This window comes from Brachionichthys hirsutus, chromosome 22 (assembly GCF_040956055.1).
Source record: "Brachionichthys hirsutus isolate HB-005 chromosome 22, CSIRO-AGI_Bhir_v1, whole genome shotgun sequence".
Lineage (NCBI taxonomy): Eukaryota > Metazoa > Chordata > Actinopteri > Lophiiformes > Brachionichthyidae > Brachionichthys > Brachionichthys hirsutus.
This window is the reverse complement of record NC_090918.1, coordinates 7,859,986-8,142,493: the sequence shown is the minus strand read 5'-3', so window position 1 is coordinate 8,142,493 and position 282,508 is coordinate 7,859,986. Positions and strand designations below refer to the sequence as shown.

At 43.6% G+C, this 282,508-nt stretch overlaps 6 protein-coding genes across 6 annotated transcripts; 2 read left to right on the top strand and 4 right to left on the bottom strand.

Annotated features, from left to right (window-relative positions):
* Positions 1 to 45,784: 45,784 nt before the first annotated feature.
* On the bottom strand, positions 45,785 to 150,062 carry snd1 (staphylococcal nuclease and tudor domain containing 1). Its single transcript, XM_068755010.1, has 24 exons — positions 149,872 to 150,062; positions 148,059 to 148,208; positions 147,738 to 147,858; positions 147,356 to 147,437; positions 144,725 to 144,885; positions 143,705 to 143,796; positions 143,376 to 143,534; positions 143,183 to 143,289; positions 142,859 to 142,949; positions 138,574 to 138,678; positions 131,431 to 131,532; positions 125,841 to 125,941; positions 124,887 to 124,997; positions 123,365 to 123,437; positions 120,113 to 120,254; positions 116,628 to 116,737; positions 86,594 to 86,782; positions 72,358 to 72,499; positions 61,895 to 62,018; positions 60,334 to 60,403; positions 58,463 to 58,576; positions 56,325 to 56,528; positions 47,945 to 47,989; positions 45,785 to 46,744 (listed from the first exon to the last, which is right to left on the bottom strand). Exons 1-24 carry the CDS (start codon positions 149,938 to 149,940, stop codon positions 46,679 to 46,681), a joined length of 2,730 nt encoding a protein of 909 aa, XP_068611111.1. The 5' UTR covers positions 149,941 to 150,062; the 3' UTR covers positions 45,785 to 46,678.
* Positions 101,721 to 104,465, top strand: LOC137910786 (leucine-rich repeat-containing protein 4-like). Its single transcript, XM_068755193.1, has 2 exons — positions 101,721 to 103,625; positions 104,307 to 104,465. Exons 1-2 carry the CDS (start codon positions 101,721 to 101,723, stop codon positions 104,463 to 104,465), a joined length of 2,064 nt encoding a protein of 687 aa, XP_068611294.1.
* A 3,373-nt stretch (positions 150,063 to 153,435) lies between the features above and the next one.
* On the top strand, positions 153,436 to 156,577 carry LOC137911147 (paired box protein Pax-4-like). Its single transcript, XM_068755565.1, has 10 exons — positions 153,436 to 153,463; positions 153,627 to 153,757; positions 153,899 to 154,114; positions 154,207 to 154,279; positions 154,484 to 154,624; positions 154,703 to 154,785; positions 154,884 to 154,947; positions 155,069 to 155,118; positions 155,948 to 156,053; positions 156,270 to 156,577. The coding sequence occupies exons 1-10, from the start codon at positions 153,436 to 153,438 to the stop codon at positions 156,575 to 156,577; spliced, it is 1,200 nt and encodes a 399-aa protein (XP_068611666.1).
* A 4,125-nt stretch (positions 156,578 to 160,702) lies between these two features.
* On the bottom strand, positions 160,703 to 175,587 carry LOC137910817 (hepatocyte growth factor-like). The gene is made up of 18 exons (XM_068755229.1): positions 175,524 to 175,587; positions 172,284 to 172,437; positions 172,005 to 172,117; positions 171,281 to 171,395; positions 168,103 to 168,245; positions 167,855 to 167,975; positions 167,557 to 167,675; positions 165,982 to 166,153; positions 165,727 to 165,860; positions 164,899 to 164,992; positions 163,634 to 163,773; positions 162,572 to 162,607; positions 162,261 to 162,369; positions 162,096 to 162,170; positions 161,407 to 161,544; positions 161,197 to 161,303; positions 160,966 to 161,099; positions 160,703 to 160,879 (listed from the first exon to the last, which is right to left on the bottom strand). The coding sequence occupies exons 1-18, from the start codon at positions 175,585 to 175,587 to the stop codon at positions 160,703 to 160,705; spliced, it is 2,145 nt and encodes a 714-aa protein (XP_068611330.1).
* Positions 175,588 to 192,091: 16,504 nt separating this feature from the next.
* LOC137910981 (voltage-dependent calcium channel subunit alpha-2/delta-1-like) lies at positions 192,092 to 236,375 on the bottom strand. The gene is made up of 38 exons (XM_068755403.1): positions 236,277 to 236,375; positions 228,816 to 228,897; positions 227,591 to 227,707; positions 221,522 to 221,581; positions 219,981 to 220,016; positions 219,263 to 219,398; positions 213,792 to 213,923; positions 213,449 to 213,518; positions 212,878 to 212,928; positions 212,259 to 212,358; positions 210,686 to 210,844; positions 210,404 to 210,508; positions 210,230 to 210,308; positions 210,028 to 210,077; positions 209,809 to 209,898; positions 209,205 to 209,267; positions 208,436 to 208,528; positions 208,259 to 208,333; positions 207,658 to 207,729; positions 207,471 to 207,542; positions 207,315 to 207,376; positions 207,040 to 207,116; positions 203,496 to 203,556; positions 203,285 to 203,391; positions 201,827 to 201,911; positions 201,534 to 201,596; positions 201,071 to 201,183; positions 200,893 to 200,964; positions 200,484 to 200,551; positions 200,340 to 200,378; positions 200,184 to 200,255; positions 197,980 to 198,132; positions 196,666 to 196,718; positions 196,495 to 196,550; positions 195,625 to 195,751; positions 194,827 to 194,939; positions 194,428 to 194,510; positions 192,092 to 193,082 (listed from the first exon to the last, which is right to left on the bottom strand). Exons 1-38 carry the CDS (start codon positions 236,354 to 236,356, stop codon positions 192,960 to 192,962), a joined length of 3,249 nt encoding a protein of 1,082 aa, XP_068611504.1. The 5' UTR covers positions 236,357 to 236,375; the 3' UTR covers positions 192,092 to 192,959.
* An 8,542-nt stretch (positions 236,376 to 244,917) lies between these two features.
* Positions 244,918 to 275,354, bottom strand: pcloa (piccolo presynaptic cytomatrix protein a). Its single transcript, XM_068755233.1, has 26 exons — positions 275,143 to 275,354; positions 272,717 to 273,650; positions 270,955 to 271,944; positions 266,210 to 266,416; positions 259,906 to 263,974; positions 258,036 to 259,579; positions 255,754 to 257,818; positions 254,980 to 255,027; positions 254,573 to 254,655; positions 254,335 to 254,410; positions 253,491 to 253,616; positions 252,365 to 252,473; positions 252,031 to 252,095; positions 251,660 to 251,844; positions 251,437 to 251,487; positions 251,142 to 251,272; positions 250,212 to 250,238; positions 249,161 to 249,254; positions 249,001 to 249,072; positions 248,638 to 248,884; positions 246,775 to 246,963; positions 246,132 to 246,273; positions 245,964 to 246,025; positions 245,622 to 245,756; positions 245,216 to 245,361; positions 244,918 to 245,061 (listed from the first exon to the last, which is right to left on the bottom strand). The coding sequence occupies exons 1-26, from the start codon at positions 275,352 to 275,354 to the stop codon at positions 244,918 to 244,920; spliced, it is 12,153 nt and encodes a 4,050-aa protein (XP_068611334.1).
* Positions 275,355 to 282,508: the final 7,154 nt, after the last annotated feature.

The window sequence follows — 282,508 nt, the reverse complement described above, 5'->3', positions numbered from 1 at the left end:
CACATTCACAGACTGCAAGGCGGCAACTGACATACGAATTTCCTAATGAACAGGAGGCTATTCTCCGAGACGTGGTCGGAGGTCGGAGCTTATCAGGCTTTCTCATCCTGCCTTCCTTTTATCTCATGCTCTTCCACGCTGACACCCTGTCTCCTTGCTTCTCTTACCTGACATCCTGACTCCTTCCTCCCATCCTCCATGTCTTCAACCACCTCCTCACTCCGATTTACTGAAATTCCTGAAATCCAACTTTTTTTTGCAGTACATTCTCTTGATTGCTTCGCGACATCCCCAAATAGAAGAGTCAACATCCCCACTCACTTCCACCCTCTTAAATTTGCTTCCTGTACTTTCAACCTCTCGCCACACGTCCTTCTCTTTTCACAGACAGATCAAAGTCAAAGGTTCATCAAACTTCCAGCTCTCTTTTACAGGGAAAATCATTACCTCTAGTATCATCTCTGCCTCCCTGACAGCCGGGAGATCGCTGACGGAGGTGCCGGCAGTATCATGGCTGACGTGACAAGACAATGATGGCTGACACCAAAGTCTCACGTCAGGGATGTCAGCGCCTCATAGATGACAGAACACTCTCCCAAACTCTTTTTTTTTTCTTTTTCACCTGTGACACATCTACAAATGTTCTTAGTTTTTAAAGACTACGTAATACTATACATGTCGTACTACTACTTGTCCGACTACTACTAAGACATGCATGGGGCCAAAGTCTCTCACGGAATGGTCTCTGATGCTCATATGTGAAAGTCATCTCTCTATCATGCACTTACATACACACATGCACACACTAAAACCATCCCATCTTCCAAATCCATCTTTTCCACGGCTCATTTCCTACCTCTTCTCTAAGAATGACAGTGGCAGATATTTCCACTCACTCGGAAGGAAAAAGGAGATATATCGAGTTCAGCCACAAAATTGGTTCCAAATTATATTGCTCTGTCAAGGCAGCCTTCACTTCCTCTTACCAGACATGACATGTATCTGCAGGACGGCAGTTTTTCTCTCTTACTCTCATTCAACACCAGGGCGACTCACTTTGTGTTTTAGATACACTCAAGGCCAATTAGATAATGCTTTTGATTGACAGGTTCTAGTCTAGTTCACGTCTCTCCTTGGGTAATATTTGGTACTTATGGCTGCAGGTTGCTGCTGTGGTCTAGTTTTGTTGGTGACATAGTGACCTTTGCATACAATGTAGGGGGAAACCTCAGTAACACATCTGATCCGGGTTAACACGCCTAAAGGAAGCCGAAGAGACGGACTACTTCAAATTCTTCGGGAACAAATATGACTAATTTCTGTGATGTCATCAGTCACTAACACTCCTCGAGCTCCCATTGGACTGTTATGTTATGCTGATGTGAACTCAACCTCATTAAATTAAGAACATTAAATTAAAAAAAAGTTTTATGTCACGACTGACCCTGAAAGAGGCAAAAGGAAAGAAAACTGACAGAAAATGATGAGCAAATATTCGTTGAATCAAATTTTATTACTGAACTTGTAATTAATAAACCCTCAAAGACACAATGGAAGGACAAACACACTTCTTTGCCAAGGACAAGAAGCACAATAAGCTGCTGAGGTGGCGAAAACCACCAGGCCTCAACCTGGATTTGAAAGGCTTCATGTAGAACCAAGGCAAACCATATAAGCTGATTTAAGATGCACATAAATGCAGTCTTAAAACAAATATATGTATATATAATTAAGCTCATGATAACACACAGGTAGAGGAACCCCTGCATTTTAACACCAGGTTGTTCTACAATAACAACTCAAATGCTTCTTTTAGAAAGTGTTCTCAGAGGCACAGAGTAAAACACCAGTGGTGACTTGTCTATGTCTGCAAACCTCTGTGTTGCACTGACACGTTGACCTTTCCGCAGTTGGGAGTTCAACCCGATGAATACGTGTGTGAGTGTGACAGCAGAGGAAGCTGTTGGACAGCAAGGACGTGGCATAATAACGGCTTCATCAGTGGCCCTCCTGGGGCTCCATAGGTGCCTTCCAAACAATCTGGCCTTTGGCCTTGCTGTGTCTGTGGCCTCCCCCAGCTCAGTATTGTGTGCATATGAGCTGTACTGGCAACCATTTCCGATACAAGGGCAAATTAATGCACAAGGAGACAGCTGTATTAAGGGTAGTACACCTTTTGCGTCTCGGTGTGGGACATTCACAAAGGAATTGTAGATGAATCATTTGCATTGTAGATGAGTCATTTTACAGGAGAGGAACTCGTGTGGGAGTCGCTTTCAAGCACTCCTTTGTTGTATGTATTGTAAGTGATTCACCAGCGATCAGTCCCTGTGCCCCTGTGAATAGCTTTATTTACTCTCTGCCATCCATTCATCCATCTATCCAAACCAACTTCTACGGGGGCCATGTGACAGCGGCAGTCCAAACTCTCTCCAGTATGGGGGGGGTCTCTAGAATGAACTCAAGCCTCCTCGTCCTCGTCCCCTGCCAGGTGGAATGCACCTGTAAATCCTGCTTACACTGTGTCTAAGGGAGAAATCTGGACACCCTGCAGAAAAAGCTCATTCTGGCCGCTTGGATCCGCAATCATATTATTTCGGTCACTACCCAAAACCCATGACCCTCAGGGCTTGGAACATAGATCGAATGGTAAAGCGAAAGTCTTCCATTTCAGCGCCCTGCTTGCCACATGGGTCCAACGCAACAGCAGAATCTTGAATGATCTCCGGCTGCTGCTGAATTCAAGTCCACTTTCTTTTTCTATTCTAATTTCAATGCGTTTTTGAAGAGGAATGAACTCTCCACAAGTACACACCAAAACGTTTACCTCCTTCACATTGGTAGTTCTAGCGCTAACCTCAGCTATTCATCCATTTTATTCTGCTTTTGTTCGATTTGCGGGTCATGGGAGTTGCTGGGGCCTATCCCAGCTCGCTACGGGCGAGAGGCGGGACTCGTCCACAATGCGTCTCCAGCGCGGGGACACACAGAGACAGACAACCGTTAACACACAGACCACAGACAATTTAGAGTGATCAATTGACCTACATTTTTTGGAGGAAACCCACACAGACACCCTGCACAGATAGGATTCGAGCCCGATACCTTCTTGCTGTGAGGTGACACCGCAACCCGCTACACCACCGTGCAACTCTTCACGACGGCGTTGCAGGTCAAACAAGTGCTGGATGGTCAAAACTGTAAACAATAGGTTGTCTGTCTGTGTCTGTCTATGTCCATGGGGGGCGGGGCTGCAACCGTTGTAATCAATAAAGTCAACATAAACTAAAGATGATTAAGAAAACATTTGAGATTGTACTACTCTGTAATCCTGAAAATCCCCTGTAGATTAAAGACAAACTTGTTTAGACCACAGGTTTGTGGAGATGCACCTTTTCATAGCAAAGTAAAAATGACTAGTTCAAAGGTCACAGGGATCAATATCAGCGTTGTTTCCTGCACCGTTGATTGTTGCTGCCCATATTTGGAATCTATGTGTGGCGTATTGATCTTTTCAATGATTAGAAAGTGCCGACCGCTGTGTCCATCAAACCTGCCCGTGAGAGCCGTTTGTATTTTTTTCATGTCTCATTTGGGAACGGTTGCATACAAAGCAAACCACCGGTCTTTAATTCGCTTGAGTTCTTTGCTCTCCTGTTGCGGATGGATGCTTGCTAATGCCTTTGTATTGATCATTCTGGCACTTAGAGTGGGGCGGCTTGCGTGAGTGACATTACTGAGTCAATGAACAAACCGAAAGCCTGTGGTTTACATGCAGGAAAGTTATAATGCTCCCAGCAGGTATATGCATGATGTATTCACGACTTAATCACATCTATAACGAAAACATGTGGCTGTTTGTGCACTAAATCCCTTATGGGCTGATGCCCTCATTACATTTACCTCCTCGTTCCTCGTCTTTCCCGGGTTATGAGGGTAATTCCTCAGGTCTTCTCCAATATCTCCAATCTGCATTCGCGGGTGTTAAATTTTGGACAAGGCACCAAGTCACATAAGCCTCCCTGTGTCCTTTCACCTGCATCCCGGCGGCTTCATTATTCCCTGTGAGGATCATTTGGCTGTGAGTAAGCCCTGCCCTGCCACACGGGAGCTGACATAAATATTTATTAGGAAGGATTTTGGGGGGGGGGGGGGGGGAGCGAAGACACCGGGAAAATAGGTCGAAAAAGAGACGAAGAAAGAGGATGTGAACATGTACGAGAGCAAGTGTGTGTGTGTGTGTGCACGCTCGCGGAGGCAATCTTTGGACGGTTCAGGCCACAGTCCAGGTTGTGAGAGCCGGACAGACCTGATATTTAGAGGACGATGTGGCCATATGTCTCGGGCAATGGTGAATAACATTTTATTTATGTTTGTGTCTTGTTTTTCCGGGTGGGTGGGGGGACCTATTAGTGGGTGTTTTATCCCCAGGCTGACAGAATGTCGGGTTATTTATTCATAATTTGATTCTCTCTGCCAACACTTTACCCTATTTCTTTTCTGCAGAGGCGAGCACTCTCGACCTTTCCCCCTTGAACCAAGAGCAAAAAAATAAAATAAATCTGGTGCCACAAGATTACAAAAAGAAACATGAAAAAAGTCATGTTAAATTAAATATGAGAATTAATTTTCCTCTTGCAGAATGTACATTATAGTATGACATAAATCCTATTTTGCTATTCAATTATTCAGCTTTTCATAATTAATGCTTCCATCTCTTTTATATGTTATGATAAATATTCACTAAAATGAATCCTCTTATTTTGTTCATTTTAACTCGTGCCAGCCTTGGATCCCCTTTCATGCAGTTTCTTGGCTGACAGGTTAGAGCATGGCTTGCCTGATTCTCGGTGATTCATAATCATTTTATATTGTGAGTGAGGTATAATTGCATGTTTGCCTGCAGCAGCATTGAACTTTGCTCCAGTGTGTTTGCAGCAGCTCCAGACTCTAATCCCATTTGTTCGCGAGCCTTGCAGCTCTCTGGTCAGGACATATTCAAAGCAGACCTGCTTTTTTTTGGCTTGTTGAGCTCCATTTGCACTAACGAGATTTGATTACTGCTTGCATAGAGCGTGATTGCATTTGAGTATATTGGTTAGGGGCTCCTGAGTGGCTACATCCCAACCAGGTGTATGTGTTTAAGATGTTGTTTGCGTTGTAAATGTGATGTAGGTGCAACAAACGTGGACACAATTCTGCGAAATAAATGGAAATGAAGTTGTGACAACTTCAGTTCAGTATCATTTGCACCTATATTTAAACCCATTCTTTCAAGCATTTTGGAGTTATTGTAAAATGCTGATTGTTGATCCATGTTATTACATTCATGCCAGATAGTAGGCATATTCATTTTGAAAAGCTAGAAGCCAACTCATCACGAGTACAGATTAAGTTATTTTAGGTGTCATCCTCACCACCTGCTTTGTGAAATCCAGAAACGCCCCTAATGACGGTTCTCTATTCCTCTCCGTATCTCATCACGTGGATCAAGTTCACAAAGCAAAAACAATTAAATAGATAATTTATGCTCTCCGATCTAACTGCTATTTAAAATTATAGCCTGGGGGTTGAGGATGGTGCTAATTGTTGCAATCATTTCTGCAAGGTGTGAGTGTGTAAATACTTCAGTGAGACTCGTGCATAAAGCCACATGACGGATGCTTGGTTTCCTCGCTGCTGTCGCATCGCCACAGAAATATGCGAACAGACTGAGGTCCCCCCCCCCCCCCCTCGACTTCTTTACGCTTCCAGTTGTTTATTGATGTTATTTCTGGGTGACGTCGTTGCAGTTTCTTCATGTTCCACAAGCCATTTTTGGCTTTTACATGTTTTCTCTTTTAGTGTGGATCCCACACACTGGTGTAGAATAGAGACCCCTGGTCACTATAGGATTTATTTTGTCGTGCACAGCAGCATTCATCCTTAGTCACAGATGCCGAGGCATATGGCCAGCCCAAGCAACAGCCATCTTTTCTCAAGAGTGATGTGTTTCCCCTCTCCCAGCTGCTTGGTGTAGCAGTTCTTCTACAACTGTGCTTGGAGATGACAACAAATCCACTCTGAGTTGGCTCTTACAAAGTGACCCCTGTCAGCAGACATCAGGGAGAGCACTGGCAAGTCATTTTACCACTTTGCCTGTATTTCTAGGTCCATTTTCATTCACCTTTTAAATCCTGACACTCAGAAACAACTTTCAGCCCATGCGGTTGTTGCAAGAGTCCAAACAGAGTGGATGCTGATGCATTCCTTACAATTTTCCAGTGCTGTTGGCTTGATAATCAGTTGGAAATCCACTATGGCAGATGTCATGGAATTTTGCCCTGTGGGATTAATAAAGGAATGTCTTTTCTTGTCCTCACACACTTTGCAGAGAATGCAAGCTTGTTCTGCATAAATCTCATTAGCGTCCACTTTGCAGGTCTGTTTACATTTTAATGGAACCTGTAGATTTAATTAGATCTGCTATCCAGCGCTTTTTTATAACTTTTTTGAATAAATTGTGCAAATGGCTTATCAATTCAACTTGTGCTTTGTTTGCTAAAAAAAATTCTTATTTATTCCACTTTTATATTATACTTCACAATATTCTGAACCATTAGAATACCATAAGGAAGTTGGTAATTAATTAATATGCTCCATGCTGTTAAATAGCTGCACCACCCCAGGGTTCATCCCACATTTATGCAATATGAAGAAGAGAAATGCATATGGGTCCGAATCCAACCTGATGGACCTTCGGCTAAGACTTGCAGCTCAATTATTCACATAGAATGACACTGTCACAGATGAAAATAGGATTTCCTACTGTTTACATTACAAAATTGACTCGGCTGTGCCACATGCTGATATAATGTATGCTGCCTATTGCATTAAATCCCTGGAGCAAGTTCAGAGAAAATGCAATATGCATTCAGACACCTTTGCCAGGTGGAAATAAATACAAATGTGGTCCGGAGGTTCAAAGGCCCTCTGATGATGCCTTGTGCCAATACACCACCAAGGACTTCCGCTGCATGTATGGCAAGCTGGGATACTCTCTTGCCTCTGGCCATCAGCCTGCAGGCCTGCAACACTTAGAATCTCATTAAAAGGATATAGTAGGTTCTCGCCACAGGGATTTAGGGGACCACTCTTTACACTTCAGGACCATAAACCCCCAGTTCTTCCCTGTGACCGTTCTGTCAATGCTTGAAGGTGGCCTGGGGACAGCTGTTCTCGCCTTTGAGTGAAGCTGCCATCCGAAACACTTGAGGGAAGGCGAGTGGAAAGAACTGCAGCTCAGTTGAAAGGAGGAAATGAAAAGCAAGCAGAAGAAAAACATGTTTTTGTTAACCACACTCTGGTGGGTGTGACAAAAGCTTAAACAATTATATACATTCCAAAGGGGCTTTGAAATGAAATAATAGTATGCTGAAAACACAGTGAAAGAGTGACGCAGGTGCCTTTGTGTGTATTTGTACTGCACTTCAACACATGAGGTCTTACTGCACTCTTACTGAGCTGATGAAGCGGTAATTTGTGACTTTCTTTCCAGACACCTGTGGATTTATTATGCGAGTGTTTTCCTTAGCAAGCCGCCATTCAGTTCGTTTCCTCTCATATATCCTGTGTAAGAACGTGTGTGTGTGTTTTTTTTAATGATGAGAATGCATTAACTGTAAATGATTGAGATGTTTGTTAGCAGCCTGTGGTGCAAATTGTAGAAAAGAAATAAACCGTAGAAGATAGAAACAATTTGAACAGACAAGAAGCAACTTCTAACCTTTTACTTTCTATTAATGTTATTTTTCGGCGTTACTGACTGACCGTGAAAGCTTCCTAGACACGTCTCGCACGGTGCCAGAGCCAAAAAGACACCTTGTTGTTGTTCATCAGCATGCAGACGAGAGTTAAATGAATTCATCTCCTACAGAGAGGAAGTCTGATCTGTATTCACATCCTCATTTGCATATTTCCTCATGATCTCTTCTTATCTTCTCCCTCTCCCCCTCTCTCTCTCTCTTGCTCTCTTTCTCCGTGTTTGTTTTATCACAGAGAACTGACAGCGAGTTTACTTTTTCCTAATATATCGTATTTAAAAAGTAATAAAGTTTGATATCCAAGGGACACGGCGCTTCTTTGATAGAACACATATTTTAATTAAAGGCGTTACATCTGCAGCCCAGCAGTCCTAATGAATACGGAGAGACGGGGGCGTCGCGGCTCAGCCTTATACTTTAAATAGACATCTGTCAAATAGAAAATTAAACATTACGGTTTGCTTAAGAGATACTGTTTAAACAGTCTGTTTAATGCACCGTCCTCAGTGGACCTATTCTCCCACCTGTAGGGATTTCTCATCGTGACATCCCGCCCATCCAGTCACCCGGTTCTCACTTTTCTCAGTCCTGTTTGTCGCCATGCTCTCCTTCGCTGCACCCGGACAAAAGCGTGCATATTCAAGGCAGCAAGGCTGCTAGCAGGGAACTTACAATGGAGATAACAGTATATGTGACATGAAATGAATGCAGATAAATCAGTGGCGGACTCTATTGAGTCTCCATCCACAGCTTTCCTTCTGTGCTGCTGACCCCCATCCTGTGATCTTCTCTTCCCTCCCTGTCCATGCTATCAACAAAAGGCGCACACTAACAGCCAAACGGAGTCATTTTGCTATAATAAAATCAATATTAGTCTCCATCCATATCTTCATAATTGCTCCTCGTATTACTTTACATTAGACTAATGCACACGTTCATGTAATGATGCCAAACTTCCACATCTTTACGTATGAATTTCCTTTTTTATTCCTTATCTGAGGTGCTGGATTCACATTACTTTGCCTGACAATGGGAGTTCCAACACCCCAATGAATGTCCCTGATTAAGATTCATTATTCAAGACAGGCTCATATACGTATTCACCTGCCTGCCGTCAATTGAGCTACCATTGCAGAGATGTTCTCAGTCAGCTAAATGAATGAACTACAGGCAATAAGAGACAAGCTGCTGGGAGCAGTCGTATAGTGGAATGATTCAATGCTGCTTGAAATTCTACACCTAAGAATTCCTTTTTCAAACTACTAGCCCTTAAATCTTTTTGCTTTTTAAAACCGTTAAAGTTGCAGGTATAAATTCAGGAGCTTAATTTGTCCTTGAAGGTGTTTATCTATACTTTTTCGACAGAGGGAAAATTCACTTAGACTGTGTGCAATGCAATGCATTACAGATGAAAAGGTGCGACACGTTCCCAAGGTAAATAAATCCGGTGTATCCAGGTATCGAGGTCTGATGAACCTGACATGAACGATGGTGAAAAGCTCCAACCTTTTTTTTTTTTTTTTAAAGACCCCCCCCCTTGACCTGTCCAACACACAATTCAAGGTATCTGTATGCCCCCACTTCTAAGAATAAATCAATATACTTTGAGCCAAATGTCAACAGTGGTTTGAGAGGAGGAAACCACCAAAGGCAGAGGAGACCAAAATACGGAGGAGCGCCATTGATTCCTTATATAAGGTGGTGTGTGACATTATGCAGCGTGTCTCCGGTCAAAGGGGCAACTCTTACAAAGGGCATTGCAATTCATTTACCAGCCTGACAGGAAAAGTTTTTTCTGTGCATTTAATTCACATCACATCCATCCATCCATTCATTTCAAAGTGGCTCCTGTTAAATTATATATATCTCATATCGATTGCTCTGTGTTCATTAGATTAGAGCAGTGGAAAGTTCTGTTTTGTTGATAGCTAATCATTAACGTCTCATTTCTGTGTGTGGAAAAAGTTATCTAAGGAGGCGTTCGATTATGTTGGTGAGGTTGAGGGGACACACAGCACCAACGCCTATTTCTTTTTTTATCCTTGGGCTTCTTCCGAGTGAAATCTTGCTGGACAGATTGGATACAAAGCATGTCATCGAAAACTGCTTTGAATCAAATATTGTTTCGTTAGAAGTGGGAAAAGCTTCTTCTTCTCTTATTCATTTCAGCAGAGGATGATATATTTACATCAACATTAGTCACCAGGGAAGAAATGAGGAATGAATGAAGAAGGCCTGATCTAATGCTAAAAAAATATAATGATTCCTTGATGAGGAACAACTATGGAACACCGCTGATGAATCATGAATCTGCACTTGATTATGCCTAACGGGGGTCTATTTAATATAATATATATAATGCATTCACCACTACAGACACCACTTAGCTTGAGAGAGCACAAAGGGGACACTATGGACTAGATATATTAAGAACTAATTCACTTGGAGGAAAGTACCAGGTGTGCTCTGTGATAGGAGAGTGTCAGTGAGCATGAAAGGAAAGGTCTACGAGACAAGTGGTGAGGACAGCCATGATGGACGGCTTAGAGACGGCTCTGAGGAAAAGACAGGAGGCGGAGCTGGAAGTGGAGGAGATGAAGATGCTGAGGTTCTCCTTGGGAGCGACCAGGTTGGATGGGATTAGACATGAGGCAATAAGAGGGACAGTGAAGGTTAGACGTTTTGGAGATAAGGTCAGAGAGGACAGACTTTGATGGTTTGGACATGTCCAGTGGAGAGACGGGGACTATATCTGTAGAAGGATGCTGAGAATGGAACTAGAGCCCGACCCAGGAGAAGATACATGGACGTAGTAAATAACAGTTTTCCTTTAGTAAATAATCATATAGTCACCCATTAAATAAACGGAAGGCTTTATAATGATTCATCAGTTTTTTTTTATTTAAATAACTACTTAATAAAGTTGTCTTTAAGTAATGGATACGAGCAGTTAGTTCCTCATTTATAATTAATTTGTTATCTCTCTTGTCTGAAAACTGATTTGTGTCACAGCACTTTTTCCTGTTCAGAGCTGATCACTGATGCATTTTTCCTCCTGTTCCATTTTGTTAGACTTTATTTTGAATCAACTGAGGGGAAACAGACGGGGAGAGGGATGCAGGGATTAATTCATTGGGTTCTCAGTTTTCGCTGACATTGACACCCAGTAATTCTCATCAGTAGTCAGTAATGCTGATTAGCAAAACGACGTTTCACCTCTGCAGTTGGATCTTACATGCATTATTTCATGTCGAATGCATCTACCCCACCTTAATTGGCTCATGTCTCCAAATTATCATCTTGAGCATCGTATTGTGTTCAACGTGTTCACAAATCGCTTCCTTTAAATGATTTGTCTCTCTGGGTATTTCTGTCATTTTATACATCTCTCTCCCAAAATATTTTTTGCACCGCCCTCCTCCATCTTTCATCACCCTTCATGCTCCTATCTCCAGATATTTACACATCTTTTTTCTACTTTTCGGAAAGCGCAGGCGTTGAGTGAACACATGTTGCAGCCGGCGATTCTGTGATTGATAAATCCCTCTGTGCCAGTGACGGGAAGATTCTCAGTAAACAAATTGGCTGAAGTGTCTGCTGTTGTTTAAGCACCAGCGACAGCTTCTAAGTTCTTCCCTGGTTTGATGTGAACTGGAAAACAAACCTGAGCCAATGGGATTTTGAATGATCCAGTTATTTTACATTCAGGTAGCCCTGGAACGAAGTGCTAACGGTAAATGCATCGCAGCTTTTACATGTTGCAATCCCGGTGCAATACGTTCAGTGGGGCATTTTAAATAAGGCTTTCAGCTACACAAAGAAGCCACACTTCACATAGTGGCTGAGCTCATACCAGGACAATCGCTAAGCATTCATAAACCGCATGTTAACAGAAACCCTTCAGCGCTGCCACAAAGCGATGGGGTTTATGGGAAAATTAATATCCCTCCTCTTCATATCCTGGCCCACGTGTCTTATCATTGCCAATCGAAATATATCCACTTGGCCTCTGACACCTTTGGAATCATGAGCCTTTGCTATTTATGAGATTGTCCCCCCCCTGTCTTTACCCGACACCCCTCGCCGCCGCCTGTCCAACTCGAATCCTGCGTCACTGCAGCCGCGTTCCCAAGACGCCTTCGCCTCCTTTATGCCACTTGGACCGAACATCAGCATTAACATTTGCCTCAAAGTGGGATCCCGCTGATCCGATCTGCCTCGGAGACGAGGTTAATAATATCTTTCAGAGCAATCGCAAACAGCAGGACCTGGCGCTGCCTTCTCCACTGATCAGTGGTGCAGGGGTGAGGCGGGGGGGGTTCTGGGGCCGGATGAAGCGAGCACAGTCTGGAAAGCTCCATTTGCATACTTGTTTGCCAAGAGCTGATATTTAATTACCAGCTTGCCAAGATGGTGGGATCATTTCGCATGTTGTTCCACTTGTGATCATTGTCATCTCAGGAGGCTCCTGCTTTGCAGGAAAGGCGAAAGACTCTGGGACCAGAACACCACAGCAGGCACAAGTTACTGGTGTGAAAACGGGTTATTGTGAATCATCCCAGACCCAAACTTTAACTTATATTCCATTATTGGAGCGTTATCTTTACTTCAATCCTCTCATTTAGTCTCTCAATCCAGAAAAAGTCGTGAAAATGCTCTCAGGTGTTTTGAGTACATTTTCACGAGCTCTTTGTCGTCCAATCCTGCCTCATTGTTTATGTGTGACAGCAACAGTTCTGAGCTATTGCCTTCAGGGCCTTCTCTGTGGATGGAAATACAACCACACACACACACGTACACAAAGCCTGTCGCTCACCCTTCCCTCCGTTTCCTTGTGAAATGACGCACCGAACAAAATGCCAAGAATAGAACTGTTGAATTCTCCCCAAGTCTGTCCAGGATTAATTAACTCAGCTGCAGAACAACAATCCAGTTATGTATTCATGTATCTGTGCAAAGAATCCATCTAAACCCAACTAAAGCTAATCTCTAAAGTGCTAGGTTACATGTTCTTTCAGCCTTTGCAATAAATCCTTAGCCTGATTCCAGACTTCATAAAGTGCTGCCCAACTGTTCGGAATTCGGTAAGAGGAGGCAAATAACTTCAAAATATGTCATCTTCCCCCTGATTGGAGAAACAATCAATCACCGACACTCAAAGTCCGCAATCATTCACAAAGATCCATCACAGGTGATTACTTGGAAGAGCACCAAGAAGGAAGTAGCAAAGAAACACAAAGACATTCAGTGACATTGATGACTCCCCAAAGTCGCAGCGAGATTCAATTAAAGCCGCAGTAATGTTTTTTTATTAAATAATTTCAAACGATATAATGTGGCGGTAGAGTTTCTTCCAGGAGCGTGACATTCTGACAACTGCAGGCCAGAACACAAATGCATACCTGCACTATCCCCAAAAAAATAGCGAATGTGCAAAGCTTGGAGCAAACATAAAAGTTTTTTTTTCTTTTTAAATGGAGCCTGGTATTTTCCATCTGTGCAAAAGAGTGAGGAAGGTGAGCACAGACCAGAAAGAAAAATAATCAAACTTTGATGTTTTTGTTTGGGCTACTTTCACTGAAAATCCACATTACATTACGTCTCTAACCTTGGAACCTTTAAAAAAAAGTACCTGATGCTTCCATTAAAAGGCTCATTTAACACTAGATCACATAGAGTTGGACACGAGTGCTTGGAGCTTTCAACCGGGTAGTGATTCTGGCTGCACCCTACTGGATGATGACAAAGTGTTTATTTTACCGTCCACGTCGCTGATTGGTTGGATGTGGATCGAGGCATGACGCTTTAAGCTTTCCAGAGCAGAGGGTCGCCAGTTTTTCTAGCACAACTAGTCTGTTATTCATGCATGGCTTGCATCACAGTCACGTTGCGTTGCCTGTATTGTGAAATAGCACAGGCAATAGAAGATATTTAGCATGCCCATAATGGACACGAGTTGAAAGCTCATTGATTTTTTTTTTTTGCATGGTTATCACACCTTTTTTTCCCTTTTTTTTAATGTTCAATTTGTGCGTTTTTCTGCATGATCCAATTATTTGTCCATCTCCGTATCGTGCATGTACATGCCACCTGCTGTTCTCCTGCACAAATGTGAGTAGGCAGGGCTGACAGAGCTGGCAGCTAGCCTGTGCGTCTTAGTTAAAGGGCAGTGTGTGTATAATGTTGTATCAGGGGCTATAATCTCTACTGGAGCTGCGTCATCATGGTTGGGTCAGAGTCCCCTCTCCCCAGGAGGGAGGGATGAGGAGAAGGGAGTGAAGCTGACAGTCTGGACACCGTGGGCCACGCTCAGTGGACTTGCAGGCCAGCTAGGCACAAGGACAAATGACATATTGCAGCACGAATTAGCATTTTTAGTTTGGCGTAGCATTTGCAAATTTGAGTTGGGCAATGAGGCTAGCTTTCTATCTCCATGTGATTGGAGCTGCAGCATTAGCATATTAGCATGGTGTGCATCAGGGCAGATTTCCTGAGAAGCCAAACCTTAAAAAAAAAAAAAAAATGTGACACTTTTCAAAGTATCAGTGAATTTCTTCTCTCAGCAAAGCCTTTTTTGTGAGGGATGAACCATCACTCTGCTTAGGTTTGCATTGAATAGGCCACTGTTACACAGCTTATCTTAGCAGCTTACTCGAGCACTTAGCTCAGCGCAACCAGGAGAGGCTTCTTGAAATAGAACTGCAGCAGCTGCAGATGTTCTAACAACGTCGGGGAAAAAAATCGGCCCCGGTTGCCATATTTGTGTTTTCTCTTTTTCTAATGATTGCCCCAATAAGCTGATGGTGCACTTCAGCACCGGGGGTGGGGGGGGGGGGGGGGGGTGTACACCGAGGCAGACTTTATCAAATGCTGCCTGCACACGTACGTCAGAAAACTCCCTGTTCTGCAAGTCAACAGTTCGAACCGTCGCTACGAGAGCTTGTTTATATTCCTATTCTTACTCGTCTCCTTGCTTCTTAAAATATTCATCCCCCCTTTTTTCTGACTTTTTTTTTTTTTTTTTACTTCTCTACAAACTTTTATTTTCTCACCGTCTTCAAATCTTTGTCTCCTTCTCTTTTTATTTGCGGGGACTGTTTTGGTCTACCCCTCCAGACTCCAGGTTTCTGTCGGTCTTATCTGGGTCATTTTGGGAGAGGAGTTAGTTCACAGCATTTCTTATATTTAACCCCCCGCTTCCCCCCCCCCAAAAAAAAGAACACAGTGGTTGCAGCTATTCTTATTGATACAGCAGTAACAGGGATTGTCCTCTTTTCATTGTGTCAAGCGACATGAATATTGCAAACAAGAGGACTCACTGTGTGGGAAATGAGTTAGTGCTATTTTTCCACTTGAAAAGGGACTGTCACTCCCCGTTACACATTGTTGCACCTGATTCTCTTGCACTGCTTTTCTCTCTCCTGCTTTTCCTTTCCCTTTTTCTTCAACCTCAGCATTACAAAATGAATGATGAATGATTTATTACATTATTTGCCTGTTCCCATGGTTGCCAAGGAGGTATGTGCAGGAGGCATTTTCGACAGCGCCTTTGTGACATTCCCCGCACCGGGGTTCTGCAGAGGATTGAAGCATAGCAGAGAAGATTAACGCTTGCGTGTTTTGTATTATTTCCTTAAACCCTGGAAGGTGGGTGTGGAAGGTCAGCGCTGTATATTATATAATATAAAGTACGCCTGCCATTGTCAAGGATTAAGGCCTATCCAATGGAATTATAATGGCTTCCACGTGTGAGATGAGTTAAACACAGAGACCACAGCCATAAGGTTATGTGGCATCATGTTATGACAGTCTGTACTGTAAATCAGGCACATTTTTATAAACTGATATGCTTAATTAAAGGGTTAATTCCATACAGTCAATTACATTTAAATTGAGGGAATCGATTTCAAACTGTTTTATCCTCATGCCTTGTAATAATTTAAAAGCTAAGCAGAACTCTGGGATCAGTTTAAATAAAGGTCAAACCTCAAGGTCAAGCAGTTTTCTATGAATTTCGCATCGTTTCAGCGTTTCGTCAGCGTTGTAGTTGATTAATTTTCATCCAACCCCTCAGCACAGCGGCTACACTGGGGGTGACGCCGTCCAATCGATTATGCTTATCGCTCTTTTTTCCCTTTTTTTTTTTTTTTTTTACTCTCCCAATGCCTCCTCTCTTATTTCCGGATTGCTTCACCTCACTTGCTATGTTCTCTGTGCGTCGATATTTTCATCAGGGATTAATTTCACTGCTGATTCCGGGCATTGGAAAGCTCTCAGCAATCAGATGGCATTTATAAAGCCATGCTTGACCCTGGACATGGAGGATGAAGGGAAGGAAGGTCAGTTTTGGGGGTGACATTATTGAGCTCATCACGTTCACCACAGACTTTTTCCGAGCTAATGGGATCCCCGGTCTTCGGCGATGACAGGACGACCCGCTCGTACATATTAACGCTCTCAGCTTCGTGTCCTGCTCCCCCGACCAGCAGCTCCCCTTTCACCTCTGTTTCCTACCTATAACCATAATGTTGACCTCTCTGATTTTCACCGAGCATGTGGACATCGTCGCGTTAATCCTTCACTAAGACTGCGGGGTCAATCATATTAAATCCTAATACTTTCAAGGTGACCCCGTGCATGAATTCACTGGGCATAAGGTTCTGCTTCTAAGCCTTGAATCAGCATCAGAAGGGAGGGAAGCAGGGATGGGCTTTTTTTTTCTTTTTTCATTACATTTATATTGCAACAATTTTTCCTCTGTCTCCCGCAGTCTGATATTGAAAACCGTGCCTCTGGTGAAAGGACCAGTCCCTGTAATTTTGCCCTTGAAAACCTTCTTTGTTAGTTGCTTTCCACAAATTAAATAGCAGTTTGGATGACAAAGAAACTGACGCAATTACTCGGTTTACAATAAAAACTGAGCTTATGAATGAACGCCCTTCCAGCCTTTATTAATTTGCTTTGAAACCGAATACCGAGAATACAGGTGAGCAAAATATGCCCCTAATGCACCCCTGTGACTCATTTATTAGGGCTACAAAGTGTTGTTGGCAAATATTACCCAACAACAAATGTTGTATGGCGCTGCTGAGCAATATTGATTATGTAGGCTACTATACATCATCTCGTTTCATTATTGACAAGTTTGTTCAAATAATATTTGATCCATATTTGTGGAGAATAAGCCCTGGCGTGGGGTCTTTATCCCATGCAGCGTGGATGATTGGAGCGCAGGGTACTTCCATCGTCTCTGAAATTAAAGAATGTTGCTGAATGCAATGTACGCTCGTGATATTTATTGATTCCTGACTATGATTTGTGCTCATTCCGCTTTAAATTATTATTTGAACATTCACAGCCTTTCAGGTAAGTACATTGCTTCTCCTAGTAGGAAAGGATGCTGCTATTATTCTCCTTTGACAATAGGTCAGTCTTGTTGATGTTGTGTAACATTGGATCTGAATTTTTCTAATATTTGACAGTATTTTTGGCCTTCAAGCAGAACTGAATGCCTTGTAGAATTTACTTTTAACTAATCGGGAGGAGCACACACACACACGCACATATATAGTAAAATAAATAACCTTCTCAACAGAGAACTCGAAATGAAGTTTTATTTTTTCATCTAAATGTAAAAGGAACATCTCTTTAGTATGATTAATTCATTTGTAATGGTTACTAATGAATCAAAGATTGCAAAATATGTTCTGCACAGCATGGTCTCCCTTCAGATTCAACAAAAACAACAGGTTTCCATGGAAACCACACAAAGGAAAAAGGCACAGCTTAGGCACATATACACTCTAACACTAGTGACAAATGTACATGTAACGTTTTGTGATGGTACACTTTGGACAAGATGACCAAGCTTCCAACGCATGCACCATAAAAATTACATTTCCATAGAAACGCCTAAAACAATTAGGCTTTCGTGGTTGCGGTTTGGGTCTTTCATTGTACAACAGTGAATCAATAGTCAGTTGAACATATCAGAATGCTGTCCCCACTTACAAATCAATTGATGGCCTATGAAAAGCCATCACAGTCAGCTTCCGCTGTATAACAGTTCTCATTCAGCATCTAGCAGACGGCCCGATCAATCAGAATCCCTGCAGACGGATGCAATGGCCACTGAGACGTTGCCATTTGTTTCCCCAACAAACCAAATTAGAGGAATTGAGTGGCGAGCCCAAGAAATGCATAATTCAAAACGATCGATGCACGGCTGACAACCGGGCCGGGGGGGGTGGGGGTATGATTTCACACAATCTGCTGTCATGCTCGTCTGTCGTTGGAGTATTGATCCACCTTCATGTGCTGCCAGTTGCAAATGCGAATGCTTTTACTTTCATCCTCGTCTACGTTGAATGGTATAATTTTCATTTTGCCACTGATGATGAGAATGAGCTTAATGGTGAAGTTCGCTTGGAGTCAGATTGCACTAAAGGAATTATCTGCTTTTCCTCCCGAATGTCAGACAAACTTCGCCAAACATTCTACCTGATGACTCACCGAGCATAAAGTTCTTCACATTGAAGATCAGGCGGATAAACTAAATTGCACCACTGCGACTTTAGTACGGCTGATATTTCTATTCCTTTATATTTGTTGACTTACTTGCCTTAGGACTTCTCGTGAGATCTGTTCACTGGGTGCACACGTGCAGGAGGAGACTAATAGAATAATCCACACCAGCAAGGAGATGAATAATCAGCCTTCCCATCTCGCCATCAGGCTTTAATAACGCCGCATAACTCAAAACTCCCATAAACACTGGCTTAATAGCGGATATGCACGCCCATGATGCATTAGTCAGTCTTTAATGGCGACTGACCCGCCGTTATTTAGAACGTCGAAAGAGTGATGAGTCATCACGCCGCGGTATGATTGATTAACAAGCTGCATTTAGATTGGTCGATTGTGCGGCACTTAGCATACGCTCGGCTTATGTAGATATATTTAAATGCTATGTAATCTACTTAACAAATGTGATACAACAAGATTACTGGCAGCAGAGGGAGGAATTCTTGTTTTTTTAAATGCTTCAAGGATTTATTATGGATTTGTGATTGGAAGCAGAGAATTGTCTACAAGATGAAAGTGTTGTCATTAGATGTTTGGACCTGATGCTTTGTAGTGCAGGTTTGTTCTCCGTAGGTTTATTCATGCTGCCAGACTTGGGAAAACTAGAATCACTTAAGTGACCTGTACAGATCACAGCGTGGCGCCAGTACACCCCCCCCCCCCCCCCCCCCAGTTGTAGAGAACTGTGGCGATAGAAATCGGAAAGCTGTAGAATCACACAGTTGGCCGGGACCCTGCTACCGGTATGACTGGGCCACCGCTGCTTCCCCTCTCACTGTGGAACAACTAAGATTGATGTGTTCATTTAACATTAGCCTCCAGTACCACAAAGAGGGTAAGCACCTGGGCTTTACAAAATACCCCCCCACCTTTTTTTTTTGATGAAGAGAAAATCAGATGAGTGAAATGACGCTCCAAATCGAATCCCATTCTTATTATGCCGTGCTTCTTGCCGGAGATCCACTGTGTTCACAGAAACACCTCCCTTGCTTTGCAAATATTGATATTCATATGGAAATTCTGCCCTTTGTTAAAATAATACCGTAAAAAAAAAGAAATTGGGAATTTGATTTGGGTCCAATGAAAAATGTGGTGGGGCACTTTTGGCAAGCTTACTAATCAACAGCTGTGTCTCAACACAGCGTGATGTATGCTAGCAGATCTTCAGTATGTTTTATTTAAGAGAATACGAGTGTGTGGCCTGGTTGTGCTTCCTTGTAGGGCATGAATACAGTGTGATTATAGATCTATAAGCTTGTTGTCATAGTAACAGTGCCAGGGAGGACTTACTCTTTTTTTTTCTTCTTTCATATTGTAAGAAAACAGCCCCCCTGGGAATTAAAAGCCAATAATTAGCTAAGCTGAATCAGCCATTTAAGGCTTTTCAGAATTGCATGATAATGAAAATGGTATCACAGGGGTAAAAATGGCTACTTTTTCCAGCAAGGGATTTGCATTTATGATGATAATCCTTCTTTGAACAGCCGTTTATATGCTTAAACATGTCCGTGTGTGTGTGTGCGTGTGTGGTGATTATGGTGCACACGCTGCAATTCATGAAACATATATGAAGCTACTCTTTTGCTCAATAGTCCTGGAAGCAGCTCGCTCCCTTCGAGATGAGGTAAAGGTCAAACCCTTTAAATAGATCATACCTCTTATGGGCAAATGGCGGTAGAAGAAAAAAAAATGGTCTAATGAGTCTTGTGCTACTGCGTCAAACAGTGTTTTTTATCTTTTTATGGAGATATTGTTGCACAGCCATGTCGCCTCTCATCACTCAGTGCTTCTCGGCATGAAAGTGAGATGGAAAGAATGGGGATGTGTCCAGTCAGTCATGTCTAAGAAGACCTTGGAGGACCGGAGAGCTTTGCCGCCGGGATTTGACAGCACAAAGCTGATGGATGGCTTCGTCCAACAGACGAGCTGAGGCACCGAAAACAGAAAAAAAAAGCCAGCCAGCATGACCACACCTGGGATGTTAAATCACACTGGAATATTATTAGTTGATTCCTCATGAGGCTTTGCCCCAAAATAACCCGGCGGGAGATTATTTCACATCGCGGGAATATCGGAGAGAATTGCGTGTGGATTCCTGGAAATAGAAATGAAAAGAAAAAAAGCAATGAAATGTAATCATGTTGAAGAAGCATCCCATTTAAACTGAGGTTTGGTCTCAGGCTACGTAAATGGTAATAGCTTTAGTAATTTGGTAATGTTTCCTCCCACCACAAAAAAAACCCCCATGTAATTTAAATGAATTGATCACTCCAAATTGTCCGCAGGTGTGAGTGTGAGTACCCCACCTCTCGCCCATCGCCAGCAGGGATGGGCTCCAGCAACACCCGTGACCCGCAAAGCGGATAAAGCGGCCTGCACAGATGACATGATTGAGGATGGATGCGTTGGCAACATCCGACAAGCTGGATAATTTCAAATTCGGAGGATAATCAAAGAGATTAGGGATAAACAAGCCTAACCTAATTAATCCTCACAAAGACAAGCAGGATGAAACCCTAAGGAGCAGAACAACAGGAACGAGCCTTTGCTATTGCAAATGAGATGTTTGCTCTTGCAGCTGTGTGGACTGGTCAAGGCCTCCATCAAAAACAACAGGCTGTTCAGGCTGACGATATAAAAGCCTCTTGACATTTCTGACGGATCTGCGTTCTTCCCCGAATGTTCAATCACTCACCATCAGTGTGGCACAAAGTGGATGGATAACAGTCCTGTGTTCCGCTGAAGCCCTCGTAGTTAAATATCAAAAGATTGATGGAGGTGTTGTTCTTGAACATAATTACATACAAAAGCAAAATGGCAATGCGGGGGCAAATGACAAGCTAGACTGGAGTTTTTAGTGGTATCAAGTAAAGTACTGCTATTTATTGTTTTTAATTATGCAATGAGCGTGATTGAATATGAAATAAACGTGTTGGGACTTCCAGCAAAGCTGAGGGGAAAAAACAGAATACAAACAGATTTAAATATACAAAATGTTAACACATTTTTAAAGCTTACCAAATAAGAAATCATAATAGAGATAATTAAACAAGGTCCACGTTGGTTAACAAACAGAATTGTTCTACCGACGCCCTCTGTTGCAGCATCGTTTTGCGGTTCGGTCCGTGTTGCCCTGGTTTATTCCTGTTTTTGTGTCTTTGAGCAAAACACTGAGTCTTGGCTGTGCCTGCTCTCGCATCGCTGAGGCTAACCTTGAGAATCACTGTGTGGGGAGAAAGTGGACACTTTCTGTGTGGAATCAATAAGGCATCGCTTTATTTTTATGAATATTGCTCTGGGCTTTTTTACGCTGGCGACTCGCTTTCAGCCATGGGTTGTAATGAAATATTTGCTTGGCCGCTCACATCCCTCTTGCATGTTACTGCGAGGTGTTTGCATGCACAATAAATCGCCCATTGCAAATGTTTGAATCAATTTGTGGGGGATTTTTTCTTAAAGAGTGTAAACATACTGCTGTCGACCAGCTTTGAGCATGAACAATGTGAAGCAATGTAGAAAAGGGGAGGGTGAGGCCTAGCAGACGGGGAGGGGGATAATGACTTTAAATAGCCCACAGAGAGCAAAGGAACAATGATTTTCTTACTCCTTGCTTTGACTTGGCTCTGATCAAGGTTCCGAGAGATACTGAACGCTGGAGAAGAAGTCTGCAAGCATCTGATTGGTCAAGAAATTGTTGCGACTGCTAAAGCCGTGATGATAATCCAAACGCTCTGGCTCGTCTTTTATGTTGCTGCTTTCAGCCTTTTTCTGAAAGCGTTTGTCTAATTGCTGTGACAGGCAGCCGTCACTTCAAGAGTCCCTTCCATTGTCCCTGCATTGAAGATGATGTCGCTATGACGATCGGCTAAGATTCCTGCCTGCATTGCGGGGATGCTGTCAGAGAGAGTAGAGTGGAGCAGCGCTGCATCGTGTCAATCAGTAGAAACGCATCCCAACATGAGTAAATACGGGGCGTCTTTTTTTAGGAATCTTTCTTTGCTTCAGTCCAGGTGTGAACTGGACTCTTGCCTAAATTGAATGCCCTTTCTTTGTTCTATGAATACTGACACTGAATTATCCCCGGTTAACTCGGGGAACACATTTCCTTGACCTCAACTGTGTGTTTTTAAGATGATTAACGCAGCTTCAATACCCGTGTTTAATTTGTGTGAGTCAGTCGTCTGTGGTTCGGCCTCGCTGAAAGCGTTTTTGATATTATATTACAGAGTAATATTATATATTACTCTGAAGATACTTATCTTCTGGTCTCTTATCGTGTGTGTGTTTGCACGCTGGTGTCACATGCGCAAACATGCATCCCTGACCTTTCGCCTGTTTTGTAAAATCTGTGATATTTTGTTTGTTGGTTTTTTTTCTGTATGAAACTGCTTATCAGTCTGAAGTTTAATTATTTGATGGTTCTCTTTTGGGCTCATTCCGTTTGTATGGGTTCTCATTGTCAAAGGACTCCATGTGGACGGGGACACATATTGGGCACGTAGAAACGAGGTTTCCTTGTCCCCCAGCTTGAGTTGAATTTGGTCCATTCTGCACCATGAGTTTCTCCGGTAAACGTCTGAGTGGCGGTAAGAGCCTCGATCCAGCCCTTCCAGTTGGTGCCCAGAGAGAGCTTGGAAGCCTGGCTCCCATCGGATTCCAACGAGCACAGCGGAGTGTCCTGACGTCCACCCCGTACCTCGTTCCCTCAGTCTGAAGCTGAGCATCCTAACAAGGGGAGACACAGGGCAGGAGACATCAGACAAGGTCACTTTCCAATGAGACTCCGAGTTGGAGGAGGGATGCTTACTTATTTTAACAGAAAGGTCATTAGCGGGAGACATAGAGAAGGTCCGACAAATGAAGTCAAGCCCAGTCAATGTTCCGTTCTTGGAAAGCGGAGGAGGTGCCTGAAAGAAGATGAAGACGAAGACGAAAATGGAAAATCGCACCTAACTGTAGATCTCTATTACCTTGGTAAGAGTAGAGCTTCTGAACCAGCGCAGAGAGCATCTTGAGAGTGAAGGGAATAAAAGTCATGGTATATATACATATATATATATATACCGGTGTGTACACACAGCATTTTTCTTGTAAGCCTCAAACCGCCAGCTTATCCCAAGCAGCCCTGAGGCAACAAGTTCCAGCCAATATTGTGATCTCAATAAACAACTGTGATGCACCTTTCTTGCAGTTCTAGATCAGACATCTGTTTGTGTGTCTGTGTGTGTGTGAGTGGCGGGGTAATACTCAAGAGGGTTTTGGTTATTGAGAAAATGCTTGCATGACTTCCCAGCCCCCTAACACTTTTGCTTTCTCGGTACATCTTGCCCTGGAGGACACAGAGACGCATACCCGCCACTCGCAACTATTCCACCTGCAGTGTAACACACACACTTACACACACACGCCCACCCTAGGCCTATGTGTATGCACATATGTGGATATAAGCATGCAGGCTAGTTGGTGGCGAGTCGTCACACGTGTAAGTCGAAGACATGTGAAAGCACATATGCGTATTTCAGGATTTTAATTTATGCAAATTAGAACCTGTGTGTCTGTCTGTGTGTGTGTGCATGTGTGTGTGTGCATGTGTTTGTGTGTGTGTGCGAAATGTGTGCACAGGAGGGGAAAAGAGCCATCCGTGATCCTGCTAATGTGCAGATCTGCAGTATAGAAGTGGCTGCTAACCACATGTCAGGCTATATAAGAGAGCTGAGTCGAGATGGTTCCTTTTTCTGTCTGTGTGTGTGTTGTTTCCGTCTCTGGGGAGTCCCCCCCCCCCCCCTCCCCTCACCCCCACCAGCTCATCAAAGCAGCATATTAAAATACGATGACTCAGACGGGTGATGATGCTGTGAGACTGGCTGCGCCAGCAGGATAACGTGTTTGTCCCGTTCTTGTTTCTCTTCCCTCTGCTCTCATTCCCGGTCAGTTGAGAAGAAGACGTTGGTTCGACCTGGACTGAATTCATCAGAAATAGCAAGACATTCACACCACAGTCGCTCTTTGTGGTTCAAGAATCACGATCCATGCGATCCACAGCTGGGGCCTTACAGCCCTCCGTGATCCCAGCAATTCCAAATTGATGTTGCGAATCAAGAATCAGCACATTTTTAATTAAAGTTTGAGAGGAGTAAAACTGTCACAGATTTCACCGTGGAGCTGAATCGTACATGCTAGGTGCAGCTGGTGCTACCGGCTGATAGCAGGGTTCATGTTAATGGTGCGAAGGAGGTTGCTTCATGATCTTACAGGTCTATGCTAGGCTAGGTTGAGAGAGCGCAGCGTAAAATTAGCATGCCTCGATCTTACTTGTCTTTTCCCAATTGGCAGGTCGTCCTTTAATCGTGCATCTCATCATATCATCAATGATTAGATAACAGCAGCTGTTGTGACCCGCTTGTCAATTCACTGGTGTGGAATTAGAATGATCATTCAGTTTTTAATCAGATTTGCATATCCGATTACAGACAGGTGTGAAAGACAAATGGCGCGCCAGCAGTAACCCTGGAGGTAATTCCTGTTTTAGGGGAAAGAGTTGTGGCATGAATTAATCGTGGGTTATGAATTTCTGAGGGCTTTTTTTACATTTTATTTATTAAATCCTGCATGTTATTTTGCATAGCGTGTTGTTATTGACTGTCAACCGTGCAAAAAGCCACGTAAATGCTTGACAGATGCGTTTGATGACTCGAGCCGTCAACCGACCTGCCACGCTATCACTTCCTCCTGTTAAATGTGAATGTCTGGAAGCATCGTGGCTTGGCAGAATGCTAATCTAGCACAAAAGTGGAAAAAAAAAAAACAAATCCAAAATGAAACGATGCTATATTCTTTTTTAGCATTTCTAACTCCTTCGACCTCATGTGACACTTTTAAAAACAACTTTTAACAACTTGTGTTCAGTCTTTCCATGCATTACTGCAGACGATTGCCAAACAGCATTGGTATTCTCCAGGAAAGCCGTTGCTGAAATAAAGTGTTAACGACCTACAGTGCCTGAGAGGGTTTCCTTACGATGGCTGGGGGGGGGGGGGCAGGAGCAGTGTGATGGGCACTGAGCGCTGGAGCGAGTGCAGCCATTCCACACTGATAGTGCTCAATAGATCCGCCCTTGACACGACAAAGAGAGGCAGAGAACTGAAAGTGGTCACAATGCATTAGCATCGGGCAGACTTGACTGACTGATGGGGGGGAGGTGAGAGGCAGAGGGGGTCTACCGTCCTTGGGGCATTACACGGGGCGGTCAGATGGGGTCAGTCAGCAAAACCAGGCAGCCACCCATCAATAATTAAATCAGTCACAGTCAATATAGTTTGGCATAAGCGCCTGAGCACTTTGAGCATAAGAGGGGACGAAGATGAAGCTGCCTGAGAATAAATCGGCAACATAGATGCTGTCGTTTACACACCTTTGAATAAACGGTTGTGGACGCGTATAAACAAGAACCGAGCCTTTTTCCAGCCGTTTCTCCTCATGTGGAAGTGACAACACTCGGTCCATTGCTCTTTGCGGAGATGACGCTTTTTCCAGCATAGCTGCAGTTCGACTGTCAAATTAGATTAAGGGCGGCTTGCTTATTATTGACAGGAGCCACTTGCAGTAATGACCCACAGTGAGAGAGTCGTTTACTTTGATGGTCAGAACGCGGGCTACACTGGGCATTTCACACAGCATATCTCTTTAGGGGGGAAAAGAGCCTTTTGATGGCCGTTAGATTATTGTGAATCACTCCACGTCGCAACACTCGTTCTCGTTTCATCTAGAAAGCATCTGTCTGATGTGGGGTGTGTCCCCCCGCTACTACCTTTCTCTAACCCAAAGACTCCTGACAGGCAAACTTTGGGTTCATAAAACCCCCTCAAAGTGTGAGTCCACGTTTCATATGTTTGATTTGAAGGGTTTCATGTGTCCAGCGATAAGAGGGTATGGTATGAATTCAAGATGCATACAGAATAAACATCTGTCTGAGCAATACTGGGCCTGACAGTAGGGCAGAAAAATACATTTCCAGTCAAGGTCAAGCATTTAGAGCTGCCGGTATTCTTTACTAGCAGTGACAGCCATGCAACCATACATCTCTGCAGCTTTAGATTTAAATTTGAGATTTAAGATGTCCTCCCTGCAAGGCCTTGGCCTGTCCGACCTGTCACTATGACTTCAGCTCTAAGAGTCATGTTCCTTATCTCTTCATCATGTTACCGCTGACGTTTATAGGCCACGTGTGACGCTAGCCATTTCTCATGACGGCATTGTAATGTTTTGCATGATTTATTGCTTACAAAAAAGACTCTTGTCTTGTTTTCCTCCAGGCTGTGTGTGAATTGGTGAATGCAGGCTTGTCCCACGGAGTCCGTTTCTATTCCACCTGCGCAGCAAACCTGTCATTAGTTGTATGTCGGCGTTAATGTTTTTTCCCAGGAACAGTTTATGTGCCATCAGCGCTTTCCGACTGTTAACTATCGTTATTACACTGGCCTTAAAACATCCAGTATCGACTTCCAGTTGCAGTAAACCCATTCCTCACTGCGATAGTTTCGGGTTCTCGTCCCTTTATTATATATTATGTTCGCCTTTAACATTTATGGTCAGCAGCAACTGAGAAACTGCACGGCTGTCATATCACTCAGGGTAAAAAAAAAAAAAATGGCGACGGTGTAGCAATAAGCACATTTGGTCTGCGGTAGCGAAAAATAAATAAATGAAACGGTCAATTGTAGCTAGAGAACAAACAACCCTGCCACTTTTTTGTTTTGATTTTTGCCCGCAGCCACTATGGCTTCCATCCCGCTCCATGTGTCCAATTCAAAACAATCTGGCAGGTAGAGTTAGCAAAAAGCACAACAATGTCAAACAGAAATCAGATTTGCTCCGCTCTCCATTAGCCTTAGCCCCTTGACTTCCCCTCCTGCAGATCACATTAAATGGCATCTGCTATCATCAGGGATGACCTGTGTGAGTTCCGCGACTAGCAGATGCTCGGCTGCACTTTGGGACGGGATGAAGGAAAGAGAATAGAGATAAAGGAGATACGGTTCGCTTTGGAGACCTCAAACCTACATTCAGGCTCGTTAAATATGTTCCCCGGGATGTGATTAGCATATCAGCTGAAGGTTCAGGCTCCGGCCGTGGTACGGCCGGGAGCAGCTTTATACCGCCGGGAGGATAGGAAGGAAGGATGTGTTCAGGCTGTAACGCTGCACTTCTTATCACAACCCTACTAACCTACTGTCGGATGTGGTAAATGTGATCAGAAATGATGTTTCACGGGAGCATCTCCGGGACACGCAGTGCGTTTCCACAGCCGGGCTTAGCTCGATAAAGGAGTCTGGGCAGTTGTGAAAAGTAGCGACGCATGACCCACCAGCCACAAGCAAACAGCTCCCCTTATCTGCTGCCATTTGGAGAGCTCGGATTCCCCCTGTCTCTCTTTTCTTGCGTCCCCCCCTTTGCCTCTCGCCGATGCAAACCGGCCACTTCTGATGATCCGCTAATGAGAAGATGAAGCCCTTTGTCAAACCACTCCGCTTTTCAAGGAGCTCCCTTTTGTTGCCGTTTTGAACATCTGTTTCGGCATTTCTCTGCCTCTCAAAGGACTGTTTGTTATCTTGTGCCACCTCTTTAACATCGAGAGCTATCTTAGCCAAGCAGGTTTTTAAATTGAAAAATGTCGTTTCTGTTGACTCATCCAAGCTGCTAACCTCTCGAATTCCCCCTTGAGCAGTTCCTCTTTGCAAATGCTCCCTAATTGTATTTATTGTGCAATATAGTGTGCAAGCTTTGTGGCTCTCCATTGGATATAGCGCTACCTCCAGGCTTCTGTCCGAGATGCTCCTACTGAGCACTAATCATCTGGCAGAATGTGAATTCTGCTTTTCTGGAGGAAATCATTATCGTATCTTTACAAGAAAGCAGTCTCAATAAGATATTGGTCTGGGGCGTCTGCGCGGGCGCCCGATTTAAAAAAAGAAGCATGGGTATTAATTGGCCAGCTGATGTTAGGTTGTCAGCAGTGGTTGATGCCTCATTATACCGCTTGAGCAAAATAGGATGACGAGAGAAGGGCACATCCCCTCACACGATCCGGTTTGGCCATCCTTAAACTGCACACAGCCTGTATTTTTAGCCGCGACACATCACTCAAAGGGTCTGGGGTGCAGGATAAATGAGATCTGTGGTTCTCTTCAGTGCTGTCTTTGTGAGAGCGACATTGGTGGGGTTTGTTTTTGCAAAACAGGGATTCATGGGGACAGTTTGTCTGGCTAATGGGGTTGGCGGGCAGCATGGCGCTCTCTCAGGCGAACAGCTAATTAGTCGGAGCAGATGAGAACACGGTGAGTGTGTGTGTGTGCGTGCGTGTCCAGGATCGAGAGACACATATACTGCTCAACCAACCAAGAACGCGGCGTTTCCCCCTCCGACCAATCACGGCCCCTGAGTTGGTAACCCCTCCCCTCCTTTGATTAGTGTCCGTCCAACCAATCGCTGACGACTTAACCTTTAACGAGCCAATCCCAAACTTTCCAGCAAAGCTTCCATTGGCCGTGGCAGCGTCGTGCGTCAAATGGCTCCTTAGCCCTGAGAGAATCTAACTCCACCACGCTCAGGGTCATTTAATGTTCATGTTCCCGGCTGCTGCTGCTGATGATGATGATGAACAATCGGAGAGCGAGGAAGGTTGTCCTTGAGATGGAACTGAGATTTCTTTGTGCAATAAGAGTGAATACATTGTAGGAGCACAAAACATCAACCTCAATGGCAGCACATGGCCATGATGGACTCCTTTCTATTCCATCCTACTCAAACAAGATCTGACGGCTCCAGGTGGAATTATTCTTCTGGTTTTTAGAATTGGCTTGTGTCTTTCAGATAAAAATAGTGAAATCAAACAAAGAATGAATACTCTTAAGTATTCCCAAATAAGGTGCCCGTCCTTCTTCACATGTGGCTGCCACTCGTCAAAAGTACGCAGCGTTTTTTTTTTAAGCGATGGTTGATCATAGTAATTACACTCACACAAGTGTGAAAAGGTGGGGACACATTTCATATTCTGTGGGTAACCATGGTGATAATTGCTGTTACTAAGAAGGACTGAATAAGCCAGACCAGCTTCTGCTGCAGACGTACGTAGTCGCTTCTTGATGAAGGGACTTTGTGTATTTATTTTTGCTTTATGCGCTAAAATGAATTCACTAATATCGATAAGAATTCTCAAGGTCATTAAGTCTCCCAATTGTGTGCGACCTCATCATCTATGTACAATTGAAGGCACAAAACATTAAATGTAGAAAGAAGAGACAGATGATTCGAGTCTCGCAGGACAAATTGCAGTCGTTTTGCCATGTTCTGGATCACTAAAAACAAAAAGATCAATAGCGTGACTGCTGCAGATCGCAAATCAACTTTAATGGTATGCAACACTATGTCACAGTGTTTAGACGCCGAAGCTGATGTCAATGAAAGCAAATAGTTTTTTATTACAGGCCCTATTTCCTGGCCAGACTTTCATTATATCTGATAAATGGAAAAGGAAATGAAAGGGGATTCGTATTAATAATACAGCTGCACTTTGCACATGGTGAAAATTACAGATGGAAACTCCTCTCCTCTTTTGAATCAGGGGAATCTGGTGATGGTGGCTGCGCTGACACTTATCATATGGGTGAGCATTGCACACACGACCTCGGCTTTAGCAGCTCGTTGATCATTCATCCCAGGTTGGGCCGAGCCAAAAGCCAGAACGTATAGAGGAATGGGATTACCTTGGCCTCCTGGCATGCCATCTCACGGCGTGTGCGAGCCACCGTCAGCCTTGCAGCATTAGCAAAACCATCTTTATTCCCCTCCCAGATACGAAGAGAGCTCATAAACACACCCTTTTTCTGAGTTTTCTTTTTCACCTCGGCACTGAGCTGGAGCTCCTGTTTATTTTTAGGCTAGCACACATGGGACTCCAACATTTATCTGAAGCAGGAATCTGACCGCTTTTATATATCCATTTCAAAGATAAGATGACAAATATATACCGGGCATTACCCATCAGGGTAAGGACACACACACACACACAGACACACACACACTGAACCCTGCTGTAATCACACAATCTGTACACTGCATGTATATTTAACCGTCTGAGTTCCTGGCGTATATTTCAGCAGTGAGAGGTTCTTGATGGTAACGTTCAAAGCACAGCGGTCAAAGCAGTTCAACAATGCATCACCCAGCGTGTCCTCTAATAACAGAGCTGCGTTTTCACTCTCCTCCTCCTCACACACTACAGGGTGAAAATCAAAGCTACTTCATCCACCCGTAAGACGGACGGAGGGAGACACACATTTATAATGCACGGTGCATATGGAATAAACTGGATACAGTCAATTTTGCTCCAATGTTAGCTATAGTCTCCGGGGGGGTCAATTACACCGTTTCTCCTTCAGACAGGTCCAAAATAACCTAAATTCCTTCATCCTCCCTTGAGCATGGATGAGGAGCAATGAGGCTAATGTCCGATCTCTAGTTCCCCATTTGGATAGCCCTGCAGATACGCTGGAATCACACGTTCCCTGCATTCATTACCTGTTAATGATCCCCCATCCCTCGGAGACCCAGTAGAAGAAGAAAAGTGAGGGGGAAATTGGTTTGGAGCTAAAAGAAATATCAATTGTAGGATGACGGGGAGGCCCATCAGCACGGAAGATGGATGCGTCCCAGGTGCGCATGATTTCCAGACTGCAACACTGAACATTGGAGAACATGGAAATATCCGATACGGCTGGTTACTTCACGCTGGCTGGTGGCTGAGGAGCATTTAGTACAGGCTGGCACTGACATCCGAACTACCCACACACCTGCGCTGACCTTCACTTTGAGTGGGGGAAACACAGCAAAGTAGGTGTTTAGCTTAATGTTTCGAATCACAGAGCGTTTTTATGTACGATTAAAGAGAATTCTTTAATCTCGGAATTTACCAACCAGTTACACCAATTTTCAAAAAAAGCTAAAACATGCAATAACAATGTGGAGAAAATCCACCTATTGATGGATGCCTTTACTTTGGGCGTACGCACAGCTGGCAGCTTTCAAATCGCACTTACAGAAAACATATTTCAGCCTCTTTTCTTTGTGATGGCTGTTTCAACATGCTTTTCAGCTTCGGCAAATTGGACTCTTAAAACACTGAGGAGCCTTGAGATAAGACATGCTTCTATGTAATGGTGTGGTTAATCCTAATGGTGTGTACTGTGATAACATAATTACAAATACTGCTCTAAAAGGGAATAATTTATCAGAAAGGCTGCATAATTAAGCCGCATGTCTGCCCTCTTATCAGTAAGATGAAACTTTTTTTCCCCCTACCTGTAATATATTAATTCTAAGTGATTCCGTTCCTGTCACTCTCCCCATGTTAATTATACAGTCTCTCATCATTATATTCCAATCCACAGAACATGGCCTCAGAATATATGTAAGCACCATCAAAGCCCCGCCCGCAGTCTGTGGAATTTAATGGCTTAGTTTGAAATATGGCAACTAGAGGGGATTAAAAGTAATGTCACAATTTATTCATTTTTCTACGCCGATTTACAGATTTTTACCCAAATCTTGCAGTACTATGAATACATTGGTGCTTTTACTCCGGCTGTTTGGATTTTCATGAGGTTCCAGTCTTCTAAGGCTCTGTGTGCATCGATCTCTCAGCCTCGGCCACGGGATGGAAACCCAACTGTTCCGATTTTGCTTTGTAATGTTTGACATCCTCTCCCATTAGAGCGGCACAGACATGTTCTTTTTCTTTCACACGTGTTCTGCATGCATGTTTTTTTTTTGGGGTCCTGCAGGAGCACTGTTATCGTCTTTATACGAGGGCCACTATTAAATCATATTAGGAGGATGCTCACCTTTAAGATCTAAAGGTCTCTAAAGGGTAAAGACCACATGTTCAGTAATATCTCATCATTATGGTAATATTCTTTTATTTTTATTTTTATTTTTATTTTTGATTGTTGTCTGGACCAACTACAATATCGCAACATATCGATGACGTAAATAACGTAATGTTTGAGTGCCAACAGCTCTTACGTTACGGCGGCGCCATGCGAGCGGATGCTGGTTTGAGATCAGCGTTCCACGCACCCAGTTTGTAGAGCACATTTACTCAAAGCTAATTTCACCTGCCTAATGTGGTTACAAAAATACAAAAAAAACGTCCCTGAATTATACCTGCTGTTTTGACACAAAACCTTGGAACAAATTCAATACATCCAACCAAACTCTCCGACTGTCATCGAGCCGGATCGTTGACATTTCAGGCTGATCTCATTGTTACCATAAATAACATTCATTTAAGAGACACTTCCGTCCAAATCGGCTCACAAAAAGTGCTTTCAAACTAAGTGCATCCCTTTTAAAGAGATGACTAAAAGCGTCTGCTAAATGAGTGAGATTTATGACACGTTAATTATACGTCTTCAAGGGTTTGCACATTTTGGGCAGGGGCTGCGGAGCCATATTTCTGTTTTGGGGCATATGGAGAAATTCAGGTCCATTTAGTTTTATGACTGTCTAACGGGAGGCCAACCAGAGATGGGAAATCGTATGAATGAGCCATTTTCCGGATTGTTTTTTGTATTTTCCAGATAATGGTGGACTCATGTTTAGCATGCTCTGGTGATTATGGTCTGTTTTGTCTGGAGGCTGGTTGATGCGAAACATAAGGAAGCTAAAACTGATTAGGTAGTTCCTTTGAAGGTTCGCGGTTTCAGTCGTGCATATCGCCGCTCCTCAAATAGCAAACACCATTTTTAATTAAGTCAAACTCTTTTCCACATTTCCAGAAGAGACTCTGCTTGCTGTGAGTCGTCTGCTTGCCCCGCCCAAAAACATGAGTCACTGCTCTTATAATAAGTATGTAATCTAAACAATGAAACATATTTTATGTTCCACAATCCATGTTTACATTTCTTTATAGTTGTAATCAAAAAACTTTCTCACAAAGAAATTGTCAATTCCCACATAGGATAAAATTAAATCTGATAATTCTGCATTTTTGATTGAAAAAATTGTTTTTTAGCTAAATTATTGATTGATACATTGTTGTTTTTTTCCAGATGTTCTGCAAACTATTGGCTCCTGGATTGATTTAATGTTTCCCTACATTTGGGCCATCCTTTTTGCTCACCATCAGGTCGTAACGTGCTGACGTGCAGAATATGTATCCCTCAATCCTGTAAAGCAAATCCACTGCAAAAAAAAAAAATGCTGAAGTCGTTGCTTTTCCATTTTCTCCTTAATGTAAAATAAAAATGACCACAAATTAGAGCAATGGCTGCATCGTGAACAAATATTCAGCCGGCTTTATATATTTTTTCTAGCAGAAATGAAATTGCAGATCCTAATTACTTGGTAATCAGAAGAAGAAAAAAAAAATAGCCATTTGTTAACGATCATTGTCAAAGTCCATCTTTCACGGAGGGTTGAAGAATTGCCATGCATTTTCTGTATCGACACCAAATGAGTGTGTTTAGAGAGCAAAATGGTCCTTTCGGGAGCGGCTGACTCACATCCTGTTCCCTACAGCGAGAGATAAGGTGGGTGTTGACTGTGACGAGATGAAACGATTCTATCTGTTCTGTAAGAGGTCTACAGGGTGAAGCAGGGAGACATACAGCAGTTTGTTTTGTTTTTTGTCGCTGTCTGGCGAGTGTTCTTTCTTTGTCCTTCCTGCACACGCACACAGCCTGAGAAAATGCATGACTATTCGAGCGTGCGCGTGCGACAAAGTGTATCTCCACATCACCCTGTGGACATTGTGCAGCCGAGAGATTGCGGGTATTGTGTGTGTGTGGCCCTCTCCAGGCTGGAAAGTTTGCCCCCGGGGCTTTTGTCCGGTGTCATTCGGAGACTCGGGGGCGTCCCTCGCTACAAAAGCCTCATCCGATCGACTGCGACCTTCTCCTTTGTGAACAGCTTGAAATTACACGAGGAAAACAGCATCCGTGGTGTCTCTTCAGCATTTCTATGAACCTGGAATATTTTCTGTTTGTGTTCCTGACAATGTTCCGGCTTTGTAAAGTCCCATTCTAAGGTGGAACAAATGACGTGTTCAGGCTTATATTATCTTTTATTGCTGTTTGTTATTCAGACAAAGCCCTGATTTTACCACACATTCAGTTTGGATGATCAGTTAAATCATCTGAAATAAAAAGGATAATGTTTCTTTTGATTGTGATAATTAAGAAACACAGTTAGCACTTAAATCTGCAGTGCAGAACGTTACTCCTCCCCCGCGCCACCTTTGCTGTAACTCCAGCTTTAACCCCTGCAGGATAAAGACAGATTTACCCCCGCTGAGCGGCTTTAATTGAAGTTACTTGAGCTTGATCAGAAACACTTTCATTTGTGTGTGACATTCCAGATATGCAGGTTTAAGATGGTGAAAATGTCTTCAGTTCAGCCCCTGGATCGCGATGAATGATGAAAGTGCCGTCTCTTTGACGTCAAACTGCTTCGCCCCGCTGCTGTAATTCCGCTTTAGATTTTCTTTTTATTCTTACGGCTTTATGATGCCACAACACGTTCATAAGGTTCACAAGTGCACATATTCTATTCTCTTTTCAGTCTCCTCATCAAAGAGCGGCAAAATCCAAGAGTAGCCGTCAAGGTGAAAAGGAGAATGGGCACAAAAGAGGAATATCTTGCATTCCTGCCGTGCCTGGATTTACAGCCAAGCCAATCATCTGCTTAAACAGTATACAATTACCATCGTTTAAATGGCTAAACTTGTTCAAGTGATTACCCAGTGTTTACCATGAGCAACATTTTGCAGCAAGATAACGGCTCTCATTTGCATATGCTAATGCTTAGCAATTAGCTATGCTCCACCGGGTAATTCCTATTCAGCCACAACCCACAGAAAAAAAAAAAAAAAATTTTGGAAATGATTAAAAACAGCAAAAATAATGAATTAATTCAATCAATCATGTAAAGGCTAATATATGCACAACAAATGGCAGGGGGACAGTTTTAATGTCACAAATCAAGAGGCGGAGTTCCAAAGGTACTCTAAGGCGAGGAAGACGAGACATCCGGCGAGGTTTAATTCTGTTTTGCCGGATTGGGGGGGGTGGGGGGGTGATGGTTGTAACGGTCTGTGTTCGGCAGGGAACAACAAGACAATCTCGTCCTTCTCTGTAATCGCTTCCCCACACAAACCTGTTGATGGTGTGCGTTTTTTAACAGACGACTAACAGAATGACTTTTGTGTTCTTTTTGGAATTGAGGTAAAACTCATTCTCCCTCCGGGGGAGACGTGCCTTAGAAGTGGTGACGAGGGAGACTCTGATCTAATTTAAGTTTAATATGTGTTTGCACTTCCAATTTTCTCTCTTCTTAGGCGTCGGAAGGCGCGATAAACTCCCAACGCCATTAGCTGTGAGGCAAGCGGACAGCAACTCGGCTCATCTCTCTTGTCCCATTACCTCAGACTTGCACCCTTGTATTAGATCAGCCAGTAAAATATCCATTCCCATCAAAGCCAGGGCCATCTTGGAGGACAGGAAATGAATCACCATCGCAATCAAAGGCAAAGCCTTAATGTGCATGGCTGAAATTTGGCCGAGCTCCAGGTCGACCTTCTGACACGGACGGCGAAGAGTTAGTCGTGTCCGATTCAACAGTCGATGTCATGATTTACGTTTGAATTGGATGCTCTCACCCTGGTGACAGTCCCCCCCCCCCCCCCCCCCCCCTGAAAGTACCTGTATTTAAGAGAGTGATGTCATGTGTCATTAGTTTATGTTGTTGCGATTGTGAATCTTCCCGGGTTATTCACGACACATGACTGTCATCGCTTGAATAAAGCTCCTCACCCACCGGAGCTTTTACAGTTTGCTCCGCCCACAACCACTCTTTTCCTTTCACGTACAGTTCCGATCTAAAGCTTGTGGTTGAGTTTGTGAGCGCGGTGGTGAAGCGGTGGATGTGAATGATTTTCATCCTGACGCAGGATGAATGGTTACAGAAAAATGACTGAATGAAAAACTGATGCACCACAAAATGCAATCAACTTTTCCTTAGCTCCAGATCTGTCCCTGCGCAGCATCTCATCAATATCTTCTGACAACCGTTTGAGATATGTTGCAGACAAGCAAACGGAGAAACTCAGATTTCCTTCGGCAGTAAATACATTTGCTTTCATTTAAGGACAAATGTGGCTTTAGCCGCGTTGGAAAAGGCCAAACGCTGTTAGTTTATATAAAAAAAAATCAATGCCCACTGTTTCACAGTTTATTGGTTGTATATGATATTTAATTTCTTGGCATTGACGTTCAACTCCATGCTCATCAGGATCGCAATAGCAGTAGTTTTGAGCTGCATCTTTCTTTCACACAGAAGTCTCAGTTTGCCCATAATGTTAGTAAGATGCTAAGACCTTCTGAGCCCTCGCTAAAAATCAGACCGTCTCTTGCATGTTTTGTCTCTCGCGCCCTGTTTGTGTGTAAGGGATATAATTCAGCAGAGGAACAGAGGGATGCTGCAGACCTGCTCGGTGGGTGGATGTTGCCTCGGAGAAAGAAGAGAAGAAAGAAGAAAGAGCGAGGGAAATAGCTATTTATGTAAATTGCTTGATAGCCAAGGGTGGAGTGTGCATGTCACTGCACACCTGACAACAGAGCCTGTTGCTATGGCAACCACATATTAAAAATGGATCGGGAAAAGAGATTATTGCATCAGCACAGGATTTAAAAAAAAAAAAAAAAAAGACTTGAGCAGCTGCTTGATGTATATTTCTTTGAGACAAAAAACTCCGTACTTTATTCTAACTGATGTGAAAGCGTTGAAAGAAAAGAGCAAATGAACAATTTAATTACAAGTCTGCAGCCGGTGCCGGTACCTGACTCTCGGTCTCGCCGTGATGAGAGCCTGTTGTGTTTCATCACATATTTTTGACAGCATAGTAAGGGGTGCATTAGCAGACGGTGAAATTACAAGGAAGCCACCATGACAGGATAAATACAATACATCTAGTATGCTCTTTGTCAAATTCATGTCGAGCTAATGAGTTCTGCAGGCTGTAACAGTAACAGCCAATGAAACGCTGTGTCTTTGCATCGCTGAGTGGTAACCTCGACGCAGGAACCACAAAGGAGGCTGCAGATTTTACTAGTTTGGGTTTTGGAAGATCAGAAAAAACAAAAAAGTAACCTCAAGCTATAAACGTGCTGTTGAGCGTCACAGAAGAACGGCGCCGTGTTTCTGCCGTAGAGCGCCTTGTGTAATCGCACCGCGCCGATGCACAGACTTCCAGCAAACAAGCTCACCTGAAAGTCTGTGATATTCCCAGACGCCAGGCGCTGTCTCCAGAGCTGCGGGGCGATAGCGTGGCAGGAAGCTGGAACGGCACAATGGGAGCTCGCACACGACCTTTTGGAGGGGGACGGTTGGATGCGTTCCTGGGTCGTGGGCAATGCCAGAGCAGTAGGATCTAAAACAGCAGGTACCAGGTAGGGCCGACACGCCCCATGATAATGGCGTGTCTACCTGCAGGATTTGGAAAAGACATGCAAGTTTGGGGCAAGAGTCAGGGCGTGCAGGGATCCATGAGCAGCATGCCTTTGTAAAGCGTCTGCAGGCATCTTGTACGTGTACTTCCATTGTGCACACTCGGCGTGCTGGCACTCCTGAACCACCGCAAGGTCTGGCAATGGAGCTGGCACCCCTCTGGTGCGAGCTGTCACTTCAGTGGAGGGCCTCCTTCAACAAGGAGCAAAAGGAGCTGACGGCAGAGGAGAACAGGCGCTGTTTTCGCCATTCGTGTCGGAGACGTCGTCCTCCATCGTCCTCTTGACCCTCCTTGATTTATGTTTTTTAGCACTTGACAGCGGCAGATTTTTTTTTTTTTCTTCAGCTCTTTAATCAACCAAAGGCTAATTTGTGTTTTTAGTCAGAACGTCTGTGCAGGTGGTGACAATGTATGGCTTTAAATTATGCAACAGACAGATGCTAACATCTGGCTCATGGAAATCAGATGTGCTGCAGATGGAACATATTTCACCCAACACTTCTCACTTCCGTTGACGCACACATGATCTGCGGTCGCCATGTCGTCGGAAGGATCCTAGCTTCTTTAGCATCAGGGTATCGACATTGCTATCAGATCAGCGGTACAAAAACCCAGTGGGATCCAGAATCCAGATCAGCTGCACCACTCTGTAGAACTCAACACTTTAAATATGTGTGAATCTTTTCTTTTCTTTGATCATGAATAATTTCCTGAGAAAAACATTTTTTTTTTATATCTCTCTGTAGTAAGGAACGGGATAAATAAATTCCTGGAGACGCCTCTCCGTCTGGCACTGCACAAAAATGAAACGAGTTCTCGGTTGACCCGCGCTGCGTTCTCATTCAAAGCTTCATGGAAATCAGTTCATTATTTTTGTGTAATCCCAGACACACACACCTACACACACACAAACACATAGACATAGTGAAAACACAACATCCTTGCCAGAGGGAATGAGTATTTGTAAGAGTTGAACTGGAGCAGATAGACAAACAAATTACCTTCTTTTGACTGCAGATACAGACTTTGTGAGTTTTTTTTTTTTTAAAGAAAAGAGCTGCTGCTGGAAAAAAAAATAAAACTCGAAAATAACGTCTGGGCAAAGATGTCCTGATAGATCGGTAGATACGAATAGATATTGTACACAATCAGGCAGTATACAGAGTTAGAAACGCACAGAGCGGGGCAACACGGGGGGGCAATTTGACAATTTCTCTTGATAAATGATCAATCGGTGAGCCCGTTATCGCTCTGAGGCTCGCAGAGAACTGACTCATCTTCAAGTTTACACTAAAGTCTAGACCTTCCCTGCATCCGCAGGAAAACGGAGCAGCGCCTGCCTCCCTCAGTCTGCAGTGACAGCTGATGGTTCCTAAGTGGGTTAGGTAACGTCCAACCAGCCAATGCATTAGTGTCATGTAGTGACAGAATATTGTACCGCGCACCCGAGTGGATCGCCGGGTCCGTGCAGCTCGACGTTTAATTGCTCGGTGAAGAGTTCCCTTCTCTTTAAGCTCCCGTCTAACTGAAGCTGGGAGATATGGAGTGGGAGTGACAGTGTGGCGTTTTAAATCAAATGTTGAAGGGATTTTCTTTCTTCATCTTTCTTTCATGAACAGGTGATTAAATAAGAGTAGCACGCAATTAGACTGAGAAGGTTTGCCGTCTTTGCCTTGAAGGAAACCATATAAACCAGCAGAGGAGGAGTGGCACCAATTGTCTGCTCAGATTTGAAATCTTGTTTACTTGCTGCCTGTCTGGTTTTTTTTTTAAGATAGCTGGTCGGGCCGGAAATGGAAGCTGAAGCTCCAACCCCATTCATCATCGGGCTTCTTTTATTAAATGGAAATTGGTTCGCAAAAGGCAGTTTGATTTAAAGTGTCCGTAAACAGTGTCGACTTTTGTTAGCTATTTTATTCAGATGCATTCAAAGAGCCCAAACCGCGAGAAACTAGTGATTTTAATACATTGTAGTGTATTTTGTTTGTCGGCCTGTTGCTAAGCGACCAGCTGCACATGACCTGAATGAAACTTTTACTCTTGAACCCCTCTAAACAGGTTTTCACAGACGTGGGTGATTACTGAAGAATGGGGGGGGGGACTACAATTCCCATGATCTTATGCGACAACATCTCCAAACCAGATTTCTGATGCTTTGTGGCAGCAGCAATGTTAGAAACTAAACTCGTGGGCAGTCACCTCTGCAGAGGTCTATCTGCTCTAGTGATGTAAATGCTCCGGGAGCAATGAAGGGCGATGCCAGTTCAAACAGTCAAACCTGCATCCGCTGATTATTTATTTATGCTTATTCGTCCGCTGTTTGTCCAGTCAGGAACATTATAACCCAGAGCGCCTTAGCGCTCATACCGACGCCGTCTCCTCCTCCGTCCGTCGCCTCCTGCCGAGCTGCTCTATTTGGATATTATTGATTTCGCTTTCTGTTAATGTTCATTGCTTTCTTAATGGGGTATTAGGCCTCCCAGCGGTCTCTTCTGCTGCACAACACACTCCACTAATAACTAGAGCTTTCTCTGGTACGGAATAATTTCCCATTATAAATTGCCAATTCCTCATTCCGAGTGTCTCTGCTGCAATGATGTGTTTGCCAACTGGACTTCCGGAAGTCATCAAAAGGAAGGCAGCGGGACCGAATGTTGGATTTCGCAGTGCAGCTGCGTTTTAACTTTTTTTTTGTTCCTTACTAAAATAAATATTTGTAGCATTTAGTTTGGAAGCTTCAAGCTCCAACCCTCTTGGGGGGTCTTTTCTTCCAACCGTTCTTGAATTGAGCTGTTATTATTTTTAGGGATGATTATTGAAAGCTTCAAAACAGGAAATTCAATTTATACCAGAATGACGAGCAAACAGAGCAGCCGGCAAAAAAAGGGTCTTTCACCAATAAGTCCGCTCCTCTGTGTGCTGTTTTTCTTTTGAAATAAAATTCTGCATGTCGCACCTTTTAAATATGCTGAATGTTAAAGCAGCCGCGGAGTTCCACCGGACGAATGTGGGAGATTAGGAGCGGGCGGGCTCTGATCCGGGGGGGGGGCTAAAACTAATACCTCATAGATTATTAACAACACCGCTGGGAGGATGTTCAAATATGTCTGGGACAGAAAAGTCCACTGGTGGGTTACTGGAGTAATACTGATGAGTATTATGGATTTGAATCCCTTCTGTGGTTTATTTAAGCTTGTTTAATTCGAATACACTGTTGATAAAGATTAAGAACGTCCCCTCGAATGGACGATGGTATTAGTATTTCCAGTAAACCTTTATTTTTATATGGATTATGATTTATCTGACCATATGTGATGAATGACAGTGGATTAACGTAGTGCATCGATGCAGAAAAAGACGCCAAATGTCCACTCTGTCTTCTTCTACCCAGAAAATCGAGAACATTGCGCAAGAGCTTGGTGCGGGAGAATCTTCCACCCTCCAGGAAGGTTAGGAAGGAGCACGATCCCCGGAACACGTTCCTCTACTTGTATAAACGCATCTGCAAAGGCTGGATAATAAATAATACGGAGATATAAAGGAAAGTACAAACGGATGATAACGGGCATTGAAACCTGGCGGTGCTGCCTGCTAATTAGCTGCTCAACCAGCCAGACTGTTACTACAGAAGCAGGGGAGCTCTTGTTTTATGAATTTCCGCTTGAAGGTCGCTGCTTGAAAACGTCGAGCTTAATTTAGTCCGTGAACGTGAGGAAGACACGCTGGAAAGAGAGACGTGTGGATGAGCTAGAAACTGAACGTTCACCTTCTTTATTTACTTTATTTCAAAGTTGCCGATGAGAGAACACACTTTTACCCGATTGCTGTTTGCCCAATTCAACCTCTGTTTTCTCTTTGGTGTGCAGATGGATAGTTCCACTTCATCCTCTTATCAGTGTCGTAAACATTGACACTGGCTTTGACACCAGGAGGAGGAAGAGCAGGAGGAGGAGGAGACCAGAGTGAGTATACTGGGATACATATATATATGTATCCTATGTGTTTTTCTTTTTTTGTTGCTTCAGGAAATAGACGCCCAACCATCCAGTCTTATTTGAATGACACTGTATTTACTGTGTGCACATTTTTCACATTACTGCCCCCCCCATCATTGAAAATGACTTGTAAACCCATTGACTTTCTCCCAGACAACAGCTCAAACACTTAAGCTCTGTGGTATTTTAGTAAGTAGCAGCACATCTCCCTGTGCAAACTGCAGGAGGGGGTCGAGTCTCCTTCGATTTGTGCGTCGCCGCTGCCTGTGCTGGGACACGATGATGTGCAGAGCAAGCCTAATGCTCTTTAAATTGCTCGGGGATGAAGCGACTGCTGATGCGCCATAAAAAAGCTTTTTCAGGGTAGATTTCATCCCTGATGGTGGAAAAAAAGTTATGTTGATAAAAACATGGGAAGTGCAAGTCAACAACAAAACATGGCACATTATGTTTTAAGACACACACACACTCATTATACGCCAAATATAGTAACTTTATAAGAGCGTAAATGGCTCAGATATGAAGGTTCAACAGAAACTCCAAAAAGTTCTACATCACGCCGCCGAATCCGTCTCGCACCGTTAATTTTATGATCCGTTAAAATTCAGATTCAGGCTTGCAACAACAAGAAAGCCGGTTTTGCATTCATGCGAGGTGCGCGGAAGAGATAGCGTTAAATATTTCCTACCAGACACAGATGCACGCCGCAGGGAAACACACAACCGCTCTCCTCTGTAATGTGATTGTCCTTTGATGGCCTAAGCGCAGTAGCCGTCGCTCTGCGTCGCTGCAAGCTCCTTTGTTTTTCAGCAAACTGTCAAAGGAATGATGTCATCACCAGGCACAGTCGGGGTCCACATCCGGATCAGGACCTGGACGGCGGATGTGGCGATAGACCAGCAGCAGAGCTGGGTAAAGCCATGTCTCATGTCTCTGTGGAAGCTTCAACTCTTTTAATTTATTTACGGTATATTTTCTCCTTTTAGCAGTATTTTAGTAACACACGGAAACACTTGTTTGGTTAAGTTAAAATAAAAGATCTGACTAATGCCAGTCTTTCTTTGACAAATCCTTCACAAGGCCGCATTTCATGGTTTAATTGTAGTTGACACAGTTTTGATTTGGCTGCCTCTGATGCTGCAAGGAGGCTCCAAATGATCGACATTTCTAAGGACCGATTTGCCGACAACGGAACCTCTGCAATCTGAGCGTTGCGTCTGCTGGCCGTTGTTTCAACTGCGACAGCTTTGAAACCAGAGGGCTTCGCCTGCAACACGAACAGACAGCCAACTTCTCATATCTCCTGTGATCACTTTTTTTCCCTTTCCTGTTTTATGAAAGTGAGCAGACCCGGTTGCTATCTCACCAGCTCGGGAGAAGGAAAAGTGATGAGGTACGCTGGGGGGGGGGGTCAGAGTCAGAGAGGACATGGATCTGTAAGACAACGTCTTCGTACCCAGTCCATGAGTCTCCTGACAGGACAGACAGGGTTCTTAATTGTCTTTAGAGCATATTTCTCATCCTACCTTGCGGTAATTGGACACGAACACTAGTGATAAAGCGCTCAGGCCATGTTTGATTTGGCTTCTCCCGACTGATGTTCCGCAGCTGGAATTAAGAGTGGCATCTGGTTGGGAGGTATGCCGGAACAGCTTCTGCCCCCCCCCCCCCCACTTTAAACCCATCTTACTTTAAATCCCACATATAAATTTTGACTGTTTTAATGACACCTGGTTTTATAACGTATTAGCTCGGCTCATGAATAACAATTTATGCCTACGGTTCTGACTGAGGTCAGCGCAAAACTTACTGCCATTAAAAAAAATATATATTCCTGGTCTAATTAAAAATATGTTGGAACAGTCTTTTTTTAAATCCCCATTTGAATTTTAATACTTTTTTTTGAAAAAAAGATATTGCTACCTCTTTCAGGATAGTTTGCAATAATAACCTCTGGTCACTGTTTCATAGTGTTTCATATCAAGAGGTAAACAGACTGCAGTTGTTTTTTTGATCAATTTTCTGCTGCTTATCTGGTCTTTAAATCACATTCCGTGCCGGAATGTGTGAAACTCGGCACCCGAAAGGGAGAACTTTGTTTTTTTTTGTGTTATTGTTGCATAACCGGCCAGAAAGCCACCAGTTCTACATTTTAGTAAATGAACTCGCTCTCATTAATTTAAGTGGGTTGCTAACTTTTCAACCGTTTCTGTCCCAATTCTCTCCTCAGAAGCTGACGCTCAGCCATCCATCCATTCCCAGCCCCGGATCCTCTTCGACCCCGACCTCCCGTGTAGAGCGGCGTGGCTTGCACAGAACTACAGCACTCAGTTTTAATTTAATTTTAGGGCGAGAACAAAGATCAGGGCACATTTTTGGGGTTTCTCTGTAAAACAAGAGAAAGTACATCCCTACTGAGAGAAAATAGTCATGAAGTAGAACCTCTGTGTTTAAAAACTACAGGGAACCTGTATTCTTGGTCAGAGGTAACTTCATGTTTGAATACTTTAAATAGTATTAATATTAAAAACGGTGTGTAAATGAAAAGGTTACAAGGAATAGCCATAGGGAAGGTAGAGGACTTCAAGTACTGAGGGTCAACAGTGCAGAGTGATGGAGAATGTGGAAAGGAAGGAAGAATCGTGTGCAGGCAGGCTGGAGCGGGTGGAGGAAAGTATCAGGTGTGCTCTGTGATAGGAGTGTCAGCGAGGATGAAGTGAAAGGTCAACAAGACAGTGGTGAGATACGGTCAGAGGCGCCAGACTTTGATGGTTTGGACATGTCCAGAGTAGAGACGGGGACTGTATCGGTAGAAGGATGCTGAGGATGGAACTGCCAGGGAACAGGGCTAGAGGACGGCCCAGGAGACGATACATGGACGTAGTGAGGAAGGACGGTGGAGAAGGAAGATTTGCTGTGGTGACCCCCTGACAGGACAAGCTGAAAGTACAGTAAGTAGTATTAATATTTAAAAACACACTTTTGAGCCGGAAAGTGAATTCAATTGGACGTTTCATGAATTGATGCGATACATAGTTGCAGCTGGTGTTTATCCACAGGATGCATAATGTGCCAGCATCAATTAAATGGAAAACACTCTGCCTGGGTTTTTTCCATTGTGGGACAATCGTTTAAGTGCAAGCCAGTAAAACTCGTTGGGTGCTGAAATGTGTTTTTCAACAGATCTATTTTCGGAGATGGTCTCTGTGGCTGCTGAAGCCGCTGAGCTGTCATTCAACGCACTTTGTGATGCAAAACATCTGCCATACGTCTCCGATGTAAATTAAGCACCTGCCCCATTCACGTTCTAGAAACAAGCTTTAAACTGTGCTGCGAGTGAACTGATCTGTGTTTAACGGTCACTTAATGAGAACGGAGCATGTATTTACGTAGCGGTCAATAGTAATACATTTTTATGATCGCTTTATTACAGCTCTATTTTTTTACTTTAACCATGTAACAGTGGATTTCGCTGCCAAGATTGTTAGACTGTGACCCAAAAAAACTGCACCAGTAAATGTATTTAGAAGTAGAAGGAAAACTGTTAAATGAAAGCTCACTGTGACTTAATTGTAAAGATATAATGGTGAGCTTTAAATGTGACCTTTGGCTGATCTCATCCAAGAAGGGCGGCATTTCATTTTCCTTCCTGGCATCGAGATCACATAAACAGATTTCGGATATGCGACCTTCAAAACAGCACCCTCGCCGTCGAATTATCACCTCATGAAATTCAGCAGAATGTCCGTGCATATTTAAAAATCAACGCGACCTCGTTCCTGTAATTTGTACCTTGAACCCTCTATTGTAAAAAAACAAAAAATCAAAACCAAATCTTGTAGGTTGCTTATTTTTTATTCCGCTTATTTTTAATAGAATGCAAAGGTCCATTATGAGGAAACAAATTCAAAACACTGTTTCTGCATACAGAACGAGAAGAGGCTGCCCAGGATCATAACCATTTGAATGTAAACTTTACAGGCGATTCAGAGATGATAAAACGTCACATGATGCGGCAAAATGTTTACTGGTCATAAAAATGTGACAACGAATAAACAACAAAACACTCCCCACGGAAACATCTGCATGTTTTCACACAGATAAATACCAAAGACAAAAATAAATTCAGATCTTTTATGTATTTTTTTTTGTCTGCGTGGCTCCTAACAGTATTTTGTCTAAAATAAATCCATTTACACTTTTCAACATATCCTCACATTTACATGAAATTCGGAAGGGAAGCATTTGTTTGCAAAAATAACTCAATATGTATCATGATTTTCCTGCAAACATCCCGCAGAGAGGAAAAAGCTGGGTTTGAGGTTACAGCATCAGAAAACAAAGAACGATTGGCTGAAATACACACACACATTAAGTATCATAATTATTATCATTCTCACAGGAGGTCTGCTGAAAAGGTAACATGGCAAATAACACAGATTGGCAATAGAGCTGGCAGTAGCCTAGAAAAGAGAGGAGGAAGGAGAAGGATATTTTTTTTCTTTTAGCATTGCGAGCATGATGCATTTGGAGCTACGTAGCTAGCCGAAGTCAAAGCGGGCGAAGGGTCAGGGCAGGAGGGATGAAATGTCAAAGAGGAAATGTGAGTCAACGCTTGTTTGTTTACTTTCACCGTTAATATTTTGTACTCAGAAGCATCACTTGACGTCCATGTTGGTCTTTGGAATGGTGTTGACTGGATGGTGGGGGTGGGTGGGGGGACGGCTTGCTTTTCTTCAACGCCTGTAGCCAAATTCGTCAGCGTCGTCTGCGCGGAAATCGCCGTAGCGCCAAATGTTGAGCTGATTGGAGGACAGAAGAGATTTCACTGAGCATGATGAACAAATAATAAAAAAAACATTCCAAACGGGACTCTGAATGAGCTCTCCTTTTTCCTCTTGACCATTAAAAGTGTAATGTGCTGGAGACACAAAGTCGACATGCTACGCTTGACAGGGAGATCACTGCTTTTACAGGCTGGTGCGAAGGCGTCCACATAATCATCATCATCATTTAAATCCAACACTTTGTGCGTGCCCATCTAAGCTGGAAGCCCACAATGTCTCAAATAATACCCCGTCTATTACGTCTCTGCTTCCATTACATTAGCAACACCACATCGCCTCATAAACCGTCATGTCCCCCCCCCCCCCCCCCCCCTGCTAAATGCTGCATTTATTACAATGAGCCAAAAGCAGTGTGTAATAATACTGTGTGGAGCAGCATCCAGGATGGCACTGCTTGTTTAAAGGTAAAAAAAACATGGTTTTAGGCATGTGCCCGTGTGGGATGTGTGCTCTGCTATTAATGCCATGATTCATAGCTAATTAGCAACTGTGGTAATTAGCACTAATTACTCGGATGAAGGAATGAATGACGCCATTTTAGCCAACGCCAGCCTCTCATTCTGCTGCCTGAAAACATGCTCGTGACTCCACTAGTGATTGGGAGTGAATTCCGCCTCTTAGATGAGGTGACTGAGCAACAAAAAGTGGCGCATACTACATTTAGCATTCATTAAGCCACAAATCTAAACGAGCTACATTAGATACCGTCTCGTTCTTGGTTTAATATTCTTCAGACTCGCTTCCATCCTCGTTACCAGATTCATTCTGGTCGCACTGGGCTCCACTGACAGCGCTGTGTTGAAAGCTCTGCCACGTTTACACATTATGAAAACAGTCCTGCGTGACATGTGTGCAGTCTTCTCTCTTTTCCTTTTCCACACATCCACCACCCCCGTTTTCACAGTATGGACCTGCACAGACTGTGGGCACCAATCCATATGGGACAACCAGTGACTGCCAATATACTGTGTCACATCTTGAGGATGAGAGGAAAAAGCGGCAAAGAGGAGAAAAAGAAAACACACTCTTTCTCTTGGTGTAAACTGGTGAGATAATGCAATCTTGTTTTGGCAATATTAGTGGTAAAAGTACAATAATGATCAGGAGGCGACAAAAGAAGCTGATCTGAAACTGGGTGTGAAGGAAAGCACTTACCCTGGCACTCTTTGCAGACTCTTGACTGTTCAGGTATTCCGTCACCTGAAACAGAAAGAGCTTTTGTCAGCACTGCTTTAAGGAGACTCAACCCATTGTTTCAGCGTCCTCCTGTGACCCTGGATACACTTCTTTTTTTCGCTCGTCCTCCCAGGCATGTCGGATTTGCAAGGAACACGATGTTCACTGACGATCAACACGGTCAAGAAAGTACACACAGCCACAAATTGGTTATGACGCTTGCAGGGAACGCGGCGAGCACAAAGATGTGAAGGGAGCATACGGAACATAGAAAGCCACATTACGGCTCGCTGTCTGGGGTCAATGCTTGATCCACCGTGTGCAGAGCATCACGTCGCGCTTCATGCTACATCTCACACTAGCGAGAGCCACTCGAGAAGAGAGGCTCTTGCAACCTCTTGTGCCTGCTGACATCGAGCAAGACCTCAGCGGCTCCAACACGAGGAGTTTCCCAATTCAGATTAAGGGGACGGATCTGAAGAGGAATATTGGGAAGATGGTAAAAATAAAACAAAGATAAGAAAACGGTAAAGAAGAATCGTGGCGTTCTCGTAATAGAGTCAAACGTCTGCCGTGCCTTTCAGATCATATCAGCAGAACAGCCGGCTCCAACACACACTCACACACACACACATACACACACACACAACAGAACAAGGAGGCCAGATGTGTGGATGGGGCTCTGGAGTTTAATTGCTTAGCTAGCTCGTGCATGTAGGTTGATTTGATAGCCACGCCTGCACATGGCACCGGCAAGATACCGGACCTGCTGCTGGGCGTTGGGGCCACGCCGTCCAAGGCGGTGCACGTGCTAAAGTGTGCGGCTGGGGAAAGTGCAGCGGCTGCACAAGACATCCATCAAAGCCAACTAAAGGAGACATTTTTTATTATTTTCTTGGAATCTCGGTCCCCATCAGACAGATGTCACCATATGGAGGCACCGGCCGATAATATTTCACGGACAGGAAAGGTCAGCGATGCTATTTGGGCTTTGGAAGGGAGCTTTCAGTGCCTGGAGCGGTTTTCTAGGGGGGGTGGGGGGACTAAAACGATATGGAAGAAGCTGTTTCAAAGTGAATTTAGAGATATTTCAGCACAGATTGTAATTATTCCCATTTGTCGGAGGGAACTGGAAGGAATATAAAGCTTAACATTTAAAAATGGAATATCAGTATACATTTTGCTGCATCCACATGCAAAGCATTCATTGAAACACGCCAAGAGTGCTTACGGCACAATGCACACAGATGAGGCACTGCCGCTTTGGAACCGACACGGTGAGCCTCTTTGCTGGTGGGGAGGGCGCCTTTCCTGGCTCGCCCTCATCCTGTACTGTTCTCACTACAGCTCGGCGCATCAACAACCAATCGGTGCGCAGCCGAACGCGGATGATGACTGCCTTTGGTTTCCGTGTATCCTGTCCCGGAACGCTCTTTCATAGCTTTTCTATTGGCTCCTGCGGGGAGGCATAATAGCTCATTTACAACACAAACAGAAGCAAATGTCATATGGAGATGACTTCAAGTGGCGGAAGAGAAGGATTTTTTTCTCATCATGGGAAACAAGCGGCATGTTAAAATGAGGCGGGGTGGGGGGTTGAGAGGGGATGGTGGAGGCGAGGCTCGATGCGCCGCTGCCAGAAAAGAGAAATTATGTTCCGGCAAAGTAAAAGTTTAACAGGGGAAAATGCTCAAAGTTCTGCAGAGGAGAAGAACACGAGGGGAGGATGATGAATGAGGGAACAAGGATGAAAATTGTCTGCATGGAGTTCGGGAGTCGGCAGCAGATGACGGCACGCTTGCCTGGACGGCCCTACAGAGCTCCCATATGCCAGACAGATGCCATGTTTGGTGAACAATGGCTGTGGACACTGGCAGAAGTTGCTTGGCTACGAAGGACGTTGCATGTGTGACTGTCGTCGAACAATGTAATTGAATATTAACATAATTTTAAACTCTGCAAAATGCAACAAAACACTAAGAAGTCAGTTCGGCGAATTTCTCTGAGAAAACAGCCCTCAAAAACAGATTCATAACTACTGTCTGAGTCCGTCCGTGACAGGTGGCGGCGGGTCTGGTGTTTTGGCACCAGTCAGTGCGTCAGGCCGACTGTGAATCTGTCTGCCTGAGAGCGACAGTAAGAGAGGGAGAGTCTGTATTTCCCTGCGCTGGTGGTGCCCAGGTGGCGTTCTGGTAAAGCGTGGTGTGAAAGTGACGGAGACGAGCGATCGCTAACATGGCAGCCGCCTGACACGTCGTGTGCGTCTGGTGCGTAGGTGAGCTGCATCTTTTATTTTTCTACATTTCACAGCATGTGGACCAAAAAAAAAAAAAATCCAACTTAAAACAGTTTTGGGTCCCAACAAAAAAGGGGGCCGATAATCAAAGCTTCGGCATCAGGCTTGCTTGTTTTGTCCTTCTGTAGCGAGATGGGCTGTCAGGAGACGTAAACGCCACTCGAGTGGAAGCGGAACAATGAGACTTCTCCTTGCATGTTGAGTTTATCCTCATTAACAGCAATGGCAATCACAGCATTCCAGATAGGAGCAACTCCAGGCTTTGTTTTTATTTTATTCGTGCGTTGCTCTCGCGTGCTTGTACGGCTGTCAACTCCCCTGAAAGCAAAGAACTCCACGAAGACAGGTCCGTCGTCGGAAGCGTCTGCCGGAACATAATGGCTTTCATGTCTGCGGCGCAGAACCGCTTCAAGTCAAGTGTACTTGGGTGAGCGGCGGACGGTAGTCCTAAGAGGCTTCTCATTCAACATGTCGGAGCATGAATAGTGCACGGAAGTAGGCGAGGAGGCCAGAGTTTGGGGAACGTCTCTTCAGAGTCTTTACCCTGGAAATGATTCAACTCTTGTCATGTAGATGCCTTTGCTAACCAAAGGAAAGCCGTCAGCGCGAGACAAGTCAACAAAACAGATGTATAAATAAAGATGATCCATATATTTTCACGGTAAAGCTTCATTTCGTATTTTTTTTTAATTAAGATGCAAGAAAAACAAGATTTATGTGAAGTGCGGCGAAACATCTTTTTTTGTGGACATCCGTTCAAGTTAATAGAGCTTTTCTGATAGGAACTAATAAGTCGAAGTCCTGTGTGTGACTGTCACTGGCCCCATTTGAGGTAAACCCCCCCCAGCGTGGCTGTCGGAGGAGATCAAGCGCTCTGGCAGGAACAGAGCGTGACAAGCCCACCAGCGTGGGTTCACAGAGTTAAGGAGACTGCACACATGTGCACACACACACACACACACACACACACACACACGCAAATGCAAGGACAGATATCACTGAAAACAAGTCTCACTGCAAAACGGCACAAACATCTGTGCACACACAAAGACACGCTTTACTGCATGCTGTGTGAGTTTGCTATTCTTTTGTTCAGTTATGTATTTTATCTTTTACTGCAAGGTCAAACAACTAAGTTTGAACAATGTGGTACTCTCCATGTGTGTGCGTGAGCAACTGCAGAAGATGGGATGGCATTTTAGAAACGGTGTGTGACACCCAGGACATGCCAAAGGGGCATGCGCGGTACGCAACTATGTGCAAGCGAGCGTGTCTAAGAGGGTGTGTGTGCTGTCAATAACTGGGCAGTAGAAAATGCCCAATGAAAAGACCCGCCTCTAACGCTGCTTGTAAATTAGGTATTGAACCAATGATGGGAAGAGGTCACACTGACAAAGGGGGGGGATCATGTGATCACAGCGTGTATCCATCACTAATTATTTATTCAGGAACCGGCTTTCTCCCACGAATTACACCTCCAGCAGGGGACCTGTTGCATTTCCTACTCATTACTCTAATTTGTCTTCTCAGATGTGTCCCCCCTGCATGCCAAATACGTAGCTCAAAATGAGTGTCTAGTAAAACATGTAGTGTGGTTGTCCTCTCTGCTCCTCAGCAACCACAGCAGTGCTACAATGGAATAGGTTTGCCCCACAAGACCTCATTTTGTCGCAGTTAACGGTTAGAAATCCCAACTTTCCTGTGAGGCTTATCATTAGAGGCTGAAGCCGGACCTCACCAGTGTGACAGCAGCAGACGGCATCACATCAGCCGCCCAACAGTCGACTATGTGTACCAAACGGCACAATTGCACGTTGATAAATGGGACAACCCATTCCCGGAGGCATCCCCAGTACGTGTGAGGATCCTTCCTGTGTTCCTGCATGGCCTGCCCACATGCATCTGGAGGTGTGACTACACTTCGAAGCACGCCATTTCATCTCCATCTACACCTTCAGCCCTCATTAGCACAATTACTCTGCAATGCAGCCATTGCTGCTAACTGTAAGAAAACTACGCCACCCATGAGGCAACTCATATAAAGAGGAACCCCCACCACCCGCATTTCATGTAAGCCCCGTCATTTACAGACCTGTCCTCGTGGGCCTTTTGAAGCCACTTAAAAGTAATATCTCCACACATGAAGAGCGAGGCCTCAGTGCAGATGAGGGAACAATACAGGCAAAGGAGATAAAAGGATATCAAACTACATTTCCCAGAGGGCCATCGGGTAATTAAAGATTCCAGGACTCATCTGCAGTGGACTCTTGCAGATGTTTTCCCCGTAGCTTTCTGCTGATGCAAACACGGCGCTAACATTTTAATAGAGCTTCAGAGCATCTCAATGTGAGGCTGGTGCGAGGGACACTACAGCATCCTCGTCTCCACAGGAAGACGTCGCTGTTGGTGACTGATAATAATGACACTGGCGATGGAGTGTCAGACATGGCCCTGTTTGTAACCGACTTGTAATTAGCAAGCATGAGATCATTAGCTGGTAACACTAATTCCCTTTGGAGGCTAGTGCAGATGTTGATTGGTCGAGGTTGCCTGGGCGAGACTTCTTTGTGCCCGGTGGCCTCACAGAGTTGAAATCAGTCACGTCGTTTGGTAGCTGCTGACAGAACAGTAGCAAGAAGCAGCAGAGCACAGAAGATAGCGCTTCTAACCACATAGCCATCTTCCAATTGAGCTGTCATGACATCTGCAGCAAGAAAACACACACATCTGGGTGTGAGTTTCCACATGATGGACAAAGAGAGCTCCTGCAGGTACTTGTTACTTCAGGTACTCGCTCAGGTAGAAAGAAAAAAATGCCTCTCTGTTGTCGTTATCAACCTTGTTCTCTTTCTGCCAAAAGAAATGGCACCACAATCAAAGCAATGTGGCTTCAGAGGGCAGAACTGATTTTAAATAGCATTGTATTAACAAGGCGTCAAGGCGCTGCCTATTATGGTAGAACACTGAAAGACAAAATGCAATTCAAGTAAATGCAGATTGTCCAAATGGAGTGTTCATCCTCAGTCCGGATAACATGCTCAGCAAAGGTTAAAATAAAGAACCCGGGGCAGCGAGAAGAGCACGGGCGTATGAGTGGACCAGTAAATAATGACGACAAGTACAGAGGAAAGGGGGGTGATGCACAGAAGGTGGAGAAACTATCTGGCAAGAAAGAAGGAAAGTACTGGGCTGAGAAAACAAAGCAGTTACGTGATGAAGGGGAGAGTCCTGAAAAGATCAGAAACCACAGGAAGGACAGGAAAGTGATTAAAAAGTGAGTAGCAGTGTGGGAACTTCCCACTCTAGCAGAGGATGTGTGGTGGTGTTGATGGTGCCAGACCAATTTAAGGATGGCTTAGTTTATCTACAGCGCCCGGAGGTGGCAGGAAGTCAGTGATTCTGAAAGGTCAGAGAAGAAGTCTGAATGTGACGGAAAAAACTTTTATTTTGGACACAAACGACTGAACTGAAATCCATCCTTTTTTGGGCTGCAAAAGTTGAAAGAATTGCCGCATGTAAACTGGAGTTAATACTTAACACATGTACGGTTAAAATTATACTTCAGATTTTCATGGAGTCTCTTCATCTCCTCTGATTGGGCGAATTTACATCAGCACTTTTCTGCGCTTGATGACGCCTGATTGGACAAAATTCACGCTTACTTTTCAGCCCCACGATTTTTTTTGATGGAGTAAAATCAACGCACACTTGTTCGACAATTTACTAGATTTCACACTGAAAGGAAGAAAAACATAATTGACTTTCCCATCTTGAGCAACGCAGACATCGATGGGGGGGGGGGGGAGATGATATTTAAATGTGTGAACAGCAAGACAAAGTTCATGATGGCTGATATGTTGTCGCTACATAATCTCTGTTGCTGGATCAATGATATCTCTGATGATTATCTACACATTCAATCTGGAAGCTTGTCATCGCACGTGCACTTTGTCATTTGCCACGCGTCTGGGTCATCGGTTCAGTTTCCCCTTCCAGATTGTGTCAATCTTACGGTTTTATGCTCCTACTTCCTCAGGCCTAGATCACTTCCAACCAGTGGGATGTGCAGCTGGCAGGAATAGCATCATCCTTTTGCAGACACTTTCCACAATGACACTGTTGTATATCCGCAGCAATTACCATCCATATGGCGTGTAGAGTGGGCATCGGTGAACGTGGGGCTTAAAGCAAATGTGCACCAAATGGCTAAATATCCCTCTCGGCTCTCTCTCTCTCGGGACAAAACCGTCCTCAAAGACTGGTGTTAACCTTCAGTGCACTTATGACTGGCTATTGATAGTGGAGTGCCAGTGAATATTACAGCCCATCTGTTATACAATGTGTAACACTCGAGTACAGATTATAATACCCATGTTTCAATCCCCGGAATGGATCATGAATTAAGAATGAATCTAAAATGGAGCAGATAGGAAGGACAAAAGTCACGTTCCCAACTAGGCTGATAGTCCCGGATGAGTCAGACGAGAGAAAGGAGGAGACAAAGAGCTCGGGGCGAGTCGGGTTTGGGTACCACACTATCAAAACTTTGAGGGGAACTTTCTCTAAAAGATTGGAAAAACAATAGAGTCTCGGATCCAGAGGTCAACAAAACGTTGTCTTTCCCTACAAGATAATGTTCTCTGCTGTCACGCCAGCAGCAGCTGCAGCGCTGCTCGTGATCTTTGAGCCAGAAATGTGCCGGGAAAACAAATGACTCTTATTCAACGCTGGTAGATTATAAGAGTATAGCATGCAGCCTTATCAGATAACTCCACAGGGCTTCAACAGAGATGAGTGAACCATGTAGAGATCTGTTTTTCTTCCAATTATTCTCCGAGACAATTTAATATTTTAATCTTACGCATTTGACATTTCTGAGAATCCAACATGGCATTATTAAATGCTTTTTTTGGTCTGGTCCTAAAAAACGCGGAAGACTTTAAATTTCCAAGTAACGGTTAAATCCTCACATTTCAAAAGATGTACCTCTTATTTTAGCCTGGAAAAGAATCGAAGCAACATCACTGATATTGAGCCTGGTATGACTGTCAGACACTCACGTTCCTCAGATGGAGCAAGCGGCGCAATTAACTGAAGTACCCAACAGAACTGTGAAAAGCCACACATTCTACGAATCTGAGGAACATTTGCTTGCTCCGAAAGTGTTTTCTTTTTTTTTTTTAAATGGACTGATCACACTTAAGCTTCCTCGGCAAATCTGATGGGTGGAAACATCAACAAGGAATGTTGTACAGCTTACTTTAACACTCACTTGTGAGCGTTTTGGCAGTGCTACTGATGGTTAAAGCTCACTCAGATCAAAATGTTTGTAGGCAGTGAGGAAGAAGCAAACGGCGAAACACAGCTGTGGAATACTGAAAGCATTCGAAACCACGGAATCTAAAACTAAAACTCGTCTCCAAGCCTATCAAGACAAGAGCTAGATCTAGTCTACCGGGACCATTAGCTGGAGACTGCACTAGGGGTCTCTGTGCTTTTATTGTCATGGTTTAGTGTGTAAAGAAATTAATCTATGTACAAGTGAGTATACAGCGTAAAGGTGTGAGCTGACCATCGCTTTCTCCCTCTTTCCTCTATGCATTTTGATTATGTTAATGAAATCAACATTTGTGGACATGCTGTATTTCTCCATTCCTTTGAGCATTTCTATTTTTTTTTTTTTACAGTGGAGTGAATAATATTGGGGCTGAGTTTAAGCAGTAATTGAAGCAGGAATAAATAGCCCCCTATTTTTCTTTATCTTTCATGTGCAGAGTGGCTTTTTCCGGGAAAATTAGCATAATGAGAGGAGACGTAAATGAACGACGCGTCATGGTTTGACAAAATGGCCGCCCTCTCAGACTAATTGTGGAGGGGTGTGAGTGGACTGACGAATGAGGAGTGTTCAGATTAGAAAAGCTACGGGCGTTAGGTGCTATTAATTCATCAACAAGAATCTATGCAGAAGTAACAAGTGGGTGGGTGGGTGCACTCGCTAGTATAGAAACCGCCTGGCACCCTAACAAATAAAACAATGGCAAGTTCTCCGGGTGATTCACTCACGATCTTCTGGAGGTGCTTCTCCTTGCGGACGTCCACCATCACCAAGCCCTCCTTGACCAGGCCGAGGCCCACGTCGTCCTTGGTGTCGCCGAACTGTATTGTGATGTGTGGGCAGTTGGCACCGGCGTACTCCACGTTCAACAGGCACTGGCTGTTCTGGATGTCCCTCACGATGCAGTCCACCACATCAGCACGGGCGTCCTCCTGGAGGAGGACGGAGGAGGATGTCAAGGATGTCGGGAATGGAGAGGGGAAAAGCGAGGAAATGGAGGGGGGGGGGATGGGAAAGGGACCCTGATGGCTCTTACAAATAAAGATGAAAACATGCCATGGACAAAAATGTACATATGCATTTCTGTTTGGGAGATGAACTCATCACATCAGTCACCAATTGATTAGTCAGACGATCGATAGTGCAGCAATTACCCGCTCAAACCAGTTCAAGAGATTCCATTTTTAGCCTGAACAAACGAGCAACGCTTCTCTCTCCTATCCTCTCCCCTCCACTCTTCACTTAGTTACTTCTCTCTCTCCTTCCTAACTTTATTGAACGCACGGTGGACAATGAGGTGGAACAGCTTTCGAAGCAAGACTGGCCCGGCGTCCTCCAGCAAAATAAAGAAATAAAAAACAGTAAGGAGGAGAAAAATAAGGGATGTTGCGTGTTCAAAGAGGGGAAGACACTTAAATACAAATTAAAAAATATCAGTCTCTGGCCATCATCCATCTCTCTGCGTCCCTTCTTTCTCACTCTGGTCTTGTCTCTATGGCAACCCCCTTCGAGCTGGTCGCCCTTGGGTACGTGCGTGCGTGTCTGGCGTGAGCGAGCAGGGAAGATTGTTGCAGGCACAAAACTAAGGGCCTTTTTTTTTGTCCCCGCTCTCCCCCTGATCAACCTGTCAAGGCGCTACAGGGGAGCTCAGGGCAAAACAGCGGAAAGGCGGGGACAAAGACGGAGAGGTACTTAATGTGCGATGAGACAGACATGGAAGGGGGAATGAACGGAAGGGACAGCCGACAAAGGAGGTGCGATGAGACAGAAGAGAGTATTATAGAACAAGAATGCTTTGAAACTCCAGGGTGGGCAATATCAAATGAATTAGGAGTTCCAGGGACATACATGTTTGCATTTTATGTCTGTAGATCAATATATGACACAGAAACCATTATTGCAACCTTTTCCACTCCGTTGTGGACAAAACAGTGGGCAGAGGCAGCTGATGCAGACGGGCTGGGGACGGCGTGCTTCTCCTGCTTTGTCTAAGTCAGAGAATGTTTTCCAGCATCCCTCTTTTCTTTTTCTGATCATTGAAGTAACTACATGAATGATCCCATCCCAACGGCAAGATTTTGGTGTACTCTGCAGCCCCCCCCCACACAGATATTTTGTTCGGGGCGCCAGGTGGCGGGTTCACCAGACGGAGACATCAACCTTTACTATGTGCGGCAGCAAAGGTGGAGTAGAACTGGGGCACGGTGCTGTCAGGCTGAGTGACACGGTAAAAGGCTTAAGATAAAGCAGACGGAAAACACATGAAGGGTAAACCGGTGGGGAGAAAAAAAAAACAGGGAAGGGGTTAGGAAGATCCGGAGTGACAGCGAGAGAGGGAGACGTGGAAGGTGTGTGTCAGCTCGCAACATTTGGTAAAGCATTGCGAGTGTGTTTGGGGGGGCTGTAAAGTGGAGGCGATGCCTTTGCACCCCGGGCTGGACAAACAGATGGGCCACTTCATCCTTCAGGAGACACGGAGTCACGACACAGGTGTCAGCATGCGTGTGAGCACGACCGCCATCACCGATAGACGTTCGCTATGTGTCTGCACCAAAGCCCGAAAACACGTCCATTCAATTATCGCCAAATGTTTTGCAAGCAGGTAAACAGGTTTCTAAATATTTCTCATGGCTCTTGCCTGCTTGGTGCTGCGTGTGTTTATTTATGAGCGTAATATTCATTGAGACTTTGGCTTGGAATAAAAACTTGATCGTGCCAGTCGGTGGCAGACTTGTAATGTTGCGTGACAAGTGAGACTCGGCATGTTTCATGTCTTCAGAGAATGAGACGGTGGTCGTCGGTACATATCTCAGAACTTCATTCATATATTTCTATCACGGTGTTCGCGCTAGCTCCCTGCACTTACGTCCTGTGGGATCTGGATGAAGGCGAAGGCGTACTCTGTGGCCTGTGGCGGCAGGGTCCTGGTGCTGAAGGCCGGGGGGATGGCGGCCAGACGAGTGGATGACACGACTTCTCTCTGAGGGAGGAGGAACCGGACGTAAGAGAAAACACAGTACTTGTTCTTGGGTCGATCTGTGCGACCGAACAGAGACAATAAGTCAAACTGCTTTTGTGATTATCATGCGAAATGTGATCGGTCCATTCACATTCACTTAAAGCGAGGGGGGGGTCTGGCTGCTTCGCTGGCGAGACGCACGCAACAAGGTCACTGCAAGGCATCCTCAACGTCACAAGTCAGATCTTAAGTGAAGGACATCCTTAGACCAAACAGGCTGCAAATCCATCGATGCCTTGATTTCTATAACGTAGATGTACGTCACTTTAATGATGATAGTTTACGACTCAGGAAGAAGCACAGATGCTATTTTGTAGCTGCCGGCATGTATATGTCACCTTACCGATCATCTCCCAGCTGTTTTTAAAGTGGTACCAAGGCTCCTTTCACTAAGCTCCATCTGCTCTTCAGCTCAGTTACAAACGGAGATGACAGACGTCGATTGATAGTCACTAAACTCTTAACAGATTAGCAAGCAGAGCAGATTTCTTGAATTCGTGATATTTGCACGGGTTCATTTGTATTCACCGGCATTTTTGCAATGTAAGTTTTTTCTATCTAGTGCAGGTGTTGCCATCTCTCCACAATTTGCTTGGTGCATGAAATGCACAACTCTCAAATATAAAATAGATGTATGAAATTCCGCTGACATGAAGGAATGGAGCGATCGAGTTGATGGATCGACATGCATAAAGTGGCTGTGAGCGCCGCCGCCCAGCAGGTCGACTGAACGGAGAGAGTCGTTTTACATTGATAACCGTGGGGACTCTCGTTAATGACAGCTGTACCTTAGGTTAATATGTTCAATGAACTGCACAGTCTAGACAGAGACCATGTAGAACGTTATAATTCATCATTGCCATATTGGAATTTGAGAGCACTGCAAACGTGAGCTTTAAAAACGGAAAGAAAAAAGTCCTCTGCTGTGTTTTCCAATGGCCGTGTAATACTTTCAGCTACGTGTGCTGGCCAAACGCCAACATTAGCAGCTAATAGCTCATGCGACAGAAGCATGGATTGAACCTGAAATGACACCAGAACTACAAAGGCTGAGGTGGATATCAGCTCAAACGTTTGGTTTTTTTCTGTCAGCGTCAGGCTGGCCTCGGAGAATCACACTTTCGGCGACATGCCAGGACGCATCGCGTCTGCCAGCCAAACCTCGAGCGGTCCCCACCGCTCTGAGGTCAGTCGCACGCCGTGCTGCTCCACTGCATCATGGGAAATATCCTGCCGGCTGGGGTTTGGCTGCATGACCCACTTGGTGATGTGAGAATGCACATATGTAGAAACAAACATAACAACTCCACTCGCAAGTAGGCAGGACTTTTGTCATCGCGGAATAAAGTGACTTGCACAGAGGGGGAGTTACTGCTTTTGTCATTTTTATAAAAAAGGAATAAAATGACATTCTCAGTTCCACTCTTTGCTTCTGTGGTAAACATTACAGAGAAACAAACAAGCCTGGATCGCATTTGTCCTCAAAACTCCTGAAAGGATAAATAAAAGCTGCTTCGCTGCCTTTGAATATGGAAATGTGCAAACAACTGGTGTCTGAATCGGTGAAAGAAATCCCTCCTCAGACACCAGACTCCCTCCGGCTGTGGGTTTGGGCAGAAAACGTCTGTGCCAGTGTGTATTTTTGAGCCCGTAACAATGGTATTGATGATAATTGTGCAGTATTCTGCATCGGAAAAATCAAATTCAAGTTTACTCACGTTGCCGTAGTCAATGTAGAAGACATGGACTCTAACTGGTGACTCAACTTTCTCCACTCTGGCTCTGTACCTGGGAAAGGAGAGAAATAATTGAGAGGGAGAGGGAGAGACAAAGGGTGAGTAGTGCAGAGGGAAACAGATCAAGATAAGGGGGGAAAGAGAAGAAAACGATGAGTAAATGATTGCAGACTTATTTCCCTTGGGAGAAGGTGTTGGAGGATTTGTCTGTTGTGATTGTGGGGACAGGATTGGGAGAAGATGAAGGAGACCAAGGGACTGAGGGAGGACAAAGTGGAGCCATCAGGACAGAGCAGGACTACGGAAATTTCAGAGAGACCCTCTTTGCAATAAAGGATGGAAATTTTTACCTTTTTTTTTTTTCTTTGACAACTATTTGTGCGTTACCTGTAATCAATTGGCATTTGAAAGGTTTTAATTTTCCAGCTTCGGGTCAGGGTAAAGTTGAGCAAAATTAAACACAAGGACACAGATTGGTGGGAAATGAAGGGAAAACACAATAGTAGGTCCTTCTCATGAATTCACACTGAAGCTACAGAAAGCACGTTTCTCATCAGACTCAATTGGAGGAGTGTCTAATCATCTGAGCGCCACTCGACTGACTCGCAAACAAACAGGAGCGCGGAGGGCAAATTAGCCGAGAACCGAGGACAGCCGGAGAAAGCTAAATGATTAGACGCACGCACAGAGAGGAAAAAAGAGAGAACGATGTTGAAACTAAATAAGTGGATAATAGAAAGAGATAGAAAGTCTAAGTGAAGAACAGAGACTTTTCTTCTCTATTTTCTCTCATTTTGTGGTCTAAAGCCACAGAGTTCTAATTAGCCCACTAATGAAACAAGGACACATTCCACACTCCATATCACAGAATACAAAGAACAATGTCAACATGAACATAATTGCCTCCCTGAATAATATATGAACAATAAAAAAAAAAGGGGGGGGGGGGCAACTGGGCAAGAATATCAATCTTCAAGCAGGATTACGGTAAAGTAACGGGAAAACAGAAAGTCAATGTTGTCTGTTTAAAATGCCGTTGACCTGAATATCATCTTAGCGTTACCCTTAAAAACCTGAACAGGATGGATTTGTACCTGTGTCTTTGAACGTTTCGTTTTTTATTCAGTTTCCTAACATCATATTCTTGCCGTTTAGAACCTCCCTCCCTCGATTACCGAGACGGATCTGTCCCCATGACCATCTGTGAACTTTGGGTGAGGAGACTGGAAGGAAAGAGTTGTGTGTGTGTGTGTGTGTGTGTGTGTGTTGTGCTACTGTCAAGCGACACCGATTCTAAAAGGGGCCATAGCAGTGGCAGTGAGCTAATTACGCCCCGTGGGTGTCTGCAGTTAATGCATCACAGGCTTAAATAGAGACAAGGCAAAATTAAACGTCAGGTTTTCCCAGTAGGGAGCAAAACGTGCAAACATGGATGTCTCCGTCTCTGAAACGGAAACTTTATCAAATTTGCCAAGGTTAAGGGTCAAGTTCAAAGCCTTGCAAATAGGTCAAATGGGATGTTAAATATCAAAACCATGTTTACCATTCTCCATCGGCAAATTTGGCTATACAGTATTCCCCTCTGCGTGGCGAGTGGGATCCTTCTACTGGCGGCTGGGCAGCGATCTCTGCTCTCATGGTTTCCATCAGACTCTCCAACTGGCCTCCTGACAAAAAAACACAGACACGAATGAGTGAGACGGAGGAGAAGAGCACTTTACTAGTTCATTACATCACTTTGTCCTCCTTTCTTCTAATGTTACATTGGGTTGTCTGCCGTTTAACCTAGACTATTATGTTGTTCCCGCATCCACTAAGAGATCCAATTGGTGGTAACTGAGTAGGTGGAGTTAGGAAAAAAGCATGGCAATGATTTGATTCATATTTCATCAGCACTGCCTAGTTAGACAATTTGATCTAATTTCCGGGAGTCTGGTGCCTCACGGGTCACGGACTCATTTACATAAAGTAGAAGTCATGATTATTAAAATAAAGATACAGCAACCGGGCCTGTAAAATCACTGTGCCGTACCCATCAGACATAGCGTGACCCGATCTCTCACTCTTCTTTGAAAATTAATCAGATCTGTCATCTCGATGTTCATCAACCGATCTGTTGCATCTGCCCCATTACCCCTAAAAAGTAAATGCATGCATCGGTCTGAAAGAACTTCCATCTGAAGCAACTTTACCAAGTACGATGATGTGCTTTAAGGAATTTGAAAGTTAGGCTTTTTGTATGTATGCTGCTTTTTTTTTGTTAAGAAATGGCCGCGGGGTAGTCAGTCACAAAAAAAAAGATTTTCCGGTAAATTGCATTGACCAAAGATGAAGCATTACAAAGTTTAACTGAACCAAAAAAAATACAAATCTGTTAAAAAGCGCAGAGCTGCTCAGACAAACTCGAAAGCGACACGGAATAACTTTGCATAAGGAAAAGGATGACTCAAATTTATTTAGAGATTATTCTATTAAATATTTCAGCACTAACGGTTATGATACAATCTCCCTTTAGAGAAATAATCAGATTAACGTGCAGTATTTATTACCGTTGACCCATGAGCACCTTTTTACTAATGCTCTGTTCACTATGTAGAGAAAATACAGCCGAGAAAAAGCCAATGCAAATCTTTCCGTGACTCAAACCACGTGAGAGAGAATTCAAAGCAGAATATGGTTGTCAAATATGGTAGTTGACTTAGTCTAAGAGACTAAGACTTGCAGAGAAGGAAGTTGGGGCTTCTTCCAATGGATGTAAAATGAGACATGAATTCAGTCATTATGTACGCGTCTGCATCTATTAATCATTTAAGGTAGGTTTGCTGTGAATGCTGACATAAATATTAAACCATTTATAGGAACGCAGAACAGTATTACTGCCATGCCTTTCTCTGCTCCTTTACTGCTGTGTCGTGCCGTCAAGCTGACTATTATTCATGCTAGACCAACAAAATATAAATAACGATGTTTTCCAGGGGTTATCTGTGCCGAGACAGCCAAGCAGCTGCCAACCAACAGCCGACATTAGACCCTCATTAGCATGATGTTAAACCTGAAGAAAAACACCAGAGAAGGAATTTAAAGCGTGAAGGAAATTATGGTTGGGTTGTAGAAGGGGGGGTCAGGGCAGCCGGTGGAAGGGTGTCCCTAAACACCTCATTGGCCACCCACTGCTACACCAAATGCTGATGAATACAGTGAGGGGGAAATGGGAATGAAAACACAAACACACACACACACACATAAATACCAAAACGGATTCATCCTCAGGGGTTTACAGGCGAATTGCTTCCTGAATCCCTTTGCTCATCGTCATTCATCCTCAGGGGTGATGATCTTGCAGCTTTGCCACTGCTGCTTGATGCAGACCTCGTGGGGTACAGACATTACAGTCAGCTGCTGTTAAGATTACTGCCGACCAAAGAAAGGTTCACCCTCTCCATTGGTGGGGGGCTGATAGATATTTTGGGTTTGGTTTGTTTGTCAGCAGGATTACTCGAATAGTTATAAACTGAGGATTAGCACATTAACCGGAGGTACAATTCCATTTCTAGCATATGAATAAGGCTTATTGATTTGAACAGCTTTGTAATGACATATGGCACAGACTCACCTTCACACTGATACTATGCGGTTGACTAACACAAACACGCGAAGCCCATATATTCTGTGTAACTTCATCATCGATAACACTTGCTGCAGAATGTGTTAGAGGGGCAGAGAGTTTCTTTGCTCTGATTAACTCTCTAAATCTCTAACTTTAGCTCTACGGGGCTAATTTGCTGTCAGGAAATACACTCTAAACCCCCACACACGGGGCTGTGTTAGGGTTATGGAGTCAAAGGTCACCGACAGTGCAGTGTCACGGATCAGAAATTTTAACGAGAAGATTTATGGTCTGCTGTGACCCATGGATTCCCTCCAATTACTTCCAGGTCAAGTCCAGCCCACACTTCAACAATGAATCCATGTCCGCCCAGTAGCTACCGTGACTCCTGGCCTGTTTCATCTTTCTTCTTCTTCATTGATCGGTCCTACTGATGCCTTTTAGAACTTAGCTCATGCTTAAAACAAATCAAACTAAAATGAAGATATGTAACGTAACATGTTTTTTCTTGTTACATGCTGTAAGCTATAGCCTGACATCATGCAAGTCCGGGTGGGTGCTTTTCGGCAGAGTTATCCACCGAAAAAAAATACTTGCGGAAATATGCACATCACAATATTCATGAAAACGCACAAAAAGCCGTCACGTGAATTCACACACAAGGCTATAACAAAAGACACGACTCTGAATCAGCATTGGAAGGAAAAAATGAAATGAGCTTTATATGCTGCAGGCAAGTCGCGAGAAAATCCATGCCCTCTGGGGTCAATTGAACAAAATCTTTTGTGAATGCAGCATCCAAGTAAAATTCTGAATGTATGAGAACATTAAGAGGGAAGTGGAGCTTAGGCACTTTGCATTACAGCGGCAGAATCCCATTTAATACTGGCATAAAGACAACTAAATATCTGCGTGCAAACCACGTCAGGGTAAGTGCTCATTTTGTGTTGAACAGAAAGCCAAAGCGATGATCCGAAAACCAGCCAAGCCACAGACTCTGCATGATGTTAGCCAATTTCAGTCTTCATCTCTATATTCCTCTGTCGCGTTTCTCTCCCTCGTTCTGTAATTTGTTTGTACACCATTATGGCTGCAGCTGTTTGTAAATCATATATAATTACATTGTGAATGCCCAGTGCAGAGTGAGGGAGTGATTACGCCCAGATAAAAAGGAGAGGCAGAGCGAGAGAGGGTACAAAGAATGACAACGGTTTTGCAGGTTGTTTATGATCATATTTGATTAGATTCACACAGTGTGCGAGCAGAGACAAGGGGGAACAAAAAAAGACAATGAAAACGGTGAATCATGTGCCCTTTTGCTACACATCCCAAGGCTGGAGTGAATTCTATTAAGCTGTTCACGGAAGCCATTAAACCGCAGAAGGGTAAATAATCACAATATGACAAAGGCAAAGGCCAAGAGAGCGACGGTTGCTTGTGAAAGCATTCTAATTTACTGGCTTCTATGAATGGAGGAATTAGGAGTACATCAATGAAGAGGACCCTCTGCTGAGGAATCAAGTGACCGGAGGGGATGTGGAAACAAACACTTATCAATAAATGATTGTATTTTTAAGATGAAAAAGGGTGTTGGCATTAGATAACGACATGCAGACAAACAGACGGACATGTGTCATGCTCATTTCCATGTACCTGGCCATATATGGCAAAAAGAGTGTGGAAACGTGGAAGGTACTTCTTTGGAAATCAGAGTTTGTGCCACAGTTTACCTGTTAGTTCAGAGTATTAAATAATGCATGAGGTGCAGACGGAGCTTTGTCCTGTGAGGTGGAAGAATGGCTTTGTTTCAAAAGATACAAGGAAGGCTAAAGTGATAAAAAACGCAGCAATGAAAGACAGCAGAAACACCCAACAATACTGCTGGCACTGTTGGGAGTGCGACAAGCGCACACAGGTGTCTAGGGTCTCATGCCCTTTGTGGTTGGTTAACAAAGATGTGGCACACATTGGGATAATGCGAAAGCTTTCTGAAGACACAGTGCGACAAGGCGGTCTTCAAGACAAGCACGAAGGGACGCCACTAAAGAATACATAATCCCTCTGCTTGACAAACGCTACTCCTCTCCCATGAAAGATATGGAATACTCTGCAAGCGATACCGTTCCCCTACCACCAATTACGCCGTTTCATTCTGCTCTTCCCAGCAGTCTAGTGCCTTTTTACGGCAAATTACCGTTCCTGTAATTGGGAAAAGCGATCACCGAAAGATCTAAACAGAGACGGCATCTGTGGCTCTCTTTTTGCTTCCACCTCTGCTCCTCTCTCTGCCACCTGTCGAACCTCATTGACTAGAGCTAATGCTGTGATTTGATTGTGAGGCGTCCAAATATATCTATGAGATCGTCCCGGTGCAGCATTTGGGCAAGATCATAGGGGTGGGCTCGTCGCTAGAAGAGATGCCATTCAACGGTTCTCGTTTAGGTAATAGACCAAGAAGTTTGACATTAGTGAGAATCGTCCTCGCTCGGATAATGAATAATGCAGATAAAGACACTTGTTTTCTGCCCCGAAAATCAAAAGCGGTCACGCCAAACAGACAAGGTGAGATGACCTTTTAGAAGCTACCTTGCGTGTCTGATTAAATAATGAATGCTTTGGGAGGGGAGAAGAGATCATCTGGGAAGGGTTTGACCTCTAAATATTACATTTGCTGCAGTCACAGAGCCAGCGAAGTGAAGCACAGCAACTTCGGCTGCTGTATCTGCTGCAACCTTTATTCAACAGTCTTGTAACCTGGTTTACTGGTTGAAGACCAGCAGAAAGTTCACAGTTGTACTTTTCGTTGTCTCAAGGTACTGAGACAGTGCCTATCTTGGTCAGTCTAAGGTGATGTCTAATCTTTTTCAGGATGGATTTAAAATTTAAATTAGAAGACAAGCAGTTCTAGCTATAAGAAGACTGCATCCACACTGTGTAATTAATTAAATTAAAACCATTCTGTTCTAATTTGATGGGCCTATTAAACTATTCACCATAATAATTAATACGAAAGTCACATTCAGCCTTTGTTGGATATCTTTGTCTTTTGTCCAGAATGCTAGTTCATTTATTTCATTCAATTAGTTTCCTTTTTATTGTTTTAATTAGATATTTCACAAAATAAAAAATATTTCTCAAATGCTTTGATTATTGTTGCTACTAATTGACTTTAGCTTGATGCCTACAGTGCCTCAAAAAGATTTTTAACACAGAATGGAACAAATGCATCGACATTAAACAGCCATTAAACAGCAACTTCAAAATGCCCCCCCCCCCTAATATAATTTCCCTATGGGATTATTAAAGTATTCTGATTCTGATTAATTATTTAGCACCATTGTATAAAGTACTCATCACTTGACTACCTTGACATGACATTCAATTTGCAGGCCACTCACCCGATCAATATGAAAGGCTTCAGTGATTCTCATATCTTCTTATTGAAATTAACAGAAGTGTAGATGTGGGGCGCTGACTCCACTAAAGATACAGTAGTTGGCCTGTACAAGATACTGATGCTGTGAGCTGTCAGATCACAGCAGGGAGGCCGTGTTGGCTAAATACGTCTTTATGAGAGGATATAAACACAGAGGGAAAGAGGAAAAAAGGCTAATATGAATAGATGAAAATTCTTCATCAGCAATAAAAAAAAAAACAAAGCCATGAAAAAATAAGATTAAACATAACGTTACACAAAAAGCCAGATCCAAACTCAGACATAGAAATGGGCTGTGAATGGCTCTCTGCCTCCCTTGCGCTATCAGTGGCTGGGCCCAACATCATTAGGGAGTGAACAGCTGCTAGGTGTAAAAGGTAGAAGTGTGAATAATGCGGATGGAGTGGCACCTGGTGGGGCGTGGGGAGGTTGGGGCTGTACGACGCCACTCATTATGAGTTTGTATGGATGCCCAGGACACAAGTACTAGACAGGATGTACCGCCAAATGTGCTGCAGCCGAGGCTTTGGGTGGGCAGAAAATCTGAGTTTGTCAGTCGGTGCTGGGCCGAACAATCCATTCTCACGGGGGTGACAACTGAGAGAGGTCCAAATCAGGCGGTGTCTGCAAGCTAGGAAAAGTCCCTGTCGGTAAACTGGGACAGCAATGTGAGTGACTTACTGCGGGGATGTTAAACGAGTCCATACTGTAGCTACCAATAAGTTTCAAAATAGAATCAATGCAAACATTTTGCAAGTTTTTAATTAATAGTATCAAAAATAATGGCAAAGCATCGAAAGTTGGCCTCTGTTTTCTAGAGGCCAAGCTCTGATAGATCTATGCAGGAACCAGTAATCATTTAAAGCCGCCAGAGAAATACATACATGAGGAAAATAGTGGTACAAGAGATGATGCGTAGAAAAAGTGATGAGACAGAAATGCATACAGCACGAGATAAAGACCCTTAAAAAAGTGTGGATTGAAATCGCAAAATCCCTCAAGCTTCTCAGTGGATTGGAATGGAAAAGCCTTCCTAAGGTGAAATTAATCATTTATTGAGCTCGTGTAAAGATATCCACACATGAAATCACCCACACTTAAGAGTAATTAACTAATTAACACGGAAGAGGCGTGTATTGAACACACACGCACACAAGTTTTTATGGACCCCTCAGGACAAAAGTATTATAAAATGCATCCCCCCCCCCAAAAAAATACATGAATTCCAATGCCCTTTACTGACATAACGATGACATCATGGGCCTACTTATATTTACTCAAATGCATCAGCGGCTGCCTCAACTTTTCAAGCCCCATTTTATAGTTTCTTTTACAGTTATAAAATAGCAGCATTTTAAAGCGCTGTCTGCTCCGCTCACCCCCGTCTGAATCATCGATCTGCCTCCAATTTGCTGCTTTTCGGTATATTCTTGAGCCGTGGCACTAATTTCTCCGCGATGATACAATTAAGTTCATTTTAATTAGCTGAAACGATCAAAGCAAATAGGAGCTTGCCCGCAGATGGTAACATGACACGCTCTGCCAGTCCTAGAGGTATTTAAATCGGTCTCATTTCTTCAAATACTTTTCCCTTGCATGTTTTGTTTTCATTTTTGGCCCATTTGGATCGACCTGATGTTACTTTAGGTGGCTGGATACCAGTTTCAGACCCATTTCTCACATATCCTGCACTCGGTTCTATTACAATATACAATGCGGATCTGCTTAAAACGATGTTTCTGATTAATATTTCATTGTAGATGTATACTTACACCACCACTGGGCACACTGTGGATGCCTCTGAAGACATAAGGTGTAAATAATTGATTGAACAACACAGCCAGGTCAGACTAAAAGGGTTTCTGAACTTCTCTGTATTTGTGGTTTACCGTACGAGTGAAAGAGGAAGGTAGATTCTGGTGGCGATCCAGAATTCTGTGTACGGCACTCGCACTAACTGAACTAAATCAGCTGATTGCACGGTCTCATACTGTGACATTTACCCGCTTCGTTGCTAAGCTTTTAATTAACAAAATTGGCTGAAAAATGAACAGGACAATTAAAGATATGTGGTGAGAATAATATTTCCTTTTTCAGAAAAGGGACGTTTGAATATTAGACGGTCTCCATAGAGACTGTTGGAAATATGGAGGCTATTACTGGAGTGGATAGAAATGATCACAGTGGCTTAAAAAACACGTCTGCATGCAGCGCTAAGGGCAACCTCAAAGTGCTATGCAGGGCGCAGAGTGTGTGCAGGATATGTCAATAATTACTAGAATTCACTTTACAATCCAGGAGTTAAACTTTTGATAATCAAATAATTAATCAGCTTTTATAAGCACATAAGATAGAGGTCATCATGTTATAAATGATCGAGTGACGAAGGCCTTTGTAGAGGTTTAGATACAATGCTGTTTTAAACTGATTTGACATTGGAAAGTTGTTTAGATTACATACATTTGTAGGTTGTTTTTTTTTATATCGACAAAGGAGGTTTTGAGGTTCACTGAAATAGGTACTGGATCTAAGTGACCCTGCAAGCCACCCCATAACTTGGTTGTGGTTGCATTTGACTTTTAGATGAAGATGCAGGAAGGGCAAACATCAAATGGTTCCATCAGCACAAATATGACAACATGTTAGTAAAACATGCAACAATCTCATGCATCAATGAGGTCATACAGTGCAGCTGCAATGGATTACACCGCAGTGGCGTTCACGCTATCATGACAGGCTTGATTTGTTAGAGCGTAATCTAAATGGCTTAAATGCAGAGAGCAATCATCACATGTTTAAAATCCTTCATTTCAGGAAGTGTGTGCGTGTGAGAGAGAGAGAGATAGAGAGAGAAAGAGAGATCTGAACATGTAATGATATTTGGCGAAGCTTGTACGATTTTACAGGCCTCAACACTTTGATTTGCTCTTCAAGGGACTGGTGTGACTTAATGTAGCTTTGAGGGAGCGTCGGCGAAAATGAAAGAGACCGATGAAGAAAAGAGACGGAGGAGGGTGGAGAGGGGCAAGCAACGTGACAGGGAGATGAGGATGGGGGGGTGAGCAGGAGGTGAGGACCAGTCAGGTTAGACCCCCCTGCTGAGAATAACACTTAAAAAAAAAACTAGTGCGTAAGCCTCTTGGTGGGAGAGTGCGGCCCAATTAAAGGAAGAAGATAAATAAATAATAAGGCTCCAGTATTGCTGGATCATCGAAAAATCTATGTTTTATAGGAGAAAATAATAAATAACACAGCTCTCCTGTCAAAATACACTGAGGGCAGCATTTAAAAAACTGCGATTTGTGTTCAATTTCTTGAACTTAAAACTGAAGTTGCTTCTGTAGAAAAGCTGTAAATTGATTGCACATTGCAGTTTTCACAGGTCTCTTATAGACACATAAAGAGATGAAATGCTAAAAATGAATCAAAACTCTGATTTGCTCTTTGATTTTGTGCCTGAATATTAAATTTCCAAAATTACTTCTCAAACTCTCAGTCTTACTTATCACAGAAGAAAATATCTGCTCTGTGTTTCACTTCTACATTACAGTTAGGGGATGCTGAAGGCATGAAACCCGGCCTCAGGTTGACAACGTGCCGTATCCCGTGCTTTTCACCCTCTTCCCAGTGGCACGTGAGTTTGATCCGTGATAAAACCTTGAACATAACCTCAGCATCATTCCTGACTTGCAGGAGAGTAAAGCTTAAGTAGCTCGAGGCTGTGTGAGGGCTCTAGATTTAAATCTACCGCCCATGGCAAGATGAATAACAGATGTTCCGTGAAGACTCGGAGAATTCGAGGAGCCACAGAAGGCAGGAAAGTGTAGACCGGATTGCTATTGTTTGAGTGATGTTTCATCTTAAATTGGTAGTAAATGAAGGCAAAGTAATTGATTACAGTTATGAGATAATTTAAGAAAAGGCCAAAGTCAATTTCATGGCATCTGACGACCAGTGAAGCCAGATGTGGGCTTCAGCATCCTGCTCTACTCCCTGCATACGACCTGGCAGAAGATGAAGGGATGCTGATTAGTATGAAGGCTTCACATCTGCACGGGATTTCAGTGAAACTTGGTATTTTTGAATGTGTGACTTTGCGAAGCAATAACCAAGTCTCAAAAGCGGCGACAGTCTGGTTGAAATTCCAACGGAATTTGACCTTTAACTGGACTCGTGATTATTAAGAAACTCGTGGACAACTTCTGAGTGGAGGAATTGTAACCTTTCATTATGTGGACATTAATATTTTGCCTGTGGTGGAAATTGCAGCCAAAGTGTTGCGACGTGAATTGAAGCCTAAGCATCCACTCCGTCCAGCATTAGATAACGGTTTCACCTTGAACCTACCGAGGATAAAACACTCTCTATGCAACTGCAATTCTAGACACCTTGATTTTAGCATTGCACAGGAAGGCCCATTAAGTATACCACCAAACATATGGGCCGTTACTCTGCACAAGACAAAATAGGGGGAGGTACAAAATAGGAGGTAATTGTGTACGCATTCATTTTCACATACACATACATAAAGATGCCAACAGAGCTTGTCAGGAGGAGCAGCCATGCAGGGACACCAGGAGTTTGTTAGTTTGCCCATCTCCAAAATGTCCTCTCCCTTCCTCTGCCTGTTACAGGTGGCATCAAGGGATGGTTTGATGTATTCCCATCATTCAATGGTAATAACGAGCAGGACATCCTTTGTTTTTTCTATGTGGATGTTGCAGCAAGGGACAGGGGTAAATGTCAGTGGTAGACATAACTGACATTCATAAAGTCAGTGTGCTGTTAAAACCTCTATGTGCAGAGTCTGGGTAGTATTTTGTGTATTAGGAGTGAAATAATCCCTGCAGAATAAAGAAATGTATGGTAACAAATATAGACCCACCCATCAAATACCAATTATTATTGGAAATATTGTTTCCTTCATTCATTTTTGCACACACAAAACAGGACCAGAAGTTACCCGTCTCCACGTCCTGGGCGTAGAGGTGAAGGGTGTCTGCGATTTCGGTGACATATACTGGTCTGTAGTTGGCCACTCGTTCCTTCAACTCTGATACATGGACAACCTCCTCGACTGGTTTCTCCTCATAATTGGCCCAGATCTACAAAACAGACATTTTCGATCAGTGATGACAAATATCAACAAATACGACACAAAACAAGAAAACCCCCAAAAGGTCGTTGCAGAATTAAAAAATGAAAGTGACAAAACCATGAGCACATGATGCCTGCATGATAGTCTGCAGTCAAGATTTTAAACCATAAAAAGTAGCACATATTTGTGTATATTTACTGGGAAACTTGATCAATAGAAAATATAAACATTCAGAACTGATATGTTCGTGTTAAAAAGCGACAGTATTGTATTCTATGCATATGTGTGTATTTGGTGTGTGTGTGTGTGTGTGTTTCTAAACAGGTTGCATCCTTTCTACGCTGCATCAAGGTTAGCTCTCTTTCAGCTCTCCTGGAGAACAGAGGGCAGAAGGCAGAAGGCTCATTAGGGGGAAGTGCTTTGCCTCAGGCCACATATCAAACTGCACGGATTTCAGTCGGTGTGTGCCTGTGTTTGTGAATCTGTGTTTGGAGGAAGGGATGTGGATGAAAGAGGGGGGTGGTAGTCAGACTGAATACAGCGCGTTTATAGTACAGCAATAGTATTAAAGATGTGCGCTAACATGGGATGGTCAGGTTGAATGGGAGCCAATCAAATCCCTGCAGATGAAACGCCATAGGAGAGTGAAGCAGGCGTTGAGGATGGGACGAGAAGTTACAATGTGCGAGGGTTTCAAAAGTGAAACGTGTAAAAAAAAAATCATTTCTGCAGGCTATCTGGGAAGAGTTTATCTTTGGAAGTTACAGAAACAGAAGGAAGAAGATGCAGACACATTTTAAAACGGCACAGTGATGATAGCCAATTAGATTCTGGCTAATTATTTAACTGCATGGTACAGTTGAGCTAATTAGATTAACTAGTTTTAGTGTTGTCATTTTTTTTTTATTACTCTGCCTTTGCCAATGCAGAGCTATGCCAGTGTTAAGGCTAAGATAATCATACCTGAGGCCTTCCTTTACATGCTGGCTCCTCAGCAGGCTGTAATTATCGTTTTACCCTCATAAATGCAGTAATGTTCAGGGGGAAATCGTCTTACGAGTGAACTCTGTGTCTAAGTGTGAAGAAACTGGCTAAATAAAAGCAAAAAAAAAAAATACAATTATCGTCACAACGATGGAAGAAATGCTTCCAATTGTTAGCCATGAAATAAGTGACCAAAGAGCTGAGTGCTTTTGCTCTGCATGCCCGGTAACAAAAGAAAGGGGTCATACTATCCAATTACATTCAATTATTCATCCCCCAAATGGTGCAGAAAAAGGGGTTGGAGAGGAGGAGGGAGAACAGAAAGCAGGTAGAAAAAGTGGGAATTGAGGGCAAGAAAGGTTAATGAAAACCAAAAATGTGGCCAAGCTTTGTAAACACAGAGATCATGCAGTATATTTCCATATAGGCACATGCAATAGTAGTGCCTAAACAGTAAGCACACATTATGTGAACAATCACAAACGCATTAATATTTAAAGTGTCTACTAATAAACAAATTGAGCTCTTGACTTTTAACCAAACCTGCAGTACCAATTAGGGATTTCAAAGATTAGAGTGTCTCCATTCATTAGCCTGATGGGTAATGCTGAACCTTTTAGGGTGGCGGAGTTTAAGGGGCTTTTTTCTCATTGTGTGTATCAAAAACAGACATTGGCAGGGTCTAACATACAATCACTGCAGGTTGAGAAGGGAAATTAGACTTCATCACAGAGCGGATTGGTTAAAAATAGAACGACTAGCTCTGTTGGATGAGTGAAAGAATGAAGGACGTTCAAAGGTTGAAATGCCTCCTGTGTTTAAGTTGTGTCGAGTGAAAAGTGTTTCATGTTCAAGATGAGCATTTGGTTTTGCGTCGTCTCTGAGTGCATTGAAACACTGGGGAGCTCCTTCTCTTTTCAAAGCACAAATTCATGTGAACACACACACACACACGCACACACACACACACACACACACGCACACACTGCCCAGGGTAGATGACCTTCCGTGAGCAGCCAACCATCCTGTTTGTTCCACTTGAATGCAGGTATGTGGCTGCTGCTTCTGCAACTGCAGCCAGACGCTTAAACCACCAAGATGGCAGGGACAATGTGTGTGCGCTTGCGAGTGTGCGTCCGTATGTATGAGAGAGAGGGAGAAGAGGGAAATAAAAGGATGGGGGGGGAAAGGGGAAAGTGGCAGGCTATTAAGCTGAAGGCTGAAAGGACGGGTCCTAATAATGGAAGCCAAGCAGAGAGATGGCAGGTCCGGATGACCTTCACAAACGCTGAATGACGAAACACACTTACAGCAAAGCAACTTAACGCAGCAGAGTACGGTAATGTGACGGTGCTGGACAGCGTTGCTCTTTTGCTGAATCCAGCGACGCCGCTCGGAACCACAAGGAACAACGGCCTACAAAGAACGAGCTCTGCTGCTACACGTACAAACGAGTGCAAGTGGATGAGCACACAGATGGATGACTAAACACGCACACTGCCAGAAAGGGGGCTGGTTCCAACACTGGTTCAACAACTCCAGTAATGTGTCTGTCTGTGTGTACAGTCTGTTGATACCAAAATTGACATTGGTCCCTGAACTAAACACACACTTTGTTAGCAGACTAGCTTCCAACTACATACAAAGTTTGCTTTGTTTTACTTATTTGTATAATAATTATATTCTGGCTCATATCCAGTGAACTGCATTTATAAAAGTGCAAAAAGGATTTCTGCCATTTCGGGAAAACATGTTGTTTTTAACTCTCCTGGGCAATTATGGATATATTGCCTAGTTTTGTGATAAATGTAAGCCACAGAGTTCTTGAAAAGAACATTATGAACACAACTTTCACATCTTCAAAATCCTCCATTAATCTGCCTTCATAAGCTAAACTCTCATTTGCAGCAGGCACATGTTGTTCCCATTTGAAAATGATTGGTGGACTAAGTTGCTCAGCCCTTGTCACTTTGTGCAGCTCTCAAACAATACAGTTGTTAAAAAGTAGATTATTGTGGGAGAGACAATAAACTATGCAAATCTACAGTGCATATTTGGATTTTTAATTCATCACACGATAACACATGGAGAGCAAACCAAAATCAATATGAGCACATTATTCATATTGTGCATTTGGTAAATCAATTTTGTCCCAATTAATTCCCTGATGAATCCCTTTTAGAGAGAATGGTTAATTAATTTGAGTGAGCAAGGCCGCTTGTCTTTCAGTCTCTCTATGTTCACTTATTGCCTTTTATTACGATCAAAAGGTTTAAAGCCACACATAAGAGACGAACCTAATTTACTTGTGATTCGTTTAATCTTGTGTAGACGCTGAATATCTAAGCGCCACTCGCACAGCAACACAACCTGACACAGATGGTATCAAAGGGGAAAAATGGGAAAGTCAGTAAAGGCGCATGTTTAATTTAAAAGTTAAACACTGCCTTTGCTGTACCTAGTCCCACTGGTACAGACTTAGAGCCAAAGTGTAGGCAAAAAGCTGCCACCTCATATCTCTGCCTTTGTATGCCTGCAGGATATCATGTGCAGAAGTGATCCCAGAAAATGACGACGGGTTTTAAAAAGGACGTTGACAAATACAACAGGTTGGGCGTTGTAGAAAGGTGGGTGGACCCTGGACTTCCTGCCGCTCAAAGATGTCTGTATTGACTAAATCATTAAAGATGGACGTTCAACAAGACGGACCATAACTGCTGCGAGATATACGACTGTCAGTCAAACCTTCAGGGCAGATAAATGGTCCCACACACCTCGACTGACTGACAGCAAGGCTAGCAGCATTGATCCATTTGGTTGTATTGACTGCATGTGACAGAACATACCAGAGGTCATGTTGGAGTTCACCAAACACAACAACCTTTATTTATTTATCGTCGGGGAAAAAAAGGTTTTTATTGATCTTCACTGCACAGTTAGGCGACTGACAGGTGTCGGGGCAGCTTGATTGCTTTTGTACAAGGAAGCGTAAAGACATCAACCCAGTGTTGTCCATTGGCCCTAACAGTGGGTTGTTGATGGTACATTAACTCTCCTTGTCATGGCGGGATAAGTAGAACCGGCATCTGCGCTACTGGAAGGAAAACTGATTTACAGGCTCTGTGCTTCCCTGCCGTCCTGACATTTAGACTTAATGCATGGCAGCCTCGCACTATAAAATATGTAGGCCTGGCTCAGCGCACACAAACATGTATGTGCGAAGAGGCACGGTTGTGGCCCAGGGAAGAATTGGTCCCGGTTGAGCTACGATACAGCAGAAGCCTCCTCCGTGTCACATTGGGCTAATCGAGCACGACGGCTGATGAATCTGCAAGGCCACACATGTGGACGCTGTAACAAAATGTGTAAGACGCACACATGTCTCTACGATAGAGTTGTAAAACAAAAAGTCATGCAGCAACAGCATAGTTTTTTCGGAGAAGCAAGTGGTTCATCACATCAAATATAAAGCACAGAAAAAGAAACGTAAAATGAGCTTTGAAAACTGTTGTGAGCGTTTCTCACAAGAAAAACAAATGATAAACAAAACAAAATATGGGTTCGGTCTCAGGCTACTCTCAGGGACAACTCTTGGATACGTTGCTCACCACTGGAACCCAATCAGCCGTAATCCTCTCAAATAATAAAGCTGAAACCAAAAAACGTCTCCAGCCAAACATGTGAGGCGAGGAGTGGGAGGCGGATGAAGGGACGAGTCTCTTGGATGTGGTTACTTAGCAGCCAAATTGTGCATTAAAACTGCACAGGTGGCATGGGACAGGATTTTTCGGCAGGAGAGGAGGGAGCCGAGCAGCTGGAGATGTCATAACAGAAATGGGAGAGAAAGCAAAAAAGAAAGAATAAGTGAAATAGATACCTCTTAGCTTCATATCACAGCTAGCAGATGTTCTACTATCACAAAGGTGGCAGGTAGGTGGCAGGGGGGACTCAACCCCAGCTTACATGGCTAATATCCCCCCCCCCCCGCCCATCCTTAAGCTGCCACACACACACAACAATGTTGTCCTTTGAAACCAGCTGAAGGGAACTTGTTACGCCTTTTTAACTGGCACAAATTTGTCAACACAAGACGTGTGCGTTGTGGTGGAGCTGAAGAAGTTTCGTATTTGCATGCATGGATATTTCTCTTTTAAGCATATTTTACAAAGTATTTGAAAATAAACCACAAAGAAACAACAGAGAATCAACAAACAGGAAATGCACACATGAAAAAACCCAAAATGTATCCTATTACACAAAGCTTGGTGTTGTGAGTGTGTGTGTGTGTGAATGAAATAAAGAGGGGCACAGTGTTACCATGGAAACAGCAAATGTGGGTGTATATGTAATTGGGCATTACATTCGCATACAAACTTACACCTGTGTTTCTGTCCCCAGTGTGCCGGCACCACCCAACTCAGCGAATGTGGAAAACCAGGCACTCACACAGCACACACACACCGTCCCCAGAGGCAAGTCGGTCTGGCATATGGAGTCTATGTCAAGTTTTGTGTCCGTTTCCCCCCCAAACCGTGTCTATCTGCGGCCATTAAAAGATGATCAAGCCAAGCAAAATGTCATCAGAGCAAAACAAAAGCAGCGCTGGGGAATAAGCACTCAATTAGAGCAGACCAGCTGCAAGTGTGAGGGCACATGATATAAATACTCTGTCTTGAAATATCATTGATGGGAAGGCAGGGAATAAAGGAGACAGGGGAGAAAAAAGACAATTATCAAACTGTTGTTTGGACTTTGTTATCATGTCAGATGCTCCCCCTTTACATTTATTCTGGGTCAGTTCTCCCTACAGAAGCCTTAATGGCACATGTGCGAGCTACCGTATGTGTCTGTCTATAAAACATGCCAACCTGAACGAACAAAAATGAGAAAAGTGGGCTAAAGTCAATCAACGCATAACAGATTTAGCTGAATCCCTGTGCAGTCTACCCTCTATTCATCCTTTTAGTGGCCAATCAAGATACGTTTGTCAACTCAAGTCGATTACACATGCTGCTCTCGGTCTGATCACTGGAACATTCCCTGGAGCTTCGAGTAACAAGCAAAAGGAAGGTGGAAAGAAAAGAGCTGGCATCAAGGCTTACAAAAACCGGATTTACCTCCATGTTAGTAAGTTTGCAATTCAAAGGAAATTAATCAACTTTTTAATTAACAGGACAGTCTGCCCCAGCTTGCCATGATGACTGATTTACCAAGGTTGTATTGGGAAAGGTAGCAATGTTTTTTACATTTCAGTGCCCAGAATCCTGTGAATCCATGAGTGCATGTCTAACAGCTCCAACGTCTCTAGTGAAAATCGGAGTTCTTGGTTGTGAGGCAGCTCTACTAATCAGCATCTTTTGGCAGTCTTGAACCAGGAAACAAGAACAACGTGTGTGATGACAAACGGCGCAAAACTGGCACAATTGCAACAATAAAAGCTCCATTCAAAAGTGACGCATCAGAACAGCAATTTATTTTTTGGGTAAAAAAATAAATGCTGACACATGGAGGAAGTGGTAGAAATAAAAAGAAGGAAAAGTAATAAAGCAGATGTGGGGGAGAAAGAAAGAAACTAAGAAACAGAGGGAAGGCTGCTGAGGGAGCCTGACTGAACAGTGGGAATCAGAAGCAGCGTGATGACGAGATCCTGTTTATGTAACTCTCTGTCCCTGAGGCACGAAAGAGGAAGACAGCAACTCTGAAAAATGCCCAAAACACACTCACAAGCCCAGTAGAGTGGTCCCATTATCTAGATTTAGAGTGTTTTCTGCAGGCTAGACTGAAACAGCGAAAGAGGACTGGCCTGAATTACAAGAGAATTCATCATCAAATCTTTTTAAACCTTGATCTTTACAAAAAAATAGAAATGATTTCCGCTACCACATTTGCCCTCTCCAGTTAACCCTTCATTTCGGCTGATAAGATTAAATAGGTTGGTCATGTCTCTGATGGTCATAGATGGGAAAATATAGCCCCAATATGGTTAAAAAAAAACGTTGAATTAAAGATTAGAGGAGAAAAAAAGAAAGATGGAGGTGACTGGCTGTCGGTCATGGCGCAAGAACAGATAAACATTAACTTGATTTGTTTCCAAATCAAGTTACTGTGATGAGGCCTGTGTGAGCAAACGTACTAAAGAGAACTGATGAGGCATTAGCATTCATAATGGTTATAAGCAGCTACTCATTCATTCGAGCTTAATACGCCTCAACCTGGATGATGTCGGAGGACCCTGTGCAGTTTAAAGTTAAAGCAGCAGCAACGCCATAATTGCAAACACTAATCCCATGTTTGAAAAGTCAGATGGGCCGTAACGGTCTGTCGGTGACAACAGACCAGTGGCGCAATGTTGATAAGGTCTGATCCTCATGTCCTGGAACTAATAAAGAAATTAAATCGGCCAGGTTTGAGCTACAAACCCACAGAGGTAACATTTAAATGGCGCCCCTAAGAAGCAAATATTTAGCATGTCATTTGACAGCACAGAAAAGCAAAGGGAAGCGACGAGGCAGGGAGGGAAATGTATAAGGGAGGGCAATTTCACAGCCGACCCATATTAAATCGAGTTAAGTGTGGCTCCAAGCAGGTGCCCTAAAAAAATGTCAAAGTGTGTGTTAATGACTATAACTTGCGTGTCTCTTATTTTTTTAGTGCAAACACACAGTTTTCTTTCTCTCCTTGATTAAACAGGGATGATTAGGGAAGACACCTGGAGCAGGGCAGAAAGTGTGCACACTTGACGTTTTCGCAGCATCTGCCTGATGACTACAGAAATAAATAAATGTCAGTTACCTGCAGGGGAAAATGACATTGCTGTTGCAACCCGTAATGGATGCTCGCATTGGGTGGCGCGGCCAAAACATCATGGCGGAGTGTTTGGTATAAAATGCTCCAAGGTTACAGGAAGGTCATGATTGAAAGTGCATTCAAGAGTAACAAATATCCATTATGAAGTGATTATAAAATGACACTGTGGATGGAGATGATTTGTTAATAAAGTATGATCAAAGGTTAAAAAAAATTTTCATGGCTGGTTGTTTGTATTCCATTCCTTCATTCTGTTGGAGGAAAGAAACCCAACAAAACCAGTCCACAGCAAACAGAGTGGAAACGTGTCTCTGTAAAGTGTCCCAGGAGGGACAGCCCAGGAATAAAAAAAGAGTAAATAATAATTTAGCTCAACTCCAGCCCATCGCAGTCCAACAGCACACCCTTCACACTCACATTTATCAACGGCCGGTGATGAAGAAATTGGGTAAGAAGAGGAAAGAGAGAGAGTGAGAAAACAGGAAAGCCCCAAGATATAAGAGACAGGGGAAGAGGAGGGAGGCAGAAGAGCAGACCTGGGGGTTGGTGTTTTCTACCATGGGTGGCAGAGCTGAGCATGTGTTAATCAGCCATAATGCAACGCACTGTGTCATATTGCATTATGTTCTCTACCAGCCTTTCACCTCATTTTCATTCTTGTTAGTCCACTATCTCCTCTCTTGGCCTCAGCCCATCCATCCACAAAGTGGAGTGAAGGATGGGGGGGGGGGGACTCTGCTTCAGTTTTTCACTACTGATGAACCACAGAATTGCCCCAGAGGACATATGCGAACAGCCTGCAAGAATCCTGTGCATAATCAGAGAGGAAAAAGCTGCACAAGCTAAACAAATATGGTCTAATTCCTGCTTTTACGCTTCATCAAGTAGAATATTTCATCCGAGTGCGTGTTCCTCGGGATTGTCCCGATGCCCTGGTGGCTGGATGCATTTTTCAGACGACATTGTCAAAGTCAGCGTGTCATTCTGCAACTCGTGTGAATGTATAATTCAGCACAGAAGGTGAGACTGCAGATAAAGACTTGCCTCATTGACTGTGTCATAGTCTATCTGGTTTTCAAGTTTCTTACTCATCAAATAGAGTTTTGTATGCGTCGCCTGACAAGTAACTGATGTGCAAGTAGTCCGCCCATGAGTCAAAAGAAGAACAATGCAGATAAAAATGGAAGCGATGTTTCAGGAGACTGAAGAGGAGATGACAGACTGCTGAATTTGCAGATCAGAACTAAAAAAAAAAAAGGTGGACAAAGACAGCGAGAGAGAGAGACATACCGCAGCCATCACTGGGTCTGGTAATCTTATTCTCCATCTCTATGCCTCAGGGCATGGAGGGGCCAGTTTGCTACAGACAGCGACGGTGGGGGGGTGGGTGCGTCACAAGTGAGCATGCCTCTGTATGTCCGTGTTTGTACTACCAGCGTGTACATGCTCAAAGTGTGTTGGAGTAAGCAGAAAACAGATATGGAGAGTATGGACATGTGGATCCTCCTTCCATCTGGGAATTTAATACCGGTGATAGTAGTATAAGTTTGGATCTACAAAACTTTAAAAAAAAGACTTTTAAATCCCTGGTCCAAAAAGATCATATAAATTGGAGGAACCTCAAAACCTGAATGATATGACCGCTGATGACTAGGACTGAGCGCCATGACCTATCATGATCAATTAGATGTGCTCTCTGTTTCAGTGCTCCTCACAACTACAACAGTCGTTCTCGATCCAAAAGTTATTTGACTGATGATTGCTGCTCTACTGCACTGGGTAATAAAACCGACACTATATCAAAACAGCAGCAAGAGTAGTATAAATAGACTGCCAACATTCGAGATGATGTACCGTTCAGTTCCAGTCACTTATCTCTTTAAGGGCAAAAAAGGAAAACATGCAAATCACCGGTAATTTTCCTGGCCCTCCCCATCTCTGAGGTGGTCCATCAAAATAATACTAGCAACACAATTTCCATTACAAATCTTTTTTTTTATGGACCTGAGGCAACAAAGAGAAGCTATAACATAATACTAAATGGTAGAAAATAAAAAATTAACATTTGATGTAATGTCAAACATGAACATGGACCAGGTTTGTGACATGTGTTTGTTGATGTGACATTAGTTATCATGAATTTTAAACACAACGCGTGCATTATGCATGGTCTGCAGAATGCATGCAGTATGCATTTGCTCAGCTTCTTCCGCAGAAGTCCAGGCTTATTAAATTAAGATGAGGTATACATACTAGAGCTGGGCCTAAAAGTGCCTTTTTAATTAAAAGTTTACCACATTGAAAGACTCACAATAGCTGCTCTGAAACTGTTCCAAGAAGGAACTGAGGACGTCCAAAACAAGCTGTGAAGGTTTGTGACCATAAGAATGAAACCAATAGGGTCAAATAAATATTACACCGTCTGAGGCAAAACCTTTCTTCTGTTGTATTATTCCATTCTAGAGTACAAAAGAATTGAAAGAAGCAATTAATTTCAGACAAGCTTCTCTTTAGGCAGAGTGTGTATTCAAATTAACTTCCTCAACTTTTTTAAAGGGGTTAGCCTTCATCCACCAAATGGACAAAACATTTTATGATTGAAATTTGGCAAGGGGTTGAACAAGACAGACAAAATACATTTATCCTCACTTCTTTCAAATGCATTTGATTTCCTTTCAGGCATGACAGGGTTCATGATAGTATTGGATGCCCTGGGGCCCCAATACTTACTGACCCCCTTATTTAGGCTAAGCATTTCAGGAAAATGCCGAAAAAGGCAGAACCGGGAAGAAACGTTGAATTATCCATCTATCCATCTTCTTCTTTTGCAGATTATCCGCCCTGAGGGTCACGGGCCCGCTTGAGCCTATCTCAGGTGGCTACGGGGCAGAGGTGGGGTACGTGTGGGGTACGCACCAGCTCATTGCAAGGCTAAACAAAAGACAAACAACCCATACGTGCTCACAATCACACCTGCGGGCAATTTGGTGTGACCAATTCACCTCAGATGCATGTTTTTGGAGGTGGGAGGAAGTCAGAGAACCCAGAGAGAACCCACGCAGACACGCAGGAGAATATACAAACTGTGTGCTGAAGATTCAGGAATCTGAACATCTAGTCCTAGTAGAGATGCAGCTCTACTCCACAGTGGAACACTCTGCCACCCCCCGATTATACACAAAAAGGGAGGATAATGTTAAATGTTGCTTTCGAAGCACTTGACATTGACATTAATTGATTCAATTAACTATTCACAATAAAAAATACTGCAGACAGTTAATCTTATATGACAGTTTCATATTGCTTTTCTGTGGATGAAGGACACTACTGAATGGTTTGGTAGAAATTAGCAAAAAAAAAGTGCTCCCCTCCCCACCTATTTAAATTAGAATTAATTCTGAATCAAATGGACATCCAGACATGGGGGGGGGGGGGGGGGGGGTTTAAATAGGAGAATGACAAGCTTATTCCTGGTACCATTTTTTGTTTTTGTTTTTTTTGTTTAATGAAATGCAGTTACAGTCAGCTTGTAATTGTGTTAAATATCACTGGATATTCATTAAATCTGTGCCAGGCCCCTATCAAAAAACAAAAAGAGAGAAGGAAATGACATACCCACTGGGATTGCTGGCCCAAGTCAAAGACACTTGCCAGCAGGCCTGACAACGTTTCTGAGAAAATTTAATGAAAGCTACAGCCAAAGTCTCTGCAGACAAAATCTCTACTTCATACCCCAAATTTATTTGACAGTATAGCAACAGGGGAACTCTCGAGCATCAAATGAATAGCCGAAATGAGTTGTGTCATATTACAATGACAAACATGCAGTGTTTTTGAACTTTTTCTTGCCCGGAGGGGCAAACGCACAAAGAGTGTCGTTAAACCAGGTGATAAATTTAAGAGAGGGAACAGGTGCTACTTTGCACAGTCAAATCTTATAATTTGAAATGTGTTTCTACAATGTCCGTTTTTTTTCCTGAAAGCTGTAAAATGTTAGCAGGCTTCTGAACGTTCTGCATGTTCGTAGAAATGGATTTGCAACAAGGACTGTTCCAAACATTGTCCAGAGAGCTGCTGATATGCAAATTTGAAACATGCTGATCTTTAGAAAATGCTCTTCTTCAAACACTTTGAAATACTTCATTTAGAATACAATCACTTTGTCCCACTGGTCTCATTCTAGAAAAAACTCGTTCACTTTAACTCACTCGAACTAAGCAGTTTTGGTTCAGAATGCTACTGCAGAAAAGCTCCAATTCCCCTTGTTGTCCTTGGTCTCTACTGAACCCCAACGCAAAGTCTTATTTAATGAGAGTGCGTGCACAAACCTTACGACTCCGGTTCATTACAACAACCTTGTTTTCCTTGTGGGGACACCTGACACAGCAGTACCTACTGATATTCTCCCTACGGCTGTGGATATGGAAGACAACGGGAGGGCAATGAGAAAGGAGGAAGAGAGGGAAGATGGGAGGAGACGTGATCTGCCCCACCTAGCCTAAGCCTACACGCACAAGACCAGCTACAACTTCAAAAGAGAAAGGCTGAAGAAGAAAATATTCAAGCTCTCAGCTTTTCTCGAGATGGTCTCTCCGGGTTAATTACAGCAGCGAGCCCCCCACCTCATCTGCCTTCAAGTTGCATGCTATGCATTCACACACAACCAACTGCCTTGTGCGCCCATCAACACACCGCACTCTTTGCCACGCATACCCACACACCAACAAATCAAGCCGAGGTTGATCTGTGCACCAGGGCTACGGCGAAGTCGTATCAAACTAAATCACTGTATGTCTATTCTACGCAGGCCCCATTCTGGCATCTTTCAGCTCCACCCTGTCCGCACTCAGGTTAGCTAACGTCGTGGTGAAAGTCAATCTGCCCCGATGCTGCAAAGGGGGTTGCAAACCAGTTGTGAAATTGTCATCAGATCTGTTGGCCGTGTGTCCTCTTGTTGAGCTTAGATTTAACTCAGTGTGCTCGCATTGCTGCAGAGATTTTTTTTTTTTTTACTTTTTTTCCCTGTGCAGAATTATCCAGATATTCACCCATATTTTATTTTTTGAGAAAATGTTTTTTTTTTTTTTAAAGAGTATCTGTGTAAAAAGAGGAAAGTCAGGAGCAAGAGAGACGAGACAAAACACAATAACTGTGAAAATGATGGAGTCAGAGAAGAGAAAAGGACTGAAGCCCTTTCTTGGCTACAGCAATACATAAAATTTCTATGGGGAGTGGAGGCATTTGTGTCTCCTTAAGGATCCAAGTAGATGGAAGCAAGGGAAGGAGAGCTAACGGAAGAGAAAGACCAAGCGAGAGAGAGAGAGAAATACGTTACATAGATAGAAAGCAAGGGGACAATGATGACATCTGGCCAGGCACTTTATGCATCTGGGGGTGGGGGGGGGGGGGGGGGGGGGACGACTCAGAGCTGTAATGAAAAAGCAAGGCTCGATCGGGATCAGTGTGAGAGAGGCCTCCATCCATCAAAGGACTCCCATTGAAGAAAGGAAGCTTCAACGCTAATGTTAAATATGCAGCTATTCCAGAGCCCAGATGGAGCATTTCCACATTATTGCAGCTATAAATAAAGGATTTCCTGTATGTTGCATACATTGGTGCACAAATTGCTCATGATTCAATGGGGTGCAATGCTACACATACTGGGTTCTACGCTACGTTTATGCAGATGCAATCATTCTCGTGTGATTATTAAAAACAAAGCAGGAAGCTAACTCTCACGGCAACACCTATGGTACATTAAGCCGTCAGGCTGGTAAGGGGGATGGGATGCGCCTTTGACAAGGGCAGTCGAAGTTGAAGTTTGTAACGGAAAAAAGAGCAAGTTTGCTGTTGGGACAATAGTTATGTGCTTATAAAAATGTATTTGGGCATTTTCTTATCGGAAAGAATGGCTCTTCATGTTTTCTCCGCAGAGTTGAGAAGGATGATCATTCCCACTGCCTGCATCACATATTAATACACTTCTGTTATTGAAGATATAAGACAGCAAGACATGCCAGGAATGGAGAAATTCTATCCAGTTTTGCTCTTTCTTGTTTTATCCAGTACAGACAAGCAAAGTGCAAATACTGCCTTAACTGTGGGTTGCAGTCAGGATTTCTCATGCCAAATATTCACCAAATACTAAAGAATTCCTTTAGTGAATCTGGGTGTGGGATGAATCTGAACAAACAAAATCAGGCTTATTTGGAAGACGGCTTTCAGCTTGTTGTGACTGTGGTGATTGCACTGATACTTTAATAGCATGTAGAGTCAACAAGACTCTTGTAAAACCTAAACAAGGACCAACCTTCTCTTTTCTCTGCCGGCATGCTTCCTCTGCTGAAACCAGGGTTTTGTAGTAGGCGCTGCGCTCGGCTGAGAAGTGGACCTTAGATAGAGAGTTTTCTACCAGCGCCACTGACAGATTCGAACCCTCAATGTGAAGCCAGCCAATGAAGTTCCCCGCTTTATCCATGGTCTCCACCTCAACTTCCACCTGAAACAAAAGCATTAGGGGGGGGAGGAGACAAGAGACCCTGTTAATACTGTGTATAAGAGAGCAGGTTTGATATTTCTTCACAGTGAAGTGACGGCATCTGAGGTGTCCAGTGCGGAGACTTCCACTTTAATGAGGACTCTGAACACTGCTTTTTTTCCCAAAAGTAAATAATTTCCAATTAGTGCCACCCAAGTTGAAACTTAACAAATGAGGGCACTGAAATATGTAGCCCTGCTGACAAAGGAGGAAACGGCTCACATTTCCCATGATGGACTATAACTAAATTCTGCCTATTCAGGCTAATTATCTATTCATTGCATTTTGTTTCATAAGTGATGGATGGCCAGGGAAAGGAGATAAAACAACAACAACTTTGTTTCCCCCCCTTCCTTCTCTAAAGCTTCAGTCAGTGAGAAAGTGAGAGGGCAGGTGTGCTGAGAGAGATACGGAGAAGTGAAGCGATTAAAACTCTGGGCTGCTTAGCCATGCAGCCCACGAGGGAAATCTGAAGGGAATCAAGTTGGTAAAATGCTCGGCCTTGTTCTTAAATCTTAACTAAAGCAAAAGGATTAAATTAATGAATGCAGAGTCTGTTCTAGTAAGTCTGAAATTGACAACCAAGACATATGACAGTGACAAAAATATATTTAAACTTCATGGATACAGAGTACTTTTGGTTTCTTATCAATAATGCAAAGAAAAAGCATGCACGCAATGCATGACATTAAAAAAATGGCTCAAAAATTGCATTCCACAATTTTTCACCTGTAAAAGGAGTTTTCTTTTTCCAATTGAAAATGACCTTGAAATAAATTATAGTACAAATCTCTAACGTGTAAAACGTACTGTAAGAGCGCTGAGATAAGACATTTGTTTCTCAGGTGCTGGAAAGGTAAATCTAAGTTCACCAAAACCTCATCTAGTTTTTCTTTCTCTGCTATATCAGATACTCACCCAGTTTTGTCCCTCTTTGTCTTAAAAGCACAAACAGTTATGTAACTAGGCTATTAGAGCACCACTGGTCAGAGAGTTAAATGTCAAATGGGGAAGTGGGCGAGTGCAGGGCAAAAGCCTGGAATGGATAGTACCAACTTAACTGTCACAACTACTACTAAGGCGGTAGCTGCAAAACAAAAGCAAAGCAACACTGACATCTAAAAACTGCAGTCTAAGCTGGGGGGGAAGAATTTGCTGCAAAAATTGAAAACTCAACTTCTGGACTAAATCCATTCCAAAAGCTACCTACTAGAGGATCTATGATAAACGTGTGAAGGAGAGGGAAAGAAAGGAAAGAAGAAATGAAAACAAACAAAGGAAGGAAGGGGGAAGGAAATAAAGAAACAAAAAAAAGCATCAAAAACAAATCTGTGACTACAGGAGAACTTGAACTAATTGGTAGATGATACTGTCCCGATCATCCTATTGCTAAGCAACAGAGGTCAAACCATCATTGATTGCTGAACAATATTGTAGAACAAGACATGAAATCTGTAAAAATGATTTCCGGTCTGTGTACAGAAAATTAGTTTTAGGTCAAGTACAAATGATCCCATCTGTCTACCTCAATATACACACATTTGTGGACACCTTATGTTGTGTTATTCCTTGTTTCCTATAGAACAACAACCAGCTAAATGTGACAACCATGTGGAGAAATCACACGGCCGGGCCGGACAAAGCAGATCAATCATTCTTTTATGAGGGTGAATATAAACCAATCAGAGATGACAAGAGAAGGAGGTTGAGACATGCTAAAAGGGAGGGTGTTATTAAAGCTGAAATTTATGGCTTCACAGACATGGGTTTTACAACTCGTTTGAGCCTAATGAAACTTTGTGTATCATTACCTACCAAACATATGCAAAGAAAATTAGTCTGCCACCTAAAACTGAAGAGTAGCAAGAATGTACTGCTACAGAATGCATGCAAAAATGAGGCCACGAAATTCATGTTTCCAAAAATACAATCTCACAGGCAAGACACGTAAATGGCAACCTTTTTTGTGTGATAGTTATATAATATTATATTAAAACACATAAATCAAGGTCATCTGTCCACTTTTTCCAATATAGATGGAAGCATTCAGATTCAGAAGCTTAATGGTATCTGTTGTCATATTAATTTTCATGGACGAGTGCAACACCCTGGCTGAAATAAAAAAAGATATTACAATCACAAACCTTGGGTGAGCAAGACCTTGAAAGCACCATTAGATAAAAGGAAATTTACTTTTCATCTGGCAGCCGTGAAGAGATGAAAAAGGCTAATGGAGGGGTCAAATGCTGATATATATATATACCTATAATCAAGCATTCTGTTAATATATTATTCTTTAGTAGTTTAAATGTAATTGTCCAGTCCAGTCAAGCTATTGCCCCTGACTTCAAAACACCGTATATAATATAGTTTAATCTGTAAATCTATGAAAATGAAAATAGTCCTTATGGATTATTGCAGTGTAGGAGGAACTGTGCCAGCATCATTTCCTTCTTCATTTCCCCACTCTTTATGAAAGAGCAGTGCCCACCTTGGAGTTTAGGCCTCAGAAAACTGAATTTATGGGTTTTACAAATACACACACACAAAAGAAAATTTGAATTTCTTGTCGGTTTAAAGTAAATAGCTTCGGTCACAACGTGGAGAGGACAGGGAAAGCGGAGTGGAAACTGCTTCGAGTGGAGCCCAGATGGTTCCCCAGTGGAGGTTTCCTCTGAGCCAAGATGGCTCCCGCTGGAACACAAAGGGGCTCTGGTAATCTCATAAACGCTGGGATTGTGTTTACAAAGTGGACAGAAAAGAGAAAAAGGCAAAACACACATACACCCAAAGCCGTGCATGGGTACGTGCAAGCACCTACACACATGCAGCCGTTCACAAGTACAAAAGACAAAGCCATTTGGTACCACTGAAGTGAAACCTGGCCCAAGGGTGGGCTCTAGAATTGTATTAGATTTAATTCACTTAGTTGTCAGAAAGAAGGACAATGAAAAAAGGAAAGGAAGGAAGGAAAGAATGGAAAAGAAGAAAGGAAAGGAAGAAAGAAAGCCCAAACGAATGAACTGCAATGTGACCCGGCATGTCAGAACCAAATCCTTAAAGGAAATAAAAGTACTGATCAAACACAAGGGGCCGGCAATTTAAAAACTGGCAAGGGGCGGGATTTATTTTTATCACCACATCAATACCAGATAAATATTGAACACCTGAAGTGGAAAAAACAAATTAATATAAGTCCAAATGATACAGGCCACAATGTGTTCAATATGTGCTCAACCAATGAGGTATCATTTGGCAGATGGGTTAGAAGCTCAGTCCAAGCATCGCTTAATGCACACATTCTCTCATCTGGACAGGATGCAGGGTACATAAATAAGAAACAGCACGGAGGAAATGAACGTGCCAGTCACGGCTTTCAATCACTGCTGACGATAACGCTGCTGCTATTTTAAATCAGACTGTTATTTCAATTACTCAGATCGCATTCATCACAGATTTAGGTTTGCATCAGTTGAATTACTAGTTGTGGTCATAAACTTTTAGGCCTTAATGCCTCAGACGACCGGTACACAGAAGAGAGAGAGATAGAAAGGGGTGCACAGAAAGAATGACAAAGCTAAACAGAGAAAGGTGGAGAGGTTCTGGCACATCTGGAATTAGGCTACTATGATCCTTCTCTCTGCATTTCGCTTATGGCACTTGCTTACCTTCCTCATTATCCTGGCTCAGAGAAGACAATAAGACTGAAGATAGATCGAGAGAAATGAAGTCAAACGTAGAAGAAAATAAAGTAAAAGAAAGAAAGACTCAAGCCCTTCCCACCTACAGGGACACGACTAACAAAGTATTGCTAGCTATCTAACAATGCCACGCAGACTGGAAATGGATGTGTTGTGTGGGTAACTATGTGTGCACGTATTATCCCAGTGTGATCAATGTGACTAAGGGGTCCCATGCATCACTGTCAGCGGCAGGCTGCTGTCTGTCTTTGGCAGTGTGAGGAAAAGTCAAACAGATTCTCTAATGGCTAGGGTCATTAATAGTCAGGCAAACAAGCATGATCCCCACCATTAAACCTGCCTGATGCCCATTAATGAGGTTTTCTATTATCAATAGATAATTGATGTTTGTGCTGCATCGCTGCACAGGAAAAAAAAGGGAATAAAGGGAATTTCGTGGCAAGAGATGTGGGAAAAGGGAGACTGAATAAGCGGGATACCCTTTCAATTAATGTACGGTATATAGGAGACAAAATGTTTTGGCATTTCTTATATATGTATAATTGTATTCTGACATCAGCTATTTTTCAAGTGTAAATCAAATTATTATGTTTCATGTATCATGCAGGATTGAAAAAACAAAAACAGCAACAGCAGAAAATAATAATGAAACTTCACTGATGTTTGTTGGTTGGCTTATTGTTATTACTATGTTTTATTAATAGCTATGAAAAAAATGACAGAAATATTATATTTTTCAAATTTGGCACAGATTTAGTGGAAAGTGTACGTTACCCCCTTTACCTTTGTCACATCTACTATAGATTCCAATTGTAATGCAAACAAACAGTCTGTATTCGAGCCCAGACTATACAGGATTTTGAATTGTCAAATTGGGATTATTTAACATGACACCTAAAATAGCCAAACAGCCAATCTGAAATCATTGGTGCGTATTGTGTCTCTCCTCGCACTGAAGAAGTGGACCATGTTGGAAGCATTCACAGAAAATACAAAAAAGATCAATACTAAGTCGATCACAGGAGAAGCTGGTGTTGTCCTCTACAAATAGCTTACAGCACACTATCAGACATACAATAGATATGCAGTGATATGCTGGAAGGGTTCAAGCGAGTGCAGAGCTTTTCCAATGGCGTAATGTCAAAACAAATACACCCCCCCCCTCTCTCATGACATACAATCTGAAACAACTGGATGATTTTGCATGAGGATTATTTAAGATAATTCTCAGACGGAAAATAAACCAACTCTTATTACCTGTTTGCTACAAGGTAAACGTAACCATTAAAGTCAACGAGCTTGTGCATCTAACGATCATATTCAGAGAATGCTGTGTAACGTATTTTTGACATTGATCAGACACAGTTGCAGCCCATTAAAAAGAACACGTGGGCAAGGTCATGTTGATTCATATAAAAGGATTTTGCAATAGCTGGAACCTGCAGGCTTTTGTAATGCTCGCTGACCTTCATATTACTTTTCTGTCATTTCGATCCTAAAGCCACAGCATGTAGAACAACTCCACGCCATGGGGGGGTTTTACCAAGCCCCAACAAAGCACAGGGTCAGTGACATTGCGTAACGCAAGACCCATGGCAATGTAATGACCAACAAGATTCAACATCAGTCAGTCTTTCTACATACATCTTCTCTGATGTATGTATATATATAACACCAAGATATCAATATGATTGTGAGGAAGCGTGAGCCTTCAACTAAAAGAAACTGTGCATTGATAAGATGTCCATTTTGAACCCATTACACCAATAGTCCCGTGGTCCTCGAATAAATCAACACGACTGAAAGACTTATCCATGATTAGTAAAGTTTCGTGAGAAAAGGGGTTCCAAGGACATCATAAAATCGATTGCATATATGACATAAAAGAAAGCCTGCATGTGTCAGCAAACCCAATCAGGCCAAACCTGTAGTTAAATTAGTTTATAGATCTTTTGAAATCCAGATGATAGAAAGCTCAGCCCTCACATGGCACCAGAGGTCGCTGAGCAAGAGCAAAACCTTTCATCGGGGCTTAACAGACTGGTTATTAAGATCAATAACAGCAATAACTACAATCCATCTCATTTGAAAGAAAGGGGCGACATGGCAGGTCGAAGAATATTGAGCTACATTTGTAATATTACAAATATATAATTCCCTTTAACTGTGTAGTGTGAAGGTGCAGGTGGGGAAACACATATTGAACTGGGATAACAGTTATTGAATGGTTGTCACACAGCTCCGTTCAAGTTATTACTTTGCAAGTTTCTATTTTTGTCGACATAAACTTGCAACATCAGATCCCAATGGCAACTGAAGTGCTCGAAATTTATTGCAGTTTGGAATAGACACTATAATTAGATTTTTAAACATTTTCACTTGACTCCCAGAGGTACATTGTGTTCTGGGGCTTAGACACACAGCTCCTTGAGGCCCCAGTGTTTTTGGAAAGCAATGAGAGGTAAGAATCCAAATGTTCAGATCACTGCCTGAAGCAGTAAATGCTTCGTAGGAGAAGTCAAGCCACATTGAGCACATGTAGGGGTGGGTCAGAATGATTGGAGAGGGCATTAAGCCCCATTACCGCTCAACATGACAGCCTTGCTTTCCTGTAGATCCATTTTCAGATGTAACTTGGCCTAAGCAATTGAAATCACTGAACAATACCAGCAGTCGGACAAACAAGGAGAAAGAAGCAACAAAATGTTTTACTGCGACCTGAGACCACCACTTCTATTGAATAGATGATAAAGGAGAAGGAAAGCTAATCATTCATCAATAGTTAAGATCAATAAAATGTGGGGAAGTTCTTTTAACCACTTCAGCATGGCAGGACTCAACAATAGTGATTGAACAGACGAAACGTTTTGCTTTTTTTCGGGCTTTAAGTAGATAAGAAGTGAACCATCAGCTTGCTTGAGAGTTTAACACAGAGAATCGCCAATCTGTTTATGCAAGCTAATCAGCTATCCCGTGGCTCCTGCTAACCAGCCACATGCTGCTAACTCTCTCCACCCACCTGCAACTGAGTAATGTCGGCCTGTTGGCATGAAATCAAACCGGGTAAGCTTGTACACCAGATAGGGGAAAAAATTCTCAACCCTATCATCAATCATTGAGAGCAAAAAAAACAAAGAATCAATTGGACTTGTTTAAGTTTGGTTGAAGATATGTATATGTACATGTATTTTCAAAGAAATATTTCTGTAGTGGAGAAAAAAGCAGAGTTTCTACTTGAATTTCTATTAACTCCATCATCCATAACGCTATGAAAAACATTTATACACCGACTGCATTGTGGCCATATTATTTGGACTTCAATGACCCCAAGGAGGGAAGATGGTGTGTGAAAATGAGACGGGGCATGGAACAATCATGGCCGGGCCATCATCATTTGTCTCTACCTCCTTTTCTATTCTCTTTCACTGGCTGACACGGTGAATGGCACAGCCAGCCTGTGTCACTCAAAAAGCCATTTCTGTCCTCCCAGGGCCTGCCTCTGCAGACAGACTGAGGGAATGATTGAAGAGAAAAAAACGGGAGGAAAAGAGCCAACAGAGACATTTTTCAACATGGCTTTTTGTCAATTTCTGTGCACTTGTCAAAGCGAGAGGCGGCGCCCAGTTGCCTATGGTGGTTGGAGAGTTGTTAGGCATGGGTTGAAGTTTGAGTGTTGGAAAAGTGCTGCAGATGAGCTCTGAAGAGGTATTCCACGTCGATATAAAGTAGCAGGTACAGTTAAGAGTTGCAATTGTAGACTACCAGGAATCAGAACAGAGAAAGACAGTTTGACTATATCAACTTAAACTTACAGGTGGGCCTCACTTAATGACTAGGGATCAATAAAGCATTCCAATTCCGAAGACCCCGTCGCTTAAAGTTTTCGGCTTTAAAAAAAAAAAAAAAACCTTGACCGACAACTTGGTCAACATTTTGTGTGGTTAAAAGTATTTTTCTTAATTGCCAACATTTGAAATGAACCTCCAATCCTCTGCGACTTGAAATGCAACACTCTGAATCTGTCACCACTTTTCTCTTGTGACTTTGTTCTGATCATCATTGCATCTGTTTCCCTCCTGCCATTCGGGAAGAACACAGAAAAAAAATTAAATCGGGCTGAAAAACAAGACAGCCTCAAAACACATCCATAATGAGGAGACAAGGGAGAGAAATGGGGCCAACATTTGTGAAATGAGATTTAGACCAAGTGTGGGAGAGAAGTGCACAAAAGCAAGGGATGGATGGAGGACAACGGAGCAAATGTAGAAGAGGCCATAAAAGATGAAAGCGTGGCAAAGGCAAAAATATTTGTTTCCCCATCCCCATTTTCTCCTCTTCTGCCCCTCGAGAAAACAGAAACACAGATGCTGCTAATCATCGCCTACCTCTGAGAGGACAAGCTCCGACTAGAGAATCAGCAGAGGAAGGGATGGAAGATTGGTGACAAACAAAAATGGTGAAAAGTCATTTAGCTATCATCATGCAGTACAATTAGACTGCATGTCCAGAAATTATATCAAACTGTCATTCAAATTGTAAGACTTCAGAATTACGACTGCAAATTAAATAACTTTTTTTTTTTTGCAGACACTTCAGGAATATTCTATAGATTTATATCACATTAATTATTAAATACCCCCGTCACACAGACTTAATACCTGAACACCCAATGGGGTAATCTTTGATTGCAGGATGTTGCGTCTGAATACGTGGGGCGCTTAAAGACGTCCAAAAAGATAATTCAAATGTTTTAGTCCCAGTGGTTATTATTTTTCAGTATGTTATTGCTGTGCACAGCTGAGCTATTCACAGATGGATGGGGAAACAGTGAAAGGCGACAAGCTAAAACAAATGGCAGCCCTTGAAGAAGAGGGTGTAGTCTGTTAAGTCAGCAAAGCCATCTCTAGAAAAATCATGCATATTAAAAATAATTCACAGACACTCCAAAGTCTTTTAGTTTGGACTGTGTTTAGTAAAAAAAAAAAAAAAAGATATCAGAGTGAACTTGTAGCATTTCTGAGTCAAATAACATGAAAATGAAAAGTGGAGCAAAATATGGACTGTCTATGATAACAATGGTATGGCCTATTGGTTGGCTAATGATGAAAACGTACAGTATTTATTCTTGTATTTATATTTGAATCATGTAGAGTAATAACTGAGTTCTCCCTCCATTATTATCAGTCACTTTATTATGCTCTTTATTCACCCACAAATGTGATGCACCACACAGAGGTTCTAAATAAATACTCACTATTTAGTGTATTTACATTTTTCTGGACAGCAACATATCATAGGAGGATATCATAGTCGGGCCACAACAATACACACAACTAGCATGTATGCAACCTAGACTGAAGCCATTAGTGAGTAAACTGACACAGAATAGAGAGCGTGCACCAGCACATTGACTAGTAGGCAGTAGCAGCACACAGCTACAACATATCTACGAGCAAATAATGACAGAGCAACAAACAACACAAAGCAACATGATAGTGGTAAAAAATATAGCTTTGTGGAAATGGAAAGGAATTCCCCTGTATTCATGTTTAAAAAATAAAGAGTGACATGTGCCTCACAAGCGTCAATGGTAAATGTTGCAGACTTTGGAAACAACTTGAAATACAAATTTTGTTTTGATCAAGTCAAGGGTGTTAGAGCAGATGAGGGACAGGGAGAGGTGGATTTGAATAAAGAGGGCATCTCAACTCCAAAAGAACAGAATGTCTCCAAGATTTAGTTGTTTTTTTCTGAGTGAATTACTATGTTTTTATCTTCACATTGCTCTGACAGTGAGACATCCATTTCCTAAAGCCTGGCAGTTGGCAAGGCAACATTGTGATGAACGCACATAGAGGGATGCTTCAGGAATCCTGATGAGGCTAGATGACCAATAACATGGTCAGGTAAGACATGGGAAGTATTAGTATATGTGAGCAAAATATAAGGAGGAAATGCATACAACCTGATAATACATGCTCAACTTTATAATATACAGCTTTTAGAATTTTTTTTTAATGTTGGACATTTGAGAGATCAAAATTTGTATTTCTTAATGTGAATGAAGCTTTGCCTCATATCAAGTTAGGGTGGCTCATCCTGATTGGGTTAACAGTACTAACCTACTTGTATCTTTCTTCTGCTTACAGCTAACTTGGCGCTAAGAGCTAATCCTTGCTCTGGCAGCCAGTACGAACACAGCTCAACATAATGAAAGCTATTACTATTGAGACAACGGCTGCTAGCGAAGCTAAAACACAGAATTACGCAGGATGAAAGTATAAAACGAGAATAAACACTCATCCATTACTGTGTGCTTTCAATTGCCATGACTTAATATGGCATTAATTTTGAAATGCACACTGTAACATGAAAATATGCTGAAAGAGCAAACATAATTAACTTTGGATTGGCCTATAAATAGTAGATCCATAAATAGTAGCGTGGAGGAATTCTGTGTCAATTTAGAGTTTGATTAAGCATTTGATTTAAGCATAACAAAGGGAATTCAAGATGCAAGCGGCGTCAAACGGCCCTTATGAGCCGACGGGCTAACAAGTCCTGCAGTGTAACACACCATTGGACAACTGCTGCCATGCAAGGTCCTGCCAGGCCCACTGGGAGCAATTTCGGGTTCAGTGCCTTGCCCAAGTGCACTTCAACATGTAGACACTCAGAGCTGGGATTCGAGCCACTGACTTACCGATCACTGGACGACCCAATGAGCCACAGCCGTCCAAAAGCCACTAATATATCCAATTGCAAATTATAATCCCTTTAGATGTTGGCCTATCTCTGAGTATGCATGTGAGTGATGAAAAATTCTGAAACAGAAAAAATCCCTACCAAGTAGTTTAAGCCCTTACTCTGACACTGATAGCAGTGTGCGTGTCTGTCTGTGTGTGTGTGCAAGTGTGCAAGTGTGTGCAATGTACATAATCTCCTGCAGAATTAATTCCTGGAAAATGAAATTAAAATAGAAAAGTAGTGTCTGACAGCATGTCCGTTACCGCAAGGTCAGCGTCGTTGACTTTGCGGTGACTATATGTTGGAACTTGGATAACGTTGAGCCAAGCTGGGCATGCAGTCTGTCACTAGGACATCACTGGAAATTTAGAGGACAAGCTTGCTCACACATTTGCAAAAACAAATAAATGCACACAATTTGTCCATCTGTTATGCACACACAAACAATAAAAAAAGACAACACATGACAAAAAACTAGATGTGGATTGCCCTAAGACCTAAACAGTTAATCATTAATCCTGGCAGTGGTAGAGACAATAATATCATTATTCGATCTACCATTCCATTGTACACTTCACAGCTCTGATTATCATTACTGCTTGAACATACTGCAGGCCATTCACCCATAGACAGGCTGGTGACCTAAATCTGACTGGCCATAGCCCAGATTTGCTAGTATTCTTCTCAGGGGATGAATCCTGTAATGTTTACATATATCCATTGAACATAATGGCAGGCATGCTGGACCAAAGTAGGTCATGTGGGACCCCCAAACTATACCCAATGCCACCCTAGCCTGGGGCAAAGAGTGTCTGTGTAAAGAATTTGGTGAAGCAAGGAGGGCAGGGGTCAGAGAGCAAATGGGATGGGGCTGGCATGCCTGCATCAAGGCCCCACAAGTCTGATAGCACATCAGCCATCATTGGTGAGCACATCCTGGAGGTAAGGCCTGAAAGTTTTTCTTGTCAAGAGGATGTCATGGTGCATGGGAATACGTCAGTGGCCTAACCAAAACCTTGAAATGCACACCAAATGAAACTGTTTCAATGGTTTTAAAAGTCAACATTGCCTTGAATCACAAAATCATACTTGAGGCACACACCTAAAACAAAAAGAAACACGCTGTGTGCTTCACCTCTTTGCCAAGGTCAGGGATGCCATGTGAGAAATGCACAAACCCATGTTGGACTTTGAGAAAACCTTGCAGTGAACAGAGTTTGGCTGACCATCAAGCAATGCTGGACATGCCGTGCCAGGATCAAACTATGATGTGGCGGGTTGACCAGATAAGTCAGTGGAGTATACAGAGTTTGGCAGGCCATGAGCTGGGCTCAGTGACAAACCACCACCCACTCAGACAGAAGAATAAAAAGCATAAGAGTGTAAAGAAAAATGAATAGGAGGTGAGCGTGAAAATAAGGGAACTCTCTGAGCTACATTTTTCATGTTATGGGTAGATAGATGATTTTGGTTTGCTAGTAGTTTTGAATGTTCTGTGCCGGCTGGGGAAGAAAAACTTGATCGCATTCTAGGACACTTGTCCATCAAATGGTGGCATACCACACAGACAGACACCTTCGGATAGACGAAAAAAGCAAATATTGCCAAGGAGCACACTGTACTACAAATGAGATTCCCATCAATAATTGTACTGAGCAGCCCAAGCCTTAAGTAGTGGCTAATTTAACTGGCAATTGATCAATAAAATGTTGATGCCATTTTGAGCAGCACATTTGCCGTATGTCCTGCATTTGTATTATAGCCTGCTTTTTAAACTTGTTAGACTACATGCCTGTGTTATCATATCTTCACTTGCTTGAAACATGCAGTGCGGAGGATGAAGTAGCACTGCACATCTTTGTTATCATCCTCCATGTGGCCACAGTGCTAGGAAATCCCTGTGGAAAGAAAGGGGAATAGTGCATTTCTTAACAGAGGACAACCCCCCCTGATACTTATGTGGCTGCACCGTTACGGTTACATGTGCTTCATCGAGGCCCATTCATATTCAACTGCAGCAAAGACAAGGAGGGAGCGAGTGTGTGTGTGTAATATAAAAGTTGGTTCTCTACTCATGTAATGTAGCCTCATGGGTAGCATGGGTAGTAACGTAGCATTGACAGTTTCTCCCTTGAGCCGGTCCTATGCCCGGATAAATGCAGAGGGCTGCATCAGAAATGGCATCCATTCTAAAAATGTGCCAAATTGAACATGCAAATGTCAATAAGAAAGTCATACCAGATCGGTCGAGTCCCGGGGTTAACAACGACCGCCAGCAGCGTTGTTAACCCACGGGACGCTGCTGGAAATTGGATTACAGTAGGTCGAAGATAGAGAAGATGAGGAGGAAAACGGGTGCATCAGCTAGAGAGCTGGTGGACATGATGAGGAGAAAGGTTGATGTGTTGTGTGTCCAGGAGACCAGGTGGAGAGAAAGCAAGGCTAGATTATTGCTAAAAGAAGGGAGGAAGGAGTTAAAATCTGGTTGCTGCGAGGATGCCACTGTCCATCTCACCCGTTTGCTCAGACAGCATGTCTATTCCCCTAAACCACAGAAAGCCATAGAACAAGAGACAGTGAACATTGAAATAAGAGAGTGGAATACGGCAGGAGCAAACTGGTTTTTGAAGAGATACATATCTAAAAAAGGTCTGAGTGCTTTGAGCTACCTTAGGACACTGCAGAGAGAGGAGGGAGGCAGGGAGCGAGAGAGAGAGAGAGAGAGAGAGAGAGAGAGAAATCTAAGCCAGCGCACACTCTCTCTTTTGCTGCTACAACGGATACTTTCCACATCAATGCTGCTCTTAACATCACGCCTGTAAGCTGTGCTCAGCCTGCGCTCGCCTCCCTTGTTTTGCTCTTCTTCCCAATCAGACGCTGCATAAGAAGAAAGGGGTGAAAGGAAGAAAACTGGAAAAAGAGAAAAAACAAGCTGAAGAGAGGAAGGAGAAACTGCGCACCACCCCCTCCTCCCTCCAACCCACCTCGATCAACCCTGCTAACACCCCCACTCCTCACAGCACCCCTTTTCCATCCCCCACCCCACTCGCTCTCTGAAGAAATTGACGGATTATTGGGAAGTGCAAGAGAGGCAGGCTGCAGCTGCTGCTGTGTATGCTCACTACTGCTGCTGCTGCTGCATGCTCCGTGGGAATGGTGCGTGTGCGTTTGCAATCGCTGCTGCCACCACGGCTGCTGAGGCTGGAGCGTGTGGCCAGTTAAGAAAAGGAAGACGCAAATGATGGCAGTTACCGTCGGTCAGCATTTTGGTCCTCACCGAGCATTCCTAGATGAATGAAGAAAAGGAGAGAAAAGAAAACTCAAGCGGACACGACGACACGCCGAGACGGGAAGCAAAGGGAAGAGAGTAAGAAAAGGAGAAGGGCTGTCAGACTGACAAACCGACTGGATGATTTACAACTAAAAAGTGAAAAGAGGAATACAGAGAGGAGGGGTATTTTTTTTCTTTCTTGGACTATAAACCTCCTCTTCTAATCATTGCAAAGAAAAGGCAAAGAACGCTGGAGAGGACTCTGGAATTTTGATTCAACCTTCTCCGGACAGACCCCCACCTCCTATCTTTTTTGTCATCTTGATATTGGCTTTTTTTGCACAAAAACTGTGTATATCCGTTTGTATGGTTGCCTGTGCTATGGAGACTCGGGTAAGGTGTCTGGCAGGGGCATCAACTGTCGGATTCCAAGGACAAGCAAGAGAAGAGGAGCCGATAGCAAGAAGCAAGCAAGGAAGCGTTGCTGCTTTGGAAGCCTGACTGGATTCATATCTTCAATCTTTTATCTTTCTTTTTTCACCCCAAATCAACAAGGAAAGGGAGAAAGACACATCGACAAAGGCCCTTCGAACCGTTTTCTTTGGATGTGTGGATTTACAAAATAGCTTGTTAAGCTCTTTGGCATTAATTCCTGTTTGACAAAGCAAATACTCATTGCTGCTCTTTGGGATATAAATGCATCTGATGTGAATACCACAGCTCTTTCTGATTGCAAACAAGAGGGAGTCTATATATCTGAGTTCAAGGACCTGTTAAAATAACTGGAGGTAGGTGTCTAGCGTTTCAATCCCTCTTCGGATCGATTTGTAACACCCTCCCTCCCTTCTGTCTTTTAATACAATTTTTGGTTGCTTAATTTGCCATCATGTCCTTACCATACACATTTTTCAGAAAAGGCTGCCCTGACTATTGTCCCTTCTCTTTTCCTTCATGAAAATAAAGGTGTTGCTTAATTGAGGAAATATTAAAACTTCCTTACCTTGAAGGAAACAGCCAGCAACCCCAAAATATCCAAACCCTCCCCCTTTGTCCTATTCAGTTTCCTTCACATCTTTACTTTTGTCCCTTTAACACTGCTACCAGCAAGTCAACTACTTTTTCCTGTCCGCAAACACCACCCCTAACCCCCAACCTCCCCCCAGATGATGCTGAATTATGAATGTGCCACATCATGAGTCTCCTGGGGCGGGTAGCTGTGCATCGTGCCAGGAAAGCCGCCCTGCTCTGTGTAGTCTTCCTGATGGTGCAAGCGTGGAGCAGCGCCTCCCTGGCCTTGGCGGGGGCGGTGGGGTCTCAGGGACCTCAGGGTTGTCCACCGCAGTGTTCCTGCAGTAATCAGCAGGGGAAGGTGGTGTGCACCCGACGTGGCCTCACCCGTGTGCCCCCGGGTATCCCAGCCAACACGCGACATCTCAATCTAATGGAAAACGCTATTGAGGCGGTGCAGGCTGACTCCTTCCGCCACCTGCACCACCTTGAGGTGCTCCAACTTGGGCGAAATGCCATTAGGCAGATTGAAGTGGGCGCGTTTAATGGACTAACCAGTCTCAACACACTGGAACTGTTTGACAACCGGCTGACGGTGGTGCCCAGTGGCGCCTTTGAGTACCTGTCTAAACTAAGAGAACTGTGGCTGAGGAACAACCCCATTGAAAGTATCCCCTCCTACGCCTTCAACAGGGTTCCTTCCCTCATGCGACTAGACCTAGGAGAGTTACGGAAACTGGAGTATATCTCAGAAGGAGCTTTTGAAGGCCTGCAAAATCTCAAGTACCTCAACTTGGGCATGTGCAACATAAAGGGAGAGCTACCAAACCTGAGTCCCCTCAAAGGCCTGGAAGACCTTGAGATCTCTGAAAATAATTTCAGAGAGATAAAGCCAGGCTCCTTTAAAGGCTTAAGCTCACTGAAAAAGCTATGGATTATGAATTCACAAATCACAGTCATAGAACGCAATGCTTTTGATGACCTGTCTTCACTGGTAGAACTTAATCTTGCCCATAATAATCTGAGCGCTGTGCCACATGATCTGTTCTCCCCGCTCAGGTACCTGATGGAGTTACATCTCCACCATAACCCATGGAACTGTGGCTGTGAGGCTGTATGGTTAGCACAGTGGCTAAGGGAATACATCCCAACTAATTCAACTTGCTGTGGACGCTGTCACTCACCTGTTAGCATGAAAGGACGACAGTTGGTTGATGTAGACCGAGGTGAGGGTGCAGCAGTCCAGTGTTCTGCACCATTTATTGCTGATGCACCAAGGGACTTAAACATTTCAGCAGGTCGAGTGGCTGAGCTTCGGTGCCGCACAGCCCAAATGTCCTCAGTACGCTGGCTCCTACCCAATGGGACTATCCTGACACATGCATCCAGTAACCTGAGAATATCAGTGCTCAATGATGGAACCCTTAATTTCTCAAATGTATTGGCAGCAGACACTGGCATTTACACCTGCATGGTGTCCAATGCAGCTGGAAACTCCAATGCCTCTGCCTACCTCAATGTGAGCGCAGCTGAGCTTAATACATCCAACTTAAGTTACTTTACCACAGTGACTGTGGAGGTCTTGGGGCCAACCACTGAAATGCCTAAATCTAAAACCACCACAACCACTGCTCCTGCTGGGGCTGGGGTAGCTGGAGGAGGAATTGGCCAAGGGACAACAACTACAACTGTATCTCCTTCCGTCTTTCAGCCAGTCTTCATCTCCACACCAACAGTGCTGTTGCAAAGCACTGATAGTCCATTAGGCACAGCTAAGACATCTGTGGCACCTGGACCCAAAGGGGCAACTGGAAAGCCAGGCAAGTCTGGACCTAGCCTTGATGAGGTGATGAAGACCACTAAGATCATAATAGGTTGCTTTGTGGCAGTTACACTTCTGGCTGCTGTCATGCTCATTGCCTTCTACAAACTGAGAAAGCGCCACCAGCAGAGGAGCACAGTGGCAGCTGCCCGCACTGTGGAAATTATCCAGGTGGATGAGGAGGACCTTCCACCTCCTGCTTCTGCAGCTCAAGAGACATCGCTCACATTGCCTGAAATTCGGGACCATAACAACATACATAAACTGGACTTTATCAGTCACAAGACTGACTATGGCTTTCACAAACCCAAGGCTCAATATAAACCCCAGTCTGAATTCACCCTTCATAAGCCAAAGGCTGAGTATACCACATATAAGCCAAATATGGACTTCACTAGCCACAAATTCTTCCCAGATTACAGCACTCACAAATCTACACCAGATTTTAGCCTTCATAGACCAAAGCCTGACTATAGCCCATTTAGACAGGACTTTAGTACCCACAAACCTAAAGCGGAATATAGTCCATTCAAACCTGAGTTTGGCACTCATCCAAGGCAGAAAGCAGACTTCAGTCCATTCAAACGAGATTACAGTACCCAACCAAAACCTAAACATGACTATAGCCCATTAAAATCAGAATACCATTCGCAACATAAACAGAAAACTGAATACAGTCCATTCAAACCTGAATTTGGTACTCATCCAAGACCAAAACCTGACTACAATGTTCATAGAACTACAAGTGACATTGCCTACCAACCCAAGGATCCATACCCCCATAAGACGCCAACTAACTTCAGCCCCCATAAAGCAGATTACAGTGGCTTCAAATCTGATTTTAGTCCTCACACTCAGAGACCTAAACTTGATTATAGTCCACACAAAATGGACTACAGCACCCACAAGGTGGAGTACAGCACTCTAAAGCCCAAATACAACACCTACAAACCTACTGGACACGGGGCTAAATGGACAGAAAACAATGTTGGGAACTCTTTGCCTCGAACCTTACCCAGCACCATCACAGCGATGGCTGAGCCCTTTGTCATAAAAACTCATACCAAGGAGAAGGTACAGGAGACTCAAATTTAAAAAAGGACCCACAGAAGGCCCCCAGTACTTTCCGTAGACCCGTTTCCCACCCACCCCCACCCCAAGTCCTTCATATTTTCCTCATAAAATCTTGCAATAGAATGCACAAAAAAAAAAAAAAAAAAAAGGACAGGAACTACTTTTGTACAGAGTGCAAACTTAAAGAGACTGGTGATTTCTTGTTGTATAATATATATAAAAACTCTAACTGGGCTGGTGATAGAGAAACATATATTAAAAAGAAATTGAAACTATTTTCTAACTTGTATCTTCTATTTAAAAGATGAGTTGTTTAAGATGCTGTCTTGACTTTGACAAATGAGGGTAGTCTTGTTTAAAAAGGGGCATTCTGTGTGATTTTTTTCACCATGCTACAGAGAATGCAGTGATAAGAAAAAACATATTTATACTGAGAAGACTTTCTTTAACAAAAAAACAAAAAAGATCAGTGTTGATCTTTACAGGTTTATCTTGTAAAAGCACCAAGAATTTGTACTGTGCCAAATGTTATAAAATGCAATAAAAGGATTTTTGGAAGAAAAAAGTAAGTATTAGAGAGAGATGTTTTTCCCTTTTCCTTCTTCTACTGGCGTCTACTGTAAGGATCAGGCAAATGCATCAGACACTGCAGTAAGACGCTGCAGTTATACTTTAACCCTAAATGTGCCGAATGTTGCAGAAGTGGACGGTGCTTTTTTTTTTTTACATTTCTCAACACCTGCGAATGCTACGGTTATTACTAAATATGAGTTATTTTATTTTATTAATAATATAAGTATCATGTTGCTTCATCAAGGTGTGACTTTTTAAAATCATAAACTATATAATCTGAATTCTTAACTTGTATACAGAAATTCAATGATGTCCACAGAGAACTGTAGTTATGCTAAAGGAGTATAACACAAAGGCCAACTGAAATTCTTATTGCATATTGTTTTTTTTTTATGGTGCCAGTAAATTGTGTTTCCTTGCGCGTTTACTATTATACAAGCAGGTATTATTATGTTTCCAAAAAGGTGATTTATTTAGGTGAAATATTGTTTGAATATTAAAACTGTTCTGCACATTGTCAAAAAATATAGATCTTCATTTCACTTTTAATTGCATTGCCAGCTGTTGTGCCTTCATCAATCAGGATGGGGCTTTTTATGGTAACAAATATAATCAGGGTCTCATTGATTACTGATTTTTTTCTTGTTTTTTCTTTTATCTGTGACAATATCACCACAGTCAGTCAAACTGTAGCCTCACAGTTCATTGTCTAATAATGAAGATAACCTACAAAATAGAGTGTGATTCGTAAGCATGAACTGAACTTGATACAAGTTATTTTTAGATATAGCAATATATGATATAACAGGGGGCACTGTTAACATGAAGTCACAGAGAACATTTATTTGATTTAATTTAGAGGTGTCTTAGTTGACTGGATGTTTTTAGGGACAAGGACGTCTGGCATATCAAGACAATGAAGGTCATTCCAAATGGTCATGACTACTTCAGTGTCTTGTCATTATACTAAAGGGAGAATTTTATCATCCTTTACAAACTGTTATTGAATTAAGGTAAAACAACTTACTGCAGTCTAGCAGTGTTGTTGCAGCTGGTCACTGGTAAAAATCAGATATAATTAAATCCACTGCAGCTCTCACCATCATCTCCTTCTCTTAACTGTTTTGACTCATCTTGTGTTTAAAACATTATCTGTAGTTTAAAAAAATAGGGTGGACAGGAAAGACATTAAAATCTATCTGTATTTGGTGTCACGTTCATATACGGCACAAAATCTGGCTCATTTTGGGATACATCCACAAGCTGGATAGAATCCAATAAGTGCTGCAGAGTGCACGGAAAGTATAGGGGGCAGATTATAAGGAAGAAAATTGTGAGGGTCACATTGAACATGCCCATTTCAAGTCACTCTGGAGGTTTCATTTTAAATGTGGACACGTGTGTTTTCTCTACCAGAAGCTTTCTGTTAAAGACAATCATGAGGGGGAAAAAGAAAGACTACAAAGGATGATCATTTCATCCTGTACTGACCATTTGTAGCTGATTCACAGCCCCACCAGTATGCCCTTGTCTCCCACTCCTCTTTACCTGCAATTGTTTTGATCACATAGCCAGGCAGTGGTTTTTCATTTTGTCCCGGTGTATCAAGCGTGAAAGAATGCTCAAACAAATAGGTGGCAGTATGTTGTACCTGAATGGACATGGTTTGTGAAATTTAAATTAACAGATGGTGCTACTTTTTGCATGTTGAAACAGTTAGTCACTGCTTTCAAATGCTCCTTCATATCAAACAGCAATTTGTTGTTGTTGTCTGAGTGCTTCATTAGCAATCATGAAGCCATTTGAAAGAGGAAGCACAGCGAAATGCACCTACTTATCAACAGCTCACAGAGCCTGGGAGGGGAAGACAAGGAGGCATAGAAACTGAGACCCCCACAGTTTGTAGAGAGAAGCAAAAAGTTGAAACATCGACAGAGATATTTGGGCTGCAAAACATAGCACACGTGTGAAACAATAAGAGTTTATTTGAGAATGAAACAGAATCAGGCTCACAATGAAAAGATAAGAGGAGAAAAGAAAAAAAATAGCAAAGAGGAAGAGATCAATCGGAAAGGAGTAAGCCGAGCAAATGTGATACAAGAGTGCCAACTACAGATGGAACGGGGAATATATAGGCTGCATGAACAGAGTGTGATGGTGGTGTGTGTGCGTGTGTGTGTCGGGGAGGGGGGAGGGGGGGTAATTTAGCACCATAGCACTGTGCAAGGGATAAGAAGTGCTGATACCATTAATTGACTGACCACAGAGCGTACTTGAGGAAGGGAGGTCCGTGAATATGAAGGCAGAGGATTAAGAGGTCAGTTCAAATGGAAGTGCTGGGCCGATAAGAGTGCGACCGTGTGCGTGCTTATGTGATTTCAATGTATTCAGGAGCCCTGAAACCAGCTGCAAAACAAACTGTTTTTCCTCCCATTCAATTCAAAAAAAGGTTCGACTTAAAGGTTTGTAAGACATTTTGAAAGCCAATTATTTTTTAATGCAATCTCTTAATTAGATTTTTTTTTCTCAGCATAAATTGTTATGCATTGGGGCACAGAAGATGGCCGTTATAAAATGTTATTCCATTAAAATGACCTACAATGAGCGCTGCAATTCGAATTGCATGAGCCGTTTCTGAAATAAAGCTCGCAACTCGCAACTGAACAAAGAACAGAAAGAGTCTTTTAACATGTTCTACTTCTGTCAAAGAGGGAACATTTTACATTTGATGTCAGTCAAAATGTATAGAAAGGTTGTGATGCTGATTAGATGGCAAACAATTGCTCTCTTAGAAGAGATCATGACTATGCTACATGATTCTCAAAATATGTTGTTACAACTTTATCTTTGCATTCCTGTGATCTTGGTTCGACTTGCGTACGTGGCCTTATGGTGCTCGCAGCACCTTAGTTTATTCCGCTTGACGCATTGTGATTTTGATTGTTTGAGAGGAAAAAGGGGCAATACATGCTGACTTACATGACCATAATGTTTATTGCTCTCCTTTATCTGGTGAACATCCGGGAGTTTTTTTATTCAGGCATTATCTCACAATTCAAACACAAGCTGCAGAAAATAGCCTCTAATAATACCTTTACTTGTGACTTCCTGTCTTTGTGTGGTCTGCTGGTAAACCATTATTATAGTCATTGATTTTCATAATTAACATGCTGTATCCAATGATCAATTACAGGATTTGCACTCCTCGCTTGAGGATATTAGCTACACAGCTCCAGTGTTTGGATTTTTGTGTGAACACTAGCCAGTGTGCTAGTAGAGCAGTGAAGCTATTCTAAGCAGGGCCTAGAAGTGATTCAACATGAGTCAGGGCCAGAGTTGTTCATCTCTACACGTCCTGTGGCGGGACTGGACGACATCTACGAAGAGTGTGATGCCGTTCTCGTTATTATAAAGGAACAGGATGTTTATGCTTATAGGTGCATTTGACTTGGACCATGTTGAAGCTGATGCAAGTACTGAAGCTATGTAGCTGACAGGTGGTAGTTTGATTCGCCGGTACGGGGGTTGACAGAGGCAGAGGAAAAATGTTCACAGTGTACTGTTGGCAACGGGCCCACTGCCATCGAGGCTGCAGTGTTGAATCAGAGTGTTTCAATGCATTTTATAAAGGTAAATACCGTGGCCAATCTTTTCTATCACAGGTACAGTTTCTGTACAGCTAAAACAGAGTGAATGGCAGTTGGGTCCGTGTGAGTTATTTTTGTCATATGGAGAGGAACACTCAAATTCTCGTCCCTGTGAGAGGTTTACTGCCTTTTTGATGGGAGAAAAACATCCCCATGTATTCTTAGGAGCCAACAACGATGAAGCCTCATTTTTATGGTGCTTTCTAGTAGCTGAGGCCAAGTGTGTGTGTGTGTGTCTGAAGGCACGTGTGTGTTGTAAATCAAGTCCATGGAGAGCAGCAAGCAGGAGACTGAGGCATATGGTAGAAGGGGCTGTGTTGAGATGATGTGAATGCACAAAGAACTATGCGCATATAAACAGCAAAAACTCAAGCCACTCACCATTAATTTCACTGCTTTTGTTTAGATTTACAGCCGACAGAGAACCGATTACTGCTGCAGCATCACCAAGGATACCAGAGCCCCCATTCCGTCTCAAAGACAGAAATATATTAATAGTTACACAACAGACTAAATGTACAGACGGTTTAAACGCAGGCTGTATTAACATATTTATGTATCCAATATAAGTACAGGCTACCAGATCCTGCTTTTTCTTCATAAACCCTAATTAATAGCTGCATTTAATCAACACGGTGTGCCGAGACTATATTGATGAACATAACATCAGAGATCAGAACAGAGATGACATTAGACATGTCTGTATTATTCTACAAATGTTAACTGGAACCTTCATTAAGTGCATTTTGGCGCTTTTTGGTTTCAGCACAGTGAGAGGCTGCCACAGCCGTAATCAGGATTTATTATTCACAATTGTAATTATGAACGATTTATATCCTAACCGGATCATGGAAGGAATAATAATGGATTTGTCTTGTATAATGTTAAGGTTTCAAATTTCTCATCTCGTCATAGAAACAGCATGTGAGAACGTTCCTTGCCATTCATGTCATTTCCGCAAACCATTCAGAAGGTTCCATCGACGTATAAGACATTAGTCAATTTGTACGGATGCACGCAAATGCAGTCAAAGAAAGACGCAAAAAGGAACAAATCATTTCTACCCCCCCCCCCCCCCCCCCCTTTCTATGCCAGCAGTAAAAATGACACTTCCTTGCAAAAAAAAAAAAAAAAAAGATTCATGTGACATGAAGAAACAGAGCAAGTCTCGGGGGTTACTGGGAGTGTTCTGAGATTTCCTCTTTTCCTAGAATGAGAATAGCTCTATCTGGTTGAAGATGTTAACAGGAAAGAACTGGAAGGCAAAATGGCCTCCTGCATTTCTCAAGACAGGGAACAATTACTGGTAGATAGTGAGAGCCAGACTTTATCTATAGTCCCATTTTACGGTGCCTTTTCACGGCAGTAATGATATATATTTATTCTTCCTGATCCTTTATAAGCACGTGAGGAAGACTTTATAGGGGGTCTGATCCATTTCCCCAAATCAAAAGTAGTTCAAATCAGTCTGTAACAAATTCATAGAAGAATAAAATGAACTGCACAGACAGAACAATATTCGGGAGCTCGTTAATCTCTGATTAGAGGATGAAATGAACCACAACGTTAACAAGAAAGGTGTTTTTGTTTATGCCATGTTAATTACTTATTTACAACTTGACATATTTGTCAGTTGTCACACTAGAACTGCTGTGTTAAACATCACTCCTCTTTAGCTCGCTATTTAAACATCACACACCGGAGCGACGTCGTTCCGCCACCGTCTTGTTCAGAGTAAACAACAACAACAAAAAAGAAGCAGGCGTTGTAGTCTTTGATGGGGTGCAATGTCTGTGTTAAAAAGGCTTATGCCAACAGTGCAAGATGGATAGCACGCAAGTACAGAGAAAGATGGACAGAAATGAAGAGTGAAAGCGAGACCACAGGCAAGGAATAAAAAGTCATTTCAACAGGAAAGAAAGGAGAAAGAGGTAATTGCAACAGATAAGAACATCTTACATGGAGCATTAAATGGGAATGGCTATTCATTCTGTATTAAACGCAGGATCATAGGTTTCCACCGAAGAGGAATTCAAAACGAACAGAATGACAGCTTTTGTGCTCATATCAGCTGAGAGACGTGTGCTGCTGCTGCAGAGTACAGAACAGCACATGAAAGCAACGTCAAGATGAAAGCTGTGGCGAGCTGTGTGGAGCATCCATGCACTGAAATAGTTTTAGTGTGGTAGCAGAATTATTAAGGCACTGCAGCAAACTGCTGCGTGCGTGTGTGTGTGTGTGTGTGTGTGTGTGTGTAAGCGTGCGTTTGTGTGGTTTGGTCAGCAGAACAGGAAGATCAGACTAGAACAGCACTCTTTAGAGAGCGCATCTACCAATGCTGGCCAGTTCTACACTTGTCTCTTTAGTTTGGGAAGATAAATCGCATCAAAACAATGTTCAAGTCCCAGACAAACCTTTCCAACTGAAACGATTTACTCTACATATTCACTTTCAGTTTCCATGGTTGAGTCTGACATTTCAGAAGACGGAACATGTCAAGGAATGACTCAGATGCCGAAAACGAGGATCACCTCAATGGCCCAAGTGATATACGTACCAGCCGAACTGGGGAACTTTTAATTCGACAGTTATACTGCTCTTCCCTAGCAGCTAATTCAATCCAATCAGACAAATCAAAGATGCATATGTTCAAGCAGGCTCGTCAGTCCATCAATTACAGTTTTGGTGTTACCGCTGCAGTAAGAAGACTTGAAGGTGTGAGCTGCTATGGGTTACCATTGGGGGATGTGCTGTTGGAGTGTAGCGAGCAACACTAGTCAGGAAAAACATGGACGAAGTAGGTGGTGTCCAACGGCAATTGAAGCACAAGGCCTATGGGGGTGCTGGGCAAACAGAGGAGAGGAGAGACTTGGCAAGTGTTCACTCTCCCACTCTGTTGGCCACAGAGGCACAAACTGTTTGCTCACAGCAGTACATGCATCTATTAGTATTGTTCCAGGAGATAATACCTCAGCGTGTGTGTGTGTGTACATTTTATGACACATTTGAGAGTCATTTCTCAGCCAAAAGTAGCAAACGAGTTGCTATTAGGTGGTAGACATCCAATATGGAGCATCAACATAAAATATGAGCTGGCAAGAACTCTGTCTGTGTGTGTGTATAAGTCTAAATGCCAAGTGTCAGCACTATAGAAACACCAGAAGCAGCGATGCCTGGCAAAACAAGTTTAAAAGTGTTTGCACAACAAAAGATCAGGAGATTAAAAACGATACGATACGATACGCTTTGGCCTGGTTAGAATGGAAAGGTGTTCAAATATTACACACCGTGATAAATTGTAACGAAATTTAATGTCGGCCCCGGATGTATTGATCATCTAAATGAACACTTCCACACAGCAGACACTCTCACTTTAAGACATTCAGTTGGCAACAAAAGCATTTTTAGGAAAGTGCAGTGCCCTGGCCAGTCTCTCGGACCCCCCCCCCCCCCCCCCCCCTCTGTGCATATTCAGAGATATTCAAGCAATGACGTTTAAAGTAGCTGCATTTCTGTAGTTGGTCCAAATTGAAATTGCTGTGCCCACCTCTACCATTACCTTTATAAGTCTGATTTCAATGCTGAGAGCCCAATTTCCGTTGGCTGTTGAGAAATGAATTTGCCAGGTTTGTTCTCCCCTGCATACCCACTGACGCTTCTTTGGGAGAACATAGAAAAAAGGAAGGAGGGGTGGGGTGGGGTGGGGTGGGATGCTGATCGCTGACACAGCCGCTGAGAGCCTCGCTCCTGTTGGTGAGGGATATAAAGAAATTGAATGAGTGAAAGGGTGGATGAAAGGAGATGCTGATGCGGGGATAAGGGTGCAGGTATCGGGATGTTGTGCTGGGGTAAGCTGGCAAAGGATTACCACTTCAAATCTCTCCTCTTTTTTGGCCTTTACTCAGAGCAGGTAGACACACACACACACAGAGAGAGATAAAGAAGTGTCTTGTGAAAGCCAAGACAAAGAAGGTGTAAGCAGAAAAGGGGAACAACAACAGGAGGCTATGGGAGGTCTAAGAAGGTGTGTCCTCTGAGCAGCGAGGCCTCGACATTGACAAGTCGATGAGCATGAAAGTGACAGAAGACTGACACGGCGCACAGCGATGCCACACAGAGGATGCCAAGAAGAGAGCGGGTGAAGATGCCGGTCGAGTGTGCTTGAGCCATAAAAAGATTTGTTCCTCGTAGGAACAGTTGAGACAGGGAGTGGGAGAGAAGGCAGACACCAACTGGATCTTCTTGGAATGACAGCTGATTGTTTTTTTTCCATGTGCAAGTCTTTGCGGTATGTTTTCCAACCCTCCAGCAGAGACAGCACTGATGTGTAGAAACTGCTGTGTTGTCAAGGGAACAGCATGTGTGAAAGGGAGCTATATGGTTTGTGCTAGCTTGTATACATGTACCCCCAATACACATCGAAACTCATGCACCTTTAATAGTGACAAGAGAAAATACTTCCTCTCCCAAAAACAGAGCAACAAAGAATTAAGATTGCAAAAACTGCACCACTATATAATATCACATATAATTTATCCATCTATGAGTGGCGGAATACACCGTGAGAGAGTGGCATTTGTCAGTCAAAACCATCAATATCTCATGCCATTATTTCTCAGTGATGAACAGGATGGGATCAATCCTCAGCATCAATACAGCACGGAGGGCTTCGAGCCATTTCCTCAAGAGGGCTCATCACCGGCTCCACTGGCATCTATGGGAGAACAACGGTCTACGAGCAATCTTTTATTTCTAATGCAATAAAATGACATGAATAAACCACAAATGTGCCTTTCTTTTGAATCGATTGCTCCATGTGTTGCATGTTGTTTTAACTGCAGCGAGACTGTTAAAGATAACTGTGGCTGTGCCGTTAGAATGGAATGTTGCCTTCGAACTGGTGAGACCGGAGAGGACCGTCTGATGTGCAAAACTCGTACAGGGGAAGTGAGCGCAGGCAATTAAATGCACCAATAAAGACTAAAAGGAATATGCAAGGGTGTTCATGAGTGCACATGAGTGTCCATGAGAAACATAAATAGTAGGAATATATATATATAAATGAAGTTACTTCTTCATGGGGTTGAACAAGTATTGACGGACAGCCTAATCAACCAAGAGGATTAACAGTACAAAACGTGCGTCTTAGAAGAGAAATGACTTCACGTCTTATTATTTGACTTTCTTATCATATATGTGATGAAAGAAAAGAAAAACGTGCACATTAGATAAATACAGCACGAGCTACGCTGAGACAGAACAGTGGGGGCTGCATACGCATACTCCTGCCCTCATTGATGTGGAAGAGAACCGCAGTGCCCTTCATGTTGAGAAAAAGGCTCGGAGGATTCAGCTGGTCCCTGAGCACAGTGTATGCCTGTGTCGCTGCAGCTTTCAGGGTATGCTTATCACGGTGGACCGTGCAGTTCTCTGTCTCTCCCTCTCTCTCTCTCTCTCTCTCTCTCTCTCACACACACACACACACACACGTGAAGCACAAGGTCAACCTCGTAAACACCGGGGGGGTGATAAAGTGGTGAGAAGGCTTCTCTCTCGCTCTCATCGTTCAATCTCTATCCAGGCCCGTCTATCTCTCCGTCAGTGCGATGGTGTGAATGTGTTTTGTATGTGGGTCTCTCTGTTTCCCCTCCAGGCTATAATTCACAATCTGTTTTCAAGGGACAAATCTAAGATGCCCGACTATGCCACTGATACACGTGAACGGGGATGATGAGCACTTCATTTCAAAACTGCTGCAATCAAAGTCCGATCTCAATCTGTGATGCTAATTGGTGGAAGGTAATGCAGAAAGGATCAGAAGTTATGGTCAATGCTACACTGATTGTGCCATCAATGACCTGAAGCTTCGTAGTTTCAAGGTCAAATTAAATACTGCTAAATCTATAGAAAATCTGTGATCATCTAGGCAGGGTTAGGAGTTGATGGGCAACACAGAAAAGGTACAAATACACACTTGACCTGGTAACATCATCAGAGGGAAGTACAATATGAAGATAAAGTATTAAATATTTCTGGTATGGGTACAATGAACTCATGCTACTCATGCTGGTGCAAGAGTGATGACTGGATGGGGACAGATCCTGTCTGTGGGTATGAAGCAGCAGTAATGTGAATACAGGGTTGTCTTCTACACTTGTGGTTTGTTTAACTACAGTATGTAGTGGTGGAGGTGAGGGGGGGCCCGAGGGACAGTTCACAATCCCAACAGTCTGTCTGTTTCACTGACCAGGAAACCACACCATGTATTATTCATTATGTGTACTCTCTCTCTCTCTCTCGCTCTCTCTCTCTCACACACACACACTCACATTTTGCATGCCCAAGTAAGGGAAAGCAGGTAAAAAAAAAGTTTAAAAAAGAAGCCAATCACAATGTATGCTGAGAAAACAATCCAACATGAAGAACAAATTGTACCGCAAGTGCATAAGAGAGGAGAGGAGACTTGGTCAAAGACTACAAGATGCAGTAATCGGCCTCGTGCCAAAATACTTCATGGGTGATTGGAAATCAATATAAGAGCAAGGAAGCTGTAGAAAAATTCAATGCCATCCTGAAGCCCTGAAACGCAAAATAAGATGTTTACAGAAAAACCAGCTCAAAGGTATGAAGTATCTGTCTGTGTCTCTGCCTAAATGAATCAATCTGGCCTCAGATGTGAAGCGACAGACGGATGGAAATGAGGTAACATTTCAATTATCCAATCGTCGTGAGGTGGCTATTTACACATGAGGTAATAGTACAATAAGAGTTGCCACGAAACAACACAGAACGCACAACCCTATTGATGTTTCCGAGGTGTTGGATGTTTTTATGATTTAATTAAAAATCCTCGCCGAGAACATCGGTAACGACACGCAGGTGCAGTGAGTCATCGAATATTCACAAGGCAACCTCGTTCATGTCTGTAGGCGATATGCGCCAAACGGCCTTAGCTGCGGCGGCCTGCCGTGCACAGCGTTCACAGTCTGGAAATACAGAGACCCATTTCATCCATGGCTGAAGAAAAGACAAATGGACAAGCTACACAACCCAGGCAGACAGAGGTAAGTGCCTGTGTGTATTAGGACTAATGCCATCATATTAAAACAATAATCCATTTCAATCCAACACACTTTTGCCTTCATGCATTATTTTTTTTTTTTGAATCATCAAAGTATGACATACACTTCAGAGTCAATCAAACCGTAAAGTAGTAACTCCTCCGAGGCTCTGCTTGCACAATTTCCTTCCAGAACAGACTGTTGACAAGTTTCCAGAGGCTGGAGGATTTCTGAACATTAAATGGAGGGGAGGGGGGGTTGAAGGGAGCGTTGCAGTTTGCTCCTCTCCGTTCTTAATCACATCTTTCTGCTGTTAATAAATTGTCCCTCAGAGCATCTACATTTCATTCCTCTCGTACAACTCTATTCATAGCGCAGCCATCCACGGTCACTCGTTTCTAGCCCGACAGTTTTATATCCAGATGTGTTTGTTGCTATCTTAAAGAAGGATGAAATTAAAGCTAGCTACCAAGGACTGATTTTCTGTTTTATATCCTCATAAGTGTGTGTGTGTGTGTGTGTGTGTGTGTGTGCACGTATTTCTGTTCATATTATCACATTAGCCAATAACAGCAGATCAACCGCCGCACTGGGCTCGTAACTCATCATATGGCACTGGCCTCCTTTGCTAACTCCCACCTACCTGTGAAAACTTGCTGACACAAGTGATGACGAGTAAAGCTGAAGATGTGCAAGAAATAGTGTGACAGAGTGCGTTAACTTTCTGTGAGCATTTAGAAAAGACTCAAGAGTGTGGCAAAGTATGGGCTTTTAACTGTAATTCTAGGTTAAATATTCATTAGAAAAAAAGATCTCTTGTGTAAATTTTGCAAGTAAAAATACTACTTACACTCTACTAAAATACTTAAATGAAACAATGTGAGGAGAAGGAAAGTTCTTACCTCCCGCTGTAGCACCAGCTCTTTGGTGAACAGCATGGCCTCATCACTGAAGGGTTCGGCTACCAGCACGCCCCCAGGTGTATTTCTGGAACTGCGTGGGCATTCGATGCCTGAAAGACAACGATTACAGGGGTTAAAGGTTGGCACGGCTGCTCGTCAAAAGAGCAGTCCAGACAGACCAGAGGATATCATCTGAAAAATCTTTCCGGTAAAGTCACGTTGAAACGCATTTCACAGAGGTTACATCACTAGCTTCAGAAAGTTCAACCAGCAACAATCCATCCATGGAAATCCAAATACTGTATAGGATCGTAATATGTCAAACTTTGGGTTGTAATGATCCAAAATAAGAAGGCCAATAAAATAAATCCCAGGCGTAGGTCAAACTCCACACGGCTGACCTACAGCTTGCTTAAGTAGCGTAGACAGTTACAGTAGCCTCCTCCCTGTGTATTTTAGCGTGATATTAATAAATGTCTCAATATATAATATATAAAAAGATAACTCGCATCAATTAAAAAAGAAATGGAGGCTAGAAAGTATTTCATCTTTTTAACAAGACTAAACTTTTTATGAGAAATTTTGAAAGCACTCTTAATCCGTGGTGGCCTTGGTCTGAAAGTCTGGAGCAACTGAAGCCTTTAAACTTTTAAAACCATTTCATTGCTTGTTCTCCATTAGTTCAAACGGGCCTTTATTTCCACAAACTTCACATTCAATGAACTTTTCTGTTTCTGCCGCCACATCTTATTTCATCCCCTCCTCCTCCTCCACTCTTAAACTCTTTCCCAGCATCGAAGGCACTCCTTTCCATCTCCAGAAAGTGGACGACTCCTTTACCCTTTATCAAACTTGCATACGGAAGTGTCACCATGAAGGCCATCAAGCGAGAGCAGAAGAAAGGAAATGTGTTGCGGGAGGAGAGGGAAGGAAACGTCCCTCTAACTCCTGAGGCACACCTCCGGCCCTCTTTGAAGCCTGGGCTTCGCTACGTTCCCTTTGTTTCTTCAACCCCCTTTTTCCCCTCTTAAAGAATCGCCTTTATTCATCACAGGAAACTCTGCAAGAGGAAGAAGATGACGTGCAGGACAGGTACTGAGGCTTCAAGGTGCCTCGGTGGAGAAACAACTTTCTGCAATGAGGGGGTTCAGCCTTAAATCAGGACAAACAATGCATCGAAATGCTGCTGGCTAAACAAGCTGGTAATTCAGATTCAAAGATGCTTATACTGCATTTCTGTTCTTGTGATTTTGACTAATGTATTATAACACTTTCTGCTGTGGGCATCGTTTCTCAGTTGTATTTACTGTTATTGCAAAGGAGCTCATCGTACGGAAACGACAACAATTCAGCACGTAGGATGCATGTGATTGGTTAACTGCTCCACATCCTAAAAAACAGCAACAGTGTTAAAGTTTTGCAATACCCCATTTATAACTTAATTAAATAAGAGCACATCTAAACAGGTAAGACATCCTCTAAACACACTTCACAACGTCTGGGCATCACGTGATTGTTTGAAGTAAAAAAAGGCCCAAATGGTTTCCCTTTGTGTCCCGCACAGATAAAGTTGGGTTGGCGCAGCCAATTCATCATGTATGTGTCATTTGAAAGCACAGCCCGTGGTGACATGGGTGAATAAAGCACGTAAAGATAGCTTTGAGAGGAAAGAGAAACGTGGAAGGAGATAGGGAGCGCTTGGAGATTAGTGCCAGAGAGATAATTAGAGCTTGTTTGCCTGAGGGCTTCTTTTCATGTGTGGTTAAAATGTTTAACATCTGTTGCTGCAAAAGGAAAACCAGGCATTCAACGACATGCATGCTGAGACGCGCCGAGGCCACGACCCCACCTGGAATAATCTAATTGTGTAGGCATTGCATTTCAGAACGTATGAAATAGGGAGACAACATATAAGAATCTCATCAAGTGATACAGATGGCTCCGATTGGTGTCGGAAAAAACCCCAAAACAGCAACAAGGGGATCGTTTCTATCACTTAGGGATAATTCATTCTAATGTGTATAATAATAAAGGCAATAGTTGTTGTCTCATTTGCAGCAAATTAATATTTTGCTCTGGAGCTGACTTCAATCAAGTATGCATAAAGAAATAATCTATGCTTCTATATGCAAATTACATATTGAGAGGGGCCACATCAACACAACTCGTCATAGACAATGTACCAAAAAATAGAACATAATTACAAAAATCACCAGTGGATAGCAAAGACAATAGAAAAGGACATTACACAATTAATTAATGCATCAATGATTTAGTCACGCGTAATTAAACAGAATCCCGAGTGCTTGTCGGAAATGTATAGCGTTTGTCAGTTTGGGAGCAGAGGAAAACTGTATGGCTGGCAAACGGTGGACTGAAACTGAGATGGATTGAAAGTTGTTATTCTTTATAGCAAATACAACAAAGAGTATCATCCACTGCAGCAGGGATGAGCATTCTCATCATCCCTATGAGCTGGGAGGATGTGCAAATCACTGTTGGCTGCCAAAGATACAGTCGCTGTGTTTTTTATTACTGCTGCAAACTGTCACGTCAGTGGAGGCGCTGAAATCAATGATTAGACCTGCCATTAAAAAAAGTCTGTATTTCACCCCATCTCACTCGACTGTCGTTTTCTCATGTTAGTAAAATGCTCAAATAAAAAAACTACATTTTTTTTGTTCAATCTGATAATCGATAACTATGAAATGGTGGGTGGGCGGGGGGGGGGGGATGAGAAAATGTCTGGCACACAACACTCAACCCAGAGTGGAGCATTAAACTTTAGAAGGAAATCCTTAAATCGGAGAGATTGGAACTAATTACGAACCAGCTAATCCTCGCAGGTCTATTTTGTTTGACTTAATGATCTTAATGATCTGTGTTCTGTGCCCCAAGACTGTTCATCAGGTAGGAGACAGGCCAAGGCAAAATAGGGAGGATAAACCGCTGTCGACTGCCAAATATACAACTTTACTTACTAAGAGCGCTCAAGAATAACATGAAGATAGCAAAAGAAGGGCAGGAAAAGAAAAAACCTGCATATCTTTTACCGGTGCTAAAGACCTGATAATATCCGCCCATCCACTAGAGGTTAAACATCCCTTTATCTCCAAACAGTGACCATGTTCTCATGAAGACGAGAAGTGCAGACAGAACAAGGTACGAGGCGGCCCCCAAAATGGGCGAAGACCCCGAGAGGAGAGGTTGACACGCGTTTCATGCCAGCCTCCCAGGGTTCTGAAAGATGTTTGCGCTAGATGCCCTGCTAACCCTGCTCATCGTGTCAGGGTTGCCTGCTAGCACACGTGAATAGGTCTTTCATTCCGACCCTTGAGCTGGCAGGAGTCCCAATTTGCTCGATTTAGATACACCAATGAGCTTTCGCGTGACGGCAGCAACTATTGCTATTATAACGCAGTAATTAGGCGGCGTGGACAGTGACGGAAGCGACCTTTGCTTCAGAAAGCGAGAGCTCTACCCACCAGCAAGGAGGAAGGTGATGAGGCAGGTTTCTTTGGGCATGTACAGTTTGAGGCGGGAGCCGCTGAAGACGTATTCTACCACGGCTTCTGACCGGCCAGCCCTCTGCAGGAAGGGCAAGAACTGCTTTGCCTTCTGTGTTTCCTAATGGAGCAAAAAGAAAGAGAAATAGGTTTACGCAACTGCCGACAGAGCAAATGTTGATACCACGTGACTCTAACTGAGCAAAATGCAGCAATATGACACTTTAAGATGTCAACACACGTACAGAGCAGTTATAAATAAAGGCTTTTAATGCCGATATAATGGCAGCTTGTAATAAAAAATGCCCAACAGACAATTAATTGGCTTAAAATTTCTATATATAACCACACACTGAAGTGCTGTCTTCTTTTGTATTGTTTTTGTTTCCATGGATACAAGGTGAATGTAGGCTCATTCTGTGAGTGGGATTCGTCTCAGAAGAGGATTTTCAGGGTATTTTAAAGTGCTGTTATTCATTTTTGGAAATACCATATTTTTTTTCTCATCTTAATAACTTCAATTTAAGTTTCTTTCTAGCGGTTTTTCTTTTGCAAAAAATAAAAACAAAAATACTGGTCACTGGGGGGGGGGGGGGGATTCAAATGCAAGTCACTGTGAGTAAAGGGCATGTGCTTTAGCCAGAAGATCCAGCACCTGAACTCTGCCCACTGCTGTCCAAAATAGCCCCATGAGTGGGAGACCAACTGAAGCAAACATTGCTGTCGCTCACAAACACATTTGCAGAAGCTGCAGCGAGTGGGCTGCGAAGTCTAACTGCAGAGACATGTGAGAGGACCTCATTATACAACCTTTAGAGGTATGAGGTGAGTCAAGTGCATCCATCTGCCTTCATCCCACCACCACCGTTCACCGAGACTATATGTTTAGAAACCTATTGCTGCTCTATTTGTAGCAGCAGCCCACTCATTGGCCATAATCCCCTTTCAGGGAACCTTTACCACCGAGCTTGCGGATGCTGACATAGGGGAGTGTGTGCTTTTTGTATATGCATTTGCCCGTGCACACATCAGGTGGTGTGTGGGGGTCTATATCGCAGAGGAGAATAAAGGAAAAGAAAAGACGGGAAGGGGGAGGAGAAGGATGTGGAAGTGGGTAGGAGGAAATGCTGCTATTTTTGGTCCTTTAAGAATGCTCATTACAATAGCCCCTAGTCAAACAACTGGTGCATGTGCATGCACGCACACACACGCACGCCTAGCAGGCCCTAACTGGTAATGTTCCTGAACTGTGCTGAAAATCCTGTGTGTGTGTCCCAACCGCAACGGCAGCAGAGAGAACGGGCCGCAGCTGCGTATGACACAACGCCACCGCAGACGCAGCTGCGCTAATAAAGGAGAATTTAAAGGGGCTTCACATCGCTGATGATACGTACAAGTGCTTGACACATGAGCACATCGTGCTGAAATGTAATGACCGTCACAGCCTTTTCTAATGAGCGGCTGTGGCGTGTAACTGGGAGAGAATACACTCAACAGTCCGATGAAATAGCAGAGGGCTTGCTCAATCAGCACAACAATTCCACAGTCCATAATTGGTTTTTAGGGTCCAATAGTTTATCTGTCCTGCTGATGCAATAAAACACAGCGAGGTTACGATGATGACAATGTGGAAAAGTATTAAATCCAAGAGCGGTTTTGCAAAGCAATGTTAGTCCGACTGTAAAGTCCTGTTGATGTTTGAGGCCTTTAATAACTTGGCTGAATGCCCCCGTTTAAATGTAAGGTCATAACAATTTAAACAGCGATTTACAGCCCGTGTCCATGACCACCGAATCTGCTGGACCACTGTGAGATTAAAAAAGAAAAGATTATACAGAGGAAGAGGGACTGATTAATTTAACCAAATGTCTCTTTAGAGCTTACAAGTGCCATAAGAGAGCTCGAGTGAGAAAGAAAATGAGGCATTAGTGTTTCTGGGGGTGACCAGTAGTAGATCAAAGAGTGGCCCAACAAAAATGTAAAAGGGAACGGCTCGTGGAGTATGAGCGATGCAAAGGCAATGAAACGCTTCTGAAGAAATGAATAGAAGCTTTTGGGGCTTTGAGGTGTGAGATTTCAAAAGATAACTGTGAGGATGATTAAAGTGGCAGTCAATGAATCAGGCTGAGGCACTTTCAAATTGGCTTCATTTTGTTTGTGGGTGGAACATTAGCAAGGGGACTGTGTAGTTGTTAACTACAACAGTTGGGCAAGCTGCGTGGGCGGAGGTGGGCGCAATACATTCCAAGTGTTGGGGGGCTTGGCTACTGAGAAATCTCACGGTCGAGTTGAAAAAGAAGTTAAAACGGCTTTTTTTTTTTTTTTTTGAAACATTGTTATCTACATCCTCCTTATGGCCAGAGTTGGTTTGCGGAGAGCTGAAAGTTGTATCACAGTAAAATATTAACAGGGCCGATCTGTAGGAATGCGATGCATTTCCCCCCATCATGCACCAGTACAAGCTGGTGGCTTCACCGCCCCGGCTAGCAGTAAAAGCAATAAAAGCAGCGTCGCATCACAGTGCCAGCATTTAATCTTCCTATGGGTCCCATCAGCATAACATTTCAGCCGATCACAAATTCCACTGCTCCGCTCTCAAGGCAAGCTCATCCAGCCAAGCCACTCCAGCTTGACAACTTTGGACAGCTACAACACTGCAGTATATTGTGAGTTAATAAACCCCAGGCTTGTGTAGTAGCACTGAGACAGCTCACAGTCATGTAGGACTACATCTCTTGTGGCGTGTATGGAAAACTCAAGATAGGTTTGCAGCCAGAAAAGGAAATACTCGGGTCGGAAAATGATGTCTTGGTTTCTTCTTATTAAAAAAACAATTAAAGTGAGGCTTAAACATCTCTAAATTACTGATTGAATCATTGGGTTGTGATAAACAAAACGGCTTAAAAAGGCATGTCTTCCAACAGCTCATTACTCCTTACTGAGATTTTATTGGTTCCCCACGCTAAGGTTTATTAGGTGAGGACTTTCATTCAGGCTTCATTAGTCAAAAGATGCCTCTATCAATGCTCCTGTTCCGACAAAAAGAAGATAGGACAAAGTAGCATAGACGTTGGTTCAGATTATTTTTAGAGATCTTTTCAAGTTTCTTTCTGATGAAAGAAGGGGATGTGGGAATCATGATTTGGGGAGCGGAGTCTGTGAACGTCTGGGTACTATTTTGAGAGAATAAAATAATCAAGTCAAGCTGTGTATTGATATAAATATACCTACCCCAGAAATATCAGCAACTCTGTGGATGGGAACTTCCTTCTTGCTGTGCAGCCCTTTCCCGTTCTTGATGGCCCTGCAAGCCAATCCACAAACACGTGAGTCACGAACAGAATTTGAGCGACATCATAATAGAAAAGCATGAGGCAGAAGAATTCAAGAGAAACCTGCAGAGATGGAAGTAATCACTGATCACAAATAGGAAGAAACTTTGTGTAATTGGATGTAAATTCATACGGGTTTCACTTCACTGCTCTCCAATGATGGCTCGAGTGGAATGGCATCTTTTTCTCCAACTAAATAATCCAGAGGATCGAGTAGAAAGGAGGAAAGGGTGGTTGAGAAATAATGGAAGATATGTAATTTCTAGAATGGAGGGATGAAACAGAAACAGACAGGGTTCCTCTCCTTTACAGCCAGAGCTCGGAGTTTAGCGATGATGACAGGTTATATCGTATCCCTGTTTAAAAAGCCTGAAGGGATGGAAAAAGATGAAAATTACCAATGAGGCCACGCCTGTGGAGAGGAATTATGCTTCCTATGGGTCTCTGGGATGCAGACCAATGCCTCTAAGATAAAGAGCCTTAAAGATGCAAGCATGTACTGTATATATGCGCCTTTAACAGCCAGGAGGAGGCTTCTCGAAGGCTGCAGGGCGATTGTCCTCGTGCACTAGGAACTAAAAATAAAACCAAGGCTATAGACAGAAACCTCTCATCAACTCTAATAAGACCCCTCCGGGGACAGAGAGAGAGAAGGCAGGAAGAAGGGAGCGATACAGAAGAAAGGACAGTCGTGCAAGCCCAAAGAAGGACAAAATTAAAAACAGTAAAAGGTGGAGAAAGAGGGACAAAATGTGCAAACTTGAAAGAAAAACAGGAGAAGATGGAGAGAGTAGAAATCGAGGGATGGCAGGCAATGACATTGTCTGAGAGAGAAAGAGTTGGCCCAATAGGAAGAAGCTGTCCTTGCATCTGCTCTACCTATAGCCAGCAGATCTTAATCTATGGCAGAGTAATAAAACTGGTACTAAATCTCTCTACTGCACCGCCTTATAATTGTATTCATAGGGCCTCTGTAAGGAGACCCTCTGATTACGCATCCAGCACATGGAGGAGCGTGTGTGCAGGCAAGTTAAAGAAAAGAAAACGATTTAAATGGATGAGCTGTGTGACTGAATGTGTGGGGCCGATGCTGTGTTGCCATGGGACGAGGGAGCAATGCTATGTGACATACAACAATGTCACTGCTAAATGAATTCCGGAAATATAAGAACAACTTTCACCTGCGCAAACGTAAGCACAATTTAATAAAATAGAAAAACACTTCAGGGTCATATGGAATTTACTTCCTCTTTCCGACAGCAAATATGCCAAGGTCGTGCGCCTTGAATGGAGGCGTGTGCGAAAAGAAGACCGGTGTGAACCCAGACGTGCGTTTCCAACGGTAGCACACAAAAGTGTTTGTCTGAGGATGGACATCCATTTTGTGTGAAAGAATGCGCGGCGTAACGCTCGTTCCTCACCGTGCCTCTGCGGCAAGCAGCTCATCATAGTGGGAGGAGCGCTGGTCATCATCCTGTCTGTACCTGAGGACTGTGGCCAGGCCTTTACTGACGAGAGCCTCGGCTATGTTGCTGCAGGAGAAGAGGAAAGAGATAAATAAAATAAAGGCTTCACTGAGAAAACGAAGGTCACTTGACATTACACACTTCACTAACTGCTTCTTCGCCGTGTTTCTGATGAACAGAGGAGAGGGCTGGAAGGCAGAAAGAGGGGAGTATTATAGTTAATGCGGTACTTAGCGGCTAACCCTTCGATATCAGGGTTCTGATTGAAGTGTGGGAAAAAGAAATGAAGAAGTTTGCGAGGACTTTCTTTAGAATTGAACCCGTGTCATCCTCCGTGACGTGCGTTCGACACAGCACCGAACACTGTCCCAGCAATCACCATCAAAAGGGTGTTTGTTTGTTTTTTATATATGGCTATCAAAGGAAAGAACCAAAAAGCGCAAACATTTTATTATAGATAAAGACCAGACATGATTTCAAGTCGTGTGGCTTTAAGTTCCTCGATTCCATTTTGATTTGAACGCCCGGAGCACTTTATTGGTGGTGTGTTGTCCAATACAACGTTTATGTTGCAAACGGATAAAATGATTTTCTACAAAGAACATAATCGCTTGTGATGAGAAGATACTTCCTGTGAAAATTAAGTTACAAAGAAGCACTTCTGGGTTGCTTTATGGTGTGCTGACAAGTTCCAAGCATTGACAGATGATTCTTCTGTCATCTCTTATCAGATGAACCAACTTTAAAGGTTTTAGCAAAGGAGAATAATGAGGCAAAATCTAATCGTGAAGTCTCTCAGAATAATAAATTATACAGCATATGATCCGCCAGTAAAGACCACTTATTCGTAACAAACTGCAGGCTTAATTGTGTGCAAGTGCAGGAATATCACAGTAGCCCGTAACTTACATGCCGCCAATCGTTACTGTGGCACATGTGCGTTCTGAAAAGGCAGGCGTGCCTTCTGCTGGACCGGTAGCAGCTCTGATGTAGTCGACTGTCACATTGACCTTAAAGAAGACAAAATAAGCAGACCAATATGTTAAAGAAACAAAAGAAAGCATCGCGAGATGCACTGAGAACAGTTGCAGAAATATGGAGGGAGTTTTTTTCTTATTCACACTGATTCTGTGTGTTTGTTTGTCCCAGTTCTCAAGGTCACCCTCAGTCGGTGTGAATCACATCATGCGTCACTGTCGATCTACCCAGGGGAGAAGTATTAACCCAGCGCGAGTGTTTGGGGCCACGCACACACACACACACACACACACACACAAATACAAGGAACAGTCATAGAACCCAAATGACACGATGCCATGTGTCCTAAAACCTGCTCTGTGAGGATGGAGTCCAATCCACCCTGAAGATGCGATTTTGTCACTCAGCTCTGCGTGTGTCTATTCATAGCATGCGATGTGATGGGGAAAGCCTGCTTTGGGGGCCAGACGCAGGCAGGCAGCGCCAACAGCAGGGATGCACATGATCGGCAGTTTAAGAGCTACATGTCAAACGTGTCAGACAAGTGTGATGGGTGGAAAGGGAGGGGGGGTGGGGAGGGGAGTGGGACTCTAACTCTGCAATGCAGTATCATAGCAGAGACGCGAGCGACACAAAGAATATGAAGGCAGGCCTATTACAGGGGACATGAAAGGGACGCCAACCGGGACACGGAACAAATATCGACTTGTCATTAGATGGACAGGATGACATGGTGACGTGGGGGAGACGAGCGTCGAACGCAGAACGGATGCCTTCTAGAGCATTCAGTAGGAAGTCCTGTCTGCGTAAGTGGATAGCAGGGGGTGGATTATGGTTTGTTTTGGGGCTCCAGTTTGATGCACACAGAATGGAACGTATCTGAACCCATCTGTGTTGGGGATTACTTGGAAGAAGGAATTGAGAAAACATTTAAATCTAACCTAAATTTAATCAAGGGAGCAGTTGCTCCAGAGGTAAGGTCTGTACACCAGTTTATGAGACAGCACCATCGTCAGTTCAAAAATAATTATCCCCTTGCCAAATAATATACGTTAGTACCAATATTGTGACAGTTATCATCAGCAAAAGAATTGGTTTTATATCCTCTGAGCAATTGAAAAATGCTTCATACATTTTGTAACCATGCAAATAATCTATTCTTACTGGGGTTTTTTTTTTTTTCATTTCCTCAGAATTTAAACACGAAATGAGTTTCAAACTTACTGAAAGGTGAAATTTAAAATCCGCCATTGTTCACGGTTACATTTGTGTTTAATGGTTATGGCATTGCCAGGCTTTGGTAACTGAATTATCGGAGACAAACAAAGCAACGAACAAAAGGTGCCCGCTGCAGCGGACACAAATGTTCTGAAATAAATTACGGAAATGGAAAAAAGGCAAAAAGCTACAATCTGAATAAGAGACCGAAGCATACAACTGTATCACGCTGGATGCAATGGGTTGTGAAGCCAGAACACTAGTAGTCCCTGCCATCAAGTGAGATGACAGATTATAAACTTTGACCAGGTGACGTTAGATTAGAGGAGTTCCAGAGCCATTCTCCATGGGCCATCTAACCGATTTCCTGATAAGGCAAAGCTATCTATAAGAACCCCAAGAGGAGATTGAGACAGAAAAGGGGGAGGCAGAAGATGGATTAGGAAGTACGGGAGTGATAAGAACAAGGACCGCAGGAGAATTGGGAAACAAAATGTCGTTGTTCTGAACGTGAAAGGTGAAAACCAGAGCTCGAGGAGCCATATTTAAGACAAAGGTGAGCGTCTAACGGGAGTCGGTGTGGAATGTACGACATTAAGGTTAAGATTCAGTCGCGTGGGGTTTCCAGATTTGCTAAAAGTTTAAAAGAAACTTTCTTTCGCATCCTGTTATCAAAGAAAGGTCATTTCTTTTTTTCCCCCAAAATCTTAAAGCAGTCCGCCAAATATATACATACATATTAGAAATATAGTGATGCATTGCTGCAGGCTTTGGAGCAGCCTCTTACTACCAGTACACAATGACTGAGGCAGTCAGAGTGGGTTTGAACAGAAAGGCTTGCTGGATGTCTTGAAGCACCGAAAAGGCAAAAGACAGACAAGAGGGAGGAATGACAGTTAGAAAATAAGTATTAGTGGTGGAGTCGGTAAGGCATGATGCAAGCAAGGGTGAGTGTGTGATGAAGTGGAATGTATAGAGGAAAAGAAGGGACTGAATGAACCTGGATTTTAATCCATGGGAACCTGGTGATCCTTAGGTCATATACACTCACTTGTGTGCACACAAATGGGGTGTGTGTGGGGGGTATCCTGGCAGTAAAAGTACTACACAAGCAGCTGCCTAACAGGAGCCACTTTGAGCATGCAGGATTATCCGAATGTGCTCAACCCTGATAAGTGGCTTAATGCAACATTTCCGCTGGTCCTTTTTTTTTTTTATGCATTTATTTATTTTTTTATCGCTGAGGCTGAGACCCGGGCGCACAAGAAGCACTTCTTATGAAGTTAGCCAAATCAAGCTTTTTGGGATTATGTCACCATGTGAGCGATGCCATTTCAATAGGGGGGTGGGGATATACGTGAGGGAGAAAGAGAAGGATGCGCAGACAGAAAGGAGAAGGAGGAAACTGAACCAGCGCACATTTTATCCAGCCCATAAAGAGGTAGATCAAGAAGCCGTTTCAATGTAAGGTAGGAAGAAGTATTCGGCAATAGTGGTCACATGTTTAAAGGAAATAAATAACTGTATGGATGCTGGAGAAGATACGGCAAAAGGCGATATTTGATCACATCCAACAGCAGTGAAAACCAGACCAGCTACTTTCTGAGTTATCAAATATGAATTGTGCATGAGCTTTAGCTGAGCACACCAAGAGTCAACGTTAATACTCAGTCACAGACAATCTGCTTGTTTCCTGAGTCATGGTCTGTATTGACCTCTTGCAGTTGCTGAGTTTAAAGAAGGAATGTTGTCAAAGGGAGTGTCTGTAGGTCAATCTGATAACTCTTATGGCAGGATGGTCTAGTCCAGTTTGAAATGGATGATGTGAAGATACACCTTTTGAAATCTGATAATAGATCTACAGTCACACATCTGTAGGCCATTCAAGTTTTGTTCCTTTTCTTTCAGGGATGGTAAAGAAAAGACAGAATTCCGCTTTAAATCCAATGGGTCAGGGCCCAATAATGCCACAATGGAGGCGGGGGTCATCGTCGTGTTTTGTGTCGGAGAGCAAAAAAGGAAAGGCAAAGGTTCTCTCTGAGTCACTTCAGTAAAGAAATGGTGTTAAGAGTATTCTATAAATGCTTACTGCTCCAAATCCATCTCCATAGAGATTAGTGTTCGCAGAGAGGATGATGGTAAGAGGGTCAAGTAAACTCCTTTTCCTTGTTTGAGTGCCTGAACCTGCACACTTCTGCACCTACCTATATCCAACCTGGCAATTTAAGTTGGCCCAAGGTAATACATCTTAAAATTAATGTTTCTCTTGCAAATAAAAATTCACCCAACGACCCAATGATCATTTCATTCAAACGCTGCTGTTGCCAAGGCAACAGAAGGGTGATGCTTGTAGCTTCAGAAAAACCTGCAGTTTTTGAGGGCCTCTAATTATAAAAAAATTAAATTAAATCAGCATACAGGGCCACAGAGGATTGAATATGAATCTTTGTGCATTAGCAATAAAAAGGCATGAACAGGAGGCAGCATAAGCAGCACTCTGATGTTATTGACTTTGTAGACCTAAAGAGGACGAGGCTGTGCAGCTGCCAAATAGGCAAGAGCTCCCCACTAAAATAAGTCAGCTCTAAGAGCTTAGAACCACACACTGGAGACTTGGAATGAAGCTCGGTGTTTTTGAATGTTATGCCTCCATGATGATGTCATATTGTGAATTGTTACTTTTACACCGTGGCAAGGCCGTACTCACCCGAGTCCTCACCACAGACAAACACCACCAATTAATAACAGAATCATTATTCTCACTTCACTCATCAAAACCAGCTTACAGCTGAATTTTCTTTTCATTAAAAGAAAAAAACATAAATGAAAATGATTAAAATGACTAATGAGAAACTGGAAGAGAGATATGAATCTCACTCCTGTACAGAACGCCAAAAGAAACTCTTGGCTTTTGCCTTCGAGTGGGTGCATGTTTTTCTGTTTAGCAATCTGTAGTGCAAACGCATTTTTATTTTTTTTAACTCTGTGCATATATGAAAGTGTGTGAGATGGCAACGTTTGTATCATCTATTGTCTGGGTTGCACAGTTACGAGCCCAGAAATCTGTGCATTTGTTTGGTTGAACTTTCTTCTTTTTTTTTTTTTTAAAGCACAGAGGATTGATTTGTGAAGGGCTAAGCTACAGAATCTAATACTTAGAAGTCAACTGCAAAACAGAAAGGAATTGAAGATATAACTTCTTACTGGGAAAGTAATTTTGTCAGTGTGACTGCTCATAAATGCACCATTTTGACAGAGTGCTCAATCAGTCTGCACATTAAACTGTATTCCTGTGCCGATTTCTCAAGAAAGATTCTAATCTTTTCCAGCACGGCTCCCATAATAATGTGGCCCCCTTTGGCTTTTTGGCGTTAAGCTACTTGGAAAATATAAACAGTTATTCAACTCCAGCAGTGGACAACAGCCCTGGGCGTCCCTCTAAGCCAGAGAGTTGCCTTCTCCTGACGTTATTACAGTCAGTGGAGGCAGCGAAATTTCCAGTGTACGCTCAACAGCTACTACATGTAGGTTTTATTTTACTGATTAACTGAGGGAAATTCTCACCTTAAATCACCAAGTGTGGGAGCATTTTAGACACAATGTGGTCCTCCAAAAGGCCATGGACCCATGAAGTGGGGTTGCATTTCAAAAAGAGATTCATATTATGATTTATTGTAAACTTCACACAATTGTAAAGTCATTTTTGTTGCTTGACGCTAAATATAATGTTAACGACAAGACAAGTTGTGGCCAGTTTGGTCACCAATTGGCCCATTCCTAACAGGCGTATTTAGAACTGCACTAGTTTAAACAATAATCTACAATGAAAAAAATAAAAATAAGAACGGCAGATGTTCATTTAAGCAATGCAGAGTGTCTCCGGAGGGCTGTAGTGCGGCGCTCGGTTCTGCTGGGTCACATTTATGTAAATCATAGTTGGCCCCAAGGTGTACAGACCCAGTAGATCAATAGGCACAAGAGGGGGTAAATCAACACTGCTTGTTTAAAGGGTGCGTTCCAGCCAATACCAAGCCCCAGGGTATCTACTGAGAGTACTCAGAAGTCAAACAGAGAGGGCGATAAACAGCTATCTAGCTTGGGGCTTCCAGAAATGTGTGTTTGGGCACTGCTGAGTGGGAACGATGCCGGAGCGTATGTGCAGCCACTGGGGGGGGGGGGGGGGGGGATCCTGTGTAGAGTTTAGTTCATTACATCAGAGGCCATAAAGTTGATTTACAAACCAGCAATACACATTGAGCCAGAGAATGATGGGGCGGTTTAAAGGTCTGTTACTGCGTCTTACCTTTTTACCAATGAGCTTCTTCCTCAAGAACTCACGAGCCTCAAACATGTAGGGGATGTCATAGAGAGGACGGAAACGTTTGTCTTTGTCCTTGTTCTTCTCCTGGATAAAAGGAGAAAGGATGGAGGAGATGTTGGGGAGAGGGACCAGACAGGCCGTGGGGAGAGCATTGAGGAAAAATGGAAAGAGACAGAGAGGGAAGGAGAATATTATTCCCAATAAAGTCTGAAAGTGGCTCAGTTTAACACATCCACAGAAGATGCAGACCTCTAAAGGGCATGCCCACACCTCACATAGAAAAGATTTGCACAGTTTCCAGCCTGATCTACTTCAGTCCTGCATCAGGGTAGATCGAAATTCTGGTCATTTTGAATCAGTTTCAAGTCAATGGCAGCATTTCATAAGCCAACCATCACACATAAACCTTCCTCAAACGCAAACATATCTCTTGCTATTAATACCAGCACATTGCTGGAAAGGAACCGACACACACAGTTACCCGGTAGTCATGGCAAAGACACTTGGTGTTAAATAGATGCACAAAAGGTGACCTGAAACTATGTGTACAGAATCATAAACCTGCATACGAGGAGTCGTCTCAAAATGCTCTTGCACTCGCTGACAGGAACAGGCCACAAATAGAATCCATTTGCATTTTCAGGGGAGGCTGAGGTATTGTGTTGGCCCCGGCGTTTAGAGACAAACACACGGCGACAGGTACCGGATTTGTAGGTGCGGGTTAAAAAACACGTCGTCTGCAGTTGACATACCATGCCACAGTTTTGTAACCCTTTTCAGACAGACCACATTTGTTCAAATCTCCTCTGGGATTTCTTTTTACTTTGCCATAGTGGTGAGACCTCCAAGCTAGCTGCCTGTATCTGAAAATGGTCTATTTAAACTGATGTGACTGTACAGGACAGGTGGTAATCTGGTCTGTGCTTGTCTAATCCAGTTAAAACCAGCTATTAATTCAGTTTTTTGGGGAAGATTTAGCTCCTAGGAGGCACGTAGAACACAGAAATAAACTAGAAAGGCACGCAGAGAGCACGGACCTCCGCCGAGCAGCTATTTCCCCTCCTGATTGGATTTACAACATCCACATGGTGATCTGGAGCGTCATCAAAAGGTTAAAAGAATAAAAAAAATTAACTACCCAAAGATACACCGACTGTGGACAGAGGGAAGGAATGATTCATTTACTTTTGTCTTGCAGGGTTTTCATTCATTTTTAATGCTTCTCCAGCTGTTGGCAGCTTCCAGGTGCAGCACACAGCTGGGCAGATGGATGCGGAGTTAACACATGGGGGAGCCGAGTGGGGGTAGCATGATTATGCATGTGTCTAGAACTCAATTAAAGTCTTTAAGACAAATCGGAGGGGGGGGGGGCAAACACTACCATGCAATGATTGACAAAAAGAAAAATGTTCATTCTGACACACTTAATATTTTGGTAAGTCTCTATGTGACTGTGCAGAAGGACGGCTGGATTATCCGAGTAAAGCAGCTCTAGAACTGCCTAATCTACTCGTTTCTTTAACCTTGGCAGGAATGTAATAACCTTTGAGCTTAATAGCTTTCCATCTTACTTTTCTTACTCCCCTGCTCTCTCTCCACTTTGACTAGCAGAGTCAGCACAGCATGAACCATAGGAGGCGAGTTAATCTCAGTCATGGCAGGTGGATATTCCCCCACCCCTTGAGCCTAGAGCCCTCCATTTTGTGTCCATCTGGGCTTTATAGTCCAGCTTTTTCATCCATACCACATCCTTTGCAGCCTTTTAGTGATACTGTCAGACAGAAAATGTCCATTTTTTGCCTGGGCTGTGGATTCAACCTTGGGACGAGGATAACTTTAACCAATCAGACAATTCTTGGGGGGGGGAAATCCAACCAACAGAATAACATGGAACATACTGTAAAATAGGAATTATTTCTAACTAATAGCCTGGAAAGGAAGCCATGTCACCGAGGGCGAAGAGTATAAATGTCAGCCCTCTATACCAATTAGGCACAAGCAGACACCGAGGACAAAAGGTGCAACTCCTCCATCTTTTAGAACGTCCACAGGGGATAAAGCAAGACTCTGTGGAACACGGCAAGGTGAATGAGTCCCATAGCAAGGAAATTAGGCAGTGAAAAGAATATTAAAATTTAACACACTGAATACCCAGGGCAGGGTTCAATTATGTCAATTGCCTTAGCAATATTTTACAACGGGTTCCAGTTCACTTTGTTTTCAAACTGAATCCTATTAACATTAAGAAAGTTAAGTGTAATGCTAATAGAACACGCACAAATAAGAGCAAATAAGCATCTGTTGAGATAAGTGGAGTACTTTTAATTATGTCATTGAGAATTTAACTGAAAATGTATTACCTAGACACGGATTAATAAGCATTATGTACATGCAGGGAGATTGCAGAAAAGAAAAGAGAGTCTCACTCATGACCCAATAACAAGACTTTGCTCTTGGTGAGCTGGAGGGGAGGGGGGGGGGGGGGGGGGGGGGGGGTTCTATTTGGGGAAAAATCCTTTCCTTCAAAATTACTAGCTGGAGTTTAGAAATCATCTTTGACGACTGCAGAGGCATTGCACCGGCTGGATCGTACAGTGTCGCAGGGCTGCAGGCTGGGCTGTAAAATGTGTGGATGCTATCCCTGGAAGCTTTTGCAGCTTCTGGAACCTCGAGGGTGAAATCATGACTCAGGAGCAAATCACGCTTTTAGATCTGCTGCAGCCGTGTTGGGGCGAGTAGGAAGTATAGTACGCAGACGTTACGGGGTTTTTTTGCAATGAACTGATTTAGAAGACATGTTTTTGTGTGTGTGTGTGTGTGCAACCGATATTTGGAGAGAAACACACTGCTGAGTGTGCAGGTCCTCAACAACTTGGATTATTTTTTGGATTAAGCAGTATCTATAGCCAGCCAACATTTGCTATTGGGCTTCTTACAAATTTACTCATTCGTGCACCCAATGACTGCAGATGGGTTGGAATGGAGGGTGTGAGACAATGCAAGGGCAAAATAAAGACATAAAGACAACGAACAGAGAGAGAGGGAGAATGCAAACACTCTCCGGAGCAAAAGAAACATAACGGATTTAGTGGATTATGGTTCTCAAATACAAAATGTAATATAACTAATCCAATAGTGTTGCCGCAACATAGGGCCGCGAGAATACGCACATATCCAATTGAATGTGCAATACAGAGACAGAAAACACAGACGATTAAAGTAAACCACTGGACAGGTGATTTACAGCCGACATTACCTGACTGACGTTTATAACGTGTGTATCCTTGATAACAATCAGCAATCCTTGAGACGTCGCAGCTCCACACTCACCCCACTATTGTCAATATGAACAAGTCCAAAGCTAAGCCGACTTGCAAACATCAAACGGCCGCTCAGTTTGTGATTAGCCCCCATCAGACCGCTGCAGGTAAATGCACTTGGACAGCTGTGTCGGCTCACGGAGCATGTTTCATATTGCACTCATTAATAAGGATGGCATATAAAAGAGGGGGACCACACAGGTGTGCAGACGGCCCCCGCGGATAGTGATACAGAGTTATAATACCCGTTAAAAAGAATCACCGCTGAATCTTGGAATTATGTTTTTAAAAGATGCTGTTCTGAGCCTTTGTTTCAATTGATGGATGAAGTCAAAGGAAAAAATGAAATGGTTGGAAAGGCAAAAACAGACAAAACTGAACAGGGACATCCATTAATTAGTCGAACTTTTCGGATTTGTGCTAAAAGTGAAGCATTTGAAGAATTCTTATGTAAATTCAGCGTTCAAGCATAAAAACGAACAATCTGAAAGCATAAATAGGGAGAAAGAAGGAAATATTGGAAGCGGCAGCCGAAAAGGACAGACAAGATGTATAGTGAAGATAAATGATCTACAAACCCAACAAAGACACACAGTTGATAGCCAAGCAGGCAGGATTAAATGTAGAAACTTAGCCGATGTGTTGACTTATATAAGAATAATAAGTTGACCTCTATGTGCTCCAGAAGGACTGTCCTTAATCCTCTTTAAATACAAGCATTGCAATGCATAAAGACACCCAGACAGTAGACTGTGCACCGCCGTCAAAGCAGATGCACACAAGCACATCTAAATGCATAGGTGGGTGTAACAAGTGAGTCACTGAACAGCAGACATCGCTCCCTGGTTGGGCTTCACGCCGGGCCGGTCCTGATTCGTATAGGAGAGGAGAAAAGTGAGCAAAAGAAAATAAAGTTAAAAGGGAGGGAGAAAAGAGGGAAAAGAAAACGCCAACTACTGAGTTTAAAATACACCTCGATTCTGAAGATGGCAGCGGCAAAACGAGGGAGGAGTGGAACCGATATGAGAGGAGCGAGGGGGAGCGGCGGGGGGCGACGCGTGCCCCATATTTTGCTGCAGCCAGACAACATTGGTTCGTCGCTCTGTTAGTCTGAGCAGAATAAGTGTAGTCATGAGAGGGGAGGGGCACATGTGCATCTACATAAAGGAATCAGAGTAGATGTGAAGAAGACGGCGACCCGGCAGGAACAGTCGAAGCACATCAGTGCACTTGTATGTCGCATCTCGTACCACTGAAGTGTGCACAACCCCCCCCCCCAAAAAAAAAAACAGAAACTGACTTGCTTACAGAATGAACAGTCATGCACAGAGACATCCAGACAAAGATAATGATGCACAGACACATCAGAGCACTCCGGGTAAGTTCAAGCTACATCTTTGTCTGTCTGCTGCAGCCTGAGCAAGAAGCAGTTCATAGTTTTTATATACACCGGCATAAATGAGCATTTAACATGCCACAAAAAGCAGAGTTGAGTCTGGACTGTGACACGCATCGTCTGCATATGAAAATACCTTCATCTGAATATATTGTTGTTCTACGGCGCAGCACAACGAAATGATGAATGTGGTTGGTTGTCACGGCAGTCCCTGCAACAGCAAAGAAAGATCACGACCCCCCAGCTGCCATTTAAAACCGGACGTACAATTCTCAAATCCGTGCTTGACCGTAAAACAATTTTAATCTATAAAGAGAAAAATTCCAACGCCTCTCAGTCAGATTCCGCTATTCCATCTTATGATCCAAAGGCTCATCATGACTCTGCATCGCTACCATAGTGACAACACAAAGCTGAGCCTGCGGCACTGCAGGCAGGCAGACGGGCGGCTCATTAGCTCACAAACAGAACCAGGAGTAGCATCACAAACAACCTTTATGGAAGCAGAGACTGCATTAACAGTTTCATTATAATCTTATACCAGCTTTTGTCCGATACCAGCGCCAGACAGACTAACTGGGCGGTTGCATGAATAAACAATTCACGCACAACCACATGAGCAATTCAATATATATTACACAATACAACACCAATACACACAACCATTCACATCTGGGCTCACCCTCCCCGGCTTCCTGAAACATACGATTGTGTAATGAAGCACAAAACACACTCTGTCAAAGCATCTGGTGCTGACAAAGTGAGACAGACACATGGGAACCAAAAGACAAAAGGAGATGGACAAATACGGAGGAGACCCAGAACAAGAATGGAAATCTGAAATGAATGTAAATGAGGAAAGGAAGCAGAACGGTAAAAGATTAGAAAACCCAAAGTGGCAGAAAGAATATCCAGAAGCAGGAGGGACAAGGCCGTAAAAAAAAAAAAAAGAAACATTGGGAGTGAAAGCGACGCTTTGCAGGGAATGGGGGAAGGGGTAGAGGGAGAACGAGAGATGCTTTTTATGAAGCTTGTCATAAACAGAGTTAGGAAGGAGAAACATGCATGAAGGGCAATCGGTGCAGGTCAACGACCCGACCTCCTGACCGGAGGCAAAGGACAGCAGGAGAAAGTGACTGCAGAGGAGACCAGAGTGAAGGAAAGAGACAGAGCAATGTACAAATCAGTCCTCTTAATGAAGTGAGGCAAAGATGACAGCAGGGGAGGCAGGAGAGGGAGAGGGAGAGGGAGAGGGAGAGGCTGGAAGAGGGAGTCAATTAAAACAGAAACCATCAAAACAGACAAGGGGCTGCTGCACTACGGCTTTTAGCACCGTTTATTACGAGAACAACAGCTTCTCCATCTCGTCCCTCAGGAAATGCACGGCACAGCCTGCCTATAAATAGATATAACATTAAAATATATGTCGACTGAGAGAACAGGTGTCGCACGGCCTTGGACGTGTTCAACAAAAATGGTGAGAAGCACAAAGATCTCGCCCGACCAAAATAGAACAACATTACAGTTGTGGCATCAAAACTTTATAATTAACGCGAGTGACATTTCCAGACATCTTGAGCTTGTTGCTTATAAAATAAAATGCATTTTAGAGGAAAAAGACGGAGAGGAGCTCATCACAATGTAAAAAGCATAAATAAATGGCGTTGAAAAGAAACCTTAGCAAAGTGTAGAAGGTACACCAATTACGTTGTCATTTCAGCAAATAAATGCATCGATAATAAGCGCTGGGGGGGGGGGGGGGATGACGGGGTGAATGGGACCGTCGATGGCTAGGTGTCGCTGCACACAAGCAGCTGGTTTTCCCCAAGACACTATTGTTTGGATAGATTTACATCTCCCCTGCTGCAAATAGATGTAAGGATGCCTGTATGGAGGTTTATGTTTTCACACACTCAAAGTGATTCCAGAGTAAAATGCTGGACTATGGACAGGAAAGATAAAAAAAATATAGAGATTTTTCTTTTCTTTTAAATCACCTCCCTCTCTGCAGTGCTGCAATTACAGGGTGTGGGCAAAAGCGTCTCGCTGAGTTTGCATGTGTTCCAACCACACTGGTGCCACCAAGTGGTCGAGTCGAATCCCGTGTTCATTTACAGAGAGATGAGACTGACGTCTCAGGAGAGGGAGCGAGAGAGGGAGCGAGAGAGAGAGAGGCAGATAAATATTCAGGTATGTGCAGATGGAGAACTTCAAAAGCGAATAAACCAAATCCATTGAACGTCTGACGGCAGCAACGCGAGTCGTTCCTGCGCCGCATCCGATTCATTATTTGGACATGCAAGACCACAAATTGCAAACTCTCCCGCATGTAAACACATTCATCACTGACTTGCAGGCAAGAGGCAACTCGCTGTGTGCAAACCAGACAAGACACGGCGTTGTTTGTACCTCTCCCTCGATCCTAGGGGGCCGGATGCTGGACAAGTGGATGGTCTTGTATTCTCCAGAGTTCAGCTTAACCACCATGGCATCTGCGTTGACCACCTGCATCACCTGGGGGGAGAAGAGGAGGAGAGGGGGGGAAATGAATTTAGTAAGAAATGTACAGGAAGATCAAAAACCTGCTGTGCAAACAGAAAGAACGCAAGAAAGCAATTTTTTTTAAATGAATTTAACAGTCCAAAAACATCCGGGTATTTAGGGCTTTAAAAACACACACACACACACACACACACACACACAAACACTGCCGCAGGATGGAGGAGCTGGAAAGACTGGAAGGGAACCGCAGGTGAATGATATATTCAGAGGACGCAATCTAGAGAGTGACAGAGCAGATCATGTGTCGTCATGTTGGGAAGGCACCACGAGCGTGGCGAGAAAGAGGTTTAGAGGACAGCGCGAGGACGTCGTTATCCGGGAGGATTGGCATCAGGAGGGAGAGGAAAAAGGTGAAAGCAAAAGAACACGATGGGCTGAAAGAGCCATTGTAGCACCCAACACTTTGTTTATGGAGACCTTTACAAGAGAAACTACAGACAAAAACTCATTTATACTTGGCATTTAAATGTGACCCATGTGCACCAAAAGTACATCCACAATTTATGGAAGGAACTGTGAGAATGTTCAAGGCAACAGCAGCTGAATCACAGTTCACGAGGGCGCTAGTCTCGTGCTTTACTACTCTAACTACAGCATTAGGAGGGGAAGGTACCGAAAAGACCTCAAGAAAGTACACAACTCTCAAAGCAATTCTCATCATAGTTAATAGTGACATGGACGGGATATATTTGTAACTCGTCAAGTAAATATGCGCCTCCGCTCGAAAGAAGAGATTCAGGGGATAATGTGAAAGAGGCAGAAGGGATCCAAACCCCGAGTCTTCAGTAGGACGCTTGCTAGAGACAGAGAAATGAACTGGCAAACACATGTTGCCACACACAAAAGAATTCAGGGGCCTAAACGTCACTCAAACCGTGGTTCACATGAGGCAGTGCTGAAGGTAGGTGGGGGGGGGCAGGCACTGCATTTGCAACGGACTAGAGAAATTAGACCAGCCCACATGCTTAATAGGCTCCCTACAACAGCAGCCAAAATACATCAGATACTAATCACTAAGCTGAGGGGGAGAGATAAAGATAAGCCGAGAGCAGGAAGGAGAAAGAGAGGGGGAGAGGAATAATGAGGAAGTGCAAGAGGGAGCACGCATGCACATGGCAGCATACACAAATGCACGCACACCAGCCTGCACGGCGAACAAGGTCATTTTGCACGCCCTCCCCAAGTAAATAAAGTGAAAGAGAGATTCTGGCAGGAGCAAGGGGGGAAATGACTCAGCATTCACAAACTAATTATCGGCCGAGAGGCAAGAGGAGAGAGGTGAGGAAGGTCAGATCATCACACATCAAGGAAGAGGAAGGGAAAGATGGATTGAGCTACTGCGTAATCTCTGTAAATATCACAATAGGGGAGGCAGAGGAGGAAGATAGAAAAATAGAGCAAAAAGTCTTTGCAAAGTAGCTGCCATGACAGTAGAGCGAGAAGACAGATAGGGGCGCCGCATGACTCACTGGTCTAATCTGACACTGAAGAGATGGGGATCTACTGCCCCCCACTGCCCATGGCAGACATGACATCTGCAGTGGCCAGGGCCCATCAGAGCAAATTTTTAAAAAATTCTAAATAAGCCACCTGGTCTTGCAACCATTGTGCTTGACTTACTTTAACTAGGACACACAAACAAGGTTCTTCCTCGGTCTTAACACATGCCAAGGTACACTATGGCACGGGTACGCTCCCAAGTAAGACCTTCAATTGCTCCTCTGCAGAAGTACATAAAGAAAAACATCTACATCTGTCTCTACTTTAAAAAATATTTGATTCTAGTAATGAAAAAATTATTACTCTTCAACACTCAGAAATTACAAACACTTGCTTTGCACTTGATCGACAACAGCAACATTTGCAATTTCCCTGACAATCTAGTGAGGAGAGGCTGGTAAGGGAGTTTACACCACATCACCTTTTATCCGTCAACTCACAGGCCGGTGGTTTACCCTGGGGGAGGGAAGGAGAAGAAGAAGAAGGGAAAGCAAAGGAGGGGGGAGACAAAGACTATTGGGACGTGGCCTACATCCACTTCTCTGGTCCCAGCTGAGAGAGGGGAGACGGTCAAAAAGGAAGATGTGTCAGCAGGATTGACTAGGGGGGATTGGACCAGCTCTGCGCTCTCTACTCTATCCATCAGTCAGATAATAAGAAGTGAAAAGCCGAGTGGACGAGAAGAGGGGATGAGCGTGTGATGATGGGATTGATGGATAGATGTGTCTCTGGGAGAGTCGGTGCATTGCGATGAGATGTCACAGGTATGGAGGGGCGATGACAGACCCGAGTAACCTCAGCCTGTCCAATATGTACTTCGACTTAAAATGGCCAAAACCAACGCAAGGTCAAAATGACATTTCCTATCTACGGGTTAAGTGGTACCGTCACAAAAATTATTCCTGCATATTTTCTGGGATTTTAGTTGACAAACGACAATTATGTCATATCATTTTGAATTGGTCAGTGTTTCACACGAAAGCTTTCTCTATAGCAATTCAGACTGTTTGTTCCGTCTTGCCCTTTTGTTGTTCTCCTTGTCACAGGCCCTATTTGGAAAGGCTTGGCCAAAGTGTGCCGACTGCTTGAAAAGGCCTCCCAGGAGATACCGATGGCCTTCAACTCCCTCCATAGACAAACACAGAAGCAGCTGACACAGAGCAAGCACACTTCACCTGACTCATTCCTTCTTACTTTGTGTCTCCTTGGACCATAGCTTTTGCAAGAAGACAAAAAATGAGTCCTACAGAGATCAAAAAGTGCACCAGATTTTAACTGGGCTAATCAGCAGAGCACAACCATAGAGGGCACGTATCGTCCCAGGAACCTTGGTTGTGATTGTTCCTCTCTTTCATTTACGGCCTTTAATCTGTCCTCCCCTTAGACTCAAAACACTCTTGCACACAACCTGACTTTCTTACGCAAGTTCTTCTTCAGCTCTCTACCTCGCTTTTATTTATTTTTTTCATACACCCTGCTAAGCTAACCCCCAAATGCCCCCCCACCTCCCCCCTCTGCCTGCATCCAACCCGCTTTCATTGAGAGGGTTCTGTAAGATCTGTGAGCGGCTCACATAGATAATATAAATGTTTTATCCTTCCACCAGCCACGTCCATCTGACTCAGGGGGAAAAAATGTACACATACGCATACTTTGAGGGAGTGTTTTTGGACCTTCTTTATCCGTGTGCAGTTTATCAAACTCATTCTGTAAGCAAATTGTCAAAGCGAAATCCATTATACAACCCTGAGGTCAGCTAATAATTTTCCAGGGTCTTAAAAGTTCAATTACTGAAGAGAGCCAAAATAGATAAAGTTTAGAGTTATTAAAGATTCTTTCTTTTCTTGCCTATTCCTGGAGAAAATACATCAACTTAAGGAGCTGGTGTGGTGCAACTCATCAGATTTAAAGATGACGTTTTAAGGTTAGAGTTGCTTTACTGTGTTACAGCTACTGGTCAGACACTATAATATGTCAACTCACGGTAACACTGAATCCCCAAACTACATCAAGGGACTCGATCTCACCTGATTTGAACTAATGTGTTCTGACAACTGGGAAGGATTACAGTTCCTCTGTGTTAGATATTAAGGACATTTCTTTCCCCCCCGAGGTTCGAGCCAATAACTTCCAAAGCTAATATCTTTGGTTCTTGACTTTTGGGGGTCGTTAGGTGCTGCTGCTACAGCATACTCAAGCAATTTGGCCCTAATTTGACTGGGGAGTGCTTTAAGGTTGCTGTTAAGCATTTCTCTTACTACATTTAGTGAAGGGATTTTTTTTGTCTCTTTTTTCTTTTATTCAGTGGGAGTGGGGGGTACAAATGTGAAAATAAGAGGTGTCACGAGGACAAAATTCACAAGACACCTCAAACTGGCTCTGCATTTTTGCATTAGTGCTGAAAAGAGAAAATGGAAATGCCGCACTAGACATCAAGTGGTGGAAAGGGAAGGGAACAGTCTTTCCTCTTGGGACTGAATCCAAGTGTAATTCATGATGAACAACGTCTTCACGCCAAGTTTTCTAGATAAGTGAGGACTTGCAATGGCAGCAAGATGATCCCAATCGAAGGACATTAAGTTAAAGGTCCTAAAGAAACGACAAAGCTTACAAAAGTCAATTCAGGATTTACCTTTGCCACAAACTGCCTGTCTTTCTGATCCAAGTTTGCTGTGGGTGCCACATAGTCCTTCCAGATGCGGACTTTGCGCTCTTTAGCAGATCTAGATCAAGAAGAAAGATCATTTGAGATAGTTTTCATCTGTAATATATTCAGGGTTTAATAAAATGACAGTATAAATGCTACATAACCTCATAATAAGGGAAGTCCAACACAACTATCCTGTAATCAGTGGCGTAATGATACATAGATTTTATATCTCAAATTTTCTGTGCAGCATCTTGAAGCGGGAAATTCTCCGACCACTTTTGAAGACATCTAACAGAGCTCATTTACCGTTCAGCAGCTCTGAGTTTCTCGGCTCCCTGAGAGTAGACGGCCATGGACCAATCCACACAGCGGGCGAATCCTTCCTTCAGCAGGAGCTCTGTTATGTTGCCATTCTGACAGAACACAGAAGAAACCAACAAGTAATGAGAGCCCGTAATGTCAAGACATACCGACCAGCAGGACAGTCCCGCGTCTCTACCGGATGAAGGATGGTTCCCAGGATGTTCTGGTTTGGGCAGCTTTCTAGAATGATCTGAACGTCTCTCTGCAGAAGACGGGATTCTGTGAAGAATTTGGCCTCTGCTGCGAACGGGTCGGACGTCTCTACACCATCTGCGTCTCGTTTGAATGTGGGACACTGTGGGGAAAGGAAAACGTGATCTATTAGAATACTCACATTGCAATTTAGCCTTTATTGTTAGTATAGGGAAAGGTGGAAAAATGTGTTCAATCACAAAGAGTAGAATGCGTTTTATCTACTGCAAATCCCAGCAGCCAAGCATTGACTTCAGGATGGTTTAGATATACCTTTACTCCAGACAGCATGACCGTGACCAGGTAGTAGTCAGGAAGCAGCAAGGCACGAACAACACTGCCGTCACGAACGTGCTCGATGATGGCTGGCGGGAAGACAGGAGAACATGTAAAAAAAAAAAAAAAACAGCTAGAAGGGAAGGAGTGTTAAATCATGATGATCACACACACATCTTAGTTTATTTGTGGGTTGGAAGCTCATCTATACCAGTATATTTCAGATATGCGGTGTAAGGGACTGTAAGATTAGATAGCGCCTATCATAATCTGGCCACAGCCCCTGGAAGAGAAGGAAGGACCCTACGTAGCTCTGATGCTTGTTTTGGCATCCATCTTTCAAAACTATGGCGTTATTAACTTTGTGCTCCGAAAGATAGGCTTTTGAGTATGCATTAAACGTTTGACTATGCTATAAGCAATGCATCAACACTGGAGATGGGGTCAATTTATTTAGAGAGCTTTTGAAATGTCGTCATGACCTCTGCAGTACTTCAAGAAATTGAACAGAATACGAGTCACCTGTGTGAAAGGCCCCTGACATCTAAATGGTATTTTGATGACGGGTTCTCTCAGTCGCTACGTACGCTCCGGCTTATAACTGGAGTGCGAGCGAGCAAATGAGAGAGAAATTGGCATTTCGGTTCCCGACCACAGCAACTCAATGTACATTTAAGGCATGCTTCAGCTGGATTTGCTGCCTTCGATTTTTTTTTCCCACCAAGTGTCTCTCAGGAATCGCGAGAACAAGAAGTAAAAGCGTGAAATTGCCTTTGCATGTTCATTTACCCCATTCAATTAAAGAAGAGCAAAATGAGCAGCGTCACTCTTAATGTCAGCCACCTGGGAATGAAACGAGTGGCCAATTACAGATTGGGTCGGGTCAGAGTGATATACTGTCACTGCATTACAAGCCTTAAGGTAGATAAACAGGCTGTTTTTAGTGAGTCGTATGCCTTTGTTTCTGTGAATGAGAGAATCAGTGTAGATGTTCGAACGCCCTCTAAAACTCATTACCATTAATAGGTTTCTGGTGCAGGGAGTCAACAAAGTTGCGGGGATTCTCGATGGTGTACTTCATGTCGCGCATGGTGTGCAGGCCTCCACCCTCGCTCCACAAGCCCTTCTTGGAAGCCTTGGACTGGTCCTCAAATTCACAGAGTCTGGCCTGATCTGGACTGTTGGAACACACAACAGGAGGAGAAGTTTAAAGCGCAACTGGAGAACGGCCGCAAAACACGTAGAAGCGACACTTGTGAACAACATGAAATCTTTCAGCTCAGTTGGGCTGATTTTAACGCGCTGACAGATGGTTTATAACCAGGTCTGAATAATAAAAAATATAGTTAAAGAAGGTTGCCTGCCTCAAGGTAACAAGGTTACAAACACATTATAAAGATCAGAGTGTCCTTCGGGGCCGATTAAGGTGTATAATAAGTGATAACGATCCAAGCAACGCCGTTTAAAAGGGTGCAATTAATTTCACCAGTCAGACAAGGAAAGTCACCACTGCTAATGAGCCGAACGTGGTCTCATCACCTTCATCCAGGGCTGTGTTAAAACGTGGTTTACCGAGCGCCTTGTCCCAATAAGCAAAGATTAGCATGAAAAGAATGACAATTAAAACAGCTTGCGGAAGAAATGTAACTGCTATGTCATTAGGCTAATCAGAATCCATTAAATTATAGTAACAGTTGCAGCTGAACAAAAGTACTTATTAAAAGAATGGTGCGGTAGAAGTAAGGGTTTTGGTGAGGCTTTGGCTTTTACTGAATGAAGTGCTGTATAAAATCCTGACAAACTATTTTCTTAGAGGGAACAGTCTGTAAAAACAGTTTTTAAACGCTGTAACAAAAATGTATCCGAGGAGCATTTAGTGAGGGGACAATAACAGTGTTTGACGGCTCTTTCAAAAGCAGCCGCGCAGCTGGCTACAGACGCCTTAATTCGGAGCTGTCTCTGCAAATTGTGCAGCCTGACACTTTTTGAGAGGCCTTGCACTACTCTAATTATTCACTGCTTCAGACGGCCAACAGGCTTTTGGTTTTTCTGATAAGGAGAAGGCTGCCCGATTGATAGGGCAGTAGCTACTGAAACTGGAGTTTAGAGCTATGTGTTCCAAATTTGGACTTTTTTTTGCACGTTGCAAGTTCTCTTCCCCCCCCCCCCTCCCCCGTTTTTAATGTAATCAACTGACCTTTAAATATTTTTTTTTGCTTACTGAGCAGCAATGGCAGAAAGTTCTGTAAGAAGTCAATTTAAGCTACTTAGAATTAAACGCCAAACGCTGCAAAGATAGTGGCAGAAAACAACAATGCCGTCAAGAAGGGCAGGAATCCCAAAGCCACAGAAACAGAGATGGGTAAAGACTGACAAATGGGTTCTCATGTGTGGCGGCAGATGATAGTCAACTTATCCACGTCTCCCAAAAGACTGGTTTCTTTTCAGGTCAGAGACTTCCTTCTGATCAACACACGGCTTCAAATAACAGATGCTGATGGGGGAGAAAGTGCGAAGCTGAGCAAGAAACTTTCCAAAAACGTCAGATGTCATGTTCCCCGGTGCATTTGACTGGAAGGCTTCTGCTTCTTCAGACATTACAGCTGTCAAACAACCTTCATTCGCTGGAACATGGTGTGACATTGTGTTCAATCTTGCTCAAATTAACCAAGACAACTGTCCCACAGCTGCTGAGCACTGACCACTGGCCCCCCCCCCCCAAAACCAAACAACAATCAGCCTCTGAACACAACTTAACTGCCCTCTGCAAATCCCTCATCATTATAATATCACCATCATTACGATCACATCGTTGTTATTGTGATCAGTGTGTCCGGTCACGGGGCATAATGATACCGGTTGCTGGCCTGGTGTACGTACTGAGTAATGGGCTGCCACCCCCCCTTTAGGCCAAACGATGCTGGCTTACACTTAAAGCATAATTTACATTAGTGGCTGTTCTGGGCCATTGCACACAATGGTTGAAATCAGTCATTACTGGCAAAATACTCCCATCGTCTCTATTCACGTTGAAGGATACAGATGTAGCAGCATGAGGCAAACTGCTTGTAATGTGTGTAATGTGCAAATACCGCCATTGGGAGAATACACAGTACTTTGTCATATAGCTCATGGAATGCGTGTCTATTTAGGGGATTACTGAGCAAGGACAACGTGGCAGAAAAGGGATGTAACTACAGCAGCGGGGTAATAGTGCCACCATCTGGAGCACTAATGCTCTATGTCCAGTCTCCACAGTCTACCAGTTGAGGACTTATATATTTACTGTACCACCACTGCAGAGGCAAATGTGTTATTCTGCTGTAAACTCTAAAAAGCTGATTAATTTATGTTGCCAAATTTCGTCGCGTTCTAATTCAGTGAAGCAAATCGATAAAAAAGCAGGACTAAACCACACGGACTGAGATTAATCTGGATTAAAAGCATGCATCATATCAGTCTCCTGCCAACGTAGCTGAACAAATTCAGCGCATAATCTGACATGGAACAATTAGAAATCCCAAAAATGAGCCATTTCAAATTATACAGTCGCATATTGCTTCAGAATAAAGACATCCGTACACAGTCTCGTATGAATCTGAGAATACTGAGGCTCATGGCCGAAAAATTGCTAAACATAAATCTTACTTGTTGCCTCTGATTCCTTCTCTGCGGACTGTGGCGAGGCCCTCAGTCACCAAAGACTCAGCAAGGTTCTCACCCGTCGTGTCTAAAACGAGCGGACAGTTCAGTTATAATTGTATAGTTAAAGTACAGTAACAGATAGGAAGCACTGTAGTACGTTTCTTAGTCCATTAAGTACATAATGACTGAATTTTCATTGTGACCGAACTGTTCCACTGCTAAAATGCTAGCAGTAAGCATGACTTGGACATCATACCACACTACAGGACCACCAACGAGCTAAATTTAACTGTAAAGGAACATTTCTTTCAACTTCGTTAATTCATTGCATTTGGAGAAAGTCTTGAGCTAATTCTAATCTTAGAAGTCGGGACGGTCGGCTCACCTTTCCCCAGGTACACCATGCCGTACTCCCTGGCCAAAGCGGTCTTGATTTCCACGGTGAAGCACACCTCTTTGCCGATGAGCTTCTTCCGAAGGAACTCTCTGGCTTGAAAGGCCCACGGCTTCAGTACAGAGAGAGACAGCTTATTGTCATTTTAAAATCAAAAGCTTATCGCAAACAACTGGGTGATTTTTATTCGGTGCAACCAAAAAGAGTAAATGAATGAAAGTGAATCGAGTTTCAGAATGCGTGCTGACACCAAGTCGGACCCGTATCCGTCTCACAAACATACACCATGCACAAAGAGGAATGGCCGCCCACCTCATCTGGGGTGTCCTTGGTGTCGGGCTGGCCTTGAGCAGCTCTGCGGGCCATGGCTCCAGCTCGGATATTACTGAGATTGATCTGACGCTCCGGGGGCGGGCCACCTCGAGGCTGGCCCCGGACAATGATGGCGCAGCCTGATAAAACCTGGGGAGATGGCAATAAAGATTGTTAACTGAAGATGAATTGTACGACACACATGTTTATTTCCTGAAGGCTAATAAAATTAAGAAATCGCTTAATCACAAGATTAAGCACACCAACACGCCGAGTAAGGCATCTATACACAAATCTGAGCAAACGCTTTTTTTTTATCTGCGGACTCTCCGGAGTATCTGTGGAGCACATCAGTGTGAGCTGTCGATCTAAGATGCGAGAAAGATAAAGTCTTTCTTCAAAATGGCTACTGTATGCATAAACAGAAAAGAAGCTGCAATTCCCCCCACAAACATGGGAAGAAAGTGGCAAAGTCGCATTTCCCTTTCTGAGTTTAAAAGTTACGTCACGTACTGCATGGCTTTTGCTCGACTCAGATCCCCTTTTGCAAGAAATAGGGGGGCAGTAAATATACATAAGGTGTGAAAAACAAATCTAAAACAACAGCATGTCTAATCTGGTAAAAAAAAAAAAAAAATCCAAAAAACTTCAATTTTATCTCCTGCAAAAAACCTCCCCTCTGCTAATGCATTAACAAAAGTGTTGTTCCTCGATAGTTACATGTTCATGAGCGTTACAGGTCAAGTCTAAACCCACGTTATATTCAGTGTGTTATTCAAGCAGCTGTGGGTCTAAAGTAAACTCTAAAGTACCTGGGACCCCTTCCCCGCTTCATCTCTGTCCTACAATGAGCTCCTATGTTAAAGTCATCTCGGTGGCTAAATGATAACTAGAGTCCTTCGAACAAAGTCCCAGACAGAATATGAATTCAGCAAAGTTCAAATGATATGTGGACACAGAAAACGCTTCGAGCTGACGACATGAATGGGAGTTTATAGTGGGGGGGTGGGGGGAGCAGCCAGAAAGCTACGTGTCAGTTTCCCGTTGTTGGCTTCAGATAGCACCCACTCATTAACCAGCATGTCTGCTCCGTGCACGGGTCTGGATGTCTCCAGGTCAATATCCGATCACAGCGACGGCTTAACCGCGTCACAAGCATTTAAGCTGAAGAACCCTGAGAGGGACAACATTTTAAACGATATAGTGATAGCCTGTTTAGCTTCAGTTAGCTTTTACGCTAGTTAGCAATTACTGCTGCTCTTGTCACCAAATAGATTAAATACAACTTCAATGTGCACAAACACTGTCCAGCAGCAACGCAGAACACAATTTGTCAATATTTAATCATTAAACCACTTCTTGGAGAGTAAGTAATAGTTAGCTAACATTTAACGAGCTTGCAGCTGGGGGGTAATAATAAACCCAAAAACATTTTGACGATCACTGTTTGCAATTCGTTTTTTAACTTCATTACACTGACGTTTCGAGAAACTTAGAATATGTCGACACACTAGGTTTACACACGTCCAATTGGAAACAAAGCAAACATGTGCTAACGTCAAAAGGCTCCAGCTTATTAGCAAGGCTAGCGAGTTTAGCAGCAAAGATGCTAACGTTAGCAGCTAAATGCTAGCGACAGTCGCTGGTGACAACACAGTCATTCGGCATCTTTTTTTTTTTTTTTTTACATCGACAGCAACATAAAGTTGTATGACAAACCCTCAATCAAGTTTTCTTCAATTAAAGTCAGCCCTCAGCTAACGACTAGCTGTGTACAAAGACTGAGCGCACATATTCGTATTAGGATTCGTACCATTTTCACAATTCCTCTTTGCAGAGGAGCAGCCGGGGAAGGCGCTGTCTGAGACGGTGCCGATGCCATGTCCAACAGTTTGGGGGGTAACACGGTGAAGGGATGCCCGGGTTCAGGGAGCTGGGGACTCGGTCTGAAGAAGAAGGGGAGACTGATCTACTGGAAGCCAAGAAGCGAAGAGGCTGAGCACAGATCAACACACACACACACACACGTTGTACCGGAAACGCACTTTGCCGTGCGACCCACACGTTGAAATCTTTCCGGGTCTGCGAGCGCACAGTGAATGGGAGCGAACGGACACATTGAATTAAAGTCTTCCGGAGCAAGAGGCGCGGGGACACGTCAGCGTAACGCGAAAGCACCGACAGGAGCGCGTGGTGCCTTCACGTGCCGTCGGAGAAACGTTTAAAGCCTTAAATGGCATAGATTTTGCGCATTTATGTGGAAAATATATTTCAGTTTTCAGTGGAAGGATTTTTTTAGATCCAATGAAAACATTTTCTTGTTCTGTTCTGCTGCTCAGTTGTACTTGGCAGCTTGAGCATATGATTAACTGTGTGAATGGGAAAAAAAAAAAAAAAAAACATTTCTCCAAACAAAACAAAACATAAACTCTCAAGGGAATCTAAATATTTAGCTTTGAGATATTTTAATAGAATTTTTTAATCCCCAAAAGGAGTAACTTTGCAAAGACTGTGATGAAAAGAGATGACAGACAAGAGAAAGCAGAGATAACAAGATGATGATAAACACGCACTGCATGTGAACACAGACTGTTGGGTATATTCATTTACATGCATGGCACACATGCACAGACGCAACATCAAACCATGCAGACTTGTTCCCTGCATGGATTATTTTACGACTTGCCTGTCAGACCCAAGACAGAAAAATAGTTTCCATGTGTATTAAAATAAAATGTACCACAAATTCACTGAATTCAATGATTGCTCAGTGTCATTTTAAATAGTTTCATATATACTACAACAAAGAAACATTCCTTCATGTTTGCACACATGCTAAAATACATTGTGGTTCTGCACATGCAATTAGTTGTGGGTTGTATTTAACAGTAGGGACATGGCTTTGTGTGCAGCATTTTACATTTCATTCCTCAAACATAATTTAACAGGTTGCACATTGTTTTTGTTTTGATAGTATTTTAATCTATTTGTTTACCACATCAGGCCTCGCTGTGTAACAAAACATCATCTGTTTTTTGTTTGTTTTTTGGTTGCTTTGACTGCTTTCTCTTTTGAAATAGAAATGTATTTAGGAGACAGGCAGACATCATAATATTACATTCAGAAAAAGATAAAATTGTTGATTTATATTTCTGGTTTGGAAATAAAGGCGTAAATGGAAGGGAAATTTGCATGCACACAATGAACAATCGACATGAAAGGTAATCATATAGTTAACGTGACGCATGCCCGGTGATACCGACTGAACTGGTGCACTATGCAGATTGCGCAATGTGTTCCCGTTTGGGTAGACAACAAGGTACCCAATGGGTTAAAGATGATCATGGGACTTGGGTAAAACTTCTTGGAATGAATTTGGGATTTTTATGGACAACTTCACGCACTCTTTGGATGACGCGCAACATTTGGCCACGCCATGTCCCTCCGGTTCAGAAAAAAAGGCAGTTATATTTTCCACTTGTGTTAAAATTTAAAAGGAACAGACAAATATGGCCACGGAAATTACCATCACCCGTCCTCGGTGGATTGTAAAACTGAGGAAGCTCCGTTGCGCACAGTGCACTTCAGTGCGCGCTCATGGGGGAGCTTCCGGCAACCCTTTTACGCGGAGGAATTACTCGCATTTATTAACGTTTACAGACGCGGAAAAGCATCTATATATGTGTATCATGCGTGATATAAATAAAAAAAGATGTGTTTGGAAATTGCATGGCTGTTTTTTTTACACAATTCATCCACTTAACGTCCCGCTGCTATATTGGAAACACCAGATTAAAATTTACGCACCGCGGGAATATGTGGCACTGTAAAAACAACCCATCCTAAATAGTAAAATCAACCACGTCCGCACGAACTGTGCGTCCAAAGGACGATAAATCAAGGACCACACCAACTCCCCGGTAATAAATAAAAACGCTTCTCTTATTTGTCTTCTGTGTCTGTTGGCAAGGAGATGCTGGTGTCCAAAAATGGCTGACCTCCATCCAGCCTGGCTGATTGTACACAGAGAGTATTATTGCCCACGAACTCGTGGTTAATGTATAATATGGGCCATATGGCATTTTAAAATCTGAGCCTTTATTTCGTTGGCACTTCGATCTGTGTGGACCTAACTAATGATATTCAATTAGTCATTAAACAGGCCAAAAGACGAGCCTTGTGTGGATTTTCACATGGGCTAATATTTGCTCGTCAAATATTTCCCTTTGAAATGTTTACAACTCATTTTTATCTGCTGGCAGCCCAAGGAACATCTGTGAGGGTTATTTTAGCATCCTTTTTCTGGATAAACGAAGGCCCCTAATTGGCCCATATCCTTGCGCCCATGTGCGAGTCTATTTGTTCACGTTTTGAAAGAGAAAATGTAATAAAGACAGACTGGGTGGATTTATGGTTTATCAAAAGCACTTTGCCATATGGCCGAATGTTTGCTTTATGAAAAGAGACCAGAGATCCTTTTTAATCTGAGCCACTTAACCTGCAAGGATGCTTAAGTCACGTGACCACAGGTCGGCCCTAAAGTACAGGGAAACGTCCGGTGTTAATGATGTCGTTTCTTTAAAAAACTGCTTATTTTACAGGGGAAAACGTGAAATGAAGCAGAACAGTTTAATGGTCAGTGGCGTTGCAGAGAACATTTTGGAGTGCCCATCCCAGGCTGATAGTGGCCAATACGCAAAAAAAGAGATTCCAAAATGTAAATATTAGGGCGTCGACACACGCATTACAACTGTATGCAACTTTTTGAATTAAAAACACGATTTGTAAGAGTGAAATGTTGCGTTACCAAGGAATTATAAATATAACAAGTGCCCTCAGGTCACACTTCTCTGCAAAGCAACAGTTTGAAGTGAGCAAATGTGGCAACGAATCAAGGACAATGGATGTGTTACATATTTCTGGATCATATATAATTTAACTTCACACGGAAACCGCGTGTTGTGTTTCATTTCTTCTATTGTGACAGCGCTGCAGGTTAAATCACTTCAACTGCTGGAGGCGAAACATCAATCTCCATGGCGCAAATAAACATGTTTTCCGCCATAATATCTGCGTTTAATAATTCCCGAAACAAATTCAAATAGAAGCTGAGTAAAAACTACAATATAGTTAGATGTAATGTGACTTTTTTTGTGTGTGTGTGCTGCATGCGCAGATCAATCAATCTGCCGCGCACTCTGAGTCTGTGATGCGTCACACTCACATCCAGGCATGGTATTGACATTTCAGGTAAGACCGTCGCGTCATGTGGAAATCTGCGGGCCTATAAATGTCTGCTGAAGGGCGTCATTGGCCTCAATTCTACAGAGATACGTGGAGCTGCGCGTACCGGGACTTATTTCATCATCTGACCGAGATGCGCGGAACAAACGCTTACCCGTCAAGTAAAGGTTCATTTTACAATTGTATTCGACTGCGCTTTTAGTCTTTTGTTACATTTACATTTTATTATATTACATATTATTATTATTATTTATTATTTAACAAACCACTTGATAAGTGACCGTGGAATTGAATGTTTTGAATGTTGTGCCGCGTCATGATAAGGTGATGGAAGCGTCAACCAGCTCGGAGGGATGTTTCTCAACGGTAGACCTCTACCAGAATCCAAGAGGAGGAAAATGATCGAGCTGGCCTCGGAAGGAGTCCGCCCGAGTCACATCTCCAGGATCCTTCGGGTACGCACAGCTTTTACGCAAAGAAGCGCAAAGCACCGTATTTAGCTTATCTCAGAAGATGAATAACGCGTCATACTGGTACTCATTAAAAGGACAGTTTTACGCATTAAAAGTGAAAGTGGAACCCACTGCGCATTTCAGGTGTCCAACGGGTGCGTAAGCAAGATCCTGAGCCGTTACCGCGCCACCGGACTCGTGGAACCAAAAGCCATCGGAGGAAGCCGGCCTCGGCTTCTCACTCCCGGTGTCATCTCCACGATCATTCAGTGCAAACGGGACAATCCAACTATCTTTGCATGGGAAATCCGAAAACGGCTCGCAGCAGCACGAACATGCAAAACGTGCAAAGTTCCCAGCGTGAGTGAAACTGAAATATACTTTCACGTGAACATCTTTTTGTTTGTTTGTTTGTTTGTTTTGACGCTTCTCTTGTTCACTGCCTCTGCAAGGTGTCCTCCATAAATCGGATTTTAAGAAGGATCCACGTGGACCATGGACCAATGTTCATGGAGGCCACTGAGGGTGAGCCACATTCGGGAGTAACTAACTGGGCTGCTGAAAGTAGAAACAAAACAATGGTGAACCTCTTTAGCTGATTGTCTGGAGAGTCAACATTCTGATTATTTTTGATGACCTAATTATTGGTTGGTTTGATTTCCCACATAATTTGAAACTGGATTAAAAAAAAAAAAACGCTGTTGAAATGTGCATGTGTGTATCCTGCAGATTCTGAGTCTCCGATTCAAGAAGAAATAAATGAGAGAAATATATTTGAGATAGTTTGCAGCAGCGACCAGAAACCCAAAGGTAGCCAACAGCGATTCCGAACCACCTTTACCCCGGAACAAAGCAAAGCCCTCGAGCAAGGTGACCCTCAACATCTTGCACCCCCCCCCCCCACCCCCCACTCAGAGAAGACTGACATGATTATATCTCCCCAATCAGAATTCTTCCACAGCCACTACGCAGACATGTACACCAGAGAGAAACTGTCAGCCAAGATCAACCTCCCGGAGGACACCATCAAGGTAGAGAGTCGTCACTTTCGAAATGCTCTCCCTGGATCGCACATTTAATCTTTCCGCTCCTGAGATTTATTATTTTCATTTCTATCTGTCTCTCAAAGATCTGGTTTTCAAACAGACGTGCTAAATGGAGGCGGGAAGCCAAACACAGGAGCTGCACGCAGAGTGAGCCCGGATGATGAATGCTATACTTGGATTGGAGAATTATTGGAAGCCGCTCAAGTCGCGTTCATTCACAGTAATCCCTCTATCTATGACTTCTTGTGTTTCCTCATAACGCCTGCAGACAATCAAAGGGAGAGTCCATGGGCGGCGTGCAGCGTCACGCCTCAGCAGGTACGGGGGGGGGGGGGGGGGGCAAACAGCATGAGAGAAACTTCACACTGACTCCTGGACGTCTACATCTGACATCATTGTCTGCTCGCTTTATTCGATTTTAATTTTTAACTATGCATTCCCTTTAACATAACATGTCATACATATATTTATTCATCCTTTATTTAATCAGGTAAGTTAATTAATGAAACAACCTGGACCTAAGTTGCATGTTTTATGTGGTGTGAGGAAGCTGGAGAACAGACAAACCCCACACAGAAAGGCTGCAAGTCGGATTTGAACCTGCATCCTTCTTGCTGTGAGGCAACGGTGCTATAGCCACATGTGATTTGTAATATCAGCCCCATGCAGTTTATATGTCATTTTAAACTTCATGGGAAATGGTCTGTGAGCACAGCCAAGAATGCATTATTTTTGTACACATATATAAGACAAGGCGAGAAAAGACACATTTATTTATAGAGCATCGTTCAGACTTGAGGGAATATATTGTCCTTGACAAAGAACAAAAATAGAAATGAGACATTTAGAATAAGACAGATTGCTCAAAACAAGACATTCTGGGACAAAGATTAAATGACAAGATGAATACAAATGTGGAATTATGAGAGCTTCAATAAACAATCATTCTTTATTGTCTGATTTAAGTGTGCTGCCAGTTTGAACAGACCTCGGGTACTGGAACAGATTATTCCAGCCTGCTTGGTTCTGATTCTGGGTGCACTAAGTGAATCCATCCCAGAGTTGTCCTCTTTGAAATCTAAAATGCCTTGTCGTTGTCAGAAACACTCTGTTTAGTCACATTTGGACTGTTTGTGGTGATTTCAAGGCAACAGGAGTGTCCAGATTTTACCAGACAAACCCAGATGTCTCCCTTACATTCAACACAGTTTCCAGTAAACTGCAAAGTGGCCGCTCAATCGCAGCAGAGACAGGTAAGTTCCTGCAAAATCACTTTCATTGGTTGTGTGATGAATGCTGATTGGATAAACTGTCACTGAGCCTGGAGCGGTGAGGGCTTGTTGTTAGCAGAAAGAGCCTTGACGTTATTGAGCTCATCAGGGAGGGAGGGGGTCAGTGACTTTTTACTTTAGCACTCCCAGAATGAAGTTAAAGTGTGAGTCTGACAACGAGTTTCAATGCTGTTGCAGGTACGGGAGGTCCTGACCATCTTACATCCACCTCGTGGCCGCCCTCATTCTTTTACCCGTCTGATGACACAGCGGCACAGACCATGACAGAGAGGACGCCACTGGATCTCCACGGGGATAGATTCACCTTCCCACTGGTGCATCGTCACACAGAAATGAGGACTGCTTTCCCTCTGACCGCTGAGGCGGGGAGATCGGACCGCCCTGAGGCTCAGTGCTGGAGCCAGCAGGGCGTTTCTTTCACATGGAGCCAGGCTCAAACAGATGAGAGGCTGGTTTTTACCCAGCCACACCAGTACCCGGACTGAATGTGAGGCTTCTGCTTTCAAATTGGTATTTGGTGCAGCAGGATAACGTTGCTTCTCTGGCCAGCAGAGGGCGACAGATGACTGGAGTTACAGTCATATGATTTTCTTGTCCCTTTTCTTTTAACCAGCACTCTTGAATCTGCATTAATAATGAGCAATACAGAAATTAACAGTTGAAGTATTATTTTAAATTTAAAAAATGATCTTTTGTATTTGGAATATTACTAAAGTTCGGTCACATCAGACACTCCCAAATGATGTAAAATTAAGTCCCTCAACTGACTTGTAATGGATAGAACATTATTGCATATTTAAGGATGAATAAAGCTGGACAAAGAACAAATTAATGCCACCTTTAAAAATGGTGTTAATGTTTATTTGTGTGAGAATCACACAAATACCTCTCAACATACCAAGGTGTGACTAAGGCACTAAGCTAATAAAGTTTCAGATTGAAAGGGTTGCATTTTAAATTCTAATAGAACATCAACAGGAGAATTATTTATATGCGAGCATAACTTTAACTGGATTGACTACAGCATATCTGGTTATTTATACAGGAGTGTAAATCCTAACTTCATGGATCATTTCGGGCTACCACTGCCTGACCTGGATATATTCTTGGGATTTTTGCTCGTTTAAGAGCAGCAAGAGGTTAATATGGTCTTCCAAGACTTTTCTTTTACAGGAGGCCAGTGGGGAAATCCATATAAAGTGTAGCTTCAAAAACTCCAAACATGACTTGATATCTGACCTGCTTGGTATCAGTTTTTACGGCCGCAACAGGGTAGAGACACCGAGTTCCTTTATATCCCTTTAGTGCAGTGAAGAGACGATAAGGCTCTGAGTTTCTTGATAATTGGCCACCGGAGGAAAGCTTGGGATCAGAAGGCAAACCAGTTTGACCTGCCACAAAAGGAAGTGGCCAACTGGCAAATTGACATATCAACATTAAACGCCTCGGAGCCCGAAAGAGATAAATTGCAACCATATGATGGCGTCCACTCGTTTGGAGAGTTCTCCTTCAAGTGTGAATCATCAGGATGCCTCTAATACAAAATGAAGCTGTTTGGTGTTCAATCAGTTACCGTTCTTATTTGTACTCGAGTAGTAGGATTTAATATACTAAGTTAGTATAGTATAGTTAGTTGCTTTACTACAAAAAAGTGTATTTGTGAGCAGCACTTAGTATTTTTCACAGAGCTGGATTTGGACAGATTTGGACTCCAGCATTAAATAAAAGACATCAGGGTTTTTCTTTAGCTGGCAGTCCTTCACAGAAAAGCTAACTTGGATTTGCCACAGCCCAAAAAAAGATGAATATTAAATTATTAACATTCATTTCTAGACTATAAGAACAAAGCTTATATGACAAGTCCCAAATAAAGACAGATTTGCTTATCTGAAATGTATCCTTTCCATTCTTTCCTAAATCCTCCATCATCTCACAACCCATCAGATGTTATTAATTGCAACGGCGTGTTTGGATGTGGCTTACCAGAGTCTCCCACCAGTTTGTACTGCTATATATGAGTTTTGCACAAAAACACATCTCACGTTTATTGCACTAAGCATATCTAATCTCATATTGAGCAACGCAAAACCTCGCAGCTGCTGAGAATCTTATCTCAGCATCAGTTTTATATCATTTAATCATGTCCACATTTTTCTAAATGTTATTGATGAGCTATGCTTCTTTCAGCCACTTCACACGGAGTTATCACGCACGAGAATTTGTAGCTCGGAGTCATGTGGGGAGTAAAGTGCCAAAAGTAGAGTAAACAGATTCTAAATGAGCGCTGCTGGTTTCTTTCATCAAACAGAATATACTGAAAAAAAAGAAGATATGCATAACCTGGATAAATCTAATGTTGTTGGTTTATTAAAAACGGGGATAATACAAAGGCTACAGAATTCAGAAAAAGTATATAAAACAACTCACTTGCACAAAATAGCAGCTGTTGTATTTAAAGTTGACAGTACGCAAACGCATAAACAGAATCATGAAGTAAAAAATACTTATGTATGATATTTACAAAAATTACAGATTTTCATTTACAGAATGCACCGGGCTATTTACATAAAGCTCAATTAAATAACAGATACAACACTGAAAAAGGAAATTATGTGATGACTGCTGACTGACGAAACTTTCTTCATAGACTTTTTAGATTTGTGGAATTTAGGCCACTAGCGATCGAAGAGAGGTCCATTCGTCATCGATTTAAGCATCATCTCCCTATTTTACAAAGCTCTAGTTGTTTAAAAATGGCCTAAGACAATTGTAAAAGAATTATATCTTTTTCTAATTTAACTGATCCATCAGCAAAATGTTGATCAGCTGCGATTAGCGACGTAGCTCCTATAGGGATCACCTGGTTTGTTTCTTATGTTGTGTTTTGGTGATGCTAATTTCAAGGCACTTCATGAAATATGTTTCTGTTTGCATATTTGTTTTTGTAAATAACGCTCACTTGTATATCTGAGTTAATATTTACAACATTTATGTTCAAATATTTACTTTTCAGGCTTTTAACATGGATGCATATTATTATGATGTGATGTATACCACATGATTTTGGGTGGGGTTTTTTTTATTTATTTTTTTTGCATTGTACATGGGATCATTTATATTAACATGCACAGTAAATACAATGGGCAGATTGTGTGACAAATTCACCCTGCAACAAGCACACTTCCATTCAGACACCAAGCCGCATGAGACAACGCATTTCCTGTTTGTTTACGAGTCAAACATTCAGTTACTCTAGGGTCATAAATACTCTCGGAATAAAGAAACACAAATTTCAAATACTATACCGAAATGTCTGAATTATTTTGAAGTGATGCCATCGGCTGATCTTAAAAAAATACAAAAAAATAAATATACCCAACTACTTCTCAAAAGCCACCGCTCTTTAAATAGCAATACAACAGAGACGCGAAGAAGACAATCAATCTGACATTACACAGTGAACCAATAATACTCCAGATCTATAAGACCTATAAAACCTTATAACAGCAGAAACACTTAATAGATCTGCAGTTATGTACACAAAGCGCTCACATTCTATGAACCGAAACAAGTATCAAATATAAAAATCATATCGGCCACACGCAGCCCTCCAGGGGCTGAAGTTCCCTCCACCAAGCTGGAGACCAAATAGCCGTGTTGTATTTGGCATGGCTCTTCTCTCACGCTACGAACATTAGCGTAAGATTTAGAGCAGTTTACTCAGGGCCTACATAGTAACCCCCCCCCCTCCACCGTGAGAGGGGGGGTCTAACAATTACAGCTGACTGGGGACAAAAGTAGTCCAGCTACTGCACACAATTAGCGCCGCATGGTTTGCCAAAGCTGCTGATGTTAGCTTCTCAAGCAGCAATACGACACGCTCAACTACTGACACAAATCTGAAGCCTCTGTTGGAGTTATGAATTTGATTGAATTTCTCTTTTGTAAATGGAACTTTTAATGTCTATTATGTACTTAATACTGATCTTATTATCTTTTTCTGCCTTCTGTTTTCATCCTAAAACTGTTTTTACTTTAGCAGTCGAGAACATTTGACACTTGCTTCCTTTGATATTTTTTTTTTTTTGCATTGGCCTAAAACGTATCATTAGATGAATATATATTTGCTGAAGGAATCTTTCACTTGCATTAAAGGGAAAAATATATATATACTTTGCAGTGAAAACTAAGAAAAAAATAGGGAAGTCACAAGAACTACTTGCAGTAACCACTGAGAACCGGATTACGTCCATATTCAAGTACATTCCAGGAGTTAATACTGAGTGACATTACTCTCATTACTTTTGTCTGCGTGGCTTCAGAGGCTCTGAACAAGTCCAAATGGGATTGGTATGCTGTCCATCTGCCAGATATTTGGGCTGTAAAAGGACATGAAGTCTTCATTAACAAGTGAATGAAAGGATTCCATTGGCTTTATCGCATGTCTGTAAAATCACGACAAGCCGCAACTTTCCAAAATGACCCCCTTTCCATTAGGTGACGCTCCTCATGTCTCGCCCTTGGTCCCTTCTGGAGAGATATTGAAAGTCGCCCCTTTCCTTTTGCAAAGCTGGGGTCACGTATGCGGTGTTGATTTTCACGCCGCATCCTCAGTTCCTCTCCAGACTGGGGTAAAGTTTGAACACTTTGTAAATCCACTCGGAATAGAAAGCAACGTTAACAAAAAGACCCGGCCGCGACGAGGCACATTTTGTCCTTTGGATGCTCACGCCGACGATGACTTTGCGCTCGTGTTCCTGGCAAACCAAAGGACCGCCGTTGTCTTTCTGCAGAAATGTGTTGGAGAACGACACATCAGAGAGATGGCGGACTAGCAGGCCCAAAATTTTCAGGGCAACATTCCGGTCCTTACTTCGCATACACCTTCTCCTTGGTTGCCGCCGGCACAGATCCTTCTCTCCCCGGCGTCCCCTTTTATCTGTAAGCACATGTCGTTGTCGACCATAGGCATGGTCACGGCATTCAGCGTCTCGTCGTGTCCCGTGTCTGAACAGGAGACGTGCAGAAGGTTGTTGAGTATATTCGAGGTGCAATACAGGTTAAATGCAATGTGTCATGGCGTATGGGTGAAATAAAGCAGTACTTTTGGTTTCCCCCCATCCGTACATGGTGCAGTTGGTGCCTTCGGCAATGTGACACTCTTTCACAGGAAGATGAATGGTGGAGGCACCTTCAGACACCGGGGCGGGACTAGAGCAAACGTGATAACAGTCAGAAATGACAGTCACAAGGCAACAAAATGAACTGCAGCTCTTTAGACAGAGATGGGGGGAAAAAAAAGCTGAGAACTTACTCTGTAAGTTTCAGCATGACCAGGTTGGATCCTTCTGGACCGCAGATCAGGCGAGAGATCCGTAGTCTCGGGTGGCTTTGCGATTGATTGAGTTGATGCAGCCCAACCTGAACGCTGTATTCCTTGAGATCCGGAACACTGAAGATCACAAGAACCAGGACGTAAGTGGTAAACCTCGAAAAGGGCGTCCTACGTTGTATTGTGGGGGGGGGGGGGGGGGATTAGAACCAGACGTTATTGGCGTTTGACCCACAGCAAAAGCCAGGATGGCTTGCCTTTTTGCTGTAGGTTTACTTGTGCTTTTAAAATCAGTCTGAAGCTAATCTGTCAACGGAGCACCTCCGGAAGCGACTGCAAAGAATGAGAGCAGTCAAAACATATTCAGAGCTCCAGCACTACACTTAAGTACAGCGATAGGGACATTTTCCTCGGAGCCACCACTTCAGATGTAGAGATACGCCAAGGATTTGTGGAATAGAGTGACTGCAGAAGTTAAACAGATCTGCGAGGCAAGCCGCTCTGTTCCATATCGCAGGTCATTACCGTCTGGGCCTGGGACTGGATGGGATACATCCCGCATAGTCACAGTGACAATGATTAAGAAAAGAAAAAAAAGAGACAAAGTAAAAAAGGAAGAGGAAAATGAGGGAAGGATTAGACAGCGTCAGATAATGAGGATGCGGCTGTACCACGAGGAGAAGCACTGCTGGTCTGTCAAAACCCAATCTTCTCTGATCAGTGAGCCCCCGCACAGATGCACCTCCCTGAGAAGACGAGATGGCAATTTTCACCTTTAATGTTCAAACAAAGCTCAAGTCGTATTTGTGCAATAGCGTAGCTGGAGGATGACGTACTCTCTTTGGATGCTGACGACCCAGCCGCCATCTGTCCCTCGCACCTGGTGTCCTCCAACGATTCTGGTATTGATGTGGACGAAGCACGATATCTTGGGCCTGGCTAGAGCTAAACAATGACACACAGCGCATGTTAGACAAAGGCGCTGTTCACATCTTAAAATGCGTTTTTTTTAAAAAACAAAACGATTTTCTTAGTCAAGAACGTGGCGACAGATGGTTTCGATGTATAGAGTGAAAACAGAAATGTACAAATGATTGACATGAAGATCGGGCTAATGAAAGCCGGAGGAGCAGAAAATGAAACTCACCGCTTGGTTGTGGAGTCTCTGAGGAAGTCGAGCCACCTGATAGGATGAAAGAAAAGCGTGTTAGTAAGAAAAGACCCCACAGCAGTAAAATAATCAAAGCCATGAAACAATATGTTGACACACAAAGCAAAGAAAATTACACCTTTCCTTATTGCATCTCACCTCTGAGACTGTAACAGCCAGCAACCGCAGGAAATAAATGAGTTCAAAGCATCAAACCTTCAAGAAAGACCTGTTTTACATTACGCAGCTGGATGACAGAGACAGTTGGATGCTTAAAAACAGCCCGACAGACTGAGGGTCCGGCCTCTTTAGCCTGTCTTTCTTTGAACAAAAGGATGACGGTGACAACATCTGGTTGTTTTTCGACATCGTCTGCCAATTGGGAGGGGTGCAGTGGGAATCACAGATAAAACAATAAATAAGCCACGTTGACACGTGAAAGCTTGACAGCTGCCGACTTCAAAAGCCAGATCCGCAAGGCAAAGGAAGATGTGATGCTCCAGCCTCATCTCAATCATTACTGCAGCACCAGTCGACGCTCTGCGATGCTAACATGCAATAAACAGGCTGCAAAAATGCACTAACATCTGGTAGAGTAAGGTGGGATTCTGGAAAGAGCCAGAATCCTGCACGGCTGACTCACAGATTCAAAGGAGAAGATGGAGTTTGATTGGACACGAGCCACAAACATCACCCAATAAGTCCTTAAACTGGAGCCCCCCCCCCCCCAAGGAGAAAGGAAGAGGATGCTCCAGAAACAGCTGGAGAAGAGTTTATCAGGTAAGAGATGTCAACTTGAGAGATTCTGAAAAAGCCAGGAGCAGCGGCGTGGGTATTTGTCAAAGGCCGACATGTCTGGAGTCACGAGCATCGTCTGGAGTTGCCAAGTTCAAGTCCAGGCTGCCTTACGGCTGACGGACGGCGACGCAGCTGCCGCGCCCGATGGAATCAAGCCGAAAAAGAGTTTGCTGATGTTTGTGGCTGGTGTAATCCAGATGCACAGTACCTACTGTCACGGAGAAAGACATTGAAAGGGACAACGTTATGGAAGCCACTCACAGCGTTTCAGTTTACAGTAGTCCCAGATCAAGCGATTATTTGGATTGGTGTAACACCAGGGGCCGTGTTTGTCCCGGTCCGGATTCCGGCAGTAGTTCTTCTCCAGCCCTACATGGGATTCTGTAGAGTGAGAATCCCCACTGTAAAATACACAAATACAGATTCTCATATTTCATTTTGTTATCTGCACACAGTACATCAGAACTAACACTGGGATGCATCCAATAAAGATACGTATACACACTCTCAGGCCCTAAAAAAACACAAACATAAGCATACATGGAGTTGCATGTGCACTCTCACGCACATTCAGTACATACACACAGTAAGTAACCCTGGCAGCCCTGCACAGCCTGACTTTGGCTTTCCTATAGTGCAATGAATCCTCTGGATTCAGCGCACAGAGCCCGTAGAAGGAAACTCAGAGTTTTGCGAAGAGCACTCATGGGAGTATTAAAGTATGCACTCTAAGCATTCAGCAAGGCTTCGACCAGCGGGAGCCTATGGAACGATTTCACTTCTAATTATGTTGCTTTTTTCTCTTTTTGCAAATGTTCTTCTAGGCTCCAAGAGAATTATATGAAATCTTCTCATATATCCAACACATCACTGAAATGAAGTTGAAGTTTGGACGCACAGATATTAAAATAATACCAATAGATTGGTAACAATTTGTCAGGGGCTAAATACAATTCCACTTCCCAAGAGATTGTTAAACAAGCTGTAGCTCTCTGCAGTTCTTCCTGAGGTGACCCTTGACCTTGAGCAGGGGGGGAGACTCGCTGGCTACAGTCTACGTGAGGGAGCTGATTGGCTTTGATCTGCTTTCCTCAGAAAGCACTTCCTGGGGTCGGGGGTCGACTCTGGAACATGTCCATCTGTCTGTGCCATTTTGGCTTTTAAAATTCCTGTAAATTAAGTAATTCCAACAGCCTGCCTCGAGCATGAAGCAGCAGCCCTCGAGTGGACAACCTTTGTTAGGATGGGCCACTTGGCAAGCACCTCAGGGTTTCCTCTAATCAGTTAGATGAATAATAATTGGGCCTGGTATTGACCCCTGAGGAACCCCGGGTTTCCTTTCCCTGCTTGTTTTCCCTGCTTAAATGGGAGTTTCACAAGTCAGTTGGAACTGTTGTCAACAAACACTTGTCAACTGAGCCGAAAAGAATAGCATCCTCCCCATAAAACATCTACATTACGTCTCGGGTTAGTTTAAGGTTGACTACGAGTCAACAGGATAAATATTCAGAGCAAATGACTGTTACCTGTTTATGTGATGTGACCATTCTGCACAGGGAATCCTCGATCGAGTTATAGATAAAGTTCCCCGGTATGTGTCTCCACTGTTTTCATAGCACTCTGATGAAAAACAGGATAAAGTTATTATTGACAAACTTGTTAAAGAGTCACTGCAGGAAAAAAATAAATAAAAAAAGACGATCTGAGTTCAGCAGTTCTCAAACACCTAAATGCAATCAAAGGACTCTGAACATAATTTAGGTGCTTCCTGTCCTTCTCATTGATGCAAACATAACATCATCAAGTTTAAAAAGTTTGCTTCTCTGTTGCTGCTGTCTAACTATATGTCTGTCCTTTAAAACAGAATCAAAATACAGGCAATGATAACTAAAAGTCAAGATGCAGTTTCACGTGTGTGGTCCTCTCTCCCTGTAAATGTAAAGGAGAGAAACACGGGAAATGACAGCACGCACTATTCTGAAGTCTGCTGCTTTTATTCTGCTGTGGAAATGGAATTATTTTGGCAGAATCCCGCCAAGTGGCCCAACCCCAACGGGAGTAATATAAAAGCGTCTGTGTAAGTCCAATTTGCAAAGAAAACAAGGGCTTTTGAAGAATCCCTAGGTATATGTTTCAATCACATTATTCAAGAAATAACATGGAAATGTCACATTTGTCATTCTGTTGACGTTTGACTTGGGAATAGTTTGCCATTTTGGGAAATTCTCTTATTTACTTTGTTTCGTGAGAGCGAGATAACTTCTTGAATCGGGACGGCGAATATGAAGCAAGGGCAACAAGACGGATTTCATTTAACACACTGTCTCTTCATTTAAAATAGTTCAATAATTTACCTAATTTTTGCATGGCCTCCGCATCACACCTGGGGATGTGGGTGCATTTGGCGATCCGCTGATTTGGGTCTGTAGTGAAGCACCATGGGTAACGTGCGCCATCGGGGTTACGGCAGTAGTTCTGTCTGAGGTCTCTATAACACACACACAAGCTACTATTTAAATGATTGTGCAGATGACGAGCTATATTTTTTATTACAAGTTTTACTTTTGTGACTTTCGTGGGGGGGGGGGCATGAAAGCAACATTACTCACTTGCACTTGAAGTTGTGAGGAAGAAAGGAGTGGTTATGGGGGAACTGGGAGTCCCAGCGCTGACACGTCACACCCTCTGGAGTGACATTCATAGTTCCCCGGTAATCGATGCCCCTTCCCTGGACACAGGGTGCCGTTACATTGATATCTGCGTCGAAATCTGAGTCGGAGTCTGGAAAAGAAAGAAGAAAAAAACACAAAAAAGACATGAGAAAGAAGGCACAAGGAACATTGCTGAGGAAAGTGAGGCAGAAAGGAGGGAGAGAAGGAGGGAGATATTAATCCCTGAAAGAATGTGTCATGTTTAACCAGATGATCAAAAACAGTAGCACCCCCGCCCCCCTTTCCTCTCTACTGGAATAGGAAACTTTCTGTGTATTCATAACAGCGGTTCCCCACATTCTTGCACAAAGGGACACACACAACAATATGCAGATGGTTAACTTGCTCGCAATGTCAAATGTTGCTGTAGGAAAAATGTGGAGCCTGATTTTATTCATGATGCATCTATGCCTCAAAAGGAAAGAATTCTGTGCTCGGTCTGTTTATGTATGGCAGCCCCCCCAAAAAAGGTTAGCACTTCCAATCTGACGAGGGGCAACTTTATCCTGAAGAAAACTATTCCAAACATCTTCAGATGGAATTCTGCTTTTTCTTTTTTTTCTTTTTGCAGTGTTGGGATTATAGCACACAGGGAGCAACATCTCCCCTATGGAGTTCTGTGTCTGTTTCTGTAGCCTTTGACAAATGAGATGGGAGAAGATGGAGGAGGAAAGGGAAGGTTTTGAAGGAGAAGTGAGAAGACGGCTGGAAAAGATGGATTCTTTGGCTTGATGTAATGCATGCCAGTGTCTGTGTGCACGGTGTAGTACAGGTCAGTGGTTTTTATCTTTCCGAGGGCAAGCATTGAGGGACGCACACATCTGGACAAATGCAGATCCTACGTCCTCGCTATAAATCACAGCATGTGCTGTGAAGCGTGTGTGTGCGTGCGTCTGTCAGAGACGAAGAGGGATGCTCTGTCTGCTTTGAGATGCACAGAGGGCAATATTTCATCTTGCATTCGAAGACAAAATTAATAAGTTGAAGTTCTTTAGTGTAGCCTTCCTTTATCCTTTTTCTCTCTATATCATCTATGAAGGCAAAAGTTGTCATATAACTCAGATTATACTGCCCTCCCCTCAATGTATACACATATTAAATACTTTACAGCTGGAAATATTGATTATTTACATTATTCATTAAAATGGGTATTTTTTTCAGTTTCTAAATATACTAATACTAAATAAAAATATTAAGAAATCACAATTTTTCCTCCAATTTGTTTTTGTTGTTTGTACATAGCATGATTTTTATTCTATTTAAACAAGTATTAGATCATCAGATATCAATGTGAGGCATCCAAGTATACTGGCCTTTGTTCCAGCAGTCCCTATTATTTAAAGACAGTCTCAGAAAAAACATTTCTGGCTCCTATTTACACACCACATATACAGCATTTAGAGTTAATAATTTTGTCTGAATTTGATTTATTAAAATCTGTGTCCACAAATCCCAAATTACACAGGCTCTTACCACACACGGTGATGTTGCAGTACTCCCATGGAGTTTTGTGATCCATGGTGTAGCACCAGGGACGGAGGCGATTACCCGGGTTGCGGCAGTAGTTGTCTTTTAAATCTTTGTCCTTGTACCTGAGAGGGGAGACAAAGAGGATGGATGAGGGAAAGAAAATGGTGGGAGAGAGAACTAAGCCATTAAAAAAATGGGGGAGGTCTTCCTCTCTCGAGTATCAGCGTCAGTTCTTCGAGCATCCATCACGGCCGGAGTCAAAGACAAAGGTTTCAAAGTGATTCTTAGCCTCGCAGCTTACCTTTTGGGTTGGAAGGGGTGTTTGTGAGGCCTTGATGAATCCCACCTCTGACACTCCTTCCCACTCTCTGTACGGTCCACCTTCCCCCGGTAACGTTCCCCGTTACACGTCACACACACTTCTATCAACAAAGAAAGGGACATCTATGGAAACGTCCGTTTCTCTAGCAACGAGATAAAGATGCATGACGGCTTTAGCCGAATCCGAGCTCCTTAAATCTGACTGCGGTGATGCCTGGAAGGTCTTACCCTCTGAACACTGCGGTATGCCGCACTCCTCGGCTCGCACGTTGGGGTTTGTGGTGTAGCACCACGGACCACCGGGATCGTTGTTGGGATTCCGGCAGAAGTTCTCCCTCAGGTCTTGCGTTGTGTACCTATCAGGATAAAACCTACAAGGGAGTAGACACACATTACTGAAAGTGTTAACTGATACTGTAAAGCTGTATAAATAAAGGTTTGGGAGTGCTCGCACACTTGGCTTGTCCAGCGGTGTATTCAGTGCCATACTTGGCTTCTAGTCAAGCTCAGTAACAATCCAAATAAAATCAAAACACATTTACGTAAAGCTGCGAGATTAATCCTCAGACATTCTGGCACCTGACTGAGTTACATCTTTCGTTTTCTTGAAATACCCTTTGCAGAAAAGTTCGGCAACGTCAGCCATCGATCCGTTTCCGTTCTCCAGATTTGCACCTTTTGCATGATCGCCTAACTGATTCCTTGCGTGTCCCCGCTCTCTCATGTGTGAAGCAGCCAGACTCAGTCACACTACAGTAGCCCCCAACAGCACGGAACAATCCCGTGAACCACTTGGAGCAGCCCAAGCAGGTCTTTTGCTGGCAGCCTTTGAACATGTTTGAGCCTCATCCCTCTTTGTCAATGGCTGCACACGTCAGTATTAACAAGTGGCGGTAAGACTGTAAGGAAAGGAACTTGGCCCGCTCAAACATATTGGATGTTACAATTGGGGGGGGGGGGGGAACTGTGAGGGATCCCCTTACTAAATGGACAGTGCATGAAATTTGTCTCCTGTCAGGGCAGGATGATGAAAACCTAGCGTGTCAGCACCCCCAGATCCATGCTGACCACATTCTCCCTCCCACCCAAGGAGACAGAGAAGGAAGATGGGTTGTGCAAAAAAAAAACCCCACAAGCAATGTAAAAGAACTGATTAAAAAAAGAAAAGAAAAAAAAACACTGATCATCCTGGAGAAATCAAAGAGGAGAAATGATATGCAACATGTGCAGGGAAAGAAAAAAAAAAGATAGGAAGAAGAAGCAGAGTCCACTTTGTCTTCAGCAGCTTGTCTGAACACTACGTCAGGCAATGGACTCTTTTCTTGTAGTGGGGGGGGGGGGGGTCGGTCCTGTTCTCCCCTGGGCTTACATAAGATCTCCACACTAATGCACGACATCATTCAACCCGGAACAAGTATAGCTCTCAAGCATCAGCCATTCCCGAGGAGAGCGCCAAGAGGGAAATGTCCAAAGTTCTGGATCATGATTCCCACCTACATCAAAATACGAGCATGTTGAGACGGACAATAAAGTTTAATTTATACATGTAAGACAAAACACTTGCTCCCCTTCAATAAAGCAGGACACCAAGTGGCGACTCTTACGTCTGTTGTGTTTAACTCACAAAAATCAATGTTTTCTATCACAACACAATACCTTTATTTTAAAGATGGAATTACAACTCTCCTCACTTTACAAAAAAAAAGAAAAAGAGAGCTTGCATCTGGTAAGAGTCCGTAGAAAGGCATGGGAGCAAGTTCGATCTAATGGTGTTGCGCTAACAGATGTTGGCCAGTTATTCCTCTCCTGTCCAAAGGCCGCTCCCATTGGACCACAGGCAGACGACATTCTTGGCTCTTTTGGGTAAGCTAAACATATTGTCTAGATTTGAGAGATTCCTTAAGATGAAATCTAGACTTGAAGTAACTGCTGCAAAACATCTATCAAGCGTGCACCTGGTGATGATGGAACGGGAACGGCCACGCTTCACTGCCACAGCATCCAGGGCAATAAAACATTTATAGATTAAAGGAAGAGAACAAGGGCTTGATGAATCCTGAGATGCTTGTAATGATTTTTGGAAGTAGGTGTGCAGCAGCTCGAATGTTAGACCTTAAAGCATCCAGAAAAGAGTAGTTTTCAGGAGGTTTTTTTTGTTTTTGGTCTGGTTAATCTCAAAAATTTGCTTTAAAACCCATTACAAAACCTGAATTATTACCTGATGAGGCATTTCGAGCCTTGCTGCTATGCTAAACTAAGATAACATGCTGTCGTATGGTAGCTTCCTATACGCGACACATTGTAGCGGCCTTCCATTGCACACCCGCAAATGAGAACAGTGGCATCCATCATCGTTAATAGGAACAGAAATTTTCCATTCCATTTCCTTCTTCACGCTTGCCTGAGCATCAACACACACGTCTTTCAAAGTGTTGTTCTCAGCTCTAAATATAGACAACAGGTGGAAGTCCCATTCCTGCAGGGGGGGAACCTCCAGAGAAATCACCCCTGGCCCACAGTGATCAATCAAGCATGAAAATAATAGTTACCTGAAACTCAAATGGTGTGTGGTTCATTACGGCGGTAATTCTTACACAGCGGGACAGTCCCGTGTTGGGTAACCCCACAGTGGCACTAAATCTCCCTTAAGTAAAGCCCCCTTTAACCCTTTGAAAGTTGAAAGTTGCTGACAAGCCCAGGCTGCTGTTGCTGGACATTACATTTGCCATCTGGGACGGGGACTGGAACCATGTGTCAAATAAACAATGACAAAGTATTCCTAACGCAAGGAGCTGCTTCTGAAAGCGAAGGGAGACTAACTTGTGCTTGATTTGTCGGGGATCCCTGAACCCACATTTTCATCTTGGTACGTCCGGCGCTTTAAAAGCGCAGTAACTGACGAAACATGGTGTCGGCTGTATGTTTGTGGGATTTCCTTCGCTCTACCTCCCTTCTGTCCACCATTTTCACGCTGGCTTGTTCCTCTATCTACCAATCCCTCCTCATGACCAAAGGGAAGCCCCTCTAATGAGATGCTTGCACACAACCATCATCCCAAATTCACCGATCTTTGCCTTGTTTGCAGCCAACATCTTTGGGCTACACCTGAACACGACCTCAGCAGAGATGAAACGTTCACCTGGCCCTAAGCCCCCACCTTTCCTTAACCCCTGAGGTGCAAGTGATGATCCGAGCATGAATAAATCAGCTGTTGAGGCCTGCTCAATATCACACAGAGAGAGTCAGAGAAGCAGCATCCAGGAAAATGGCCCAAGCCTTGAGATTAGACGAGCAGGCTTTGAAGGCCGCTGGCTCAAATCTACAGGGACATGGTGAGGGGGGGGGAGCAAATGATTAACCGCTTTCCTCTTCCTGCAATGCGTAAAATAAAAATAGAAAAACATACGTGTGCTCGTTGATGTTATTATCTGCCCAAGCTTGGCAAGTGATGTTCGACTTCGTCCAAGACCTTCTCCCTCTGTAGTCGTCCTTGGTGTCGATCAGACACTCCCTTATATAATCTAAGTGAGAGCAGAGGAATAAACAAAAAAAAGTACTTCAAAACATCCATTCATGTTCTCAGGTTGAGAAAAGCTGTCACTGTGTACTCTTTGTGTGCAAATATATACACAGTCAGCTCAATTAAAAGCTGATTTGCATCTGCTGATCTGACCTCTTGGAATATATTTGCCCATTTATGGTCAATAAGACGTTTTTAACGGCAAACAATTCAGAGTGTCTCAGTCTGTGTGTTATTCCCAAAAGCAGCCAACTTCCTGAAGTTCATTTAATGTCACCAGTGGGGCGGGGGGGGGGACTTTCCATAAATTTTGCAGTAAATCTTAAAGTGGTCGATTACACGTCGCGTCCTGGTTGTAAACAATGTGTTTTGTTTTGTTTACCCACCACTTAGGTCTGCCACATGTTTATGCATGTAACTCTCCCCACTGAAGTAATCAGCAGGGGGTGAAGGGTTTGGCTCACTTTTAATGTCAGGAGAAACACCAACAGCCTTAAACGACAGGGAGCAGTAACATGCGATCGCGAATAGATTATTTCTCCTCCCTCACCAGAAAAACACCAGAGCGCTCAAAGTCAACTTCGAAAAAGACCAAAGTCGGGACTTTTACCTTTTTTTTCGTACAACGTAAAGTTGCCGTTGGCCTGCCTCTGCACGCCGTGAGTGAAGCGGTCAAAGGGAAGCAAGTGGCATTTCCTGTTGTGCCGTTGAAAGTTGAAAGCCCTGTGGAAACACACAGGAAGTAGTCGAGAGATGAGCGGATGATAAACAAGAAAGATATGTAAATACCAAGTCGACCACAGATGGTGCGGAGGAGTGAGGGGAACGCCGCCGCAGGAATTCATCAGCCGGATTTCGGGGAAAATGCTTAAAGGAGACGGTTGCTCACCTGCAGAGTTTCTTGACCTTGCACTTGCGGGCGCAGTGTTCCTGCGATCGACTGTTCCGCACAAAAGGGGGCTGAGGGCAGTCTGTGCAAACCATCATGTAGCTCTCGGTCTTCTCATACTTCTGCAAAGACTGGCGAGTCTTTCTGCTAAAACCTGCGAGGACACGAGGAAAAACATGAAAAACTATCTGCTGCCACTCTGACGGAGACTCGCCTGCTAATGCTAAGTGTATACCATATAGCACAAGTGTGACCTGTCGTATCGTCTCCTATAATATATCGGTGCATTTGACAACATGATAAAACATGCATATTGCAGGACAACAAATATATCTGAGTCACAAATCTTGCAAGGAGATTGAATAACCTGCAGTAAGGCTGCTACAGTGGTCACAAAAACACCCCATAATATCCTGCCATATTGTCCACAAGTATCGCATATGGGAATCAGTCGTCGAGTCTGACGTGAAAAATCGGTCGTTCGTGCAAAATCCAACAGAACAGTTTGAGCTTCATTGGACTGGGGACGAGTTTTCAGTACTTTTAGCTCTCTTCATCCTCAAGCTTTTAAAGTCTAAAGTCTTCCCCCCCCCCCCCCCCCATCTTTACCATCTGTCCCATATGGTGTTTAAGTTACACGAGTGCTGCTACATGAAGTTAGCCATTTGTCAGCTTGATTGACAGTGAAGGTGACGTTCAAGTTCTCACAACACCCGGGGAAATTTTGTATTCCGTTTCAACTTGACATTACTTTCCTCTGCAAGGGCTTAACAGCAACTACTTTATTGTGATATAAAAAAAACAATTTCAATTTACCTACAAAAACAAAGATTTAGTATCATATAAATAATTATAAAACCCAAAGCTATAACTATAATAAGGACTCCAGCTGTGCTCCTCTATTTTACTCTTTCCTTGTTTCCTGTCAGTTACTTTGTGAGTAAAAGTAGAGATTGAGAAAAGAAAAAAAAAGCTCAAATACTCTGAGGCATAGACAGAAGTTTTCCCGCTGCTACCCAGGTGCTGGGGATGAAAAGGAACTTGTAAAAAGGATGACGATAAATCGTTGAGTTATCTCCCGCAGAACATCAGGAAACAAGAACCCCAGTGCCAGAGGTTCTTATAGGAAACGGAGCAGAGATTAAATTATTCTGCTGTCATAACCGGATATAGGCCGCCGTCAACTGAAGCGTCCTGAAACGGTTTGATGGCCCCGCGCTTTCTTGACACATTAGCATCCGAGCACGTCGTATTTCAAGCCCTGAAATCCTCAGAGCCTCTGCTGTCCTGCAGTTCTCGCGCATTTCTTCCATTTCTTCTTCAGCTGCGCCGGTGAAACCTGAGGTAGCAGACAAGTTTAACCATCTGAAGTGAATCCAGGATCAAAGCCTCTCTATGAAGCCCCCCCCCCCCCCCCCCCAATAGTGCTAAACTGTGAATACAGCCAAGAGAAGTGAATGATGTCCATCCAGCAGGCTGATGTATGCCAGCATCTTTGTTGGAAATGTAATGCTCATTAAATTACATCTCACATTTTTATTGCTTCCAAGAAGAGAGAAGATAAAAAGATCTGCTTTTTTCAAATTGTTACAACTTGTCTTTCTTTATTATGCAACAGTTATATTATTGCATATACATTTAACAGCTATTCCTGATTGACAGTCGGAAAAAGCTGAAGAAAACTAAGTGAAAATATTGAGCATCAATTTCTGAAGAGCCTTTCAGCCATCGGAGACTCCATATACCAGAATACTGTAAACTGTCATTTGTGGAGAAGCACTTCTGTGCATGAGGCACATCAAAATCACACAAGGAAAACCTCATGCTACTGAGTTACAGCTACGCGCTCCAGCGCCAAGATCGGGCACAAGCCGTCGTGTGACATTGTAAACTGTGTGGAGTCGAGAGGCTCCTCGTGGTTGAGAATGGTTTTTGGGGAGAACGTGTTATTAATGTTTGGGCTTGACCACCGGACCACATCTGGCACTCATCACATGTGTTGTTCCAGCCCTGACGTCTGGCCAGGCCGCTCAATTAGATTTCACTTAGTCTCTTCCTCTCCTTCCAGTCAGACCTCTGCTATCTCCGGATCCCAACATTTACCGAAGTGGGAGATTATGACAAAGTGTGCTCAGCGGCTGAGCGTGAGCGATGACGAGATTCAACGATGGAGAAAGGAAAGGCCAGTGACTGACACTTCCTGGGAAACTTCCCACTTAAGTGCTGCTAAGAAGTTGATTAAGGATGTCGAGCCTTTCTTCTAAATCGTCAGATGTGTTATTTTGCACATCACATAAACATGTAAAAAAAATAAAACATAATCTAAGAACAATAAGAAGGTAGCAGGTTCAAGACGAGCCTCTGTCTAGGAATTTAACAGATGTTGCTCCCCAACCACACCTCCTCCTCCTCCTCCTCCCTCCCTCCCTTTTACACGCGCACACATCTTTTCTCCTCACCGGGAGACAACAACGCATTTGACTTTCCCTAACTGCAGGGCGGTCAGAGGTCAGGGTCGGTATCCCCCCGGAGGTGGTAATTGTGGATTCGGAGCGCGTCAGCGGGGCTTCTCTCTCTCTCTCTCTCTCTCCAACCACACGGCAATACGCGCATCATAAAATAAAACGCGCTGGGGGGCTTGTGCGGATGAGCGGTGGTCGTGTGAGCGCCGCATCTTCTTATTGATGCAGGAGGTGCAAATGTGCAAGTTTAATGACAACGCATTAAAAATCTGAAAATTGCGCGCTTTGGTAAAGGTCACTGTCTTTCCATTCTGGTGCTGCACGCACGAAGATAACTTTTTTTTTTTTTTTTTACCAAAATGTATGCAGCAGACACTTTAAATGCACCGGCAAAACCGAAATGACTGGACCTTCAAAGGGCCCCTAAAAGACAAACGTTTATTATAGGACAGAAGCAAAGTTTGAAGAAAGACTCTCCCTGATCTCCAACTTTCTATGAATTACAAGAGAGAGAGACTCTGGTCAAGTTCAGTGTCATTCAACGCAATATCAAAAAAAATATTAGGTAATCTTTATAAATTAAGGAAAAATTCAATTAGGAAAAAATGTTATTGTTCTCATTTTTGTTTCCTTTTGAGTGTTTTTTTTAAAAAACTTTCTCTCATACATATTTCCCACATTATATCTCCATGCACAAAACAAGCAAATGACGAATTAATTTTTATTCTAAGGCTCAGCATACATTTCTCCTGCAGATTCATTAAACTTCCCATCTTACCTGTATCCATTATAGTGACCGCAACGCACGCCAAAACTTGGTAAATCCATACGTTTGTCCTCATGGTTAAGAAGTATATTAAAACAGGTTCGAATCCGGATTAAACGGAGTTGCAGACTCGGTGGATGTCCGGAGCGGCTGATGCCCAGAGAGAGACCTCCTCACACGGATGCCACTTGCCCAAGAAGCCGCACGTCCTCGGTTCAACCCTCCTCACTTGAGTTTGGGCTCCTCTCTGTCAGCGGCTCTCCTCATCAACGTCAAGTTCCCCGTAATAAATACGACGACGACTTCCGGTTGGTATTTTTCAAACTAAAAGGCGGATGTGACTCGCAAGCTTTTTATTACCTCCTCCAAGGAGCTACACTTTTTTATTTTCGTTTTTATTTAGAGTCTCATGATACTATTGTTTATGGTAAAAAAATATATATATATTGCCTTGACTGATTTTATTTAACTTTGTGTTAAGATATATGTATCTGTTTGAAGATTCTATACTTGAAGATTCTACAAACTCCGATGACTCATTTAATTGGCATTACTGATCTTTAGCTAGGTCTTCCTGATATTTAAAGGTTTCCGTGGTAAACGAAAAGACATACTGATTTTTGCTTACAAATTCTCTCAACCATCAAAAGCATTTCTAGCATAGTTCTATACGCATGCAGGGTTAAGCCATACGATTCATCAAACAAGCCAACCAGAATAAGCCGAAAGTAACAGAATAAAGGTTTACTTGTTCTGTTCAGCGCTTCATTTGTGTAACTTTAGTGTCAGTGCACGGTTTCTCGCTGTGAGTTATACTTTTGGGTCGGATGGTACTTTATGGTACATTTATTCATAATGTTTGGGGCATTTTAACATCACTACACTGCATTTACGGGCACACATGGTACGACTTTTGAATTAAGGGACCATTTCAAAGGTTTCTCTGATGCTGAATTAATGGTCATCATGTCATGTTATTGTAGAGTTTTGAATCTATTACTCGGAGCATATCGGTTACCAGCTTTTGGAAAATGTTTGGCTGGTGTTTACATACTTCTATAAACTTTTATAGCCCTTTAATTAATTTGGTACCCCTTTCTACGAATCTCAAGAACACTACAACCTTTTGACATTTTTTCAAGGGTGAGAACAGTCTGACAATGCAATTTCTTAACCTCAGATTGACATTTATAAGGACGAGTTACTTTCATTATTATTTCTTCAGTTAATTAAAGCCAGACCCCATTTCCTTTGTACTAATGTCTGTATTAGCAACATTTAATCACCTGCCCCCGAGACAGACAGATTTTCACGCAGACACATTTGATGTTTTGCCTTAATTACATTCCATAAACAGATTCTTTAGAAGGAACGCAAAAGAGCGTGCAGAGATGTAGTTACATCCTCAAATGAATGATCAGGTGCAAAATGCATCTCAGCTGTGAGGAAAAGGTGAATCAAAATACAGCATGCAACCAAGGTGAAAACTACCTACAGAAGTAAACGAGACACGGACACCACACTAAATCCTCTTGCTACTGATCTCAAGCTAAGATGATATGGGTTAGAGCTCCTACGTCGACAGCGTTTACGACCCGAGACTGAACGGCATGAACTGGTTTTAATAAAGCTTTTTTTTTTTGCAAGGGGTCAGCTGCTCTGCTGAAAGTCACATCACAGCAATAATGAAAAATATGTATTTGGGAGTGAGGGAATATTTTGCCCCGCTGTTCAGAAAATCCCTTTGAGAGAAAGGAGGTATGGGTGGGAATACAGTGCCAAGAGTCTATTCATGGCTTAGTCTAATGGCACCCTAATGGCTGACCCCTCCTGCCCCCATAAAGAATTATAATGTTTAGATTATATAAGGATACTAATGGATAGAGCACACTGCAGCATGCGACTTTATAATATCCTACATCTTTATTATAGGAATATTACATTGATCACTGGAGTAAAAAGTACCATAAAAGGTGCAATAAGGTCACTATAAAGACAACACCGAGAACCACAGACACACTATAAATCCCCTATAGGGACATTATAAGAAATGTGTGTGTGCGTTTCAGTGGGGCAGCTGGAAATGATCCCATTTAGGTACCAGCGTAGAGGACTTTTGTTGGGCTCTAACCCGTATTTGACAGGAAATCCACACTTTAGCCGTTAACGCTCGGCGGACTTAAAACCCTCCAGAGAGAGCAGCAGGGGGAAGAAATGGTTTGAGGTGAATGCCAGACGCCTGGCCCTCCCTCATTAAGACGCGTGCAGGTCATTTAATTTTTCTTTGGCCCCCTCTTCCTCCCTTTGGTCTTCTTGTGCTTGAGCGCAGGAAAGTACCAGCAGGTGTAGAGGTGTGTGCGAGATCGCCCGGGGACCCTGAAAGCAGCGGCTCTCGGCGTAGGCAGCAGGCACGGAGGTGCACCGCACACTCGTCACACCCACAATGTCAATCAGTGTCAGTGCAAAGAAGAAATCCAGACGCCAAGAAACCATGTCTTGGAGAAACTCCTTGTACCTTGTGAACTCCGACTAGCCGTGTCCCGTGTGCTTTACAAGCCTCGGGTAACTATGCTGGGTTTGACAGTTGATTGTGGATCCAGGGACAAGCCGTCGGACTCATGAGCGCTCTTTCATAACAGACCGAAGTAAAAGGGAGTATTCACAATGATGTATTTTTTTTTTCATTGGAAACCTCGGCGCCTGTCACTGAAGAGTCCAAAATGTCAGTCATTCCACGGAATCGGTAATTGGAGCATGGGAAGTTTGGTAGCTAAGTGATGTGCAAGACTGGCAAGCAACATAATCTAAATAGTGGCTTAAGATAAAGACCGAAACTTAATCGGGTCAAGTCGAAGGGAAGCAAAATCTTCTCATCACAGAGGAAAGTAATCCTCAGACGATCTTCAAAAATTAATGATCACCCTTACAAAGTCTAAAAATGACTAACTCTTCTTGATGAGCCCCCCTTGTCCTGGTCTTTAGGGGCAATCTGGGCTCATAGCACCGCTGCGTTACAGAAAATAGTATATGCTGTGTTGTATCAACATAAACAGAACAAATCCTGATTTGACTTGCTGGCATTCTTTGGCTCGTTTCCCCTTTGGCATCATTTGCAGGTTTGTTGGAGTTGCCCCGCATCAGCGAATAAATTCTTATCGGATTGAAATATGGGTTGACAAAAAGCCTTGAGAACAATAACGCATTCAAGAGCCCGTCAAAACCTTTACAAATAACCTTCTCTGGGTTGTCCTCGTGGCAAACGCACCCTTTCTCCCGGGCGGCTCAGCAACGCAAAAAGACGTTCTGATCCAGCGCGATGGGTATAGCATTCGCCATCAGGGAGACAAGCCGGGAGCGTTATGACACAGCCGGCTCTCAAAGCCGCAAACTGTCAACGCTTTGAAAACGCATCCGAGTTTGTCAAATTCCTGAACCTGCTCCTTGGACTCCACGCTCTTTTGGGTCCACTCCTGCCTGCAGGGCTCATACCTCCATGGCTTCCTGCGAGGACCCAGGTGTCCATGCCTTGACCTGAGACATCAGTAACGGCACTGACCATGCAGGATTTTTAACCCCCCAACTCTCCTCCTATCCTCTTTCCTCCATTCCTGCATATGAAGGAGGCTAATCACCAGTGTGCGCTCTCCCCCTTTTCACCTCTGACCGCCCCCCCCCACCCCCCGCCCCCCACCCCCCCGACACTAGAACAACAACTTCAGTACCTGCCCCCGCCCCATGCCTTGATGCTTCCCCCCCTAATTAGGAGGGTGCTTTTCCCCTTACAGATGACAGATGAGGGGTCAGGGGGTTGTCAGACCCCCTTGGTAGTCTCCCCTCGTGCCCACCGCGGGATGAAACAGAACGACATCCTCAATATGGGCAGTGACAAGGAAAGGGTTAAGGGATGGCGGTTGTACGTGAGATGGATGAATGACTGGTCAAGGAGTAGAAGTACAAAGAATGGGGAAGTTGTGAAGGAAGCAGATAGGAAATGAAAGCTGGCGGATGGACTTAAGGAGGAAAGGTGTTCAAGGAAATGTTGAAAGTTGAGGCTGTTTATGGGGCAGTGGGGGGGGGGGGGAGCGGGGAAATGACTAATAAAGTGAGGACAATTGTTGCTTTGGCTTGGAAAATCATGGCAAAGCATAAAACGAATAGGAGGATAAAGACAGAGAGTGATAAGGTGGCGCTTGCTGTGGCGAAATGCCGCAGCGAACCTTTTTACTCCGCCGCAGTAAAAGCAGAGCTGCAGTCCAATGAATCAAGGCGTTGGGGCTTTCCTCTCTCTCGCTCTCTCTCTCTCTCTCTGCTGTGTGTTACGTCCACTACTAATGGCCAGCAGATGTGGAGATATTTCACAAGTGTGGCTTTGGAAAACACTGCCGCACATAAATCCAATTAGGTTGGATCCTGCACATGAGCCAGCCAGAGAGCGGGCGAGCGCACCTCGGATAGCGTCACAGACACAGTTGACTTAAATAATCAGATCTCTCACAGCAGGTGGAGGAAGATGTAATGTTAGTAACGGTTGGAGAAGTTCTAAGCTTAAAGTTCAAAGTGCGGCTTTCTGGCTGTTTGGGCTTCTCTGGTTTCGATGCTGTGGCGGCGATCGGCTTGGACAAACCGAGCGTTTTCTGGCAGGGGTTTTCGTTTCACAGGTGGTCTGAGAAATTCAGTTCCACATATAGTAAAGATGCATGAGGAGATCTCACAGACTGAGGACTGAAAATCGGGCCAACGTTTTTCCAGGATGATCAATGCTCCCCTTGATCACCCACAACTGGATTAAATATCACATGTGAAGTAATCATGCATGCAATCTAACTTTGCTGGAAGGTGTTAAAAAGAACTTCCGCTATCAGCTCTGTGTTCCTGATACTAAATGATATTTGGATATCTGCAGTTCCAAAAAAGACCTTGATTTTATAGGGTCAGGTCAGGTCATTCGCCATTCTACACATTAAAGGCCTTACTTTTGTGTCATTGGCGAAACAGCTGAATGTGCCTCACAGATTTTTTTACTTTGTTTTGCAGCTCGGAAGGCGTGGCAAGGGTGTTTGCAAGGGAGAGGCAGAACTTTAGATAAGCTATCAGCATGATACTCTTACCTCGTTAAATTGACTGGTATCAAGCTTCATCCCTTCAGAAAGGTGTGGTTCTATTTAATCCTGCATCTTTTTCTGTTTTATATAAATACGGTTAAGATTCTTTTTGTTTTACGTATTAGTATTATACAGGGGTTAATTTTAATTTAAGTTCCCGGTGACTTGCAACTCAAACACGGATCAAATGGCACCAAAAGCTGCAAACGGATTCTTTTTTAATCTCCATAAATACTTAAACAAACTGTGTTGTGACGGCGGCCTTGTTGTAAGAAAACTGATCTGAGATCAACTGATAGAATGAAAATCATTCTCGGCCGAAGCAGTTCAGCTTTATTATAGGACAATAATTTTATTATAATAGTACATTAAAGAAATTGTGCTAAAATGTTAACATGACAATTTTGTTGTCGTTTTCTGTAAAAAAAAAAAGCAACACTGTCGTAACCTCACAAATCAAAAGTGTGTCTCAAGGATTTGAAGATCTCAGAACCTTGATTTGGATATGATACCCCCCTCCCCCCCCAAAAAAACACCACTTGAATCAAGAACATATTTTCTCTCCAAAGTGAAAAACAAAACAAAAAAAAAAACGTCACCACATCAGTCACCCCCGCAAACTCAATAAGGCTGAGTCTAGATTGAATGAGGGATCCATACATACCTCATCAATATATGGAATGCCAAACCCTGTAGTAGGCTTTATGTGCTTGGTAACCGTTGCTAGGAGGATTGCACTCTGTTTGGTGGTGGGGTTCAGTTAATTGTCGACTGGTTTGCAGTAAACATCGCGGTTTTGAGCATGTGAAGACATAGCTGCTGTTCTAGAAACATCAGATTCCCCTTTACATGTAACATCATCCACATACTGTAAATATAACATAAGAGGAATAAATCAGGCCAAACGCAAAAATTCCATTTGATTTCTAAACATGAAACATTGAAAGTTGACTGATGAAGGAATTGCATCTGGTATCCATCTGTTCGGCTAAATCATCTCCCTGTGAATGTTGTCCAGGATAGAATTTTTTGTCATCTGTCAATTTAAATAGTTTATTTGCAGGCTTTGAGCTTCAAAATGTGAAAGACCTTTTCTTATCTTTTCTTTTCTTATCACAAACCTATTCATCAAAACTCTGATCCAAGATAGCGCGATAGCATTTGATTCAAATCCCGGAATTAAGGAACACGTTCTGTTGGGTTGATGGGCTCGGCCAGCATCGTTGATAAACTATGCAGTTTAAGGCTAAACTCAAGATTCTTCACTCATTGCTCAAACATGTGCAGGGGTGGATCAAAAATGTGTCCAAGTCAGGGGCCACAAAGAGGCCACGATTTACATAGAGGAGCAAACATCCATGCACATTCATGCATTCAAAGTCCAGAACAGAAAGTCTGATAGTTCCCTAGCAACTGAGGTGAAGGCATTTTTTAATGTTGCGTTTACAATCTCGGATAATTTTTAAAAATCAGAAGTCTCAATTAGACTTTTTCGTTTTCAAACTCCGGGGGGGGGAGCCGGAATTCTGATTCATCTTGTTATCCAAAATACGTGTCAAGGGTTACAGTGGCGCCTATCCCAACAGACTACGATCCAGAGGTGAGTCACGAGTCACCAGGTCATCACAGGCCCACACAGAATGACAGACCCATAACGTTACAGTTTAAAATCAGATGGTTTAAAGTTTATGGAGACGCACTTCACTAGAATAATCTGATTTCGATCACATCCATAATGAACAGCACATGCCATAACAATACAATTTCCTTGGATATAATTATGATATATAAATAACTGCTTTTGTTTTAAATGACAACAAGATGTCGTTTCAGGTAAGGCGGTCTGTTTCCTTCCCTATGATAAGAGAAGACTTGATGATAAAGGAGCAGGAGTGTTTGCGTGTTGATTAATGCGTTCCAGAAAATAATCTGATGACAAGTCTAGATTTTATACTCTTTATCCTCATTTTGTACGTCAAATAAAAAGGTTTATTTGCAAGATTTGGGGTTTCTTATCTTATCAAAAAAGCCAAAAGATACAAGACTTTCTTTATCTTTAGATTTAATACCCTACAAAATATATGTTCTGTTTGGCCGGGCTAGTTTGGCTAACATTAAATCACGCAGCTTACATTCACCTCAGGAGGTTTTATTTGAAATCACTGTTTTTTTTTTGTACAAATATGGTTGAAGCCAAGATCATAAAAGCGAGTTGATATATTAGCTGCGCGATAACTGTTTTTTTAAAGCGGCAAATTGCCCATAGGTCACGTGGCCTGGAGGCTAACATCATCACAGCAATTAAAACAGTACATGCAATCCGACATGGAGTCAATTCACCAGAGCCTGCAGCCTACTGTGTCTACAATCATGAGCTATTGTTTCTAGTGGAGCAGCTGCTGCACGCTTGTCTGGCACCTCATTCACTGCTAACTGGCTCCACGTGTGTGTGTGTGTGTGTAAATAGACAGGTCCAGGTACATTACATGCACTCTGATATACACATACACATGCATAAATACACACCTCGCCACATGCCACAGACAGCCACCTACACACACACTAACTAATCCCCTGGCTATAGCGGCGCAGCTGGAGTGTGGTGGTCTTTTGTGGCTTTATTAACCGGACTGGGGCAGGGAGAGGTGAGATGGCAGAGCCAGGGATGCAAGATGGGGGGGGGGGGGGGATAGGTGGACTGGGAGGGGGGGTGGGGGGGTAGTCCCAGGTGCTAATAGATTTCCTGCAGCTTTGAAACGTTTGCTCGCGCTGGTCTCCTGGAGTGGAGTCGGGTTTCATCTGTGGCAAATTACCCGGACCGAGGATTGACCTCCCTTCAACACACACCCCCAGACACACGCCTGTGGCACACAGTTAGCAACTGGGACCGACCTGAGCACACCCCGGCAATTACACCAACATTTGATGCCCCCTCAGTAGTGAAATGCCTCCACATGATTTGAGGTTTGACGTCAATGTCAGGAGCTGGAATCACTTTGACTGGAAGCAGGAGGCTGCACACAAATGTCAAAAATGCAACTTTATATCATTTTGTTTATGTTGATTGGTTTATGTGATTTAAGAGGGGGTTAAATTCTGGAGCAACTCCTTCAAACAGCTGGGCGCGTCGACTCAATGCAGCATCCCAAAGTCTTGACATCAAAGTTGCCAGATTTGTGCACTTTCACTGACCAAAACCAAATATGTGAGGGATCTTGAGATTCCAATAGGTCTATTAAAAAAAAAATATATATATATATAAATACATATATAATATATTTATATTAGGTGTATTGGCTAACATCAAACAAAACATCTTGTAAATCAAAGTATATTGCCTGCATATTAATAAATAGAACTTCCCCATGCGTGCATGTTGAAATCAAACGAAGGACAAATCTTGTGCCGTTCCTCTCTCTCTTCACTCCCGCTGCACTAATTATGCATTTGCACACATTTGCACTTACTCACCATTTAATTACCTTTGTGCCTCACATATGAACGCAGACTCACTGCAAGCTGACACTTTGATGTGGTGGAAGCGGTGCTGCTCTTTCCCATTTTTTATGCTTGTAATTTTTCCTGCATGTGTGTGTGTGTGCTCATTGGTGGGTGTGCGGGGGTTTAAGATTAGAGAGAGACCCAGGTACTATATAAGTTATTTCAGCCACAGCAAATGAGGCTTGGCGTGTAAGAGGGTCTTTAAGAGGGTCGAGTTTCTGCTTTTGGCAAGCCGCGGTGCTTAATCACACAGATTGTTACACATGGATCAAACGCTGACTCGCCGTCCTGATCACCTGGGGCCAGCAGCAGAGGAAATAACTCACACCGGAACAAAAGACATCTGCCGACTGCACGTCTGTGATAAGTAATTGTCTCTTATTTGATATGTCTGTCTCTGTGAGACTCAGTGGGACTCATAGCCGTTTGTCTGGCTTTGTTAGTCCGCAGTTTTATGAGTCTGAACATTGATTCTAGTCGTTTGGATGGGCAGCTAAAAATCTGACCCCCCCAAAAAAACATGGGCAGTCGATGTAAGAACGGGTGCATGTGGGATCAATGCACGTAATTATTCTTTCCTCTGATCTCATCCAAATGGCAAAAAAATATATATTTCAAATTTTATCCGAAAGCATTTAGTCAATTTCTTCTCAGTGCAATGCAACCGCTTCGAGCAAATCTTGGAGGATCTGGTTCTCGCTAAGGTTGGAACCTCCACGGAGGCTTCGGAGGCTTGCTAAGCTTCCAACGCGAAGAAGCAGTAGCTCTCCTCCGACCCCCCCTTCGGTGTCCAAGCTCCTCAATCTCTGTCGCCCGACATTAGGAACCTTGTTTTTGTTCCTCGCATGCGCTACTCCTTTAAATAGAAATCGTGATTTCCTTGTTGAATGAATGAATGTTGTCGAGATTCATCTTTGTCAGTTTTCAAGAATTGCTGACCCTTATTTTTCTCCTTCCTGTTTGGGCGGCATCATTTAAAGACAAAGTTTTGACAGCTTGTTTCTTTTTCACCTCAGGGCCGATCTGCAAATCTCGCTAAGTGCTCGTCTGTTTTTTCTTCTCCTCTCCCTCGAGATAAGAACCGCTCATATTTCCAGTCAAGGGACAGCTGATCCAAAACCGTGGGTGATTCTGGTGATTCAAAAACCACATCAAACCTCCAAGCGCCGGTCACCGCCTGGCAAACTGAGGGAAGACGCCCAGCGTCTGCCTCAGGTATGCTTCTATTTTCCTGACAGTGAAAACCTGCACTTTGACTTTACCTTCTCCGCGTCCAAGAAAACACAAAGAGAAGAGGAGAAGCTACGAGAATGCAGCAGTTGCAACAAAGTGAGCGGATAAATGACCAGCAGATGAGTCACAAAGTCGGCGGCACAGAGTCACGAGAGCAGGTGAAGGAAGTCTGGTATTAAAGTTGTTTTGGGAATATGATGCAAGGGCTTTGGTTTCGCCACACCGACAGCATAGCAGTCCTGTTTTCATAGATCTTTCTCCAGGCTTTCATGTGGTTTGAATTGCATAACAGCACATAAATAAATTAACTTGTTAATGTTCGGTGGAAATGCATCATCGGCAGGCTGTTTGTATGCGCAATTATCCTGAACCTGAATGAAACAAAAGGCTGTCCACTTTTGTTTGTAAAGAAATTAAACAACCCATCTCTTCATTTTTCTGCTACTTTCACTATTTACAGTTCAGCATTTTTATTTACTCCAAATTTTCACAAGACTTTCCACCTCCAATGCGACACACATTCATCCAGCGATGACGCCTAAACTCCAGAGCGAGCGCGCCTCCAGGCCGTCACACTGTTGGCTTGCAGCTGGATTCTAAAAAACAGTCATCTTATCGTACAGAATGTACCAAATTCGAGGAGTTTTGAGGCTTTCACTCGTCAAGAAAAGTCATTATGGACCCAGCTTCAAAATAGTGCCTTGTAACAGAGCATGAATGTCTTTTCCTCCACACCTTTCTCATGTCAAAATATGCCAGGGCAATTTTTGACACCTTATTAAACAATAATTTTATGCAGCGATGGGGCCAGGTGTGCTGAGGTGTGAGAGTAGGCAGGGGTTTGAAATCATTCCCCAAACTTGTTATTCTTTTTCCCAAATCGTCATTGCCATGTCTGTCACTTTTCAAACCAGAGCGATGATGTGAGAAAAGACGTTTGTAAAGCCTTTGTGTTGCACGAAGACAAACAAGAGCGAACTGACAGTCGGTTTTGGGTGGCAATCTGAGAAAACCATTGAGGATGGAGAGGCTATTTGGGTCAAGTACGATCTCCATTGCCTTTAAAAAATCTGCCTTCTTTGTACTTCCTTGCATACTGAAGCCTTTAAAACCTTACATCTGGCGAGTTAAATAATTATCAGGAATTCATTGTGCAGTTCCATGTGTTTATCATTGCCATGATTAAAGCAAAACTGATAAACCTGCATTGATGTTCAGTCAGTGTTTTCCATTTACTGCACTGTAATTAAAGGTATTTTAGGTTTTTGGGAAAGGACAGGCTACCTGAATCTGCTCACTGTCTGAATACATGATGAAAGAATTACTTAGTTTTTCCTGTAATCTCCTTCATCATAATCTAATAGCTGCGAGAACAGAGTGGAAGGAGATGCATGCAAGTTGACTGCTGACCCTTAGGGCAAAGACTATCTGAACAAGAAAGACCATTTATACATACTTTAATCCTCCGATGCTTCTCTGCAGGATGAAGGGGCTGGAAGCAATCCCGGCTGATTCCGAAACAGAGGCAGGTTCCACCCTGGACAGGTCAGCAGTCAATCAAACAAGAAGAGGAGAAAAAAAAAACTCTCCTGGCACAGAGAAGACAAAGTTAGCAAGTTCAAACCCACGCGCCGCAATTCTAACCGCAAAAGCTGCGCCGCTGAGACACAGAGAGAAATTAAATTCAGTGGGGAAGCTATGAAAAACATATCAATCTCACTTTCCCTGAAACGAGATCCCCCCCCCTCGTGCCTTGTAAGTATCACAAGACATCCATTACGACGGCTGTGATTGGGTTGGGAGCCAAACAAATGCCTTTATGAGGTGTTTGAGTTTCAAATGAAAGGGCCGGGGACGGCATTTGGGGATGTGAGCGATTACACACATCTGAAGCATGGTGTCAAAGCAAAGACCGTTAAATTACACAACAGGGCCAGTCGAGATGACGTGGAGACACACACAAAAAAAACCCCTCAACAATGCCATGGTGGTCTTTGCTGTTTGCTGTTTTATGTCTCTGACGCAATCCTGAACTAATTGCTTCTTCCCAGTGTGCAATCTCCGACTGGGTCCTTTCGCTGGCATCCGAAAACAACATTTTCTTCGTGTTCCCAATGTCTGCAGGTATTAAACAGGGTTTTTTTTGTAAGGGTACAGCGGTCTCCTAAGTAATGCTAAAGTAGTCACAGTGTCTGAATGCTTCTGCAGAATAGGAAGGGAGAGTGCAGAAACCATATCTTCCTCATCTTGCACACCGAGGAATGCAAGAGTAAAGCATTAGCCGAGATAAGGGGGGGTGGAGAGAGGGTTTGGGAAACGAAGAGCTTCAGCGACTGTTCCTGGTTTAGCATTTAATTTTTTATGCATTTAAGCATTCACAACATTTTGCACCAGTTTTGGAAAGTCAATTTTCAAAAAAAAAGCAGAGACCGCTAACACTCACACATACGGTCGCTTGCAGAGCTGTCTTTTCATATTTACCCCAGAGGCTGTTTACTTGCAGGACATCGGGCCTGACATACGGACCCAAGCCTGCAAGATTTAGAACAACAATGAAAAGCACAACAGGAGTGACCTCTCAGCGTAAACCGTCTCAGTCATCCTGCTGCCAGACGCAAAATCCAGAGCCCTTGGCAGGAAATCCACTGTGCGCTGTTGACTTCACAACTCATCCATGACAGAAAAGGAATAACACTCTTGGAAAGGAAGTAAGGGGGGGGGAGTCCACGAAGGACAGGGTGCCGTCGCGGGACAACACGTTTTTCAGCATGATGATAAATCTGTGGAGAGAATATTCACTCACAGATAGACAATGCATGAAATAGATTACACCAGTAGTGGTAAAAGTACACACAGTCTTTACTGAGGTGGAAGCACAGCTACTTCAGTAAAAAAAAAAAAAAGAAAGAAAAAAACTTACAATCAGGCTCCAAATGTTACCTTTACTTAGAAAAGTTAAAACATAGTCCTTAAAAGGACATTATGGAATCCTGATGTCGAGAAAGAACGCAAGGATGGAAAAATAAAAGCAGAGTACAATAGTAGAGTCTGTTTTGAAAAGGAAAGGAGAAACATTTGTCTGAACAGATGCAAGCAAAAGTAAGTAATCCAAGAACAGAGAACTATACTTATGTACATTAGTGAAGTAGTTGAACATTTTGTACCACCTTTGCATTAGAAAGTCAAAAGTATGGTAATGAAATAGAAGTACGAGCCAAAATCCAACATGTCAAAGAATGTCCCATTGGTCTTTTAAAGGCGTATTTCTATTTTCTATTTAATTACAATTCTCTTATTTAATCCTCGACATTTTCATCTTGAAACCAAGTGATATTTCCAAAATCCTTCTGAAGTAATTTGTGCCAAATCTGACAATATTATTTTATAGAACAATTAAAATCCACATTGGAGACATTTATTCAAAGTAAATGCTAAACACACCGTAAATGTTATCAGACGCACTCACCGTACCATAAAGAACGAGGGTAAACTATTAGCGTCTGAAACAAGAGTAAAATGAGCCTGTAGTTTGTCTTTAGGGGGCAGTAAGTCAGTAGCGGCTCTGAGAATCCGGGCTTGAGCACAGCTGGTTTCAGGTTCAAGTGTAAAGCAGACTACGCTAATGAGGAAGTCACTTTCTATTTGATCAACATGCAATAGGGAAAGCAGAAATTACTATAAATTTATGACCAGGGAACATTACGGGTCGCTGTTAATGGACGTGTCCTTGAGCCAAATTCAAAGTCGAAGAGAGATGTGGCTGGACCGATGCCGCCGCCATTTCTGTTCCAGGATAGTGTTGACTTTGGCTGGATGTCAGTTTCTGATGTTGGCTAGACACCGGGAGAGCAGACTCGGGGTGCTTCCTTCTCATTCTCACACACATTTGGATGGGAAATGTGCGCTGGCATTGGGACAGAAGTTTGTAACAGAAATCTGATCCGCTGTGGGTTTTTTTTTTTGCAAGAACACGATCCCAGCCAGAAATCTCAAAGTAATACAGCGTATAGTAATTGTAAACTTTTATTCTGAATATACCTTATTTGCACATGAATGAACATACTTCTCATCGGGATGATAAACAATGTGCTTTTTTTTTTCTTTTTGTCGAGGATAATAACAGTTTTGCACAAGTTTTTTTTTTTTTTACATGAATGATTCTTGAGAATCAGTTTTCACTAGACATATTAAAGCACAATCAAGGGAGAATGACAGAGAGGTTCCACAGCGTGGCCTAGCCTGCCTTAAAACCAAAGGGCAGAGAGAGAGAGAAAGAGAGAGAGATTGGCTGACAGGCCCACAAGTTGTCCGCCAGAGACTGTCAGTAAGGTAACAGACACAAGAAACACACATTAAGCAATCGTCAAGAGTCCAAAAATAAAAATGACAACCCACACGACCCATACAGAGAGCATCGACAGATTCAAAGCCACTTCAATTCACACGGAGCGACTATTAGTCCTGAGGTGACAGCATCTGATTTTAGCACTTAAGAGTAGAAAATCTGGATGAGTCCAGAGCTCAAGTTCATTTCTTGAATGTTTTCTGGTGGAAGTGTGAATTTCTGCTCAGTTCATGCCTATGAAATGACCCAAAATGTCTTTCACCACAGCCGCGTGAGGTAATGCTAACATGCTGATGTTGAGCAGATAGTGTTTGCCACGCGCTCAATCTTAGTTCGGACTTCGGAGTGACAGCTAACATTTCCTACACCCCTTTTGCGCCACTAAACACTACACACAACTGGGCCTGAAGGGCGTGCGATTAGCATTCCATGTTGTGGACACATTGATTTGATGGTTTACAGTCCAAGGACCACAAAGCAACATATTTGAACCTCATGGTGGCATTAGAGAGAGAAAATAATAATAAATGGAGTGGTGTTATCATATTTCATCATCTGGGAACCGCGAATATGACCACATAAGCATTCTTAGATAAAATCTAGAACAAAACAGTTTGAGAAATAATCAGCAGCGATGCTAAATGACCAATGTTGGTAGTAATTACTTTCCAATTTGCTAAATTGCTGTTTTGATTCTTAAATAATCATTAATGGCTTGAACCAATCGAGCAGATTTAGTGGCGCGTCCAAACAACAACGCCGGCCAATCGGGTTCCTTAATTCTCCGGCTGGTCCAGACCAGTGTAGGAATCAAATGCTGCCCCCCCCCTCCCAAGAAAAAGGCAGTAATACTGTAGTTGACAAACAAGCGCCTGATATCCAACATGCTTCCCAACATCACACGCTAAAGCCGGAGCTCAACTTTAAATTGTCAGCCGCTACCATACAGCACAGGGGAAACAACTTCACAACTCACGTCTTGCCTCTGTAAATTGCATAAATGTTGTATTACAATAATAGGTGTCAGAACGAGAGTCCTATATGGCACTTGATATTCTGGAGCATTAGCAAAAAAGGGAGCATAAATACCATTGTTAGTTTCACCACACTGTTTATGTTGAAATATTATATTGAGATGCAGGACCACACGGAGTAAGAAGTGCACGTCAGGCGTTACGACGGGTGGCGCACGGGGTGGCTCTTCGCCGCAAAAACAAGCAGTCTCGTCCCCATCTGACCTGGAGGACTGCTTCAGTGACGTAGATATCCGAGATGCTGCGGTTTATGAGTTTCCTCCCATCACGTTTCAAAGTTTATAGATGGGACTCAAAAAGAAAAAAGATGCACCCCCTGGTTTCGCTCAAGCCTTTTGCCAAAAACTCAAATTACTTCCATTGCTGCTGTTCTGAAATGAAACAGCTGAAATTGAAAATATTTCACAGTGAGGTCGAGTCCATCATTATGATGCAGCCAAACCACAAAGCACATCCTTTGTATCAAAGGTCACCAGTCTGGTTGGTCTCAATGAACCGATTAGCTGCACTGCACGAGGACGACGCATTAACCATTTGAACATTGCGACTCAATGACAGCGGTGTCAGAGGAACTGCCAAGAGCAGCTCGTCGAGATAAAAGAAAAATGAAGTTTCCACAATGGAGATTTAGAGTTTGTTCTTTTAATAAAGATCACACGTTTTCTGTCTGATGCACCCAAATAATTCAATTTATGTCTTTTGATCAATATTGTGTGACATCATTTATTATCCAGAACTACGCAGTGTGGTCTGTTCAGAACAGATACGACGCGTTTGTACCGGAAGTAATTGAGTAATGTACTCGAGTTCTCGCTAATGCAATCAATGTCTCGACGTGTTTAGCTTTAAACTGTCCCCAAAGCTTTAAAATGGGTTTTAAAGTTCGAATTTGGTCCAGGGAAATTGCATAACCCTGATACTTATGGCGGATTTCTTTCCCTGTGCAGAAGTAGCCGAGCTGTTTAGTGCATTTCGCACAGTTTGACTGATCCGATGCAATCTTGCAATAAAGTTACGTTGACAAAATGAGACAAAATGACCTAAAAAATATGGCAGTATAAGGATAATTAATGTGGACCGAGTGCAATCATTTCTGCTGAGTGGTGTCATACCACAGTAGAATGGCGATGGTTTCCAGTCAGGTCAAACCGTAAAGAAACCGCCGCACTTTGATTTGTAGCACAGAAGTACAATTTGCAAAGTGATAGTGAATACATTTTGCAGATTAAAATGTCAAATACAAAATCTAATACGCCATCATTCAGTGGCAGCAGTTAAACAGTCTAAAAAAGCTAAAGGGCTAATCCGAGTCACACATGGCACTATGGAGTTTGTCCAATGAGCATGCACGGGACACCAGCCGGGCTCATTCCAATTGGTTTATTCACGCTGCAACGACGGTTTTCATTGGAGCATTCTAAACACCATCGGTGGGAAATCCAGATAATTCACCACTCTTGATCCGATATCAATCAGCTACGAAGTTAAAATCCCTGCGGCGGCTGAGGGGTTTTCTGTGCACAAACACAAGCATGTTTCTCACACTGCAAAGACAGCATCGACGTGAAAGAACAGCAACGTCGACACGTCATATGAACCCCCCCAGAGACACTGTAGAATTGTCGACCGGGACAGCGTTGTCATCAGCGCCCTGACAAATTGACAAATGATACTTCAATCCTAACTGATTTTCCAACCGTAAAACAATAAATACCAAACAACTAGCCACTTCAAATCATTTAAAATCAAATCACACATTTTCTTTTGGGAAGTGGTGAATAAAATTAATCAGCATCGTCAATAAGCACCGAGTCCCCCCGTTTTGATTTGAATCACTCTGATAATGTAAGGCAGTCGCACGTCTTTTATTTATGACATCAATCAAGAAAACGTTCAGAAGTTGCCAATCAAAAACAAGCATTTGGACTCCTCTAATCTCAGCCAGCGGGAACTATTGATGAGATGAACGGTAAAGGCGCGCTCAGTTCTTTCTCATCCGTCCAAAGTGATTCCTTCCAAAATACATTTCGTTTGCCACTTGTACCTTTGCATCGGATGAAATCTCAGAGAATCCCCTGAAAATTAAGGTATCAAAAGAAGAAAGTGGCCATTTCTTGTGCTCAGTTTTTTTTTTTTCCAGTGCTCATCATTTCAGTGGCAGCAGTGCATACTGGTTGCCATTTTGGACATAATGGAGGGCGTAAGAAAGGCCGTGAACGGGACAGTCCAGTGGTCATGATGAGATAGCATGGTGTCTGGAGTCCGTCAGAACCCAGAGGAGTGCCAGCTGAAGGGCCAACATTATCGAAAGAGAGGGGATCAGTCCGGATGCCCCGCCACAGTCGTGGTCGTCTTCCTGGTGTGGAGTGTAAAAAAAAATAAAAAAGTTAGTATTTGAATATGTTTTTACAACTTAACACTCTTCTCATCAACCCCTAAAACAGTGCCAGTCCAATCGTAGCCCGGCAACTTGCAAACAGGCAAAGCCGTGAATTTGTCCACATGCAGTGACGCATGGCACCACGGTAATCCCGGATTTAGTATGTGTTAGAAACTGAACGTGTGTGGAGATCATTAGCGTACCTCGCTAACTAGAAACATTACCCCCTCCCACACTGGGAGGATTAGAACCTCCCAGTGTGGGAGCCAATCCTGAGTTTAGGATAATTTAGCATATGCTAATGTGAATAAAAACAGAAAGCAACCAAGCAATCAAAACGCGTATTCAGGTAACGGTTTAAAACAGTCTCCCTGAGGAATATCATATGATAAAATATTATACAATCTCATGTTCCAACTGAATATATGAGACACAAAATTGTTACTAATTGCTTTATTTAAGATCCACGTGGTATGCCAGATGTTTTGGAACTGGCTTTGTATGTAAACTAAGCAAACGAAAGGTATACGTTGGAAAGATATTTACTTCACACATACATATTCTGTGTTGCTCATGGCCGATTGGTTTGATTTAGTCACAATTATTCACACACACAGCTCTGAAAGGACTGAAGAAAAAGAAAAGTGCGGATACTAGCGATGGAATGGCGCCAAGGCTAGAACTTCTTCACTGATACATTGTGTTCATATGAGCAGGGATGATGTTGGGCTCAGACCAGCGAGGCTAAATCCTCAACTTATTGTTTTTAAATCCCACTTTAGTCTTTATTAGTCTCTAATATGTTGCTGTTGCTACCCCTTATTTTCCCCGTGTTGAAACAGATGGAATAATTTGATCTGGAGCACAGATTTGGAGGGGATAATAATGTTATTGAAATATATTAGAAACATTCTGCCAACAATAGTCTTTGGGGATAGGATTTGATGAAAACCAACAATCATTAAAATACATCGTCATGTCTTTGGTAACATTAAGTGTAACTGCACCTTTTTTGGCCAACAGCCTGTACTTATGTAAGATTTTATTTCTTGGTGTTTTTTGTAAACATTCTCAGGTTAACTCAGAAATGTATCGACAGAGAAATTACAGCTTTTTAATTTTTTTTTGGTTCCACCGCCTGCTGCTTCAACATTTTGATCACTTTGAAATGCTCTCATCTAATCCTGGTTTCGAGCGCTTTAATTTGAAAGGTCATTTCTGATTTCGTGGTGCTGCTAAATCCCAACGCGAACAAGGAACAGCGAAACCTAACACGCAGAAAGTCAGCATTCTCGACCGGGAGCTGATGAAAGGAACTTACGTTGTCAGTGCTATCAAAACAGACTGCCGGCCCTTTCCTGTAGCGAGGACTCTGAGCCAGTACACAGGGGTCTGGACCATCAGCTGGATGACTCAAGTCAAGGACACGTGACGACTCAGACTCCACAATTGTGACTCGGGCTTCCTTAATGGAAGTGTTTAAGTATAACATGTTGATTATCTGGGGAAATAACCACGGTAAATTATAATAAAGCAAATCAAATAAAAATTGTCTATTCAAACCTTAATGGAGTTTTGTATTTCAAATGTCTTTGACATCATAATCAGTGTCCGTTCACTGTTATCTCTTCAAAAAGGAGTCCTTTTGGCAGACGTCTGGTTTCTGAGTCAGACGTCTTCGCTCCGTGCCGAACGATGGCTGCGCTTGGTGAAAGGATACACTGCTGTTCATCCTGGATTAATGGATTGACGCCACAGGATAAGCAGGTGAGTTTTGCATCAGCAATGATAAAGACCAGGTTCGTCTTCAGCAGCTTTTCGGCGTGGTACATCCTGTGAGAAGACGCACAAGAGACACCTGAGAAGTTGTTCACACACGGGCTCAAGTCCAGGAAAGATGGATACAATTTCATAAAGAGATGTCGGGAGCTGCTGAACATTTAACCAGAAAGGAGAGAACTGAGGATTTTGAATTGATCCTCATGTGTGACTATTTTCTACACAATGAAATAGCACTTTGTCTAGCTCAATGAAAGCCCCCCCCCCCCTGTTTTCTGGGGCGGGGGGCACAAAAACCTGCAGTGTCACCCCAACCTCCAAGACCTTTACCTGAATCCCACATGTCGCTGTTGCACAAATGATTTTTTCTGCTTTTTTTTTTTATGGCAGTCATTAAAAAGAAACCTGTGTGCAGCTAATGTGCAGGAACGTCGCGCGGCATGCGGGCAGGCACTCCATTAGCAGACACGAGGGGGCCTTAAAATGGCGCGAGCACACACACATCTGCGCAGTCATACACACGAATATGCCAAGACGGTGGTCTACACTAGTGACTCGACTTCACCTTCGTGGCATGTGGATTTTTATTGCTCCTCTCTGAGCGCCACCTCTTGGGACGTTCGTGGATGCAAACATTACGGCAGGTCAGAGAAAGTGTCGGGACAATAACTGTCCACTATGCGTTTGTGCATATACGCTATTGGCCTGGTTGGGTGACATCATTCATTTATTTTTGTACCTGGTGCAGTTTTCACAGTCGATGCTGCCTCTGAAAGACAGCTGGCTGTTCTCAAAGTAATACTGAGTCTGCTCCGTGATGCAGACCTCTTTGAGCATGGCATCCGATACTTCGTCGTCCATCTCGGCTGCAGAACGACACACGAGAGCATTCAAGTGCGTTAATCTGCACAGACATTTCAAATATAAACAGGCATCTGGCACTCGAGCATTCATTAAAAGGGTGGTATTGTTGAATGATGCAGGTAGGAGGTTACAAAACGCTTCCAAGAGAGGTTTCCTGTTGATGTTCTGCCACATTTGGCAAAAGAGAATTATGCAACGACAGAGTAAACTGAAAATCAACACGAATCCCCTTTTGCACAAAAGATTTACCATCTTAAAAACGCACCAAGTAAGGTGCCAATCCTGGGCAAATATCAAGTGTTCATTTACTGCAGAAACAACTTAACAGCTGTTTGGGTGTTGAAGGCATGTCTCAGAACTCAGATAATGAAAAGCTTGGTTTAATGCGTTCAGAATAAGAAGTCAGAAGATTTGTTGATCCGATTCTTTGAAGTGAATCATCTTAATCACAAGCAGAGACCTATAATTCTTTTATGACCTGTTGGTAATTGGACTTTGAGACAAAATAACACAATTTCTGTACACGCACACAGACAGACACGCATCCACATCCACATGGGCTGCGGCTCTCCAATACAACTGCTCCTACACAAATTGATCCAGGATTGTGGATGACTAGGCACTCCCGTCATGTGGCAAACATCGCACCAGAATTCCAAGATAATAGAAGCTTTAGGAAAATAAACTAAAATTCGAAATCACAAAGCACGTTTCTCTTTCATGACTGAAATTGACGGTGACTCACCTGCATCCATGAACTTGGGGAATGTGATGCTGACCAGCAACTGCTGCAATATGGACCTAGGATCAAAAGCAAAACCTAAGCATGAAAGGACTTTTATTTTGAATGTGTGTTAATTGTTTTAAAGTGAGATGGCAAACCTAATAGGATGAAGATCAGAGAAATGGGACTCACCAGGCTGCTGCTGACGCCCACCACCCTAAATTCAACATATCTGCAATCGTCGGCTTTTGGGGCAGAAAAACATAAACAAGTCATGCAAACTCCTCTTCAATGGATGAGGGCATAAATATGTAAACAAAGCAGCAGAGAGTAAACAAAATCAGCACATGGTTTGAATCAGAGGTCATGTTGCTTTCATTATGACTGGCATGCAATGGTCGTGTTTTTGGTGAAGCTTAATTTGATAGGCTGCTGAATCAACGGGGAGTCTTAACTTATTGTGGTGGTTTAGGCATCACTGACAATTGTCAACATCTTGAAACAACGAGAGTCTGCGCCTTTAATCTCACAGAAAACATTCAAGAGACTGGTACTCTTCAATCAAGCCATTGCCGCCACCGAGGAGGTTGCGTTTTCGCCCGCGTTGGTTTGTCGCTGTCCGTCTGTCTTTTAGCAAGATAACTTCAAAATGTTCTGGACGGATCTTGATGACATTTTCAGGAAACGTTGGGACTCTTACCAGGAACAGTTGATGTAAATTTGGGTGATGATCCAGAAGAGATCCTGGATTCTGGATCAGTGACATGTTCGTTAACATTGCAGTCAATGCAGCTTCAAAATCTGTTCCTCAATATCTCGGTTGTTTATGGAATTTGACACATTCATGTAGGGGGGGGGGGACCTCTATCTTACCACTGAATTTCATCCAGATCGGATGCAGAATGAGGTCAAGAAAAAAAAATCTGAAATGTTAACATTAAAACCCCATTTGTGAGGGTTGCCATGGTGACCTTTGCTGCAGGTAGACATCTGCCCCTGCACAGCTGCGGACAATTTAAGTAACCGTGTTACTGCAACCATCTACCACTGCCTGTAAGGACCATTCAGCAGTTTGGGAGAAGCTCATCAGCAACGGTTAAACTTCTGCTGCTGTTCCTTTTGGAAGTGATGAAAAACAGCGCCTCTTACCCCATCGCTCGGCGTGTTAGCCAAGCACGCTAGACCACCTAATCCTGTTACTGCGACTCCCACTCCAATGCTTTCACCATACCCTCCCCTTCCCTTCTCATCTGCTCTGTCCTGATTTATGGCTCCCCGATGAGTGTGTGTGCGTGTGCACACAAGTGTGACCATTCAGAAGTGTGTGAACAAGCAAGGAGTGGTTACCGAAGGCCGCAAGTGTACTTGCATCCGTCTTTGTGTGCGCATGCGGGGGGGAATGACTAATATATGCATGCACGGATATCGACATGTGTGAACATGCTAGTGTGGGTGTGCACATGTGGGGGTGACTGTGTGTTTGCGTGTCTGGCTTATGTAACTCACCACATAGACAGATCGCACGCCTGCAGCCGCCTCGCTTTCCTTCTTGGGGTCGCAAAGCGACTGGTAGTCGAAGGTCTTCTTAAAGGTGAAAAGGGACGAGTTGACCAGGGTTCTCATGAGGATTGGGTCGACAGCGCCAAAGAAACGGCCAATCTGCACGCCAGGAAGAAGAGAACAAGAACAGCTCTACTTATAAAGCACATAGAAAACTGTGCAGATATCAGAATGTGCGTAGAGAAAAACATTTAAAAGAAATGTGATTCAAGTTCCAGAAATGAAATATTATCTCAAGGTACATAGGACGATTCCATGGATGGATGGTAAAGGTCTTTGAATTAGGTTTCATTGTGAATATTTAAGTTGTAATTACGGTGCACAGTCCCCTAAATATTACAATATATATAAAAAGAAATGGGGCTACCGGGTTCAATCCAACATTAAGTACACATTTAAACCAGTTGGACATGTGGTTTAGAACACCTGGATGTTTTTTGAAATGTTTACCTGCTATTAGACTGATAGCAGGAATCATTTGAATAACAAGGTTCTGAGAAATGTCTGAAGGAAAAAAAACAACCTTTCAAATGCACCAATTAAGTGTTACAGACTTGAATTTGCATTTACGCAGTACTTAAACACTTTTATAAAGTTGACTCAGGATTGTTAACTTTATTTAAACCACATGACCAAAGACCAAAGAATGTGTAACCAGTGACACACACACACAAAGAAAATTACACACAAACTACGATGATGGACTTCAGTGTAATCTGATGAACACAGCCATAAATTATTAAGAGGAAGTCGTTTGTGCAGGCTGTGTGCATGGGAGTGTTTTCACACTCGTGTATCCAGGAGGGTGTGAGTACAGTTAATAGCATCCATCTATGTGCGCTGAAAGATGTGCACGTGTGGAAATGTAAGCTATCTCTTTTCTTCCACTTTGTAAGGTCACCGTTAACAAGCCTTCCTCCACATATCCATTCCTCTTTACTCCAACCGCCACAGGACGTATAAATCTTCCCAACTATAATGTAAAGGGAGCCTTCTCTCCTTTCACTGTGCAATAACAGGAATAATGAATTAACAGTCACAGCCCTGTTGGCTGCAGACTCCCCGGGGGTGGGGAGGTGGGGGCAGGTTTGGAGAAAGAAAATGAACAAGATCGCGAGAGAAAGAAAGTTCGCTCCTGTAGGAAATATGATTGAGGGCACGCAGCCTTTTCCAAACAAGGCCTCGGGCCCTTGGGTTTTAGTGCTGCTGCCAAACTTCAGAGGGCGACTGATTTATCCAGCGCACACCCAGCCCTGATTAGGAAGGAGCCAAGGCTGCATGAAAAAACATTTACTCAGATGACAGCGGGGGGCCCACACTTAGCATAGGTCAATGGAAACAATCTATGCACTTACTGTACGCACTCGCCTGTATCTGTTGATGATATGTGAAGACGGGTCAAATTATGGTTTGATTTTGTTTTTAATTTGGGTTATTTGCGGCAAATTGAGAGTGACTGACAATTCCCAACAGGTTCAACATGCCGAGTCTTGTTCAAACAAGAAGAGTTTATTTCAGTGGATTGATGAGTTGTAAAGAGCGCCGAGATCTTCGGCTGCAATAAAATACGGATTTTTGAGTAAGCAGTGGCAAAAATGACCATCGTCTGGGAAATATGATGGCTAAAAAAATAGACTGAGAAAATTGTCTTTTTAAATTTCTATTAAATTAAGAAAGATTTACAGAAAGGTTACTTTTTTTTACTTTTGTGCAAAACTCTGATGTCTGGGCTTTAAATAAACTAAGCTTTTAAAGTTAGAATATATTCAATTCAGTTGACGCCTCATCTGGCATAGTGGTTAGCGCTGTCGCCTCAAAGCAGGAAGGTACCGGGTTCGAATCCTATCTGTGCAGTTTATATGTTCTCAATGTGTCCTGGTTTTCTCTGGGTTCCTCCCGCCTCAGCAGCTTAGGTTAATTGGTTACTCCAAATTGCCCCGTAGTGTATGAGCGTGTGCGTGAGTGGTTGTCTGCCTGTGTGGCCCCGCGATGCATTGGCGACGCATTCGGAGTGTGCAGCAATAGCAAGCCGGGATAGGCTCCAGCAACTCCGATGACCCGCAAAGCGGTCATTATTTTGCCTGAAAACAGATCATCTCATCTAACCCGCTGCGCTCTGTAGCGAGTGTAAAATTCAAATAATGACTCACCTGATCAATATCCTCATCTTTATTAGACATCACCAGGAAGCCCCCATCATCCAGAAGGACACAGTCGACATACTAGATTCAAAGAGAGATTGAATCAGTCCAACATGCTCATTTGCACCAACAGCAGAACACTAGATATGCTCTTCATCCTCTCACCGGGTGGTTTCGCTGGCAGCCACAGATCTCATCGTTGCACTAGAAATACGGCAGAGCAGACAGAACAATGAGTCATAGTCCGGATCGAGCGTGTGTGTGTGTGTCCTTGGGTGTGTATGCATCACGCCGATACCATCTACTCACATTCTTCCTCTGCGTGGCGTTGATGAAGTTCTCCATCCAGGCACCGATGTCCAACTTCACTCCGACCACTGGGACCAAACACAAAAGCCCGACATCCGAGGTGATCACGACGGACCTCCGTGTCAACTTCACGCTCTGAACTTGGAAAATGCAAACTTGGCCGAAGATCACAGGAAAACCGAGACAACTTGATGTGTGGCTTGAGTGTGTGTGTTTGTGTGTATATGTCAGAGTGAGAAGGAGAAATAGACAAATGAGGAGTAGTGGTGTGTAAATGAGACCCTCAGTGTGCGCATGTGTGGGTCCAAACTGTAGGTGTGTGAACATAGTTGTGAGAGTAGCAGCCGGCGAGTGAGGATTTGTCCTCATGGGTGAGTGTGTGTGTGTGTGTCTGCGTGTGTGTCCTTACCGGCTGGTTGGAGTGTGATGTCCTTCACAATGATATTTACTGCTCTGCTCACCAGAACCGACTCGTCGCTCGCTGTAAAGAAGGAACACAAAAGGGGAATAATGCACAAGTATGCGTGTGCACACACACGGAGACAGGAAAACACACACACACACGTGCACGGTGGTTTTTAACTCACCGTTGTCTTTAGAGTAAGGGGACGGAGTGACGATGTACAGGTCATTGTCCAGACTTCGCTTGTAGAAACTTGATTCGTACGTCTCTGCCTCTTCCTCCCAGGACAGCCCAGCACTGTGTCACACACACACACACACACACACACACACACACACACACCAGAACTTTCAGAGTAGTTTATGACTATAAATCTACATCTGTAATTCTGAAATATCCTTTCTGGTTTAATTGTGATGTCTAAAAGGGGAATTGAGATAAGGATCCATGTTTGGCTTTTGCTAACCACAACACAAACAAGCCTCCAAGGATGGATGATTCTTCCAAATGTCATTTCTGGGAATATGAAGGCACTTTATTGGTTATCTGCAGCTTTCTGAGCAGACCATCATCTTCTATTGGATAATCCAGAACATACCATCTCCTCCTCCTAAATCAGACGCATCCTGCATGAGCTTGACATGTACCTTTTGGGATAGACCCGCGTGATCCCTCCATCGGTGGCAACAAATCTGCCCACAACACCATGCCTGACAAGCAGAGGAGATAAAGCCATAAAACATCCAGTTGCAAAAAGCCAGAATGCGCGTTACGTCTGCATGACATGTGCCAGCTGAAATATTTGAACCATCTGTATTCAATTCTTCCATTTGGACTTCTAGGGAGGGAAAAAAATGAAACTCGTAGCTGCTGCTTTTAGTAAATGAGACAATAAAAAGATGGTTCCACCTTTAAGTATAAAATAAAAATATTAACTTACAGAGAGTCATTTTTTTTCCAAATCTTGACCAGCTCCGAGGTGATACCAGCATCCAGGAGCAACCGGTTCACCAGGTTCACGTTACCTAAACAACACAAACAACCAAACGCGTAAATGTTCAAGTGTCCAGTCTTTAATCAGATTTGAAGTTTCTCATCCTTATGAGATGTTTGTTTACAGGAATCAGCAGGCAGGAAAAGGTAAAATACATTTTTAGTTCCAAAAAGTTACAATGTAAGAGAATAAAAACAAAGATTAAAAAGTTGAGTAAAATGTGTAATTAAATTCACAAAACCAAAAATAAATAAATACAAATAATGTGACTTATGCTGACAAGGTGTGGATGGTGGGTTGGTCAAGGTGTAAGACCACATGACAAACCTAACAGGTGATAAAAGAGGGGTTTTGGGGGCCGTGCCCGCCACTTTGAAGCCTCTGACAACCCGCTTCAGTCCATTAACATGGAGGCTAGTCGATATACCCCCACCACCTCAACCAATCTTTATGACAAACCACACACATCAGAGAAAGCAGCTGGTGCAACACTTTATCCCCCCTCCCTGGCCCACCTTCCCTCGCGGCGCAATGGTTTTCATTAGAGGTCCTTTATTGAAGACAGCCAAGGAATTTCTAATGTACTTCAACTTTTTCGCCACTGCAGTGGCTTAACCAAGCAAAGCGTGTAACGATACTCAAGCCGCCAACAGTCCACATGGGCTGCACTCCTCTCCCTCTCTGAACTCCCCGTGGACTCCATTAAACTAGCAGCTAATAATGGGGAGGGCAATATTTCAACGGGCAGAAAACTTTTATTGGATTGATGCCGCTCTCGAACTGGAATTGTCAAACTTTTATAGATCTTTTATAAATACCAGTGCACATTACGAATGATTGTATCAATGGGTGTTTTTTTAAAGGAGCGCTTAGACGCTAATGCATCGGTCAGATGTTCCGGAGAAGGTCGCTGCCCTCTGATTTGTGTTTAATTGCTGCTTTTGTGCTCCTGGCTTGACGTGTCCTGCTCTTTCTCACAAACACACGGTAATTGGATGAGGCTGGGCGGCTATAGGCGTGGAGTGGAACGCACATTTCTGGTGAACATTTGTGCGCGTGCGAGAATGTGTGCGTCACGTCCAAGCCGACGCGCCTCACACATGTGCACTCAGGCGTGTGATGGTCAGACTTTCGGAGTTAGCGTCAAATGGGCAACGCGAACATAGGGGTTCCACATCACAGAGATTCGCCTGGTCGTGCACGCCGCACAGCCAGACGGCTATTTCACCGGCACACCAGAGACCTGTGGGAATCGGTTTCACTTGACTCTCTCTTCCATTAAAGTTTTCAGTGCACATCCCGACACCGAGCCATGTGGCTGACATTCATCCACGTGCACAGTAAAGCAAATGCTGCAGCTCTTTTGTGATGCAAATGAGGAGAATATTCGGTGTCGATACTCACACATGGGGTGGTTTGGCGTTTTTGTGTCAATGTAATCGTTGAACTCCATGAGGAACTCCGTGTTGTTCTTGTTCTTGTCTGGTGGCTTTAAGTCCTTGCAGTACACCCTGTACAAATATGAACCAATACAAATACATAACTTAATAAAATATCCTCTGTTTAAAAAAATAAATAAAAATTCACTCCGACTGTAACCCACCAGTCATCTTACCTCGGTGCAATAAGTGTATAGCCATATTCGTCGAACTTATCAGCCAGCAGGCTTTCAGAAACTGGAGAAAGGAATAAACTGTCAGGATGCAGACTAAATATTGAAGAAGTTACGAATGAAGTGAAATTATTCATTCATACAGGCAACAGGGAGCTCCACTGGACAGAATGCCACACCTGCCTGTTGAATACAGCTCAGAAATAAATGTATACTGCAGCATCTCTCCTTCATATCGCTATGATTCTACAAATAAAATATCAAGTTACAGAGCAAGGAGGCTACGGAAAGTCAGGATTGACACTTAAAAACAAATAATTATACCACATCATTCTCAAAAACTGTAGGCAGACAGCGGACAATCAGTTACAGACTTAGTCAGGCCGGGTAAAGGACGAACAAGGCTCGAGACCAGAAGATGAAAGTGAAAGAATAAAATACTTGCCATTTTTCCCTGGAGTGGAAAAAAATCCCAGCAGAGAGAAAGTGAGCGAACAAGAGTCATCCCCCCGGGTGAAGGAACAGACGAGAGGGAAGAGAAGGCAGGGTAAAACCACAAGGATCAAAAGGTGACACAATATTTTATTCACAGAGCTCGTCCTGAATAGAAATATTGGGATTGCAAGAAAGAAAGAAAAAAGGTTTTTCGGGTTTTGGATGTAAATGGAGACGGTGGATGATGGAGAACAAAAGGAGAGGCTTTGAATTTGATCAGGACTTCATAAAGTGAAGATGAATTTTTCAAGCATCAGTATTAGCATTCCTTTGTGCATTCCGGTGATACAATACCACACATAGCTCATAAACACTGACATTCTCCAAAGCATGTCGCGTTGACAGTCCATTATACTGTGCAGAAACATTCCTCACGACGACATTGGCTCCTCTTTGGCACTGATGATTGGGAAATAATTACACCCATGTGCTTTTTCTTTGATATTCAGTCACCGCTTACTAATTCAACAAAGTGTCCAGTCATGATGGATCGCAGGGAGGTTTGGGGAGAGTGACGACTGCTTATATTTTCTGCACTTTCACACGCCTCTTTAAGCTAATGATGACATGCCTCCCAAGAACTGCGTCGGTAAAATATCCGAGACATGTAGCAACAATCCTTCGCAAAATGCGAACGCATTTCAGCACAAATCAACGTCACTCCTGGAAACGTGAAAAGCGAGAGCAGATCTCAACAAATGTGGCCACTGGGGTAAAAAAAAAAAAGAAAAGTGACGGGTTCGCTTGGTGTTTTAAACATTTATACATGCAGACATTTATAAGCACCTCTGAAAAAGTCGAAAAAAATTAAATAAGTCGAGCACCAGCTTGTGTTTGGGCACAGATTCACAGCTTTACGGCTACACCTTCAAATAATGCTAACATCCTGCCCTTCCTGCTATGAGAGTTGATGCCAAAACCACATCTGAGGACCATTGGCACAGGCGGGGGGGGGTTAAAGACACACATGCACACGCTGAGTGGATGCAAGTTGCATGCGGGACGTCGCTTCCGAGAGCAGCTGCCGGCTTAATTCAGCATCGCGTGACGGGCAACTTTAAGCACAAGCTAGTACCGGTAAATGAAATTAAACAGACAATGAAAAGAAAATGCTTCTGTGTGTGCGCGAGTTAGACGGGAAGTTGCATCCAGAGTATGACGGAAGGGGGGGGGGGTGATTATCTCAAACACAGGAGGAGAATACTTGCCCACAAACGCTGTGATGGGAGGGAGGTCGAACACACCAGGAGTAATCAAGAGTGGAGGAGGAGGATGGAAAAAGAGGAACAGCGTCGGACAAAGAACAGTTACGCAATATTTTATTCAAATTGGCCTTGAATCAGAATATTGTTAACAACAGCACAAAACATTTAGAGTTTAAGTAAAATTACTGTTAAGGGAAATTGGTTTTCTATAGGTCATTTAGGCTCAGTTGCTGCACATGAAAATGATTATACGTGTGGTTTGTGCATTACTAACTCCTGGATTTTTACTAACGGGGACTGCTTTCATTTTTTTAGGAGCAGAAACAGTCTTAAATCAATCATTTTCAATTCCAGCAGGTGCTTTGCTGACGGGAAGAGTTCAAACATGAATTAATGAAGTCATCATCTTTTCAGCTCCATGCAGATGGAAAGTCAGGTCAGGTTTCTTGCTCCACAAAACATTTCATGGCAACACAGTCCTGCAGGATTCACCTAAACAACTAACAAATTCTGCTTTTTCTTTCATGCATGCTAACCTTTTTATCTTACAGGCTTCAGGGATTTTTAGCTTAAAAAAGGATAAAAACGAAAAACAAATCCATTTGGGATCTCGGCGTGCCATTTCAGCTGAATTGTGTTTTTCTTGTCGTCTCCAGGTACTGCAGGTTGCAATGCTTCAATTCAACTACCAGAAGTACTTTTTTTTTATGTACAGTATTTATTTTTGACTAAGAATATTCCCTTGACTCCCAGTTGGAATGTCGGCGAGTCAAACTTTTAGGTGACCTGTTCCTTTAAAGTTGAAGAGTGAGATTGTAGCTGTGACGGTCAAAGTTACCCTCGAGGTGTTGAATGCAAGTCAATTCAATGTCCCCAGAAATTTACGGCCCCATTCTGTGATTGCAGACTCCGTTTTCATCAAATAAACACAGCGTGACGTGCGTTTATTTGATAAAAAGCTGAACCTGACACTGTGAGAAGGCCTTCGGGAAAAAGATTCAGTATTTTAACACAAATTACAGCTATTACACAACACAACACACAGTGTTGCTTTTACTTGTGTGCCCCCCCCCCCCCCCACACACACACACACCACTTGAATTCCAAAAGCACCTCCAGCAAGTTAATAAGAATTATTTGAATTGTGCAAAAAAAAAAAAAAAAAAATTTACGTTGTGCAAATTTAATGTTCTTTAAAGCCCGCTTTTAGCTAGTCGGCCAAACATAGAGAGAGAAAGCTCCGCTTAACTGCGGTGAAAACACACACACACACACACACAGCCTATAAAGTGGTCCTTTGAGTAACACGATGAGCCAATGACATATTTTACTAGTGGAAACAGACAGGGGCCAATAGAGACGCGAGACACACATATGGAACCTCTGATTGGCTGTATCCCATCTCATCATATGCTTGAGGATGGGCATGAAAACACACACACACACACACACACACACACACACACACACACAGCGAGGCACTTGGCTGAAAATGACTTGACGAGGACGACACGTGTGAAAAGGGACACTGGATCCACTCATCCCGCTGTTCTGGTGATGACAACTTTAAACAGCACCAAATACGAGGGGGTTTGTTAGCAGAGGGGCGTGTGGCGTCTGTGTAGATACATTTTAAGTGTGTGTGTGTACATGAGCATGTGATGAATGGGAAGTATAAGCTGAGACACAAGTGTTTATCGGCCTTACAAGAAGAGCAATAATGATTCTGGAGAACATCAGCGGTCCTTTTCCAACCATGTGCCCGTATGAATGCAAGGAAAATGTTCCCCGAGTGCAAAAAGCCAAAGAACAAGTCAAGATCCAAAACTGATTTTAGTAGCACTTACATTTTGCCTGGGTGATTGTGTCGCCGATTTTAGCTTGGATGTAGTGCAAACTGTAATCAGGAAGGACGAGGGCCAGGCTGGGAGAGAGAGACAGAGAGAGGACACAAAATAAATCTTGATCAGCCACCGACTTGATTATGTATGATGAACTCGTTTGCCAGTGCAATGCATCTGGAGTTCCTCTATTTCTGGACTAGCGTATGGAAAAATCTACTTCGCACGCACACAATAGATGAATCAGAACACGAGACACACATCATGTGATCAATATTTACCTGTAGTCGGTCCCCTTCACCGGTGCAAAACTGTATGTCCTCCGACCTACGTCAACGTAGCGCTTTGAGGGCAACAGATCGGTCAGTGCGTTACATTTTCAATGCAAATCTGTTTATTGCAGTCACAGATTCGAATATCGTTCAATATTCAATTACCTCATCTTGTGATTTCACCAAAGTAATCATCGTATAATTCCCCGTTTCCGCATCAATCATCTTTCGCCTTAACTGTCGATAAAAAAGATCATTAAAATAGAAAACAAGATACATCCTGAAAGGAACACGCCCCATGTTCTGATATGAGCTCATGGAATCGGGAAGGGGGGTAATCTGTTTTCCAAACCTCCACTTTGAGGTCGTTCTCCAGCTCTGCATCCAGGAAGTCCAGCGTCACCGGTTCGTGAAATTTGGCAGTCTGCATGGAAATGCAAAACAATTAGTCTGTAGATTTTAGGTGAAATGAAAATAGATGCAGAAATAATTTACTGAGAATTTTTTTCTAAATCTGATTTATATTTTTTGTTTTGCCTTGAAAAAGGGAGCCAATTATGAACGAACACAACTGCGGACACTGACCTTTGTTGCATGTAATTAATCTGTGCATGTGTAGATTTAAAAGGAAAAGCTCAATTTTGAAAGGCCACAGAGTTTTAATAAATATCATTCTGGACCTATATAATCAGGATATGAAACAAAAACGTCAGCCAAATAATACAAACAAAACCAGAGAAGGGATTCAGGAGAATTATGTATTTGCTGTGCAGAGATCCTGTGCCATGTACAGTAACCTAATATTTGCTAAGCGTCATGACAGACGAATATTTCTGCAATGAGTCGCTGAAATTCTATCATGCATCTCAGGTTAAAACGTTTTGACTAAGATGTTTTGCTTTTTTGAACCAACGTGGCCAATTAAAAAAAAAATCACAACTGATTTTGCCTACCCGTGGCTGGAGATTGGGGTGGAGCAGCACATATCCATTGGGATCAATGGCAAAGTAGTAGCCATTTGGACCGAACTGCAGGGGGGGGGGGGGGGGGGGGGGGATGTATGTGAAAGGAAGAATGAAACAAGCCTGCGGTACCAAGTGTAAAATGCAAGACACTGAGGGTGCGCTTACAGTAAACCGAGGCGTCAGTCTCTTGATGTCTTCCAGGGAAACATCGATACCCATAACCCCCAGGATGAGCTGGTTCTGAATTTTCTGAGATTTCTAAGAGAAAACCAAAAAAACATTGACTCACGAGTCCTGCTATTTTTTCCTGGATGAGTCAAGTCCCTCTGTGCATTCTGAATAATTGCAAAAAAACAAAATGGAGTGAAATAGAAATCTGGACAGTCTCCTCAAAGGCTTTAAACACCGCTGTGAGTCACAGACAAGGCATTTTCCAAGGCCTTGCTTTTGTCCACGGTGGAGGTAACCCCGAGTCCTTCCATGAAGACATGCAAACTCATCTTGAAGCACTTTAAGCTACTGGATTATTTCTCTCTGTAGGCTTGATCCCTTTTTTGACATGCCACATTCTCTTCCTGCAGAGACACGTGGGAGAGCTTCGAGGGACCTCAGCATCAACAAGGGATATGAGGAAGGGCCACAAGAAAGACCGGGATGAAAGCAAAGGATGAGATGGTAATTGGGATCATTTCTTTTGCTCTTTTTTAGTCTGGTAAACATTAGAAAATGCCACGAGCTTGCAGAATTGTCTCATGTGGTCAGCGTTTCAGAGAGATGGTAAATGTCCACAGCCAAGTGTTGAGTAGATGGATGTTGAAGAGGACAAGTGAGTGATTTGACACACATGTACAGGTAAAATGACTTACAAAGCATCTGTGCCATGTCCATGGATTAGAAAATTAGGATTTACATAAAAAATAGAGACATTCATTACCTTTGCTCCCGTGTTTGTCTTGTTGAAGACAGGCAGAGTTCCAGTGATGACCAAACCAAGCTCCTGGAAGATCACACATATTACAGAGACATGAGCGCTACTGGCACAAAAAAGATAAATCAACTACACAATGTTAATAAAACCACGGTGTCACTGGGTCGTTGGGAAACAGGAAGCCGCGGCTTGAAAATAAGACTTCCGGGAACAAAAGGAAGATATTTCTGAGGTTGGATACATTCGGAGAAGTCCTCAGCATCTTATCAGTAAACGATGACAATATCCAAACCCTTTGGCTCAGCGTTCCGGACTGCTCTCGTTATCTACACTGCCACCGAAAAGTTGTTTGACAAAATCATGAGCCCCAACAAAAAAATAAATAGACAATTTTCACAAACTCTGCTGGAACAGAGTTGAAGTTGAGTTTACCGGATGACAAACAGCGAAGGCTTCGCATAATTTAGCAACACTTATTGGAAAGTCTTCATCTGACAAAGAGCAGATTTCTTCTCATTCTTGCAGAGCTCGACGTGAGCAGAGATTTATTCCCACCGTTGTCCGGCACGCTCTTATTTCTTTGCGCCACCTTCTGTGATGTATAACGTACCAATGCATCCAGGTAGACGTTGGTCCACTGAACCTGCTTGGCCTTTCTGCTATCCTTAACCATCGGCCTTCCCAAAACATCAAGGTATTCCTGAAAAAAAAGGGGGAGAGAAGGGGATGATTTATTTAGCTGTGTCTATCAGCAAACTGTCCACTAGAGGGCATAGTACATAACTGGTTTGGTGAGCCAGGACAGATAATGGAGCTGTGGTGTGAGTACCTGAGTGTTGATCCTGATGGCACCTTTGGATGGGATCTCATAGTAGTACCCTGAGAAAAAGAGAGAACTTTATTCTACCAGACAGCCTGAAAGCAAGTCCAAAACGACCCGAGCTTGAGAAGCGCATTTTATGTATTACTTAAGTGAAATGCTGTTCTGCTACAATAACCCTCTATTGTGTTCTGGTCATGAATACCTGTACCTTTATTAGTGCAGGCCATCCACTGAATGGGCCCTTTGTCGTAGTTGTGTTGACCTACTGAGAACGTAAAGATGCGCACCTGAGAAGCAAAGGGAACCGGTCAGAAACAGATCAATGGTGAAAGGCGAGGATATCATTCTTGACGCTCTGAACGTGCGTTGTTTGCAGTCCCACCGCTTGATTCGGGTTGTATCTTTTAAAGAACTCCTCTGCCTTTTCTTCCCCACCGTCAGTGAAGAGCATTATGATCTTGTTGCAGTTGGCCCTCGAGACATTCATCTGTGGGTCACGAGAGTGGAGTATTGATGTTTATTTATGATGTTTAAAATGCACTCTTAAGAATACAGGAACTAGTTCATGTTTGCAGCAACAGGAGAGGAACAACAAATCCGCAGTGTGAGGTAACGACCAAAAGAGGGCGGTATGGACTAGTTTGTGTGGCTTGTGTTGTTCTACCTGTGAAAGCTGTGCGAAGGCCATCTCCAAGCCACGAATGTAGTTGGTGGTTCCCTTGGCGGTGATGCTCCGCACAGCTTCCTTCAGCATCCTCTTGTTGCGGACGTTGGCTTGAACCAGGTTCTGGAAGCACGATGCTGACTTGGCCTTGTCGTTGAACTGGAGGGAAGAGGGAAGGAGGGATTGATGGGAAAAGGAAGGGAAGGCACTCTCACATATTTTCTTTCAAATATGTGGCCCGGTATCCCTTTGATGCTGAAGTTCATGCAGTGACTTTTAAAAAAAATGTGCAAAAGCAAATAGATCGAACTTCAAGAACACGTTAAGATCTGCTGCGTGTGAAATGAAATCAGACTTAATCAAATCTACACAGACCGAAGGGAGCTATAGGAGCAGAAGGAAGGGTTGGCAGGAGAATAGGTAGGGAAGTGAAAACAGTGGCATAAGGAGGTGAAGAAAAAACAAACTTGATTATGAAACGATTATACCAGAGTCACCAACAAGCCAGTAACTGGTTGGATTACATTCATAGAGAATAAAAGCTTAATACTGCTGAATAGTTAATGTGGAGGAACAGATGGACCCAATCAAATAATGCACAACACACACACACACACACACACACACACACACACACACACACACTCTATGCAGCGTTGGGACATGGCTCATTAATACCCAACATCTGTTTTGGCCTTGACTGCAAACATGATGTTGCTGAAGCATGTGCAAACATACAAGAGGTGCACAAACACCACCTTTAAAGAACCTTGCAACACAAAAGTGAACGTCTGCATGTATCTGAGCCATTTTAATAACTTAAAATATCTAGTGTCTGGATCTTCACAGCTGAGTCCAGTGATCTCCAGTGTCAATGCCTCCAATATGTCTCCTTGCGGAGTCACAAATGTGTCCGGCGGAGGGAAATAACCTCCCCCCCGCCCCTATGATATTGCCAAACAAATGACGGATATTCCCTCCATCGCCATGTTGGTGAATGGCGTGATGCCTCATTTTATTTTTTTTTGCCCTGACTTGACGCATGTCTGTACCGAATTTCGTGGCTGTCCGACAAAGTTGGCGTCGGACCCCCCCCCATAGGCACAATGCATTGTGATTTTTTTACATCACGTGAAGCTGATTCAAAGCATTGGGTCAGAAATAAGGCCGTGTTCATTTGTCAAACTCATCCTGTGGCGTTTCAGGGTTTGTTCAAGATGTGTCATCTGTTCGCTTTATTAGGCACTCACACTAATGTTCCCCTGGACACACACATACAGTGTATATATATATATACACACACAGACAGTATATAAAATGTGCATCCATGCACATTTGCAGTGACAATAAAAATGCATCCATGTGCACGATATTTAGTCACTAAAAGGTCACTACCATGTTTTAACAAGTGACTCAAACTGCAGGACTAACATTCAATCCACGAATACATCTACATTAAAATTCAGCAACGGAGCATATTATGCACTTTTAAAATAGATAGTTCTAAGTGAAGAAAGATTGGACTGATTTTTCCTACTTCTGACTGGTGAAAATATCGGGTAGGAATACTCACATAAACCACGTTCACGTAGTCGTCGTCAGAAAGGGTCTCCAGCATCTGGCTGACGGAGGTTCGGATGAGTTTGAGGGTGTAACCCGAGACGCTCCCGCTCCTGGTGATTGGAAGAAAGACCTTTTGTTTCCACATCACGGAATGATGCAAACAAAAAAACTGCATCTCTGCTCATCTGCTTCAAAGTTGTGTTTTATTTTTAGGTGATTTTTCTGGAAATCTATGTTGTGCTGCTTTCCGGCCAAATAGGAGGATGCATAAACGGATAAATAAACCCGACCTGTTACTGTGCTAAGTGGACAGATTTGGTTGTTCTTTCATCGCGGTGCCGTTGGCATCGTTTCTGTGCCAAGAGTGTCATTTCCAACAAAAAGCCACATAAGTGGGGGGAAAGTCCAGGCAGAATAAGTGATGCTGGCAGTCAAACGCAAGCACTGTGCCATGGCGCCTGCATTGGAAACATTTGTCGCACTGTAGTTCCACTCGTTTTGGTAATGAAGTGGGTCAATTCAAACGGCCGCAGCTCTCGGCCGCTTGGTGAGCTGGCGTCAAGGGCTTTTTGTTGCTTTAAAGAAAACACAATCTGACTAACAGGATGAATCACAAGGTCGTCACTCACGCATCCACCAGGATCAGCATGTCCTTGGGTGACGCTGCCCCCTGAATGTACCTATGAGCAATAACAGACACACAGAAGCCATGGATCTTGGAACTTCAACACACATTTCAGCTGCAATCATTCATCTTCTCTTTCCTTAATCAAGCAAATACTCCATCTTTCACATTTTAACAGCTTTCTTATTTTTAATTTCTTTACCAGTTGGGCATCTCAGTGCTCAGTCGCCATCGGAGACTAGACTAATGAAATTTAATAAGAAAGTTAGAAGGATATTGTTGGCTTCCAGCCAGATCTAATCATTTTGAGGAGACTAATGAAGCTTTTGCTTGAAACCCCCCTTTTTTTTATTGTGGTGCTTTTTATTTTCATAGAATCCTGGATTTCAATGTTTTAATAAACTGTCTTTGTACACATGGTATTATCCTGTTAAGGCAACGCGGAAATGAAATAAATAAAAATGTGACTATAACAGAGTTCGACTGAACGCGTGTCGGCACACGACGCACACTAGAGAAATGACAGCTAGATTATCAGAGACGTGACATCAAGAGCGAGCATTCCCTCCACTCACCACGGTCGCCTGCGCACGTCGTACAGGTCGAGCTTGTTGGCTGACTTGCTCGTGTTCATCCAAGGGGATGCTGCAAATTGGGAGAGACAAAACAGGATAAGTATGTTTACTTGAAATTATGCTTGGGAATATTCTTGCACCTTAAAATGTTCAAGTTGGATAGTTTATGGTCAATGTCTTAATTAAAACGCTTAGCCCTAAATGGAATCAAAGATGAAATAGCTAGCCTATCTGAAACTGATTTGGGATTTGCGCAGTGATTTATTTGACTCAAACATGATTAAAATGTATATTTGTGGCAATTTCAGACCACCAAAGGGTCAGCGGTCTGCGGGCCGCTCACCTGGGTAGTACCGAGCCAATCCGGTGGCAGAACCAAACACCTGCCAGAGAAGTGATGGATCTTCCGCCTTGTTTTTCCGGAAGATTTCCTCCAAGGCTTCTGTCCAATTTAGCTCATTCAGAATGATGGTGGCTGCAACACACACGGACGAGAGCGAGAGAGAGAGAAAAGTACATGAGTCATTTTTTTGTCTACAAAATCATAAAAGCACAAAATGTCAAGACCTAAAAAAAATTAAAATAAGCATTTCATCTGAAAAAGCATCTCCGAGGAAGGAGAGACCACACTTGAGAGTTTGACACTCATTCATGCAGATTTGTGCTTATAAAGCTGCAGACGTCAATCGACAGAACTCCACTCATGTTCCTTTTCGGCTATTGAAACAGACTAAAACCAGATGCTAAGTTCTACAGCGGTGGGAAGAGCACAGGAATAGGAAAGAATGACTCGGTTTGATATTTCTGGAAAAAAGACAAAATCATCTTACATGGACTCGAGGGACGGACGTACAGTAAGGAGCTTTTACTGGCGTAATGCTTCATCCATCTAGTTTAATGGAAAAGAAAGCCGTGCTCTACCTGGGAGAGTGGGCTGCTGCATGTCAAAGCAATGACTCATACTTAAGTGCGTGTGTGCGTGTGTAGATGCCCCCATCAGTTTGTGTGTACACTTTGGTAACTGGACTAAAGGAAGCGCAAAGAGGAGTCAAGAGGTCAAGGGATGTGCTGGGGCAAAAATGATAGTGTGTAACGGGGGGAAATCACCTTTAGCCTAATAACCTAAATTGGGATGTTGTTTCATGATCATCGCTATGCAATGAAACTACAGTTAAACTGGAAACAGTAAATGTGACCAGTGCAGGATTACTCTTGATTTATACCTAGGCTAAAAACAAGAATTATTGTAAATATAACCAAATTATTTGGTTAAAAGTGCCACCAAGGAAAACACAAAGTACTTCCTTAACAGACGTTCAGCCTAAAATATCTCTCATCCTCCCATGTCTTCATTTTCTTTACCGAGTAACGTAGCCCTCACCCTCCTTCTCACTCAACCCCTCTTCGTAGGATAAAGACAGAGTTTAGGCCTGGCCTTAAATGGCTCGCATGTGGTCTTGTCGAGGAACGCGTGATGATAAGTGGTGACAATTTGTTCAGACCTGATCCATCTGCTCCCAGAGGATGGCCCTTAATAGATTTGTCTTGCTGGTTTCTGGGAAATTAAAGTTTCATGGTAGTTAGACCTTATACAGGAAGCCTCGCTGTTTTCTCCCATATGGCTCCAGGATTTCCCTTGAGCATCAGCTCCTCGTCGAAACGCTTGCCTGTAAGACCCCCGCAGAAAATTGAATTATGGGAGCTTTTGGGTGCAGGGGGTGGGCATACTTTGTGCAACAACCAGTTATACATTTTTATTGTTGCCAAGAAAATCTGGATCTCAGAAGTGTTTATATTCAGGGCTTGAAAACCTATGAATTATAAAATAGTGGACATTAATTTTTGAATGTTCCACAAATTAATTTTGTGAAGCGAGATCCTGTTGTCCCTCTAATGAGAAGCCAGAAATGATACAGCATAATGGATTAACAGAGAGAACCAAGGAGATTAAATGAAAGGGAGAAATTGTAAAGTCACTTGCACTTTTCTTTTAATGTTTTTGAGCACTTTTATCACGAAACAATTGCAACTGAAATTATGCCATGCAGAACCCACGTGGAACAGGTACGGCATTTACACATGAATCTACATTATGGGGTGTGGTTGCTGTAACAGTACGCAGCACTAGAATGTCGGGAACAGGCAAATGATATGTCTGTTCCTCCAACAGGTCACAACCGCAAGGCAGCCACGGCTCGCTTCAATGGTTCCGAGACATTTGGTAAACAACTCAGGTTTATTCTGCTTGTTACTAAAACATGTCACTGCATTTCCCCGTTTCTGGTCTCCGAATAAAAGGTTAAGGGGATGGTGTCAATGTTTAGCTGCTTTTTTTTAAGACATTGGCAGCCCCATGTCATAGATACAAGTGAACCATACCATATTTTAAGTGTAACAAGCAAAGACAAGTGAGAAAACGCTTCATGGGGCAAGAAGACATGGGAACAGAATGAGGAGGGAGATACTTAATATTCCCCGTGAGACATGCAGAAGCTTCCATAGACAAATAAGACGGATCCTGGCAGTGACTGATGATGGCGAAGGCGGCAGGATGGAAAGCTGGACGGTGCCGTTCCAAGCGATGTTCTGTGGCCTTCCCCATCATCAGCTGGCTGAATGAGAACCGGCAACCGTTCGTAGAGGGGCCCTTACACTCGATGATACTCGCCAATCACTCCTGATTTGCGCCTCTTCTGGATCATCACCAAAATGCAATAATCTGTTCCCGGTAACGCTCAAAATTTCTTGAAGATTTCATTATGATCCGTCTGTAACCTTTTGAGTTAAGTTGCTAAAAGACTGACAAACAGAAAGAAACACAACCTCCTTGGCAGAGGTAATTACACAACACACACAAACTTTTTCACACCCCGTTTTGGATCACGAAGATGCAAGGTTTCCACAATTTTTTTCTCAACTCGGCTGCAATTATAAGGAATTAAACAATGTGACATTATAGAAGTAACCTTGGAGGTTTTATGGATAGACGAAATACAATCTCAGAAAAATTCCTGGCATGGAGGGAAACCCAAATGTGAATCCCCATCACCTGATTAGAGCACAAGGGAAGGGCATCCAACTTGATGCAAGGACGCAGACGGGAGCGAGGGCAAAAGAAAGACAGGTGAGGAGAGGAATGGAAATGAAGACACTTTTGAGTTTTGCAGCCAGCTCTAAAAAATAAATTGGGTGAGTATCAAGCAGCACAAGTGTGCAAATAAAACCCTAAACAATTTCATACGCTGTGAGCTTCGCCACAGGGGCCGAGACTCCGACACAAACATGGTCGCATACGCGGTGTCAAAGCATCTCAGCGAGTCACAGCGTTGGTGAGTCTCGGGCTGACAGGTGCCACACAGCATCGATGCAAACGAGCGTCAGACGAGCCCGAGATACTCAGTCAAGGCCGCGACACTCTCCTCTCATCTCCTCTCATTGCGTCCGTGGCAATCTGCCTAATGAGCGAGAAGACACGGATACAGAAGCATGAGATCCAAGCACTGTACAGCACGTGCATGCGATGTGACACACATGACAACACACACACACACAGACAAATATGCGATTCATCTTGTGTGTGCACAGACACATGCTAGTAAATCCCAGGCTGACCACCCACACTGGATCAGCAGGGGAGAATAACCTCCAATCAGAGAGACTAATGTGGTGGAGAAAGTCAGTAGCACATTTGTCCCCACACACACCCTGCTATTAATATCCCTTATAAAGTGGCGTGAGGGATGAGGGGAGGGTGAGGGGAAGCTGTGGATGTCAAGAGTGAAGGGATGGAGTGAGCAGAGAATGGGTAAAAAAGATGGAGAAAGTCCCAGGCAATCAAAGAAAGGAGGAGAGAGATGGGTGGCAATTCAATCTGACCTTCAGCATCAGCAGGACGACGCCAGCGCTGCCTTCTAATCAAGTTACCTGTCCTTTCTCAATGCAACGAGACACAAGACCAGGGTGTGTCCAAGCATTTGTGTCTCCTTCCTCTCTCACACACACCAACAATCGGATACACTTTGCCATGGCAACGCTGACAGCGCTGGCTATCCAGAGCGGCATCACCGTGGCAGCCCATCCTTTGAAAAAGAGAGAGGGAAGGAAGGAGCGCCAACACCAGGATAGGTTTGCTTCTTTCCAGAGGAGGTCAAACACCCCATAATAATGCAGTAGGTGACAGTGAAAGTAAGTGAGGTTCTGATTCATGCCTTACGCGTTGCTACTTCAATAGTCCTCTATACAAGGCTATAAAGGGAATATTAATGTCAAATTATATCCATTGCACCACTGCACTAAATTAAATGCACTGGATGGAGGTTTTGATACCAAATAAAGACTAAATTATTCCGAAAATAATAATAAGGAGCACCTAAAACAAAAGCACGCACAGAGCAAAAAGATGAGAGAGAATAACAAAGAAGAATGTACTGTAGGTAAAGAAAGAGAAAATAGACGGATGAATCATAAAAAAATAACCCTCTCCACCGATGCGCCGTCCCACCCCCGCTCTCTCATCATTATAACTGTTGCCTGTAAAAATAGCTAAGTGCATTTGGCCATTTGGCAATGACAAAAACGTCTGCACAGTCAGAAGCCCCAGAGGCTCGCCACTCTGCACATTTATAGTCCAAATCATGAGCAGCCACTTTGCTCTATAAGGGTGGTAATGCCATGCGATGAGCCCGCTGCATTTAGAGAAGTCAGCGTGATGATGACTACGGAAATTGATACTGAATGCTCTATATCAAGGAGGCCACTAAAATTCTTCTGGTAAAGTACGAGCTTCTTTACCAAGTAATGAAAAAGTACCCTCGAGCACTTCAGTAATACTTCATGTGAAGTGGAAGAATGAAACAAATACTCAGGTCATGCACAAAAGTAAAATAAAAATCATTAAAAGTCTTGCTTAACTATAATTATAGTACTTCAGATCCAAATTTACTTCATGTACCAAAAGTATATATATAAATCAGAACAGCCCTTTTCATATCCAATTAGCTTATATAACTGGATTCTAATTGATGTCGCAGGCGGCTAATTTAAACTGCTTCATGCTGCCAGGTTGCACGATCCATATTAAGTCTCAATAATTTATTAGTTGATTTACATTTCGTGTTAATTAACAAAGTAGTAAGTTTGTGAACCTGTAAGAAAAATTTAGTGCAGAAAAAAGGTTAATGTTTAACTCAGGAAAAAAAACTGTAGAATAAAGAATAAATATACTACAATAAAACATTATGACTTTAGAGTGATGCGACTACTTCAGTGACCATATAAAGAGACGGTTCATAATAAAATAAAAACCTCAGTTAAAATATATTCTGTTAATCAGATCAAAGACTTTCTGGCAGGATTCATCCCCTGTGCACTACAAATGTCCCTTTTTGATTGGAAACCATCCACCTGGATGCCATCACTTACTGCCATGCCACTAAATGCTACACCCCCCCCCCCCCCCCCCCCCCCCAAAAAAAGGCCGTTCATTATTGAGGCCTGACATTTAGTGCATCTGTCCTGAGAGGACAGAGGAGTTAGCAGCGAACAGGAGGGAAAGGAGCAGCTGGTGAACAGGCCAACAAGAGGGCAAAGAGTGTGCTGACCATCGGCTTGTTGGCATCCGGGCTATAAATAGACTAGAATGAGACAGCGCTGGAAGGCGGAGCTTCACATCACGGGAAAGTACTTTAGATACTGGACAAGTGTAGTGGCGACAGGCATGAAGAGGGGGTGGCAGAAGTATTACTATTTATAATAGATAGAGGAATATGAAGATACGCACGTTGCTTCAACACACACGTGTGTGATCCAACTTACAGCCCTCATATATGTCCGTCGGGATGTGAACGGCGGTGGTGTTGTACGAGACGAGCCGTTTGAAGTCTGGGTCCATCTCGAAATCATCCGGGATGTAGCGGTTATTCTTCCTCTTTGCTTCCTCCGTCTGATTAAGCTGCACAGAGGGGGGGGCAGTTTCGTAAGAATCCACGAAAGTATTTTTTCTGGGAAAAAATATCTTTATTAAACCTAGAGGGAAATGCATAATTCGGGATAAGTTTCCAAATATGGGTTATTAAATGTTTGTACAGCTTCTGTCCCATAAACACTTTTAATTTGATGTCTGCGCATGACGAGGTGACAATGTTGAGTGTTTGCTGAAACTGTCAATCCTAATGGATAATGACTGGGAAACTGAATTTTAGGCAGTCACACACAAACCAAGGCATCAAGAGATAAGAAAGTGGGAGCTGAGGGGCTGTCAGTCAATTGCAGAGTGACACAAGTGTGCTGTGGGTGTGTGGCTCTTCCCACTTGGACAGTGGACAGGAGTTAGATGTGGATCCCTGTTTATAAGAGCAGACAGATGCTGTTCGAAGCCTAATGGAGCTCGATGCCTGATGAATACTCGTAAGAGAGTGGAGCCTAAATGCACACATTTGGATTCCTTTGCTAAATAAAAATACAGATCAATAAAATAAGTACATTCTCCCATTTCGGACTGGATTTGTGAATAACGGGATCGAGCTGTACTTACGTCCTCTTTGGCATTGAAGTAAACAATTTTGTCCGCCTGCAAAGAAAACGGAGGAGAAACAGGGAAAGATGAGCAGCCAGCGACCCCTGTTGCCCATTTAACCACAAAGGACAAGCAGTTGGAGATTGTAGGATTTCCAGCTACTGCTACAATTTTCTACTCAGTAAATAAGTGTTCAATGATCGTCCAAAAGTGTCCACCGTAACAGAGATTAAAACCCCAACCGCTTGGTGTCTTATTAAAACTTCAAAGATGTGTGAATAAGCTCCAGAAATATTGGGACTCCAGTTGGAAATCTGTCCGAGAATCGTAAGATTTGTAATTTGGCGTCTGCAGCCGCCGCAACAACATAAATCTTGCTATAGTTCTTTGCAGGGTGTTGGTCTGAGTTTGACACTGAGCATCACTGAAGGAAGTGGCGTTTGGTTTGCTCCCTCACGGCTCGGCTTCCCGTCAGTCCATGAGCTAGTATGGTGCAAACGAGCAAGCCTGGCTGCTCTGCCCTGGAGTCACAGAGACGGACCACCGACTCCCACCACCTGCCTCCCGCTTCTGGAGCCGCACACTGAACGGGATAACATGTGAAACGGAGCCGCGACTCCTTCTGACACTGCAACCGTTATGTTAGTTAGCTTTACAATTAGCACACAATAGAGGTTAAATCCTGTGTTGATTTCGAGCATTCTAGCACACGTACATAGAGACATGTGCATCCAAATAAATGTGAGAAAAAAAAAAGGTTTATTGCGGATGTGCTGATTTGCACACAAGCACAAAATGCACCAGAGATGTTTGTAAAAACCCAATGACTCATTCAATCTGCCACTCCACTCACTGGGAACCAGAAAGTCATACATTCTCACCTGAAAGTGCTTTTCTTGCACTGCAGCTACGCAATCCGGCTCGTCAAAGCAGTCGCACATTTCATTTATTCTGTTTGTTATTGTTTTTTTGTTTTCGTTTTTTTTGGGGGGGGTGTTACCCACTGAAACAACTAAATTAAGTCAGGCGTTGCAGAAAACCTCTTAAGATTAACAAAATCCTTAAATCGGGCATCATGGGCCAAAGGGATATCAAATTCACTGAAGATCAGTGGACACATTAATCTCCGGTGAGGATCTTCCCTTCCAACAGCATGTAAAAAGCTGAACGATCATTTAATGGAAAAGTGTCATCATGGTTTGGCAAACATTGCTGATGTTTAAAAGGCTAATTAAAGTTCCTCCACCACATTACACAAACACAATGCCAGTCGCCATTTTAAAGCTAAAGGACTGCCAAGACTGAGGCCTTTGTCATTGAAAAGGAGAGATGAGGACATTCGTCAATTAATTTTATGATGAAACAAATGCTTTGTAATTCTCAGATAAACTTTTACTATGAAAAGGGTCACTGATCTCATTGCAATACTTGCCATCTAATTATTACCCTCGTACTGGATCATGAATAACGCGCCCCTCACCCCGGTTCCTTTTCCGAGGTCGAGCGACTGCTCGACTTTTGTGTGGCCCGTGTTAACGAATATATCGGAGCGTGCTCACCTCACTGTCGTCCATCCACACGTGGTCCATTTGATACTTCTCTGCTTCCTTTGCCAGCCTCTGACAGACAGGAGTACAGCATGTCAGACCAGTGTTAATATGTTGTCAACATTTAGAACAGGAGATTTATTCCTCCGAGGCCTCATTAATGTTAACGTCACTATAATAGCTTTGACCCCCACTCTGTTTGGCCCAAGACAATTAATAAAAAAATTAAAACCACAAATAAGGCCTCTAGAGAATCATCCAATTTATCTGGATGCAGAAGAAAATTAAATATCACTGGCATCTAAAAAAAAAAGAACAGACTAAATGTTGCACTCAAATTAGACATCCTCCAGGTCGAGCTTTTCCAAGATTTGGTTCTAACGACGAGGTTAATGGGTTTATAATAAGGACCATCTTTTAATCTCAACCTGGCCCTGGAATGTGATGCAGTATTAATTTCCTCTGGGAAATATCAAATCCGGTTCTTCCAGCTTACTCCTGGGTTTCAAGTCAAAGAGAAGGGAGTAGAAAACTGATGGAGGCAGAGGAGTAAATTAATTTATGAAATAAGAGGAGGAGGAGGAGACAGAGGAAGGGGTTGAAACGATGAATAATTGAATCAATTCGTGTGAAATTAAACAATATGCCAAAGAGTCAGACAAAACAAAGTCCGACTGACTCACCTGTTTGGAGAACTGGGATGCAAACACATACATTTCTATTTCAAACATTTTGGAATAAAAAATAAATAAATCTGATACCAATCAGGCGTAGCCTCCCAGCCACAGTTAAATGAAATGGCGTGTGCGTCTTTGCGGCTAAAGTGCAGAGGTGGATCTCACTGCATCATCGCGTGCAGCGAAAAGAGTTTGCCTCAGCCAGATAATGGGACTTTGCCGTCGGTTTCCCGTCAGATCATTAACTGTGCCGAGATGGATTGGGGGTATGTGCTTCAACCAATCTAATAAACTGCTTATCTGATTCCGACGCTGTGGTCACAAAAGCCATCAATGGTGATTTGGGCTGAAAGCGCCTCTAGTCGAGCCTGCTGCATCATTAAGGGAATGAAGAATGATACGGGCATTTTAGAGTCCTTTGTTTAAATCACAACAGAAAACAGTTGGTAGAGACTGCTACAATAAGTGCATTTTGAAAGTGTTATTCAAGTTTGCAATAAAGGCTTCCCGTTTCTGATGGAGACAAATCAAGACTTGACAGGAAGTCAAATTTTCATACCCGGCACATTCTCCACATATGAAACGGTTCCCTTGACATTTCACTTCCATCCTTCTCAACACAGAATCTATTGAGTCTACTTTTTTTTTATTCCCAAGGTCAACAGGTTGAACAGTCAAACAGTCAGAGGCCAGTAGCCATCTCTTTCACATGTGCTCTTTCCAATCTTGCGCCACGGTTTCACCTCGTCCTCGACTCCCAGCGGCGTCAAGTGTCGACAAGAAAAACGGGGAGGCGACACAATTTCACAAAGTCACCACGGAGTCAGAGCTCAGAAAAACAACAACCTAGAAAGTGCTTATAATTAGAACAGGCTTGACAAATATATTAACTTGCTAATGGAATGACTCATGAAAGCACTTTACCGTGTTATAGAAGGCATAACGAAGACGGTCTACGCCTGGGTCACGGTGCGTGGCTTGAGGCCCGATAATGAAGAAGCAGCCAGCATTTTTTGACATGTGCAGACACCGCATCGGAAAACGAATGTGATGATGTCATAGAAAGACGCAGATTAACACAACCTGACAATTAGGTTGTACTGCAAAAGAAATGAAAGATGTCAAATGTGCGGATTCCTCAAAGCCACGGTATGAACTCAAAAGTCAAAATCCTCCCTGGTCAATTTTCCTAGAACCTCAGGTTCTAGGGAAGGCTAATTTTAGTGGGAAGGAAGAAGCCCGATTGGCACCTCTCCCTCAGGTGTTTGCAAAACACTGTTGATCTCTGCCTATCTAAGAACAACGGATAATCAAGTTAAAACACACACTATGAAATGCGCTCTGTGTGGTTTGCTTTCCTGACACCCATTCCTGGCAGATGGATTAGAGCATCTAGTCCTGCCAGGACATACTACACACACACCTGCATTTTCACCGATGTGTAGGGAGGCACAGGAGAGCAGAGGAAACATGAGCATCTGCTGTTGTGACTGGCAGCACTTTAGTCAGATCTATCCTGCTCAGTCTGTCGGGAGCCAGGAGGAGAGTGGTGAGGAAGAAAAAAAAACAGGGGGGAGAGAGAGAGACTCAAGACGGCAAACAGTGCAAAGAGTGCATGAAACTTATCAAAATTTATACTAAGGTGGTATTTTAGGTAGGAAGTGGACCCCCTCCCACCACAGCAGCACACTAACTTTCCAGGAAGTGACTTGTTAGAGGCTGGCTTGACAGCTTCTTCTGTGCAGCAGCAAAACTCTTCCAGCTGCGCGAGGTACCGACACACCAGCCCGACGGAAGCAACTCCCAATCCCAGCTGCTTTCCATCGCCTTGGATTTCAGATCACTCCAATAATAATAATCAGAAGACAAATTGTCTTCTGCCTCCTTTTGCTCACATGTTTGGCAACGATGCATTCAGCGGCTTTATTGTCGTGGATCATTCAACACCAGTTTTGTTTTAGTTCTCGTCACATTGGTGGCATCAGCCGTATTTCAGGACAAAAAAAATAATATTCTAAAAAGATAGAAAATAGTCAACCAAAAAAAAAATTTTTTGTGCATCGCCATCTATTTGTCCCGTAACACAGCTGCTGACGTCGATGCCGCCGTGTGGCAGGGAGCAGCAGAAATGCACGCGCCAGTTCTGTATGCATTTACTGCACACCTGATAAGTTACATGTAGGAAAACAGAGAAGACAAACAGAGCCGGAGCCCAGAAGACGCCGAGAGAGAGAGAGAGAGGCAGCTGGGCCGAAAAAAGCAGCATGACACACACCAGGAAGTGGTGAATAATGAACCACCGGCAGCCAGAATCAGACAGTCAACACTCTCTTTAACATTATAACTGTCAGATAGGAATGGATTTTTGGTGACAGTGACAGATGTGTATATTTAGTTAACAGGTAAGTTTTGTGAGCTGCTCCTAAGACTTTAGCCAAATCTGACTCAACAGAAGGATAGTGTTAATGCCAATTCAAGAAACCTAAATAAGTAAATACATAAATATAGCCGTGTGTGTATCAGACGCAATCTCGTTGGCGATCAGTCCATGTGTCCCTGAAGAATAACTTTTTTTGCACTCTGTGTTCCATAAATACGCGCCAATCCCACCTTATACATAATTAAAAATGAGCTCCACAAGTAACAACTGTAGTGCCTTTCGATCTCAACAGCGCTCTGCAATTTGACTGACTGAAGTGGGTAATATTTCAATGTCTCCCATACAGTTGAAGGGCATTATATCACTCTGCAAAAAAAGTTAGCCTCGCACAGGGCTCCGGTGCAGCGCGAGGCGCCGCGATCATAAATTACCTGGCAATAATAACTGCTCAGTGGGAAACGCATGTTGTTTACTCAGCAAATTGAAGACAATAAATCTCCATGCCATTTTGATACGACGCATGCTGGGAAGAGGACATCATAACGGCCACACTTCAGAAAAACGTTGGGAATAGACTGCGAGTTGAGGTCGTGGATGTCATTTAAATACAAGCAGATATGCTTTCATGTGAAACTGCACAGCGGAAAATGTTTCCACTTTGTTGTAAAGCTCAATAAAAGAAGGTTCTTAGGCGTGAGCCTAATGAGTGTGTGTGAGCCTACACTGTGATTTGGGCTTGAACATCACAGTCTAATAGCTCACAGTATGACATCAAGTGTTGGTTTAATAATGCACTTCCAGACACTGCAGATCGGTGACTTCTCTGTAATTACGCATCACTACAGAACGCAGTGTTCAACAGGGCTGTATTCAAGAACTCACGCTCTCACCAGCGTCGTTTTCAGAGGCTTCGGTGAACACGAATGCGACCAGAGGGGCGATGCTGTGTTTTCTATCATGTCATATGGTTGAAGGGACTTGTAGGAAGGACAGCGATTCATTTTTGGGACCCAAGAACCTGTTATATTTAGGTTGCTTAGTGACCCCGGTGTCATGGAAACCTGTTGCATCCGTGCGCCATGCACAAAAGGAGAGGAAAGAGAAATTTAGAGGGCACAAAGGAAGAAAAGGTGTGAAAAAAGAAAAAGGGAACGAAGAGCGACAGTATTGTTGAGGTTAAGGGAAAGGGTGTTCTGGCCAAGTTGAGTCTCAGCTGCCCTCTGAAAAACTAAAATTATTAGTTACTGAATTAGAAGGGGGCTTATCTGAGGTAAAGAAAAAAAAAAAAAAGCAGCTAGAAATCAGCGATGCATCTGGAAGCCGAGCCTGGTTTTACATGCCGAAGCAGCCGCATGAAAAAGAAGAGTGTGCAGCCTGTTGATATTTGTACATCTAAGGAGGTGAAGATCGTAATGGATAGGAGATCTGTAATGGGCTATCGTCCTTCGTGCACTGCCTCGAGGGAAGTGTGGCGTAGTGCACTGATGGACTTCTTACCACTCTCCCTCTACTCATCATTTCTCCCCTCATACACACACCAGGCCATCCAGCGCATCCTCTTCTCTTAGACAGGAAGCTATAACTTCTTACACAATGGCTCACTCACATGGTGTGTGTGTGTATAACCAGGCTGGGATGAGACACCGACAGGAGGATGAAACAGGCAGGGGATAAAAGAAAGGGACGATAGAGATGATGAGATGAAATAAAAGACCAAGTGTGATGACGGTGGAAAGTCACTTTATACACTGAAGGAAAACCAGCGCTGAGAAATTTTAGATTTACGCAAGTCAGATCAAGAACATTAAACCGCAGCTGTATTTTTTCAATTCACAATTCAGCTAAGTGGACACAGTAGCTATTTACGATCCCTTATGTTTTCAATTGATCACCATGAAGCTGGCTCAACTCCACTTCATTACGCAGAATGCCAGTTTCCGGTCTGAAAGCAAATTCAGAGAGAACAAAGCATCAAGTGGCGTTTCGCTTAGGAATGACTTCAGACGGCATCCTTTGCTCGTTTCAAACTTTCAACAACTTAAATGACTCAGCTGTTCTCAACTCCCACAGGTGAGTCAAACATATGCTGCAGGCAAAAGGGAGGAACGGAAGAAACTGTAGTCGATGGTCTCCATTGTTCATTCACCGAGCGAGCCAGCAGCGCAACGTAACGAAGCTAATTGTTCCTGATCGCAGAGCAATTCTTGCATTGAGAGAGAAAAGAAATGCTCCGTTGGATTGATGAGGTAATCAATGAGAATGTAACCATAGCAACAGGCTGTCTGGCTTTAATTGGATATTTTCTGGCTCCCCGAAGCAGATTGATTGAGGTTGGAAACCATCCAGGGATCCCAATTCAGTCGGTCAGGTGCTTTTCTGTTCAAATCAAGGCGAGGCAAATGACACTGTGTGTCACTAGATGTAAGAAAGAGAAAGCGCCTCATCTCAAGTCAAAGCAGCGCCCAGTCCAAGCGCCGGCTGGAGTTTCTGACAGCAGTTGTCATTGTCATGCAAAATGAATAGTTGTATCTCCCCCGGAGTCGCTTGTCCACAGGACTGGCTACTACAAAATAAGAGCATCCGGCCTTCGTACTTCAGACGAACGACCAATAATTCCTGAAAGTTGAAAGTAGCATTTTATTCTCCATATTGAAAAGTGACACGTCAAAACTATTTTTCTTTTTTTTCTTTGCATGCAGTAACTCCGACTGGTAACGTTGAATTAAATCAGCTCTCTGGAGGATGTCTGCTTATATTGCATCAGTGCCTTGCGTCAGCCTGAAGCGGTGGCTGTGCTCCACTGCCTTTTTCTGACATGAAATGAGGACAAGCAGACCGTTTCGACGCATGTCCTCTGGCTCTGCGCTCGGAGAGACACTAAACCTGATCTCACACACAGACTAGGATTTGAATCGGTTCTTTACTCCTATAAGCACAATCACAATTTGAAGGATTAAGTCGATAAGAAGAAGCAATAACCAAACTTCTCAGCAGCGAGGTCATCTCGTCTCAGGACACACTCACCTTTAGAGCTTCAGATCGATTAGCCAGCAGTTTTTCTATATTCCCAGCCGCCGTCGCCACCAGATCCTGCGCATTGTTGGTCTCCACTGTGAAGTGAGGGCTGTGTTTGCCATATATCTGGGACAACGAGACAACGGCAGGAGTCGGGAGGTCAGCAGAAACTAACATGAAACAGTTCCACTGTCAAGTTTAAATTAGTAGCAAAATATTTAGGCTATTTAAAGATGCATCAGTGTTTGGCTTTACATATTAAACATGACCTTCAGAAGATTAAAAATATGTAGCATAAAGGTAGGAGTCAATGAGGACATGATATATTTAAAAAAGGAAAACCTTTAAATTGCTATTTCAGGTTACATAACACGATCATTTACTGTGCTATATAGATAGAGAAATACAAATGTCAAACAGACGATCACTTCGCTGCCTAGAGGAGATTCACTGTCCGACATTCAAATCACCAAACCGAGGTGGGGGCATGTATTTGTCTTCATCCTTCATGTGTCAGACTGCTTTCTTGCGAGAGCAACATAAAGAGGAGTCGTTTTATTACTTCCTTGGAATTGCTCCTCCATCTGCACAAATGGTTTGTACCACTAAAATACTCACAGAATGAGCTGCATAGGCTATTAAGATCTTTACACATGTAGCTGAAATTTAAGCCGCATAACGCTCCCCTTTACACTGTGCTGTTGCCTGTATTCATTTTTTAACGTGAGCATCACCAAAGGCATAGAATGACCATCTCAAAATAGAAAATGCATAACATTTTTCATATTCAATTTCTGCAAGAGTTGTGCAATAACATCTCAAAGAAACGGGTTTTAAGGATTTCTGTGGATGATTTATTCAAGATGGGAGATGGGCTGACGTTCCAGTTCCTTTTCTGAGGGTCTACATTAGTCTGGCGGAACAAAATGATGCAGTGTTATGTGCGATGAGGAGATACTGGTGATGGATTGCGCCTGCTGATTTCATCGTACAGGAAATCAATTTTTGGAACGCCTTTTATTTAAAGTCACATTCAAATAAAACGGTGTTCCGCTTTCTCACCCATTTGATCTGAATGGAAATTACCCAGAAAAAGACAGTCCAATGAAAAAGGTACACAGCAGCTATGAAATAAAATCATTCTACAAAAAGTGAAAATTTCAATTTTACTTGGGTTGTAGGTTTGAATATCAGCTACAATCAGAGTGTGGTTGTGTAGGACTGTCATGCTTACCTGTACAAGGTGCTGGATACCACTGGCTGCGTCTGTTAACGAGATCAACTCATTTTGCATCTGGTCCACCCATTCCTTTATTCTGAGGACGCAAAAAAAAAAAATCCATCAGTTAGCCAGACGAACCTCTCGGACTAACGGAGAGCCCCTCTGACCGTTGTCAGCTTGAATTTAGCCAAGATAGTCACATGATATACGGCATATTACGCAATACATGAAAACGCCATATGAATGTTTGTCTGTAATCTTTTTAATCACTTTATTAGCACATTTGAGATTTTTTTACTTGGGTAAAAACTGTCGCATTAAAAAAAAAAACCTTAGCATTGCTGCTAACAGTAGCCTATTTATCACGGGATGTATTGATCAAGCTGGTGGACCCCAGAATGCGGAGACAGAGGCACGAATAAAAATTCAAAAAGAAAAAGTTTACTCATATACAGTACGTTGGGAAGGAAAAGACAGCATAACAAATCAGAAAACGCAAACCCACTATGGAAAAGAACTAAGGCTTGGACTGGCTGAGGTCCCCGAAAACACAATGCTAAACTCTACACATGTATATAAATATATAAAAACACTGTATATAAATCTTTCGGCCGTGGAAGAGAAGGCAAAAACACACCGGAGAAACACACACAAGTTAGCAGCGAGACGAATCCCAGCATCTGGTTAGGCTTTAAGTAGCAAACTTTTCTGAGTGGCAAACGACTCGCAGGTGTGTCTCCAGGTGTTCAGCCAACTCTCCCGCGGCCACGCCCACGCTGCAAGAAATGGAAGTACAGCGTCAGAGAAGCCGATAACGCAGGAGACCACGACACGATTCCACCTGTCTGACCTCCCTTAAAGTTTAAAGGCACTACCCTAACTTTAACGGCATCTCTCACATTCAGTTACTTCCAGGTTATGGGTACAAGTAGATGAGTTTTGAATGAGGTGAAACTATATCCCCCTCTGAAGCCCCTCGCTGTCAAAACACCAATGAATCTCTTCACTCAGCAGGAGCAACACGAGCCGGGCAGAATACACTACATGCACTGCACAGCTATTTATTTCCCAAATGCAATGCAATTAGCTTGCTTTAGATAACCTTTGCATCAATTTGCTCTTTGATGTAAGTTTATACAGTAGTTTTTAGAGAAAGCAGCTTAGCTATAGACTCTAAACATAAAGTTTTAAGTTTATGAACTAACACTGGTTTAAGACAAACAAAAAAAAAACTCGCTCTATTACACAAACCGTGTAAACCTGGGAACACGCTGCAAGTACACCTGCAACGCCTCAGCTCCTTTACAACAGCCAATAAAAAAAAATACATGACATAATCCATAAAGAAAATCACCCATTCTGCCCCGACGGTGTGAACTAACCTCTTACCTCTAACCGCAGGGGGGGGGGGCACTGACATATGAAGCCATTGCATATGTTATCTTATTTTTAAACGTGAGCATGGTTGGCTAACACTGTAAATTCGTAGCATAGCAGCCATACGGTATATTTAGCCTCGTCGGAGACAGCTGAGAGGAAATAGAGAAGCGCAGTGCTCTTTTCACCCCTATTTCTAACCAGGTCATGCATAATACATACTCTTAATCTCTTACAACGTGACTTCCTGTTTCATTGATCATTACATACGATGACTAATGCACTGCAAAACTTAATTAGTGAATCATTACAACAGGTGTTAGGTGTGGGTGGATGTTCATGTTCTACAGAAAGAAGGTTCATTAACTTCATCGCCTCCCATGCTCAGTTCTTATTCTGTCCGTCCGTCCGTCCCCCCCTTTGCTTGGGGAAACTGAAGCCTCCAAAATGGCTGGTGAGCCATGCAGAGCCACTTGGATACAGCAATTAGACTGCAAGGCTGGAAATGAGTGGAGCCATGTGAAGCTCAGCCAAGTGAGAGACCTGCCGGCATTGCAGGCCTCCTTCCTCGCACACTTGTCCCATTGAATCACTACTATCATGGGACCGGGCGGTTGTTCCAACTCGAACAATTGGGGCTAATTAGTTTTTAACATAACGATTAAATATAGAAAATTCAGCCTCACGTTGCATAAGCGTATCGTGCAAATGATCTGTTTCTCACGTGGTCGCTGCTATATTGAAATGCCGCATTATTTCTCTCACTCAAGAAATAGCATTATCGGTGCTAAAATGTTCTTTATGTTCCTTTACTCCTGACTATATTTTAAACTCCTGTTATTCCAACCTTGAGGAACTATTTATCTGATGAAACCGGATGAAAAAGTTAACCAAAGTTTACCAGCATTTAGTTGACGGGAACTGTGCCGGCGGAAAATTAAACATGATCAGGAAATCATTTGGGACTGGATGGCGTTCAGTCTCCCACTCCATTGTTCATTGCATGAAATGAACAGGAAGTTGTGAACGTCGCCATTGCAATTACATCAATAAGATCAGATAATATGGTCTCTTAGTCATTGGGGTGGTACAATCGACTATTAGAACTTTCTATCTGAGGATCGGGAGGAATCACTTTATATTGCAGCAGCAGAGAGGCTTGCATTTTGAATGGCTCCAGCAAATATGGCTTCAATATGAAATAAAGTCAGCGCTTTAAAGAAAGGCCATTCTGTAATGTGGGAAATATCTGTCAAATGGCAAAAATGTGCATAAAAAGTCTGGCTGTGGGCAAACAGGTGCGAAGCCATCGGGAAATAAAGTGGCTCCATCTAAACATGTTTGCAGCAGTGACTCAGGCTGCATGCTGGACAGATCATCACTGATTCACTGACTTAAAGAGAGTTGGAGACACACTCGGTTGGAGTTTAGACAAACAGATCATCTGATATGAGGACCCAGTGCTGAAAAGATGACATTAATGTACAAATGTAATTGTCTCGTTTTTTTTTCTCAAGCAAGCAAGAATCATTCATTCACTAGGTGGCTCGAGTATATCATAAAGTTAATCCTCGTCTGATAGGTGTAATTTGGGTTTCTAATCCGTTCTTAGGAAGAGAAAAGGCCGACATTCATGCATAAAGCAGAGAGGGCACACACACACACACACAGACAGCGATGACATCATGGACGCAACTGAGCCACTGGAAGACAGCTAATGAATTAGCTTTGTGGAAGACTTCCGTTTTCATCTTCTCCTTTATGACCTTCCCTTCTCTTTTCTCTTTCTAGTTTTTCCTGCTCTTACCCAACAATCTGTTTAAGGAAGGCAAATCCAAACTCCGCCTCCTCAAGTCATTTACATCGCACATAGTCCACATATTTAATGGCCTTATTTATTCCCAATCGAATGCCATTTTCTGTCAATATTGCTTCAGAAGTCAACCCCCCCCCCCCCCACACACACACACACAAACGGAGACAAGCGACATCTTCTCCAATATTCTGGTCATCAACACCATAATCGAGTCCTTATCTTCCCCGGCAATGTTTCTGGCTCCCTGCTACTGCCTTCCTCTCTGCATTTTACAATCCCCCCCCCTCCCCCGGGCTGGATCAGAAGAGCTGTGTTCAAGTAAAGTCTTGTTCCATCAAGCACTTATGTTAGGTTGTGTTACAGCCGTGGAAGAGCTGACCAGACAGTGTGTGAGATCATTACCAAAACGATGGGGTAGCGCTGATAAGGAGTCAAACGCTGATGGAGTAGGTGTCCATTACAGGAAGCTGTTTCAAAAGGGGCCAATTGAACTTGTCAATTATGGGGGGGGGGGTTCATATGGACTTGTGCTCGTTGTGGTGATTTATTATGTAAAAGATGAACAAATAAGCGTCAAAAAACATTTCCATCTCAGCTAAATAGCGTAAAGAGGTATTTGAAATGTTCAGGTACGTTCACATTTGGTTTCTAAGATCTACTTTGAACCCGTCCAACCGGAAAACGGAAACCTCCACGGGAGAAGAGCGTGTCACATTCCCTTCCTACCCTCGTGCGTTGGCCTCACACCTCTCGCAGGGACTGACTCGCCTCACCCCTTGCCCATGCAGCATGTACGTCCTGACAGAAGTAGCAGCTCCCAATTGTATCACCTCACCCAGCAGGTGTCCCGACACATTAAACCAGAGGAAACAGAATTTGCTGTGACGTCTGCAAGTGTTTGGACTCGCTTCAGAGCAATGGCTCGGGGGCAGATTCAAGCACAACTCTGAGGATTTCCCCAAAGACACGCCTTCGGTGAAGAGGCTCAAAAGTAAATGTGACTGTTTTCCTCCTCCTTCATCCCTCCAGCTGTCTGCCTCTCTGTTACATGTCATTTTCCACGCTGCTCAAATGACGAAATCGTCCCATCCCTGCCACCTTCACACCTTTTTGAACAAACTGTGTGAGTGAGCATGAATGGCAAGTCATGCTCATTCCATGAAAAACACTGAGATGATGCATTTGAATAGAGAAATTGGTGCGTGCCCCCCCCCCCCCCGTGGCCAAACCATCCAATTAAAATCAATCCAGAGGGCTTCAGAAGCTACTGCTGCTGCAGTGCTGTGCAGATCCTCCCACGCACGCCGTGCGGCAGCGCAGTGGTGTGCACAATCCAGTGTCGCCTGGCAGTCCGCTCGGATACAGCTCCATTACGCTGCTCCAGAGAGAGGTTACCACAGGTCACCGTGGAGCCATATTTCTCTCACTTTCAAAAGTATTATCCATCAATGGACTTGCGACGTCTCACTGGAGATGCTTTAAACACATCCAGCTCCACTCGGGCGTGTGGTTCTGATCAGGTGGCTCGTTACTATTGATTAGCTTGTGCTATCTCTTAATGCCATGTAAGATTTTACTAAAAGTTTTTTAAAGGATCAAGCTCCAAGCACGTGCCCGACTTATGGCACAGCCTGTGCTTTATGCATGCAGACGTACTTCCTGTATTGGACAGGCCTCTCAACTGAACAGCTGTTAGCTGTTCCCCAGATTGCCTGGGAAACTCTGCAATGGAAAATTCTTGGGGTATTCTATTTGCCAAAAGACTGTGGGGAAGTAATACAGCCCCAGGGTTGCTTTGTTACTCCCAAATGTTCTTTTCACAGAGGGGTAGGGGCTTTTCTTTCCCCGAGAGGAAAACGTAAACAAGGGGTCGCGACAGTATATCTTATCGTGACATTTTGAGGCAAACAATAGATGATTAAGAACTACTCGTATGATTTATTTAAGTTCACGTAAATCTGTAATGCATCGTTTTCTCACCAAGTCTGGAACCTGCTCGTTTAGTACGCATAGCAGAGATGCTTTTACACCATCCCCACATGCTTACAACCCATGTGTGGTTTCGGTCGGATGAAGCGCCTTGTCATATTATGCCCGCTGATCGCCAGAGACGAGGCTGCAAACGCGAGAAGTGCAGCTCTTTAGCTGGTTGAGCATGAAATCTAGTTAGCCTAAAATAAAAAGCAAGTAAGTGGAGCAGAGGGTGACGGGAAATATGGAAAATGCGAGGATGGCTCAGGCCAAAGCCAAGAAAGAAGCATATGACCCTGTGTTGGGCTGGATGGATGAATTCCACACACCGGCACTGTCAAAGATCGCTTTGGTGTTTGAGTGTGGTGGTGAAAATTCAGGGAAGCATGCATGTCGATTTCATGCGGCAAAAAAGCATCTAAGGAAATAATATATGTGAAGAAGGAGGCCAAGAAGTCTGGACTTTCTTCCTGTCTCTCCATCTCTATCTTTTCCGCCCGTCTCCCCGGATCTCCAGATCCGACTTTGCATTTCAGATTCAATGATGTTAATCATCCGCCTCCAGGCGGCAAAGAAAAGAAGAGAGGGAGCGATAAAGAGATACATCGGGAGCCGGACAGAAGTGGAGACGGACGGAGAACGAACATGACTGAAAGGGAACGTGCTGAGGAAGAGAATGAGAAGGGATGGCGGGATGGAGCAGACAGATGCTGGCATGTGAGGCTAGAGCTGGAGCCCAGAGATGCAATCACACATGGAGCCGTGAGACGGGGAGGTGGGCAGGACAGACAGAAAGGACGAGGCACACACTGTCTGTTTTTAATCAGAGAACACCGACCTACTGAAGACCTTTGCTTTCCTGGAGGAGAACATGGGTCAGCCCAGCCCTTCTAATTTATCTGCGACTTTCACCTTCGGGAGTCAACTTGAGACTTGTCACTCAAGATCACCATCACAGGCCAAGAGGTCACCGAGAGGAAGATCATCTGGGTTTAAACACTGGGGCTTAGCGGGGATGGGAGGATGTCTTGCTTGGGTTTGTCCTCCAGAGAAGGAAGTTGTCATTATCAGGAATGACTCAGACATCAATGTGAAAACAAACACTATTTCAGTTTCTTCTTTCTTGCCCTTGTGACAAAGAATGAACATTGTCTGCCGAATTTGTAAACGCCATTACCGCTATTCCTGCCGACATAACATGTCTACTCGGAAAGTCAACCACGCCAGTGGAAGTGGGTCTGAAGATAGTTCAGCCTGTGTGTGTGTGTGTGTGTGTATCATGTACACAACCCGCAAATCAATCCACTTAAGTGCCCATGAAATATTGGGAGTGGGCAGGTCACTCTGCGAGTCTGACATCATTGTACTCAGCCATTAGGCTGAGTGCCATCGTGGCTCATCATCACTCACTGGGAACAAAACTTGGGCTGCATTCAAAAGCATTCGGCCCTACTTCCTTCTTAGAACCATCTGGAATACCCGTAAACCTGTTGATTAGAGTGTGAGGTGCAGCAGCGCCCACCTACGTGTTGGTTTAATTTAGGAATTATATTTCTGGGACTGTGTATTTAAAAAAAAAAAAAAAAAAATTAATCAGTGTAGCATTCAACAGAGGTTCATTTTAGCAGAGAGGCTCAAAAATGTTTTACCCCCAATTATTTTTCCAGTTAATAAATGAGTGTGTTAAAAGCAGGTTTTTAAAAATGACCATATATTCCGATTATTTTGTCCATTTGTGCTTGAAAGATTACACAAACCACCATTAAAGTGATTTCATCTATATGCATGTGTGGGGGGGGGGGCATAGACATCACGTCTATGCTCATCTAACCTCCTGCAGCTATAAACTGTTGTTGTTGTGGTTCAGGAAAAGTTTTGGCAACATGACATTCAGGGCCGATTCATGCCCCCCCATCCCGTCACTGTGCTGCAAGCTGGCAACAACAGGAAAGCAGTTTTAGAGCTCATGTTTCACGAGGTAAAGTTATACGCCCCCCCCCCCCCCCCCCAAGTAATGTGCAATCATCATCAATATGAAATATGAAAATAGAAAGGCACTTTCTGCTTCCACCAACTGCAATGAAACGCATCTGAAAAAGGATACATAAATAAATAAAAACTTCTTAAAGATATAAACAATATCACGTTTATTTATCTTTAATGCTGCTTCATATATATTTCTGCATTTCCACCTGGTAAATTGATTTGGACTGCGAAACGCACAAACTGTCATTCCAGCGCCACAGCTGATCCATCCTCGACCTCTCTGGAGCCAACAGGCTGTTCTTTCTGACTGAAGCTGTACTCACATCTGCGCTGTTGGGAACTGTTCGGCCGACAAAGACGAGATGGTTGACAGGAGTAAAAGTAGGAAGACTGGGTAATCCATAGCTTGGCTCAATTCCCCCCCCCCCCCAAAACCGAGATCCGAGCAGGGGAAGAAAAAAAAAAAAGGTTGACAAATCCACCAGCGTCGTGCGTACTTCTCAGGCAAGCGCCTCACAGCGCCATCGGTGCGCGTTTGGAAACAAATCTCATCTTGTATCTATGTGCCCCCCCCCCTCACCCCCACCAGTGGAGTTGGGGAGCGTGCTTTTTTTTTTTTTGTTTAGTCGTGAGTGTGCAAGTGTGTCTCCAACTGTGATAGGATATTAGAGCGGATCTGCGGCGTGTGTCAAAAAATAAAAGGAGAAAAGGGGAGGGCGCACTCAGATCTCCAGCCCGGCCGGGAGAGCCGTGCCAGTCCGCGCCGCGGCGCGCACTGGAAAAAACAGAGCTTCTTCAACGTCATGCAATAAGTTTGCGCTGTTGAATACAAGGAAATTGGTTAAAAATAAGGGCATTTCAATTATTTTTTGTATTTAAATTTGATGTTTGTTTGAACGGATTTCTGTCCCGGTCTGTTTATTTAGACGAATATTGCTGTGAGAATCTTGACAAAAGTTGGAAAACGAAACTCCATGAGATTTACTTCCAGGTCAAAGGACAGTTGTGAAGTGCGTGGGTTTTTAGTCTTTGGGCTCAAGCATTTGGCACAAACACCACCCAAAACCATCCTGTCGTCTGTCTGCACATTTCATCGGGCACGACTCTCCCCTGCATGATAATCAACAAACAATCAGCTGATGCAAATACATGCAGGAATAAAGTCGAAATTCTTGCAGAACAAAAGTTTATAAAACGATTTATTAAACTGTAGCGGAGATTTACAACCCAATTTGAGCTCCATTCTCCAAAGAATAAAGAAGACTTCCTCCCCTTGGATCCTTGAGGATGATGATAACAAGCAACGAATGCTGCTGAATGCGCTTTTAGGCCATCATTATGTCTACAGTCCACCAAATCATCACTCTAATCTAATAAATGTTTGCTGTTTTATTATGTATATCATCATCATAAGGATTAATTTAATGTCCAGAACTGCAGCGCAAAAACTCATGCAGAAATTTGATAATAGATTCCACTTGCTCCAAGGGCTGTGGCAAACTTAATATGAAGTGACATTTCCCTTGGCTGGGACAATCAGCAAGGTAAATACCAGAAGGGCAGACAGTGTTTAGTAATGAGTTTTCTCTGCCATGGCCATTGTCGTATACAAAATGAATCTCTGACTAATTTCCTCAGAGCTCTGCTCTTATGATAGAACCCCAAAGTTATTCTTCTTGAGTCATTGTCTTTGTGTTAAAAGGTGAACGTTTGCAATGAATTTACATCAAAGGATCGACCGAATGTTCTCATTCGAGAGTATTTGAACCACAAAAAGAGATTTATTGTGCAAATAGCAGCCTGTTCCTTTTTCACTGTGGCGAAACATGTTGTTTCTGTCTGAGAACCAGGTCCATCACCGGATTTTTTAAAATGGAGATTTGTCACTGAGCGCTGTGGTTCTCCTGATATCAAGCTCACATTTGCATGTTGTGTGTAACAGAGAATGGCAGTGTGTGTGTGTGTGTGGGGGGGGGGGGGGCTGTAAGGGCAAGGTTTGAATCTGAGTGTGTGTGTGTGCAGGTGTAGCCTCTATCAACAGCCCCCCCCACCCAACCCACCTGTCCAGGGAATTGCCTGGCTGCTGTCGCCTAGCAACCCATTTGCCGACTCCTCACAACCGAACCACTGGGCTGTTGTTTTCCCCGACCACTGAGCGCACACATGTCTGTTCACAAGACAAGAGTCCAAACCATCGATTTACAAATCTGCTGTGGAAGTAAAGATTAGTCTTTTAGTTTAAAAAATGCAAAGTAAACCTCCTCCCGTTTGGCTGTTTACAATCAGAAGTTCTCCCAAAACTCTCTTTCCTAACATGAGAGCAGAGAAGAGGAAGAAGTGCTAAATAAAAAAGAATTAATTTACTAAAAATGCAGAAGCTCATTAAAACACATTTGGAGGGCAAAGGCTTTTACATTTTATTCTAATAAGAAATGCACCCGTGGCGACTTTCACATCAAATGCAACTTTAAAGTCAAGAGAAGAAGGCATAAAGTATAGCGTTGTTTTTGCCAACTCTATGTTTTTATGGTTTAATGTTCAGTTTCCTGAATCCGATGAAGCGTCTGTCAAATCACGCTCCACTCTGAGAAGCAGAGCATCTTGCAAAAAAAACTAGTTGTGCACATACAGCTGAGCTTTCACAAGGAAGCAAAATCAAGAAACTGCACTTGTGCAAAAATTCTGATATTATACAACCCCCCAATAGGCTTCTAAGCACAATTCATTTAGTACTTCTGCAGTGGGAAGCATGTTACCCTGGCAAGAAATTTAAATCTCCAAGTTTAAAGTTTAATCAGAATCTCCCTTTGTGGAACGCCTTCTTGGCAAAGACTGAGCTCAAGCTGATGCCAATTGCAGTGTTCTTTGGCAAATCCACTTGTTCTCAGGAAATATTGTTCATTGTGGAAGAAAAGAAAATACACATTATTATAAAATAAATGTATATAAGAGATAATTATAAAAACAGCAATCACAACATTTTGGAAAATTTACCCAGCATCCATTTACCTAGCTTAGCATGAAGAATGCAATAGGATAGTAGTAATATTATAAACTGTAGTGAATATAAAGATTGTGGAGACATTTCTGTGTGGTGCTGCTGGATTCCAGTACTAGAGTATCCTCCTTTGTGTGTCTTGTTTAGCCACAGATAGCAACCGTGTGTGTGTGATATGATGTCTGATCCAGGACACGGGCGGCCTCGGCCCTCTCTGCGCGCTGACTGATCACATTAATACTAGTGAAAGCTATTCTGTCAGGAGGAAAAGTTATGGACTGGCAAAGGAGGGCCTTTGGGTGAAACAGGAATCCAGTGACAGGAAGTATAGGCTCCAGGCGGAATCCGAGGTGATTGGACATGAACTGTCTTGGCTGCCTGGTTCAATTCATTCCCTTGCTGCCCTTCTGCTAAATATAGTTATTTCTTTCGTGCATATCAGTGTGGTCATTATATAGGCTACTTTATGTTGCAGTGGGTTGAAGGGATGCAAGGCCTTTGCTTCACCGAATGTACGTTCTGCCCCAAATGCGCTGTGCCAAAATGTAATGATCTCTACCTCTATGTTTTCACATTTGTCAGACTGTTTTAGAAATATAATTCCCAAATACATTTCCAGACACTGCGGACCCCCCCCCCCCCCGAAATGCCCATTGTTGGGAAGGAGAATAAATTTAGTCCAGCAGAGGAAAAAAAGAAGACGATCTGGTCATTAAATCAATATCCAGAAGGTTTCGACCCTCTCCTGTTGTTGCACTGCAATTGTGTTAGCAAAAGATCAGTATCGGGCATAAACCAAATCACCCGAGGTCTCTGCTGGCAAACCTTGACCAACTGTGAGATTATCCAGCTGCAAAATTGCATTTAGGCAAATTAGTTTTAAAATTAACCCCCCAATCCAGAAGAAGAAGGAGAAGCATTCTACTGCTTTCTGGTAGAGAACCATGGCCTGCGATTCTCAGATCAGCCACTTGCAAACCATTCTATTGCATGCTAAAGATGACACCAACAAAAACACATAATGTGCATTGTAATGAGTCCAGAATATTATAAAAACATAAATACTTACAGTATAGTTAATATCTCCTTTCTACAAAGCTGTTCCTTCTTTGTTCTCTTTAACCAGGGTACCTAGATTTAAGTGAGAAGAAACCAGTGCTTTAAGAAGTCAAAAAAGTTTATTCCCAAACAATTATTCATGTGAATCTTGCCAACATGTGTGGTGTGTGTGTGTGTGTGTGAACCCTGTCGGACGTCCAATGAGCTGATGCATCCAGTGACATCGCCTGATGTGGCCTCGCCGAATGTCTGTCGTCTTGATCAGCCTCAACGTTCAGTGAATCACAGACGCGGAACAATTCCATGACCTCGTCTGACTCAGTGGGAATCTTTGAAGGTGAAAGACAGAAACAAACATCTTTGGAAGTGTGTCTGTGAGAGAGAGAGAGAGGGACAGAGAGGGGGCGGGGGGACAAGTAGGACAAGCAATGTCCTACTTCAGGTTAAATTTCGGTTTGTTTTTGTCACTGTGTGTGTGTGTGTCTTCTCTAAGTTCATCCCGCCTCCTCGTCTCTGGCACACCTGCCTTCTGTCTTCTCATTAGTAAGCCTGTATTTGGCCCTTTCTTCTTCCTCTATGTCTCCTAAGGTCTGTGTTTCACAGATAAAAACTGAAATTAAAGTAAAAATTAAAAAATAGATGAAGAAATTGTTAAAGCTCACATCCAGTAGTTAAACATGAATCTGCAGCTAGAAGCTAGGCACTAGCACAGACGTATTTCCTTTAGTTTCTCGTCTTTATGCTAGTCCACTCTAGTTGGCTGAATAATGTTTAAAAGCGTTATCAGCAAGCTGGGGTATCTGATTCCGTGAAGACCTGATTAAAAGTAGACGAGATGAACTTTCTGAGTAAAAGGACTTCGCTGCTCTTCTATATCTGAAGCTTTTCATCTATTTAAAAGTACAGTTGAGACCGGCTGCTGCTTGCCGAGCCCTATACAGCGAGGACGGCTGTTTATAGCGTCTGCAACAGGTGGCCATGCAAAGACTTTAATTACGCCAAGTCATCATCTATGGCGAAGAGTCCTGACATCAGTAGGTTAAAGTTCGGATCATTGAGACCGAACGTGGTGCGTTGAATTAAAAGTTTTTTTTTTATTGTTACGTGTATTTCTTTTTTAAATGTAAATTAAAATCTGACTAATCCTAATCCTAATCCTACTTCTGAATCTCATTGCTGACTCTGGGATTTTTTCCTCACAGTCTGTTTCTGGAAATAGTAATGCATCAACAAATCAAAACGCAAGAAAGCATTTTCTTTGTGACCTCTGACCTTTTGTTTCTGAAGAATGTACATGGAGTCAGACTTGGAAAAGAGTACTGCTGCGACGTGGGCTTCTTACGCCCCCTGCAGGCAGAAATAGAAAAATGCAGTCACTTCTTTTTCAACACAATTTTCAATTATCCAAATCGGTTGAGGGTGAAGAGGGAAACGGCAAATGAGTGATTGCAGCATTCCACACTCTCTCTCTCTCTCTCTCTCTCTCCCTGTGTGTGATTTATAGATCTGAAAAGAAAACAGAAGAGCAATCAGCAGTTTGTTTCTTCTCAGACTGATTAGCTTCTGTTTCAGCAAATATTTATCCATCCATCCTCTTATAAATATAACTTGCCACCAATTCAAGTGTAGTGCATTTATCACACACTTCAAATGCAAATGCCAGTTTTTAACCAATTGATAAAAAAATAAATAAAGAATAATTCAGTCTCTTTAATGATTTATGAGACCACTTGAAATGTACACACACCAAGGAGGTGGCTATGTTCTCTGGTGGATTGTTTCTTTGACTGGCCAGAGCAACAAATCTTTGATTTGTACAGCAAGAGAGAAAATATATGACAACCCAGCTCAAGGAAAGAAACAGTTGTAACAGAGACGACACATTCAAGTACTTTTTGAATGGTCAGAGCAGAAAGATGCGTGAAGGAGTGGAGAATTCGCTGTTTGTTGCAGCAAGGAGACAAAGGCAGAAAATCCGTCACATTTAGAAATCACATATTCACTCATAAGTCAGACCCCCTCTCAGCAGGAGAGGGGAGGCCAGCACTCCTCTTAGTCTGTGGCTCCACCTTGTGGTTGCGTGAAGAATGTCATTGCTTCTTCTACCAAATATCAATATCAGACAGTTCATGCGTAAATTAAAGAATATATATATAAACATTCCGGGAATCTCCATCTTTATGTGGACTCAGCAGTTTTTATGTTATCCTGCAAACAAAGAAACAGCAAGGAGGCAGAAACGTAATTCTAGAAGTCAACACAACAAGACTCATTTTGTACTGATATTTAATATTTAGACATGGGGCAACAGCCATTTTTTACAGCACAATTTGCATAATTTATCAATATCTCCTGTATACAATCACAAAACCATGACAGTAGATTTTTTTTCTCTTTTCTTGCAAGTTAAAAAACCAGACAGGTTTTACAAGCATAATCTTTGCAGTCAGCAATATCTTAATAGGCTTTTGTCATACTTTCCCTCCCAATCTATAACATTTTGTACTTTCTCTACCACTATTTTTCTTTTTCTTTTTAAACTTTAATATCTGGACACAAAAATAGTATGAACCACCAACAAGACATGCAACATCCAGTGTGAGCACATTTAAATTGTCCTGCAACTGCTCGAGTTGTTCAGATAGACTTGTGTGAAGTTAGACTCTGGTAAACCTTGAGTGTTTGGTGTAAAGGGCTGGGGCACAATCAACAGACGTAATGCCATGTCTCAGTCTATCCGCTGTACATTGGGTCAAATGACTTCGCTGTACTTCTATGACCACACACCATGTCTTCTTTTTGTCTGCTAAAAGACCTATTGCTTCCCAAACCCCAGTATAAAAAAAGCTATGTATTTACAAGGTGGGGAAATCGAGAGATGACATCCGTGAGTGTGTGCGCGTGAGCATGTGCGATTATTTCTTTGTGTGTTGAGATTTAAAAGTTGATCTTTTTAGACAGATGACACTAAAAAGAAGAGATCGGCGTTGCAGCCAGTGACATGCATGGAGATGCTACACAGACAACAAACACATGGGTATAAAGATAAGGCAACTAAAGTAAAATAAAATACAAACATACACACAACACAAACTGACCTGAAATTGATCATTTTAGGTATAACATCCATTAGTTACAATGTTTTTCTTTTGGTCATTTGTCGTACATATACTGGCAAAGAAAACAAGTGCATAAAAAATATTGGATGGATGAAATTCGGGATCTGTGCATGTACATTTCTGCATGTGAGTGTGTTCGTGCACAAGGGGCGAAAAAGTTGTTTCTCTGAGTTTCAGGCCTTGTAAACAAGTACTACATTGTGTATAAAAACGAAAGGAAATGTATGTACAACTGATATGTACTTGAAACAAATATAATACAACATATGAATCAGTCTTACGGGCATTAAATAAAGATTCATTTAGCAATATGAAATAAAGAACACAAAGATTAAAGCAATAACCGCTTAGGACATGAAAACAGAGCAGCGCAAAAGAAAGATGGATGCTGACGCTTCCGCTCCCAACAAAGTGTCACGTTTCTGGCAAGTTAAACTTCCTTTGCCGCCTTGATAAAGATGTTGCATAGAAATCCCTCACACGTTCAGTGGACAGTTGTTCCACTGCCTCTTGGCCTTCGCACAAAAGCACAGGCTGACATGAATCGTGAAACTTTAATGGTGATTTGTTTTTTTACACCTTCGCAACAAATTCATCTTCCGTTCACTACAATATCTCCTGACGCTGTCTTCGCTCCACCTCTTTATCGCCTCCCTTAGTAAAAAAAAAAAAAGTAAATCTCTAGCCGTCTCATTTTCAGCAGGTTTTTACATTCCAAGCGGGAAAAAGTGCAAAAATACAAATAAAAATAAAATAAAAAAAACACAAACGAAAGCAGGACTGGCGAAATAAAACTGGAGAAATTAAAACACTTGCATCTCTTTAAATGAACTGTGTCACAATCTAAAGGGGTTCATGGGAAAATAAAAACTCTATGTCACAATCATCAAGACTCGATTGTCTGTGATAAAGATATCTATAATATATATTTATATGTTACAATTAATTTCCAGCTAATGACACTTTGCTATGTACAAAGATTATCTCAGAGGTGGTTTTTCTGTGCGGGATTCATGCGCACAATATATAGTGTCCAATTTGATATATATATCAATATAGATCCTTTAAACTCACTCATTTATAATCTTGGTGAGAAAAGATGGGGTCCAAAGTGAATGAAGTCTAACTGAGCTGGAGTGCTAGGTTGTGTGTTATAAAATATACTATGCTTCCTACTCTCGGAGAGACTCTTAAGTAGTGAAATAATTTAAGACAAATAATATAATTCTATTTAAATATCATAATCCAAAAATAAAATTAAAAAACACACACAAAGTCTCCATCGTGGAATCTTTGCTGTTTCTTTCCAAAATGATTTGCAAATCATTTCAACCAAACATTTGCAATAACATAATAAGGAAAAAATTAGTCATGGATAAAACATCTAAAGTGTGTCCATTCCCTGTAGAGTCAAGTTTTTAAATGGTTTGTGTGCATGGTGTGTGTGTGTGTGTGTTTGTGAGTGTGAATCAATGCATGTAATACCTGGTTGATTTTGCGCTCGACCTCCTCTGCCCTGGCTACAGCACTGCACACTCTGCTTCCTGTAAACTTGTGTTTATTCCATGTAAACACAGAAATATATCCTGCAAACTTCCTGCGTGACAGAGATCCTCATCGGAACGGCCCTTACGAGTGGAAAACATCTTCCAAAAAAAACGGGGAGACATATTCCCGTTCCTGCACCCCAACCCGTCCAGAGTGGATCAGTGTTCCAGATGTTGAACCTTGGCATCCCAGAAGCCTCTTTGTGCCCTCTCCAGCTGTAGTTGACCGACGAGTCGCCTCCTATGAGTGGATCTGGGCGGAGCTGGCGAGCAGCTTGTGCCAGCTCACCACGCGCTTCCGCAGGTCGACTTTGTCCAACCAGACGTAGGCCTCCCCGATCAGGGTCTTCTTCATGAATTTCCCCCCGTTGGACACCAAGAACAGCTGGTACGAAAACAGAGACATGCTATGCTCAGCTGACTCCTATCGCCTGGTTTAATCCTCACAAGTACATTTCATCTTCTCATCTAAGTCTTGGTAAAACATTGACCTATGACCCTGTGTGTGAACGGGGAGAGGGGGGGGGGGGGGGGGGTACCTGTAAGGAATGTCCGGCGGGGTTCATGCAGAAGCGGAAGGTTTCGTTAAAAGATGGCTCTCTGTCATGACGACACACTCTGGTCTTCTTCTTGATGATTCTTTTCTGGGTTGCGATGTTCACAACATAGAGTTTCACGTAGAGATCTGCAGAGACACGCATCGATCTGACGTTAGAATAAAAATCAACCCGGGCGGCGCTCGTGTCCAGGGGAATATCGGCCGGAAACCGACGCCATGGAAACAGCTGCGGCTTTGCATCAGGTGTCTATGTGGGCCGTCAGCGACTCAGCATGCAAACATTTAAAAAAAAGTAGGATCTTAAATCCTTCCCTGATTTAGCTGCGTCAGCATAAGTCTGAAAGTGCATTTGCTGCCTCCACACTGTGCGCTGCAGTTTTCATTACCAGGCAGGTGATCCGAACTCTTGAACTTGTAGGTGATGTTACGGCATTGAAGAATCTCGAGGACCAGCTGCTCACCCTCCGTCTTAACTTCCTTTTTCAGCGCGATCTTTATCTCCCCCATTACCTGGGACTTACCTGAAGACACAAAGGAAACGCATTGAATCACTCGACACCACAGTCCCCTAAACGCTGACAGCGTCAAGGGAAAGGAAAACCAGAGTTCTCCTTACGGATCAGCCAGAGAACATTTTGCAACGTGATGTGGCATGAATTCATTTATATTTCCACTGCACATCATGGGATGTGAATATTGCCATGTCAGCACTGCAATGCGTGTTTGACCTTCAGTGTCACCGTGTCCCATCGATGATTTCATCGCGTCCGTGCCGTTAGGGATCTTTCCACTAAAGAAAGCAAAGGGAATAGAATCAGAACAACAAATGCGATGCACCTTTCGACTTGGTAGTGCAGAGTTTAGTATCAGATATTCACAAAAGCAAATCCACTTACAATCGTGGCACCTGGAAGATGGCGCTGTCCACCTCGTTTGTCTCTCCCTCTTCGTCCAGCAGGCTGTAGGCGCTGCCGCTCAGGCCGCTGTCCAGCGAGGCGGCCGTGACGGGGGCGTCGCCGGACCTGGAGCCGGACCGAGCTGTGCGGAGATAGAACCACGTCCATCACGACGGAGCGACGGGAAGAAACAACGCACCTCTGAAAAACCTCCAGCTGCAGCCGAGAAGCGTTGGCCAACATATAGGGAAAGCACCTAAAGCCCGCCTTAATCAAATTTATGCTTAAAATGATTCACGTCACAATCAAAAGGGGAGCATGTTCCAATCATTTACGTCTGGGTTGTGATGAAGAGCACACAAACAAGCACCGAGGACGGGCATCAGAGTCATTTCCTGGTATTAGCGAATCATGCTGGTGGCCATTAAGAAAGTGCGTCTTGCCCACATGAATCTCTGGAGATGTGGGAACCTTTGTGCAAACGTCCTCTCTGTCCTTCCTCTCTCTTCCCTCCCTCTTTCTGCAGGTGTGCGTTAGTAGCATGGCATCCTCCCTTTCTCTTTCTCTCACTCTCTCTTTCTCTCCTCGCTCCATCTGTGCTTCAGTCGGGACACAGAGAGGAGACTCTCGGGTGAACGCTCACCTCCGATGCTCTGCGGCCTCTCTTCTGACATGGCTTTCCTGAGGCTCAGGTGTCTGCCGTCTGCTTTGCTCCCTGTGGCCGCCACGATCGATGGCAGGGCAGGCAGCCAATCAGACTGGGCCCTCTGAATGGTGAGCACGCCCACCACGCTGTGCCTGTGGCGCCTCAGTGAGAGGCGGCCTCTTTGGCCTGGGCATGTTTATTTTCGCAGGCGCAGGTTGGATGTCAAGGAGGTCAATGCCAGGAAACACAGGGCATGGTGGGGAGGGGGGGGGGGCAGTTTAGGATGGAAGGAGGGAGGAGTGACATGAAGATTCAGAGCGGTTCATCTTCACCGTGGGAAACCAGCTTGATTGTCAATCACATGCAGCCACAGTGTGTAGTGCACATTCTCGCCTCCTGCATGTCAGCGACAGGCGGGGCTGTGCAGCTTCTACTGTGGTGCATTGTGGGTCTGGTAGTACATGGGGTTAGTGGACTGCATGCACAGCCTTCTCAGTGGTGGCGATGATATTTTAGGGACGGGCGGGGGGCGGGGAGGGGGCAGGGTTGCAACTTTCTTCTGTTTTACTGCTCGGATCAATCGATCCAAAATATTAAAGTGTTAATTCATAGGAGACGGAAGGCGTGGCTGTGCTCTGTGGTGGTTCTACTTTATTCTATTCCGTCACACTCCTCGAAAGTTAATTTCATATATTTAAATGACTTCTCAAAGCAGAAAAAAATCCAACCTCAACCTATTTAATACAAAAAAATAAATAGCAATTATAATTTGTTTCCGCAGTTTGAAATAACTGAACTGGTTTTGCATTGCTTTGAATAAGCCGCCACTTAATTGAATAAATGGTCCAACGTAGGAAAGCCAAAGTCAGTGAGTGTGTGTGTGTGGTCGAGCACGGGCGAGACACTCGGCACACTTGTGAGAGTTACACACAGAAGAGAAGCGGTGAGAGGCTTTAACACGCTGAATATAACGGAGGAGAGGGGGCCAGAGGGCTCAAAGGGGGAGGGAGACCAAGAGTAGAAAAGGAAAGGAAAGCAAGGCGGGGGGGGGGCGGGGGTCAAGAGAAGGTGGACCGGATGAGTGCGAGCAGGCCATGCTGCGTCGGCTTTATCTGCGTCTTGCTTTACTTGGCTGGAGGGGTGGCTGCGACTGCTGGGCGGCATCGCCTGTCGCTATAGCAGCGCCTCCGCCGCTCCCCGTGCCGCCGTCCTGATGGCGTTGCCGTGCAGCGCTTTTGCTGGAGCGTGAAGCGCCATGCGAGCGAGAGTGGCCGTGTCCGTGGCTGCGGCTTTGGCTCTGGCCCTCGGACGGGGAAGGCTTCGATGTGACAGGACTACTGTGAGATTTCTCGATAGTGGCCACCTGCGTGTCTAAAACAACCAGATTCACCAAATTACTCAAACAGCTATCTTTTTAATTGATCACACTTTGTGGCTGATACTTTTTATGTACCTCTTGTGGTCAAAGTAATCTTATTTAGCCAACAAAGGCAACGGCTACAATCTTAAAGCATCCTCAAATTTGAAGGATAGGTTCAAAGCCTTCCACGGCCATGTCGGCCTCTGTGTTAGAAGACAAGGGGAAAGCTCGGCCTGGGTGGCAACCGGGGGGGGAATAGACCACGAGGAAGCGGAAAAAGCATGAAGCTCCTGCTGCGGGTTGGTGTGGAAAAAATGCGTGGAAGAATAGAAAGGTGGTGGCGTGAGGAAAAGAGAGCGAGAGAATGGGGAAACCGGCAAGAAGATAGGAAGGAAAAGAATAAAGAAGAGAAGCGGGAGAAGTGGCGGCCGCGGGGTCCAGAAGCTTGTTGGGTGACGGGGATGAAGACATGCAGGTGGAGGACTTTCACTGGCTCCTACCCTTAGCCGGATCGGGAAAGATTCCGTGACTTCGGCTCTTGATGACAGATGACTTGGGGGAATGCTGATTGTCATGCGAGGAGCCGGTGGTTTTAGGGGAGGAGTGCTGCGAGGAGGGCTTAGAGGAGCCGTGTCGGCCCTGGCCCGAGTGGCAGCGCCGGTGGTGATCTCCTTCGCACTGCTCCTTTAGAGGGAGCCATTGTGGAATGTTGTCCAGCTGGGCTGTGTTGGAAAGGTCTATCAGTACCTGGAGGGTGGGTGGGTGGGTGGGGGGGGGGGGGCAAACAGAGCAGATTGATTAATGGATAAGTACTTTAAAAAGTATCACTGGTAAAGAAACCCCATACGCTCAAAGACGTTTACCTCGCCAAGGAAGTCATTCGAGGAGCCTTTGTCATAGTCCCAAACGCTCACTTCCAGGGTCTTCTTCCTCAACTTGATGCACACAGAGGTAGACCTTTTAGCTGTGTGGCATTGAACTTGCACCGCCATTCCCGCGAGGCGCGTGTGTTTGACAACATACTTGCTCCAGGAGGATGTTCTTATAGATGACAGTCTGATTCCACTCAGGGTTGAGACTCTTGCCGGCGTGTTTGGACCTCCTCTTGTTCTCAGCACTGAGGAAACACATCACGGGGAGATCAAGTCAGTCATCCATCCACGAAAGCTCCGCAGATGAGAAGAGCGCCACAACGAACTGGGCACATACAGGATGGAGTAGGAAAGAGCGCAACGCTGGAAAGGAGGGAATGAAGGTGATGCACAGCGATCGGTTCGATGGACAGGAGGTGATGATGCAAGGGGAGCTGCAAAAAAAGTCCATTTCGAAACCCATCAAGTTGTTTAGTCTCCAGACGGTATGATGTCCTTAAAAAGTTCAAATGTTTGCCAGGAGAAAAAATTAACGTATTTTGCAAATTTGTTTTCATTTAAAATGTAAAAAAAAAAAAAAAAAAAGAACAAAAAAATAAAAAGCGAGCAGAATTTAACTTTAACTGAAATATTCCACGTGTTTTAATAAGATGGATGTTTTTTGCAGAGCAGTTAAATCTGGGTTTGAAGAATATCAGTAAGTCTGGAAGACTTAGTGCGGTTGGGACAAGGGCTGAAATAAAACAAAGGACTGCGGAGCAACACAACGGGAGTGTGTGCAGAATGTGGCGGGGGGGGGGGGGGGGGGGGAACAGTTAGATGTCAGGACGTTACTGCGGGATTTTAATCACAAAACAGGGACAGACTGATCAACGTTCACGAACAAGAAACAGACCATCGACCAAGGGTTAGTTGGAGGGGACGGCACAGGTTTATATGTGGTTTATTAGGGAAGGGGTTCATATTTTAGGATTCAACTCCGATAAGTCAAACACAAAGGGATTAAAATGTGAGTGGAACATCATGAGAAAAGGAGGACGGGGGGGGGGGGGTATATTCTGAGGGGGTTAGTGGAACTTGAGTATGACTTTAAGTATATCAAGCCGTCGATTGGTTCAAGGACACATGGGCTTCTTGTTACCGTCGCCAAACTGACAACCAAATTTAAATCAAAACAGAACCAAAGTGGGCAAGTCACATACCTGGCGTTCTGGACAACCATGACCTGACTGAGGGGGGGTCCAGCATGCATTAAATATAAAGAACAACATACAGAAACAATAGTCAGAGGGAGGGTCGGGGGTCATAGAGAGAGAGTCTGAATGTGTGAAGGGGAGATTGCTGCGTTTAGGTTCAGTATGTGTTTTATTTATTTTTTAATCAGGTGTGCATTTGGGGGGGGGGGGGGGGGAGGGGCTGAGATCATGTGGAGTGTGTTCTAAAACCTTCCGATTGAGCCACAGTCATACGTTATTGCTTTTATCTGAGGAGGGGAAAAAAAAAACACCAACACACAATCTCTGGGGAGATTTAGTATGGCGGAGAAGGTGGAGGAGTCAATTACATTACAGCGCAATCACAGCAAGGAGGAGCGTCCCGGACGTACGGCGGAGTGTGGATCATATGTGAATATGAGAGCTATTGATTTTGTCTGCACTCACGGCTACGGTAGAATTCCCCCCCTTCAACCGAGGGAACGACAGCGGGAAGAGCAGCATCATTTTCATTCTGATTCTGCCATTCGGCGGCAACGTGGGGGCTGATGAGTACCCGTTGGGCTGACTGGAAGGGCATCACTAAACGTCTAACAGAACCGACGTGCAAGGCTGTAGGTGCTGTGGAATTAATACGAACGAAAGTTCGCGCGCTTGCACGTCGAAAGATGTCACGGTGAGACAAAAGTCGATCAATTTGAAAATGAATGGAAAATAGGTTTGACAAAGGGGGCGGCTTTGTAGCCGAGGAATATCGACTCAGCTGCAGTCAGAGTCCTCATGCAAAAGCGGATTGAAAAGACAGAAAGCTATGACATGAGCACCAGTCTTCAAGTTTTCTATCGTTCAGCCTGCATCGAGCTTCCTGTAACCGACTGTTTTGATGTTTCGCTTGTAGTTCCCGTACTCCAAACTCACCCTCTCCCTGGCAGCAGATAAACTTTAACAAACGGGTCAGAGTAGCCGCTGTTGTCCCGGGGCGCGAGGTTCCTGGCCTGCAGGACGTGGACGATCAAGTTGCCCAGCTGCTTATCGTAGTGGATTTGAAGCTGAGAAAAGAAGCACGTTGGATTACGACGCATTCAAATGCTTCACGGGGCGGAAAAAGAGATGAGGAAGAAATCAGTTAGTCACTCACTTTTATTACAAATGATGCAGTCTTACATCTAAAATATCACCCTTTAAGCAAAGCTGATTCTTTTATGTCACAGACCTGTATCTCGCCAGAGACGGGGTGCGACTGGATCTTCATTCCCTCTGCAGTCTACAAGGAAAAACATTGAATATCCTCAGACAGTGCTGCCAAAAAAGCTGGGGGGGTGGATCCAGAGTGTTTAGTGGTGGGTGACAAGTTCAACGCTAGAAATTGATTCTGGTTTAAATATTCATTTTAGAACTCTCAGATGAACATGGCGAGCTACTCCGTGTGGACTCGCCTTGCTGCTGTGGCGCTTCTTGCTGACGGAGGGTGATCCTGGCTGCCCGGGGCTGGAGGTCGCCGAGGTGGTGGCTGGCAGGCAGGGAGAAGAGGTGGAGGTGGGCGCCTGCTGCTGGGAGACCTTTTGCAGCTCGGCCGCCAACTGTTTGGGGTCGACGCCTGGAGACCGTGGAGGCCGCTCTCCTGGAAGACACGAGCGTCAGGACGCAACACGTACAGAGAAGAGGGTGTTTCAGTCCAATCCTAATCACATGCACATAAAGACCAAGGATTTAAAGTTCATTTGGAAAATCTGAGAAGGCAGGGATGGTGTCAGGGATGGTGTTGGGGAGAAAAGAAAAGCAGTATAGGAGAAATACTGTAACTCACCTTTGCTGTGCTCTGGAAAGTCCAGCCGGTCTGGCCCTTCCGACTCGACCAGCATGTTCAGATCACTGTGCAGCAGAGGGAAAATAATGCGTCAGGAAAGTCTCATAATGAAAAGTCAAGTAGAGGGAAGAGATAAACAAAATAGGGCTATCGAAGCATCGCTACTTTTAATTCACTGAAGAAAGAAATTAGCTTCCATTTACTGCCCCGGGAAAAATGTAAACGTAAAGGCGGACATTTTTTATGTGAAGATGCTGAAAATGTAGAAAGAAAGATAAAACAGCTAAATGTGGATAAAGATATGCATTAATAAAGAACGCAGGATTATACTCACAGTCTGACACACACTTCTGCATCATTACACGGCTGTCCAACGAGCGCCTGCACCTCTTCGTAAGTTTTCCCTGTCAGGAGAACACCGGTCCACTCCAGGACTTGCATTCCTATACACAGATTTGCCACACACACAAAAAAAAGGCATACAAGAAAACAATCAAAAGAACACAAAACACACTTTCATAAAAACAGCACTGACATTTCACCTCAAATCTGAAAGCAAACCAAAATCTGATTCATGCCGGAATTAAATTCATATGAACCTCAGCAGAGCAACAGTTTTGGGTCTAAAAAGCCTTCCCTTTGATTAAATTCGGTGGGAGTGATCTTCTGAAAGAAAACACGCTTTTGATTCTTATGCTCAAACGACACCAAGCTGTAAAGACAGAACTGGAGAGACAAATGGCAACGACAGCCAGAACAGCAGCACAGAGCGTGTGTTTAAGCTGCTTGTAGAGCGCTCAGCCACAGAACTGGGTTTAAGAAGGACATGGGAATGACCTCATGTTGTTCCGGTTGTAAAAGCGGAATTGACAGGAGAACATGTCAGGCATGATGGATTAAAGGCATGGGTAGAATGCATAATCCAATCTAGCGATGACAAATGCCTCCAAGATTATACAGACTGCTGGGCTTTTATTAAACGCAGCAGAGAAGGCTCATATTCACACAGCAAACACACTGCATCCTCCAAAACACATCCCCGCCTCCAGCGGCAGGACTCACACAGATTAAAACAGCTCCTCAGAAGGGTCCTCTGCTTGCGACGACACTCTCGGGCTGCATGTGTGAACGACAGGGAGGCTTCTGTAGCTTTTCACATGACATCATCCGTGAAATTATTCACTCTTGTGCATGCATTTGCACATGGAAATTTTGCATGATCAGACAAACAAACACGCGTTGGTACACTCTGATTCTCCCTCCCTTCTGCGATGCTAAGCCCCCCGCGCCTGCTGAAAATTCACAGAAGAGGGTGAGACGCCTTGCTCCTACAAGGCAGATACGGGTCTTATCATGGTTTATTTTCTAATGGCAAAATACACCTCAAACTGTATATTTTTATTTCACAATAAAAAAAAAACAAGTTTAACTTTGTGCTCCGGATATGACTTGTTCATTACCTTCAAGAATCTTTCCTGTTTGTTCTGCAGCTCCGCCGGGAAGGACTTTGGCAACGTAGGCTCCAATATCTCCGTTACAGCCGGGGACCTCTTTGCCTCCAACGACACGGATCCCCAGACCGTTCCCTGTTTAAGACAAAAAAAAAAAAATCATCATCAGCATCGCCAACTCGCCTCTAGTCTTATTAGTACTTCCCCTTGCAGCGTTCACTCATCAGCATGGTTATGGAAAGATGAATGCAATGACTCAGGCAAAATGACTCAGTTCAGCACAGAGCCCTTACAAACATAATGCTTCCTTTGTGGTCTGTTTGTTAATTGCATAATATAATCCTGCATGAGGGATACGCCATTTTGAGCATGGCAATGACGGATGAAGTGTGAAGAAGTGCCAAATCAAAAAAAAAGGGGAAGCCAGGAAATGAAATGTCTGCCTGCTTGGAGCGCCGAGGAACGCTGTGAGGGAATGTGACGGCAGTGGAAGTGACTTGCCGGTTTTCTTGAGATCTGGCACGAATATCGAGTAAATAAAATGCATGACGCATGGCTGACATGCTCTGTAAACCCAAAGAGATGCTATAATCCAAATCCAGACATACATTTTATTGCCTTTCTAAATGGTTTGGAATCTATTATGATAGGTCACATTCGATAAATTGGCAGTGAATGTCAGCGCTGCAAATTTGATGCCATCGGTAAGCAATGGGGTCAATTAAATCCGATGCATGCATCACAGTCAGTAACACATTAGCTGGCGACGCATGCCTCTTTGAATGCATAATGTCCCCCCGTTAGCATGCTGCTGCTGTTGTGGGGTGCAACGTGCTAAACGACAGTACTTCACCTGAGACGCTGCGGTCTTTGAGATCCCTCTGCAGTTTAACCCTGAGGTGAGGGAAGGGGTAATATGGGCCTTTTCCCTGTGGCCCATAAACAAGGGTGAGATGTTATGCATGTACAGGGTAGGACATTGAAAATCATTGTATATGAATTATTAACATCATGGACATTTATGTGCAGCACTTTGGAATGCGGTTGCAAGCATCGCGCTTCTAGTTTGATTTCGCTGGCGCGGGCCTCACCTGTCTCTTCTCCTGTCCGTTCTCTAGCCGTCCATCTCTAGGTTTGTCAAACCAGTCGGTTTCTTCTCGGCGAAGATGGTAGGCTTCAGGGACAAAAGCAAGCCATACTTAAGAACCGGCATGAGCCCCTGGACTTTTTTTCATCCTACTAAATTTAATACGTTTATTCATATATTAGGGATTGCATGCCAGTTTCAGAATTGAATTCATGAAACGTCAATGTAAATTAGGGATTTGGAAAAAAGGGATTGGACAAAGTGTTTTTCACAGGTATTTAAAAATAATCATGTGCATGGTTAATGTCCCCAACATTTCATTTTCAATTAATTGTGAAACATGCATTTGACTTGTGGTGCAGGCTAACACGTTAGCTCATGGATGCCCGGAGAACTGAACTAATACTCTACCATTGGCTGCATCGTCTCTGTTCAAAGCCATCAGGGATTCACTTAAAGCTGGAATCAAGGCAAATGGGTTTACATTGCAATATGACGGGATCCAATTTATTCACAGTTATTTCTTCTATTTAGACAACTACAATAAACTAAATCCATAATTTACAATAGAAGAAACAATGACACATCCATTAGAATTTCATGAAAACATTGTCCTCAGGCTAGAAACCGACCAGGTCATTTTAAATTTAACTTCACATTCCACAGGATGCATAAATTGAGGAATGTACATACATACATACACTCAGGAGTTGATTAAATAAGAACTGTATTGTTTTTTGTTCTTTGTGCTATTTTTACTTAAGTGAGGTAGGAAATTAAAGAATGTAAAAAATCTTTCCATCTAAAAAAACAAACAAACGGCCAGAAAAAGAGATATTTATATCCTAAAAAATATAGCTGCAACAGAAAAATAGACTGTACGGTATCATGCAATGAATTAAAAAACACACTACACACCATCTGAAATGCAGTAGAAACGGTGCATGCATAGATATACATTAAGCACATATCAACTGATTGACACCAGAAATCAGTAGATATATTCACCAAAGTTATGGTTAAACATGAAAACGTGAAAAACAGACACATGCTTAGTTTCAATAACGACACAAAAGCTAAAGATTTTACACAATACCAAATGGAAACAAGAAAACAATAACCAGACACTCAAGGATGAAACACTAAGAAAGAAAAAAGTATCAAAGTGACAAGTCTGTTTTTTACCTTCGCTATCAGACAGGGTGCCCTGCAGGTCATCCAAAAGCACATAACCCCTACCCCTGGTTGGTTCTTCCCTGATATGTTGCTGCTGCTGAGAGTCCTGCAAGGAGAGACAGGAACCAAACTGGTCCCTTGAATCAGCTGAAATGGGTGGCAGAGGTCCTGCTGACGCTCGTGCCATGCCCATAGGCTGCCCCACAGGGCTCAGTGGACTCTCCTCCTCAGAGTTCTGGGCCACTATGGGAATTCGGCCACGCCCGCTTTGCACAATGGGAAGGCTGGTGGGTTTTGTGCGACCAGAAGGGGTTTGACAGCTCGGTCCGTCTCCAGATGCTTCACCATCTCCTTTCAGTCTCAGTGAAGAGCTGGACGGATCTCTTTTTATAGACAAATCCAGGCCATAGCAAGATGTAGGCCGGGATGAAGGTCTTGAGCGGCTACCACTAGGATAAGCAGAGTCCAAACCTAAGCTCTGACCCAAGTTTAATGATCCAGCCAAGTTGGCACCCAAGGTAGATCCAAGGTATTTTTGCTGGTCTGCAATATTCTTACGGAGGCCAAAGGTAATCTCATCCTGTGATAGACGGCTAGATCTTGTCGATATACTGGCAGACCCAAGATAGCTGGTATAGTCTGTCTCCAAGCCTCTGCTGTCTGTAATAGAGGAATACTTGGCAGAAATTTTAGGCTCTAAAAGTGGAGTTTTATGTTTTTGGTACATGGATGGTGAAAGTTGTTTAGCTGCCTGTTTCTCGAGAGTAAGACGACTGATGCTGTACTTGTCCGACTTTGGATATTGTCTTTGGGAGTAACTTGAGATGCTAGAACTTGGGGCATAATAGTGCTGGGAGAGACCAGTCAATTGCTCTAAGTTGTCTGTCCCAGTACTTCTTCTAAACTCTTGCTTAAGCTGCTGCTTCAGGAGTTTCAGTTCGTAGGGTTCCTCCATCGTATCCTCTTCGTCGGGAGTCTTTCCAAATGTATGAAGCCTGGAAGTAGATCCCAGATAGTCCGTAGACCCTAGATCTGCAGCGCTTCGGCGAAGCATCTTCTCTGCCTTAGCCAGCTCCCTTTCAGCCAGGATATAGGATGAAGACAACCCCGTGGAGCCCTTGGCGAGTTCTGCAGCATCTTCTAACAACATGTAACTTCGAGGTGTATGGTGATCTACATCCGTGTAGTAGGAATCAGAGACACCTGACATGGGGGTACGCGTTATGCTTCCCACATCCAAGGCTCTGAGGTCAAGGTGGTTGCCATATTTGTCATACTTGACTCCCATGTATGCTGAAGATGTAGGATCAGGCTGGCGGCTAATGACTTCATATTTAGTAGCATCCAGCTCTGAAAGGAGGGCTGCTTGTCTGGCAGCTTTCTCTTGCAACAGGAGCATCTGGTGGTAACTCTGCTGCTGAGCGCTGGTCAGTGAGGGGACAGAGGAGTAGATGGAGTGAGACTGATAGGACTGGGGAGTCTGGTAGAGAGACTGCTGGTATTGGCTTTGAGGATATTGGTACTGGGAGTACTTTCCATACTCGTGCTTGGTTTGAGGTGGGACAAAGTCATCCATTTCTGATTGTGGCGCTGTCCTGGGGCGCTCAATGCCATGATCTTCGATCTCTTCATCGTCTGCGCTGCCACACCCACCTCGAGTCTCTCTGATGTTGTTAACCTCACTGTCTGACATGTAGTCTCTGTCATCAGCGACACTCTGCAAGTAAGCCCTTTCCCTCTTCTCTCTTTCTATCAGTAGCACATCTTTTCTCCGATTGATACCCATCTCCAAGTACCTAAGCTTGGCATCAATCTCCTTCTCCTCCTCATCCAATTCTGCTTGCCTTTTGCGGAGCTTGGAAGACTCACGCTCCACCAGATTCAGCTCACGATCAATGTCTTGAAGAATCTTAGCACGTGCCATGTTGGAATTGCGGCACATTCTCCGGCGAGCAGAGCCAGTACTGTATGCCGTTTGGCCAGTAGTTGTTGATTCATCCTCTGATGGGGGATTAGGGAGAGTCCTCTTCACTTTCTTTTGAGTACCCGTTGGTGTTCCACCTGACCCTTTCCCCTGCATGAAAAATAAATCCATTAGAACTGTAGAAATTTTAAACATATATTTGTGCATGATGGCTAAATTGTGTGTGAATAAAAATATAAACATATTTAGAATATTTTCCCAAAGCTGAGAAAATCTTTCAGTATATAGTTATTACCATAGCATTTTATGTTAGCAATCAGACTTTTTTTATATTTATGTAAATAAAAGTGGTATTTGTAGTACTCACAGTATAGTCATCACTGCACTGAGTGCCAGATGTTACCTTCTCCTCCCCAGTTGGACTCATGAGCTTAGGATCAGACATGGATCTCTGCATGGCTTTTGCTCCCCTCTGACTTCCTGGGGAGACTCTTGATGGATCGTCACTTCCTTTTAGCTTTTGTGGGCTTGTGTCACCCAGCGATTTCTCATAAGACACAAACTCAAGGGATTTGCTTGGGGATATACAGGGGGAAATGGGGGAATAGAGCACTTGAGGAGATTTAGGAGAAGCTCGAAGTGTAGACGAATCAACTCTCAGGTTAGGAGGCTGACTGATTTCTAAGGGGGTAGGTCGTTTCTTTGGTGAGGTGTTCTCAGTGTCAGATAGCTCCATCCTACTGTCCATCCTAATGCTCCCATCTGCATCTGTTTGGATAGAAATCTCAGTGTGGGCTTGCAAAGACACCTCTGAGTGCCCAGCCCTATCCCCTCTGGCAGTGCGTGGACGGCTTTGTCTGCCCTTGTTCTGAGCTTCCCATTCATCTTGATCCTCATCATCAGTCTGCACACAACTGTCAACGCTCTTTTTGGCGCCTCTCTTTTTTCTTCCTGCTGTATAAGCTTTGCTAACTGTTTCATCCTCTTCATCTGTCTGGCATCCACTGTCCGTGATCTTTCGGGACAGCACTGTGCCATCCGGTCCTAAGACAATAGCTTCCTGCAAGCCATGCCCTGTTATGTCCCCACCTGGGTACATCTGACGAAACCTTTGCTCTTCCAATTGTTGGCGCAGTTGCTCCTGGAGTCTCTGTATCTGCTCAAGCTGCTGCTGTTGCTGAGCATAGGTTTCTTTCTGCATCATAAGGTGAGCCTGTCTTTCCTCTTCTTGTTGTGTCAGGATTTGCTGCTTCATGGCTTGAAGTTCCTCCAATTCCTTCTGGACCATAAGCTGTTCTTGCTCACGGAATCGCTGAATCTCCTGGCGCTCCCATTCCAATTCATCAGCCAAACGTTGTTGATTGAGTTTCTCCAATTCTAGCCTCTCACATTCTGCCTGATACTGATCATCCCCAGGAACCATAGGTGAAGATAAAGCCTCAAGTGAAGCAGCTATGGCCTCCAAAGATGCATCAGTATAGCTGTCGAGCGATAAAGAAGTTGTTGCTCTGGTGACTGCAAAGGCAGAATTAGTATCCCCTTTAAAGAGCTCTAGATTGAGGGGGGCATTGCGTTGCTCCTCTGCTGCAGCAGTGGAGATGGTGGACAGGAAGCTGTGAGACCGTGTCAGTGGGACGTTCTGAAGATTGGACAGCGAGGGCATGGTGTCGCTTGTATGCATTCCTGACAGGGTGTTGTATGTTGTACTAAAGATGGACCCCGGCTGCCTCGTAATGGCATATGTAGATGGTATTGGTGCTGCAACAGAGGAATATACCACCCCATTAGATGACCTCAAAACACTGTTTGTACCAAAGAGTGTACCCACAGCACTTGTGACTCTGGCTTTGGAAAAGGGCGGACTTGTCATTCCTGCATAAGTCCCTTTCTTGGAGTAGTCAACAGCTTCACCTGTCAAAAGTAAAAAAAAAATAGCAGTTCAGTCCAAATAATGCAGAGTTTTTCAATATGGAAGCAAGCCATGAGTGATTCAACGTAGAAAAAAAGGAGGAAAAGAAAAAGAAAATAACTCCAATGTCGAGAAGTGCAAAAACAACATAACAGACAGGATGCTGGTACATGCAAAAATATTATGAAGAATGAACAAAAAATGAATTGTCCATGCAAAAGAAATAAGAAAGCAAAAACAAAACAAAAAATGTCACGTTATCCATGAATGAGCAGAGGAAGCTCAAAATGACATTTAAGTGACAGGTCTGCAATGTCACTCCACTGACCTGCATCAGAAATCTTTGCAGAGGTAAGATCTACTGCACCCTCTGTTGTGAAACTATAGCCATTCTTGCTCTTATAAAAGAAGAGGCCAGCTTCTGCTAGGTTAGTGTCTGACATTGATGGTTTAATCCCGCCAAATCCTCTCATGCCATAAGGTGATCGGTCATACTGGTAATGGTCATCACGATATCCAAAGCGGTCTTCAGGCAGTGGTGTGGTAGGTTGCTGAGAAGTGCAACTTCCGGCAAATGGGAGCTTGTAGACTACATCACAGCATACAGTTCGCTTTCCTGCAGTTAGATCCACTGGTTTGCCATCGTCGTCTGTGAGGAAAGCTGTGGCCGCTTCTGCAGAAGCAGCATCCATTGATACTACAGTGTTGAATGATTTTGCTGTGCTAAGGTCAACTGCTCCTGCCACTGTGGCTGTACCTGCACTTAATCCATTGGCTACGCTTGCAATAGATGTGGGGGCAATAGTGACAGTCTGCAAAGTCCCTCCACCTGTGCTTGATCCAACCGAGAGGTTAATAGGGATCTCTGTACTAGCTTGGTAAAGGGGCTGCGAATCAATTGGCCTGTATATAATTTGAGAAACAGGTTCAAATGTTTTGCTTTTTGTTAGCTGAAGGGGCAATGAAGGTACTTGAGGGGTGGCTACAGTATTAGATTGATGGATTGTGGCAGCACAGGTTACAATGGTGATGCTATCAGTCATAATAGATAAAGTAGATGATTCTGTACTGAGGTTGACCACCGGTGACTGCACTGCACTGTTCTGATGGTTAACATCAATCGCAAAAAAGGTATGTCTTGCTTCTGTCCCAGCAGACAGATCAACACCATTCATGTCTGATTCTGGGTCTCCCTTCACGGTCCTAAGATCAACCACTTCAGAGGGTTGAATTGCCTGTCCATTTTGAGCTGCCAGTTGGGGCTTAGTTTTTTCCATTGTGAGTGGGATACCATTTGCCCTTGGAGCTGGCACTGGTGGAGCTGTTCTTTCATGTACAACAGAGACGAGGGTCCTTTGCACTTCTGTAGTGACCAGTTGACTGATCAAATTAGGCATAACCACGGGTGACTGTGCTGAGGCAGAAATAGCCTCAATTATGTGACAAGAACTAGAGACATGTTTCTCTGGGCCACAAATCTCTTGACTTTCAATAGATTCTGAGAAACGGGTGTATGCCAGAGGTACCCTGGTTGTTTGAGGAGAAAGTGGTGGTGGATGCTGCTGTGGATATGGCTGAGGTTGAGACAGTGGTTGGTGATAACTTTGGGGGTGATCTTGGCGTGAAGGAGATGCCGGGCCAGGGCTGGAGGGGGCTTGAGTTGAGACACATTCTACTGGAGAACTGGGCTGAGATGGCAGTGTGATGACCACATATGTGTCACGCAGATTCCTTGCATATCTCGGAGAAGTGGGAGACTTTGGTGAAGGTTGAAACAGCTTACTTTCAGAAGAAGGGCTCAGATTCAGGGCTATGTCCGTAGAACCTGTAGGAAGTACAGTTGGTCTTGGTGGAAGGGCGGCAGCATGGGCAGGTGAAGAAGGTTGTGAGGCAGGCTTTGGGGCAATTGGTGGCTTGACACAATGTCCTGATCTACTATCCCCAATCCCAACATGAATGGTTGGCTTTGGGGGAACAGGAGGGGGAACATGAGGTTTATACATTTGTATACCCGCTTGTCTTGTGGATGGTCCTTGGGCCACAGTAGTCATGGCCTCTGCTTCTGACTTGATTGGAATTGCTGAAGCCTGAGGTGGAAGAGGAACTGGAGGTTTCCTTGGAAAAACAATAGGTTTTGGTGGGGTGGGAGGAGGCAGTGGTGGTGCAATAGGTACTTCTGCTTTTTCCTGAGAATTAGCCTTAAGTTGAATGCTAGGCTTAGGGGGTACCGGTGGGGCAGTTGACACTATGCTGGGAATACTGGGTGTGTACTGAGGAACGGTGGGAAAAGGTGATACACTGGCAATCATGTGTGTTGATGTTCTTGGGAGTGCACCAGATAAGTCCACAAGATCAGCCTTGGAGGCTGGAAACGTGGCATGAGGTTGATGATCTAATGTGGATGGTAGGGGGGCCTCTGAAACCACCGTTACAAGCTCAGTTTGCATGGCGGATGTTGTATCAGATACTGACATTGTCTCCTCTTCCGTTTTGCTGATACTCTCGTCATCAGAAGACAACTCTCCTGAAGAGCACTGTGTCACCCTTAAGTCTGGGATGGGATGGAGTGCCCTTTGAGAAGCGATGGCATCCACGTCGGGCTCTGGCTGAGTCGGACTTGTTCCAGGAGTCAGCACTCTTTTCATTAGCTCTTCATAGGCAGTTTCAGCATCCAACAATGGGTTTCCGTCTTTCCCTACTGTTACTGTACTGCTTTTGGAGAGGATATTCTCAGCAGGATGCAAGACAATTTCTGGTTTAGTACTTTCAGTTTTGGGCTGCGTATTTTGATATTCCTGCTCAAGTTGCATGAATTCTTTCCTTTTCTTTATCATGTCCTCATAAACTTCATCTGGAGATCTCAGCATTTTTGGCTGAGCAGGAACAACAATCTTCTCTGGCTCTACAAAATCAACTGTTGAATTGTCGATGAGAGATGAATAGGCATAGTCTTCAATGAGCATGCCTCCATAAAGAGATTCTTTTCCTGGTTGACTCCCATCTTTCTCAAAAGTTGGAGATGTAGCCCTCAAAATTATTTCCTCATAGGCCTCATCAGCAGATTTCAGAGTTTTCTTCTGCCGTTTATTAGTTTCTTGATCTGTCGGGGAGTGAAGAGATACTGATGTTGGCAGTCTATATGTTTTCTGAACTGCTGCAATCTTTGTGGCATGAATTTCAAACCCTTCAGTATCCGAATCAATACTGGGGGAGAAATCGGAGCAGGATGACCGTCTGATCTCCTCCATTTCAGCCTCTTGCCTCAGTTCCTCCGTTGGTGAGGCATCTTCAATGGGGGACAGGTTGCTTGGTGTTGTCTTTGGATGCTCTCGCCTCCTCTGCGCTCGGATTTCTTCTTTGTCTTTCTTGGACCTTTTCCCTGAACCCTTCTGTTTTTCTTGCTCCATGAGGAGTTCCTCTTCCTCCCGTAACTCTTCTTCTTCTGAAGAGTCTTCAATAGTTGGTAGCATTTGACCAGCTTGTCTGTGTTTGGCTTTCCTGTGTTGTTTGCTCTCACCAGAACAGCCATGGCTGGGACTGCTACTGTCACTGTCTTCATCGAGTGATGAGAGGGATGTTGGAGACGTCCCAGGAGTGAAACTGGATGCGTGTAGACTTGAAGACCCCTCACCTCTCGACCGATCATCGGGAGAGTCTGTAAGACTTTCAATATCTAGCTCTCCATCATCCATAGGCATACGTATAGAGCTGCTGGTCGTATTGAGATCCATTGCTTGGAATTTGCGAACTCCCATTCCAGTCTGAACCTCCCGGTCTTTCATTTCGTCTTCCTTGTCTATGTCAGGTTTATCCAAAGAACCCTGGATTTGCTTAACTTCATCATCTGGACTTATAGTGCTCTTCTTAGTAAGACGCCTGGCTTTCCCTGATGCGCTCCTCTGTCCAGCCCCCGTTTTCCTCTGTTCCATTTGTTTCTTCTCATCCTCTCTTATCTTACGGTGAATTGAATTCTCCTCATCAGATGGGGAAGCATCCTCATTCTCACTCATTTCCATGATCTGTTTTCTAATAAATTCCTCATCATCACCTGACATAGGACTTTCCTTTCCAAAGCTGTCACTGCTGTCATCCAGGGAATCCGCTCTGACATCCATGGGCACAAGTAGCTTTTTCTTTGCCGTAACTTTGGTAGAAAGTTCTCTATCATCCTCTGAGCTGGGCGAGTCAGGCGAGAAAGGAAGCACCTCTAATTTACGTCTGCTCTTCAGTGTGTCTGTTAATTTTTCCTCCTCCTTTGGTTGCGTGCTGGCCTGCGCCTCAAGAATAGGAAGGACAGTGCTTTCCAGTTTTGCTAGGTCTGATGGGCTGGTAGGACTGCCTTCCTTGGCAGCTATGTCTTTGACTCCAGGCTCTTTCAAAGTTTCAACTGGTTTCACCTGTTGATTTGAGAGAAAGCAATTAATGTTATTTGACAACACAATACAAGTATGTTGACTGAAACATATCAGTTAAATTTTTTTCATTTTTTTCCAGTGCCTCAGACATTTCCATTTACAAAAACATCAATATTCAGAATTATATTTTTTACATGTAAAAGCGAATAGAGTATATAATCTACCACCACCTATTGCAAGTGCTACGGTCACCTCAAAGATTGCATCTTCGTCTTTGGACTTTCTCAGAAGCTGAGCTGTAGCCTTTGTTTCCTCCGTATTAGTCTTTTCCTTTGGGATTTTGACGCGCTCACTTACTACAGAGACCGGGATTTCGGGTTCTACCAGGGTTGAAGCTACAGATGCCGACACACCGCTTTCAAACGGCATCCCTGATTCTTCATCTTTCTTTGATATCATGCTATTTCCAACATCAAACTGCACCATGCTGTCTTTTCCACAAGTCTCACTTGGTTCTGATCCAGAAATAGGATCCCGGATGTCGCCTGCAACAAGCGGTGGCGTATTTTTGTCGAGTTTCCCCAGCAGTTCTACTTCATTGCCTGTCAGAATCTCGTTCTCTATTTCATGTGGATTTTCAGCAATACTGTTTGTCTTCCTTGAATCAGTTCCTGTCTCAACCTCACAGGTTTTAGCTCTGACTTTTGTCTCCGTGGCAAAACCTGACACTATCTCTACACTTAACTCTGCAACACTCACCTCCTCAGACATTGCAGTTCTCTGAAATGTATCATCTGCTTTCAACGTTGTATCGAGAGATGTCTGCTCCTTCTCTTTATGGACTACGCTCCCTCCTTTGAACATAGGCAGCAGCAGCAGTTCTTTTGGGGTTTCTATAGAAACAGCAGTGTCAAGCTCTTTGGCTGTTTCCGGTTCTTTCTCCTCTATTACAGGACAAGCATTCCTTGTGTCAGTAGAGGAGGCAGTGGGAGTCGATGCTGCTTTATTAACCTCCTTCCCCAGAGCTTTCTGGTTATTTTCCATCTTCATCGCTTCCTGTTCACTTGCTTTTCCTTCAATAGCATCAGCTTTTACCTTATTAGACCTCGCCACCGGATTATTACGAATTCCCTCCTCTTCAAGGCTTTTGCTATGAGATGATTCATTCTCAATACTCTTGTCCTCATTTTTTCCTATTTTGTTGGCTTCCCCCTCCCCAGTGTTTTTTGCTGCAGCATTGTCTTTCATGCTTGTCATCTCAACCAACGTTTCCACGTCTGTCTTTTCAGCTACTTCCCGCTTATCTGTTTCCCCGTCAATATCAGCTTTTTCAAAAACTTTACCTCTAAAGGTTTTCTCATCTTCTGCTTTCCCTGTAGCTTTTGCTTCTCCTTGAACTACAGTAACAGGAAGTGACTTAGTTGCTGGATGATGTGGAGCGCGCTGCTCTGTGGATTTGTTTTCAACCTTATTAGCTCGACTTCCCTCCTCTGATGCTGAGACGCTATCTTTGTTCTCCGGCGCTTCCGGAGAACCTTCGTTTTCTGTAAATTTTGTCAGTGCAGGTTCTGGTACATGCATGTGGCCAACTTTAGAAATGGCGATATTGCAGACCGGAGCAAAATGTTCCAGAAAGTCGGCTGGATGAGGAGAAGCAGCTCTCCTTTCAGCAGTCATTTCTACATTCGCTTCACCGTCACTCTCAAGTTTGGCTGTTGCAACGTGCTCTCTATTAAACACCGTGCCTGCTGTGTCTGATGTAGTTTGACCTGGTGCAATATTCTCGACCCGAGGTTGCACACTTGACTTGTGGAGTTCCACCGCTGTTATGTTCTCCTCTTTTACATTTGGAGCTGGAATTTCCGGCTGTGGTTCAAACTCCTGCGAGACTGCTACTCCTTCTTTCTCTCTGTTAATCACGGGAGGTGCGACCTCATTCTGAATACACAATACGCCATTTGGATCCATTTCTACCTCAACACGGGCTGCCGTCTTATTTGAACCTGCATCACTGGATAGATTTGGCGTCTGTCTTTGAACAGGGAGGCCCTCTGTCGTATTCTTAGAACCACTCCGCTGCTGCTGAACTGATGGGATTCCACCGACAGGTGCGCTCTGCACCCGTTGCTTAATGTCGGATGGATCAGGCTCTGGATGCTTTTGATCTTTTAACTGTGGTGCATCCTGATGGGTGCGATCAGAAAGAGAAACGTCTAATCCCAAAGAGACTTTGGGTTTAGACGTTAAGGGAGTTGTGGAAAGGGCTGTGGATACTACCTTGGCCTCGGGAGCTGGTGGAGGGAGGGCGGCGGATTCTACTACAGGTGTATTATCTACAGCAGGTGGGGCGGGAGTGGTGGAAGGAGTAGGGGCAGGAGCAGGAGCGGGACGCTTCTCCGGGGAAGTCATGGCTGGAGGCGGCACGTCTCTGAGTTGGCCAGAAATGGCTCTTTGGGTCTGACACTGAAGGCAAATCCATTGTTTCTGTAAGAAAAAGGTGAAAATACATTTTATTTTGTAGATAAGTAAACCCATAAGTAATGGACTACATCAGTTACACAGTATTGACATGCATAGCTTGCAGCAGAAGTGAAGGAGTTAACGGACACCGGAGGTGACTCATCACCGGATCCTGCCAACAAACTGAACATGATCACCTCTTATAAATCTGTTAATCGATTGTTGGGAAGGAAGGGAAAGCTGCAGTTCAGGATGACGGCCAAGAATCACTTTAAAATGTGAGACAGTCGATTTTTCTTTTTCGCTTTCAGGCCTCCACCAGTCCACCTTCATAGGAAGGAATTTAAAACTCCCAGCCACCTGCGAAACTGTGTTTATATTCTAATGTGTTTTGAGGCAAAACCATCCATCATAATTATCTCTGAAGTGCAACTGAGTCTGCAAATATCTCGCACCTCTCTGAACACATTTAACGCCTTACATTTGGGCCGGAAGGATCCCTGTGTGTGATTGTGCTATAAACCTCACTTTGTAATAGGAGGATATCAGTGCTAAAAAAAAAAAAAAAAGCTTTTTCCTCAGCAAAGATTACTTCACTGTTGGAGGACTACTGCCCTTCATGCAGTCACGCTTAAGTCACCCCTCATTGCTAAAAGTAATGTCTAGAAGCCGCCTCCTTTATCTCACTGATGAGCATTGCAGAGTGTTCAATTTCATTATAATGCAGGACGCGGAACATCACGGCTCAGCTCCTGGAAGCCAAGAAAGAGATTTGTCCTCAATAAATGTCCCAAATGGATTAGCGATCTACATTGGGGGTGGGGGGTGGGGTCCTCCTTGCTGATGCATCGGTGTAAATCTCGCTCAAATCATGGAACTATGGGAGATATAGCTCGCCTTAAGATTTTGAAACTGGGAAAGCGAGATGAGGTTGATTTCGAGCTCAAATACAAGACGTGCAATCTAAACTGGGAAGCTGAAGGAAATTGGACGCCTTCGCTGCTTGGTAACCAGGACAATGGCTGAGCTCGCCAGATTTCAGAAGGGTATGTGAATGAATATGAGCGAGCTGCAGAGCTGCAAGAAACTGCATAAAGCAACCCACGAGCAAAGATTGCCAGGGTTAACAATGATTCTCCAATTCTCAGTACCTCGCCTTTAACTGACAGAAGACAAAGAGAGACCAGGAGACACGGTCGAGAACACAAAAAAAACTACGCACAGATAGGATCTGTACCCGGTACCTTCAGAGCAAGAAGGTACTGGGTACAGACATGAATACAAAATACCCATGCAGAATACACAGCAGAGCGTAGACCCAGATTAGAATCCAATCACAGCGATAGAATTCAGAGCATAACAAGGCCAAGTCACACAGAACAACTCCAAGTGCCCTGATTTACGCTCTCTCTCTCTCACACACACACACACACACACACACACACACACGTGCATGTTACTGTTTTTGCTCCATCAGATTTTTCCACTCAATGCTAAATTCAGCCTGTAGGTGCAGCTAATGTGGCCCCAAAAGGCGTGACTCACGAGCGCTAAAGCAAACCACAGCGGTCAGGTTGTCAAGGCCCAAAACTGCTTAGGGCAGCATGGGCTAGAACCCATATCCTTTGTGACATCCCCACCCCCCACCCCCATCCGCTCTCCTCCCTGTCAGATCGTCACAGCATTCCCTCTCCTCTTTCACATGCAGTCTGTTGCAGAAAAGCCGTCGCAGAAAAGACAGCACATTCTGTCGCTTGAGCCGTTTGCATTTGCTGAATTTTTAACCCCTTGCTGCCTGAACAAACGGGTGCAGCCTCACGAGCGGTAGCTCGTCTCCGCACTGTCATCCTTAACCAGCTTAAACGTTTGGCAACAAGGAGGAAGTGATGAACTGATTCTGCTTTTTAATGGTGGAAAAACTTCATCCACCTCCCACTTGGAGATTTAATGCATGGAAATTTATTTTGATGGTGAAGCCTGAACCTAATCCGTCGCTCTTTCTGGGGGTCTCTGACGTAACAGCCGGTGCTAACTAGACCAGGCCGATGGCCAAAATGGGTGTTCTCGAGCGTCTGTATGTCTCCGCCCGCCTGTCCATGCCTCGCCGTCTCATCGTGTGCCAGCTGGCACACACACACGATGTCTTGGCTTTTACCCCAATCCTCGGGAGTCGAGGCTATTGCTAAAATAGAGAGTACCAGTACCTTAAAAAGAAGATCATTGGAGACCGTTCTGGGGCTGGAAGAAGAGATGCTTTAAAGGCGCAATGAAAGAAGAGGCAAGCCGCAGCTTTTGAAGACATTTCGACTGAACACACACATTTAAAGGCTAAAAAATGCCTCCCATTTCGGGCCTTCCGAGGTGATATACCCTTTTTTTAAAAAGGATGAAATGTGAAAAAGGAAAAACAAAGCTGAACGGGCCAAACATGATCACTATTACTGTAAAAACAAACAAACTCATTCATATCTGATTTTTCTGTTTACTGTAAATCCATGACTGTGATGCCTTTATCTGCCGGCGCAGACGCAGAGCGTCGAGCGTCTTTATTCTAACCTACGAACACAGAATAGCAATGAGGGAGGCGTGTGTACGTGTTCACATGTCTGGTGAAGATACCCACCAACTGAAACGTGCATGCTGACTCACATTTAGTCGCTGGACAGGATGCAACCTGAACTATAACCATTAAACGTAGCCTATGATTCCAGCAGTCGAGGATGACCTACTTATGATTGCAGCATCAAATTAAGAATCACCAGCAATCCGTATTCCGTGTGGTTTTTTTTAGCATCGATGATTTTCACAATCATAAATGAGTAATAGAGGAGTTTTGGACTGAAGCATTCTAGTTGCTATCGGATCCTCCATTATCAATACTTCGTTTAATAATTAAGGTCGGGGAGTCCAATTGTTATTAAAGCATTAGAGCATAATTGCCTGGTGTGTAAGAATAACTTGTAATACACTGGCAAATAAGACTGTGGCTATTAAACAAGCCAAATTAAAACAAAGGTTACATTTCATTGGTTGTTGCTGGTGTGCAGCTCGAATCCTCTTCTTCATGCTTGTAAGCAGAGCAGAGCCTCGACCCATTTTTTTGACACAAGACTTCTCATCACCGATAAGACGTGGCGTCTGAGCTGCAGTAACATCGCTGAGCAGCGCTAGACATTTACAGGGACGACGGCAAACGCAAAGGGACGGCACAGAGGAAATCACTGTGTTAAAAAAGAAAAAAAGGAGGATAAGCAGCGAGAACCCATCGGCATTAAAATGAGTCTCCATCCGAGGATAAGTCAAGCTTAAAGGATGAGGATGGAGGAAGACGTAAAACAGAGGGAAATTAGATTCTGGGAAAGGTGATATAAAAGGCGTCAGAGAGGAAAGGATAAGACAAGGATGGAGGGTGAGACACCTGAATCAGGGATCAAACACCGACAGACTTCCTGATGGCCGTTAAATCTTTTTAGGAAACACACACACACACGCAGGTGCACACACACTTTCATGCGTCAGCAAATGACCTCATCCTGGCAGCCAACATTGTGACAGCGGGTGACACAGAAGCGAGGCACAGCGCGTGGGGAGCCGATGACGCAGTCGAGGAGCGCCGGAGCGCTTCCTGCCGATTCAACGTTTGACTTGTTCCGTTTTGATCAAAGAAGCCCCAGGCAGCCTTCCATCTTTTTTTTTTTTAAGAGGAGCCGCTGTTCAAATGGGAAATCTATATACAATTAGAAGGTGAGCAGCGTGGACGTCCATCTCTCCGGCATGGTCACATTTTTTCTCCATGCTGAGCCTTAATTAAGTGACTGCACAATCCAGTTCCTCATTATCCCAGCAAGAGAATGCAATTAAGAGTGACAGCAGAGACAGAAACATGAAAGCGGGAACCCAAAAGGTCCAGCAGCAAATAAAATACACCCCCTATTTGTTACACAGAACACTTTTATATTAATGCATCTTTGCTTTTGGTTGTGCAAGACTCCAGAAAGACTTTATTGCATCTTAAATTTTACATTTGAGCGATACCAGACACACTATCAGAATTTTTATGTGTGTGCAAATTCCACATGAGGAATTAGCATTTGCACTGGGTCAAGGGGAGGTGGAGATCAATTCCTCTCGTTGCAACAGAAGTCTCCTCCGAGAACCAGAAATACAGAGATTACCAAAGACGCACTTAAGCCAGCAGCTAGCGAAGCGGCTAACACGTGAGGCCTGCGTAGAGCTGCTGGTTGGCAGACATGTGAATCACATGTCAGGAGGCGACACGTGAACCACGGCTTTAGTTTGCTTAATAAATGCAAGACTGCCAAGAAACGACCCGACCAAAGTTAGCTTTTATTTTTACTGATCCTTCACAGTAAGAGCAGGTAAAACACCGATTTAAGCCGCACCCACACCTCGGGAGGCGGGCCCGGCTATAGGTCTCAGCTTCCCATGTCATCATTGGACGAGCTCGCACACTTAAACAAGAAAGCGCACAAGCGCCTTTGGTGATGGGACGTCCATTCAAACGACCAAATTCATTTTCACACTGTAAAAAGGTTGCTTACCTCTCCTAAATGGGGCGTAGGATTGAAGCCACACCGATTGCACACGTCCTTCTTGCACTCGCTGCAGCGGCTGAAGTCGGGCGCGTCTGCAGATGCAGCGTTTAGCACCGCATCACAGAGAGGGCAGCTTTCGATGGCTGCTGATGCGGGAGCCGGCGAGGGCTTCTCTTCCCGCTCCACAGAAGTGGTTCTGAGGGGCTTCTTGGACCGCGCAGTTGGGGTGCCGGGGCCAGACTCTGAATCAGGAGGATACCCCAGAGGTGAGAATGGGGAGTCAGGGGGAGAGCCAGGGCCAGAATCCAGAGGGGAGCCTGGTGCGGAGTCAGCGGGGGAGTCTGGGGGCAACCCCGGAGGAGAATCTGTTGCTTTCTGGTCCTCTGCAGACACAATATTAGCGGCTGAACTCAAGAGCGACGATCCGAAACTAAACATCTGAGAAGAAGCCGCGGGAGATTTTGCCGACTCCGTCAATCCTCCAAAACCTCCGAAAAACTTCCCCGCCGCCGACTCCTCCTGCTTTGGCGCTTGAGGCTTCGACGACTCCATCAAACCGCCAAATCCACTGAACAGTTTTCCCGTGACCGACTCCGAGGCAGGTGCGGAAGGTTTAGCTGCATCTGTTATGCCCCCCAGACTGAGACCTCCAAAGCCCCCGAAGAAGCCGGATTCCTGTTTGGCTTTCGCTGGAGACTGCAGCGGACTGGACTTTGGCTGAATTGGACGGCCCGTCTTGGGGTCAATTTTGGGCGAGCCCGGGGAAAGCGGTCCAGGAGAGCTGGCGCCCGGGGATTTCTGCCTTGGCGTGGTGGGCGGTGTTAACCCTTGCTCGGTAGTGCTCTGCTGCTTAATCAACAGCTTGCCGGGCTTGCCGGGCGCTTGTCTCTGGGGCGAGGGCGGTGCTGACCCCGGTTTTGGTTTTGTCGCACCCTGGGGATCCATACCTTCCATCGCTCGCTGCATCTGGCAGTTGAGACACAGCCATTCTTTGCCCTGACCACAAAAAAGAAATGTTTAGAAGCAGATATCAATGCCAACAACAACAACAACAAAAAACATCCGCTTCATTATGTTCCATGTGGGACGGAGTGTCCTCTCAGGCTGGCAGAGTCTTCCTGTGGCCATGGCATGAGTCACCTTGATCAACATTCCCTGGGTCCATATGGTCCCTCTGTCTCTCAAATGATGCACCGCTATTATAAGACAGCCTCCCTTCACTGGGCTCAGAGAGCAGCATGCTACTAACAAGCTAGTGCCGAATTCAACAGCAATAAAACCGTCTTTTTCCAGATCTTGTACTTTTATCTATGCAAATATGCCTGGATTCATTACTTCCCTCATTATTTCCAAATCATTTTGATCATTTTGAATTTCCTCTCTCGGCATCTCCCAACCAATCGTTTAACGGCATTGCTTAGACTCATTTTGTTTGAAAGATTTATATCTTTAGCCCGAGAAAATATGAGTAAATAACCACAGTAAATATGAAATATGGTGACGTGGACTGAGTGAACTGGATAAATAATTTGATATTTCACAAAGAAACTTAATAATGCACGACCTTTTCCCGCCCGCTGCCATCAATAACACAAACGTCTACGTTATTAGATAGAAAGCCATTATACCCGGCAGCAGACTAGATTATTGCTTGACAATATCATATTAATCATTGGGAGAACTTATGACTACACACATAAAACGCTCGCATTTGTATAATAATAAGAGGAAGATGAAAACAAAAGAACTAATGTAATCGCCGTCTTACCGCGGAGTCTGGGGGGCTGAAGCCACAGAGGCTGCAGACCTGCTTCTTACACTCTGTGCAGTGATTATAATTAGGTGGCTCCTTAGATCCAGTGTTCAGATGGGTGGTTTTGCACAGTGGACAGAATCCACCTCCAGGTTTTCCAGCCCCCTGCTGACTCGGAGGCCCTCCGCTCTTGGCTGGTTGAGCCCCAGGGCCGCCGGGGCTCGGTTTCCCAGGTCCTTGTTGTGAGGGTCCACCTTTTTGCTGGGGAGGGCCAACCTGTTTGGCACCTTGATCCGGCGGTCCTTGGCCTGCTCCGGAAACCTGTTGTACTGCGGATCCTTGACCTGGCTGTCCTTGACTTTGTCTGGGTCCTTGGCCAGGGGGACCCTGACCTGTTTTGGGTCCTTGGCCTGGTGGTCCCTGACCTTGCCTGGGTCCCTGTCCAGGAGGCCCTTGTCCTGGCTTTGGTCCCTGCCCAGAAGGGGCCTGACTCTGTTTGTGAGGTGCTCCCTGCTGTGGGCCCTTTGGACCTGGCCCTTGCTGTGGACCTTTTGCTGTCGGCTTTCCTCCCTGCTTGGACACAGGTTTTGCAGACGCATCGCCCCCCTCGTCATCCCCAAATAGTCCAAGCTTGGGAATGTTGACTGAATCCCCCATAGAAGATATGGAGGAGGAGACCGAGGAGGTCATGGATGACATGGCACTGAGCGGGTTGGCCCCGCTGAGGAAGCTGGAACCAAACATTCCTGAGGATTTGGTCTCGGTTGCTTTTGGCTCTTGCCGGAGTCTGGATTCAAAAAGGCTGAAGGATGAGGGGCTACGTCCCGGTGTGGACTTCCCAGGGGGGCCCTGGTTGAAGGCGTCGACAGTGCGACTCTTACTGAGACCTTTAGGGCCCCTGGGGGCCCCTACCTGCTGGGATTGCTCCTGGACATCTGATTCTGATGGCCTAAAAAATGGAGAGAAAGAAAAAGAAGCAACTGAGATATTTTTGTTAATTAAAAACAAAACAAAAAAAACAATATTTTTCATCTAAAACAATATTTGTAGCATCACTGTGCTAATAATAAAGATTAATCCTGCAGCAGCTTAGCTCTTTGCGATCTCAGGCCATTTGGAACACATCAGTGAGCACCAATTGTGCAGCCAGCAGCCCTTGGGTAAATCTGACAGTAAAGTGAATACTGCTGAGTGACGTGTGTAGATGGCTGAGATAGAGACTGAGACATTTCTATTAGCTCAGAAAGTCAACATTGGATCCCAAGAGAAATTCATCAAACTAAGGATCTTGGTTTCTTCGGCTTGCAAGTCTTTGCTGAGATAAATTCGATTCCAAGACAATAAAGTTTAATACGTAATGAATACAGCATTTGATTAGTTTATATGTATTTATTTTTAACAATGCGTGCACAGCAATGCCTGATTCCGCGGGACAAGAGCGTTGCAGACACGACAAGTGCAGCTGCTGCTGCTGCTGCTGCTGCTGCTGGCCAATCCGCGGCGGTGTGCATTTCAGCACCACGGAGAGCGACCAGCCTCAGCTCGGTTCGGCAGCAGGAGGGGAAATCTCGGAGGGACGACGTTAAAGCCGCCGTTCTATTTATAGCATATTAATATTGGTGCCCCCCCCCCCATCACCAGCTGAGATATTAATAACTCTTTCAATTGGAGCCAATTAAAGTTCAGGAATCATTGAAATAAACACAGACGCACAAATGAGAATAGAATTTTAAATAAGAATAACGGCGGTGGTAGCGGGTTGTTTTCTACCGCCCCCCCCCCCCCCCCCCCTCCTACTCCTCCTCATCATCATCGTCATCATCACCGCACAACCTATTCAGTAGTTTATTTGGTGACATCACCAGATCGCATATTCACAACAGTGCATGGAAGGCGGATTTTTTATTTTATTTTATTTTATTAACCGGCGTCGTTCACGTGGAATAAATAGATACATAAATAAATGAACACGTTGTGCACGACGGATTTTCTTACCCAGCAGGCATTTCGAAAATTTCGCACAAATACAGGAGGTGTGTCTTTTACGTTCTGATCTCACACAAAATTACAAACCGCGGAGTCAAGCAATTCACCGCACACAATAACATTAAAATAAAATAAAAAAAACAAACACGTATAATTAAGCTTGTGCGCGCGCGTACAAACAAATGGACAAGGTTTCAAACGCCACGCTTTATTAAATGAACGTCCACAGCCATTAATAGAGATATGTTATAATAATTCCTATTTTCGGATGTTAATAGTAATCCATTACTCTGAGAATCCGTTTCTTGGATGGGCGTGAACGCGCTCTCCTTTGATGCCGCTGTGCACGCACAATCACAACACATCCACCCGATCCTCCCTCATGCATCGCTGCCAGGTTAGTACGAGCGTTAAAGCGCATTTAAATAAAGAAGAAGCAGAAGGAGCAGCCCTGCCTTCGTGCAGCCGCTGCGCCTCCGGGCTGCCTGCCGTGCGCCCTTGACGTCGCCGCGGCGAGCTGCCGCCTCTCCTCCTCGCTGAGTTCACCCAAGTTGACCGGGGTCCCTTCGGGGACCCGGACGAAGCCTCCCTTCCCGTCAGGTTCCAGCCCCTCCGGTAGCTCAGGCGGCGGCCCCTCGCTCCCTTCCAAGCTCGCTTCGTTCCCCATGATCGACCCCCCCCCCCCAACCCCCGCGCGTACGGATCAATGCGCGATCCGGGCCCTCTCGGTGCTCAGAGAAGACGGCGGCCCCCCGGTGTGTCGGAGCATCCCGGATGATTTCTGCTCAGTGTTTTCCTTTCCTGCCCCCCCGTCGTCCCATTTTCCACGACGCTCCTTGTTTTTCTGTGTCGCGCATCTCTGCAGCCGTACAACCTCGGTAGCCACAGTTTTCCGTGACAGGGGGGGGGGGTCTCCGTTGTGCTGTAGCTCACAGTCACGGCAGGGGGCTTCCGGGAAATTTGACAAAATAAAATGCTAATTACGTCTAATGTTTATTTTAAAAAAAACAATAACAACCCTGCATTATAGAATATATGAACTAGAATAAATAGATTTATTATTTAAAAGTGAAATATTATTTGGGTTCGACTCTATACCCATTCTGTATTGGATCTCATGGCTTCAATCCAAAACTGCATTCAGAATATTTTTCGCTCCACCGTCGTCGCGCTGCGTTCTTTTAAAGCTGCGGTTATTATTTTCAGACGTTTATATCGACGCAAGAATCATTTTACTTCCGTTACTTGCTCCGCAGCCCCGGTGAACTTGACGCAGAACAGCCTCTGCGCCCTCCTGCGCATGTTCCGCCTCCGACCGGGGATCAGAAAACGTCATCGGAGGAAAATGTGCATTTAAAGGGAACTAAACCGCAAAAACGTGTCTTTGAAATTTGAGTTGATTGCAGAATCGGGGATGAATGCAGGGGCCGAGTGACGTCATCGATTATTTATCTTTTTGTTTCTTGTAGTGGCTTTGATTTTTACGGTTTATGTTTAATTTTTATTTTCTGGGTGAAGTATCCGAAGGTCACGTAATTTCAGCCATATGAGAAAAACTGTTTGTTTCATAGGGCAAAAAAATAAATAAAAATATCAGTGTCTTACTCCCTGAGAAATTGAAGACATTTTTGAGAAATGGTAAAAGATCATTCAAAAACCGGGGATCTATATCCGTTAAAGATTCTGCCTCGCGATTGATCTTGCCATTGCAGTATTATTTGCAACTGGATCCAAAGGTAGGAAGGTTAAAATGTATTTTTTAGATAAATTACCTAACCTTGCATGATGCAGATCTGAGTAGAGTGACGTCATCCAGGTGACGTCACAGTGTCGTGTGTTGGAGTATGTGCTGCAATGATAGAGTGAACGATCTCCCTTCGCCGTGACACACGACGTATCACCGTGGAAACCGTTCCAAGTTGTGTTTGGCACAGCCTTCAAAGTATTTTCAGACTACTGAGGGCTCAGAAACAACAGTGATGGACGAGGATTGCTGAGTGCCTTCTATTCGGTCATCTTGCCACTGAGTGGGGGGGTTCAGGTCGATTGCAACAAGACAGATCCGTGAATGAATGAATTCTTCATCTTCCCATTAATTCGTATGTAGTTGGGCTCAATTCATCGCTGTTCATCTTTTCAGTCTTTGCAGCACCCTTCTTCGTTTCCTCCTCCTCCTCAGTTCAGTGAATATGCATGAGGAGGGCAGCGATCAGCGATAAGCGACGGTAGTGTAACGACGCTCCTCGCCTCCTCTTCTTCGCTGACGCATGGCCTGATGGTTCTTAGGCCGAGAGGCGGAAGCAGCTCGCTCCGTCTCTCTTCTGTCTCTCACTTTCATGCTACAATAAGCATTGCTTCTGCCTATTCCTTTTTTTGGTTGTAATATATATTTTGTTTTGTTTTGTTTAAGTTTTTTGTCTTAATCTGACAACCAAAATAAAACTCATCAGCATCATCATCAAATACAATGACTGGAGCCTCCGGTCATGCAAAGCGGACTCAGTTTGGATGGATGGATGGAAACATAGTCACACAAGCGTAAGCTGGTGTGAACACGACACATCAAACGCAGCACAGGCGTCCATGTCTGCTGCATGTGCAAACCCACACACACGCACGACACACAGCAGCACAGGGTTGATGAAAAGCTAGGTCATGAAGAAAAATATGAAATAGTTAGCAAAAAAAAAAAATCTTACAAAATGCTGTTTAAAAAAAAATTGTTGGGAATTTTTTTTTTTACTTGGGGGGGGGGGGGGACAAACAGTTATTTAAATTAAAAATGTAAGAGCGTCAGAGGGAGGAAAATAATTTAATATAACAAATCTTTAGGCTCCTGGAATGGGACAGGAGGCCATAAATTAAACCTTTTATAAGAGATCTGGAGCCGAAAAGGTCAGTAAATCTTCTTTAATTCTTAACGTGAGCTGTAACTCGTCGCGGCTGCTGTCAGATCAGGGCAGTAGATTAAGAAGTGCAGTATTTCGCTCTGGAATGTGGGGTAGTAGAAGTATAAAGTAGCAAAGCTGAAATACTTTACACCCCAGAATTTACACAATCATCGACTGGATGCGTGCATCTCGTGGCGAAGCTTTTACCCCGCATGGGTATTGCAACTTGAGGCTTGTAACCAGATAACACACACCGCACTGCGTTCATTAAAGTTGAATGCCAAGCTGAGAGAAAGACAAACAGGAAGGCAATGCCTTGTGCTGCAGAAATCGATGGCCATTGAAGCCAAAAAAGCACGAGGACTTTATACAATTAAGATATTGCTATTGATCAGAGATATTTCCATCATGATAGACATTTAATCCTGCATTGGAGTCAAAGCCTTGTCCACATGAGCTACTAACTAGAGCTTTCCCCTCCACAGTAATCCTACCCCCCCCCCCCCCCGACACACTTACTTTTGCAAAATAAAGCAGATACACATTTACATACCTCGGCTTTGGCGTTACGTAGTATATCTGGTGGCGCCGTTGATGTCAGGCGATGGATGACGAGCTCAGGCAGCTCACAGGTGACGGTCTACTCGAATGTAATGTTTCATTTCTATTAGGACTGAGCCTTTCTCATCCCTATTAGCAATCCGGCACGTCCCTAATTCCGTCCCCCGAGGCCAATTTCTCCTGACCAGCGAGACATTGGGCACTAAAAATACCTTTAAAGAGGCAGAGGATGCCTCTGCCTCTGCCTTCCTTTCCCCCCCACTCTACCTGGCTCGTGGCTGGAGGTGTGCTTGCGCGCACCTGCTGCCAGCAAGCAAACACAATTGCTGACACGCACTGACATCACAGAGATCCCCTCTAATCCTCTTTTCTTCTGAGAGATGAGCCAATCAGGCGCCGCTCTGGACTCTCAGATGTTTTCTTGCAGGAAGTAACGCTGCAGCTCTGCTGTAAACTCGCCGCTAACTTGAATGAAACTGGCGACACTGTTAATATGATTTGCTGGTCACCGTCTGGAGGCCACTAGTCCAGTGTAAGATTAATGTAAGAGCAGCAGGAGAGGACTCTGATTCGTCTCTAAAGGGGAAGAAAGAGACCTTTTCATTTTCGAGTGTTTGAGGGATCAAAAAGGTTTGGACATCAATAAAGTCACGCGCACGCACACCCCCTGCATTTCATGAATCATTAACAACACACACACACACACCTGTTGTCAAGGTGGCGCATCGTCGCTTGGCACGTCATCACTCTGCAACAAGGGGGGCGAGTCCCTCGTGCGCAGCAAGACCAATCACAGATGAGTCACACTGAAGGCGAACCTGAATGCGTGCGCGTAATACACAAACACACCACGCTATGGCGCTAAAGGGGGGGAGGGGAGGCGCTAGTCTCAGCCTGAATAAAACATTTACTTTGGGGGGGGCTTGTAACGTTATGGACAAGAATAGTTTAGCAGTCCTTGAACGTTACACTGCAGCCCAGAGCGCATCAGCATTTACGCGATACACATGGCAGGCGGAGCTCATTGATCAGCTGGAGTGGAGTGGGCGGGGTCAAGTGGGCGAGTCAGTGTTTTTTTTAATCTTTGCAGCTGTGTAAGGTGTCTGGATATGACACCCGACCTTGCAGCTCGGCACACCCAGGGGGCGCTGCATGGCGGGACCCCGAGGAAGAGATGCAAAAAGCAAGAAGAAGAAAGGAAAGCTGTTGCTGCAGAACACAGCAGGGGAAACAGACTTGATGGGGGATGCCATATATCATCATGTAGAACTGCTCTGACTCTCATCCCTCCCTGGTTGCCATGGTTTCTGAGATGGCTGTCACTCACCCTGCATGGCTCTTTGCTCATGGGAACACTCGGAGCTATAAGACGACAGGCATGTCGCATTACTCGACTTAACTTAAGTGAGGAAACGGTGGAGGGATTTCTCACCCTTTGGGGTTCAAAGGCAAAAAGAGGGAGGGAGGGAGGGGGGGCTCGCAGCGGCCTGTTGGCGCGTTGTACTCCCTTGACCTAAATCTCCTCCTCTCATCTTACCCACAGACCCGAGCCCGCTCGACGCCCTGGGAGAGCCCCCCCAGGCAAGGAGGAAAGAGTCAGAGCTTCTCAACAGAGCTTCTCAACAGAGGAACAGAGCGACAGAGGGCAATACTCGAGACAGTGAAGAAGCTCCCCGAACGCCAAGCGCACAGTAAACCAGAAAGATCGACCTCTGACCCCCCCAGCCAACAAAAGAAAAATACTACTTTGAAAACTCAGACAGTCACCCAAACAGATGCGCAGGAAATTCAAGGTCAGTCACCATGGTAACAGGACAATGAGTTCAAACCAGGAAACCAAGGAACACGATTGCAGGACTTCCGCCACACACACACACAGTTTCTGAGGAAGGCTCATTGTGTCTGACTGCTTTAACTTCATATCCACCGTCACAAAAAGACCAGAATAAGCTATTATTATTCTTATGTTGTTGGCAAAACAGGTTGTAAAAAAGCATTTAAGACAACAGCGACCTCTTGTGGTTGTTGTGAGAATACCCTTAAGTGTGCGATTATAGGCCCGGTCACAGAAAACATGTTGGCATAGCCCTGAATCCCCTTTCACTCAGTCACTTTGTGTGTGTTGGCTCATTTTCATCACTTCCTGGAACACTTAAAGAAGGAAAAAGCCACAGTTGGCAAAATCGGCAGGTTTGGGGCATTTTAATTACAAGCAAAGCTGCCATGCAGAAATGTACATCTGCCCAGTAACTATCTGTAATAGTCTACCAAATCTACTCTCCATGGACGGGATAATGTACCAGGTTAATTTTAGTCATCAGTACATTTCAGTTTTTAGCTTAATCAGTCATCTGTAAATAGGCATAGATATATGTAGATATAGATATCATCCACCATTTCCACCTTCATTCAATCTTAAATTTATTTTACTTTTATGTATATATTTGTGTGCACGTGTGTGTATGTCACAATAAATTTGACAGATATGAGAACAAGTGTTTTTCTTTTTGTAACGGAGAGGTTTATTTAGACAACCGAATGCATGCCAGAAAGTCCTGTGTTACAGCAGCAGCAACTCTCAGCTCGCTCCACTTTTCCACCCGAATAAGGGACACACCAAACGTTGGAATCTTGGTAGAGAACACAACCTGCTCTAAATTTATTGCCTTGACACGTTACTCTTGTCGCATGTATTGAGAGGACAGTGGGGAGACACGTTGGGGAGGGGGGGGGGGGGTATCGTTGTTGAAAATTCAAGATTAAGGAGCTCGGATCTTCCACAGCTTTGGCCAGAGTCTCAAGAGTTGTTAATATCATCGTCTTGGCAAAAGGACACGAGTATTTCACACCTTGCTTTAAGGGAACTTCACCTTTCACACAAAACATGTAAAGAGACAATTAAAAAAGATGCACTTACTGTAGGTAGCATTCACATGCAATATAACGTGTCTCGTCCGGCAGACTAGATTTAACAATTTTCTCCACTATTTCTTACAAAGATTCACAGCTAATGTTTTTTTATTATTTTTTTTCGGTTTGGGAAATTATTTTTTACACGTAATGGCAAATGGATGAATGACAACACATTGGTTGAATTTAGTAACAAACTAAAGTCCAAACAGACAAAATTGTGCTTTTCATTAGTGGGATTCAGTGAACGACAAAAAACCCCTGCATGTACTCGTGCTCCTAAACCTGTCGAAACTTTCATCCCCAAAAAGGATTCCGTGGCACCATTTCAGATAGTTGGTCCATTAAAGTTGTCTCAGTCGCTGTTGCCATCGTTTCTCTAATATAGGGATGAGCCAAAAATACCATAATATCAAAAATAAATGCAACCCTTTCACAAAACAATGAGCAATAAATAATATTCAACAGGTGTTCTGTACTGTATATGTACTGTATATACACAGAGTTAAAATTGTTGTATATATGTACACAAAAGAACTGGCATTCTATTTCAGACTAGGTTTTTTTTTTTAAGCTACAACTTCGAAATAAATCCCAGGAAAAGAAAAAGAAAAAGCAACAACCGAATAACTTACACAGAATCCTGGAGAGCAGAAGAAACGACACACAAGGAGACGGCGGTGTTTCCTGTGTGTGTGTGTGTGTGTGTGTGTGTGTGTGCTGTTTGGGTTTGTTTGTTTTTTTGCCCCAAAATAGAAGCACCGTCTGGAAAGGAACGTAAATACATAAAAGAAAAATAAATTTTTAGGAAGGATGTTTAAAAAAAAAGCCTCTAGAATTCCATGAAATACGTAGCTTATTAAAACATTGATCGACAACAACATGCACGATGCTTTCCCAGCCTCAGATAGAAGCGTGTTGGCGCCGGCGCGGCATGACTTTGCAGCTTTTGCACGTAATTCTTCTTTCTTCGTCTTTCTTTTTTTTCTTTGTCTTGGCAACATGAGGGTCACTGGCTCAAGCTGTGAGCACCTCACGGTGAATGCAGCCTTTCCTCATCTCCTTTAAGGGTGCTGTTGCTCGTCCCGTCTCAAAAGATCGAGACAAAGCTATTTTCTCCTTCAAAATAAGAGTTTAAAAAAAATTCCATTCCATGTAGGCTACAACCTTGCCATTCACATGCTAAGGTCAAATTGGGCAGCAGGATGCAGCGAATGCATCATTCCCGCTTCCATAAATGTTACGGTATCTCTTCCCTCATCGCATGAAGTCCACCTGCTTACCAACCCAACAGCTCACCAAACATTTCTGTCTTATTATAGTAGCTTATATACAGGAGGATGGCAGCCGGTTTCCCCCGGCAACGAGCCACACAATCACACATTTACAGTATTCGTTCCAGTTTCTAGTCCTTTGCTCGTCTCTTCACAGGTTATTGTGCATCTGCGCATACGTCTCT

Excerpts from the sequence above, each read along its gene's own strand:
- LOC137910817 (XM_068755229.1), bottom strand. The coding sequence starts at position 175,587 with ATGAGGACAAACGTATGGATTTACCAAGTTTTGGCGTGCGTTGCGGTC. Across the intron at positions 162,370-162,571 it reads AGAGACTCCACAACCAAGCG|CTCTAGCCAGGCCCAAGATA; the intron begins GTGAGTTTCATT and ends GTCATTGTTTAG. Across the intron at positions 160,880-160,965 it reads AAGGAGAAGGTGTATGCGAA|AAAGACAACGGCGGTCCTTT; the intron begins GTAAGGACCGGA and ends ACATTTCTGCAG.
- LOC137910786 (XM_068755193.1), top strand. The coding sequence starts at position 101,721 with ATGTGCCACATCATGAGTCTCCTGGGGCGGGTAGCTGTGCATCGTGCC. Across the intron at positions 103,626-104,306 it reads AAATTCGGGACCATAACAAC|TACAACACCTACAAACCTAC; the intron begins ATACATAAACTG and ends CTAAAGCCCAAA.
- LOC137910981 (XM_068755403.1), bottom strand. The coding sequence starts at position 236,356 with ATGGATTACCCAGTCTTCCTACTTTTACTCCTGTCAACCATCTCGTCT. Across the intron at positions 210,078-210,229 it reads GATGGCCTGCACTAATAAAG|GGTACTACTATGAGATCCCA; the intron begins GTACAGGTATTC and ends TCTTTTTCTCAG. Across the intron at positions 208,334-208,435 it reads GACTGACGCCTCGGTTTACT|TTCGGTCCAAATGGCTACTA; the intron begins GTAAGCGCACCC and ends CCCCCCCTGCAG.
- pcloa (XM_068755233.1), bottom strand. The coding sequence starts at position 275,354 with ATGGGGAACGAAGCGAGCTTGGAAGGGAGCGAGGGGCCGCCGCCTGAG. Across the intron at positions 271,945-272,716 it reads TCAGCCCCCCAGACTCCGCG|GGCAAAGAATGGCTGTGTCT; the intron begins GTAAGACGGCGA and ends TTTTGTGGTCAG. Across the intron at positions 246,026-246,131 it reads ATCTTCCAGGTGCCACGATT|TGGAAAGATCCCTAACGGCA; the intron begins GTAAGTGGATTT and ends TGCTTTCTTTAG.
- snd1 (XM_068755010.1), bottom strand. The coding sequence starts at position 149,940 with ATGGCATCGGCACCGTCTCAGACAGCGCCTTCCCCGGCTGCTCCTCTG. Across the intron at positions 86,783-116,627 it reads AGCTGGTGCTACAGCGGGAG|GTGGAAGTTGAGGTGGAGAC; the intron begins GTAAGAACTTTC and ends CTTTTGTTTCAG. Across the intron at positions 60,404-61,894 it reads AAATTTGCCGATGGAGAATG|GTACAGAGCCAGAGTGGAGA; the intron begins GTAAACATGGTT and ends CTCCTTTCCCAG.
- LOC137911147 (XM_068755565.1), top strand. The coding sequence starts at position 153,436 with ATGCGCGGAACAAACGCTTACCCGTCAA. Across the intron at positions 154,280-154,483 it reads GTTCATGGAGGCCACTGAGG|ATTCTGAGTCTCCGATTCAA; the intron begins GTGAGCCACATT and ends TGTATCCTGCAG. Across the intron at positions 154,948-155,068 it reads ACACAGGAGCTGCACGCAGA|ACAATCAAAGGGAGAGTCCA; the intron begins GTGAGCCCGGAT and ends TAACGCCTGCAG.